The 241,148-nt window shown below is 36.1% G+C and overlaps 1 protein-coding gene and 1 pseudogene across 2 annotated transcripts; one reads left to right on the top strand and one right to left on the bottom strand.

Moving 5' to 3' along the window:
* The first annotated feature begins 35,113 nt into the window (after window positions 1-35,113).
* SEMA3C (semaphorin 3C) lies at window positions 35,114-213,944 on the top strand. Of its 2 annotated transcripts, none has more exons than XM_025872795.2 (18): window positions 35,114-35,720; window positions 37,737-37,877; window positions 121,392-121,552; window positions 122,719-122,781; window positions 131,113-131,232; window positions 138,543-138,633; window positions 142,086-142,205; window positions 143,683-143,825; window positions 145,093-145,207; window positions 147,564-147,633; window positions 149,609-149,753; window positions 158,133-158,355; window positions 183,892-183,980; window positions 188,464-188,505; window positions 191,697-191,854; window positions 204,722-204,789; window positions 207,085-207,215; window positions 211,120-213,944. In XM_025872795.2, exons 2-18 carry the CDS (start codon window positions 37,751-37,753, stop codon window positions 211,528-211,530), a joined length of 2,277 nt encoding a protein of 758 aa, XP_025728580.1. In that variant the 5' UTR covers window positions 35,114-35,720; window positions 37,737-37,750; the 3' UTR covers window positions 211,531-213,944. The 2 variants fall into 2 exon arrangements, with proteins under 2 accessions (XP_025728580.1, XP_073754819.1); XM_073898718.1 differs by lacking the exon at window positions 35,114-35,720 and adding an exon at window positions 111,751-111,932 and having other exon boundaries at window positions 37,746-37,877.
* A 12,493-nt stretch (window positions 213,945-226,437) lies between these two features.
* Window positions 226,438-234,573, bottom strand: LOC112825287 (thioredoxin-related transmembrane protein 1 pseudogene; annotated as a pseudogene).
* Window positions 234,574-241,148: the final 6,575 nt, after the last annotated feature.

Below are 241,148 nucleotides of genomic sequence, written 5' to 3'. Positions count from 1 at the left end.
AGAAAGAAAGAAAGAAAGAAAGAAAGAAGGAAAAGAAAAAAAGGAAAGAAAAAGAAAGAAAAAAGAAAAGAAAAAAATGAAAAAGAAACACATACACAGAGACAGAAAAAGATTCTTTAAATTATCATTATTTTGACATCAAATGCATTCTGGGAAGTCTAGTAAAAAGCCCTTGTGGTATGATGGTTACTTAACATTTTCATTATGTTCTCATGTGCCTGACTCAATGCTAACTCAAATGGCTGGGAATGTTTAAGAACCCGCTTGGTGAGGGGACCCATTTCTATAGCATATACTCCCATCACGGCTGATTTAAAATTGCCAACCTGCTGTCTATGAGCGGAGTGGAAAAGTGATGTGCAGGAATACACCATTAGATAGTATTTTTACTATAGAAAGACCATAGATTTAAAAAGCCTCAAAGCATAAATAATAGTAGTGTATAGTAAAATAATCAGGAAGTCTTAAGTTCTGGTTGGTTATTACCTTTGCTTTTAATATAATTGAATTGTAAATGTATATAATACAAATTTTAATAATGACTGTGTGGACAATTGTCTTCCAAAACTTCTGAAAATTTAACAACCCATTCTACAAGGCCGGTACAAGCCTACTCAGAATGCTACTACCTTTTACAATCCACCCACCTCCTTGACAATCATATAAAATAATGGAAAGACCTGGAACCTCAAGCCAAACTGAGAGACCTCTACACAGAGAGATGCCAAAGGGTCACTGAATGAATCTGCCAAAACTTGGACCCAACCAACCAGGATATCCTATGATAGTTTCCTATCCCTTTCTATAAACAACAACAGCAACAAAGCTTTGGTCACCTGTCATTTTAGGCCCAGAAATGTCATCAAGTTCAAATCCAAAAGTAATGATACTAGATACAGGACTAGGGATGTAAGCCAAGACCAGTCACATCAGATACATTCTGCTCTGTCTTGTCTCTCCATTTCCTGAAAGCACCTGCTGACAAATGCTAGTCCTGTGAACAGAGCCCAAGATTCAGAATGCCTAATACTCAAATGATTGGCTACAGCTAACTGGGAGCAGATTGATATCTCCTCAGCTAAGATTTTGCTCTGCTCCAGGCACTATGATAAACTCATACATAAAACAGATGTTTTCACTTAATCTCATTACTTTTTTAAATATAAGTCTCATATTTCCATTTTTAATAAGAAGAAATTAAAGCTTAGAGAAATTATATGACTTGCCAGGACCCACAGCTAATAAATGACAGAGTAAGGTTTAAAGTTAGGCTTCAGAAACTGCTCCTCACGATTTCACTATCCTGCATAAGATAATCAGGGTGATGTTTAATATAATAAAGACTGACATTTGTTGAGTGATACTTACATACTAAGTACTATTCTGAGCGCTTTACTTGTACTTACTCATCTAATCCTCAAGACAACTAGACATTAATTAGCACATTTCCTCAATTCTAAGATATTATCAATTGTAGACACATTATTCACCTGACACTACCATTCAAGGAAAAATAGGAGCATGACATGTACTATGTTAAATGTCATATGGATTATACTATGCATCTTATCATCTTATCTTTTTTTTAAATTTTATTTATTTGACAGAGAGAGAGACAGCGAGAGAGGGAACGCAAGCAGGGGGAGTGGGAGAGGGAGAAGCAGGCTTCCTACTGAGCAGAGAGCCCGATGCGGGGCTCGATCCCAGGACCCTGGGATCAACACCTGAGCCGAAGGCAGACGCTTAACGACCGAGCCACCCAGGCGACAACTTATCTTATCTTATCTTATCTTATCACCTTGTTTTTAGAGAGTGGGTGAGAGAAAGAAAGGAGGGGCAGAGGGAGAGGAAGAGAGAGAATCTTAAGCTGGCTTCATGCCCAGCATGAAGCCCAACGTGGAACACAGTCTCGCAACCCTGAGATCATGACCTGAGTGGAAATCAAGAGTCAGACGCTTAACCAACTGAACCACCCAGGCACCCCTATACTATGCATCTTAAATTATTAAATGTTTTTAAACATATTGCTTATGTCAGGGGACCAAAGAAATATGGTACATTAACCCCTGTATTAACAAGGACACCAAAGGAAGACAATCTGTCTCAGGAAGCCCAAGATGTGAGGGAGAATGGGAAACTAAAATTCTAAATTACTTGAAGACCAGTCAGTTTCTCTTAAGTTTCTGAAACACTGATATTCACTACTCTGACATCCTCTTCTGCCTTCCTCTTCCATATTCAAGTACCCTGTGATTCTGCTGAGCTCAACTGGAGACTCAGGATGATCTATTTTAACGTCGAAATACTAGCAAACTTGGGGCGCCTGGGTGGCTCAGTCGTTAAGCGTCTGCCTTCGGCTCAGGTCGTGATCCCAAGGGTCCTGGGATTGAGCCCCGCATCGGGCTCCCTGCTCCGTGGGAAGCCTGCTTCTCCCTCTCCCACTCCCCCCTGCTTGTGTTCCCTCTCTCGCTGTGTCTCTCTCTGTCAAATAAATAAATAAAATCTTAAAAAAAAAGAAAGAAATATTAGCAAACTTTACTCAATCTGCAACCTTAATTTCCCCTTTGCCATGTAACCGAACATATTCACAGGCTCCATTGATTAGGACATGGACATATCTGGGGGGCTGTTATTCTGGCTACTACAATGGTCAAACTGCAGAAACACAAGCTGTCCTTCATTTTAACTTAAAAACAAATCTAGAGAAGAATTCTAATCAGCCTGGCAAAGGGCACCAGCCCATTCTTGGGGCAAGGATGAGATTGGGAGCCAGACAGTATATTATAATTGGCAGCCCCAAAGAGAGTCACATATTTTTTAGTGAGATGTGCAGCAGACAATTGAAAAGAGAGGATTTTTTTTCTCAGAAGGAAGGAAAGGTGGTAGGGAGATCAAATGGTGGCTGGCCAGTGTGCTGCCATTTTACCCTGACCTCTAGCTACTTCCTTTTAGGTACAAGATGTTCTAGACACACCGTAATGCTAGCTGGTTCCTCCAACCCCCTTTCATTTTCATACAACCCTTCATAACTTCTTTTAGACAGTACAGCCTTCCTGTCATTCTCTGCCTATAGAAATCTTCATTCTTCTAATTATACCTCAAATGCTAGTTCTTTTAGAAGAGAAGTGAATTTCTGGAACTGCTTAGCTCTCAAACATTCAAAACATTTACTACTGTATGAAAGGTTTAACAATAATATTGCCATTATTCTGAGAGCAAATGTTGTCCTTTCTCATTCCTTGAATGTTTCCGAAACCCTCCTAACTCTTGACTTGGAAAAATTCATTGATATTTGTCTGCCTTGTTCCTGTATTGTCCTCTGCTTCAAGAGTTATTGCAAATGCTTTCCAAAAGTCCAGGGTATTTGATTTTGCTTTAGAGTGATTTATGAATGCCAAGTTTACTTTCTAGCCCACATCTCTTCTCCTATAGCACTAATAGAAAATAGTGACAATGCCACACGTCCAGGCCATTTGACTTGTTTTTGCAAAGGGAAATTTAATCCTCACAGGGTATGTTTTTTATTAGAAAGGAAGTCATTGAATCAAAATTAGATTTTACTAGGAATTACTTTCTAAAATAAATGATTAAATTCTGACATAAAAATCTAAAAAAATAGTATTTCGGCATATGCTTCATCATATGTTATTTATGTATAAAATGAAATTTGTCTTAAACATAAGAACATCAGTTCACTGCTCTAGCAGGGAGTTCTAAGACCAGCACAATACTGTGTTTCAGAAAAAGGTGTCATCTCTTTATAAGAAGGCAAATTTAAAAGCCAACTCTTATTTCTAGGCAAATGAGATGGGGTATGAAGTCAATATTTGGTAAAAAAAAAAAAAAATACCAATTAAATTCACTGAAACAATATAGAATGTCAAAATGGTGACAAATAGCATAGAGGTTTGACATTTTAGCCCAGAGATTTTATCCATGGGATGTTAGATCCAAGGTTAACTTTTTAAACGTTTTAACTCTTCTAATAATTGTGGGCATTTATGATTATATTATTTTTCTCAAAGATTTTATTTGTTTGACAGAAAGGTAGAGAGCACACACAAGCAGGGGCAGAGGCAGAGGGAGAAACAGGCTCCCTGCTAAGCAGGGAGCCTGATGCAGGGCTCGATCCCAGGACCCTGGCAGATGCTTCACCAACTGAGCCACCCAGGCACCCCGACTATATTATTTTTCTAATAATATAGTGTTAATAGTCACATGAATAATTTACTAGGAAAATAGTTTTGCTTCTTTTCAGAAAATGCCACCCACCCCTGTTTATACTATTTGGACCAATATTATTTTTACAATTGGATATCTACTAACAGTTTTCTTGTTAAATTACTTAATTTGAACTTAAATTCCTTGAATGTGAAACAAAACTTTTGTTGGACCTTGACAAAATTCACTTTTGTAAAGTTCTTTGTAAAAGTAGTTTGTCCTTTTATTTTTTTTTAAAGATTTTATTTATTTATTTGAGAGAGAGAGAATGAGAGATAGAAAGCACAAGAGGGAAGAGGGTCAGAGGGAGAAGCAGACTCCCCGCCGAGCAGGAAGCCCGATGTGGGACTCGATCCCGGGACTCCAGGATCATGACCTGAGCCGAAGGCAGTCGCCCAACCAACTGAGCCACCCAGGCGCCCCAAAAGTAGTTTGTCCTTTTAAATCACTAGCTTGCTAATAGCTGGGACACTACTTCCCATACACTTTCAGTCTGATTAACTGACACCTCCTTCTTTATTACACTTTTAAACGCTGAAGCTCCTTAGGGCTCTCTCCTGAACCTACTTTCTTTAACACTCTGCACTTTTTACTATACCATCTTCATTTATTACTTTATTATCTTCATTGATCCTCTGTATGTGGGAGATTCTAAAATAGAAATCTGAACCCTGTAACTGTCATCCAAGCTTCACACTAACGTAATCATTTGCCTACTGGACAGCTCCACCCAGATGTACTATCGCTACCTCCCATTCAGTGGATCACATTCAGTGAGCACATGACGTTCTCATAGCCAACAGGCCTCCTCCTGTGTTCCACTGTCAAAAAGGGACTTTGACATCCACCTAGTTGCTTAAGCCAGAAAGCAGATAATAATCTTTGATACTTCCCTCTTTCTTAAACTTTCTATCCAATCGAGCTTTAACTCCTGTCAAATCTGTATCAAATATATTTCAAAAGTTTACAATTTTCATATACTAACTGGATTCCACACATCAACATTATCCATCTCCAAGGTATAATTCCTTAGTCAGAAAATCTGATGAGATCAATATTCTATTCGATTTTTTTTCCTCTTAAAGGAAAGAGAAATGCCTACCCATTGCTTCTATAATAAAATTCAAAATCCTGAATATGACCTACAAAAGTCTGATTACTCTTTATATCGCTAGACTCAGCATAACACGTTAGCCATAGGTTTCTGCTTTCCAACCATATCTGCCTTTTTCATATCTTTGAATGCATTCTATACCATGCAACCATGGGGCATTTGTATAGACAACTCCCTAAGCCTGGAATGCTCTGTCATCCCCTCTGCACCTAACTAATTCCTGCCATTCCTCAAATCATGGCTAAGTATAAGTTCCTCACAGAAAATTTACCTGGTTAGATTGTATTGTTCTATTCTATGCTTTCTTCCCCCCAAGTCTCAAAATTATAATAACATAATTATCCGATTATTTGTAATTTATGTTATAGCACATTAGTTATTTTCTTTCTTTGCCTTGGGAATATAAACTGTATAAGAGATTATATCTGTCTGTTGTGTCAACTCTACCTACCACAATCTTTTACACAGAGAAGATCATCAATAAGCATTTGTTGAAGAAATAACAAATAAATGCATACTAAGTTGCTGTTTAATGTGTTATCCCTTCTAAAAGAATTTGTGTTATTAAGGGAATAATTCTAATGGCATAGCTTTCTTCTAAAATTATATCATAATCCACTTCTCTTAATCACCTGATGTTTCTCAGTCCTATACTAACTTTGCTCTAAAGATAATAGCCAGCTCATCCCCAGGCTGATCTACAGCAGTCACTACATTTCAATAAATTTAAAAACTTATACCTATTTGCAACTCTGGTATACCTATTTGGAACACTGGTATAAAGAAAATGTTTATCTTTAATGCACTGACCAATACTCAGCTAGCAATGAGAAGGTCCCGTAATGCCCTTTCTTATGTGTACATTCTGCTGTCCTCTCAACTTTGGTTTGCTTGTGGCTTCCAGTGACTTCTGACTGAACTTCCAGACTGATGTTGACAAATTCTACAAAGAGCCCAGAGATCAGTGAGGACTGTTCAGAAATAATTAAAGTATAAGGCAAAAAAAAAAAAGTTGTAATTGAAATATCTTCATAGCCCCAACAGTTCATAATCTTTCAAAGGATGGCAACCATGTCTTTTCTTTAGTAGAGCAACCTAAAACAACCTAAAACAGTTTAGACATTCAATGTTTTTGTTGGCTTCTGAAAAGCCAAGAGAGTAAATAATTATCTCTGTCTGGGAGACTCAGGGAAGACTTCTAGATGTGATAGCATTTAAACTAAGTCCTAAAACTGTGAAGAAATGGTAGTATGAGGGAGGAAGTTATTCCAGCTAAAGGGAAAAGCAAATGCAAAGGCATAAAGACATGAAAGGGAACTATGTGTTGATAACAGTGAGTTGATTTAGAACACACTGAGCTTGGAACCCATAATGTGACAGACAGAGAAAGAGGCTGTTACAGTTACGTTGGAGAGCCTTCTTACCATGCTAAAGAGTTTATCTCTTATCTTCTAAGAAATTGTGTGCCAAACAAGACTTAAACAGGGAAGTGGAATATGCAGATTTATTTTTTTAAAAAGAAACATTATTGGTATTTTGAAGCATGGACAAAAAAGATGAATGACTACAGTTACTGGAGCAAATAGATTTTATCTTTTTTGCCCATTCCTATAAATCACAGGCACTTAGATACATGTCTCCAATGAAATTTCTGCAGAAAATGTTGTCAGTCCAACAGTGATGTCTACCATATGTGAGGAAAGGGCGTGGTGCGTGAGTACAGGAGCATCAACACACTGGGTAGAGGGTGAGGTTTCTGAGGGAGCAGTGCCAATAGCACAGGGACATTTGCAATGGGGACCAAATGGGGTGCTTGAACTGAAGAGATATTTTAGAAGTTAACAGCAGTATGGCATCTTGAAAAAGATAATTAAGAAACAGTGATAGGAAACAGTTTTCCTGAGTCTGAAAGAACATTTGTCCATTCTTATACTTTGGTTTTGGTACAGATGGGACTACTAATAAAATAGGGATGAAAAGAAGAGAATGCTTCTGCATTCTCTCTATATTTCACTATCTCTAACATATTCTTGTTGTATTTTATTAATTTGTTCCTTTTTTGTTTGTTTTTAGATGACTGTCTTTCTAGATAGGCAGCAACAATTTTCTTTTGGAGGCTCTCTTGGGACAAAAATAGAATATTGGTTGAAAGAAAAGAATATAGCATTTATAGAACCTAACTAATATATTTCATATATGAATCACCATGTTATTTATTAAAGCAGTAAATGTTCATTCAGTAACTTTTTTGAATCATTTTAATTATTAAAATCAGTAAATATTTGTTCATTGACTCTTTATTACCTGAGTGCATACTCATTAATCCAAGGGAGAAAGAAAAAGAAAAAGAAGTAGTGTAGTCCCTCCCCTTGAAAGGGGTGTTTTCCATATTCTCAGAGTAAAATTAACTACTTAGAAACTCCCTCTCCCGTAGCCCTCAAAGCCAACATATTAACCACTATTTGTTCATAGGAAGGAAGTGGTTTCATCTAGGGCTAACAGCCAAGAATCCTGCATTCCATTCCATTCATTGCTTCTGTTACTGATTTATTGAGCAATATTAAATAGCAATTCCGTAGACTTTCCCTTTGTCCTTCTGAGTGGGCAATGCACTGGAAATTCCACTAATGTGGGCATGGGCTTCAGGCATGACAAATAAATAGGTGGAGACCAGAAGTATATCTCTGGCATGTCTCAGGAATGTCCCTAGAGATGGTTCATTTCTGAGTAGCTGAGCAGAGACATGACTCAGCCAGTTTCTGCAATGGGCTGTCTGGGCAGCTATGCAAGTGCTGGCAAGAGCCATGGATCAGCCAGTGTTTCCTGGATGTAGAAGAGAAAACTGAGCCTTCTATTTAGAATCGAAGCTCTTAAATTGCAATCTGATTATACAAACTTACTTGAGTTTTTTGTCAGCACTGCAATATTAATATTAATTCTATCTCCTTACAGTAACTTTTTCAAGTATTATAAATGTATTTGATGCACATTGAAAACAATTATTATGTAATCAGCAGACATTAGAACTTCTCTTTGGGATGGATTTGTTAGAAAAATACCTTGTTTTTACAGCTGAGAAGTGAAGAAAGTCTGTGTTGGCAAAGAGATAACTAAGGGATATGTAAACTTGTTTCTTAAAAAATAAACACTAAACTGGAAATGGAAAAAAAGGGGAGAGGAAAGAGAAGAGGGAGAAGGAAGGTGGCCAAACAACAGAACAGACAGGATAAAAGCTTCTATTGAACAGGAGTGTTTAAAAAATGGTGCTTATATAAATTTTCCTTGTAAGTGATAGGATATCCATATAGAAATGTATTTTGCATTGGGGTTTTGATAGTTTGACACTTGTTTTGAAATTGTGTTCAGTCTCTGATATGAAGAAATTAAAACATTTCTCTCTCCATTATGCATCATTGTGTTTTTCAGTGCCTAATTTTTTATGACAGAAACTGGGCAATTCAGACCAAGTATAATCATTCCATCTCAACCTATTGGGCAATAGTTGCATGATCCTCTGTTTGTAGGAATTTGTATGTCAAGGCTCATGTGACAGTTTCTTTATGGCACTGAAAGAAGACTGTAATTGTCTTTGTTGTGTTCCTCCTGCCTGCCCTTGGTGTATTCCTTATAACAATGAGTTTGCATTTATGAATCAGAAAATGACTAGTTCCTAACTCCAAAGTTAAATTTAACCCCCCATGAAGGTACCAGCTGTCCCCAAGTGAGATAATTGCCAATATCCTCAGACCAAAAATTCCAGTTCTCCTTGAGACAGAGCCTTGAAATGAGAGTCCCCCAAGAGGCCACTTTTGATCCAGTGATCTCTTATCAGAGTATAAGAGAATTTCCACACGCAAGAGCAGACTCATTTTCTTTTGTGATAAAGACCAAAGATTCCCAGAGGAGGCTATTCCAGACCCATTGCTCAAATCTGGCTTACTTGTTCCTGGTTTATTATCCAGGACATAGTAGAATGGTCACAGAACAGAACACAGTGAGCAGACGGTAAATTTTATGGTAGAGTTGACTCAGCATCTGAGAAATATGCGATGGACAGTGTAGGGACTCTTCACAGATCCTTTTGGACCCTTTTTACCATTCCTGCGGGAGGGGGGTAGGGTGTTAATGGTTCGTTGTGTATTCAACAATCTATCTCCTACCTCTCAACAATGACAGAAGACTGTCAGATGCTATGAAAACCAGCTCTCTTGCCTTCAGTTCGGGCACTTCTAAGGCATAGTATATACTTCAGAGCTCCCTGTAGGCTGAAGACTTATGCTTGAGACTACATCTGCACTGTTGCTTGGCTTCCTTCCCTTCTCTCTCATGCTTCCTCCAACTCCCTAACCAGTATCCCCCTGGGGGCACTTCCTTAATAAATCATTTACACGTATGTCCTTGGCTCAGGGTCTGCTTCTTTGGAACCTGACCAAGACAAAAAAGTAAATGAACAGGGAGGAACAGGGAAAATAGGAATTTTCAAGTGTGAGATAGGAAAATAGATTACCAGAAGCCAGGATGGGAGAGAGTGAGATAATCTGGGAAAAAAGGAGTAGAAGTAGGGTGACGGATGGGACAAAAAAGCAAGTCACTATAGTTTGGGACCGCGGTATGTGGGGCCTTCACTTAGGGGTCCTGAAACATGATTAAGTATGAGCCCTGAACTCATACTGATTGGGGATAAAATCTAACTTTGCCACTTCATAACTGTGTAACCTTTGGCAAGGTGTTTTACTCTCTAAGCTTCTATTTTTCCATCTATAAAACGAATCTAAAATTTAACCCTTAGAAATACTTTTACATATGGAAAGTTTTATACCTAAAGGTATTTATTAGAGCATAATTTAAAGGTGAGATTCCCTACTGGGGGTGATTTTTTTCCCTAGGGCACATTTGGCCATATCTGGAAACCTTTTTGTTTTCACAACTTGGGGATGGGGAAGTTACTAGTTACTAGTGGGTTAAAGGCCAAGGATGCCACTATACTCTTAGATGCAAGAGACAGCATCCCACCTTCATCCCCAACAAAGAAATATTTGGACCAAAATACCAATAGTGCCAAGATTTTGAAACTTTAGAGCAACAAAAAGTTGAAAGCTAACTATTTTAAAACAATGAAAAATAGGTAATGATTAAGTAAATTATAGCACATCTTCTAGATGATGTGCCATAACTGAAAATACATTATTTTGTTAAAGATTTTCATTGACTCCTATGATGAGACTATAATAACATAAAAAGTGCTGAGAGTCTGTAAATCATATAAGCTCATTCATTCATTCAAGTCATAATTTTTGAGAGCTACTTCATGCCAGGCACTGGACTAGGGAAATTATAGTTGTGAAAGAGACAAGTTTATTGCTATCATGAATTTACAGTCCAGTGGAGAGAAAGGACCATGGAAGATGAAAGGGATGAAAAGAAGAGAATGCTTCTGTAATAGATGATAGATAGATAGATAGATAGATAGATAGATAGATAGACAGACAATAGATAAAAAGAAGTTATGGAAAATTTACTCATTAAAAATAAGAATATAAAGTAAATGTCTGAATAATTAAAATAATGAATAAAGTATGATAAACATAAATAAATGAACAAGAAGCAATTCTCTGAAGAGCTGACATTTCAACTGAGATCTTAATGACTAGAACCATGCAAAGATGGAAGGGAGAGCTTTCCCATGCAGAAGACCCCAAAGTGAGGAGAACAGATTTGGCAGTTTGAAGAACATAGATGTGAAGAGCCAAAGCAAAGTGTGGTTAACAATATAGACTATGGAGAAAAATAGACTTGAACTGGAATTCCTGCTCTGTGTGATATGAAGTGAGATGTTCACTCAACATTGCTTCCTCATCTATAATTGGAGATAAGAAAACTTCTCAGAGTCATGGTGAAAATTAAATCAGATAATATATGTTAAGTGCTATACCTTTTATGTAGTAAGTACTCAATAAATAGTTTTAATTGAATAAAAAAATCAAGATTTAAACATATGCATAAGATATAGACTGAATACAAAAAATATTCATATATTAAACCTACATAATATTAAACATAACACATACTATAAAGGTACAGAAGGTATAAGTATAATAGATTTCATGACCTCTAAGATCTTATCTGATGATACCAGGTCTGTGAATTCTTATACAACAGTAAGTGACAAATTGCTGTATAATAATTAATGACATGTTTACCTGTTCATCTCAGTTCTCTGAATCAATGAAGAATGAATATCTAGTTTACTAAAGTATGAAAGTATAGTGAACACAAAGTGGCAATGGGAAGAGCTGTGGACCTGTGACCAACAGATATTGGTTCTATCTTAAGCTCTAATGCATATTAGTTTTATTCTAACAAATCACTAACCAACTCAAGCATCAATAAAGAATGCATTGGACAACATGATCTCAAAGATCCCTTCTAATTCTAGGATTCTAAATATCACAGATAATTTAGGAACAAAAGGCAGTTTGACCAGATATTAATTTAATAAAGTATAAAAGTAGTTTTATATAATAATACTATTTGTTCCAAAAAGAAAAACTAAAGAAATCTTCTGGATTAAGAAAGGTGTTTATTAACAACTTGTGTAAAGTTATATTAATTATGAGAACCAAAATACAGTGATTATAAACTTTTCTTTTATTGCATTTGCTTTTAATTTAACTTTTCAAACAGAAGTGAAGATGGCCAGGTTTTTACAATAAGTAGTTTAAAAAGACAAGGCAGTCACACAAGGAAACTCTATAAATACTCGCAGTGGAGAAAGACAAGTTGGCCTAGACATCATTGAAATAGCTGTACATTAGACAGAGGCCATTCCTAACATTGGAACACATGGAATGTTCAGCTCAGATGCACAGATCCAAATTGGTGTACCAATATTCTTTTCATGCCATAATTTAAAATAATTTTATCACTAATTCATCACATCAGTAAAAGTGATTTATAAATATTTCATCGCATAGCAAAAGAAATGAATGGAAGTGAGGAAGGTACTGGCTTTGTTTCATACAATTTAACTGAATAAAGAACATAGGTCTAATGCTTTACAGAAAGTCACATACAAATAAGATAAGGTCAGGGTCAGGATCCACTTAAAATCCATTAAAATGTCATGAAGTAACTGCTCCACTACACATGAGAAGGTAATTGTGCTGTCAGGGGATAAAGAAAAATATCCTTACAAGGAGATATAGAGACTTGCATAGTCTTCAAGACTGGAGAATACATAAACAATTTTACATACATGTGTTTAGTACATATATCCTTACTTATTATTTACATATTAATTTATTAAATTAGAGGAAATAGTGTGTAATGAAACCCTATTTAAGTTCATAGGTGAACTTAATTCACTTCAGGTGAATTAAAAGAGTGGGGGAGCTTTGTTCAAAATAGTAGATGGAACATATATATTTATGTCCTTTCCCAGTTAACTTTACTTTAAAGTGATATTGAAGGGATAACAACAGGTGAGCAGAATGGGACTATTCTTGAGATTTTGACACACATCTAGAACAGAAAGCATATGATAAAGTGGTACTATTGCAAAAGGATAGAAAAACTGTGACCTAGAGAATATGGGGACAAGGCAGCAGTTGGTGAGGAGGGAGTCAATATGTGCTGCAAACTACAGGAAGGTTCAGAACTGGGGATACCAGTAACCATAAAAAGTGGAAGATAAATTTAAAGTCAGTAGTTGGAATAATTAGCCCACTCCATTTATTGCAACTGAATATAGAACACTTGAAAACAGATTTTTAACTCTGAGATCAAAAATTAACCTTTAAGTGTTGTTGTATGTCTGGAAATAATCATCTTAAGACCAGCTACCATAAGACCATCAATTTTCTGATATTTAGGGATCCCAGTATGTAGCAATCCAATTTTCTGACTTTATTCCAAATAGTCTGGAAATCGGCAAATACCTCACACATCAGAGAAACTCATAGCCATGAGTCCACATAAACGGACAACCAAAGTTCACAGGAAAGTTTAGAAAAAGATGAAATATGAAAAAGCCAAAGTGAACAAACAAATAAATGACCCCAGGGAAACAATTCACAAAAGAAAATAAAACGTAAAAAAACATGTAATAGGGTCATTAGACTTTGGTAAAGAATATACTGTACCCATCATGTAAGAATAGGATTCTGTGAGGCAGAACAAGATGGCGGAGGAGTAGGAGACCTGGATTTCGTCTGGTCTCAGGAATTCAGCTGAATAGGGATCAAACCATTCTGAACACCTACGAACTCAACAGGAGACCGAACAGGAGAGTAGCAACAACTCTCTGAACAGAGAAGCGACCACTTACTGGAAGGTAGGACGTGCGGAGAAGTGAATCCGAGGCGATATTCGGGAGGACAGACGGCGGGGTGGGGCCTCCCTCGGCCGCTTCTGGCAAGTGCTAGAGCCGCGGAGCACAAAATCGGAACTTTTAGAAGTTGGCTCCGCTGAGGGATGTCGCTCCAGTGGCTAAGCGGGGGGTGGAACCCTCGCAGGACAGTGTGGTGTCAGGACCCTTGGGGTCACAGAAAGACCGGGGGTGCCTGAGTGCGGCAGAGCTCCCAGGTATCGGAGCGGGGAAGCCGGCTGCAGAGACGGAGCCGAGTCGCGGGCTCTCAGCTCGGGGTTCCCATAAACCGTGATCCGCGGCACAGTCAGGCCACTGCTCCTCCAGCAGGGACCCAACAAGCGGCAGATCCGGAGAGACTCCCCTTCCTCCCCTGGGAGGAGCGGCGCGGGAACGCACTGCAGGGATCTGCTGGGTTTGGAGACTCCACACCGGGTCGGGTGCCAGAGATAGAAACGCTCGGTCACAGGCCGGGTGAGCACGGAGTGCGGCTGGAAACCAGGGAGACGGGAGTGACTGACTGCTTTGCTCTGGGGGCGCACTGAGGAGCGGGGCCCCTAGTTCTTGCCTCCTCTGGGGCGGAGATTGGGAGGCCCCCCACCATTTTCACTGTCATTCTCCAACGCTGTATAGAAAGCTTGCAGGGAACAAAAGCTCCCGAGAGCAAACCCCAGCAGCTTGCTTAGCCCGGACCGACAGGGGCGGGGCAATTCCGCCTCCAGCAAAGACATTTGGGAACCACGGCAACAGGCCCCTCCCCCAGAGGATCAGCACGAACAGCCAGCAAGCCAAGACCAAGTTTACCGATCAAGGAGAACGGGAGAACTCCAGCGCTGGGGGAATACTGCACATAGAATTCATGGCATTTTTACCATGATTCATTAGGCTTTCAAAATTAATTTTTTAACTATCTTTTTTTTTGAATTTTTCTTTTTCCCTTTTTCAACCAACATCTTATCAATCCTTTTAAAAAAAAATTTCTATTTTTCATTTTTAGAGTCATATTCTATCCCTTCATAGTAGTGACCCTTATTTTTGGAAGATATGTATATAAGTTGTTCACTCTTTAAAATTTGAGATACAGTTTCTTCTAAAATATCAAAATATACCCTAAATCTCTAGTGTATGGCTTTGTTCTAGTCTCCTGCCTGATCACATTTTCTCCCCCCCCTTTTTTTCTTTCTTTCTTTCCTTTTTTTAATCCTCTTCTTTCTTTTTCAAACATCTTCTTATCAATTCCTTTTTTAAAATTTTTTATAATTTTCATCTTTACAGTCATATTCCATCCCTTCATCGTATCAACCCTTATTTTGTACATATATAAGTCTTTCTTGCTTTAAAATTTTAGGAGGCACTTTCTTCTAACAGACGAAAATACACCCAAAATCTAGTGTGTGGCACTGATCTATGCACCAGCCTGATCATATTTGATCATATTCTGTTTCTTTTTTGTTTTGTTCTGTTTTTGTTTGTTTCTATCTTTTTTTTTTCTCTTTCTTTCCCTTTCTTTTCTCCTGGTTTCAGGTCTTTTCTGATTTGATTAGAGTATACTTTCTGGGGATGTTGTTAACCTGTTAGCATTTTGTTCTCTCATTCATCTGTTCTCCTCTGGACAAAATGACAAGACAAAAAAAATCACCACAACAAAAAGAACAAGAGGTAGTACCGTCTGCCAGGGACCTACTCAATACGGACATTAGTGCGATGTCGGACCGAGAGTTCAGAATCATGACTTTAAAGATACTAGCTGGGCTTGAAAAAAGCATGGAAGTTATTAGAGAAACCCTTTCTGGAGAAATAAAAGAACTAAAATCTAACCAAGTCGAAATCAAAAAGGCTATTAATGAGGTGCAATAAAAAATGGGGGCACTAGCTGCTAGGATAAATGAGGCAGAGGAGAGAATCAGCGATATAGAAGACCAAATGATGGAAAATAAAGAGGCTGAGAAAAAGAGAGATAAACAACTACTGGATCACGAGGGCAGAATTTGAGAGATAAGTGATGCGATAAGATGAGACAACATTAGAATAATTGGGATCCCAGAAGAAGAAGAAAGAGAGAGAGGGGCAGAAGGTATATTGGAGCAAATTATAGCAGAGAACTTCCCTAATGTGGGGAAGGAAAAGGCATCAAAATCCAGGAGGCACAGAGAACCCCTCTCAAAATCAATAAAAATAGGTCAACACCCCGACATCTAATAGTAAAACTTACAAGTCTCAGAGACAAAGAGAAAATGCTGAAAGCAGCTCAGGAGAAGAGATACGTAACCTACAATGGTAGAAACATTAGATTGGCAACAGACCTCTCCACAGAGACCTGGCAGGCCAGAAAGGACTGGCATGATAACTTGAGAGCACTAAACGAGAAAAATATGCAGCCAAGAATACTATATCCAGCTAGGCTGTCATTGAGAATAGAAGGAGAGATAAAAATCTTCCAGGACAAACAAAAACTAAAGGAATTGCAAACACAAAACCAGCCCTACAAGAAATATTGAAAGGGATCCTCTAAGCAAAGACAGAGCCTAAAAGCAGCACGGACCAGAAAGGAATACAGACAATATACAGTAATGGTCACTTTACAGGCAATACAATGGCACTAAATTCATATCTCTCAATAGTTACCCTGAATGTAAATGGGCCAAATGCCCCAATCAAAAGATACAGGCTATCAGATTGTAATAAAAAACAAGACCCATTGATATATTGTCTGCAAGAGACTCATTTTAGACCCAAAGACTCCCCCACATTGAAAGTGAAGGGGTGCAAAACCATTTACCATGCTAATGGACACCAAAAGAAAGCTGGGGTGGCAATCCTTATATCAGACAAATTAGATTTTAAAACAAAGACTGTAATAAGAGATGAGGAAGGACACTATATCCTACTTAAAGGGTCTATCCAACAAGAAGATCTAACAATTGTAAATATCTAGGCCCCTAACATGGGAGCAGCCAATTGTATAAGGCAATTAATAACAAAAGCAAAGAAACACATTGACAGCAATACAATAATACTGGGGGACTTTAACACCCCCCTGACTGAAATGGACATATCATCTAAGCAGAAGATCAACAAGGAAATAAAGACTTTAAATGACACACTGGACCAAATGGACTTCACAGACATATTCAGAACATTCCATCCCAAAGCAACGGAATACACATTCTTCTCTAGTGCCCATGGAACACTCTCCAGAATAGATCACACCCTAGGTCACAAATCAGGTCTCAACCGGTACCAAAAGATTGGGATCATTCCCTGAATATTTTCAGACCACAATGCTTGAAACTAGAACTCAATCACAAGAGGAAAGTCAGAAAGAACTCAAATACATGGAGGCTAAAGAGCATCCTCCTAAAGAATGAATGGGTCAACCAGGAAATTAAAGAAGAATTAAAAAAATTCATGGAAACCAATGAAAATGAAAACACAACTGTCCAAGATCTTTAGGATGTAGCAAAGGCAGTCCTGAGAGGAAAGTATATAGCAATACAAGCCTTTCTCAAGAAACAAGAAAGGTCTCAAATACACAACCTAACCCTACACCTAAAGGAGCTAGAGAAAAAGCAGCAAATAAAGCATAAACCCAGCAGGAGAAGAGAAATAATAAAGATCAGAGCAGAAATCAATGAACTAGAAACCGAAAGAACAGTAGAACAGATCAACGAAACTAGGAGCTGGTTCTTTGAAAGAATTAGTAAGATGGATAAACCCCTGGCCAGACTTATCCAAAAGAAAAGAGAAATGACCCACATCAACAACATCATGAATGAAAGAGGAGAGATCACAACCAACACCAAAAAAATACAAACAATTATAAGAACATATAATGAGCAACTCTATGCCAGCAAATTAGATAACCTGAAAGAAATGGGTGCATTCCTAGAGATGTATCAACTACCAAATTGAACCAGGAAGAAATAGAAATCCTGAACAGACCTATAACCACTAAGGAAATTGAAGCAGTCATTAAAAATCTCCCAAGAAACAAAAGCCCAGGGCCAGATGGCTTCCCAGGGGAATTCTATCAGACATTTAAAGAAGAATTAATACCTATTCTCCTGAGACTGTTCCAAAAAATAGAAATGGAAGGAAAACTTCCAAACTCATTTTATGAGGCCACCATTACCTCGATCCCAAAACCAGACAAAGACCCCATCAAAAAGGAGAATTACAGACCAGTATCCTTGATGAACATGGATGCAAAAATTCTCACCAAAATCCTAGCCAATAGGATCCAACAGTACATTAAAAGGATTATTCACCATGACCAAGTGGGATTTATCCCTGGGCTGCAAGGCTGGTTCAACATCTGAAAATCAATCAATGTGATACAATATATTAACAAAAGAAAGAACAAGAATCATATGATCTCTCAATAGATGCAGAGAAAGCATTTGACAAAGTACAGCATCCTTTCTTGATCAAAACGCTTCAGAGTATAGGGATAGAAGGTACCTACCTCAATATCATAAAAGCCATCTATGAAAAACCTACAGTGAATATCATTCTCAATGGAGAAAAACTGAGAGCTTTCCCCCTAAGATCAGGAATGCAGCAGGGATGTCCACTATCACCACTGTTATTCAACATAGTATTAGAAGTCCTAGCCACAGCAATCAGACAACAAAAAGAAATCAAAGGCATCTAAATCAACAAGGAGGAAGTCAAACTCTCACTCTTTGCAGATGATATGATACTTTATGTGGAAAATCCAAAAGACTCCACCCCAAAACTGCTAGAACTCATACACGAAATCAGTAAAGTGGCAGGATATAAAATCAATGCACAGAAATCAGTGGCATTCCTATACACCAACAAGAAGACAGAAGAGAGACAAATCAAGGAGTCGATCCCATTTACAATTGCACCCAAAACCATAAGATACCTAGGAATAAATCTAACCAAAGATGCAAAGGATCTGTACTCAGAAAACTATAAAATACTCATGAACGAAATTGAAGAAGACACAAAGAAATGGAAAAACGTTCCATGCTCATGGATTGGAAGAACAAACATTGTGAAGATGTCAATGCTACCTAGAGCAATCTACACATTCAATGCAATCCCCATCAAAATACCATCCACTTTTTTCAAAGAAATGGAACAAATAATCCTAAAATTTGTATGGAACCAGAAAAGACCCCGAATAGCCAGAGGAATGTTGAAAAAGAAAAGCAAAGCTGGCGGCATCACAATTCCGGATTTCCAGCTCTATTACAAAGCCGTCATCATCAAGACAGTATGGTACTGGCACAAAAACAGACACATAGATCAATGGAACAGAATAGAGAGCCCAAAAATGGACCCTCAACTCTGTGGTCAACTCATCTTTGACAAAGCAGGAAAGAATGTCCAATGGAAAAAAGACAGTCTCTTCAACAAATGGTGTTGGGAAAATTGGACAGCCACATGCAGAAGAATGGAACTGGACCATTTCCTTATACCACACACAAAAATAGACTCCAAATGTTTGAAAGACCTAAATGTGAGACAGGAGTCCATCAAAATCTTAAAGGAGAACAGAGGCAGGAACCTCTTCGACCTCAGCCGCAGCAACTGCTTCCTAGAAACATCGCCAAAGGCAAGGGAAGCAAGGGCAAAAATGAACTATTGGGATTTCATCAAGATAAAGAGCTTTTGCACAGCAAAAGAAACATTCCACAAAACCAAAAGACAACTGAGAGAATGGGAGAAAATATTTGCAAATGACATATCAGATAAAGGGCTAGTATCCAAAATCTATAAAGAACTTATCAAACTCAACACACAAAGAACAAATAATCCAATCAAGAAATGGGCAGAAGGCATGAGCAGACATTTTTCCAAAGAAGACATCCAAATGGCCAACAGACACATGAAAAATTGTTCAACATCGCTCGGCATCAGGGAAATCCAAATCAAAACCTCAATGAGATACCACCTCACACTAGTCAGAATGGCTAAAATTAACAAGTCAGGAAATAGTAGATGTTGGCGGGGATGTGGAGAAAGGGGAACCCTCCTACACTGTTGGTGGGAATGCAAGCTGGTGGAACCACTCTGGAAAACAGTATGGAGCTTCCTCAAAAAGTTGAAAATAGAACTACCATACAATCTAGCAATTACAGTACTGGGTATTTACCCCAAAGATACAAATGTAGGGATCCGAAGGGGCACGTGCACCCCAATGTTTATAGCAGCTATGTCCACAATAGCCAAACTGTGGAAAGTGCCAAGAGATCCATCGACAGATGAATGGATAAAGAAGAAGTGGTATATATACACAATGGAATATTATGCAGCCCTCAAAAGGAATGAGATCTTGCCATTTGCAATGACGTGGATGGAACTGGAGGGTGTTATGCTGAGCAAAATAAGTCAATCAGAGAAAGACATGTATCATATGACCTTACTGATATGAGGAATTCTTAATCTCAGGAAACAAACTGAGGGTTGCTGGAGTGGTGGTGGGTGGGAGGGAGGGGGTGGCTGGGTGATAGACATTGGGGAGGGTATGTGCTATGGTGAGTGCTGTGAATTTTGCAAGACTGTTGAATCACAGATCTGTACCTCTGAAACAAATAATGCAAGATATGTTAAGAAAAAAAAAAAAGAAGAAGAAGATAGCTGCGGGAAGAATAAAGGGGGGAAATCGGAGGGGGAGATGAACCATGAGAGACGATGGACTCTGAAAAACAAACAGGGTTCTAGAGGGGAGGGGGTGGCGGGATGGGTTAGCCTGGTGATGGGTATTAAAGAGGGCACATTCTGTACGGAGCACTGGGTATTATGCACAAACAATGAATCATGGAACAGTACATCAGAAACTAATGATGTAATGTATGGTGATTAACATAACAGTAAAAAATTAAAAAAAAAGAATAGGATTCTGTGACAAAAGAATAGTTAGAGAACAAAAGCAATCTCCTAGCAGTTAATAATTTACTGCCTGCAAACAATTCAGTATGAAGTTTAGAATATAAAGTCAAAGATATTTCTCAAGAAGTTAAAAAAGTTAAAATAAATAGAAGATGAATCCTGGGGACAGATATCATACTAATAATTCCTAATGGTTCCTGATGGTTCTAGGAACCATGAAGGAGAAAATACTAGGAAGAGATTTAAAAATAAATTAATTGACAATCACTTCTGAGATATAAACACATAAATTTACAGATTAAAAGGGCTAACTGAGGACTTAGTAGAGTACGTGAAAAAGATATATATTTAGAAAACTATTGTAAAATTTCAGTATGGCAAGGGAAAAGAGGAGTTTGTAAATGGCCAAACTGATTTACTACAAAGGAATAATAATAATCAAACTGGTATCAGACTTCTTTACAAAATTGGATCCTGGAAGAAGGTGGTACAATGCCCTCAAAGTTGACCGGTCTTCATACTGGAACACATGGAGATATGAAGAGAATGGTGGGCAGAAACCTCATCACCCCACAGTTAAAGTGTGGGATATTACTTTCCACATAATCTTTTTAAAGGAAGTTCCTTAAGTGTGAGTTGCAGAAAAATGAAAGTGTAAATGGAGAAACTACCACAAAAAGTGGAGGATGGACATATAGAATGTGGAAAAAAGAGAACTGAAACCTTGAGAGTTACAGATATATGCCAGAATATTTTATAATCAGCCAAGACGGCAGCAGGAGAATAGAGGGTAAAGATGGGAATTATTTCATAAGGAAGAAAAAGAATTTCATAGGTTTGTTATTTTGAGAATTTTGAAGAACATAAAACTTGACAAAAGCAATAAAATAACTCACCCTATTGCTGGAGTGGTGGGGGGTGGGAGGGATGGGGTGGCTGGGTGATAGACATTAGGGAGAGTATGTGCTATGGTGAGCGCTGTGAATTGTACAAGACTGATGAATCATGGATCTGTACCTCTGAAACAAATAATGCAATATATGTCAAGAAAAAAAAAGAAGAAGAAGATAGCAGGAGGGGAAGAATGAAGGGGAGTAAGTCGGAGGGGGAGATGAACCATTAGAGAGGATGGACTCTGAAAAACAAGCTGAGGGTTCTAGAGGGGAGCGGGGTGGGGGATGGGTTAGCCTGGTGATGGGTATTAAAGAGGGCGCATTCTGTGTGGAGTACTGGGTGTTATGCACAAACAATGAATCATGGAACACTACATCAAAAACTAATGATGTATGGTGATTAACATAACAATAAAAATTATTAAAAAAAAACTCACCCTGAACTCCAGTAAAAATATAAATAGTGGAATGAATGATTGAATGAATAAAACTAGATGGAAAAGAAAATGTTATCACACCATAACATGGTTCCATGATAAATACTATTTAGGTTATCATGAATAAGAACCTCATACTACCTTTCAATTTTAAAAAGTAAGCTATAGATGAAGACCAGAAGCATTAATTATTGTTGTAGAACTGAATAAAATATAACCAACCTTAACAACATGTAAGAAAATGCTTACATAACTGAAGAGAGCAAGTTGGAGAACTGAAGAAAAGGTGGTGTGTGGTAGTAACATACAGATCCTACAAAATGAGAATTCAAAGCATACTGGCTCTTGTTGATGGAATAACAAATAAGAGTATAAGAATATAATTTACAACAGAAACAAAACTAAAAGCAACAATAGTCATAATCTCACTCTTTTTTTTAAGATTTTATTTTTTATTAGAGAGAGAAAGCGATAGAGAGAGAGAGCATGAGCAGGGGGAGAGGGGCAGAGGGAGAAGCAGACTCCCCATGAGCAGGGAGCCCGATGCAGGGCTTGATTCCAGGACCCGGAGATCATAACCTGAGCTGGAGGCAGATGCTTAATGGACTGAGCCAGGTGCCCCTGTAATCTCATTCTTATAGAGACAGGAGATTGAGAATAAAATATTGTATGACTTCTCTGCTTCCACCTATCATTCTATGAACACAAAAGATCACTTCTGAAATTGAGTAAGAAATATTGACATACTTTTACACATGTTTAAAAGTAGAGAGCTGGGGAGGGGGCCTGGGTGGCCCAATCAGTTGGGCACCAGACTCTTGATTTCGGCTTAGGTCATGATCTCAGGGTCATGGGATTGAACCCCATGTTGGGCTCTGCACTGGGCATGGAGTTTGCTTGGGATTCTCTCCCTCTCTCTCTGCCTCTCCTCTGCTATCTCTCTCTTTCTCTTAAAAATAAATAAATAAATAAATAAATAAATAAATAAATAAATAAATAAATAAATAAAGCAGAGAGTGGGACAAGAGGAAAACAGGAATTAGCCAGAGAACTGTTATTTTTTTTTTTATTATAAGTCCATCTGTACTATTTGCTTTTTAAAATTGGTGCTACTTTTAAAAAAAAGCTTTCATTTTGTAATATTTTAGATTTATAGAAAAGTGACAAAGATAGTATAGTACACTGTTCTTTCCAGTGTTAACATTTTACATTACCATGGTACATTTGTCAGAACTAAGAAATTGACATTGATACATTACTATTAACTGAACTCCAGACTTTATTTGGATTTCACTGAGTTTTTCATAATGTCCTCTTTATGTTCCAGATCTAGAATCCAGGGTCATACAATGCATTTAGTTTTCAGGCCTCCCTAGTCTTCTTTGGTCTGTAGCAGTTTCTCCGGCTTTCCTTGTTTTTCACGACCTTGACAATACTAAGGAGTACTAGACAGGTTTTTTTGCATAATGCCTTCTAATTTTATCTGTTGTTTTCTTACTATTAAGCTATGGTTATGGGTTTTGGAAAGAACACAACAGGTGGAGTGCCCTTCTCTTCACATTATCTCAGAAACATGCTATCTAAATTACATCCTTCATGATGTTAATCTTAATTACTTGGCTAAGGTAGTGTTTTCCATGGTTCTCTACTGTGTAAGTCCCTATTTTCTCTTTTGTTGCTCTTTTCTTTGGAAGTGAGTTATTAAGTCTAGGCCACAAGCATGTGTGAGGACAGGAATTAATCTTCACCTTCTGTAGGGAGTAGTGACTACACATCTTATTTGTAATTCTTCTGGGAAGGAAAAATTTTCTCTTTCAACTATTTACTCATTCAGTCATTTACATCAGTATGGCTCGTGTATACTTATTTTATACTTTAGATTATAATCTAGTATTATGTTACTTATTTTGTTGCTGAAATTTTTCCAAGTGTGGCCATTTGGGAACTCTTTTAAGTGGGGTTTCTTTGAAGTTTTTCTATCATTTCATTTTTGAGTGTTTCCTTACTTCTTGGAAATACAAGATGATCCAGGCTCTTTTGTTGATTTATTTTTGACCTGGTCTTAGAACCAGCCATTTCTCTTAAGTACCCCTGTTCCTTTTTATTAGAGAATAGTATTCAGAAACCAAGGTCTAGATATTAGATGTGCTTGTTGTTACTGTGGTGTTATTGCTTCTAGGACTTTTCAATGTATATAGCTAGGTATTTTATGTGTATATCCTAATCTATGTATACATACTGTATTAAGGTTCTCCAGAAAAATAGAACCAGTAAGATGTGTGCATTGTAGAAAGAGATTTATTTTAAGGAATTGATTCATGTTGTTTTGCAGGCTGGTAAGTACAAAATCTTCAGGATAGGCCAGCAGGTAGGAGACCCAGAGAAGAGCCCATGTTTCAGTTCAAGTTTGAAGGACATCTGGTACAAAATTCCTTTCATGCTCAAGAGAGATCAGTCTTTTATTTCACTTAGCATAATACCATATAGGTTCATCTAGGTTATTACAAATGGCAAGATCTCATTCTTTTTATGGCTTAGTAATATTCCATTATATATATGTGTGTGTGTGTGTGTATATATATATATATATATATATACACACATACACAACCACATATGTATTTATATATATGTACCACATATTCTTTATCCATTCATCTACTGATGGACACCTGAATTGCTTCCATATCTTGGCTATTGTAAATAATGCTGCAATAAACATAGAGATGCATATAAAAAAATTAAGAGAGAGAGAAGGAGTCTTTTTGTTCTATTCAGTCTTTCAACTGATTGGATGAGGCCCATCCTCATTATAGAGGGTAATCCACTTTATTCAAAGCCACTAATTTAAATGTTAATTTTATCCAGAAACATTCTCATAGAAATACCCAGAATAATGTTTGCCCAAATATCTGAGTACTGTGGCTCAGTCAAGTAGACACATAAAATTAATCATCACACATACATATCATAACTTTGTTTCCAGTATAAATATATTTATATATTAAGCTAAACGTGAGTTGATATTTATGTCTCTGACTCTAATCCAATCTCAATGTTATTTTTATAAATATGTGTTTTTATTTTTTATTAAATATTTTAAGACATGAAACATCTTGACTTTCATTAATAAATATAAAATTGAGAATTTTAAATTATATATAATCAGAAAATGTTTGAAATTAGTGAAGCAGGGAAATAATCAATGACTCCTAATACATGTCAGATATTTCATACTTTTTATTTGGTTTAAGCTACCCAATTGTGGGAGGGAAACATCACTGGACAAGTTGGGAATCTGAAGCTGAGAGAAAATAAAGAACTTGTTCCAGTTCTTATAGAATGTTAATTTATAAGTAGTGGATCAGAGGAAAGAAAATAGCAAAGTGCAGGCAGCAGGAGAAGAAAATTAATTAACACTAATTAAGTTCCTAGGGCTGCTGTAGAAAGTGCCACAAACTGGGTGTCTTAAAACATCAGAAATGTATTCTCTCACAGTTCTGAGGTTAGAAGTCCAAATTCAAGGTATCAAGCAGTGCCATGCTCCCTTTGAGTCCTCCATCAGGGAATCCTTCCTTGTCTCTTCCAGCTTTTGGTAGCCTCAAATACTCTTGGGCTTGTGGGAGCTTAATGCCAGGCTATCACCTTATTTGCAAGGCCTTCTTCTTTTAAAGATATAACTCATATTGGATTAAGGCCTACTCTAATGACCTCCTCATTTTGTTATCTGCAAGGACTGTTTCCAAAAGGTCCATTCACAGGACTTCAACATATCTTTTTGAGGAACACAATTCAACCCACAATTCCTCCTGAGTGATGCTAATATAATTCAGAAAGCCACTGAGATTGTAGTCAAGACAATGTAGCCATGATTTGCATGGAGAGAGGACATCCCAGAGGATGCAGCAGGGCTAGATGGTGGTGTTGACCTAAAAAGGGTAGGGAGGGATGGAGATTCTGTCTTTCCTATGTTTCATTCAGATTTATTTCCTTACCTAGTTTTCATTGTTTTCAAATCTTGATTGAGGTGTAGGAGCGTATATGCTAAGAATATAAGTTGTAAATGCTAACAGAGTTGTTCCTTGCAAAATTCCTTGGGACAATCTGGTGTAGGCTCAGTTGGTTAAGTGACTGACTTCGGCTCAGGACATGATCCTGGAGTCCTGGGATCAAGTCCCACATCGGGCTCCCCGCTCAGTGGGGAGTCTGCTTCTCCTTCTGACCCTCCCCTCTCTCATGCTGTCTATCTCATTCTCTCTCTCAAATAAATAAATAAAATGTTTAAAAAAAAAAGAAAGAAAGAAAGAAAGTATCAGAAGTGGGGTATAATGTATTTCCCTGCACCTCCAACGTACCTTGGAATTGTACAAAGCAAAACTTTGATTCCCTAAATGTTTCAGCAGCAGGCATGGGGGTTTTTGACTCAGAGATGAGGGTGAGAAGTAGACAGTATAAAAGGAAAGACACAGTAGGTGTAGGTGCCAGGGTAGCTGACTGTATTTATTTGTAACACCACACCATTTAAGAAACATTTCAAGAAATGCTATTATACTGTACATTATTTGGGTTAAACTATTGTACAAATTGGGAAGTTCATAAAATATGGATCATCAATGTGATCTGATTAGTCACCAGGTTGCAATGTCCAAGGAAAGTACATTTAAAAAAAAAAAGATTTTATTTATTTATTTGAGAGAGTAAGAACGAGAGAGAGCACAAATAGTTGGGAGGGGTAAAAGAGAAACAGACTCCCCACTGAGCAGGGAGCCCAACGTGGGGCTCCACCCCAGGACCCTAAGATCATTACCTGAGCCGAAGGCAGATGCTTAACCGACTGAGTCACCCGGGTGCCCCGGAAAGTAGATTTATATTTAAGTTTCTGTCAGTCTGTGATATCTTAGCTTAGAAACAGTGAAACTGAACAGTGGAGAGATTATTTCTTTCAAGTCTAAATATGAGGAAAATGTTAAACTTTAAAAGCAAAGAACATTTATTTGCCCTTCCAAATCTGAAATTAAAACATGGCACATTCAAGGCTCCACTGACTGTTAACAGAGCACTGTTTAATGACTCATTGTTTAAAGGTCACTTTCTCCATTAAAAGTAATTTCTTGTGTTTAATTTGTATATACTCCCACCATATTTTAGTTTGATTCAAATCATTATCCTAAATAAAATTTTTAAAAGGCTGATAAGGGAGGAATTGAAAAAAAAAGAATAAAAACAACAGATGATTATGGGTTTAGAGAGTTTTAAATGAAAATAGATGGTAAAAAGAATCAAATATGCATATTCTGTATAAATATGTCATGTAACCAAAAGGTACCCCAAGAGATACATAAGGTATATAAAGAACATAAATCCCGTGGAGAAACAACATATTGTCACCAAAGAGTATACACACTCAAGAGATTTAAATTAAATGGAATTCAAATAATGAAGTATTTCCTAATATTTCCTTCAAAGAAATCTTTTTTTAAAAAAGATTTTATTTATTGATTTGACAGAGAGAGATAGCGAGAGCAGGAACACAGCAGGGAGGGTGGGAGAGGGAGAACAGGCTTCTTGAGGAGCAGGGAGCCCGATGTGGGACTCAGTCCCAGGACCCTGGGATCATGACCTGAGCCGAAGGCAGACGCTTAACAACTGAGCCACTCGGGTGTGCAAAGTATTTCCTAATATCGAAGACTGTTGCACTGTAGAAACCTTTCCACTGGTCTCTCTATACACATATAGACAAATGACAACAATATAATAGACAATTAATGGATGCACAAGTCTGATTTGTACTGTCAAAATTGAGGTTGTATCTTTAGTATGCCTATGTTATAGGAGAATTACAATATATTTTTGTGTTTGTTCTTAAACACTGCAGACCTAGGGTCAGAATATTCCTAAAAACTTTTAATAGGACACTTTTTCAAAATATATGCATGTGTATTGGTGGTTGAGGGGTGAGCTTTTTAAAATCAGGAAAAAAATGGTTCATATTGAAAAGGGAAGTTTTCTAGACGATATCTTACCCATGTAGTGAATTTTTGGAGTTACAGGTGCACACTGTATGCCTTCTAAGATATCAAGGAGAAAAATATCCAGTAGTAGCACTTGATTCTGTGGTCACAGATCAATACTTCTCAATAAGTTTTACTTTTGTAAAATTTTCATATTTTCTATAATTATGAAGTACAAATGATTTTTTCCTAGTTGATATGGATTTGCTGTAGATAAATACAAAGAATATACCATATATTCCTGAAGTAATATGCTTTAATTACAAAAGTTTTGTTATTAATTTCTTTCATTGCATTTTAAAACTGAATATTTAGTATCATTGATGATATGTATTATAACTTTATTTGAGAGAGATAGAGCTCAAGTGGGAGGTGGGGTGGCAGAGGGAGAGGGAGAGAGAGAATCTTAAGCAGGCTACGTGCCCAACCTGGAGCCCGATGCAGGGCTCGATCTCTCAACCCTGAGATCATGACCTGAGCCGAAATCAAGAGTCAGACACTTAACCAACTGAACCACACAGGCACCCATGTAACTCCTCATTTAAATCATAGCTATTTTTTTTGAAAATCAGTGTATAATTTTTTTTAACTTGAATGTATTAGGGTAACATGCTGATCAAAAGAATCTTTTGGATAAACTGAAGAATCCTTTGGTAAAGCAAGTTTTTTAAAAACCATGCTGTTATTAATGTATTAGTTAACTCTAGATTTTTAATATATGAGATTATTTCAAATGATATATACCTTAAAATCCAGATTTTTAATATATGAGATTATTTCAAATGATATATACCTTAAAAATAAAGAAATGGAGATGGAAATCTACAAATTGATAGATTAAAATATGAAAATACAATTAGAAAATTGATTTCTTAAAAGGTGATATTCTTGTTGCTTCAGATTAAGACCTTGATAGAAGGAAGCTGGAATGAAACAAATCTAGAATGAAACATGAGAAGAAACATAATTATATCCAATTTCTAGAAACAGATTTTTTTCTCTTCTACGCCAAGAATTGCTGCTATTAGTTTCTTTTTAATCTGCTTTTATTTTTATGTTTAATGTGACAAAATTTTCAGAGAATCCTGTTCTAAATTTTAAATGGAGAACTCAAAACATATTTTCCAGATTTTAATTTTAAAACTTAAATGAAAAAGAATTTAAGATTAATGCAGACCACCTGTTCCTATAGTATTTGATTATCAAGAATCATCCAGTTCAAATGTTCCCACAGTTTTTACAAACTCAAATTAAAATTCAAATATGGCCTTCAGGGGAAAAACACGACATAATTACCATCAAGAGTAAAGTTATGAGGCTTGGAACATGGTTACTTAAGAAGCCTGTAAGAAATTGCATGTGTTATAATGCGACACCAACAGTGACAATAAAATATTTTATTTAGGCTTTTTAAGGTCCACAGAACATCACTGAAAGAAAAGTTTAATTAACTGAGCGACCATTTGTCCAGCAGTCACTACGTGACAAGACTTGGCTTTGCTGCTGGCTACAAACCATCCAAGATTCCTATGTCCTGCTCTGTAGGGGTTAGCCATCAATGGACAAAAGGTTCACACAACTGTAACATTAAATGATATGGCAGAGGGATAAACAAATTTGGGGGAATACAGAAATGAAGGAATAGGTGTTAACACACCTTATGGTATCTAATTAACCAAGCACCTAACAGTAGTTGTTATAATTCTCATTTTGCAAATAACAAAACACTGGCAAACAAGCAATACTCCAAATGATATAGTTAGTAAGTTAGGTATCAGAGATGTAAGTAAAAATTTATTTGACATCAAAACTGATAAAGTTACCAATCTATATATAACATCCAGGACTTGACTGCTTTTGCCTAGGATTATAGAAAAGGAATGTTCTACACAGAGGATTTATTTGAGGTGAGTTTCAGTGAATAAGAAAGAATTTGCCAGGTGGGTGAATTCAGGAAAAACGGGGAAAATAGCACGTGCAAAACCACAAAAGTGTGAGGAAGCGTGGTGTTATCAGAGAATTGTAAGGTAAGGCATTTGATACATATGAAGTTTAAGGCTCCAGAGGAAGGAATGGGTAAGAGAGAGTGAGGGATTAACACAAAACAGTGAAAGGGAATATAAGAACCATGAAAATAAGCTGGAACTTTATCCTTCAGTAAACGAACAAAAGATTTTTTGATAACCCTTGTGACAATCGGCATAACAGGTAATCAGTGACTTGTAATTTTAAAACCAGACTTGACCTTCCCTGATATTGATGAACCTCATGTTACTTAGGCTTGACTCCACTGTGCAAATTCATTTCTGGATTAGCATTTACTAATGCTAAGTTTACCTAAGTAACAAACTCAGCTTTAAAAGGAATAAAAACAACTTATATAACTATAGAAGTACTTGGATGGATGATGAAAGAATTTGCATGAATTTTTGTTTTATAATTGTGTGGTCTTTTACCCAGCCAATTTATTATTGGTTCCCTCTTCCGCCTATATTCTCTAAATCCTCTTCCATCTATATGCTGATCTGTTCATTAATCATCAGAGTTCTAGCATTCTAATAGATACCAAGGAGGATTACACAGTGATTCTGCTTTCAAGCTGTCTAGAATTTCATGATGAAGATAGGATGTCCACATTTATCATTCAGATCTCTGAGATGAAGTGTTAAGTATCCAACAATAACAGAAAACCTTCTTCAGGACCTAAATAGCTTAGAAGAGGTGAGGGTCTTCACTCCCCTTTCCTATTTATTGGACTATTTGATGCACCAAAGGCAGTGAAAAACAGGAAATATATGGACTCTGGAAGAGGCAAATCTGAATTCATTGCCTCGGGGGAGGGCCTAGGAAGGGGAATAGGGTGCCTCAAATTTCTGAATTGGCCTTCTTGTTTGCACAATAGAGATACTTATAACTACTTTTACAGACTAAAAGAAGTACTCTTTGTAAAATATTTATTAAATAATGCGTGCTCTTTCAAGCATTATCCGCCCCCCCACCCCTGGTCTGAATTTCAGTGAGCCCATTGCAATGGACACAATCCCTCAGGGAAAATTATTTCATTGAAATGTATCCTGAGAGTTGCATATTTTAACTTATGTCATGTTTGTTAAAACGTAAAAATTATATATTCTTCTTTAAAGTTGTTAAATGTCACCTGAAATTTCAAAGCATTAAGTATCATGACAAAAAATAAGTTAAGTAGAATAAGGAGTTGATGGTTTTCAAATTTACTATACAGCTCTATATTCTGGAAATCACTGGTAATAGAAGACAACTGAATTTACCATATGATTTTCATCATGAGAATGCCTCTGCTAGGATGTGAAAGTTGCTGTTTACACAATTTAATTCTCTACTTTCTAGTCAACCATTTAAAGTCCACAAAGAGTAGAAAAATGGTAAAATCTGAAGATTACATGGAAAAGGCCTTTGACCATGTTGAAGGGCTGTAGATGGGAGTCAATTAGCCGTTACTAACAGTCCTGAAGTCATTACTCCAGCTGGTTATTATTTTTGAGCCTCATTACACACATCTGACAATCAGAGGCACTTACACAGCCCTCTCCTGGCTCTCCTGTGAGAATAAATATGGAAAGGGTTTTGTACTCTCAGGTGAAGAGAAAGAGAGCTTTAGATACAAGAGGTCTATAAAAATAGTTTGCCTTTCTTTAAAGAAATCTTATTGTGGATGCATGTATATACATTCAACTAATAAACATTATCTATTAAGTAATGGTGGGTTACATTGCAACTGTAGTTGTGAGGTTCATCTTAAAGACATATATTTCCCCCATAGAGGTTTCACATGAAATATTACAATAAGGACAAAACAGAATTTTCATTTTACGCCTGTGAGGAAAGTGTGAATGATTACAACACTCTTACAACTTGGTCAGGTGCAGGTACTAAAAAAGTAAAATCACTAACAGCCTCTTCTACTGAAATTCTTTATAATTCTACTTTTACATTTGAAATATTGTAATATGTAAACATTAGAGATGATGCGCTCTTATTTTGGTTCAGTCAGAAAATACAGCACTTTATGATGTTTGAGATGTTGAAAGGTATTTAAAAAATGCTGAAGAATTAAACTTTGAATTTTGTTAAGAGCTTATACATTCACCTGGTTTAAAATTACAAAGGTAAAAAGAGGCAAACAATGAAAATTCTGTCTCTGTCCAGAGCAAACCACTGTGACTGTTTTGTTTGTTTGCTTAATGCCAGTGACCCTATAGTTTGAGAAGGCTAGTCTAGTACCTATCAACAGAGAAAGAGATCAAGGGTCAGGGATATAAATTAGCTATGTGTTAAGAATGAAAGTTGAGATACACTCATCTTACTGAAAAATAAGGAATGATTTTAATGAAGGAAATACTAAAGCCTATCAACTATGCAGGGAGTAGTTGCACACACAGATTTCTAGACCAGACCTGTTTGACCGGCTTGGTCCCAGAGCAGCTAAGGTAACCCCAGGAGAAGAAAGGCTGATGTAAACAAAGTAAATAACCATTTGAAGTAGAGACTTTGAAAGGTACAGTTCAGGAAATTTAAAGTGCTAGCATCTGGAAGTTGAGAAGCGGAGAAAGATGGAGAGGAAACACTTGCTCAGGTTCATATTCAAGGCCCTAAGGCGGTGAGTCAGCCATGCTTGAGTTTCTCTTTCTGTTCCAATATTTACTATCCATGTGTGACTTTGGACAAAGCTTCAGTGTTCTCATTTGTGAGAGAGTAACATAATTAAAGAATGCTGTTCATATAATATACAAAGTGCTTGGAATATATATGGGCTATCCTCTCCTGAGACATTTATTAGTTATGACAATAAGGAGACAGCTTTCAAACTCTGGCGGACTGAGATTCTCTTGTTAGATAAAGTTGGCTCACATAGCTCATCTATATGATGGAGAAAAATCTGAGAAAGTCTATTTTCTTTAAATTTGAAACAAGAGAATTAGGAATAGTTGGGTACCTCACTGAAAATCAGTCCAAGAGTTTAAGGTAAATGGCTTTTTTCAGGATCACCAAAAATGTAAAATATTAAAAATAAGGCCATTACAGAAGAGAAACCTTAGTGTATAAGATGTCACACCATTTCTTTAACATCTTAATGAAAGTGATTCTAAGTATTTTGACTTGGATGTTTTTTTTCCCCCCAAGACCTTGATGAGGGCAAACTTTGTAATTAGTGGCCTCTAAATTGAATTGTGTCATTACTTCTGGGGATCTATTTGGTGTCCTCCTTTCCCAAACTAGCTTACTGAGTTAGCTCATATTATTTCCCACCTATCAGGAAAGAGTCAAAGACTCATCCTAGAAAAGGGGCACTGGCTACCTATAAAGGTACTGTTTCGTTAAGGTGTTTTAGGTTTTTAAGTAGTTTGGAGAAATGGGGGCAGAGATTAGGGGCAACTATTGCCACTCTTAAAATTTCACTATGCGGCCCAAGTTACAGGCAAGCGTGAGCACTCATTTCATCCATGTGCTTCCTTGAATCTGCCTTGGCTAATACTCTCATTAATTTCATGACTTATTTCGAGGTGAGGCCAATGGTAAATGTCTCAGTACTAAGCAAATACCATTAAGGGTCTCAGTATTAAGCAAAGAGCATTCAATTAAATACATTGAAAAGAAGTTTATTTAGGCAAGGTAGAATCACAGCACAAAATGCATAGACTGCAACTAAATCTAAGCTATTTGTCATAGTTTCCAAAGCCTTGTGAATATGTGTGAAACGTTGATTTAATCCTTTGGGTTTTTGCAAATTGAGATAGGTAGTAAACTTCCTTGTAAAAACACCATTTGATATGCATTTCACTTTGCCTTTATCTTGGTTCCCTGAAACTTAAAGGTAAAATGTATAATATATTCTACCTTACATGGATTTACAGATCAATCAGTGTCTAATGGTTACACATTTCTAAATTAACAATTATATAATTTGTGTGAATGCTTACAGCAATCTTCTTTCTAATGATTTATTCTTATCCCTCCTTAATTGATAAATGCTGACTCAGACATCAGTAGGACAATAATAGTGCTCAGTATAGAGCGTCTTGATCAGTTTCAGAAGGATTTCAGAGAAATGTGCTTGGTGCTTATTCCTGTTTGCATCTGCTCTTTAAAACTGTCAGATGTTTTGTGGTTAAATTCATTATTATAAACTTAAGGAGCTGCTCACATTTTTATTGCACTAATCACAAAAATAGTTTAAACTGTATTAAACTTTTAAAAATAATCCATCCATTGAATTAGTAATTTCTTTCATAAACATAGACATTTGCCCTGGAATATAATTTTTAGTTTTTGAAATTTGCATTCTTTTGAACTCTTAAAATTACATTTGATGTCATCCCTTCATAGCTCATCTGTACAGAAAGAGTTAAAGACAGGTTTATGTCAACTGGACATAACAGGTGATGCTTAGGCGCATGAAAGATAGGTCTTAATCACCTGTTCACTTCCTCTCACCTGAGATTTAATTCGACTGTCCCACACCAGCAATGATTTTGCACTCTCAGAAGTATTTTCTATGATTCAGTTTATAAGAATTTAGTGATCTGCTTTATTTCATAAAGAAAATTATAAGGAACAAGGTGGAGAAATCACATTCCATATTCTTTTTGTATAGTGACATCTGTGGGCTGTTGTAGCCCACAGTGATTTTTAAACAAGTACCTGCTCATTTTATGGGGGTCAAAACTCATTTGTCCTGCTGTTCAAATATCTAGTCCATTGTGGTCCAGAAAAATAATTTTCACTTAAACATTAAAGTCAGTTCCAGAGTGTAACAAGTTTTCCTGAAAGTAGTGCTGGAAATATATCCCTAATGCCTAGATTTGTAAACTTCTGCTGGCCTAATTCAAACAGCCTTCTTCCACAGAATTGTGAAATAATTTCTTGTAATTATGTTTTGAGACTATCCTAGAGGGAAGAATTCTGAATGTGAGTCGATGTGGAGAGGTCAACAGAATTACTGCCTTTGGGATATTAAGGAAACGCAATGGGAAACAACACCCATTAAAAGGGTGAACTGCGATGAGATAGTTGGTTTATCTCTACCGGTTTTAGAAAATCTGCTGCAGGAAAAGGATAAGACTCATGCCCTTTTACAAACACATCTCTTTGCCTTAAAAGGATGCAGGGATCCTTTTCTGGCAAAAAACTGCTTTGCACTTTGATATTTACGGCTAAGCAAATCCTGAATGCCTTCCAAGAGCTGCCGGTAACAAAATCCTTGGAGCGCACCCTATGAGTTGCTCACTCCACCGCGGACCGCGAAAAGATCAGAGTTAGCGAGCTGGTTCTCTAGCCTGCAGCAGCGCATTCCTGCATCTCCGGGCAGTGTGTCCTGGGGTCGGCCCCGCCCGCCGGCCGGACGGATCGCCGACCGCCCTCGCGGCTCCCTGCCACCCTCTCGCGGGCGTGCTCTGGGTGGGGCCTCGCGGCAGCGGTGATGCGGCGGGTGTGCTGGGCGGGTGAGGCGAGCTGGCTGGGCGGCGCGCCCCGGCAGCCCGAGCCGTGCGCTGCGTCGCTGTAATCGGACACCCGAGCGCTCGCCCCCGGTGCCCGGCCACTTTCCATTCACTCCGAGGTGCTTGATTGAGCGACTCAGGGTAGGTAGGGCTCCGGGTGCCGCGGCACTGCGCCGCTGAGGATTCCTTTACAAAGAAACTCAGAGGACCGGGAAGAAAGAATTTCACCGCTGGGACGCTCTAGAAATTAAGGTCTTCTGGGGAAAAAGACTAGAGAGACACGCGGAGCCACACCGGTAGCAAACTGATGACTTTTACGTGCTGATCTCTTCCCATCTCGGTAAGCCGCATTCATTATTTTTGGCATTACAAGTTTAGCAAAATACAACTTTTGGTTCTCTGTGTCGACTTTTTACACATCGGTGTGCTCAAGTCTGGACATTTTCTTAAGAGCACATGCAGTTTGTCAGGAAAGTGTTTCCCTTCCTGAGAGCCCTGCTTGAGTTGTTTCTTTAGGTTATGACACCTGCGGAGAGTTTAAAGTTGAGTATTTCACTGCCTTCTAATGCAGGATTGCTCCAGAGGACGTAAGATTCCTTTTCTTACGTGTTATTAGTGTTCCATTAGTAGAAGTGAAAACAAGCAGCATGTCTAAGTGTCTCAGTTAAAGGGAAGTTATAATATACTGGGGGGGGGGGCACGTGTAAGACCCTTCCTTGGCTTTCCGTCACTTCTCATCTCTAGGTAGGCTTGAAACCACATTGCTCTGTATACTCACTTCATTTGACCTGTCATTTCATCTTCACTATTATTCTTTGCAATTTTTAGCATATGTTGCTTTTGGTGAGACATACCAGATAAAATGCTAATAATAGCAATATGTAAAAATGTGTAAATATTATCTGCCTGCTTAATAAAGAGACAAAGGTTAGTCATATTTATAGCCTTTTTTTTTTTAACTATAAAGTCAATAAAACCAGGGAGCAAATTACTAAGGGAAAGTTACCCCATAAAATCAATTTTCTTCTAAGGTAATTTAGGGATGACAAGGTGAAGAGGTTGTGGAAGCAGGAAGAAACTGTTTCGCTTGAAAATTACCAACACAAACATCTCTAGGGTTTCCTCCATCTGTGTGGTAAAAGAGGCAAACAGTTTTGTTTCTATGTCTCATACCATATTACCACCTAGGAAATCAACTGTTTAAAATGTTTAAATTGTTTAAAGTGGCATGTTCAGTTTAACTGTACTTTTTCTTCTGTATTCATGAAGCAGTCTTTTCAATTTTTCGTGGCATTTCTTTATTGAATAAAAAATGTTAAGATTCTTAAAAGACATATAATAGTGAACATTAGCATTGTTGTAACCGGTAAAAATAAGTTTCTAGATTAAACTCTGTCATTTTATTGTATAATTACATCAGACTCAAAACAATATGATTTTGTTCATGGTCCTGGGTTTATTTTGCATATTGTGGCCACTAGAGCTACTGTAATCTCTAGTTACCCACTACCTGATCTTCCTTGATATTCAGACATTAGTTAATAGCATGTATCAATGTTATAGCTACAGTTTCAAAAGGCAATGCTTTTCTCTCTGATTTATCTTTTGGAATTTTGACAGCCTGCTTTCTGGTTGATTTATTTTAAATATGCATTGAGGGATACATGGTTCACTGGATTGTTCACCACTAAGTCATCGGTTTGAATTTGGCACTAGTCCATGGTTACCTCATCTGCATCGTTTAACAGCTGCATGGTCATCTGTATAAATTGGCAGATAACTAATTTGAGTGATTTCAGTGGTCAGGGATTGAGCACACATATATTTATGTGTAGAAACCCCATTTCAGAGATGATTACTTCAAAAGAGGTAACGAGGATGTGAGTGAGTGCACATGAAAGTTCATGTGGCATTTTCCTGCTACTACTATATTTATGGTAAAAAGATAAGTTTTCATCCACTAATACATATTGTTAACCATTCTCAAGTCTTTTCAATGTTATGTGATTGTTAGAAGATCAAGTTTAAATATTGGGTTTTCCTTTGGGAACCAATACCTTTTTCCTGGATGCTTTGTTCTGCTTTAATATTAGCATTATTTGCTGAAAGAACAAACAGTTTCTTTTTTCGCAAAGAAATCACAGACACAAATGAATCAAATCCAAATTTTCACATCTAAGAAACAAAGTCAGAGCACCTCCTACTGTTTGCATGACTGTAAAAGTTCAGATAAGTCTTTTGTGAATAAGGTGCTTTGTCTAGATTGCTAGTTTTGTGTGTATCTGTGTGTATGTGTGTGGGTGTGCTTCTAAAATGTGAAATGAAATATAACAAACTTGTTACCTCTCTTTTAAAGGTACTTTCCCTTGGATGTTAACTTACAAATCTGAAGAAATGGCATTCCGGGCAATTTTCGTGTTGGTTGGAGTATTTGTTTGTTCTATCTGTGTAAAAGGATCGTCCCAGCCCCAAGCAAGAGTTTATTTAACATTTGATGGTAAGAAAGTTGATAAATACTCTGGGGAAAATGTCATTTGAAGTCTTCTTTAAAATTTCACATCCGGATCCAAGCATTAATAATAAAGATAGTAAAATATTACCAACTATTGATTAATGTTGAAAATATTTACTGGACTTTTTTTTTTTGATAGCATGGCTATTTTAAATTATTGGTTCATAGACAAAAGCCTTCTATTGCATTTGTTTACGAAAATGCTTGAAGTATAATCTGCCCATTTTGAAGTATCTTCTTACTAGGCACCTGGTGTTTGAGAAGCACCCTCTATATGCTAATCCTCATCAGCAGAGAAGTCTGTGAAGGTTTAATTACTTAAAATTTTTCTTAATACATTTTGGTCTTAGCCTCCAAACTGGTTTCTCCATATGTTGTTCTAATGGTGCTTCTTCCATGTCCAAAAGGAGTTCCTGAGATTGGCAAAATCTCCTAATTAATTGAAAAGGATCTAAAAGAATAGTTGGAAATATATTTTTGATTGCTGTTGTGTACAAATGTTATCTTCAGAAGCTTAGGAAAATGGATGTGATTTCAAATTTGCACAAATGTAAAAGGTGTAAGACCCTCTGAGGATGGTTTGCAAAATGTATGCATGAGCTTTAATGTAGATGGTTCAAACAACTTACAGATGGATGACTTTGGTCAATCCATGCTAATTGGATAAGAATAAGAAATGGATCAAGAAGATCATCTTGCCAATCAGGGTTATTTGTATTTTTATTACTTCTTTCAACTTACTTTTTGCATAAACCTTAGTATCATTGAGCATATTTTCATTTTACTTGAGAAACAGTATACTCTCAAACCTTTCTATAGCAGAATGTCTTTGAAACGCTTTATTATCTTGAATTTCTAACAGCAGGATGACTGACACTTACCAGTCAAATGGATATCTTTTTTTTTTCCTTTCCTCCTTAAGTCACCAAGGGCTTTCCCCAAGGTTATCATAAGCACTGAAAGAGCTTTATTTAAATAGAACATAAAGTGTGTGAACTTCTAATTGCTTCCTTAGCTTCTAATCCAGGTATTCTCCCTTAAAACCCATGGCTGTTCAGTTAAGTTGTAAGGAAAGGAAAAAACAGACCCTTGGAAGTGTCTTTTTTTTTAATTACTGTAACATCTTGTAGTCTACTTACACCTTTTCTTTCAAGTTGAGAACTAGGAAGTATCTAATGAAATGAAAAATAAAGGCATTAGGTAGTAGTACAATTTGTCTCCTCTTTTCTATATTTCTCTCAATATATATAGGAAGATGGAGTGGTCTCATAGATTAGTTATCTAAACCTGTTTTGGTACATCAAAACTAACCAAACTTTTTTTAACCCAAACTTAACTCAAAATGTGTAAATATTAAAAACAAGTGTGTCACCAGAGATAATCCATCAAGTCCATTATTCAAAGACTTTACAGTTTATCTTTTATAGAGGAAATTAAGTAGTATAAATTTTTAAAACCAAACTTCAGTACTAAGTGGGACAGTAACTGCTATGTATAGAGTGACTAGAAGTTATGATGGGCTTTTTAAAATACTCCATGTCTAATGCTCTCAAACTCAAAACAGATTTTTGCAGGATAAGACTTACCTTAATTTATAACATATGTAGAATATAGCATGATAAGATAAGCTATTGATCTGAGAGTTCTATAGTATTTTATTCTTTCTAGGAAATAATCAGGTAGAATATCACTTAATTTGTTTTAAAGAGATATATCAACAGGGAGAACAAATAATGAAATTCCATAATTTCTAAATTAATACAAAAAATTTCTACAGTGAACTATATTTTAGGCATAGTATCATAGAAAAAATACCTTGGACAAAAACAATTGTTAAAATGTATAAATTTTTAATCATTAGTGCATAGTCATTTTCTTAAGAGATGTAACAGTATATTTGTTTCAGATGCCTTTCCCGAAATTATTTAAAGTTTCTCATTGATTTTATGATGACTTTTCTGTGTATCACAATGAAGAAGTAACTACATTTCTTCCAAAATTATTTAGTTTTGACATTAAAATATAGAACTTTGTACAGGGTTGACACATATATTAATATATATTAATTAAAATATGTATGATATATACTTTCATTTATTTCAAAATTTCTATCACTATTTTTCAGCCAAAACTTATGAGTTGGAAAATGATTCTAAGGAAATTCAAATAATATCAGGTTACATCATACAGAAGTCATTTGCATCTTTATATTCTCTCATAATTACCTTGCCTCCTGACTCTTTTGTCTTGAATTCTTTTCCTTCACTATTACTTGGTCTTCTGCCAGTCTCTTTCTGGATGGGACTTTAGAAGAATCCCCTCAGTCTTGTCTTACAGTCCAGTTAACAATCAAAGTCAATTTAAAAATGTGTGAAATAAGAGATCTCTTTTCCCATCCAAGTTTTATCCCTCCTTTTTGTGGTGGAATGATGGAGTGATAACATTTGGGAAACAGTGATTTACAGATTTGCCTCCCCTATTGATCTAGTGCAAGGTCAACCAGATGGTCATGTGTCCTATGGGAGAATGTACTTCAGATGTTATTAATTAGTTACATTTGTACAAGCTAAATCTTGCAGGTTAAAGAACTGTGATTACTATTAGATACTACATTTTATATTGTTATCATTCTAATTTTATGCCAAGTAGCTTTCCAAATAAATATAAAGTTCATACAAAGACTTTTTGATTAAGTTGAATGTTTACTGAAAAAAAATCCAGTAGTTTGACAGATTCACATATCATAGCATTATTGTCATTGTATTTTTTTCCTCAGAAAATCTTTAGAATCTATAAGGGTCATAAAGAAAGTCAAGGCTACTTATGTACAATAGACAAATTTGTTTTGCTTGTTAATATAGAGGGAAAGCATTGTTGAAATGATTTTGCCTTTATCCAGTAGGGATTTTAGAATGTAGTATTTTACAAAGCCAGGAATAAATACTGTACAATTTTATAAAAGGTATCAGTTGCATGTCATTTTACAAAAAGTTTTTGAGCTTGAGAAGAATGGAAATATTATCTGTATTTTAGAAGATATAAAATGTGATTCTGAGTTAAATGTGTTAAGTATTGTTTCTGTTTTAAAATGAGGTATATTCTTATAATAAGATTACTTTTTCACTTAGTAATTCAGATTATGAATCTAAGATACTCAATTTATTGGCATGAGGTTGTCTATAATATTACCTTACTAGCCTCACTATGTCTGTAGGATCTGTAGTAATGTTCTTTACTTCATTTATGAAATTGATAATTTGTGTCTACTTCCTTTATGTTCCATGCAGACATCAGTTTTTTCCTTTTTATTGATCTGTTAAAATAATCAGCTTTTGGTTTTGTTGTTTTTATTATTATTATTATTCTGTTTAATATTTCTTTGGTATATGCTGTAAAATGAAATTGTCTTATTTCTTCTTGCTTTGTGTTTAATTTGCTCTTCTTTTTGGAAATTCTTAACATGGAAACATAGGTCACTGATTTGAGAACTTTTTTTCTAATATAACCAGTTATGCTACAAATTTCCCTTGAAATAGTATGTAGCAGTGCTCCACATATTTTGATAAAATGTGTTCTGATTTTCAATCAGTTCAAAATGTCTTCTAATTGCTCCCCTTATTTTTTCTTTTAATCACAAGTTATTTAGAAATATGTTGTGTAATTTGAAGATATTTGTGTATCTTTTATTTATCTTTCTGTTGTAGGTCTTTGTTTCAGTCTCTTCTTGTCAAAGAACATACATAATATGCTTCAGGTTCTCTAAAAACTATTAAAACTCATTTTATGGCACTTACTATAGCCTATATAGAAATTAATGTATATTCTGCTTTTGTCACAGGGAATGTTCCATTAATGCCAGTTAGATTCAATCAGTTGATGATTTGCAATGTTTTCTATATCCTTACTGATTTTCTCTCTACTTGTTCTTTCAATTACTGACAGAAGAAATTGAACTCTCCGTCTATAATTATGGATTTGCCTATTTCTCTTTTCAAAGAGGTCTATCAGGTTTTACTTCATGTTTTTGATTTCTATTATTAGTTACTGACATATCTCTGATTATCCCTGTAATAATTAGAGTTCTAAAATGTATTTTTGTCTGTATGTAAGATTTCTATCTTTTTGTATAATGAAAAATACCAACAAAACTTTAGTTATAATTAAGTGGGAAAAATGTTTGTCATGATTCTAATGCCCTCTGGGAAGTTTTTATTAAAATATTAGGAAATATGTTTAAACATATATCTTTGATGTTTATGAAAGTGTGAAGATTTGATTGGCAGTGTAGTGTCATGAGAACAGCATTTACATGGATTATCAGGATTTTCAAACTCTGGTCCCTTGCTAATTAACCCTGAAACTTTGTTAGGGCCTCAGTTCTCCCAACCAGTTAAAAAATTTGGAGGCTAACTTAACTCTAAGACCTCTTATTACATTTGATGTTTAAGCTTAGTTTTGCTTTATAGTACCATCTCCTTTGAGGAAGTCTTCTACAATAATTCCTTTCAGTGCTTTCAAAAACATTTTGTAGGAAGAACTTGGGCAAGGGAAAGAACAAAACTAAACAAACAATTTTTTAAAAATTTTTTTTATTGTTATGTTAATCACCATATATTACATCATTAGTTTTTGGTGCAGTATTCCATGATTCATTGTTTGTTCATAACACCCAGTGCTAAACAAACAATTTTTAAAAATTCATGGATTTTGAAGTCATACGGAGGTGGTTTTAAATCATAGTTGCCTGCTACTTTCTGGGGATGCTACATTGGGGTAGTTACCTAATCTTCCTAATCCAGAATTTTATCATCTGTAAAATGGGAATAACACATAGAACTGTTTTGAAAATGAAATGAATTAAGTTTGTAAAATGTGTTGTGTAGTATATAGTGTGCATCTTATTAAAATACACAAAGACTTGTATTAGAGTTAGTATTTATAAATTCTTTTAGGGTAAAATTATGGTCCTCTTTTGTACCATAATTACTTCCACTCCACTTAGTGTAGAGACTGCCATTTGTTATTGTTCAATAAATGTTGAATTAATATACATTTTGATACTTCTTAACCACTATACCTCCCCAACTGATAGAGTCTTAGTACACTACAACAGTGCTTCAGTGAATCTTGGTTAATTTTTTTTTTTTTAGAGATTTTTTTATTTATTTATTTGAGAGAGAGAGAATGAGAGATAGAGAGCACGAGAGGGAAGAGGGTCAGAGGGAGAAGCAAACTCCCTGCTGAGCAGGGAGCCCAATGTGGGACTCGATCCCGGGACTCCAGGATCATGACCTGAGCCGAAGGCAGTCGCTTAACCAACTGAGCCACCCAAGCACCCCGAATCTTGGTTAATTTAAAACAATGATAGTTACTAGGTAGAATGCAAAATTTCTTCATCATAGCATTAAGATACAAATACCATGAGAGAAGAATTTTTGTTAATTTTTGCAGAGATAGCTTTATACTCATATCCTGGTACATAGCTGATGGTCAAATATTTTCTATCTACTTCCAAACTTTTTCCCACATTATTCACTAGAGATTCAAAGTAGTCTGGGAATTCAACTTTTATATTTACTCTTTCCAGTTAATTCTCAAATCTCTTTATCTGTTTTCTTCCCTAAAAGACATTTAATCTCTATAAATTTTAGATGTTTTCTTCCAGAGAGTTTTTTGTGTGTTTTGATTGGAAGCCTAGTTTTCTATATTAAAGGGAAGAGACCTCATACATACACATCCTTCCACAGTGTCTTTACTGGTGACCTGTCAAGGATGTTGCCTTAGCATGTCTAGATATGTCTAGACTTTTAAAGTAATGCACAACTGCATTATTATTTTAAGATTCTATTTTTTAAAAGTCCAATTTTTCATGATAACCTTAATAAGAACCCTGCTTAGTTAACTTCTTATGATTATCATGGCATAGTTCATGGCTTGAAATTGTAGACAACTATTTGCCACTCTTGGGACGTTTAAGAGTACCATAAAACCTCAGGAATGTGGAGGGCATGTAGGATAATTTCTGATCCACTTCTGTACGATGATATGAAATATATCTGTATAAATATACCCATAAAATAAAATACAAATATAAATATATCCATATAAATACCAAATATAGGTTATATGAATACTCCTAAAGTAATGGCTATTAAATAGTATATTAGATTTTTTCCCCCTTTTCCTTTGATGAGTACATTGAAATTTATTCAGGAATATTTGGTCTTTGGAATACCTTTTGTGTACAGAAATTAATAGATCCTAAAGTCAGTATTTTAATTGAGACTTATTTATTGAACCAGTTGATCTTACATGAGCTAATGAGTGTTATTAAGTTACTGAAATAGCAAAATTTCTTGCTTGCTTATGTTTAAGATTGGATATCAGCTGCCATTCAGGAGTTAAGTTGTCCAAAATTACACAGTAGTTCCACCTCTGTCTGTTACCATAAAGGCAATAATTCAGCCATGTACATATTTTATCTCTCCAGCACAAACCTCTAAGATGTCATTGTTTTGTTTTTTTTTTAAGTAATCCTGGTAAATATTGGATTATCATTTATATTTGAATGTTTTTAGATCTAGAAACAAAATATCCTGAAATAAAGAGGTGGGATGTCCCCACATCCCTCATCACTTTTCTCTTAAATAAAGAAGCCTGGGGGACACACACACACACACAGACACACACACACACACACACACACACAACCAAACAAAACAAAATAAAATAAAATAAAGAAGTAGGGTGCACTCGATATCTCATAGACTTCAAAAAGCCTGAATATCATTTTACTGAACAGGCAGCAGTCTGGCTCTACTTCAAATTTTCCTTTGGCTCAAAACTCATAAGTTGTCAAGGTGGCCATGGAACTATATAAAGCACTTACAAAGCTCTGAAAACTCAAAAATAAATTCACCGATACTTAGATGCATGGCAGGAAAGCCTTTTATTTGTGATTGTTATTAATTCTTTGCTTGTGTTCACTAGAACAGTAAAGAGTCCCTACTACTAAACTGGCCCCCACTCCACTGAAGCCTGTGACTAATTGCCTTAAACTCAAAAGGAAAATGACAATTAAAAGATTAAAACTTTATAAAAATTTCTGCTATTTGGATACACTTTTTCTTAGCTTATATTTGCCAGTTTTCCGACTCAGGGTTGACTTTTACATTTACATGTGCATAGCACTGGCTTAAAAACATAAAAATTTCAGCTTGAGTTCTATGGGAAACAAGTATATGAAGTGTAGAGACTAAGCTTGCATAGGATTATCAGTTCTTTCAGTGATTTACTTTGTGATTCTTTTTTGCCTTCTTTCAGTGCTCAATTTTCATTAATAAAATTGTCAAAGACTCCAGGTCATCAATAGTATATAAATGAAAGATGATAGAATTTTACAAAACATCTTTTATCTTTTAATATCTGCCTCATTTGACAAGAAGCTTAATTAAACAACAAATAAAAGGACCCCTGTGAACTAGTGAGCTAAACCTGAAAGCTGATGAATTGTTGTTGGACAATAAACTCAAAATAATAAATTGTCTCTTTATGAACTCTGGTAGCATTAACATTACAAGGCACATTTGTTGAAAACAGTTTGTCTTATGGTTGCCCAAGAGATAAAAATAAAGCCAATTGTTCTTGATATCTCCATTAATATTGGAGAATGCTCATTCTGGTTGTACTGAATTTTCTGAAATATTTAGTTCTTGGGAAAATTTGTGTTAATGCGCTTTGTTTTAATTCCCCTTCTGATAGTTTCATTTAAATGTCAGTTAAACATCTTTAATAACACCTGCATGTTTAATAAAATCAAACTCAACAAGAAATGCTGCTGTGAGTGAGAAACTCTGCATTCTTTCCCCTGTGAGAGTGTTTTTGAAATCAGGAAGGGATTGATGAATTGTGAGTAGGACATCGCCTAAATCATAAAGTTTTAAGTAGAGTAGCACTAAATTTGTGATATAAAGAGCAAGTTAAAACTGTTATAAATACAATGAGGACAGAAGATGAGAAGAAATTGCTAAGAAATTTTGTATGTCTGTTTTTCTCTGTAATGTATATTGGTATAGGATTCTAGTAGTCAAAATAAAATGAAATCTCTTTCATGGCCTTGAATTAGGGAAGTTTTAAGTAGTGCAAAGAATCTCCCTTGAGAAGTATTAGGATAGAAATACATTACAATGATGTGTTCTTTTACAGATTTTTAGAAAAAAGTTGAAAACTCTTATTTTCCTGTCATGAAAAAGTAATTCTTACCCTCCGTGAGTTTTGTCAGATTCCAATAAGCTTAGTTCTGTTGCCAAAAGATGATGCTGTGATGTTAAGCCGTTTCTAAAGGTACAAGGTTCCTGCAACTACAAAGACAGGATGCTCCAGTGATATGAAATTAAAAGAGTGAGCTTTTGTGCTATGTTTATTCAGTCATCTGACCAAAGCAATTCCTAAAAAAGTGTGTCGTATTCCATGATTATCAATAGATATGTGTAAACAATTACGATCGAACTCTCTGTTGAATGAAGATAGCTCAAGTAATGCTAGATTGCTTAACTAATTAATGTTATTGAAGTATAATTAATACACAATATTAACTTCAGGTGTACAACATAGTGATTCAATAATCCTATATGTTACTCATTGCTCACCATGATAAATGTAGTCACCATTTGTCACCATAAAACGTAATTACAGTATAATAAATATATTATACTCCCTATGCTGTACTTTTCATCTCTGTAACTTGTTTATTTTATCACTAGAAGTTTGTACCTCTTAATCTCCTTCATCTGTTTTGCTCATCCCCCCACCTTCCTCCTCTCTGGCAATCACCAGTTCTCTGTATTCATGAGTCTGTTTTTTGTTTGTTTGATCATTTATTTTGTTTTATAGATTGCATGTGTAAGTGAAATAATATGGTATTTGTCTTTTCTGACTTATTTGACTTAACATAATGCCCTCTAAGTCTATTCATGTTGCAAATGGTAAGATTTCATTCCTTTTTATAGCTAAGTAATATTCTCTTGTGTGTTTGTATGTTTGCATGTGTGTGTGTCTATACGACATCTTCTTTATCCTTTCATTTATTGATGGACACTTAGGTAGCTTCCATATTTTGGCTATTGCAAATAATGTTGCAAGAAACATAGGGGTGCATGTATCTTTTTGAATTAGTGTTTTTGTTCTCTTTGGCTAAATATCGAGAAGTGGAATTCCTGGGTCATATGGTATTTCTATTTTTAATTTTTTGATGACCCTCCATACTGTCTTCCCTAGTGGCTGTGCCAATTACAATTCCAGCAGCAGTGCATGAGGTTTCCCTTCTCCACATTCTTGCCAACAGCTGTTATTTCTTGTCTTTCTGATACTAGCCATTCTGACTGGTATAAGGTAATGGCTCATTGTGATTTTGGTTTGTATTTCTGTGAGGATTAAGTAATGTTGAGCATCTTTTCGTGTGTCTGTTGGCCATCTGTATGTCTTTGGAGAAATGTCTATCCAGGTCCTCTGCTCATTTTTTACTGGATTTTTTTTTTTTTTTTGGTGTTGAGTTATATGAGTTCTTTATATATTTTGGATATTAAGGTCTTATTGGATATGTCATCCGCAAACATATTCTCCTACTCAGTAGATTGCCTTTCCATTTTGTTGATGGTTTCCTTCATTGTGCAAAAGATTTTGAGTTTGATATGGCCCTCCTTGTTTATTTTTGCTTTTGTTTCCCCTGCCTCAGGAGAAAGATCCAGAAAAATATTGTTAAAATTGATGTCCAGGAGATTACTGCCCATGGTTTCCTCTAGGAATTTTATGGTTTCAGGTCTCACATCTAGTCCTTAATCCATTTTGAGTTTATTTTTGTATATGGTATAAGATAGTGGTCCAATGTCATTCTTTTGCATGTGACTGTCTAGTTTTCCCAACACCATTTATTGAAGATACTGTCTTTTCCCCATTGTATAGTCTTGCTTCCTTTGCGCAGATTATTTGGCGCTGTAAGTATGGGTTTATTTCTATACTCTTTGTCCTGTTCCATTGATTTACGTGTCAATTTTTGTGCCAGTACCATACTGTCTGTTTTGAAATCTAGATTGTGATACCTTCAGTTTTGTTCTTCCTTTTCAAGACTTCTCTGGTTATTCAGGGTCTTTTGTGGTTCCATACAAATTTTAGGATTATTTGTTCTAGTTCTGTGAAAAATACTATTGGTATTTGATAAGGGATTACACTGAATCTGTAGATTGCTTTAAATAGCTTATTTTAAATTTGTTCACATGTTGATCCAATATTATGTTATTCACATATGTAGATTAAAAATGTATGTTACATAGCTTTCTTTGCAATTTTGATTTTGAAGAATATACCTAGGACTAAAGATATGCATTTTTCCATTCTTTGTAGATGTATGCTACTTTGCCTTCTGTTTTTCCAAAATACTTTTGATAATTTATTTGTATTTATTATAATAATCACTAACATTAATATTGCCTTTGTGCCAGGCATTATTTTTAATTCTGTAAACAACACTGTGAATTAGGCACTATTTTTATCCTCATAAAATGGAGAATCCAAGAAAGTAACTTGCCTGAGGTCACAGGGATGGAAAAGGACACACACATACACAAAAAAAAAAACACATCAGTCAGACTCCGGAGCCAGAGCCACTTTGGTAGATGATGCTAGAATTAGTTTTAAGACTCACAAAATCACAATGAAACTAACTTTATCATGTTAAAGGTGTCACAATAGACTTCTGCTTTTTCTCTTAGAATATCATTCCTTCCTGAAAATAGAGGAAATAAAATTCATTCTCTGTACCATCCCTAATTATTCCTTCAGTTTTGGATTCATCAAGGTGAGGATGAGGGAATTACTCCTGTGGCACATGCTTCTTTCATTGCGGTAGGTAAGGTCTCCCTTTGTGGCTATGGGAGCAAGTCTGAGCTCAGACAAAGGATAACTATAGGGAAATTTATTATTCATTCCCTTCAGCTCACCGTGCAAATTTATCAGAGTAGTGTCTTCATAAGTTCAATAGAGCCTACATTTTCTCTTAAAAAAATGATGCAAACGTTCTTTTTTATGGATACCATCACAGCCTCCACTAAAGAGAGCACTGAGATGCTCAATTTTTCCGTTTCCTAAATATCTTTTATATGATAAGATATAAAAAACTATCATTTTGGTTTTAGTTCCATTACTGTCAAAAATAAAAGCATTGAGAAAGAGAACTGTAAGCTTTGGGCAATTTCCAGCACTCTTTGGCCTTCGGCACTTTCATTTATATGTTCCTGAGGATCACCATTGTTAATGAAAACAAATTTAAAAGCAAGGAACAGAAAAGTTAGACATTTTCTGCCACAGAGTATGAGTTGGCAAGAAGGGCACATAAAAGGCAGAGCTGAGTGCTGAGCCACAGTGTGCTATTTTAGGGCAGTGCTCTCCCTGAAACAATGTGCTGAGATGCAAAAGATGGAGCGTTCATCCTACATTTCCAAGGTGCATGCTTCTCCAAAACGATCACTTCAACCTTCCCTCCTTATTGAGTGGGAATTAACTGCCTTTGAGAACTCAGTTGTGAAACGTTACTGTTGCAGAGTGCTTTTCACTTTTTGGAGATTTCCACTTGTTATGTCATTTATTACAGAATGCCTGTGAAGTAGTTAGGCATGAAGGCCCAGAGAGGGTAAGGACCTCCAGCCCGATGGTGGCAGAGGCACGACTAGAGGAAATGGTATAAGAAGAGAAACCTCAATTATAGCTGTGCTTGTAGAGAATTCTGCAAATGTATATTGTAAAATCTTCAGAAATACCAAGCCGTTAATAGGAATTTTAACAGATTTGCCTCATGTGATTTGCTACCCAAAGTATGTGTAACACGGTACCTTTAAGTCCCTAAATTTTCAGTTAACTACTTTTTTTTGTTAGCAATAATTTGTGGATTATTATGTCAAAATTTAAATATACTTAACACTATATTAGAAATGTTTCTGAATTCTCTTTGGAAAGAATGAGGCTATACATAAATATCAAAAATTCATATTTTTATTTGTGTCTAATTCATGTTAAATTAATAAACATATTGCCTTTCCCCAATTACAACTCCCATAGTCAAGAGTTTTGATTGTTGTGCTGTGTACACCAGGATACCATTTTCCTCTTTGTCAACCCCTAGAATAGAGTATTCTACTCTTTCCATTTATGTATTACCTTAGAAGGAAAACAGTCATTAAAGTAATCTTATGTCCTAGTTTGAAGTGATGTCAGTGCAAATGCCTAATATTCTTGCCTTTCTCAATTTTAGCACTTGCCAGCATTTAAGATTCTTGATTAAAAAGTGTGAAATATTCTACCTAATTAATTCCTAATTTGCTACCTCACTGAAACGATTTTTCAATGAGCAGGTACCAGAGTTTGAATATCAGATTGTTCGTATTTAATCTTCTATATAATGTAATGGCTAATGTCAAGTCTCTAGTTTCTATGGACTTGATAGACCAAAGGAGTCAAAGCAATATAATTTTGCAACAGAAAATTGCTGTTCCTCTAGGAGGAGGGTCAGACAGCTGATCTCATCAAAACAAAACAAAACAGAACAAAACACCTTGATTCTCTGCAGGAGTAATAGCACTAAAGAAGCAGTTGCTAAATTCTTCATGAAAAACATCTTATTTCTTTATCATGGTGTTTCACTTCCTAAAGATACAATCAGTTATGGAGAAGGGATGTATGTCTGAGTAAAAATAAATGTACTATCTATATACACACACATACATGCGTACACATACCCTGTGAGTAAAGATCTGTTGTGTTTCACTACCGATTAGGTCTTTCCTGAGTGTGTACTGTCTTGTAAATGCACAAAACAAAAATTGAAAAGTTAGAAGAAAAGCTCTTGCATTCCTGGTATTGTTTTTAATGTATTATTTATGTTTTCTTATGTTCAAGTTTCAAATACCGCAAATTTATATTCATATAGTAATTGGGTGATTAGCTTGGCAAACCCTTTAGTTCTTAACATATTACTGCAACCCAGATGTACATAGAGTAACAGCTCAGTGCAAGTGAGCTGAGGTGCAGAGCAAGAAACTCTAGTAACTTCTGTCTTTGAGCCTTGCCTCCTTCCCATCACTGATGGTTAGTAATGGTGAGAACAAAGGGACTTGCTGAACCTGCCAGAAGGAGGTAATCTATTGTTACTAAAGATAACAGGAACAGGAACCTGAAGGGAAGGAATGGGGCAAATCGTATGGGAAGACACTGCAAATACCTAAATTTGTGCCCTACACTTGCTGCTTTTACAGCCAGTGAAGTCTTGCGGCCCAAGTTGCTCGTGTTACTATAGTTAGCATGAATTGCCAAGGAGTTAGCAGATTTCCAGTTATAGCATATGAAACATAATCTTTCTTTATGTGCTTTGTTTTCTAAAATCTTCATTTCAGAAAATTTAGATTAGAAAAGACCTCTTCTCTTCTATAAACAGACATCATTTTGTACAAACTGTGTGAGGTGCACCAAGCTGGTGCTTCATTCATTACTGAAATTTGATAGTGGACACAAGTCTGAAGATTTTGACTGTACTAACAAAATTAGAAACCGAGAGTAAAGGGAGTCCAGTACCCTGATATTACTGACCTTCCTTATTTGGCTCAGGTAGAAGGGGGTATGTGTGGCCACCGTTCTCTCAAGTGTTAGAGACCATTACATGTAAAAACACAATTCCAAAAGAACTGCCATTCTTAACACAGGGACCTTTTGTTTAAGGAAAAGTGAATAGCACCAAAGTGATTATAAAATGGACTTGTATAAACTAAATAACATTTGTATTGAATTTCTTTATGAAATTAGAGTAATGTTTCTAGGTCTACAAATCATTCAATACACTGGCTTGAAAAACTTTCAATAAAGAAACTTAAGACTGATAACCAGGCATGTAGAAATTCTGATAATATGATGCACTGAATATTTTGGAGCTCTTTTTATAACTTTCCAGCCTCTTAAATACACACTAGTTGTTATAATTCAAGCAAAAACAAAACCTCATAACTTATTGGACTTATTGGATAATTTATTTTGGGTCAGTTGCCAGTAAGAGCCTTAAACATTCTCTAAACATTATCAACCTAGCTCTGTTTTTACACGTAACTCTTATTAGTAATAATGACGCAAACAGTGGGAAGAAATTGGAGTCTCATTGGTATCATATACAAATCTGGGTTTAAATAGAAGCCCACTTTCTTGCATCAGAAGCTTCCAACTTTTGCTGGTCCATCCAGCTAGATTGTTGCTACATAAATTCAGACTCATGAGCTATTTTTTTTTTCTTCCCTGAACAGTAATACTCACAACATTCCAAGAGACCAGAACATTAAGCCGGAATAAAACAATGAGTGTATTGTCATCACCAAAAGGAACATTTTGAATTTTATTAGAAGAAACCAATTAAGATGTTATTTTCAAGCACAGGGCTTGGCATGGCTTCAGAAAGTTACTTCCTGGAATCGGGCAGGGGTTTAGCTGGCACAGAGAGAAGATCTTTAGCTTAACGTCTTGACAGCTTTAATGCACATGCAACTGGAATTTTTTTTCTTTAAGCTGATTCTCTTAAAAGCATGCTTCCTGCCACTGTTCAACATAATTGCACCAATTCCATTTTCCATTAGTACTCAAAACCTGCTAATATGACTGGAGTTCTAAAACCTTTGTGTGAAAATCAAATTATGCATCTTTTTTTTTTTTCTGGAGGATCTTATAATGCATATGTTGTATGCAGTTGTATGTTTTTTATTTTCATATCTAAAGTAGGATAAGCAAAGAGATCTTTATGCCAGTATTATATATTTTGGTTATTCATTTAATTGTATCAACAATAGTGGTGTAAACAATTTTCTATTACAGGAGGAAAAGAATATTCAATAGGCTATATTTTGTTGAAGAAGAAAGAGCACTTATATGTGTATTAATAAAATATGCTCATTTCAGGTGAAAGGAAAGGATTGCTTCTCTCCCCATTTATGCCTGTAATAGCTATGTCTCTTATAATTTATTTATTTTCAGCAGTTTGCCTTTGTAGAATCTTGTATGATCATCTGCATTGGTTTAGTTCATCTCATATCTGTCTACTTTTCTGATATGTATTTGACACTTTTCTATACATATACAGTTATGTATAGACATTTCAGATATTACCTTAGAAATTTAAAGTGTAAAATACACTCATCCAGCAGTTTATCACCTTGTGTTTGTTTTCCTCACGTCCCCTCTTTGGTTTTTCTTCTTCCATAATTGAAGTGAGAAAAAGATTGTCAAAGTTAACCTGAAATTATTCACAAAATGGTGAAAGCTTCAAAGCCCAGGTGCTGATGGAATGTGTAGCAGGAACGGAGTTAAAGGTGGCCTAGAGTTAAGGTGTTCCATTTATTTATGCTTTGGAAATGAAGTTCAGTGTCCTCAGCACTTAGGTGAAATGATCTTTAAAACAAATAACCATCTTTGGTTTCCAATTTTTACAATAAATTTTTGATACTAAAGTAGAGTTTTAAAACGTTTTCTAAAATTGCTTTTGGGTAAAAAAAATATTGGATTTTTTTTTTTTATAACTAAAGATAAATTTGATGAGGTCCTTCAATAGCTTAGATCTCTTTTGAGGTATACAAGTATCTTTATTAATTGCCAACAGTACAGATTTTGTTCACTTTAAAGTGAAAGCTGGGAAATCTGGTTAGAATTGATTGTTGGCAAATTAAGGGTCAATATGAGAAAAAGCTTTTAGGCTTTTTATAAACGATGTTGTGTCCATCTGTTTCTTATTCCTTTGTTCCCCATTCATCCTCCCTACTTGAGACAGATTCCATTAATACATCATTTAAGTTAAAAAAAAAAAAAAGACCCAAAGAACTGCATTGAATTCCAGGAATATTTTAGAGTGCCCACCTTGTGCGATGTTGTGTGCTACCTCTTTCAGTACAAAAAGAAGGATGGCATGAATCCTGTCCTTGGTGACCACCTGTTCTAGTCAGCAGGATATGCCAACTACATAGAGAACTATTATACCAGGTGCACCAGGCCATAAAAGAGGCACAAACAACTCATAGAAGAGGTCAGTTTTGAAATAAAAACATTACCTTAAATTGGTTTAGATATTTATTGGCTTTAAACCCATTGTAGGCATTAATCATTCTGCTAACAGGGTTTAGAATTTTTATCATGGTTATAAACTAGGTGGAGAGGGGAGTTCAGTTGGAATGCCAAAGAAGAGGCATTTGCACTTGAGGAAAGGTCCCCAAGCCTCTGAGGGAAAGCACTTTTGCTGGGTTTTCTTTTGTTTTGTTTTATTGAGCTCCAAATTCCCAGCAGTGTCTGTAACTATGCAGAATCATTATCATTGCTGACTGATCAATTGACTAACAACTTGACTCCAGTTTGCCAAATTGTCTTTAAATACCCTGCATTGAAAATCCTAAACTGTATATAGTGGTGGTAGCAATGGGGAACTGGTTTTATCCTCTCCGTTTCTAGATTTCCAAATCTCTTGTTTGCTTACTCTCCAACGCATGTGTGCACGCTCTCTGTGCTCTCTCTCCTTCTCTCCTTCCCTCCCTCTCCTCCCTGTCCCCCACATTCTCAGCCATATTTGAGGGATAGAGCAAAGGCATGAAGGAGCCAGACCCGAGGTTCAAAATGATTAGGTCTTCAGAAACATCTTCCATGCCCCCAAATGAATTCCATACCAGAGGTCATTCTCTGAGCTTTCATTCTCATCCCCAGTTTGCCACTACTTCATCATAAGGCTACAAGACAGAAGAAATTAAGCCAGGGGAAAAAAAAAAAATCAATAATTCTGAGTTTTGGGAATGATGGCTTGAGTTAAACCTAAGACCTCAGAACAGTGATTCTCAACATTGTCTACACATTAGAGTCATCTGGGAGCTTTAAAATCCTGATGCCCAGATTACACCCAGAGCAATTATGTCAGTATATCTAGGAATGAGGCATAGTATTTTTAAGATACTCCAGGCGATTCCAGTCTTCAGTCATGTTAGGAATCACTGTCCCCAAATCCCTAAATTTCACTTTCTGTGAGAGAACATGAAATCTCGGAGGAATTTTTAACAATGAAAGAGCTGTATTCAACCTATTGCTCTAATGGTGTCCAGGATAGCGCTAAACAGTAAATTTTAGCTCCTTTACTCAGCAATTAAGATTTTCAATGCCAGAGAAATCGTCATTACTGTAGCCATAATGCAGCTTGAGTGTTGACAACCCATTAAGAGTGAACAGATACCCTTCACTTAACTTCTATGTGAAATGTGAGGATCCATTTCAAAGCCACGACCTAGAAAATTATGTTCTATTTTTATTTCCTTTATATTTTGAAATGCGGGGACATCTCAGTGAGGTTCTTGACAACCTAAGCTAGGTCTTGATTTACGTTACATCACTGGTCAGAGTCTGCTGCTAAGAAAATTAAATAAAAGTTTGTGCAATTGATACTCTTTCCTAGACAATTTCATTTGTATGTACTTTGTGTCTGATTGTGGGATAACAGACCCTCCAGAAGGTGAAGAGCTTACAGATAGTAGTGGTAGAGGTAGGGAGAGTGGGGGTAGACGTAACATAGGGAAGGTTTCTTCTCAAGAAAAAAAAAAGTATGTCACCTATGCAGTGGGAACAGGTTCTGTTCTTTTTTCCTGTATCCTTCTTTTCCAGCCTCTTCAATACCATGATGCATAATAGATGCTTAATAAATACTTGAAAATCAAAGAACAAATGAATTATATTTGCACTAGCAATGTAGAGTACTGGAGGGGAGCAGGAGTAGGTTAAAAAGCACAAAAATAGTGAATCAAACTCTGTCTAGCTATGAGTTCCAGGATCACAAAGGGCCAGTGATTCAGAGAGACCTTTCTTAATATGCTTTTAACCTTCTTCTTAGAGAATTACCTCGGTTTAGGTCTCTGAGCTTAGCAGTGTCATCCTATTATTGTTATGTGGGCAGAAAAGACATGGCTTTTATTAGTTAATGAAACCTGTATACTTACAAATCAGATTTCTGGAGTAAAATACCATGTGTAAGGGTAATGCGAGAGAAATAAACAAAGCAATGTTGTAAGCAGGTGAGTAAACAGAACACAAAACCGAGTACTTGGAGCCTTTGAAGAGTCAGTATTGACTATAAAGGATAATGTCATATTTACTTGGTTATATTAAAACAACATGAATTAAAAACTTGGCCATTCTCAAGAGCTTTATGGTGTATGTTTCAATGTACCAATATGATGTCTTTCATTAGAGGGGAAAAAACTGTTTTTGTGGAAGATAGAAGTTTAACACCTTGAAGTGCACAGTATACATAAAATGGGCAAATTCTGGAAAACACAGTTTGCTCATTGGATGCAGTTCATGAAGGAGAAGAAAATTAGCTAGTTATTAAGTGAAACAGCAAACGGTGTTCTAGGACATTGTGTGTTTTTAGGATTCCAGTCACATCAAACTAAGATTTTTTTTTTTTCCTAAGCTTCCATTTATAACTTTATTGACTGATCTTTAATGGAAAGATATATATTTTGCCTTTAAAAGAAATGATTAGATGTGGTGTGCTCCTATTTTTAGGACTTGGTAGCAAGTCTTGCGAAGTATATAAACAAACAAAGTAAATGAAGAACTGACAAATAACTAATAAAGGCTTAAAATATTTCCAGGAATAAAATACCAATATCTGGCTTCATAAACTTTATGAATGCAACTCAGTGTATCAAAATGCAAATTTCACAAATGGAAAATACTAAATTAGCCACATTGGTTAATTTTAGTGTCATGAGTCAAAGGAATATTTCCCTTATCATTTATTTGTTTGAGAGTATCATTGATAAAACTCAAGTCATCATTTAATTCTAACATGACAAATGGAAAAATTGCTTGACTTTTAAAATAATATTCAGGTTCCTAATATATTTCTGGAGTTCATCCACTAAAATGAAGTGCAGTAATTCCTTGTACCACCCTCTTTAACAGGCAAAACTGTGACTCATTTCCCCCACCCAATTACCCCAGATTGTTTAGTGCAGTGTACAAAATGAGGTGTTATAGCTCAGCATTTCCCAGCTTATTTTTAAGCCACTTAGGTAATATATCCAACATCTTCTCTTCCAGGGAACACATACTAAAATACAAATTATCCATTTTTCCATATTTCATTCTTGGGTCTGTGCTATCTCACTAGTAAAGAGAAAAAACGTGATGGAGAATTTATAGGACAGTGCAATGAACTAGTCATGGAAGAACTATATTTTATGCACTCACTTGTTATGTAGAAGGATTTTATTTACTTAAATTTAATGGACGATTCACAGGACAATTGTGAATAGGCCCTCCTAACCATTATCTTTGCTTCGTTTAAACCAAAATGGAACAACCGTTTCTGTTTTGTACACTCTATAGCTAAGGCAAATAGGTCAGGCTTAGGAGCACAGTGCCTGGGTTTGAAATATTTCTCCACCAGTTAGGAGCCATGTAACTCATGGCAATTCCCTCAACTTCCCTGGACTTCATTTACTAGGCTATAAAGTAAGGATAAATTAGTTCTCACCTAATACTTTCATCATGAATATTAAATGTGGTAATGTATGTAAAACATTTAGCAAGACATGACACAGTAAAAATACACTAAATGTTAGATGTTATTTTTATGATTTTGCATAAAGCCAAGGGAATTACAAGATGACTAGGATACACTCCATGCCCTTAAGAAATATATTGTCTGTGTATATTAAGAAACATCATTCTAGAGGTGGAAAACTTGTGGGTCACTGGCCTAAAAAAGAATGTTCTTGGCGCCATAATATTTAAAAATGAATTAGCCGCTAACATTTAAGACTCAGATTTTTGTTGATGGTGTGTATTTCTCATTGCTCTTGAGAAGTCAGAGGATCTAGGAAGGATAGATGGGGGACTGAGTAGGGCTGTCCCCTTCTAGCCTGGTTTCCTTTCATTTATATTCACCTGTCTAAACCTTGCCAGCATGAAGTTTTCTACTCTTGGTCTAGAGTTGGGCACAATGACGGATAAAAACTCATTTCTGGTTAAAGCAAGAGGTCTTAGAAGAATGCTGTCTCTTTGGTGGCATTAAGGGCATAAAAGAGAAAAAAATAGAACTCTTTCAAGGATATGTAATTAGAAAAAAAGGAAATAAAAATAACAAAACAAGGTTTATATCGTATCTTTCTAAAAAAATATACACCATGTTCATGATATTGAACATGAATAGAACCAAATTGAACAGAATAATACATTTACTTTTGTCCTTATGAAAATATTAGTTATGAGAAAGTAAGTTGTGAAAGAGCGTGTGAGAAAGTTTAGTGAATGGAATCAAAAACAGCACTTCTTTTTTCATAAATATGTAGGTATGTGAGCATATATTGAGGTTTGCATGAAGACACAAACTATCCATACAATAACATAGGCTATGTTGACAGACTTTGGGATAGAATTTATCAAGGCACTAAAATCAGCAGAAGTTAGAGAAGGTTTGGTTAGGCTGTGATTAGTGATGTGATCATATAGCCTGTTATTTTGTGCCTAAAAAAAGTTCATAAAACTTTTTATTCAATCATTTCATTGAAGATCTAGTGTCAGATATCCTAGGTTCGTACATATTTATTTAAGGAAAGAGGGATCTTACGTTAAGTATTCTGATACTCAACACGGTGTTATTATGGAAGTCTGATTCCCAAGTACTGTGAGCTGCAGGACTGATGTGATTTGGTTCTGCCCATATTTTGCTAAATATTGACAAAACATTGCCCGGAGCATATATATACTATTAGTATAATAATTCTTGTTTTATTATTATGATACATATCTATCTCTTTGTTTCTATTATTATACACTGAGCTCAACGTTACTCATCTTTAATAAGAATTCTTTCAGATTGAGTCCTTGGGTTCATATACTTTTCATTTTTTAAATCTGGGAAATTATTTAGAAAAAACAAATCTTCTGGATATGGTCTCCATAAACTACATCTAAATTCTCTCTTGTTATTCTTTGTGTCAATTCTTATTGACAATTACATCAAGATGTAAGTACAAAGAAAAAAATATTTCCAAGTTCATAAAGAGTTTAGAAATTTTTACTGTGTATTCACTCAACATGGTTATGACCCATTGTTCTATACTATCTGACTGTTCTATCAGTTAATAAAGGTACTGAATAGCAAATTAAAAAGAAAATTAATTTAAAAGTTGTAGTTAAACCAAGTAACACAGTAGCCTTAATCTTTATTTTTTTTATTATGTTATGTTAACCACCATATATTACATCGTTAGTTTCGGATGTAGTGTTCCATGATTCATTGTTTGCGCGTAACACCCAGTGCTCCACGCAGAACGTGCCCTCCTTAGTACCCATCACCATAGCCTTAGTCTTTAAACTGTAAATTCAACCTTCTCCTTAATCTTCTTTGACAGAATTTCCATTCAATTCTTTGTTTCCCCCCGTATCCAATCTTCCACTCAGTTAAACAGCTTCAGACTGTATTCCAGCAGCTTTGCTCAGCTGGCTACCTTTCCGCTCTTCAAGTTCCTGACTCTCACTCTTTCCTCTTCCGCACCTCTGAGCGCTCTTTTCCGTCTCTGTGCCCTGCCATGCACACCTTCTCTTGTTTTCATTTATCCTTCCCTTCAAATTGAGGCCGGAATTGACCACAGTTCTGAAGACTGTGGTCTTCACTAAGCAGCCCTTTTACTGCTAGTCATCTCCTACGGTCCCCAACCTTAAAAGAAGACATTTCTTCCCTCCAGGGATCTACTTACCCCACAAGGAACAAAAGAAAAGAATATTGAGTTTTAATGGACTTTCTGTTCTTTGTTTTAATGGAAATTTCCCAATTTAATATTTCTGGTCACTGCCCTACAACCCCATACGCTGCCCCACAGTCCAGGAGACAAGAATGAATAATTTTGTCATTCTCATTCATTTTAGATCCTTATTTTTCTAATAATTACTTGAAGAAAATTAGGGGGAGAAGAAGTGAACAGAATTACTAACTTTCAGAACCAGTAGGCCATTGGATCAGGCAGGCCACACAAGCTGCTGGACAGTTTCCACAGCCCCATGCTGTCCTCAAGGGTCTCTGTGGCTCTCTCCCTCCCCTCTCCCTCCCAGGGTGGCGCTCCCAAGAGCCTACCACGCTGCCATACACAGTCTCATCAGCTTTCCTTTATTGGGAGGTTGATTCAAGAAGAAGCAGAATATTTAAAAAAAGCTGGCACAGAAGGAAGAGAAGCTAAGATGTAGGTTAGCCGAGTTGCAAGATGGCAAGACTGGAGTAGGGCCCAGCAGACAATCCTGCGACAGCCACTTCTGAAGGAACAACCTCTATGGTTGAACGAGGGTCATTTGAGAGCCTATTTGACTATTGGAGCTGAGGTTTAGTTCACTATTATTAGGCTGATCTAGGTGGCTGCTAAGATGACTTTTTGTTTCCCTTTTTATCCTTTTATTTATTTATTTTATTTTTTAAATGTAGACCCTTTTACAGAAGGTAACTTGAGGTGGACCTGCTCTTGATAATAGGTGTATGATTGAGACTTGGTTAATTGACAGCATCAGGAGACAGTAAAATGAAGAATTCCCACAGTTGGAATGACTAAAGGTTAGATGACAAGAGCTTTTACTGTTACTTTGATTTGACACAAATGATGACACCAGTGGGTACCCTGAGTAATCACTTTTAGATGCTGATTTGATTGTAGTTTGAAACATTTTCAAGTTCTCTACAGTTGCATTGTTATTATGGAAGAATAAACAAATCTAATGTTTGTAGTTGTAGGGCTATTTAAAAGATAATTTAAAAATCATATAGTAATATGAATTGTAATGTGATTATGCTAAAAGTTGTGTGGGAATACTGAGTATGATTGATATGAAAAACTAAACACAAATCTTACATTTACATTACTGTAGTCTCCATATTTTCTCTTTTTATTTCAGAACATTTTAGAAAATATAATGAAAAACATTAATTAGGGCGTGCCTACAAACTTTATTCATATAGTAGTATCTTAAGCCTAAAGATCAGTCAGTCAGTGTTAAGGATGGATTGTGGAAAAAAACCTTAAAAATGAGAACAGTTGACATAATTAATTTATGTAGGATAAACTTTGTTTTAGACAGCCCTAAACTGAATCATCATCTTGATTTTTGCAGATCACAGAGCTATTTTAGAAAATGAGGTAACTGTTTGGATGTTTCCAAAAAGATTTTTTGAAGCATTCTCCTCTGTGTGTTTTTGAGGTAATCATTGTTTCTACCCAGATAATTAATAGATTCCATATATTACTGAGACCCTTTTATGTTTAAACTTATAAATCTCTGTAATATTCTAATCCCTCTGTGCTACTGTATAATTTGATGTGCATATTAGGAATTGAATTTGTTTTATTTATCAAGGATTAGAATTTCTGCAGATTTTCATTTAACATTTTCCATACCTTGCCACTTTGTTAAGCATCATCAGGAAATATATTTTAAAAATTAAAAGATTACTGTATCTCAACATTGGATTCAGGGAACACTGCCCTGCATTGTCAGTTTACATAGGGAAAACTAATGAGGCTATAAAGAAATACTATCTGTTTTATTAGAATTTCTTTTACCAGTGAAACAGCTGGAAAAACAGAGTTAGTCGGCAGGCTTCCATTTTCCATTGCTTTCTGCCCTTTAAATTCAGATTTCCTCTTGTTCGTAACCACATGCTCACCACACACAGACTCCTTGGTTTGTACTTTAAGCCACATGGAGATTAAGCACCATTAGTAAAGACTAGGTTAGGAAAAGTTTTAACTAAAATAAATGGCACTTTCAGAGTGTGGATTTATGGAGAGTGTGTATGTGAGTGTGTGTGGGCGGGGGTGTGGGTGGCTAGAATAAATCAATTAGGAAGAAATCAGGTGGTTGGGTTGGGTGCCATTAGTGATTGAGGCATGTTTTATGTTGCAGCCCCATTTCTAACAGTCTAATTGTAGTAAAATGCCACGTGGCATTCCGGTAGCCAGAAAGAATATGCATCACTTTCCTATATTTAGAATCATATTGCTGAAAGAAAAACTAGAGGTCATTTAATCTGGCCCTTTTATATTACAGCTGAAGCCTAAGAGATGACATGTCTTGGCCACTAGGCAAGTAAATAGAACTTGGGTATATTTGTTGCTTGTCTACGGCATTCCCATATCATCATCCCTCTCTTCTCTACCTATCCATGTAAAGGGTATATGGAGAAATTAGAAAGGCAGCGTGAAGAAGAGAGAGTAAGAGTGGATCTAATCAGGCTTTAAAAAGACATAATCATGAAAGATAAATTGAGTACTGTGAACTAGGAAAGTTTTTGGACCAAAAACAAATAAAAATTTGTTGATGTTTTACACCTACTGTTTAGGGTTAGTATCTAAAAAGAGAAAAAAAAGAAAGCATTTAAAGTCATCTGCCTCCACAGCTCATGAAGTGCTACTTAGTCAGTATCAGAGGGGGTCCAAATCCTTCTACTTTGGAAGCATGTTCTTTAGGGAAATAGGTGAATTTTGTTTAAAAAAAAATTTGGTAGAAACATGCATCCATAACCTCTGCATTTCAAAAGAACTTCCATAATAATTGTGATAAAAACTATTAAAAAAATCATGTAAGGGTTAATTCCAGTAAACATTCTACTCAGAGGACAATGAAATAACTGTATAAGATATAAAGAACGATTTATGTTCTAGTTTTTTAGGGAGGCACAAGAAGTTTAAATTGCACATATGCAAATCTAATTCACTATGTTTTTTAATACTCTTTAGCAATAGAGGTCCCCCCAGTTAAATAAGAAAAAAACATAGTATATCCTAACACACTCTCTTATGCAACTGCCACAGTTAAAACTATAATTCATAATATTCAGGAAGTAGTTTGAAGTATTTGTATTGTCTACGAAGGAAAGAATTATCTCATTGCGCTATAAACTGGATTATTTATATCATAACAATGACAAAAACAGTTTGGGCCATAGGGTTCGTTTTCTCAGCGTTCATGTGTGACAACTGAAGCAAGTTACAGCAATATATTCAAAGTAGAGAAATGTCTTCAGTTACCTTTCAGTCATAACACAGCATTAAAATCCTTGTAACTTTAAGGTTTGTTTACATTTTTAAAAATGCTTATCTGTTTCATAATGGCTGAAGGGCAATTTAAGTTAAATTTTTTATAAGGTCTGGCTGGTCTTTCGTTTTGTTTTCAGGAATTATTTGATATACCTTGGAAATATCCTTAATGTAATTCCCTGCATTATTCATGTGATCTGCAAGCTAGAATCTACATAAACACAGGATGGCAACTAACACAAAATACACAACGCTACATATCAATATGATACCCCCATCAGCCTTTCAAGATATTTCCTACTCTAAAAATTTCTGGTTGAGAACCTACCACATTTAAGGCATCCTCTCCTGTATTGAGCGGAACGGTAAATGATGGACATCTTGCTTTCCAGAGATATACAGTCCCATTAAGGAGATGCTGAGAATAATAACTGTACAATATGACACTAAAGAGATAAGGAAAAAACCGAAGAGGTGGGGTAAAATCTGAGTTTTACCTGAATAAGAGTACAGTTTAAGAATATGCATCCAGGAAAGAAGGTAGAGAGTCTATCTGATAGAGCAATGGCGTAGACATAATTTCCTAGGTTCTGTTTGAGTCTAAGACATCATGTGATGGATTGGAGCAATGTTGATTCCAGGGGTTAGGATGATACGGGACTGCAGAAACTAACCTGGCTAATGTGTTTCCCGGATGTCGAGGTAAACCGATTGACATGACATGACAAGGCAGTTGGTTGGAGTTTAAGGTACAACATTAAGAGAAAGGGAGAGCCAGACCAGGAGACCAGTGTAAATAAACTAACAAAAGAGGATGATTATGATTTAAAAATGAGAACTTCTGGATATCACATTTTCTGCCTCTTTTCCATTGATTATCCTCTCATGAAAGAGTTTAGGTTCGAGAGGTTGAAGTACAACTTTTAAGTATCTAATACAGCACCATTCCTGACTCCCATTCTTTTCTGGAAAAACAGGGAAATACTCTAGGAATAGTCAATGTCCTATATTCTTTTAGAATAAAATGACAAGAAACAAAATATTTTTGCACTAGAGAAATGAAAAATGGTGGGAAAAAAAGATCATAATACAACCACACATCCCAAATTTTAACAGAGGAGTCAGTTATTCAGAATGGGAGCTTATTTAGGAACTTGAGTAGATCCAGAGCAAAGTACTTACACCTGGATCTTTAGAAATAACTTATAGGAAAAAAAAAAAAAAAAGAATGTTAGAGAACATGCTTTTGAAGAATCTGTGTTTGTGGAAAATGATCTACTGGCTTATATTCTTCAACTCAGAAAATATTAGAGTGTCTGTAGGATCTGTTAGCTACAGGATGCTCTTTCTCTTTTTTCCCCTTAGATTTCGGAGCTTTTTAGTACATCATTTTCCTACAATGTCTGGGGCCTACTTCTGTCTCCTTTTTTAGAAAATATACACACTGAACTTAATCACAGGTCTATAATAAAGTAGAAAGTCATATGAAAAGAAGAAAATATGATGACTATCTTTGAAGCATTGTACATAAAAGACTATGTAACTGTGAGATAATAGATGACCTTGGTATTAGAATAAATTTTTTTAATTTATTTTTTTATATTTTTTTATTTTTTTTAAAGTTTTATTTATTTATTTGAGAGAGAGAGAATGAGAGAGATAGAGAGCACGAGAGGGAAGAGGGTCAGAGGGAGAAGCAGACTCCCTGCTGAGCAGGGAGCCTGATGTGGGATTCGATCCCGGGACTCCAGGATCATGACCTGAGCTGAAGGCAGTCGCTTAACCAACTGAGCCACCCAGGCGCCCTAGAATAATTTTTTTTTTTTAAAGACCCCCATTAACTGTTAAAGTGGAGGATGGTCTCTCTGTAAATACATTTCAGTAATCTGTGCTAAGTCTCCCATTAAAACGTTGGTATGTATTCAACATTTAACTGTGGAAGAATACAGAGGACTGCAAAATAAATCAAATGTCACAGTGATCTTAGTCAATTTGTAAAGCAATAGATTATTATCTCTTGTAAAGAAACTCTGTACAAGCCAATGATTTTGTATGTGATCCTAAGATTTTAACATTATGCAAGGAGTAGTTACAAAGCTGTATTTCTAAATGAAGCAGCCTATAACTAATAGAAATATAAATGGAGGAATATATGTTCTTTTAAAAGACATTGACTGTTTCAAACTTTTGCAGAGGTTATTATCCCAAGCTTATGGTATGTACTTTTAGAAGAATCAGAGGGAAAAAATAAATTTTCCTAGGTAATCATTCTTGTTTGAATTCCACGATTTCAAATGCTTTTTACATTCAAGAGTAAATGTCATAGTTATACAGTTTTCTAGTTAATGTGGGAAAAAGAATCATGATTTAGGCAAAGTATAATAGTTCAGTAGTCAAGAGAATGTGTTTTAGTTAAGTGGGTGAAATTACGAGTCCTAGCAGTTTTGTAGTTTCTAGTCTGATTTAGACTATTATATTCAGCAGAAAATGTAGACTATTTTCCCCCAGGACTCAGGAAAATAATTTGAATATTTTTGTTTATTCTTTAAAGAAATTTGTTACTTCCCCTTCAAAAAAGTTTTTTTTTTTAATCAATCGATCATTCTCATGTATTTTATCATTTAAAACAAGAAAAAAAATGTGAAAAGAAGCATAGTTATGTTTTCTTGATTTTCATTGCTTTTCGGTTCTCTTTTCCTCATTCTCATTCCTCTGTATGGGTCCCAAGTTATTTGAAGATTTTATGTGTGTATGTAATACAATGGATAATGTCCATTTATCAGAATTTCGGGGGTGGGTGGAGAAGATAAACTGGCCTCATAGGCTATTTCTAGTACAGAAACCGTAGAGGTATCATGAGAAGGGGTAGATAAGGGTGGAGGGGGGTTAGACCCACTGCAGTAGATTGTGCACAGTAAGGAGGGACACATCTCAGGAGTTTGGGCTCAAGAAGGGGTTTAAAGGAAAGATGGCAAACGTGCTTTAATGACTGATGAGATACTCCTGTCTCACTCATGGACCATCTAAATTAGCCGAGCATCACAGAATGCTGAGTGTGTCTGAAATTTCTGTGGAAATCAGCAGGAAGGTGGAACATCCAAGCCCTATCTCACATGGGGTAGAAGTATACAGATGTCTCTGAACCAAGAAGTGAAACAGACTTTTAATTGTACCAGACTCAGAAATTGGGGTCTCAAGTAAGATTCATTAAATCTTGTTAGTTTAGGGAGGCTTCAGTTAACTCAGATTACGTGTGCATGTGCTTTGTAAAGAAACACACTAAAATACAATACTGCAAAGGTCATAAAATAATAGCATTATACCTAGATAATGCATTTATTTGTTACACAGGATATTTGACTGCTGTTTTGGGTTTTGGAGAAAGTGATAATATGCTATAATATATGATTCAGGACAGTATTTAGAAAACAACAACAACAACGTTGCCAGAATCTGAACTTTCTCTGTAGAGAGATTACTGAGCTCTTGATTCTTCTTTGGTATTTTTGGAACTCCATGAACTGTGTAGTTAGTTCATTATGTGCCAAGCTAGGGGGAAGGTTTAGTCACTGCTGAACGTGCGTGTTTCAGCCTTCAGACCAACAGATTTAAAAAGTAGAAAGTATATATAATAAAATAACTCTGCCAAACCTCAAGTGAAAAGCAACTTTGGTCATTTTTGAGCCTTTAGGTTTGGTTGTTACAGAAGTGGTTTCTAAAGTTTATTTTACCAAGTACTCTTTCAATATTTTAAGCTTTCTGAACTTACTTTCATATTCCTTTATACACTTTTAACCTTGTCATTAATCTTTTTATTGAGTTTTATGGTCTATGTTGAAAAGGGTGCGGCAGGTAAAGGGTACCTTTGGAACCTTGGAAGACCCTCAGCTCTTGCTTCAGGAACATTTGCCCGTATCAGCCACTGAGGAGATCAAAACTAAAAATGAGCTTTCTTTTTTTCTTGCCCTTGATTGAGCCATGGTAAAATTTTATCCAAAAGTGACAGCAATAAATGTTAAAGATTTACATATTGAAAATGTGATAGATTAAATTGGACAAGCGCCCAGATTGTCAAAGACAACATACTTCTTAGCCACAATGTCAATGCCTCAATATGTTAGAGTTCTGAAAACAAATGGTTTCTCTTAACACACATCTAATCTGATTCACTTCTGCACATTTTAATTAGTGTTTCCAATTATGAGAAAAACAGACTGCATATGAGAACATCAAACATCTAAAAACTGAATAATATGGTTACTAATTTTGCTTAAAGTGCAAAGATATAATTTGAATGGGTATTCGCCCTCTCCCAACTCCATGATTGACTTGACTAAATAAGTTATTTTTGACTGTGTTATTAAAAATTGTCATAGATACAAAAATATTTTTATCATTGGGTATTATTTAGGAGGGTGCTACACAAATGAATTCTTTTTTCTTTTTACACTATATGATGTGTCATCATTTCTGTCATCAGAAATTATGCTTAAAATAACTACATCTCTACCTTTACAACACTGCACTGTATTTGGAAATGTATACAATTACTTTGATTTGTTTTTTTATGTAAAATACACATTTTTACTAACAATGCATACTCAATTAGTAACCATACCTCTTTGAGAAGAATGTATTTTTTTTAAGATTTTATTTGAGAGAGAGCACAAGCGGGGGGCGCAAAGGAAGAGGGAGAAGACTCCCTGCTGAGCAGGGAGCCCGATGCGGGGCTCGATCCCAGGACCCTGAGATCATGACCTGAGCAGAAGGCAGACACTTAACCGGCTGAGCCACCCAGGTTCCCAGAGAAGAATGTATTTTAAGGTTAAGCTAAATTATAATGTAGAACTTATACGACCGGTATTTTAAGTCAATCACAGGGACAGGTGGTAATACAAAAAAGAAAATGACACTTTCTATATTAGGAGGGAATCACCGATGATAAGTAATTGTTTGCAGATTTATTCATAATACGAAAAGGAGATTGTATGTATGTGATTATATGTAATTCAGATTATACAAGATTAGGAATACTGAGGCCTAGATTCTAGTTTTAATTTGACTATTCCAGTCCCTTAAACTTCAGTCTTTCTTTTTCTCTTATCCAAATGAAAATATCAGTAACTGTCCTCTCTCAACAGGGTTATTGTGAGATCAAATGGGAAAAAAAGACATTTATTTTTGTAATATAGAATTCCAGAAATACAATTTCAAATATATGATCAAATCAAAACACTTTTTAGCATTAAACTATGAGACAAAATACAGCATACTTTGTCTCCTTAGTTGGACTTAGCATATTTCTTTAGTTATTGTGGTTATAAATATTCAAAATGTTTACTATGTCTAAGCATAATCAAAGCCAGTTCGAGGATCATTATACTTATGAGACATGGAACAGAAGTAGTGGCATAGACAAAAATTCAGACACTTAAGAATGATATCAGATCTTCTGTGTTGTTCATTGCTATATAAATACATGTCCAGGATGTATCTCCTTCCTTTCAGATGTCTCTTCACTACATTAGTATTATAAACTTAGTGTTCATGTCAATACTTTCATATTAACTACAAAATTATTTCTTTTTAAATCTCCTAGAGGCCATCTCAGGAATTATCTCTGACTTTAAACGGTGTAAGGGGAAAACAATGTCAGGAGACATCTCTCTAAAACATTTTATTTTATAATGTATAAATCTGTAATCTTTAAAATATGCAGAGACTTCTTTAGACAAAGAATATTAATCTATATTTCTGTCCCCCAAACTACATTTTTTTTAAGATTTTATTTATTTATTTGAGAGCGAGAGAATGAGATTAAGAGAGCATGAGAGGGGTAAGGGCAGAGGGAGAAGCAGACTCTCCGCCGAGCAGGGAGCCCGATGTGGGACTCGATCCCGGGACTCCAGGATCATGACCCGAGCCGAAGGCAATCGCTTAACCAACCGAGGCACCCAGGCGCCCTTCGCCCAAACTGCATTCTTCATATAGACTATTTACTATTGTTAAGCTAAAATCAAAATTATAGGCTTCGGGATGTCTAAGATAACATAAAAAATCAATTTATAAAGCCTTTATCCTAGACTGTGTTAAATGTTTCAATATTGCTTTAGGGAGATGTTTGGAGTCTTTAAGAGTGTTTACCAAAGGGGCACCTGGGTGGCTCAGTTGTTGGGCATCTGCCTTCGGCTCAGGTCATGGTCCCAGGGTCCTGGGATGGAGCCCCGCATCGAGCTCCCTGCTCGGCGGGAAGCCTGCTTCTCCCTCTCCCACTCCCCCTGCTTGTGTTCCCTCTCTCGCTGTGTCTCTCTCTCTCTGTCAAATAAATAAATAAAATCTTAAAAAAAAAACAAAACAAGAAAGAGTCTTTACCACGATATGCAACTGCAGGTTGGTATCCAGTCTCAATTACTCTGTATACTCAGGGCAGGCAGTGCTTTCAATTCACAGAACAAATCCATGTTATAATTAACTCTAAGAACCATAAAATCTGTAACCAGCATCTCAAAACTGGTTTGGCGGATTGAAGGTAATATTCTTTAACCTTTGCCTTGAGGCTACTGTATTTTTTAATGCTGTAATTTGTTAGACATACCTCCAAAGCTTTGATTTGGGAATTTGTTTCATCCATTTAATCTTGGTTTAGGGAGTTGAATCACCAATTTAATCTTTTTACTTTATTCTAAACTTAGTGTTTACTGAAGGTAAAACCTCAGTGAGAGGTGTTCAGTGGGTCACTCTTCTCAACTTATTGACATTTGTTTTCTCAACCTATTTCTGGTATACCAAATTGAAATAATTGTTTCGGATGCTATGTACAAATTGGTAAGCTCAATCTGTTTCAACATTTAATAAGTCTTTTCATTTAAAACTTCATCAACATGTTAAGTAAGGAGTCCATGTGAGAATATGTAAACTTCCTTGATAAATCATGCCTTAAATTTTGGATCTGCTCTATTAAATTACATTAAAGCTACATTAAAATAGAAATCTTTTCATTGGATAATTTAACTATCTAGTAACTGTAGGTGTAAGCTAAGCACTGAGAAGCTGCAAATATATGCCATAGTTTAATTAACATAAGCTATTAGTGATTTTACACATACATGCACACATTTAAAGATCTTAGTGGTCAGTGGTGGAATGACAGAAAAATTGACCAATATCTGTTACCTAGAAATATCCTAATTCCTTTCTTATTGGTCTTGTTATAAGAAAATACTGACCAAATTCAACCATATTATTCAGCATTGAGGACTAGACTACATGCTGGTTACTTTTTAGCACAAAGCTGACTTCATCAATTTTAGATATTACATTAACTAGCTCATAGAATTCTGAATCCTTGCTCACCAAGCAACTTCTAATAGTCACTTGCCCTAGGTAACCTTGTGAATGCAAGTGGCCCTTAAGACTTAATTTCTGACTGTACATACATGGTCAGCTGAGCCTTTTCTTCATAAATACATGGACATATGAATACATAATGCATAGACAGTATATGTTTATTGCACAAATGCCAACTGAGAAGCGCTTTACCAGATGTTAGAAATAAAATAAACTCACAAGAGTAAAAAAAAAAAATGACTCGATATGTGCCAAGCTATATAATTAATTAATTTGCTGACTGGTCTTTGCTGTTAGCATCTTCAACAGGGGATGCATTCGCCAGTGATTAACTATCCCTCTATTTGAATTACTTTGAATGGATAATGTTGAATATGCTCAGGGCTCGGTGGAATCTTACAAAAAAACACAGCTGCTCTCTAAGGTCTCGAGGGAGACAACTGAAACTAAAAAATCAATATGTCACCAGCAGGGTTGTTGTCATAGATGCTTAGCACAGTAGGTTTATATAAACTAATGGCTCACTAGGCAGTGACAAGACAGTTAAAGGACTGCAGAGGCAGAATCACTGAGGCGGCAAGGCACGCAAATACGTAAATGTGGGATTTGGGGCGGTGTTGGGGGGCAGCGTGGCTGGAGGTCATAGGCGCCTATGCTGGGATATAGTACTGAAAACAGATTTGAAACGTAACAAATTTATGTGGGTATAACAATCACTTTGAAGTGACTCATGTATTTAAAACTCATCAAAAAGCCATTACATTTTTTGCTTTATTGGAATTTATACAAATTCATCAATGGACAGGTTTTTTTTTTTTTTTTTGAAAAAGAAGGCAAAAATTATTCTTTACACAATTGACCTAGGGATTAAAGAGAGAAAAATGAGAAGAGCTATGTTCCTAATGTCTGAAAGTATATTTACATTTCAGACATCAGGTAATATTCTGCTTAAGAACTAAACTATAGGGGAAAATTCGAAGTTGCAAAATATTCAACAAGTTAACAAATTTGACCAAAGAAACACCTTCCTTCTCTCATTCTAAAGAGAAATGTTGTCACAAAACTGTAATCTTGTGAAAGTTTGCAACAGAAATGACTTCATAAGAAGAATGACTTCAACTCAACAGTAAAATATTTTACTTGTATCTGTGGGAACTAAAGATTTCCTTAGAATCCTTTTTTTTTTCTTAATTTTAAAGGACATCTAATCTATTTTTTTTGTAATTCATACACTAGCCGTAATGTTTATTATTCTTCAGGTCTTTACACAGTTTTCCTCAACAGTCAACATATTAATTACAACCTGGCTTGTGATGTGTCATCACAATCTTGTGACCTTTAGGCAGAAATTTATGATGTACATCAAAGCAGTAATAAACACATGAAGAAATTCTACAAAGAAACAGTCATTTCAGTATTTCTGCTGAACATGTGGCAGCAGCTTCTATCTTAGTCGCCTTGCACCAGCCTCCGTGAACAGCAATGCCGCAGTTTGAGAGGGCACGGCTTCTGTTCTCGGTGTCCACGTTCCCTGCAAGTCAGAAGTTTCCCTCTGCCTGGCCCTTCTGTTTACACTGCTGGAAGGTATCTGCTGCTCGTCTTCACTCTGGAATTGCCCATACAGTAGTCTGTAGAACACGGGTTTCGTTCATTTCTTTGCCAAATTGGAACATAGTGGTATTTTTAAGATCAGATAGTCTCACAGCCTATCTCATGTTTGAAAAGCTAGTTAAGGGGGCCTCGAATTTTTGTAGCAATTAAAGAGAGGCTAGTTATGTGGTTAAAATCTTCTATGATGGAGTCAAAAAACTTTACCTTGATTCTTTCCTTAATAGCCTTTTGATCTTGGACCAATCTCCACTTTCTACCTGTAAGATGTAGAAATTCAAAGGGATCCTTCTATCTAAAATATTTTCTTAATATTTTCAGAGAAATGGGTTTATTGCATATATGAAACTTTACTGAACTATGTTCATATATAAAATCAGGGATACATTTCTTTTGCTTAGAACTTTTTTATGACTGTAAAGTCAAGGAAACTTACTAATAGATTAATTAAGAAGTATTAACATTCAATTGAAGAGGGCAGTTTAACATAGCAGATGTTGTTTTTTTACTGAAATGGAATTTCTGCTCACAAAGTGGCCATGATACTGACTTTAACCCAGACTAGGGTACAGCCTCTTGCATTTACCACAGTGCCTCACACTTAGTGTGGATTCTGGAAACAATTCTTGTAGGAAATCATGACTACCAAGTGAAAATGAAAGATGAGTGATGATTCTTGCAAATTATGGTTAATTGATGGTATGAATTCATTTGTAATGACATCTTTGGCCTTTTCCTCATGATTTAAGGGTATGCTTTAATACTATGAAGGACCACAGAGAAGTGAATCACTGTAAAGCTGCTTCTGAAGCATATCTTAGGGCGAACTGTGAGCCTTTATTTGTGTCCAGGGGCGGGGGCAGGGTGGGGGGGAACGGCAAGAAGCATGCATGAGTCATGGGACAAAAAGACAAAATGTCACTCCAAGGAGAAGGTGAGAGACCTGATGTCTGAGTGTGCAAGGACTACTGGAGAAGTGAACAGCCTGTTCTCAAAAGTTCATGTAATGAGAGTAAAACCAGATTTTTCCTTTAGAAGTTTATTCCACTGGATTATACAGTTACTTTTATTTGAAAGTCCAAATGAGCTGCCTCTGATTCAGTTTGAAACTACCCCAGATCAGGCAGAGTCCAGACACAGACCTACCTGGGCCTAGTTCTGCTCTTTGTGATTTGGAACAAGAGGGCCTTAGTGCTAAGGTATGTGCTTCTGCCCTCTGAGATTTGGAACCAAATCTCCATTCTGTGTATGCTGTAATGCGCTTAGGCAGACTCAACCTGTCTTTTAATTTTGGAAAGAGGCTGTTGATTTGTCAGAATTAACATTTCCTAATTTGTACATTTTGTGTTGATTGTTAACTATGAAAAGCATTACATATAGGGAGGGCTGTGGCATGTTAACAAACATTTGAGAGCAAAACATAGAGTATTATAATAGTAAAATGTGAAAGAAGTCATTTAAACGAACTTACCTGATGGACGAGAACGTCTAGTTTTCTCAGAGTCCGCTATCACGGACTGTCACGCCGTGGGGTCCTCATTCTTTTAATCCATTCCTTCTGCTCGATACATGAGTTTAGGGGAATGCCACTTTCTAGTAGGAGCCTCCTCTTCAGGACTTTTTCTTTTTTTAAATTTTCATATGTGCATATCCGTTTTTTTATGTGGAAACTGTCCAAATGAAACATTTATGTATAAAAATTTTCCAGATAACTCTGAGACTTCTATTGGATGTCCTTACTGTATTACAGGACTTCTACAAAAAAAAAGGAACAAAGAATATATCCAATTAAAACAAGGAAAGAACTCTTGAACTCAGCCATGCATACAAGAAAAATAAATTGTTTGAAGTGAGACATGAGGTAATCGTGGCTCCTCAAGGGGGAAGCCAATACTAATCTGGCTTCTAATGTCCCTGTTGGAGATGAAATGTTTCATTGACATTAGTACTTAACAAGTCACCAAATGTTCAGTGAATGCCTACTATGAATCAGGAGCTCTACTAGGGGCTTGTTTTTTATATGATTTCATTCAAGCCAATATGTATATTATATGAGGCATAGTTGACATGTAAAATATCAGAAAAAAATGCATTTTCTAAAAATTCCAGAGTGTACTTTGAGGTTTCACTCAATGCTCTACAGTGATTCAAAGCTCGCAACAGTCCAGCCTCTGAGAAAATAAAACTGCCAGAAGGTGTCCTGCATTTCAGGCCAATAACGTACCTCCCAGGAAATAAGGACTGTGTTCATAGATAGGATTAACACCTCTCGTTTTATAAATCGAGGTTATTTGAGTCTTGTAAGGGGACATTTAGTGGTCTAACCCATACAGTATTTAATCATAGCATTTGGGAAACTAGGTGTAGTCATCTATACTGTCAGTTATAATGACTAAAGTCCACTGTGATTGAGGTTCCTTTTCATAGGATCATTGTAAATTTTGAACTGCATACATAACGCTTAAAAGAACCCAGACCCTTCTTGTGTGCCTACATGTTTCTATATGCTACTCTTTTCCTCTTAACTGATATATTTATGTCTTATTTAAATATAGTGCATTCTAAAATATTTATTATTAGATTAAATCAACAGAATCACATGGGTACTTTATTTCATGATATTTCCCTCATAAATGATACTTGCATCCCTATATGGATGAACTTCCTCAGCCTTTTATGATTTTCAGTAAGCCTTCTTTGTCACTGCAAACTTTATGTGGCTTGACATTTTCCCCTCACACTGTCATCATGTTAGTGCACTGGCTGATTAGAGGTTTTCAGCCGTAGTCATTGGTTATCTGCACAAGGAACAGTATGAATCTAATTCTCTAACCTTATTTCAACTCATTGCTGCTGGTGCTGTGAAGCCAATTGTAAATGCAGATAATAGTTTCCATGATTACTAAGATAAACACCGCATGTTGGAGAGGTTTGATTTTTCCATACTACAAAAGATAAGCTCTGGGAAGAATGTAGCAATTGTAGCATTCAGTTTCCTAATCAATTACATATGCAAAACTCTTTCAGTGGTGCCAAAATTTGTCTATTATTTCTTATAAGCACTGGATAAAACTCAGAGTGTGCTTGGAGGAAGTATCAACCTACTTTCTTGGAAGCTGGCGTTGTTGTTTGTGGTAAAAAAAAAAAATTCATCATAAAGCACAGCATAAAGCATATCTTACAGGTTGGTTTCTGAATATAAAAAATGATGCAAAAGTAGCTAAGAAATTATAGATAGAACAATAGTTAAGTTTCCTTTGGAAGAAAAATCATGTTAGTCTTGTTGACTTCTTGGGTAAAATGATTGATAAACTTGAGTGAGTGAGTGTGTTTGTCTCCTTCCCCAGGAGACAAGAATAACACTCAGGAATGACATATTTGGTAGAAGATCATTCTTTTTTTTTTTTTTTTAAGATTTTACTTATTTATTTGACACAGAGAGACAGAGAGAGAGAGAGAGAAAGATAGTGAGAGAGAGAGAGCACAAGCAGGAGGAGCAGAGACAGAGGGAGAAGCAGACTCCCAGCCGAGCAAGGAGCCCGACGTGGGACTTGATCCTAGGACCCTGGGATCATGACCTGAGCCCAAGGCAGACGTTTAACTGACTGAGCCACCCAGGCGCCCCTAGAAGATCATTCTTTATCAGAAACACCATTGTACATCCTAGCAATCAAATTAACTTTAGCTATTTGTCATCAAGGTTATAGTTCCATAACAATGATTATTATTGAATATTTACAATGCAAGAGACTCCCCTAAAGGATAAGCTGATTCATTTCTTGTTGTAGTATGATCTACTTTTGGATAAGGGCATTATTTATAAGTGCAAGTAAGAGTGAGCATTTCAATTGCATTTCTCCCCCAAATACACTAAAGGACACAGATTTTTGGGAAGATTTCCATAAATTAGGTAACATGTATTTCTAAGATAAGCAGCCAGTATGATTTTTAAACATAATAAATCACAACGTCATTCAAATTCATTTATTCATGTAACAAATAGTTATTAGTGCTTATTATGTGCCAGATACTATTCTAAGTGCTCAGAATATCATTGAAAAGCACAAATGCCCCTACCATAGTGGACCTTGTATCCTTGTGGAAAGAGACATAAAAAAAAAACACTAAACATGACAAAAAAATCCGTGTCTTAGACCGTGATAAGTATTATGGAAAAGAAGACATAGAGTAGGGTAATGGTGTTCTACAGGGCTGAAGGCAGGGCAGACTGTGGTATTATGTGGCAACCAGCGTAGGCCTTCTTGAGCCTGAGTCTGAGCAGAGATTTGAAGGAGATGAGTGATAATCAAGGGGGTATCTATGGGAAGAGCATTCCAGATGGAGCAAAGAACCAAAGCAAAGGGCCAAAGCTGTGAGGGAGCATTCCTGGCATATTCCAGAAAGAAGGACAGTGTGGCTGAAGCAGAGTGAGTGAGAGAGCAGCAGGAGATAAAGTCAAAATGGTATTGGTCTGAATGCAGGGTTGGTGCAGATCTTAGCACAGTACCATGATGAACCTACTACAAAGAGAAGAATGGGATGTTCTGTAAATTGGATAGAGAAGCCTTATGGACTTTTGACTCAAGGTCATCCTGGATTCGGTTTGGCTATATGTCCAAACTCACTTTATATAGCAGTTAACCTCTTTGTGGTTTGCCTCCTTTATTCTTATTCCACATTTGTGTTTTACATTATGGCTTTAGCTCAAAAAAAGGAAAAGTAAAAGAAAACTATATAAACAAAGAGAAGAGTTCATAGCATAAGCCACGGTATGGAGTAGCTAAGATTCCATGTTCAGTACCAGGCTCTTTGGATGCATTTCTGTACTTGCTGTTTGCGTGTTGTCTCCTCCTTGTTAGGCTTCAGGTCTCTGCAGTTGGGATTCTTCCCCATTACTTCACTGAAGGGTCACCAGTCTCTACTGTTACTTTAGGCTACTTTTCACTTCTTATCTAATTTGATCTCTTTATAACATTTGACACTTTAGGCCACTTTTCTCCTTGAAAATATTCTTTAATGACACTATTCTTTCAAGTCATTTCGCACCTCCACGGTAATTTCTTTCTAATCATTTCAAATCCTTCCTTTTGTGCCTACTCTATAAACATCAGTGTCCCTGAGGTCACACTCCATACTCTAGGCAATCTCATTCCCTGGCAAGGCTTCCTATCACCATCTTCATGCTACAATCCTTTCCAGATATATCTCCAGTTGAGGTCTCCCTTGAACCCAAGGCTCTTACAGACAACTGTGTACCAGACACCTACCTGAACATCCGCATCCAATAGGGGCCTTACAACTCAAGACGTCTAACTCTGAACACCGATTCCTCTCCCCAAATTCCTTTCTCTTCCTTCTGTACCCAGTAAATGACAACCTGTATATCCCAGGGTCCGAGCTAGGAACCTGAGTCCCATTTTTATTATTATTGTTATAATTATTATTATTATTATGATCATCATTATTAGAGCAGTTTTAAGTTCACAGCAAAATTGAGAGTAAGGTATAGATTTCCCCATAAACCTTTTACCCTGACACATACACAGCCTCCTCCATTATCAACCTCCCCCACCAGGGTGGTACATTTGTACAATTGACAACCCTACATTGGCACATCATAATCACCCAGATTCCGTAGTTTATGTCAAGGTTCACTCCTGATATTGTACATTCTAAGAGTTCGTACAAATATATAATGACATGTACTCATTACCATTGTGTCATATGGAAAATTTGCCATCATGGGCACCATTGTTGATTCCTTTTTCACTCCCTGCATTCCTCCCATATAATCAATCACCTTGTTCTTTATAGCTTACAGCATAAAATTCCCTAAATTACTTCAGTGTTTCAATGTCAATTTTTGTGAGATTATATTCATTTTTATTCTATAGAACTTGAAGGAAATATAATAAATTCCATTGTGAAGATAAAATTCACATTAATGGAAGAGGCTGTAATCATAAAAAGTTATTAAATTTGAATGAAGTTATAAATTTTAAACTTGTCATTACAGAACTCTAACCAAAAGTGTGATTTAGGTTGAAAGGAATAATTTCACCCTGAGTGGGGAATTCAGTACATAGGATCCATTGAGAGGAGTTTTGCCTTCTTTCAGTCATATTGCTTCTAACTATACTACATCAAATCTCACACATCATAAATTATCTCTTACATTCTGCAAAGTTTGCAGAAAAGTTAATTTGGGAAAATTTTTTTAAAGTGCAAAATACTCCATTATAATCAATTATCAATACAGAACAAAAGACTAGATGGGAAAATACATACTTAAATTATATATTTACTAAAACTTTTTTAAGAAAAGAGGAAATTGTTGGGGTGATAATTTCTTTACTTCCATCCACCAACTAATAAGTATATTTAAGGAAAAATGTAGTTAAAATACTTTTTGAAATATCAGTGGCTGTTATCACCAAATGGCATGAAAACATTGAGACAAGATTAGGTGATGGAGTATATGATCATGAAAATCACACTTTAGATGGATATTTACAGGGATTTAAAAAATAATCCTTCAGTATGGAAGAGAGTGTTCTGTTGAAGTTAAAGAACTTCAGCCTACAAAGAGCTTGGCAATTGGAGGAGAATGAGGCAGAACATTCCAAATTTGAAGACTTCAGTAGGGCATGACTAACAAATATCATATCTTGGAATACATAATAAATTAGGACACTTGTGAAAAATATATGGTAACCACTGTAAAGAAAGTTTGTAGTGTAATTAAGAGGGACCTATGCATGTTTCTGGTGATACTGTGCTCCAAATTTTGTAGCTATGTATTTTCAATGTATACTCACAATCTTGCTATGATCTTTTGCCAAAATAACTCTAGTTGCTTCAGACTTTACAAGGTTGGCTCAGAAGCAAACTGTAGCATGTCAGAAAAGTAATCTTCATCACTTATAGCTAGCTAGTGGCCATCTAACATGACAGATGGCACCCTGCCCGTCCTCGGCAGCTTGTGGGACAAAGCTGAATGTCAACACCACTGGGATGTAATTATTGCAGTCTCTTGGGTCTAGTTTGGTGTGACCCTGAAAGCAATTCCCCAGGAACTGCTGGGAGCAATGCAGTGATGGAAAGCGCAAAGAAATGAGAGCTTTTGGAGACCAGCAGCATTTTTGTTTTACTGACAAGTGCTTTCACACTGCTTATGAATAAGTATTTTGCATGTGACAAATCACACTGACAAAGAAATTTAAAAATTTGTGGGACTTTCAGTGTGGCCTGTTTTAAATATTATCAAATGGCTTTCATTTATGTTGCAGGAAGGGGCTTTTTAATTATCAAAATGATTTTTAAAAATATTTTTAATGATTTAAAAGCAGTATCATTTTTACTTAGTTGTTTGCTAAATAATTTAATAATTCTCTCTTATATTTTGGGACATAAATCATACATTACCACCAAAACTCACTTAATCTGAAACAACCCTACAGGTTAGATATTGTTATTAGCCCCAATTTATAGATGGAGTGAAAGAGGCACAAAGAGGTTAGTTATGATAGAAAACAAGCAGTAGGTCCAGGACCCCAGCCAAGCCATCTGGTTTCAGAGTCGCTGTTCTTAATCATTTCACTTCTTCTATGCTGCCTTCTGTATTTCTTTACAACACTCAACCCACCTGTGTAGGGTGGTAGCAGCTATAAAGATTATGGAGCTTGATACTGGAAACAGATACTGTGAAAAAATCTGAAATTCCAAAGTTAGTAAAAAAAATACATCATTAGAGAAATTATTAATGTATAAATTGACTAACCATAAATTTCTCCCCAGAAAGGCATCTTTTAAGTAATGTATATTATATATATAGTAATAATATAGTAACATATATTAAGCAATGGGTAATATATATAATGCATGATTATAAAGTATATATATATTCTGAGGGTGCTAAAAATTTTTTTAGTAAAAAATTGATATTGTGAAGGCATTCTTCCATATGCCATTTAGTGAGGAGGACTTTATAAAAATGTCAATATTTTTTTCTGATTTACGAACAGCACAGACATTTCTCTTACATACAAGGACAAGCATCTGGAAGCTATGCTGCTAATGATAGTTAATAAGAACTGAACATGGTGTATGTATTATCTCATTTAATCCTCATAACAGCCCATGAACGAGGTGCTATTTATTATAACTACATTTTACAGATGAGGAGACTAAAAGAGAATTTCAATGACTTGCCCGTGGTCTTTTAAATAATACATAGAACAAGGGAGTCCCTGTGGTATAAAAGCAGTTGCTTATAACGTAGATGTAATTCTGGTCATTTCCCAAAGTTCTGCCTATCCTGATCAGTCAACCACTGAACAAGAGATCATGGGAGCCTAGACAGCATGAGGAAAGCACCTCAGGGACTGTATGTAAATGCCGTAAACACCATGGCTAGTTGTGATTTTTCTCGGGGTTGGTAGGAGCAGTCAGTCATTTCTAGACAGTAGGAAAAGTGGAGAGGTAAGTTCAGGTCCTCAAGGAACTTACAGTCTAATTGATAAGTATGTTCTGATTGTGAAGAGGTATAAAACCACGGATTATAATGTCTTGGGGTAAACAAGGAGTAGTATAAGAGCCTCAGGAGGGGATTGTGTTCTGGGAATACCTCCCACCCACCTCTCCACTCTGAGGACGGGGCTTTGAGGTGGATCTTGGAGGAAGAAAAGGTAAGGTGAAGTGCGAGTTGGGGGAAGGAAATTCTTGTTGGGAAAGGCAGGAGAAAAGACAGAGTTTGTGATGTACTTGAGGGCTGGAGGAGGTGCAGGTGGTGAACATTTCAACAGGAGCTTCTACTCTTGCCCCCTACAGTCTGTTTTCCAGAGAACATCTGGTTATCTTTTAAAAAACATAAATGAGAGCATTTAACATACCATAATTCAAGGATTTCCCATCTCACTTGGAAGTAAAAGCCAAGTGCTACAAAGCCAGTGAGTCCTTTGTTAGAGGTCTTACACATACCACATGCCTGTGGCACGTGGAAGATAACTTTAATGAGTGAAACAGGCCTGGATGAATGGAAGCAGAGAGGGCTTCACTTTTGAGGAGGCAATAAGTTATGGTGGGGACTGTGGCTCCCTCTCATGCAGTAGAGTCCTGCCCCACGTGGAAATAGCCCTGCTATTGCCTGGTGCTCTGGTCTATTTAAGAGAACCCAGAAATACAAATTTTTATATGAAATTCCCATTTAAAAAATATTTGTCTCAATAAGAATAGTAAAAAGTCACTGTACAGACAGAGTACATCTGTGACAGATGTCCGGATCAGAACCACAAGCCACTAGGTCATGACCTCTGCCCTGTTCAGTCTGGCTGTGCCTTGCTCTGCAACCACAGTTCATAGCACCCGTTCCCCTGCTCACCACATTCTCACCGCAGGGACCTCCTTTCAGGTTCTCAATTTTTTTCTTTTTTTTAGCTCTTCCCTACTCTGGGTTGTTTGTGTGTTTGGTTTTCTCTATGCCTACAGTTGTTTGGGGCCCTTCTCATTCTTCAAACCTCGGCTCAGCCTTCACTTCTTCGGCGTGGTATTTCCTGACCCCTATCTAAAATTCCTACGCCACTCCTTAGACCTTTGTTTCTTTCCCTTATACCAGTGGTTCTCAAAGTGTGGTCCAGGGGCCCCTGAAGGCCCCAAGATCTATCAGGGGGGTCCACAAGGTCAAAATTATTTTTATTAGATAATAAGATGTCGCTTTCTTTTTTTTCACTCTCATTATTTCATGACTGTATAGTGAAGTGTTCTAGAAATTGTATGACATGTGGTATTGCAGACTGAATTCAGAAGATATGAAAATTCAGGTCTCTTCTATTAAGCCAGATACTAGAAAGATCTAAAAAAAAAAAAAAATGTAAAACATTGCCACTCTGATTTTTTGCTTTGAAAATATAGATATTTTCATAGAATCACATCGTTTATGTTTTTATGGGTATTTTTAATGTTAATGCATATTTAAACTTTTCCTCCATTTTAACTTCTGTTGTAACAATCAATAAACATAAGACCAAAACAGGTTCTTTGAGGTACATAATCCTTTGTAAGCGTGCAAAGGGGTCTTGAGACCCAAAATTTTGAGAGTTGCTTTTCAGATAGGTGTCAAACACTGAAATTACCTCTTATTTACTTGTTTCTTTTACTAAAATAAAAGCACTGTGTGGGCAGAGACTTTGTCATATTCACCACTTTAACATCCTTCAGCACCTGGAACGGTGCCTGAAGCATTACAGACACTTAGTCAACATGAGAACAGGTGAATTAATGTCTGAACAAAAGGGGTTTGAAGGAGAGTTACTCCTAGGATAGGTCTGAGCCCGCTCTGTAGGAAGCTTTGTATATAAGGCAGCATTGTAAAACTGATCATGCCGCTAAGGCAGAAAAAATTAAGCTTTCCAAATGGGAAAGTAACAGGATAAAAGCTGGGCACTGGAAAAATGATCCTATAGTGACAGTTAAATTTGTCTTCCTTTTCACATCCATCTTTACCAACTCTTCCACTGACTACCCCCTTGACTTTTTGAGGGGGCGGAAGTTTGTGAAACCCTTGTATGTTTCTTACAGCTATAAATACATTTGTGCTAATGAATGAGGTCACATCAATTTAAATGGAACATGGACAGAGAACACAATTTAGTTCGTTAGTAAGGCATGACAAATTTACAGCCAGAAACTCATGTTGACTTTTATAGAGCAACATAAATTAAAGGTGGCCGGTATTAAAGTCTGAACTCACTCAGGCAAAAATACACTTATCCCTCCAAGGCAAGCAGTTAATATAAAGCAAGGAGGTGTGGTATCTGTGGTGTGATCCTAAGGGCTCTAGGGGAAGTCTTTCTCTCTCCCACCCAGGGGCACAAGTCTCTAAACTCTACCATTAAAGAGACATTCTTTAAAGTGTCTCTTTCTGTTGTGCTCTTTTAAAATACAAATCCCAAAAAGAACATTAAGAATTGGGGCTTGGGTACCAAACTCCCGTATTTAATTCTGGTTTCATGTTATAGTAGCTACATGATCCTTGCACAAGAAGTTGAACATCTCTTTGCTTCAGTTTCTGTGTTTGTAAAATAGAGATTTCTAGAGTGTCGTTGTGAGAATTAAATAACACATGTAAAAATAATTAAAACAGCCCCTGACCCATGGCACGTCCTTTGGCAGCTTTAGTGTTTATTGTTTCGGCATAGTAGGTAGCAGAGCAGGCTGGGTGTCAAGGAGGACTAGCTTTACAGCTACATGACCAAGAAACTCTTACTAAGTCAGTTACCATGTCGAAACTTTGGTTTCCCAATCTAAAATAAGAGGAGAGAAGAAAAGCCTTGCTTTAGTTCAATTAAAAGGGAGAGAATCTATTTAACAAATGCATGTGCTGAGGGAAAGGAATAAATCATGACTTCTAAAAAATTAATAAGATCCTTAGTCTTGGTCAGGTTCCAGTCGAATGGGAAAAGAAAATATAATATAAACTCTGCAGAGAGCTTTAATGGAGGCATCTCCAGAGGTGCTATGGAATAATGGAAGAGGAAGATGACAGTTTTGATTAGTGGCATCAAACAAGACATGGAAGGGAAAGGAGCTTTCTGGGTGGACTTTGGGCACATTAGAATGGCGTTGTCACGCTCTTCAGGTGGAGCAAGGTAATTCCCAGTAGGAAAAGAAGGCACTGATCGAGCCTGTTTCCATACTGAAGAGTGCACACTGCTTCATTCCCGGTAAGAGATGGCGCAGTAATAACGTAGCCTGGGAGAAGCAGCTCAGAAACAGCATGGAGAACACAGAACTCTCCAAGTTACAAGCTGGGCTTTGGCTCTGCAAGGAAGAGGGAGGAGGGAAATTTCTGAGCGTGGGAATTTTTGATCATCTGTTCTCTCTTCTGTAAGAAAGTCATCTTTGGTGACAAGGTAAAGGAAGAAGTAGTGCCAAGAGAGAGTCAAGTTTGAGAAAGTAGCCGGAAAGGGAAGGAACCTGAAGTTGGAGTTTAAAGATGAGGACATCCCAGGATTAGATCCCACAGGACACGGGCCCTTTCTGAGTTGGGGTGGGGGGGGTGGCTAAGGGGTCGGGGATGATACTGAGGTCTGAATCCCAGAAACTGGAAAGAGGCTATTAAGTGAATAGTGCTTTACGGAAAAGGAGACACTGGTTTGGGGAAGAAACTAATACATCTAGCAATAAATTCTATGACTTTTAAATACCAACAGGAGGAAAACATATTAATCAAAAGCATATCGTGGCTCCTCTGATTCACTTTCCTCCTGCCGCGGTGCCTGGCACGGAGAATATCAATAAATACAAATCCAACCCTGCTGGATGGGCTCTGCTGTGGGATCTGGAAAGGCAAAGAAGAAGAATGTAGAAATGGGAATGAGAAATGGCTGTGCAGAAAAACATCACCTACTGCACATTTTTACTTCTGTGAGAGCTTTTATATGGCTATAATGTTAAAAGTTACACGGAAAATTCGTGCTTTTAACATTTAAGAACCAATCTATAAACACGTAGGTTTATACATCAAACGCTTTCTGCTGGTCTTGTAATGAGATGCTGATTTTCTTTGCTGCTGGAAAACGTACTTTCATTAACATTTTGCTAGTTAATTACAGTTAATTATGAACATTAAATCATATGTGATTACCGACAGCATTGCCAGATCTGTGTGTGAGAGGGGGAGGGCGGCATTCTAGTTCATTCATCTAAGTTACTAAAAATTGCACTCAGTTGTAACACCAGGATTTTATATGAAAATACCCTTTTGAAAAATCTCCACTCTCCTTATTGTAGTTACAATTGTAGTTGCTCAAAATTTATCCCATTGAGATAATGCAGGGCATTTTATGCTCTTCAGAATACCATTAAGTTAGGTTTGGGGAATAGTAAATAGTCTTTCCTAATTATAAATGTCTATGTTAGTGTTATAATATAGCTTTTGCTTTGACAAGATAAGCTTGTTATGACTTTGATATGGGTAATTCCCAATTTACTGATAAATTGTCTTCCAAAATGTTGTCGGTTGTTTGTTCTAGTTCCTTTTCTGATGCCTGGACTGGTCACAACAGCAGGCTATGGAACCACAGAGTCATCAGCTGTAGGTTCCTGCAATCTGCTTGCCGGGTGTGGAATTTCCCCAGATTATCCAGATTACAGTCACCTCGCTTCCCTCTAACCCAAATAACAGATTTTGACATATCCTATAAATGTCACGAATAGTCTTTGCCTCCAGAGAAAGGAAAGTATATGGTCATCAGCTGGTTACAAATACATGACTAATGAATACAGATATTAATACTCAGTGTCCTGTTTTAAAATATAAGGGCGGGAGCTAGGAAGGGAAGGAGTATTTGCTGTTCCTGGTGCTGCCTCAAGTCTGTTATTTGTTTTGTTTGTCTTCACTGGAAGAGAGAAGTGCAGCGTTTTCTATTTCAGAAGTCCCAAATTGCTGCCTGCAGGCCAGATTGACCCACAGGCATGGATAGCTCGACCTACATACAGAGTGTGAGGAAAATGGAATAGCTGTCAACGTTTTTAAATTGCAAGATTTCATAATAAAAGTTAAAATATCTGCTTCTCTTGCAAAACTGGAAAATCTGGCCATACAGAGACCAGAGTAGCTGAGAAATAGCAACCCCTTTCAGATGGCGCCATGCACTTCTCACTTCCAACTGCTCTTATGTCTTCCTGTTACCCCAGCCCTGAGACCAAGGCTCAGTTCCTACTGACCATCCATTTGTAACATCTCCTGGCCCGCTTCATTCATTTGCATTACATACTTAGTCTCTAGGGGATGGAGTGCTTCTCTCTCATGATGTCTTCTACAAGGAGAAGGTTAACTTGTTTGTCTGTGTGTGTGTGTGTTTATATAGATAGATAGATGATAGATGATAGATAGATAGATAGATAGATAGATAGATAGATAGATATAATATATGTAATATATATATATGTAATATAATATGTAAAGAAATGATAAATACGCTCCTAACATCATAATGCTACTTTGCGCCCTCATTTTCCTCGTTGGTTTCAGCATCACCGCATGACTCCTACCTTTACTAGCAAAATTCACAAAATTTCACAAAGCACCTGTGATAACACAAGGGAAACATGGGGAGGTCAATTGATTCAACACGTAGACAAAAGTAAGAACAGGGTTAATTTCACAAAATCATTTTTATTAGTAATTTTCCTATCATGATACTTTGAAATACTGCCACTTTTATCAGGAGGTGGGTCCCATTTAAAAATTGCCTTATGTATACACCAACATAAATGTATCTTCTCTTCGTTTGACAAGAAATATTTTATTTATTTCAAACTATTTTCCAATAACCACTAATCAGAAGGTATTATTATGGATTCCCATAATGGTATGTTAAATTGGTAATTGGTTGTTTGTTTCATGTATTAACAAATAAATGCTTTCCAAACAGGCATTCCTCCAATAGGCATTCTAACAGGACTCCTTCCCTGGAATTCTCTCACTTTTTTCTGCTTATCTAAAACTTGTTCATCTTTGTTGGTTCACAAACTTCATTGTTTCCACAATTTCAGGCTCACATTGCTCTCTGCATTTTCTCTAAGCATATCTAGTCGGCAAATAGGTCAGCTTTTAAGCTACATAAGGATGAGAACGTACTTTTGTGCAAAGTTTATATTCTTGCTCGATATTTCTACCATAGAAATCTTACGTTAGAAATGCAGTGTCTACAAGTGCAAGTGAAGGTTCCATCTATTCTCATGCTTCATGTTTTGAGTATTTAAAATAAACTAAAATTACTACTGAGTTGTAAAAAGCTCTAAGAATGAGCTCCTTCAACACCAAGTTAATATTTGTTTCTTCAGAATGCACAGATAGTTTTCAGTAAAAACAAACACCTTCTCCAGCTGCCCTGGCACCTTGCAGGAGTGGTGATTATAATTATGCGTAGGCATCATGGAATTTACTGATAAACCACACTTCAACCGGGTGACATGACTACTTCTTAAACAACTGTGAAAAGTAAGATGTAAAAATAATTGTGTTAGAAGATTTCACTCCAGATCTTTTTTTAAACCAAGAAACTTCTTTTTTTTAATTAATTAATTTATTTATTAGAGAGAGAGAGTGAGCAAGCCAGCACACAGAGGGAGAGAGAGAGAGAGAAGTAGACTCCTTGCTGAGCAGGGAGCCTGATGTGGGGCTCAATCCCAGGACCCTGGGATCATGACCTGAGCCAAAGGCAGATGCTTAACCAACTGAGCCACCCCGGTGCCCCCCAAGAAACTTCTTAAAGTGAGGTTTTCATTGTGCAAAAGAAACTTGTTTTAATTTTAATTTTGACCATAGTATCATAGACAAAACACTGAACTCCTCAGAGGACAGTCTGTCTTTAGTCTTGGGCCTGGATATCACCATCTAGTTATATAATCTTGACAAATTACTTAATTTGCCCGAGAATCAGTTTCCTTATAGGCAAATTGAATCTGTGGTCTGCATCATAGAGTTTTATGCAAATTATTGAGGAAACATATCTGAAAACACTTTGTAATCTTTAACCCGTTATAACAATATGTAAATTATTTCATCCCAATTGTCAGGTAAATGTTATTAAAAGGATACTTACTTAGTACTTTCTATATGCAAAACACGAAATTAGGCAATCCAGGGGATAAAAAGAATAGCAAAATATAATACCTCCTCTTACTACATTTATAGTCGGGAACTATAATGTGTGAAATTATCTCCTTACAGATCAGGTAAAGGAAAAGCAGTATAAACTAAGTGCTATGGACATTGAAAAGAGAGAGATCAGAAAAAATCTGGATGTCTGATAGCATCCTTAAAGATAGAAAGATGAACTTCGGGGAAAGAATATTCCAGAGAACAAAGCCAAGACACGGAGATAGAATGATTGGAGTATGTTTGTGGCGTATTAAGTAGACCACCAGGATGGCATTCTGATACGTTTAGAGGTGTCATGGAGGATATGGCCAGAGAGGTTAATTAAGTATTTTAGGGTCTAAGTGTATATTTAGCATATATGGAAATGAGGTCTTTTAAAAAAATATATCTGTGTGTCTCTGTCTCTTTTAGATATCATTTAATTTCACACATTTGTTTTCAGAGAGCTTATGTGACCTGTTTAAGATCACAAAGCTAATTAATAACAAATTTATAGACATGTGATGTAAGGAAGACTCATATTACCCCAGAGCATATGTAAATGCTACAAATGATTAAGATAGTAAAAAAACATTTAAGAAATCATTTCAATATTCAGATGATGAAAAGAAACATTCAATATGTGATGTCAGGTAGTATCAAATCCGACAGAAAGGATTCGTTAAGAGCTGGGGAAACATTAGGTGAAAAGGAAAGATATTGGGCGCCTGGGTGGCTCAGTCAGTTAAGTGCCTTCAGCTCAGGTCATGATCTCAGGGTCCTGAGATGGAGTCCCACATCGGACTCCCTGCTCAGCGGGGAGTCTGCTTCTCCTTCTCTCTCTATCTCTCTCTCTCAAATAAATAAATAATCTTTAAAAAAGAGAGAAAGTGAAAGATGTTGATGGAAAGCATCTGGGAGAATCACAGCACCTTTAACAGCAGAAAGTAGACAAGGCTGGTTTGAAGGAAAGATAATGAGTTCCGATCAACATATGCTGAGTTGGGATTGTATTTACAAAGATCAGGAAGAGATGTTTAATAGACATTTGGGAAAGTGACATTTTTGTAGCTCAGGAGAGAAGAAGAATCTAGAGTGATCGACTTAAGAACCATCTACATCTATATGACTTTTAAGGGAATAAAAATTATTTTATCTGATAATATTTTGGAGTCTCTAAGGTGTTCATGGGTTTTTTGGTATGTCTTTATTATTATTTATTAATCTCCTACCTTATATCCAGTGTTTCTTGATATTTTTCTCTAATCATTGTATAATTGAAGAGTACGTTAGTACCGGCTTAATAACCCTGCAGCATTAAGTTAAACATTGAATAAAAACTCCATGAGGAGAGAGACATGGTGTTTAAGTCAATATTATATTCTTGGAGCCTAATGATTGGCAAAAAATACACACTCAGGAATATTTTTGAAAGAATGAATGTAGCAATTTAATAATAGTTATATTTTTTCAACTTTGAAATCATTTTGAAAGGCTTTAACCATTTAAATTTATAGCTATTTAATTTGTATGAACAGAACTAGATTCTGGCTTGATACGTATTTGACTTGATGGATTGCCACAAATACTTCTTATAAAATTTGATGTAGCCATAAAATGAAGTAACTTATAAAGTTTGGGTATTTTATTGGATATTCAAAGTGGGCATGTAATATGGAAAACCAATGCAAGTAAATATGTGACATCATGCTATTTAGTGACAAGTTTAACTGAAAATTACGTTTATTACATTATTACAAATGACGACAGGATTATTTCTAATGTGTTTATAATAAGTTTTCAGAAGCAACTGATCTGGAAGCAATGCCTTTTAGAAACACTTGTTTTTCTTTTTAAGGATAGACTTTTGTATGGTTTAGGAATAATGGATGGATGCATAGATTTAAAAATCAAAATTTTGCTGAATATAGGAGAAAAACAACTTTTTAATGTGCCCTATATTTAAAATCTGTTCTGTAGTGTTGTCAGAAAAAAAAATGACAAAGTAATGTTCTTATTGGTATGTTCCCATTTTTTTTTTGTGTCTGGTCAACTGGATAAAGATCTTTGTTAATTAGGTGAAAATCCATATTACTTCTTCCCGTGTGCCTTTGACTTAAAGTCACATATAAAGCTATGTCAACATTGCTGACACTAAATAAACAAACTATAATTAAAGGAGAAATGCAAAAGTATGCTTCAGAGGTACCTATGGAAGAAAAAGCACTCACCAAGCCGTGGGTCTCCCCGAACAGAATTTTTTAAGTCCCACAGCACCTGTCTTCATGGTATTCTATGAAAAGAACCAAGCAAGCCGCAAAGCTTTGTGTGGGTGGCCTCCTACTCAACTGTTCATCCCCTTTGATCGAATACACTTGCTAGTTCTGTTTCTGCCACTGCTGGAAGAATAATGACTGTGGGCCCTTGACCTCTGCAGTTTTGGATCTCCAACCTGTACTCTGGCTTTCTGCCAATTAAACTTAGATCAGGCTCTCTGATTGAGCTTATTTGCATACTATCAAATGGAAACAGAAACTGCCTCTGTAACAATCAGGGTGTTGGACAGAGCTCAGGCTATATACACAGGTTTTACCAGGCCAAGTCAGTTTTCTCTGCCATGTTGTAGCAGGGTTTTAAGGGCTGCAGTTTGGACCTGTTGTAGGACCAGAGCCCCATGTTAGCAGAAATACGATGGTACTCCATTCTGAGAAGTAGCTATAATCAAGATGGTATAGAATCTTGGGAAAGCAATAGCAGTACTCATGTATGCCCAAAATATTAATGAAGAAGCCAGAAAATGGTTGGCCATTGGGAAGATACATAACCTTTTTAAAAAACATATTTCTATGATTATAAACTTAAGCTGCTGGGCCATAGTTATAGTTTACTTTATTTGGTAAAAACTAGACCATAGTTTATTTCCTCTAGGGAAGAGGATTGTTGCTGAATGGTAAGTGGGGTAAAAATCCTGGCCTATATGCATGTGCTGGCCATGCATTTAATCACAAGGATTATCACAGAAAAATTAAGACTTATTTGAATAAAAGCTAAGTGAGTATTATATAAGTAGCCTGTATAAATACCTCTTCATTAAAATACTGTTTCCCAAGTTTATACATGAATTTATAGCCCAATAGATGAGACATTCTTGAGACTGATTATTTAAAACATAAATTGTGTTTGGCAGACTTACAAAGGGGCTCCTAAACCAAAGCATATGTGAAAGGTGCTGGAGATTTCTAAATTTCAGTTCGGCTCAGAAACATTTTTTGTGCCAGCCCCTGAGCTGGAAGCTGAGCTATCATCACCAAATAAGGCCTCATGCCTTGTCTCAGAGAGGAGCTTACCATCCAGTGAACCCAAGAGACACCCAAACAGAGGCTGTCAACATTCGGTGGCAATGGTTTCAGTTTCAAAAGTTGTGCCCCTCAACAGTTGTTAACATAACACTCCCAAAATCATGTCAGCTGTATATTTGATTTAAATTTCCCTTTCGGTTGTTTTCAACATATGGAATTCAGTTCATGTGTTCCCATAGCCATGATCAAGAGGGCTGGGTGATACCCTGATTTAGAACTGCTCTTCTTTGCATTTGTGAGCTTACTGGATCCACCTGAAGCTTGATGTAAATCTTTAGGATGAACTTGGAAATGACTGATCAGGTATGCCTCCTGTGGATGTGTTGGGTACTTTTCCAAAGCAACCACAAACTCTAAGACAGGCATGCCAAAACTTAGCAATATACTTGCTATAAACAACAATGGAAATGATTTCTAGACCCACAAACGTTAAGGGAAAAAAAAATTATCGAGGGGCGCCTGGGTGGCTCAGTTGGTTAAGCGACTGCCTTCGGCTCAGGTCATGATCCTGGAGTCCCGGGATCGAGTCCCACATCGGGCTTCCTGCTCGGCAGGGAGTCTGCTTCTCCCTCTGACCCTCTTCCCTTCGTGCTTTCTATCTCTCATTCTCTCTCTCTCAAATAAATAAATAAAATCTTTAAAAAAAAATTATCAAAATATGTGTCTGGGCATGTAACTAGGATAAACCATTATAATGCCTAATTTATATATTTAAAGTAAATAACAGTTTTCAAATACAGAAAAAGAATGGGGAATTACCTTGAGTTTTTTTTTTAAATTTTTTTTATTGTTATGTTAATCACCATACATTACATCATTAGTTCTTGATGTAGTGTTCCACGATTCATTGTTTGTGCATAACACCCAGTGCTCCATGCAGAACGTGCCCTCCTTAATACCCATCACCAGGCTAACCCATCCCCCCACCCCCTCCCCTCTAGAAGCCTCAGTTTGTTTTTCAGAGTCCATCATCTCTCATGGTTCGTTTCCCCCTCTGACTTACTCCCCTTCGTTCTTCCCCTCCTGCTATCTTCTTCTTTTTCTTTTTTCTTAACATATCTTGCATTATTTGTTTCAGAAGTACAGATCTGTGATTCAACAGTCTTGCACAATTCACAGCGCTCACCATAGCACATACCTTCCCCAGTGTCTATCACCCAGCCACCCCACCCCTCCCACCCCCCACCACTCAGCAACACTCAAGTTTGTTTCCTGAGATTAAGAATTCCTCATATCAATGAGGTCATATGATACATGTCTTTCTCTGATTAACGTATCTCACTCAGCATAACACCCTCCAGTTCCATCCACGTCGTTGCAAATGGCAAGATCTCATTCCTTTTGATGGCTGCATAATATTCCATGGTGTATATACACCACTTCTTCTTTATCCATTCATCTGTCGATGGACATCTTGGCTCTTTCCACAGTTTGGCTATTGTGGACATTGCTGCTATAAACATTGGGGTGCACGTACCCCTTCGGCTCCCTACATTTGTATCTTTGTGGTAAATACCCAGTAGTGCAATTGCTGGATCGTAGGGTAGCTCTATTTTCAACTGTTTGAGGAACCTCCATACTGTTTTCCAGAGGGGCTGCACCAGCTTGCATTCCCACCAACAGTGGAGGAGGGTTCCCCTTTCTCCACATCCCCGCCAGCATCTGTTGTTTCCTGACTTGTTAATTTTAGCCATTCTGACGGGTGTGAGGTGGTATCTCATGGAGGTTTTGATTTGGATTTCCCTGATGCTGAGCGATGTTGAGCACTTTTTCATGTGCCTGTTGGCCATTTGGATGTCTTCTTTGGAAAAATGTCTGTTCATGTCTTCTGCCCATTTCTTGATTGGATTATTTGTTCTTTGGGTGTTGAGTTTGATAAGTTCTTTATAGATTTTGGATACTAGCCCTTTATCTGATATGTCATTTGCAAATATTTTCTCCCATTCTGTCGGTTGTCTTTTGGTTTTATGGACTGTTTCTTTTGCTGTGCAAAAGCTTTTTATCTTGATGAAATCCCAATAGTTCTTACCTTGAGTTTTTACCACTGTTTACTTCTCTTGGATTTATGGTTTTAGAACTTAAAGTATGACGAATGTCTGTGTTAGGAGGGAGTTTCAGACAAAAATTTCAAATGATGAAGGTTTCAAATGATGAAAGATAAAAACAAGAGAGAAAAATAAGTTTCGAAACCAAAAGCTCTTATAAAGTTCAAGTGTGGCAGTGAAGGGAACAAATAATGTAACTCTAAGGAAGGAGTCCAAACTTCATCCTTTTTAGTTACTACTCTGTTCTCACATGTCTAGGATTCAGTTATATTCCAATTTAAGTTGACGTGGCAAGTTTTGTATCTCCCTAAACTAAGACTCCTAAAATAAATGGAAAAGGAAATTGTAGAGTTACCTCTACTCTGAGGCTGGACCAACCCCATCTAGGTTAAAATGCATTTTATCTAATTAAACATCCCGGGGCTGTGTGGGAGTATAGAAAAAGAATGGTCTCTGCTTGACATCTAGCAGCTTCATGAACTTGGATGGTTCAACCAGATACAACTTAAATCTTCTTGTTTCTATTGATCTTAGGCATTTTTAAAATTTCCTATTCATTTTTTGCACCCTCATGTGAGCATGTGTGATTTGTAAACACTGATATTTAATGCCATCATCTACTTTATTCAGTGGTTTCCTCATCTATAAAAATAGGGATCGAAATTCCTCCTCAAAAGTTCTGTGGTTTAATGAATTTACAACATAAAATTCATCTCAAACTATCTTAAGTACTCTAGTTTGCTACATTATTCACAGAGGTTTTCCAGTTTGGAATATATCTGGACATCTACATAACCAAACATCTGGCTGGGGTCTAGTGTCAGGCCATCAATTAAACCAGATGGAAGTCCTACAGGCAAACATCTTTGTTCTGTCATGATATAGATCAGTAGGACTCAAACCTGCTTGAGATTCAGTATTGTCAGGAAGATTTATCTGAGGTATACATTATTGAGCCCCACCCAAAGGAATTGTGATCCAGTGGTTTACAGTGGGGGTCCTGGCTACATATTCTTATAAGACTCTCCTGAAAGCCTTCCTCATACACAGATGGATTTAGTAGTCTACACTATCTAGGGTAGCAAATGGCTAATGGTATTTTCAAGATGTCAGTACTTTTAAGTGTCGTCGAGTCCTAATTAGACATATTAAAAATAAGATGAAAGTAAAACAGTATCCAATATCCAAACACTATGGAAGTTTCAGGGGAGGAGAATAGTGTATGTCTCAATCAGGCTGTCAGATTCAGTTTCCTATTTTGTGAACATAGAATAGCCTTGGTCATATTTAGAAACACCACATTTAATGACAAGATATTAATAAACTTGTCCTGCAACTAAGACACTAGTAAATGCTTAACTGTTAAAAACGTTTGAGCTGTGCGGTGCCTGGGTCACTCAGTCGGTTAAGCGTCGGGCTCTTGATTTCGGCTCAGGTCATGATCTCAGGGTCATGAGATCGAGCCAAATGTTTGAGCTGGTAAAAATTCTTAGTTTGCTTAGTTAGAAAAGAGCTTTTAGTTCCTTTATGTATTCTTCATGCTGACTGTAAGCTATAACTGGTCTGATCAAAATATTTCCCTGAATGTTACTGTCAGGTGGTTGGGGGTCTAGAGAAAGGGAAGAGCAAACCATACTCTGGATAAAATTTTTGATAATTTTAAATGTTCATAATGATGTGATTTTAATTTTTTTTATGATGTATTCTTGGATGGAGAGAAAAAAAACCTTTGTATCAGGTTATGGCTACTAATTTTTTTAAAAAAATTTAATACACCTTAAGTCAAAAATTAATACACCTTGAGCAAATATTTTGTCTAGTTATTACTAGGCAATTCTGAGATGTCCCATCTGATTGGGGAATGAATCATGTATTCTAAACAGTTTTTCCTCACTTTTTTTGGTTTTTACTAGCTTTTTCCTTTCCTTCTTTAACTGTCGAATATTTGTGAGATTATTTTATTGCGTAATTTGTTGGGTTTGAGAATATATGGCATGTGAGTATGTTCTGAGAGTTCAAATTCCCTTCAGTCAAGGATCCCATGTCACTGCTACCGAAGCCAGCGTCATTTGAAGCATTGATGTCCTCTTCTTGGAAGGCAGGAATTTGACTCTAATTTAAAGAAAATATGTGCATATATAAGAAGACAAAAAGAAATGAAAATGGATTAAATTCAGGAATTAATTTAATGGAAGGCGTAGGTGGAGGTGAAGAGAGGTGTTTTTCATTAACATATATTGATGATGAAATTTGTAAGGTTAGGGCCTCAGTGATTGCTGCTCCTGATCCCATTATCCAGTGGCATGTGGTTGTTAGAATGAAATAAGAGGGAGGAAAGGGAGGTTGGGGATAATGTTGATTTTTGCTTCAGGCTCAATCCCAAGGCTGTAATTTTCATTCCAAAGCACAGGGGAGGCGAAGAAAGTGACCATTTAGGTTGATAACACCCTTGAATTTCTGCCATACTTGGAGGGGGTGGGGTTCCTCTTGGTTTGCACCATGGGCCATAGGCCCAGATAAAGGATCAGGTCTGTTTTCTTTTCAGTTGACTCCTTCAGCAGTAGAGATGTGTAAGTGAACGAGTTTTACCCAGTAACAGGAGTCAGTAAGATAATAAGATAGTGTATATAACATATTTTTCTGGAAAAGAATTTATATGCACAATGCTTCTTTGTTTATTAATCCTTAAACTCTAAGCCTAAAGTACACAGTTTTTATCGGCATAAATTCTTCTGACCTACTTTCCCAAACAGGATTATGTGTCCTTTGCAAGTCTCTTGTTGGGGTGCCACCATTACTTTGAATGCTGTGCCGCGTGGCAGTGCCAACCTCTCCCTGCTTTTGCTAATCCTTGTTCCTTCCAGGTTATCATATTGTTAGTTCACCATGAATTCATGTTCATGGGTATTTTTTGTGTTTGAGTTGTTGATGTTGTACTGTGCATCACAAGCAGACACACTTGGTCTGTTCCACGTAGGAGACAGCAGACAGAGAAGAGCTTAATGTGCAGCCTCAAGGGGTCACGTTTGAAATTCAGATTATCTATCAAATCCATTGTTATCTGACTCCTTTAAGAAATTGGAAGAACAGTGAATTTTTACCTTATATTCATAAGAGAGCCCTTCAAGAAATAATAACAATTTTAAAACTTTAAAAAAAATTGGTAACAGTATTTAGTTAAGAATTCTTTTATTTATGAAAAACTATTTAAACCGTGTTATCTGAATATATTTAATCCAAATATCTCCTCACACACAACCTCTTTTTAAGAAGCAAGTAATAAATTCATACACACCTATGTTTTATATAAACACGTGATAATGGGATTGCTTACATACATGCCAAGTCTAGCTAAAATAACCTGAGTGAGGAAAGTTTATTTTTTTTTAAAGAACTTCATGGTGAATTGAAATCTAAACACCAGCAAAACAAGTAATCTCCCCAGCTCAAACTGGTGTTAACAACCGAATATCAATGAAGGTAAATTGTTAACAGGATAATCTCCTTTTATTGCCCTTAGTTACCTTGAGTTTCTGTCTGTGGATTCTAGTGCAGTCGTCCAGGCTTGTGACTAGGGTCAAGGACTCTGTGAGACTGCTCAGGGAGTCAGTCCTGATTCTGTCACTTCATAGATGCTGTGAATGTGGGCATGTGTTTTTGTTGTTGTTGCTTTTGGATTTTCTAAAAAGATTATTTATTTATTTGAGAGAGCGAGCAGGAACAGGAGGGGCAGAGGGGAAGGGAGAGAGAATCGCAAGCAGACTCCTCACTGAGCACGGAGCCCAGTGCAGGTCCTAATCTCACCTCCCCAAGATCATGACCTGAGCCAAAACCAAGAGTTGATCACCTAACCAAATGAGCCACCCAGGTGTACCGTGGGCATGTGTTTGAAACATCTGTACCATAGGTTCCTCACCCATATAAGGATAAAGATAGTTCCCATACCTAGGGTAGCCATCCCTCTTAGTTTGCCAAGGACAGCCCCCGTTTATACCAGTTGTCCTGAAGTAATTATTACTAGTTCCCCCTTTCACATTCAAAAAACATTCCATTTTAGGGGCTCCAGGTCATGATCCCAGGGTCCGGAGATCCAGCCCCATGTCGGGCTCCGTGTTCAGTGGGGAGCTTGTTTCTCCCTCTCCCTCCACCCCTCCCCACCCCCACTGGTGCTGTCTCTCTCCCTCTCTCTCCCTCTCTCTCTCTCAAATAAATAAGTAAAATCTTTTTAAAAAGTTCCATTTTAAATGATAAATTGTAGTGTCTTTTCTTACACAGCTACTGTGAAGTTTAAATGAGTTGATCGAGAATTATGTAAAGCACTTAGAGAAATGTTTCTTATTAATACAAGCTTATTATATTTCTTATCGATTTTAATCCCAATATAAAGAAACAGAATTGACAGGGGAAATCCAAAAGAGCTGCACATGCCCTTGTATAGTAACAGAAGAGAAAATGGAGGAACATGGCACCGTCAGCACTCTGAAAATATCTGTTTTCAAAAGATCTGGTTGTGTCTTTTCTTGACCTAAATATCAAAACAATTTGTTCTATCAGTAGGTCCACATTTTAATAATTTCAAATCACTAGAATAATGAAATACAAAATCAGGAAATAATGTTATTGGTAGAAGACATATATGGAAGTTAGTCTTGGTCTTTCAAGCTGCTATTATTTAAGGCAAATAATAGGTTATATATTAGCCATAATGTAACTGGATTTAACTGTTGGGTAAATATCCTCTCCATAAAGGTGTAAAAGAGCACAAATGGCCACCCATTAATACAATGGATGCAGGCCTGATATTCAGCTGATAAGTAACAATATGCCTGTACTGCTATTAAAATATTGAAAAACCCCAGGTGACTCTTTTCTACCTTGGTCACCTCAGCCCTACCCAAAATCTTGGTCTCACCCAGGATCCAACAACTAAGAGGTTCCTTTCTGGCCCAACAGTGGGTCCAGCTATAGACTGTGACCTTCCTAGTGGGAGATACCTATGCTGATCCCTTAAAACTCTCCAAGTGGGGGGCACCTGGGTGGCTCAGTCGGTTAAGCGACTGCCTTCGGCTCAGGTCATGATCCTGGAGTCCCGGGATCGAGTCCCGCATCGGGCTCCCCGCTCAGTGGGGGGTCTGCTTCTCCCTCTGACCCTATTCCTTCTACGTGCTCTCTGTCTCTCATTCTCTCTCTCTCAAATAAATAAATAAAAAATCTTTAAAAAAAATTCTCCAAGTGGATGACAGGGAATATTGTTCCAAAGCATGATCAAGTAGAGTACATCTCCTCTCTCCATGTGGACTCATAAGCTGCCTTCCTGTGCAAGTTCATGTGGAGTCTGTTCTAAAGTTCACTTCAAACAGAGAAAAACAGATGGGAATCCTTGGAAAGGCTTTCTGTCATCTTCTTTGACAGCATTTTTTGGTGGAGCAGATGATTTTCCAAAATTATAAGAATAACCTCAGTAACTTCACTTAAAACACATAACCTTCTTTTCTGGATCATCTTGATATCTAATTTGTAATCATTCTCTATCAGTTAGAGAAAAACCATTTTTTGAAAATCGCATAACCTGAGTTTTCGTTGTGGAGAGTGAGAGAGCGAGATTATTTTGTTTCCCTTTGAAAGTGATGACAGAAAAGAATATCCTTTTCTTTTGAAGAGCTTGGTGAATAACAAGTGACACCAGGTACTGTTCCAAGGGGATACACATGCATTTCAAACCAGTGACATTGAGAAGACCAGGGATTAAGCTGCACGTGTAACACTACTGCAACAATGATGCAGGAGTGGACATAGGATTGTTTCTTGACTCTCCACAGGATTGCTCTCCGGGACCTGACTAGGGAATGGAATGAACCGGTTCTTCTGCTTCCAAGAAATTGTGCCTGAGTCTTGGTGTAGTGCCAGAGTGATGGTGAAACGCTTGGCCCCCAGCAGCATGCTGTCAGTGTGTTTGCATCAGCAGCCTGAGTAACTGCAGAAGAGTAATAAGCACAGGCATTTAGAGATGGCAGAGGGTTGCTAAAGTGTGGGGGGAAAAAAAAAACCCCAACAAACTAAAGTTGCCTGTGATTTTCGCCTTCCAGTCATGTTTTTATCATGCTGAATGAAGATTTTCACTGGTGCGATTTTTGATGTGTAAGAACAGCTAAAATTGATATTTTCTCTTTTGTAATAATGTACCCCATTTTAGGCACATTTCTATTTGTCTTTACTCGTAGTGGGTTATATTCTATTTTTTTTTCTTTATTGGCATCCTCTGTGGCCATTTTGGACTGTGACTCCCTATTCTTTACATGTTTTGATACCATTATCCATAAACATGCAGTTCTCCCTTCCTGCTAGCTTCGTGGTTACTGTCAATGACACTACGTATGATAGGCAAATAGTGGCTCCATGAAAGACAGCCACGGCCTAATCTCCGGAACCTGTGAATGTTACTTAATATGGCTAAATCGACTTCACTGGTATGGATAAATTTAAACTCTTGAGATCTGGAGATTATCCTGGATTATCCAGGTGTGCTTTAAGTTCAACCACAAATTTGCTTATAAGACAGTAACAGAGAAATTTGAAACAGAAGAGGAAGAGAGGCAATGTGATCACAGAGGGAGAGACTGAAGGGAGCTGATTTCAAAGCCAAGAAATATCAGGAGCCCCAGAACCTGAAAGAGACAAAGAACAATTATCTTCTAGAGCATGCAGAGGGAGTGTGTCCTGCCAACAGCTCCCTGCCAGCCTGCTGATACTGATGGTGGACTTCTGGCCTCCAGAACTGAGAGAATACAATTCTGTTGTTTTAAACCACAAAGCCCATAGTAATTTGCTACAGCAACTCAAAAACTAACACAGCCTGATTCAGAAACTATGCATGTATAGATTTAAATGCGTCTTCTTTTTTACAATGCAATTTTCCACAAATCAAACATAGGTACCGAAAAAGTGCAAAAATCTTCCGTATAAATGAGTTATCATATGAGTTAGAGCCAAGCAACCGCACTTTCACCGAGATTGAAAAATCTCTGTGTCCTCTTCTGTCCCTTTCATTCTCCCCGAATGTGACCGCTGTCCCAACTGCTAACACCATAGTGCCATTTTGCCTGATTAATTTAAACTTTTTATAAATGGAATTGTGTATTTTATTTTTGTCTAACGTGTTTTGCTTAATATTTTGTTTGAGAGATTCATTGACACTGTTATGAGGAGAAGTACTTCAGGGTTTTTTTATTGCTGAGTATTACCCCTTGTAGGAAAATAGAGTGTTTATCCATTTTCTGTTCGTAGACAATTATGTCTTTTCCAGTTTGGGGCTATCTTGAATAAAGCTGCTGTGAACGTTCGTATACATGTGTTTTGGCACATACCTAAGAAGTGAATTGCTGGGTCATATAGTATGCATATGTTCAGATGGAGCAGATAGAGCCAAATTATTTTCCAAAGTAGTTATTACGAAGTTATATTCCTTTCAGAAGTAGATGGAAATTCCATTTGTTCTATATCCTTGCCAAATCTTGGAAATTACTGTCTTTAAAATTTTTTTTTTTATTAAAACAAAAGATTTAGCTAATGGCATACAGTGGTATCTCATTATATTATGTAGAATTTCTATTCTCTGCATGACTAATGATTTTGGATAGTTTTTCAAATGTTTGCTATTCACTTGGATATCCTCTAGGGCAGTTATTTCAAGACATTGCACATTTTGTTTTAGATTATATTTTTCTTACTGATTTTCAGGAGTTCTTTATATATTCCAGATATCAGCCCTATGTAGGTTATAAGAGTTATAAATATTCTTCCATTGGGCTTTCTTTTTAGCAGACTTGTTGTTGCATAAATGGAGATTCCAACTTTAATGTATTCCAATTCATTATTCTTTTCATTTGGTTTATACTTGTTTGCCCTATTTAACAAATCTACCTATTCCAAGGCCATGAAGATAGTCTCTCATATTATCCTCTACGGGAATTGTTGTCTAACTTTTCAATCTATAATTGACCAGCCTTTCAGAAACAGTATACAAATTTATATTTGTACCAATTGAATTTGAGAGTATCTATTACTCTATACCCTCATCTATAGGGTTTATTTTCTTTTTCTTTGCAAAACTATTATGAAAAGGCACATCATTATCCACTGTATTCTGCAGCATCCCCCTTTAAGAAAATGTATTCTCATGCATATAATTTTTTATTATACATGGAGTAGAGACCTTGATAAAAGTAATATATAGTCTATAAATTTTAAAAATATATTAAGACTTTAAAATCAGAGAAAAGCATTTTTTCAACAATAATAATTTTTCTTTGTATGTGTCCATTCAGCAAAAGCATAAAAAGTTCTTTAATTGCCACCTTTAGTAAAACTTAGTCTTGCTGTTTCTCCGGTTTGAAATTTTAGGTGGAAAAGCTGTTTATAATGATATAAAATAAAGGTTAAATAAACATTCTTGTATTATTTTTCATGGAGAATAGTAACTGTAGGAGATTAAGCAATGATCTCCTCAGGGTGGAATTAGATGGACATTCTTAAGGCTAAATTTGGAAACTTATCTGCAAGATGATGTTTTGTATAACATTCAAGTGCTGGGTTAAAGAGGCAGTAAAACTTTTTAGATTAAGAAACGTGTGTTGCTGTAAAACATAGTAAGGTAGGGTGCTGAAGTGGGTTTATGAGTGGTCTTATCATCTCTTCTGCAAGAGATTGTCTTCAGTTTCAAGAGGGATTCCAGAGTCAGAAAAAGAATTCCTTGATCTAGATTCCACAACAAAATCATCATGAATAGATCCATCATAGATTAAAAAATGAAAGGAAAACATGGGATGAAAATGACTACATTCTACAAACTACATAGGCTGCAGAAATGATATGTAAGAAAGAAATGATAAATTAAAATAAGATAAAGAAAAGCCTGATAAGAAAGAAGCTTGATTTGAAAAAAAAAAAAAAAATGGACTTGGAGTATTTTGCCTGTTTTCTAAATATACTTACCAGAGGAAAAGAGAGAGTAGAAATCCTTTGATGAATGAAACATCAAAAACTGTAAAAAGGTTGGGACTAAGAAGTTGTTTTAGACTTATCTAATGGAGGCTTTTTTTTTTTTTTAATGTATTAAGAAACATTTGACAGTGACCCATGACCTGACCTTGAATGCTAGTCTATGTCCAGGCTATGGAGACATAAAAGTAGTAAAGTTATCACGTAATATATAATAATTTTTAAATTGCTTGACTTTATGCACAAGTATGTACTAGACAGGGAAAGGGATCTCTTTATAGATGGAGGATTTTAGTCAAGAGAATATATGACTTCCTAAAAAAAAAAGAGAGAGAGAAAATGTGACTTCCTAAGGGCAAGAATTAGAGCTTTAAGTTAAGTTATGAGACTAAACAGGGGGCATAGTTCTAGTCAAAATCCAAAATATTACTTGAAATGGTTTTTTGGGACGCCTGGGTGGCTCAGCCAGCTAAGCGTCTGCCTTCAGCTCAGGTCATGATCCCTGGGTCCTGGGATGGAGCCCTGCATTAGGCTCCCTGCTGAGCAGGGAATCTGCTTCTCCCTCCGCCCGCTGCTCCCCCTGCTTGTGTTCCCTCTCTCTCTCTCTGATTAAAAAAAAAAAAAAAAAGGAAGAAATGGTTTTTTATTTTACCAAAATTTAGTTATGTTTTTATTCTCATCAAATCCGAGGAAACTAGAAATATACAAATTGAAATTTAGTTAAGTATACATGTTTGAGCAGTGTTCAGAAATTTTGTAATGGCCTCTTAGACACTGGGATTAATTGCATGTGTAGTGGTGGAAATAATACCGGGAAAGAAGAAAAAGCATATTATAGATAAAATTAGAAAGAATTCAGTTTATGTTGGGGTAGAGGTTAAGGGTAGTTTTAGAAAGTCTAAAAGTTGGAAAAGACCAATGCTAGAAAAGACCTTATTATTTGGTTCAACTTATGCAAAACTGAGGCTGAGTTAGATGATACGTATAAGAGTAAAAAGCTGGTTATAAGCACGTGATGGTGGTTTGTCTGCTACTGATTCTCTTTCTAGTAACAGCCTTCCACAATGCCACCTGGCTGTTTGTAGCAAGAGTAGCTCTGAAGCCTGCTGCCTCAGTGAGCCCTGTGTAGATTGCTCAGTATTGGGAGCTGTGTTGACAAATTACATTGTTGACTCATTCGTTCTTTGTCCTAATTGTTGCACAGGCAAAATGAGAATGCCAAGTGAATTTGCTCTTACTACTTTTAGAAAAGGAAAAAACGAAACAAACTTGTTCGTACCAGCACTATTCAAGTGTGGTCCTCCATAACTGGCGGAGAATGCCAGGAGTTGTTACCAGTTCAGACGGTGGTAAATACAGGAAATCATAGTACAGATTTTGACAGAATAATGTCTCCTGGATCTAATGTGAAGACATCTGGGCTTTTATTTTGTATGGTGGAGTTGTTGTTAATTTTCATTTGCCTAGAAATTCACTCTTACTATATGTTAAAAATTTTTTTTTTAAAGAAACAAAAACACTTGTCCTTCACCACTGATCATTTGAAAAGGATTAGTCTAAAGCATTCTCTCCTCAAATTCCCTCTCTGGTAAATGACAAATACTAATTTAAGTCAGGCAACACCACCTGCTGGGACAAATAATCCTTTCTCTTCTCTTCTCCCTCCCCTCTCCCAAATTGGGTTGAGAACTTAAGGACTTTTACAGATCATTTCAAAGAATTTTCATTGAATAGGTACAGTTTTCCCATCTCTTTAAGGCATTCTGGAAGTTTCTAAAAGAAATAATAAAGATTTTAAAGAGTGCCTAGATTTGTGGGACAAATGAGTCTGGTTAGGTCTAATATGTGTAAGAATGGATGTGTACTCACAGTGTTACAATGGAAAAAACTTCAGAGTCGAGCTTCCCTGGATTCTGGATTCCAGTTCTGTCTCTACCACTTCATAGCTACAGTGGATCAGCCCATATTTAACTCCTCTAACAGTAGTTTCTTTATAAGACATGGAGTACGATATATAAATCTCATGGTGCAGGGATTAAATATAGGTAATTAAAACACATCTCAGTGCCAGTAAAATCATATATTATCAATAAAGGTAAGTCATTATTCTCATTTCTCACAGGAGAAAGTGAGAATTGGGAAAGACTTTATAGAAATTATATGATTAGTTAAGCCTTAAAAAAGTGGAAAAGTTAGCCAGGCAGATAAGACAAAGAAGACTAATATGAACATAGCTGAGAAGCATGAGGTAGTAAAATGTTTTTGTCAGACATTACAGGTAGCTCAACTGCAGAAACAAAAAGATCAAGGAGGAAATACCAGGTGTTAGGGCTGAGGAAGTAAGAAAAGCTTAAGTCATGAAAAGCCTTGCTCAGCAAACTTGTAGACATGGAATTTTCCCTTTAGGTGGGACATTTATAGCCTGGGTGCATGGACCCTCCTCATTCAAAATGGAGGGATACTGAATGAATTCCAAGGCATCAGTGACATCCTGAAGTTGTGTGCAACATTTTATGACTATAATCACATATGAAACTTTTGAGAAAAAGAAAGGCCCTAAGATTTGCTAGATTCTTAAAGTGCCCCACAGCTTCTAACAAGCTCAGAACAATCAGGTTAGGAAATAGGAAGTCGGACAGGAGTGCTGTGTGTGTAAAAGACATGGTCACACTTAGCTTTTGGATGGTAGTTAACTCAGGTAGAAACATTAAGCTGATGTGAGAATTCCACTTGATTTGTGGGTTAGGGTCACAGTCTTTGTATCCCTAGCACCCAGAACACAGAATCCCTCATGGTGCCCATGTTTTCCCAACGTTCAGTAAATATTTGAACAAGGGATAAGACTAATGACAGGAAGAGAAATTATCTATTTCATGCAATTATCCAGTCAGAGATGACAAGTGTATAGAATTAAAGAGTGATAATTGGGATGGAGAAGAAAGGACAGATTAGAGAGACATTTTAGAGGTAAATCAGCAACGCTCGGCAACTGATTGATTGGCTGTGAGGGAGGAATTGAGAATGATATCCTGGTTTATAGGTTGGATGATAGATTCCTGTGCCATTCTGTGCCTGTCTTTAAGGACAGTTATTTTCTACTGCTTTGTATTATATTACTATGAACATACTATATCTCCTCTTGAAGACTCTAGGTTACTAGGAGACATCATTTATTTTTTAAATTTTTATGCTATTTGCAAGAGCAGTTGGTTTAGTGATGTCCAACTAAGAAGACTCAGGAAGCATATGTTTAAAAAAGTTAAAGATGCCATAAAGGATGGTGTCCAGTTTTTAGTACCTATGGGGATGATTACTTTTTGTTTCCCATTTTTAAATTTCCTGACAGTTTTTGCCTCACAATAGTTTTCAATTTATGTGAGGGAACAGTTGTGATGCAGAAACCTCTTGTGGACTGGGAGTAAAAAGTTGAGTAGTACATCTGTCCTTTGTAAACAGTGAAGTGGGAGAGGTTGGACCCCAGGGTTCAGGAGCTCCTACTCAAGACTCAACATGAACCATTTCTCGCTGATCTGTCGTTGAGTTTCTGATTTCATTTGGTGAGTTCTGCTCCTTAAGCATGTAGGGAATGAAATTCTTTGACAAAGAGAAAGATGTTTTTACAAAACAACTACAGAGATTTAGAGTGATATTTTCATGATGTCTGTATTATATATATTCTATGTCTTGAAAATTGTTGCAGTGATGTGCTTAATTAGCACTTTGCATGCATTTTCTTAAAAAGACCTGGGCCGTTGGCGGTCAGGTAGAGTTCAAAGGGTGGTGCCCTGACAATGTAGAAAGATGGTATGGTGAGTTGGAAAGGGCAGTGGCTCTAGGGACAGAAAGACCTAGTTTCAGTTTTCTCCCATTGGTCATTTTTCACCGTGTCACCTGGGGAAAGAAAGATGTCTGACTTTCCTGGAGGATATTGCTGTTATTCCCTGAAAATAAGAAAAGATAGCCGCTACTATATTATGAGCAATATAATGTGCCTGTAACTGTTCTAACTACTTTAATATATTAATTTATCCTAACAAACCCATTAGATATATGATTTCATCATCCCCAGTTTACAGGTAAGTAAACTTAGGCTCCAAAGAATTAAGTAATTTTGCTAGATAACACAAGATGTGGCAAGGAGGGTTTTTACCCTGACAACCTGACCACACACCGGATCACTACAGTCCTTGTAGGACTGTAATGAAGATAAATGATCATTTATGTAAAATCTTAGAAAATAATATTGGACATATATTTGCTTTGATATCATTATTAGTAATATTAACATAATAATTAGATAGACTTTTTTGCAAGGGAGAACTGTGGACTTCAGTCCCACTGATAACAATGGTTTCTCTTCTTTTTTCTTTTCATATTTTTTATTGAAGTATAGTTGATACACAATGATTTACAAGGTTAGTTTCAGATGTACAGCATAATGACTTGACAACCTATATGTCATGCTATGCTCACCACAAATGTAGCTATTAAAGGAAAAATTAGTTTTGAATCTCAAATAATTAGCTTACTCATGAACTTTTGGATCTTATTTATATATCAGTTAGGGATATTCTGTACCAAAAACTGGGGAGAAAGCTTTTCTGCACAGACGTTTCCATCCCATGCATTTTTGAGACTCTCCAATTCTTGGTGGAAAGAGGAAAATTGGGCCAAAGTATAAATCACCTCTAATCTTCACACAAATCTTTGTGAAGAAAAACAATTTCATCTTTTGGAAGATCTTGAGTTCTTTGTGAGATGATATTTTAAAAAGTCATTGTCAAAAATTCACACGTAATGCATGTACTCTAATATTAATATTAATTCTATCCCAAACAGCCTAATATTTAAAATAAATTTGAGACTTAAGGCTGGAAAAAATTTTAAGCACTTGAAGATAATAGAATAGAGCTACAATAGAACAGGGCTACGACATAGAGAATAATATGGAGGGACATTCTTATTTTAAGATTTATTTATTTATTTATTTATTTGAGAAAGAGAGAGGGGGAAGAGAGAGCAAGCGAGCAGGGGTAGGTGCAGAGGGAGAGGGAGAGGCAGACTCCCCACTAAGTGGGGAGCCCAATGTGGGGCTCAATCCCAGGACCCTGAGACCATGACCTGAGCCAAAATCAGACACTTAACCAACTGAGCCACCCAGGCGCCCCTGGGAGGGCATTCTTTAGGTAAAGTGAGCACAGGTAACCCTTGGAATAGGTGCCAGTTAAAATCTGAATTGTAAGAAGGAGGCAGCCTTGGGAAGATCTTGGTTAATCTCCTTGGCAGTCACCCTGGTACTACCACAAATTTCATGTGTTTGACAGAGAGATCTGAGAAGACTCTCTGAGTAAGTATTTCTGGAAGGAACTATTTTTATTCCTATGGATTTTTATTTTTAATAAGCAATTTACACATCTCTTCTTTGTATATTAAAATTTGAAAACCACTGCTATACCCAGAGAAGAATGAAGGAGACCAAGTCCTCCAGCTGAGTGTGTTCTCATCTTCCGTGAAGGGCTAGGGACCATGGACTATAGGTCACACAGACTTACATCCAAAACTAGGGAAAGTTACCCAAGATTCATCCACAAATGTTTTCATATATTAATGCAGAAAACAGTAGGACCTAGTTAGTAGGATTGCCGTGAAGATTAAATAAGACAGTGTAAACTTTTTTAGTAAATTGATAGGTACTTCATATATTCTCAATAGGTGGAAGGTAGCATGAGTGGTAACTTAAGAGAGGCAGACTGAAAAAAGATGAAGAAAAGTTGTATTTTTAAAAAATCATTTGCTTTTGTGATGGAATTTGAGAATTATTTTTGCTAGAACTTGGAAACATCCTAACTTTTTAATCGGTACACAAATTATACTTCAGTATAAATTAGACTTTAATTCACAGACTTTTTTTAGCAGGATTAGTTCAGAAAACAATTGCAGACTAACGGCCTAAAGCTAAGACAGTGTACAAATATCCTGTTTAAAACTGAAACTTTCATCTTGGCATGGGGACCATAGTGAGAGCTACTATGCTTGAGGTGCTTCACACATTTTCTCTTTCTATTAGCATAATTGTCCCATGAGATAGGTATTACTTCCATCATTCAGGTGGGAGTACTTAGGTACCAATAATTTAAATAACTTGCCCAAAGCCCCATAGCTAGTCAGATGCAGTGCCAAGATTTGAGCATAGATCTCTCTGTCTTTAAACATCAGACTTTATTCCAGAAATGCATTAGGTTAAAAAAAAAAAAAAACGCAAAAACAAAACGAAAAAAAAAGTTTCATTTTAATTATCTCTGTGTTAGGTTAATAAGATTTTGGACTTGAATTGTACTAACTTGAATTAATTTTCCACTTGGATGTTAAAAGACAGTCTTGGTTATTCTTACATTCATTATTTATGAGTAATAAAACTTGCAAAGCTTTAAAATTATGGAGGTACAACCTGTGCATCTCTTTGATGCAGAAGAACCAAAGGCAAATGCCTAACTAGAAACCTACATATCCACTCTTCTGGTTTTAGGGCATAAAGTGGCTTGTTTGACTTACTCTTGCTAAGTCACTTGAACCGTGTAATGTGAAATCCCTCAAATAACACCATCCCAACTATCTGCACCTGTCGTTTTGTCTAGTAAAATATGTTTTGCTTTTTGAAATTCAGGAGAAAAACTGGCTATAAATCAGTGGAATGAAACTTCCCTCCACGTTAAAAGGATGACCGTGAGCTGTTAATACTCAGCTCAAACTTTTGGTTTCCCGTAAGCTTGTCAGTTCCTCTTTTAAGTGTGCCTTATTTCCACAAAAAGATTTTACTTGCACCCTGAAAATTAAAGAGACAGTCTTGGCTAATGCTTACCTCGTGGAGGCAATAGCATTTTGTAAAGTACATACACTCTGAGTCTGTATTCTGCTATTCTCCTTGAAGTACCTCCAGGAGTGATAAATATTTTGTTTCCAGAGCAAAAACAGAAAAGCGCAACAGTGATCTCTTTTGAAAGATTGAATGATGCCGCACCCACTCCATCTCAAATACCATCATGTGAAATTTGGAAGCAAATGGTTTCCAGGTCTAGGACGAAGAAAAAAGAAATGTGTTGCTTATGCATTGTATATGCAAGCCATTGTATACATGATGAGTCTTAGGCTTTTCAAAGCTGCAGGAAATGCGGTGGGATCCTTTGTGTTTCTCTTGAAAAGAATCAAAGGGGAGCTCTATTACTATGTAGAGGCACACTCCCAAGGACTCCCTTTAAATCTCTCCTCCAGCAGCTGAGCACTGAGAGTCACTGACCTTGTATTTTAGACAATGTCCGGGGACAGAGATACAAGAAGAACGGAGAAAATGAGGCTTCTGCACTGAATGACTGGCGAATGTGTTTAAAGTGAAATGAACATGTCTCTACTGTCCTCTTCATTTCTCCAACTTATATCTTTGTTTTGAAGCCAGAAGCAGTAACTTGGCTAAACAATGAGTCACACTGAATTAAATAATGTTTAGATAAAATAGCTGTCTCTTTAGGAAAACATCTCTGCATTTCTTTGTTCATGAAGCCCGGTTCTTTGGATGTGAGAGTTTATTGTATACAGTTTATATTTTTCTGTGTGCAAATGAAAATGGGTTTAAGAATGCGTCAAGTGAAAGCAGAGTTCAAGAATTTTGGTTGGTGGGGGTGCTGGGTTATTAAAATCCAAATAGTCTGTCTGTGTCTGTCTTACTAAAAGTTGTGGGTGGTCCATCCTGAAAGAATCTAGAGATCAAAAAATTTTGGCAATATACAGCAGTTTTCCAGTTAGTGATAACTGGTATTTCTTCCTTTGTGTAGTTCAGCGTTTAGTTAGGTGCAGTGCATCCAGACTTCTGTACGAAAATATATTTAAATCATAAAGGTCTGTAGAGAAAGTTTGCACTGCCTGGCTCTTGATTAAAGAGTAATTATAATTCTTTAAAACTGACACAAGGTTAAATTGAGCCATCAGTACTATCAGACTCTTACTTTTAACTGAGCACATCATGAAGAAGAATGTTAACAAGTTGAGTATCTTCCAAGACTTTTATCTATGCATATGTATTTCTATGCGGACATCTTATAGTTTAGTTATGCAAATCATTTTATTCTGCTTTACTCGCTCAATATTGTATTGTAAAATAATCTTGCTCTTGAGAACTCTTTAGTAGCAGAATTTATCTAACAAACTTGTAAGTGATCATGGCCTGCACTTTCTCAGATTTTTTTTTTTCCACTGGCATCTTCAGCAACTTTGGAAAAATCAACCACTTCGGTTTGATACACGAGGAGTTTGCATCGTTGCCTGTTGCTTGTGTGACATCCAAGAAGTTTGCTTTCTTGCATGTTGGTTGATTCCTTACTTGTGCTTGACAAAGCCTGCTCAAATTCTCCTCTTTATCAATGGCAAAAACTTCTCATTATCCTTGAATCTCCCATCTCAGGGTTTCTATTGAAGTTCTTTCCACTCCCTGGAAAATGTTTCTTTATTAACCCATATTTATTCTCAGGTCACAGCTTATATGACACTTGCCTACAGAGGCTTTTTCTGACTCCTGATGTAGAGCAGCTGCCCTTGCCTTAAACACTGATCCTGCCTTTACCACACTTTGTTGGCGTTTGGTAAATGTTGGCATTTATCACTGTGATTATTAGTTTAATAGACAAAGTGGCTCAACTAATATTTGTTGAATGAAGACATAAGGTCAAGCGTTTCCTTCTGTTTAAGATTTCCTTGTTATTTCCAGGAAGCCTTAACCTTCCTTCAGTTCTCCCTTAATTTCCTGAGTCCTCTTTTTTCTTTCTTTCTTTCTTTTTTTTTTTTTTTAAAGATTTCTTTATTTTAGAGAGAGAGAGAGAGAGTAAAAGGGGGAGGGGCAGGGAGAGGGAGAGAGAATCTCAAGCAGACTCCGTGCTGAATGCGGAGCCCTCAGCCGGGGGCGGGGGGGGGTGGTGAGGGGGGGTTCAGTTTCACGACCCTGAGATCATGACCTGAGCAGAAACCCAGAGACCCACGCTTAACCGACTGCCCCGCACAGGCACCCCCTGAATCGTCATCTTGTGCTGCAGTTGTTTGTGTGCCTCCATTCTGCACCATCCACTTTGAAAAGAGCAACCACGAATGTTTATCTTTTGACCTAGCCCTGGTTTATATACTATCTGTGGATGACTGAATCAATATACACCACAAGGAATACTTTAGCTTTGTGTAGAGCCTACTGTATGATATAAAACGTAAGCTTTGTGTCATAGAAAACTGTGGCATGAAAGTTACAGAACTTTGTGGGGATGAGAAGTGACAAGAGACCCCCCCCCCAGCACACAGATTCTCACCCTATCCTCCTGCCCATTGTACACATGTTGGTTTGAGGGATTGTCTTCTTGTCTTTAAATTTCTATATCTCACCACCGAAAGACTTTCCATAAAATAGTTCCTCTTACTCTTATTTTCTGTGAAAAATTTTTAACAGTTTTCATGTTGAATATGGCCTGCTTTTAAAACTTAGTAGCATGAAAAATGTTTTCCATATCTTCAAATCTCTACATAAATAATTGTAATGAAAGCATAATATTATATTTGGTAGAGACATACTAATTTATACCATTCTCCAATTGTTATTATACCTCCTTTAGTTGTTTTTTGTTTTGTTTTGGTTTTGGCTTTCTGTTGTTAGGTTTCTACCTTGGACTGATTGATTTTGAATACCTTGCCCAGGGCAGCTTTTCCAGAAGTGTCAAGAGTTCTAGAAAGGAGGTGTCAGATGAAGTGTTTCCTCCTCCGCGAGTTATCTCCCTTGTTTACATCTCAAGTGGACACTCTGAAACTGAGACCTTCCTGACAGTAGGAACACCAGTGATGATAATGATGGCTCAGCTCATCCATGCTGTCCTCTACAGGTTAGCAATAGATTCAGATTTGGTGCTACTTTCCAGAAGTTACTTCGTTCCAGTTCAGAGACTCTCAAGACACCTTAGCTATTTCCCAATTGTATATTCTTCACCCTGAGATAGAATCTAGCCACCACTTCCCATACAAGGAGCCAGAGATTGACACCTAACATCCTTGAAGTGTGCTTTCATGTCTCCCAAGTGAGCTTAGAAGAAGGGAGGTCAGTCAGAGTTTGTAATTCTTCAGGTGATTGAATTACACAACACAAATCAAATATGCTTTAGGTAGGGGACATGTACACCTTAGGTTTTGGGTTAGCCTCATTTTTTCCAGAAAAGACACAGTTGTATTTCTGTGGTCATATTTCTAAGATAGGTTTTTAAACATACCCTTTCTTCCTGTGAGATTTATAGTAATGTGAAAGATTACATTAGCTTTACAGATATTCTACAACAGTAGGTAATACTTACAAACAGTGGGAAAGGAATTATTTTCATGGACATTTTTATTGCTGCAGGGAACATTGGAGATCATTCTCATTTATAAATAATCCCATTCTTCCTTTTATGTTGTAGATACAAGACCCAAGTTTGGGGCAGGTAGAAGGGAGTGATTGGGAGAAAGGGGTCAAATCAAACCCTGTATCAACAAATGGTGAGGCTGGAACTTTAGCTCCAGTTGGCTAATTCCAAAAATGATCCCCCCCTCTTCCCATCCATACACCTTACCTTTTAATAGGAATAAATTATAATCATGTAAGCCTGAATTTTTGAAATTTGATAGCATTTTTTCTCATTTTATTGGCTCATGCTCATAATTGTTTTTGTTTTTGTTTTTGTTTTGTTTTTTTAGAGAGAGAGCATGTGTTAGGGGAGAAGCAGAGGGAGAGGGAGAGAAAGAGATTCTCAAGCGGGCTCCATGCCCAGCACGGAGCCTGATGTGGCCTCAGTCTCACGACCCTGAGATCATGACCTGAGCTGAAATCAAGAGCGGACACTTAACCGACTGAGCCACCTAGGCACCCCTCATTCTCATAATTCTTAGTTCATCAAGATTAAAAGATCCTAAGACTCAATATAGCAAGATAAAGGGTAGATTGTGAATGGACAAAGAACTTTGTCTTGTATTCAGAGGCAATTTCAGCTGTAAAACCATACAGAAGACAGAGAGGGTCTTAGCAAGTCATAGAGTGTAGTCCCCCACCCTCCACCATGGTATTTTAGAACATTCCAAGTGATCTTCCAGGCAGTCTTTAAGAGAAAACCACAAAGGGAAATTGAGCATATATCAACAGACCTGAGACGTGACCTCATCTAGAGGATCAAGGAAGCCTTTATGAAGCATCCAGTTTAAGTTACGTCGAAACTACTGCTTGAGTTATGAGTGGGGGTTAGAAAATGGCAGGAGGAATCCTGTCAGCAGGAGGAAGAACATGTACAAAGGCCCTGAGGCAGAAAGGAGGAAGGCATGTTTGGAAATGCGAAAAGAAGGGTCAGAAGGGTGAGAACAAAAAGAAAATAGGCAAAAAATGATGATTGAGATTTTTAGTGAGGTAATCTCGAACCAGATCATGGTAAGGACACAAAGAATATTAGATGTTGTTCTAAAAGTAATAGAAAGCCATGCCAAACAAGAAAAAGGGGCTTAAAAGTGGAGTGACCATATAATTTAACATCCAAACCACGAATCCTTTCAGAGTACAGAAGCGACACTATAGAGAATTTTGCTGGGAAAACAGCCACAAGCTGGACCATCTCAGGCAAACTAGAATGAGAACCATCCTCAAAGGCTTCTGTATATTGGCTAATTTTCCCTCTGACACAATTCCTGGGAGATAGTCTGTATTCACTGTTACCCTTCCATGGCCAGGCTCACTGAATAGAACTGTTTCCCTTATTCCTGTTCTCATCCACTTGGCATTTTGCCTCCACTTCGCTAATTATGCCCATCCATCAAAAAACACAGAAGAGTAGAACTTTTTACCTTTACGTGAAAGTATGTTTGACTCTTATCTCACTTTCATAGTAGCCTTTCTCAGATTTAGTATGATGGTTTAGTAAGAACGGCATCCCTGAGAATTTTTGATCATTCTCAAGTTGTTTGGAGTGTGGTCACCCCTCCCCCTTACTCTGTGACACGCTCCTCAAACTAACAAAGACAATTTGAGGGGCAGAGGCTTAGACTACATTTGATATTGCACAGACTCATGTACAGGATGAACATGCTAGAAGCCCAACAAATAGTGTTAAAGTCTGTCTGATTTGAAAAACAAGAGGGCATTCAATTGAATTCATGGATTAAGGAACTCACCTTGCCTTGAATCCTGGCTCTAGCCTCTTTTACTCATTACTGTGTGACCTTGGTTAGATTGCTCAAATTCTGTGAATTTTAGTTTCATTATGTGTGGAACAGGAATAACATTAAGGCCTAACACAAAGGCTTTGAATGCCAATTAAATGAAATAAGTTTAAAAAGCACCTATAACCATTACTCCTACTGGTAAGCCCACAAGTGGTGGCTCTTTGGGGCTATTATTTTAAAGCAAATGTGGTTTTAACAACATGCCTTCTGACCTCTCTTTGCTGTAAGAATTAGGAGCTATCTTTTCATTCTGGTGAAGTTTGACTGCTCTAGTCTTTGTCTGCCTGTTTGTCCTAAGGGGACAGGTGAAGTTCAGTTTCTAACCCAGTTTCACAAAATAGTGAGCCTCAGGGAGAGGATGGGTCATTTAAGCCCACTCTACTTAAAATACTTCTGAGATAAGACATTCTGGAGAGGAAATTATCCTGTCAGTGGCAATATCTCTGAAGTAAAAGATATCCTAAGGATTTACTTTGAAATCTGTAGATGCGCATTCTGCCTGAGAGAGCGAGCTAGGGTTTATGTTGAGAAGGTCACGGTGGGCTAGCCAAACAGAGTAACAGAATGTAAGATAAGATTTGGAATTGTTGTGAGGGCCTGGGATCTTCATATTTGTGTCCTCGTATTTGAGCAGTGACTAGTCGGCTGTGGTAAGGACTCAATATATATGTATCAAATACATAAGTTAATAATACATCATGAACTTTAAATATAATTAATAAGTAACCATAGCGTATGCTTCTAATAGAGAGACCCTGGGAATTGATTTTCACTCAAGTAATCTTCTACTTGTCATTTATAAAAGGCCAAAGATAATGTAGTATTCTGAGTGAATGAGTTCCCCTACCTAATAGTTTAATAGCTATATATTGTTCGTGAAAGAGAAAAACTCTCCACCCTCCTCTACCAAGATCACATTTCTGAGCACACGAATGAGTTTTTATTGACTTAGTCACCACAGAAATGTTAAGATCTCCGACTAGTTCAACAGAGAACAAACGTTAATTCTTACATGGTTAGAGATAGAGTGTTATTTATAGACAATATATTACTGTATATTAAATTACGTTGTAATTGCTACAGCAATATATTGACTATATTCAAGTGAACACAGAAGCTTATATTGCTAGAGTTTATATTTGGGGGGAATGTATTGTTCTCCCAACCCTGGTTAAATTCTCAAGGCCCACAGTAGTTTCTGTTACAAAGGAAAATCCATGTCAATACATGAATTTCAGGTAAGCATATTGTGCTGCAAATTTTCCCTCAGGGAGCATTGGCATGGAAGGCAATACAGTAATTTTCCATCATAGAACTCTACAATAATGCAGATTTCAAGATAGAAGCATGCAATTTTTTTTTTTTTAAATACTGTTTCCCAGGAGACTTTCCAAGGGACTTAAGAGACCTACAGTGCCCTTTGTGGGGCACTGCATTTTCTAACACTACATTCTCTCAGCCAAGGTTCCTTCTCAGTCAGTTGAGCATGTTCTGAGAAACAGCACAACGAGTGGTACCTCCAACACTTACAAAAACGATGACATCATTGTTAAAATTTAAAGAAATAAAAAGACGGTGCTTTCTTTGACTTGTTTAGATGAAAGACCAGTAATTGTGATTTCCTTCTCTCACTAGCCAAATCATTAAATCAGTCATTTTCTCTCACTGTGACCAAATCATTGAATCATTCATTTGACTTATGTTGGATCTACATTAAACCAAAATGATGGATTGTTTAGTCATTCTTTTTATAGATAAAAATCCTCAATTCTTTGAACTCATCTCTTTATGCTAAAAGAAAGTTTGTTTTGTTTTGTTTTTTCCCAAGCTCTAGAGTTCAATTATGGCTAACTAACAGCAACTTAAATAGCATTTAAACAAAATAACCTTGGCTTCTAGGTTTCTAACAGGGCACTTCCTAAGTAAATCTTCCTTGGTTAACAGCTGTCAACTGTCGATGGGCGGTGGGTAATTAAATTTGAAGATAGCTTTATGGCTCAGAAAAATAGATAAAATCCTTGGACCAGAAAGGTCTTCAGCTAATGCGGTTATTGCTCCCTCTGGTATTTGAATTAATGTAAGAAATTGATTATTTTCTAATGAAACAGATAAAGAGGAAAACTGCCATTGTTTATTACTTGCAAGTAAAATTTGGTTGAGGCTGTTTTCCTGGCTAAGATCACACTCTTGGTTTTATTTCAGTATAGATTAGGAAGAGAAGGGAAAAAGAAAAAATGATTATTTGAAAAAATACTGGAATGAAACAAACCATGATAGAAAGAATGAGAAGGCAACAGGTAGGGGCTGTGAATACTTGGAAGATGTGGCAGTTAGGAAGGATTTCTTTTTCTTTTCTTTTCTTTTTTTTTAAAGATCTTATTTATTTATTTGAGAGAGAGAGAGAGAGGGTGCACAAGCAGGGGGGAGCAGTAAACGGAGAGGGAGAAGCAGGCTCCCCACTGAGCAGAGAGCCCTACACGGGCTCAATCCCAGGACCCCAGGATCATGACCTGAGCTGAAGGCAGATGCTCAACCTCCTGAGCCACCCAGGTGCCCCTAGGAAGGGTTTCAACAACAGGAAATGCAAACCTCAGTGTGTCTAAAAAAAACATGCATGTTTTGTTTTGTTTTTTTTTTAAATTTTATATAACAGAAGTAGTCCAGTGATAGAGCAGTTCCAGGGTGAGTTCAGAGATTAAATCATTTCTTCAGCCAGGTTTTTTTCCTAAATTTTGCTTGCCATTCTCAGCTAGCAATCGGCTTGGTAAGCCATTCTCAGCTAGCAATTGCGGCACATATCATATCCCTCACATACACATGTCCAGAGGCAGAAAATGAAATCACCTCTTTTCTTGTGCCAGTCTTACGGAGGAAGAAACCTCTTCCAGTACCCCTGCAGAAGGCTTCCCTTTAAATCTCATTGACCAGAACTCATCACATGTCCCGTTTAAACCACTCCCTGGCTGGGGGTGAGGTTGGACGACTATGTTCTATATAGACCAGCTCTGCCTACGGGGAAGACAAGGAAAATTCTGTTAGATGGAAGGTCAATAATGTCTCCTGCTCAAACGAGCACACCCTGATCCTCTACTGTGTGCTGGTGCAGCATCCCTTGAGGGTATTAGTATAACCGATTTATAGATGAGGAAATCAAAACTGGGCAAAGTGTGGTAGCTTTCTTAAAATAATATACTCAGTAAGTGATGAAGCTAGGATTTCAAGTCAGAACTGTCTGACTCAGATTGTATACTCTCACCCCAATACCACACTGTTGCCTATACATCATGATTTGCTTTCAGTTTCAGTTACAGAGCTGCTGTTTTTGGATGAAACAATCAACGCATCTCTATGTTTTGCTTTTCACTTTAGATATACTCCCCTCAGAGCTTCTTCTCAGGGCTTCCTCAGAGCTGTCGACTCTCAGAGACTCACATAACCCCTGAGAAGAATAGGAAAAACTCCACCTGCAGATTTGGTATTTCTAATGGCAAATTGCTATTCTAATTTTACATGTTTGTGGGACATATCTGCTTTGATTTGAATTTAATCTGTCAACACTCAAGCAATCTCTCTACCAAAGAAATTTCCTTTTCAAATCCTCCAAAACTAGTAAGGGCATGTTCATTTCTCCTTTTTTTAGTTTACAGCTTCCTTTTACCCCCAGACCAGCTTCATATAAAGTGAATGCCAAATCCTTTCTTTTAAGCATTCTGCCCATCAATTCTTCCTTTCCACTTTTAGCATATCCGCGTCTCTATCAACATACCTGGAATATCCTCATCTCTTAGTTTTCCAGGCTCACATAATTTAATATTATCCTGCTACTCAAACAAATTATTTTCCTTAAAAATGACTTATTTTATCATTTCACTCTCCTGTTCAAATGTTTGAGTACATTCTACATGTAAAAAAAAATGAAGTATTAAATATATCAATACATTAAAACCAGGCAAGCTGGTCCTCCATGTTTCCTCCATGTGTAAGGAATTATTCTTACCTTGCTGGCTGAAGTTTGATGTCTTTTCCCAAGTCATAATAATGTAACCCATGTCACTATGGGACAGGCACTCTTTTAAGTTCTTGATGTATATCAACAATTTAAACCTCACAACACCCCTGTGAGGTAGATACTATTATTATTCTGGTTTACACATGAGGACACTAGAGTGCAGAGGGATAAACGCACCTGCCAAGAACATATAGAAACGAAATGGCAGAGCTCGGATTCAGACTCCAGTGGTTGGGCCCCAGAGGCCATGAACTCAGTCACATTTTCCTTCTATAGTCCATGTATTTCACTGGAGAGTTATTTATTGAAGAGGTATATGTTGAACATCTATTCTTCACCCCAAGCTATATCCTTCTCCAGATGTTTTTATAGAGAAATTATACAACCATGAGTCTCCTCCATATGATGAAAAGCAAGCTTTATGTAAATTTTAGGCAAAATCAAGGCAGCCTTTATCTTTGCAAACTCTGAGTGACATTTGTTGGATTCTATATTCTCATGTTCTGAGCTCTTGGATTTTTTTCCCCCTATTTCAGCAATAACCTCTGGTCTGGCAGGGGCTGACTTTTTTTCCTGAATGACATCCCTCTCCCCTGTCTTGTTTCCTCATGAAAGAAGCAGTTCCAGTTTCTGGGCCAGGGGTACCACTGCTGCCAACCGCATCACCTATCTGTCTATGATGCCTACCGAGGCTCAGTAACTTAGAACTAGGTTAGCACACCACACAGCACTCTGCATCTCAAATCTCCGAGTTCAAGATCTGTCATCTAGTGCCTTGTTTAAAATCATCTTTCAGGGGCCCCTGGGTGGCTCAGATGGTTGGGCGTCTGCCTTTGGCTCAGGTCATGATCCCAGCGTCCTCGGATCAAGCCCCACATCGGGCTCCTGGCTCAGCAGGGAGCCTGCTTCTCTCTCTCCCTTTGCCTCTCCCCCCACTCATGCTCTCTCTCTCTCTCTCTCTCTCTGTGTCTCAAATGAATAAATAAAATCTTAAAAAAAATAATAAAATCATCTTTCAATGTCTTTTGTTCTTGTCTTCTCTCATGATTGACTTCTCAAGACTCTTCCGAGGTATTTTTATAACTTCCACATAAAAAAATCCTACACTTTACTGTCATTGTATGGGCAAAATATCACAGGCTATGTTTTATGATCATGTGTTAGTAATTTTAGGAATCTAGTTCCTTAAAAGAAAAAGGGGGGAAAAAAAGAAAAATGTGTATCTATTTATCTAATTCCATATGTCTTTTTGATAGTAATTCAAATTTGATAATACTATACTAATACTAATAATTATTAGAATTTATTGTATACTTTTTCTGTCATTCATTTCTAATATTTACATGTATTAATTCAATTGATTTCCATGGGAACTCTTGGTAGAGGTGATATTGTTGCTTTTTGCAAGTGAGAAAATTAAAGCCCAAAGCGGTTCTGTAACTTGTTCAATGTCACAGGAAGTTTGGTACCACAGCCTGGCTTCATACTCCCATGACATTTTCAGATTCTTGGCTAGATGTAGAACTGCTTGAAGAATATAATGGCAAACATTCTGAACTGATATGCCCAGGAAATAGGTTAAATTTGTGACTCCTCTATCTTTACATATGGGATATGGCCCAAGAGTTCACAGAGTATAGTTCATGGCTTTCTATAAGAATTCTTATCATTTCAGATTTTGGTTTATGTCACACCACAGCCTATGAGAATTTCTAGAAGTGTATTTGTGATTCAACATCTAAAATTTAGAAATATTTCAAAATTGAAACAGTAACTTATGAAAGCAAACTCCTTTGTACAGTTTGTCACTCTCTTAAGATCATAATCTCAAGAACAAAGAAATAGTGAACCATTTGAATGGGAGAGGTGTAAATTGTACAAAGGAGCATTTTGGCTGGGAAGAAAATTGAATCTGCTATACTGATTATAGATTTTATTAATTGTCATGGTGCATTCGTTGTCTTCAGAGTTCAGCTATACAGGCACAAATTTTACACATAATGTAGAAGTTAAGTGAGCATGAGTCAGTGATCATTGAGATACTGAAAATCTAAACATTCAGGTCATCTGAATATTTATGGTTTACTTTTTGATATATACATAGGTAGACTGTCATTTAAACAACATAGCCTTCTGAAAGAGGTATAATGGGCAGAGTAGATTTGTTTTCAAGTAATTTCTAGAAAAAGACATCAAACTAGTTAAAATTATGTTGAGAAAGTAAGGTAAATATTTAAAGTAGAAAATACCAATCCTAAAATGATGAATGTATTGATTACAACCATAAAACAGAAGAGAAGCTAAGAAGACATCACACTGTCATTACTTTTTGTTTTTTTTGCTGTTGTTCAATCTGCTCATTTGCTATATTTTGCTATAGTTTTTTGGCTGATCTATTTTAGTTTTGAGCTGATGATAGCCAGTGATAAAACTGAGTTGAGATTCTTACAAAATGTGAATAATTTTTCAATAAAATAGTATCATAAACTTCAACGTTGCATTTATTGATTTATGTTTTACTTCAGTATAGAGGCAATAAATAAAAACAAACCACTAACATAATTCTATTTTATTTATTTTATTATGTTATGTTAGTCATCATACATTACATCATTAGTGTTTGATGTAGTGTTCCATGATTCATTGTTTGCGTATGACACCCAGTGCTCCATTCAGTCTGTGCCCTCTTTAATGCCCATCACCAGGCTAACCCATCCCCCCACCCCCTCCCCTCTAGAACCCTCAGTTTGTTTCTCAGAGTCCATAGTCTCTCATGGTTCGTCTCCCCCTCCAATTCCGCCCCCCGCTTCATTTTTCCCTTCCTGCTATCTTCTTCTTCTTTTTTTTTTTTTAACATATAATGTATTATTTGTTTCAGAGGTACAGGTCTGTGATTCAACAGTCTTATACAATTCACAGCGCTCACCATAGCACATACCCTCCCCCAATAATTCTATTTTTAAATGAATTTATTATTGTAGGAAGGAAAATATATCTTAACTTTTTTGGTAAATATTTCTATAAAATAGTTTTCATTAAAATAATAGAATCATGGAACCAAAATCCTCTATTTTCACTGTGCTGTTCACTATTTCAGAGCTTCGAGAAACCAAGACCTCTGAATACTTCAGCCTGTCCCACCACCCTTTAGACTACAGGATATTGTTAATGGATGAAGATCAGGACCGGATATATGTGGGCAGCAAAGATCACATTCTTTCCTTGAATATTAACAATATAAGTCAAGAACCTTTGAGTGTAAGTTTGTCATTTCTATGAGAGCCATGTTGACTTTGTTAGGTTCCTTTTTCTGTAAACGTTTCAAATATGATGAAAAAATTGTTAGAACTATAGAAAATACAGGCCACATGTCAATAAATAATTGGAAGTTCATACTTACCTCATGGACTGAAAATATAATCAATTCAGTTCTCACTGTCTGGCTTCATAGATTTTAACACTTCAAAACCTGAAACTAAATGAGAAAATACTTCCCGTGTATGTGTTTGCATACGAGTGTGTGTGTGTGTGTGTGTGTGTGTGTATGAGTGTATACAGAGAGATAGAGAGATAAACAGACAGAAAGAAGCATACAGTATAACCTGAAAAAAATGATCAGACTAAAGGAAGATCTACCTTGTCATCTGTATGTAATCCAAGAAGGCCTTAAAAGGAGCAGTTATTAAGTGCACTGTTCTGTAAACAAGTATGACCTCTATTTACCTTCTGTTTCACAAGAAGGACATAAATTGATCTTCATTGGAGTAAAGAAACAAAAGTAAGTTAATTATAAGTTTAATATAACAAGGAGAATTCTGAATTTATTATTTTAACAAGGGTCAATGGCTGACAATTAAAAAAAAATAATCATCACTGTCAGACTTGACCCAAGGCTACAGTGACTTAGAACACTAGCTGAATATTTCAGAGAGGGAATCTCTTGGATTCAATCCAAGTTATTTTAGCTGTTGAAGTACCTAGGGGCCTGTTTTAAGTAAATCTACCAGCCCGGCTCTGTGGTTTACCAAAAACAATATTAAACCAAAATAGCAATGTAAATGTAAATTCATTGTGATGTAAGCAGTTGAGAAAAGTATAGTAGGAAAGGAGGGAAATATACATTTTATTGTACACATGAATGACCTTATTTTAATATTATGTCATTAGGAAATGGGCACATGTTATTGAAAGACTTTTGTTAAAGGAAAAATTGATGGGAGAAATAAAAACAATTATTAGAATAAAATAATAAAATTTTTATGAATTTAAGTTTATAAATTTAAGTTTATAAACTGGAAGAAAACTCTTGAAATATAAATATAGAAATGCCTTAAAGAAATGTGTTAGCATAAAGTAAATGAAGAGCACTGAGTTTTCATACGTATAAGTGAGATTATGCAACCTTTATTTTCCTTTCTGAGCAGGTTTTCTGGCCGGCATCTACAATCAAAGTCGAAGAGTGCAAGATGGCTGGCAAAGATCCCACAGTGAGTGCCTAAAAAAACTCCAAAACTTAAATATTTAGTCTTTGAATCCATGTACCTCGAGTGCAGCCAAGAGTGAGACAAAGGGTGTTGGTATTTTAAATCCTCGGCTGGACACATGGTAAAAAATGTAAATGCAAAGAAATTGGAACTCTTAAACACTGTAACTTAGGAATTCTTGACTGGGTAAAAATTTCTTGCCTTGCTTTCATTATTGCATTCTGACACTTTGCGTGATGGATTTCAGTAATAACCCCTGTTCCAGTGGATCCAACCTGCAGAATTCTCAGCAGGCCACTGAAATAATGATAATGCAAGTGTCTGGAGAAGCTCCCAGATACCATGTGGGCTTTTCCAAAGAAAGGTCTCGGCAAAAGGGTACTGGTGAGCCAGCACATTCCAGAGGCATAAATCACCAATGATTACTGGTATCTTTGTTAGTTAAAAATAACCACGGAAACAAAAATCAAGACAGATATGAATATCAATAAATGTTCAGTGTGCAACATTTGTACAAATTGTGTATCTTTAGGCGGAATTCCATATAAAGAGTTAAGAAAGAAATCTGTATGGATTTCTGCAAACAACTTGCTGAAACTGACACATTCAATTATTCTCAAATATTATAAAACAAATACATGGAGCTGGTCTTTAATGTACACGTTATTTAATTTTATAATGAAGCATGTATGTCATTTTACCTTCTTGTCTCAAAATGCGAAAAATACAATGGAACCATATATCAGAAATACCCGTTCTTACACAAATAATTTGGTAAAAGAAGGTTTTTTTTTTAATGGATTTATTCACTTTTTCAGTCATTCATTCCACCAATATAGATTGAGCCCCTATTATGTATCTGGCATAGTGTTTATTGCTACAGACATAATGTATACTGAAATAGACAGTCTGACTTTCCTCAACTTTATTATCTTGCTGGAGAAGTCAACATCCGATCAAATGAGCCTGGAAGTATGTGCTTATGCAGGTATGAAGTTGAAATATGGTGGCTGGGTAGAAAAACTAGTATTTGTACACACACATACACACAATCAGCTCTGAGGTCATAAGAAATAACAGCTTTGACTTCGTGTAAAAAATGTTGACTAAGCACACATTGTAAGTGTAGAGGTAAGAAATGCTATCTTCAGGGTCCAAGGCTTTGCGCTGAGCTTTGATAGTGAGGGTTTCAGAGATTCATCACGGTGGTTCAAGGAAAAGAATGATCCTTGTGAAAAGAGAAAGTGTGGAAATTAAACTTTTATTTTCATTGACTCTTAACCATCCAGGTATGAGGTTCTGAAAAGGTCTGGTGCGAGACAGGGCCATGGAAGACTGGCGTGTAGTATCTCTGGGTCTCACTGGAGGGTGTTGTCGAGAGGTCACCAGGAGTGACTCAGTTCTGGGTCTTATGTTTTCAGTTTTAGAATTCACCTTTTAAGAGAAATTTTCAAATGGGCAGAAGGAGCTTGCGGAGGCATATTTGCTCCCCATGGGATCTGCTGGGCTGTGGTGCATAGGAAAAAAATCCAGAAAAATGTGTAAGAAACACTCAAAAGAATACATTATACTTGTCTTCTAGGGAACAAATAGTAGAAAGTATAATGTTGTGGAGAAGTCTTTTTTTGTCCCATGAAGCTATTATTTCAATAATTGTGCATGAATTTGATTGTTTTCTTTCATTCTCTAATGTAGAGATTTGGCCCACTGATGTGTATCCTACCATGTCTTGCCTTTTGCCACAATAATATCCTGTGGCTGTAATTACTGGATTTAGTTGTCCTCTTTGTTCAAAAAGATTTTACATTTCCCATTCATATGAAGCATCACAGACAGAATATGTAGGATTTAGATACCATTGCACATTCTCTTTTCAAAGATTGGTGCTGATTTTCTGAAGAATCTTAGCCAAGTAATTTGATGTCTTTCTCCCTTTGGCAAAATAGAAATGCTCTGTCATTTGCTTTCTTATAATTAAGAGTCATTAGATAAAATCTTCAATACATGCTTACATTTTCCCATAGTTTTATCATGCTGTAATATCATTCATGGATATCTTTAAATTCTGCTATGCAGCCAATTAGTATACATAAGAGAAATAACTGGTGGAGGTTTCTGTTCTAATATGGCCAACATTGTTGGGTCCTGGGAAATAATCAAACTAACTCTTTCAAATACATGTTCTGTCATGCAAGAGAAGAGAATGTTTGACAAATCCAGCTCATTTCATACATGTGAAGAAGTAGTTACAGAGAAGTGTCCTTTAATCAGGCCACAAGAAAAAGACCAGTGGTAGGAAAAGAAGGCAAAATAGTCTTTAGAAATTCTAGAGAACAACATATTTTTATTACATGCTTTAATGAAATTAAATAGTTAAGCATCTCCTAATTCTGGGTTAGAAGAAATATCATCTAATACTCAATACTTTATTTAAAAACACTGGAATTTTAATTTGTGCAAATCAGTTACCTATTATGAAGGACCCAAAGGTGAAGAAGATGGAGTCTCTATCTTTAAGAGTCTTTATAAGATACTAGACATGATGAGACATATATGCAATAACTACCAAATAAATATAGCCAACATTTAATGGAATGGGCCAGGCACCGTTCAGAGTGTTTCTTTTAATCCTCGCAATAGTGCTACCAGACGGACAGTATCGTCACCATTCGCATTTTTAAGATAAAAAAACAATCACTAAGAGAGTGAGGAACTTACCGCAGCTGCCCTGCTAGCAAGTGGGAGGTGGCCCACTCTCTGTCTTATCTGATAAAACATGCCATCTCAGTAGGAAGAATTCGGTAAATGCTAAGGATACCCACAAAAGACAAAGAAAAACACACTGCAGCTGGGATATTTAAGAAAGTTTTGATAGATTTGTTGGCAACTACATTAGGTCTATGTTAACTTTTTCTTTATTTCATTTCAATGATACTGAAATTGAAATAAGTTATACCCTTTTCCTCTTTTAGCCTTTGACCCCAAGTACATGTGACTCCCTTCTTATTCAATCATCTTCCCATCTTTTTAACCTGGGAATCATCTACTCACCCTCTCAAGTGACAGTGCAGATGTCATTTCTCTGTAAATTCTCGTCTGCCCACCCGGGGCTAGGCTGGCTGTCCCTCTTTGTACACTGGAAACACTGGCATATATTGTACTGTGTTTGTAACTATAACTCTCCCCTTACTGATTGGAAATACTGGGTAGTGTCGTTATTCACTGTGCTCAGATCCATATCTAGGCTCTTACTAAAGTTAAACAAGTTCTGAAAAAATTCAAACCAAGCATGAGAGTCTGTTCCAAGTGATTGTCAGAAGTTGAGGGTGGGACGCGGTAGATGGTGAGTTTATTGATGCCTTTAAATTAATAATATTTTTAGTAAATTCATTATGCACATATTTTAGAATTTCATTTTGATTAAATTAAAATATTTTGATGTTAAATATTATATTAATCATCTACTTAAGCAAAACATAAACTAGTGACAATTAAAATCCATACTGCTGTAGCAATTAAAAGAAAATATACAGCATGGACTCAAGCATCTCTTATTCCTTTAGATTTTTTTAATGTACCAAATTTTAATTAAAGTTAGAGAAAATAACACTTGTTAGAAAATAATTCCAGATAAACTAAAATTTGATCCCAGTAGTCATATATCATAATAAAGTAATGTTTATAAAGGAAATACATTATCATGGTGGGAATATAGCTAATTTTCTGCCTCACTAAAGAGACTATAACCCACCTCCCATTTCCCTCTCTGTCCCTATATATTCACATTCCTCCATGCTCCATTTATTTCTAAATGTTAATATTTTATTCATACTCTAAATAAATTGAGCTTACACAGTAGCACATATGCTGTCAAACATATCCAATGAGATAGGGCATAATGAATGCACTAAGTAAATACTGTAAGAGATTGTTGGAAAATTAAGTAGGATTACATATATTTAAACATGTGCATTACATGCACACAGTGTCAAACTTTATTAATCGAGGAATATCAGTTTCCCTATTTATGTGACCAAAGGATCCCAAACTACTGGAAAATATATTTTCTTTAGAAATATATTTATCAAAATACCCTGATTTACTGCTCACACCAAAGTAGTATAGGCCAAGAAGAAAAGAATAAGAGGGACTTTTTTCCCCATTGCATAGTCTGGGCCATGAAGAGTCAATATTTTTAAAGCCTTATGCATCTGTGCTCCAGGACATATTTTCAAAAACATCTATGTTAAAAATTACATAACAAATACATGTTCAATACAGAAATCTTTGAAGACCTAGAAGAGCATGTAAAAAGCAACGGAAAACAATTATCTTCTGAGCTCTTTCACCCTAGAGACTTAACCTCTCTGTGCTTCAGTTTTCTTGTCTGCATAATGGGCATCCTCATAGTACCTACCTTATTGGGTTGTTATGAGGATTAATGAGTTAATATTTGATGAGAGCTTAGTACAGTACATAGCACATGGTAAGTGGTATATTACTATTAAGTAAATAAAATAAATTCCATTACTCAAAAGTAATGGCTTAAAAATTGGGTGTATATTTTTGCAGCACTTTATTGTTTGAAATTTATAGGAATATAAATAAAATGGTATTATATTCTGCATAATGTTAACAGCGTGATTTTTCATTTAGCATTGTACCAGGAAGCAGTTTTAAAAAAGGACTAAGCAATTAAAAAAAAAAAATCCACAGTTGTAAACTTCACCGAAGACTCATTCTCCAAACCTTTCGTAGATGTCTGCTATGGTCAGGACCTGTACTAAGCTCTGTTCAGGAAAAATGCCCTGTCCACTTCACCAGGCTTTTTCTGGCCACTGAAATAAAAAATACATATGGAGGAATCCAGTATCTGACACTGTGCATATTTATTGTGTGCTAGACACGATTCCATACACAATTGCTCACAACAAATATTATCATCACCATTTACAGGTAAAAAGATTGAAGCACAGAGAGGCTAACTAAATGTCTCAAGTTCAAACAGCTACTGAAAGGTAAAGCTAGAGTTTGTACCCAGGTCAATTGGCTCTGAGATTTGTACACTTAAATCCACCTACTACTGCCCATCTGAAGACTGTGGCATGATGACAGACCAACTCTAATTGCCGCTCTGGTTTCATCACACAGTAATTCACTATCCCCTCTAGGCACCACTTCCCAAGTAAATCCTGCTCTGTCATGCCCCCAGTATTTTTGTTGTTGCTGTTCATGTTCTTTTTTTTCTGTCGGAAAGCTCTTTATACTTTTGCCTGTCAAAGTATCTAGCTTACTCTTCAAGTTCCAGCTCCAATGACACCCCGTTTCAAACTCTTACACCCAGCGTTATTCATTCTCTCTTCTCTCCTCCTGTAGCATATTTTTGAAAAAATATCACTCTATTATAGCATCTACACAGCCTCATATATTATGGTTTCCTTTCTCTGAAAGGGGAAATTGAATCTATTCATTTCAGTGTTGTTGGCACCATATGCAGTATTTACATAGAACGAGTTCAGTAAATATTTGTTGGATAGCATTGATATGATTGCTGTGGTCTAAATCAGAAATAATGTGGACAAAAACTATGGAAACAGAAAAGACCTAGGAAATGATTTTCAATAATTAACTGATTTGTTTTTCCTTTGTGTTTTTCTTTGTGGGGATGGTTGGAGGGGCACTCTGGGCATTATCAGGTAGTCTGGGAATCTGTTTCATGGTGAATCCACCCCTCTCTTTAGAAAAACTAGATGGTGGAGGGTAACCATGGTTCCAGACCCAGCACTTCATTTAACCTCTTTGGGACTCAGTTTCCTCATCAATAAAATGGGACTAATACTTTAATTGGAACATTGCTTTGAGGATTAAAAATACATAACATCAAAGGATTAAGAGCTCTGTAAACATTAATAACTTGTAAAAACTTTCCTCTACCCACTGTGGATTCCTCACCCAATGACAAATTATAAAGTGATTAAAAGTACAAGATTCAGCGTTAGACACATATGTGCTTGAAAATCTGTTTTACCTGTTTCTAGCTCAATGACTTCAAGCAAATTAACTAAAAAAGCTCTAAGCTCTATTTTTCTAAAAGGAGTTGAGTTGTACCAAACTGAATGAATGTGAAGTGCCCAAATGGCATAAGTACATTCAATAAATGTGAGCTATAAGAGGAAAAATCAAACCTCCTGGGAAGTAGAACAGGTTAAATATGTAAAATGATCATTCCAAAGTCTAGTGCATGGTAAATTCCCAACAAATACTGACCATGATAAGTAGATATAAAATATGTAGAGAGATGGAAACATATACATGAAACAAGTATAATCTGTATTTGAAATATAGAACATATTAGTGCTGTCTTTGTTTTTACCAATACCAGTAATTCATGACAGTAAACTGTCCACAAAACTCAAGACGACATATAATCTATTATTAATAGAATTGACTTCATGTCTTATATGGGAAAATAGAATATACAGAATCCCAGAATGATTAAACTTTATGTGAAAAACATAAACACAAGTCGATAACCTAAACCTGGATGTATTATATAAACACCATACTTCATCTGTTCTTTTTCTACGGAGAAACACATTATCATCTACAGTTATGTAGTCAATTTCCAGGTACCTCTATAGACAGGTGTCAAGATACAGTGACACTATATATTTAACAAAAACTCTTGATGTCTTAAAAATAAAGTGTATAGTCTGGTCTGTAAGGATTAATTTCTTTGACAACAGAGCTAATGATTATTTCATAATAAAAACATGTATAAAATTACAACATATAAAAATAAGCATCTGTTCACTGGTGAGCAATAATATAAAAGGAGAATATTATGAGAAAATGTAAAATAATATTGACTTAAAATTAAACTTGACTTCTACTAAAAAAATTAACTTCTACCTTAGTAGAATTGGTTGTTTTTTTTTACTTTACTAATAATATAAATAATAAATATGCTTATTAAAAATTAGTAATATGGTACTTAAAAGAGTAAAAAAAAAAGAAATATATGCTGTATGACTACCCATGGGAAAACCACTGTTACCTTTTAATATATCTATTTATAAAAAAATTTGTCCTGGGGCACGTGGGTGGCTCAGTTGGTTAAGTGACTGCCTTCAGCTCAGGGCATGATCCTGGAGTCCAGGGATCGAGTCCTGCATCGGGCTCCCTGTTCGACGGGGAGTCTGCTTCTCCCTCTGACTCTCCCCCATCTCATGCTCTCTCTCTCATTCTCTCTCTCTCAAATAAATAAATGAAAATAAATAAAAAATAAAAATTTTGTCCTTATAACATCATTTTTATTTATTTTATTTTTTTAAAGATTTTATTTATTTGAGAGAGAGAGGGCGAGAACTCAAGCAGGGGGAAAGGCAGAAGGAGAGGGATAGGCAGACTCCCCGCTGAGCAGGGAGCCCACCGTGGGGCTCGATCCCAGGACCCTGAGATCATGACCTGAACCAAGGTCAGACACTTAACCAACTGAGTCACCACAGTGCCCCTTTAATATCATTTTTATGATGTTTTTTGTGAAGAAAAATGACTAAAGAAGACAACATTCAATCTCAGGCTTGCTTAATTTGTAGTCAACAAAGGATAGTGAGCCTAGCAATACACAACATGCAATGATTAATTCACAGAGATCTACCTTTGATGCTGACCATGTTTATATACTTCTGCAAGGTCAGAGTCAACTTATAGTTACAATACTATTTTGCATTTCATTGAGTGAACAAATGACAACTTTTCCAATAGTGGGACTAGGAGCAGGTGAAAAGAAAACTGGGGAAGAAAGTATTTTAGGGGAATGGAGGCCAGAGAGATAATGATCGCATCACAATGTTGGCATGTGTTTACAGTCTGTTTTATTCACCCACTGTAAAAGCCAGTAGTGTTTGCCATTATGTGGTAATGATGATATGGACATTGTATAAGCACAGTTTCGTTCAAAATATGTTTATATAACGTATATGTGTGCGCACGTGTCACGTTTTGAGGAACATTTGAGGAAACAATTTGGTGTACTTTTCAATTTCTCAACTCCCTCAGATATAGAGTAAGTTCATAAAGTTTCAGAACATAAAAACTTACACAGTATATAAAATACTAAAATATGAGAGAGACATACCAATTTACTCATCCAAGTTGAACTACCTTCTCCCTGAAGTAAACCAATAGAATAAACCATGTTATTCTCTTGTTATCTCCTAACAACAACAAAAAAAGTGAGAGCAGGAAGGAAAATATATAGCAGAGTATGAGAGTACTACTTAGAAATAGCAATAAAAGTCACTGTATTACTAACTGCTTTTGTTCTTTCAGCATGGCTGTGGGAACTTCGTCCGTGTAATTCAGGCTTTCAACCGCACTCACTTGTATGTTTGTGGGAGTGGTGCTTTCAGCCCCGTGTGTACTTATTTGAATCGAGGGAGGAGATCAGAGGTAAGTGTAACAATTTTTCATTGTTAGTTTTGGTGTTAGTGTCAAAGATTTCTTAAAACTGTATTTGAATCTATAAAAGCTGTAATCAATCAAAGGTTCAAGCCCTTTTATTTATTTATTTATTTATTTATTTTTTATTTATTCATTTAAGACACAGAGATACAGAGAGAGAGAGAGAGAGAGAGAGCATGAGCAGGGGGAGAGGGAGAAGCAGGCTCCCCGCTGAGCCAGGAGCCCGAGGTGGGGCTCGATCCCAGGACCATGGGATCATGACCTGAGCCGAAGGCAGACGCTTAACGACTGAGCCACCCAGGCGCCCCCATTCAAGCCCTTTTAACTCAAAATATATTTTGTTTGGTTACTGTCCTCCAAGTTACTTAAAGTGTAGCTTTTGCCTTCGACTAAATATATATATTTCTGAATAAAAAAGCTGCAAAAGATAAAGGAAAGAAAAATGGTGTAATTTTATAATTATTTAGAAAAGGTATTGATACTATTTGCTCCAAATTATAGAAATATTGTAGTATAACCTCACTTTCTTAAAGCTATTTTAAATAATTTCTTATTTAACTTTCAAATTTGGTAAACTTTTATGAGAGAACTGTACGAGATCTATAAAGAAGGATGCCAAGTGCCTTTGCTGAAAAGAACTTTCTATAATTGATAGATCATACTTCCATTTTAGACCAACATTAGTCTACCCTAGACTTTTTTAGCTTTATTTTTACATTAGTTAAAATGATTTGGGGTTCTATGAACAAACATATTTGCTAAACACTAAGTATATACCTAATATGTATAGACAAATAAAGGCTGGTTGAACTTCACCAATGATATTTAAAACTGTGTTCATCTCAATTTGTAATTAGTGACTAAGGAAAGTATGCATTAGACCAAAAAGTTTTTCCTCCTTCCTTTAATCGAACATGTTGTTTTACTAAGTAGAAGTATTTTAAAAACTTAATTATTTCAAATTATCTTGCTTTGTTTTCCTTATGCAACTTAAATCTAGAATGTCCAGTTCTTAAAGAATGTCAGTTCAATCTTAGAGATTAGAACTGTAAAAAAGATTAAATATTGCTACTGATATACCTTCTTAAGTTTATTTTCCTTTAACAGAGATTAATGTACTCTAGTACAAATATAATTGAACAATGATTCTCTTTATATTACTTTATTATTAATTTTTTTCAGACATGTAATTTATACACATATGTCTTTGGGTAAATAAAAAGTCATTTAAAAATAGCTGAATAATTATAAGTTGACCCCAAAATAAGGCATTTCCAAGTGGTTCAAGATGATATGAAATATCACAAGTCTTAAAGAAAAGGAAAGCTATGCTTCTTGGAAGAGTACAGTTGGCGGCATTGAGCTTGTCATTAGAACCACATGCCTGTGATCAATTGATTAAATAAACTCCTGCCCCAGACGTCTGCAATCTGTCAGACACTCCACTGAAGGCTGTGCAGTTCTTGTACAGGCCAACAATAGCATAGCAGTTTTCAGAGCACAGATTTCAAATAAAATCATTTTCCCATGTACAAATGGCCCACGATGTACTTCGAGACTTAATTGGAACATTGGTCCAAAAAATAATCTCCTTTGGAAAACCAGCATGGAATAAAATTTAATCACTTTACTAAATATGAACTACTTTAGTCTCACTTCAAAAGATATATTTCAAAGGGGAAGCATTTCCATTAATTAATCTCTTTAAATAATACGTGAACATCTTAAGAGCCAATTTAAGTATGAAAAGCATTATGAATTTTAAGCTTTGTATGTAGTCGATTCAAGTCAAAGGGTTTCACCATAACATCATTTTTTATATATCTATAGTATATAAAAACATAAATATAGAATGCATAATCTCTCAAGCATCTACTATATTTGTTTTCTTTAGTTTAGGATAAAAGATCCCTGAGCATAAAATGACCGCATGATACAGAGAGTTATATTTTGAGAGAATTTTCCTTCTTATGAATCACTAACGCTCTATTTTTTTTAAGATTTTTTTTAAAGATTTTATTTATTTATTTGACAGAGAGAGAGAAAGCACAAGTAGACAGAGTGGGAGGCAGAGGGAGAGGGAGAAGAAGGCTCCCTGCTGATCAGGGAGCCGGACGCGGGGCTCGATCCCAGGACTCTGGGATCATAACCTGAGCCGAAGGCAGCTGCCTAGCCGACTGAGCCACCCAGACGCCCCTCACTAATGCTGTATTTTGTAATGACCAGAGGTAGTACTCACTGGTAACACCATGTGCTGGTGCTAAGATATGGCCTTTTTCCTGTATTTCAAACCAGTTTGAGAGTGAACCAAATTAGGGTGGCACAATCATTACTTATTCCGTTTTATTTCTGAGACACTATCTACCACCTTCTATCTGCCTGTCAAATAACAATTCACTGGTTCTCAGAGGTTATTTTATGAGCCTACTTCACATTTGGAACATCACACACTTTCATTATATCCTATGAGTCTTTCATTATTCTGTGAGACCGAGTCAGAGCTTTTCCAGACCATTTCAATGGTGCCCATCCAAAGAGCCTACGAATCCTTGCTACCTCAATTCCTAACCATGGTACTTCTCTTCTGTCCACTGTCTTCATTCTCTGTCTTCTGTTCCTAAAAACAGATAAAGCAACACAAGGATATAATGACTTGAAATAATGACTAAAACATTAATTTAAAAGCTATAATTGGTTAATTTTGCTGCACATTCTTGGAATAGTACTACATCTCATTTCTGGTTGATTTTATCAGATGTCTCCATACATTGGTTCCAGCAGTTGAATACTGTTTAAGCCCCTCAGTTATCAAGCAGATAACCTTACCTTTGAATGTCCAAGAATATCACAGGCATTCAAATTATTCCCCAAGCCTTTTGAAGCACATTAGTCACCAAACTTTTCTGCTTATGCATCTTTTTGTAGCTTTCCATTTGTCAGAAGAAAAGTTGTGCATTTTCCTTATCAATAAAGTTCTTTGATCAATAACCTTCATTATTCTGTTTAATATCTTCATTTTCTTTCTCCTGTTATTTACTGTTTTTCCTGTTTTAAAATAGGATGTTTCTTTTCCTTAAAATCATTCTCAGATCTTTGACTTTTTTCAACTCTTTTTCTTTTTCTCTCTTTTACTTACCACAAAACTTCTCAGACTAGTAGGCTATATTTTCAGCTTTTATATTCCTGTTTTTCATGTAATTATTAAAGCTTTCTGATCTGACTTTCATTACCATCCATAAACTAAAACTACTTCCTAGTGACCAAGATTCCTCAGTGATCAGATTGATTCCCCTAATCAGCATCCTTTCTCCTAGACCAATCTATAACATGTTGGTCATGCCCTCTATTTTTCAATGCCTTTATTGACATCTATAACCGTGGGACATTTTGCTATGCCTTCTTTCCTAATTTTTCACCACCTACTCTCTTTCTGGTCCTACTTGTTTCTCTCACTGATTCAATCTACAAATTTGTATTTATTTGATGAGAATAATGGCAGAAACAAAATTATATCAGAACTTGTAAGCTACCTTTAAGATGTTGGTCTTTATCCTGTGTCAAAGGAAGAACAACTGTAATGATCTTAAGCAGAAAATGGCATGGAAAGGCATGTGTTTTCACTTGTGTGTTATGTTGCAAATGATTTAGGGTGGAGAGGGAATGAGGGTTGTAGTGAGATCAGTTAGAGAGTGGATGTAATAGGCCAAGAAAGAAATTATTTTAAAAGGTCAAGAAAGAGAGTGGCAATAAAGACAGAAAAATAGGCATTAAGTATAAAATAGTGTAGTTGATATTTGTGGATTTGGCTATGTAAAAGAAAATTTACAATGACACAGATACTGATATTTTTGTTGTTTGTTTGTTTGTTTTAAAGATTCTATTTATTTGACAGAGAGAGACACAGCGAGAGAGGGAACACAAGCAGGGGGAGTGGGAGAGGGAGAAGCAGGCTTTCTGTGGAGCAGGGAGCCCGATGTGGAGCTCGATCCCAGGACCCTGGGACCATGACCTGAGCTGAAGGCAGACACTTAACGACTGAGCCACCCAGGCACCCCTGTTGTTTGTTTTGTATTTTTGGCCTTTTCAATTAAATATTTGACATGAGCTGAGTGAGAAACAACAAAGAGAATCGTGTTTGAGTTTAAATTTTAAGCCTGGGCTTTGTTCTCTTGAGTTTGAGTTGCTGTTGAAAGATCCGAGTAGAAATATCAAGTAGGCAGTTGAATATATGGTTGGCTATATAAACGTTTGAGTCATTGTTTTATAAGAGTAATTGAAACCCAGGCAACGCATGGGTTTAATCATGCAGAGAGGGTATAGTGTGAAAAGAGAAGTGTGATGGTGGTTGACACTTGAGGGTCTCTTAATTTAATGGCAAGATGGAGGAAAAGGGACCTTCGAATATGACTAAGAAGAAACAGCCAGGAAAGAAGAAACCCCCAAGTAGAGGGCAAGAGACAAAAATGTGTTCATTCTGGGACGGAAAATAAGGCTTTTAAAAAAGGTAGAAATGGGCAACAATCTCAAATATCATTGAGAATCCAAGGAAAATGAAGTCTAAAAAATATACACTGAATTGTGTAGCATGGTTGCCTTTAGGATATAACAAAGGGTTTCAATAGAACAATTGATGTTGAATACCCAATTGAAATGGATTGAGAAGAAAGTGAGAAGTTAGGAAATGGTGATATATATGTAATTCTTTAAGAAATGTGATTCTCAAGGAGAGTAATGTGTAGGAGCTGAATGGGTTGTATTAATGATGATGTAAAGATTCTAGGTAATAAGATCCAAGAGAGAGGGGGGATAATGAAAAGTGTTAAGTTGCCTAAGAAGGCTGGATATGATCAGATCCAAAACATTGGTGGAATGATTGACCTTAAAGTAAGAGGAAGAGTTCCTCTCATGTGCTAGCGGAATGTATTAGTGTATATTCATTTATGTGTTTGGTAGTGAGAAGTTGAAGATGTCTCATTTAAAGGCTTCACTTATTCTGCAATCATATGATCAATCATTTGTTAATCATATGATCTGAGAACAAGTTAGGTGATTTGACACTATATAGTGACAATGGTTTGAAATGATTAATGGAAGAACCAGCTGATAAGAGTGTCCTTGAAAGTTTACTAAGCAGTACAGAAGATCCATTTTGTGTTGGTGATCACAAATCTATATAACATTGCATTTACCTTGTTGGATCACCCTCTGCAAAATGCTTAGGTGTTTGGATACAAGTATGGAGAATGTATAGATAGACATGCCCTTCTGGGTTGTGGTTTCGGTGAAAAAAAATCACAGATTCAACCTATTTCTGAATTAAAAAAAAATCACAAATTCAAGGAACTTAATATTTCTGCAAAATTAGTGGAACTAAATAGCACAGAATCTAAACAGGTTAACAAAGAAAGTCAAGAAGAGAGAAGGCTGATGAAGTAGGTTCCTAGGAGATGGAATTGGAGAATTGTTGCTGTGTGCTTGAGTTAGTGATTATTCAGGTAGACCACAGTCTTCCTTGTGACTAGATCTAGACTCGAATTGTGTGAGAAAGGATGCTGTACAATGGAGGAGTAGTTCAGTGGAGAGCAAGAGGTACCGAAGCAACTTAATCAGTTTCCTGCAGTGCCAACGCTCACATTTCTAGTAAAATATATGTGCGTCTCTGGCTAAACAATCACAACTGGCCTTACCAAATTTTATTGTTTTTCCTCAGTTATTTGTTTAGTTTAGTCATTGTATAAATATTGATTTTTTGGAAAGCACATAGTGAGGAGTCAGGAGACTGAATTCTAATTTTACTTTTGTCATTATTTAGCTACATGATCTTGGGCAAGTTATGTTTTCCTCATCTAAAGAGTTAATTCATCGAAGAGGATCATTTTGTAAGACCTTTCCAAGCTAGAGGACTGTGATTCTTCTTAAGCTCTATAATTTCCTAAAATCTCAGGGATGTCCTGCCAACATATCAAATTCAATGTAAAAAAATGAACTAGTTTTATTTTCTTTAAGGAGTCAAAAGTTCAGAAGCATCTTTATTTTCTTCATCTTCTTTAACTACATCTGATTTGTAATTGATTGCTAAGCTCTGTTGATTTTTACTTTACAACTTCTCTTGTATCTTTACGGCTCTTACCATGATCTCTGAGATCCTGACATGTCAGATTATTATTACCTAATTCCTGGACTATTGCAATTGAAAGCAAATCTATTTCTTCAATCCACTGTCTGTTTTTAAAACTGCCATTCTCAATTTTCTTAAAACACCAAGGTAAGGCCCAATCTTCTTAAAGCAGTGTTTTGATCCTTTCATTTCCATACACAAAAATACTTTCCATACAGGAAAATTTTGAAAAACCTTAGCTTGATAATTAAGATCCTCCATCATCTGATGCAACCTACAAAAGTGAAAAATTTTGTCTTTGAATTTTAGTAGTAGCTTTTGCTAACTTTATTTAAGAAAAAGGTAAATATACCAACAAAATATTCCCTCTCCATTAGGCTACACTGACCATCATATTCCAAATTGAATCATTGCCTCTAATCCCTGGGTTTCCCAAGTTCCATTTTCTGCTTAATTTTTCTCCTAAACACTGAGCACCATCTAGCATGTTCTACATTTTCTGTATTTATTCTTTTTATATTTATATTCTCCATCATTATATTATAAATTACTTGAGGATAAAGATTTTTGTCTATCTCATTTACTGTATTCCTAATGTTTTGTTGGTACGTGGCATATAGTAAATGCTCAATATATTCTTGTTAAATAAATATATGAATGAGTAAAAAACATTTTTATCTAAATTATGAATTCAACTTTGTTGAATCTAGCATAATGCTTACATAACAAAATTAACTGGTAATATAAATTTTATAAATTCTTGATTATTTTGGAAATATTATAATCCTTGTATACATTATTTCTCTGTGGACAATTCTCTTCTTTTGGACAACTTTCAACATATCCAGTTTAGGTTTACAATGATCCTTGATTCCCAGGTGGTTTTTGCTGATATTGATTTTTTTTTTTCCTGGTATTGATTTGAGAAGAACTTACTGGATCAGCTTTATGGGGATGGTAGTAGGATGAGAACTTTAACCTGCCGAAGTTTGCTTACAATTTCCAGATGTTCTCTTCATATAGGCCAAGAAAGTCTTAATAAAGTAAATTGAGGAGGCATAAGGAAACAAATGGAAAGCATATTATTTACGATGATGCTCTGTTTTACTAAAGAACAAATTGGTTAACTAAATATAAAGTTATTTACTGTTGCTGTATTTGTATTTTTTCCATAATAAAGGACCAAGTTTTTGTGATTGACTCCAAGTGTGAATCTGGAAAAGGACGCTGCTCCTTCAACCCCAATGTGAACACAGTGTCTGTTATGATCAGTAAGTGGAAGATAAAAGAGGGAGGGGGAAGTACCAAATGAAAAGGAAATTAAAGAAAATAAATTCATGACATGGTATGCCCGTCGAGATAGTAGCATGAATGATAGTCCATGAGTGAGGTAACAGGAAGTTGTAAGCTGAGAAATTGTAGTTTCTTGGTTGCAAGAATTCATGATTAAGTGATAAGCATGTATTTTTTTTTCATTCACTATGGTGCTGTCATTTCTAGAGCAGGTCAACCATTTACAGAAAACTGTGTGTTCATATACACGTAATGATATATATTATAAAATAAATTTCAATAATTTCTGTAGTTTTTTTCTAGTATTTAAGTATACCCATTTTTCCTCATATTTTAGTAATATTTTGCAAATGATTAAAATGGTATTTCTTTCAAATGAAAGCATAACAAAATGCATGTGTATATCATTGGGACCAAAAATTAGAAAGCGAAATTACAAGATATTCAATTATGTCTGATGCAGAAACTTTTCAGATAAGCTTCTGAATATTATTTAATAAAAGCAGTGTCTTGGAAAGTCTTTCCATTAGGAAGAAAATTGTATTCATCTATTGAAATGATCTGAGATAGATATATATATATATATGGATAAATATATAGAGTTTTCATTTATTTCAAGTTAAATGCTATGAAAATAAACCTCAAAGATCTGTGAACACTAATAGTCATCAAATATCATTTAGAACAAAAGAGGTTTAAAACAGGACATTTTAAATTTTCCTGTTAAACTGTGATAAGTCATTTAATAGTTTTGTCCTTAGAGAATTGGATTTGTTTACAAAATTGAAGTTAGTGACTTTCATTTTTCAAGGATTTGAGACTTCAATTTCAAAAAAAAAAAGATTTCAATTTCTATTCTTGTATTCTTTTTTTTAAGATTTTATTTATTTATGTATTTATGTATTTATTTATGTATTTATGAGAGAGAAAAGAGAAAGAGTGAGCAGAGGAGCAGGAGGAGAGGGGCAAGCAGACTCCGCGCTGAGCACAGAGTCCGACGTGGGGCTTGATCCCACCGCCCTGATCCTGACCTGAGCCGACATCAAGAGTCCGATGGTCAACCGACTGAGCTACCCACGCGCCCTTATCTTTTAATATTTTGATTAACATTAGAATGTAAGCTAGCAGAGTCATTAAACTATTTGCTTACCTTAAAAACTGAAACAAAAAGGAGGAATAAGTTTTGTAGCTTGTATTTGTCATTTTCTTTGTTCTACTGATTACCCCTCTAAAATTATCTCCAATATTGTCTCCAATATTGTGGAGTAAATTTGTGTAGTCATGTCACTTTGCCATATGGGGCTTGATCATTTCTGTTCTAGTGCAAGGCACTAAATAACACAGATTGTTTAAAGTATTTCCATATATTAAAGTACGAAGAAACATTGAGAATTGAAGAATTCCAAATTTCATAATATAGTTGTGGTATCTAAGCCAATGTTCAAATTTAGAGGGTTTTTTTTTTTTTTTTTTTTTTTTTGCTATTTTTCATGTCATTGTTGTAACACAACAAGAAGTTAGGTGATATCTCTTAAAAAACTTATCAAGAGCCTCATGAGGTTCTTCAGTGGAAGTAAAATTGGAAAGCAAAGGATTTTTGGATTAAAGTTAAAAGGCACAGTTTATCTTTGCATAAACCAACACAGACATTCTGAAAAAAAATCCCTACTCAAAAAATTTTTTAAAGTGATATTAATAATTTCTTATACAAAATAAAGCAGAAGCTTCATTATTCCTAACTTGCTTTTAAAATTAATAAGTGGGGTGCCTGGGTGGCTCATCAGTTAAGTGTCTGCCTTTGGCTCAGTTGCGCTCCCTGCTCAGTGGTGAGTCTGCTTCTCCATCCCCCTGCTCTTGCACTCCTGCTCTCTCTCTGTCTCTCTCTCTCTCTCTCAGACAAATAAATAAAATCTTAAAAAAAATAAAATTAGTAAGAATTTAAGACAGGATGTGAAGCCAGTTAGGCAGGTAGGCTTTTATAATAGTTAAGACATAACTAATAAAGAAGCGTGCAGTAGGATTAGAATCAGCCCTCTCTGCCACACACCATCCTCTGAGTGTCCTTTTTCCTTTTCTTCTTGGAGACAGGTATGATAATTGACGCTGTGCTAATCAATCTGTTGAATAGCAGGAATTTATAACCCACCATTTTGGTGGTAATCCTGTATGATCTGTTCTCATGGGCTTCAGACCCCTACTAGGAAGCAGAACTGGGCAACACAATGCCTGCCATATCCACTTGCTAACTGGTAGGGGTCCAGTTCATGACCTGGTGAGCACATATTAAAAACATTTCATTCTCCATTCTATCCTGGGTTAACTGGTAATGCTTATTACTAAGCAGTAAGTTTGGAGTGCTTCAAAATGTTCCAGTCCTGCCAAAATGACCATGATCTGAAGGGAGCCAGGGGAATAATTCTAAAACATCAGTCCGAGAAAAAAGCTGCACAGTGGTTCAGTAGGTCAGACCTGATACATTTTATTCTTTTTTAAATAGACATTTAACTACTTTTTTTATTCTAGGGTCACACATACCCATTCAATGCTTACTGTCCTTACTAGAAATTAATATGAACCTTAACAAATAAGCTCAATGTCTAATTTAGGCAAACACAGATTAAAATATCTGATTTTACCATTAATGATGATAATTTAATTTTAAAATATATTTTCTTTCTTATCTCTGCATTCTGGCTTTTATGGCTTAATATGTTAAACCACATGTGGCTTATTAACATAATATTTTTGGTATAATGTTAATAATATATTGTGTATTACAATTGAAAAAGTAACACTTTGTTTACCTTATAGAAAACTTCTAGCACTAAAAATTAAAACATATACTTTTAATGATAAAATAAGTTTACCATTAATAATATTTTGACAATGAAAACTAATATTTTCAATCTATTTCATGAAATCATGGAATTTTTAATACATGGTAAAAAATTTTGAGACCATAAGCCAATTCCTGTATTTTACAGATGAGAAGATAGAGATTCAGGGTACTAAATGACTTAGCCCTAATGCCCACTTGGTTAATTCCTGCCAAAATTAGAAACTGAGTGTTCTCTTACAGTATTTTTTACTTATTAAAAGAAAATAATAATTAAGCCATTTTGTTATCATTTATACATATATTATTTCTGGTATTTTTGATACATACTGTATAAACTTAGGTTTTTAGTATAATTAAGTATAGGCAGAGGAATTCTTATTTCTGCATAGAATAAAATTGTTTTGGTAATCATACAGGCAATAATGAGACCAGGTTAAGTTTAATCCAATTTTTTGATTTAATGGACAATAGAAACCAACAAATAAACACTCTGTAATGTGGGTGGCTACCTAATAAGTGAGTTCTCCTTGATTTTTAAAATACCCTTAAAAACATTTAAAATTGTGTTGACATTTTCTTACTTTTTCATAGATGAGGAGCTTTTCTCTGGAATGTATATAGATTTCATGGGCACAGATGCTGCTATTTTTCGAAGTTTAACCAAGAGGAATGCAGTCAGAACTGATCAGCACAATTCCAAATGGCTAAGTGGTAAAAAACATTTTCCGCATTTTGAGAATCATGCTTTAAACTAATTTAATTCTGTAATGAAGAAAGGTTAAAATGGTTAAAAAACCAGCCGTGATGTAACAATTTCTGTACTCTCTGACTTTAAATATTTAGGATAAATAAATAATTGAAGTAGTCCATAGTTCATATTCTAACTCTTTATTAACTATCATACAATTATCATAAGATATATTAATAAATACAAATGACAGTGATCTTTATTTTATAGGCTCATATGCAAGAATCTTCTCCAGTTGTTTAATTGTAGCATATCACAATTAAATATGCTATTTATTCATTTAGTCTGCTTGAATATTTTAATAATGTCAAATCTAAAAATTTTCCTAAATTTGTGACAGATATAATGACTAAGGTATTTTCAGGAACTCCTATTTGTTTTATACTTAGATCCTTAACTTATAAAACTGGTATATATAATTTTTAATAATTTATTTAGTACTTAACAGAAATCATAGGTATGATAACTTGATGATTATCACTATTCATTTGTTTCTAATTTTGGGTGGAGTCACATGAAATTCACATATGAAAGATGCTCATTTGACTTTAATGTACAATTTCAATCATGAACACTGGGTGTTAACTAATGAATCATTGAATACTACATCAAAAACTAATTATGTACTATACAGTGGCTAACTGAACATAATAATAAAAAAAAAGAAGAAGGAGAAGAAACCACTAAGATTTGTGTCATTTCACCCTGGGGATGATTTCTAGCTGACCCTAAATTTGGCAATTCACTTAACATTGCACAGTGAAGCATGAATCACCACAGTTAAGCATCTTAATTCATTGATAGGCCGGCACAAGAAAGCATCAATTGTCCATTTACTTCTTCAATTTATGACTCCAGTACATCTGGAAATACAGCATTCTAAAACTTGTTTTGTTCTTGAAATAAGGAATCCCTCTATGTCTTCAAATGACTGCATTTTTTTCCTTGAAAAATTTCCCCTTCATTTCATATGCGTCTTTTAAGAGAAAAACGTTTCTCAGATGGACTCCTGGCTCCACATTCTGCTTCAATGAATTTGAGTTTTTATGCACTAGATTGAAAACTATAGAAAAACAAACTTCTTTTTTTTCTATAAAATGATCATTCGATTCCATGGGAAATACCTGGTAGAAAAGCCTTTTTATTGTTTAGAACTCATCAGTGCACAAAAATTTTTGCATTTACTGAACTTCTAGAATGTATTGCAGATAGGGAAAAAATTGATTAAGCTCTTATGTTACAGATATATTTTGTGGCACTTGATATTCCAAATACAGTATGTTGTGTGAATATAATTACTGCTGTTAGACGGTGCCTATGAACATGGAAGTGTTCTTCTATACCAAAGATGGAGAAGCCATATGCCTGTGGTCTACTTGGATGAACAGGTGATGGATTTCCATCATGAGTATATATATAGTCTTTGTATTTTTTTTCCAGAACCTATGTTTGTGGATGCACATGTCATCCCAGATGGCACAGATCCAAACGATGCTAAGGTGTACTTCTTCTTCAAAGAGAAACTGACTGACAATAGCAGAAGCACAAAACAGATTCATTCCATGATTGCTAGAATATGTCCTGTAAGTATTAATCTTTTCCTAATTTGAAGAAAGACACAAATTCAAATCATATAAATATGTTTCCTTTGCCAGTAGTTTATTTTCCTACTTTTATCTACGGTTACAGATTAATGAAATATTGAGAGGAGACATTTTAATTTATTGTTTATTCACATCAGTCGTACGAGATAAAAAAGCTTAATTCAAGGAAATACTGTGGTCCTGGTTTTACACAAATAAACAATTTTGTTTAATTTTTGTTTTTCCATTTAATGCATTTGTATTAAAAACAAATAGCTAAATTGTATGTTACAGAAAGAAACAGAACAGTTCTTGTGAATAAAATACAGTAGAACCTCATTAAAGACAATTATTGAGGAACTGTCTTACAACAATGAAAAGAAATACATTCGTAAAATATAGTCTTAATTCAAAACAGTAAACAAAATGTTCTTGTGTATAAACAGTAAGTATACATAGCAACTCAACAAAACTCATGATGGCCTCTCATATAGGAGTTTTATAGGTTTGCCTTGACTTATTTATGATTAGCATACTTTGTGCAAAAGTGTTTCTTAAAGAGTTCAGTGTTTAAAATAGTTTACTTTTAAATATTACAGTATTTCACTGATTGTGGAGCTCATCTGCTTTCCAGTCATTTAGAACAAGGCAGTAAAGCCTGCAGAAGGGATGAAAGGCTTCTGGTTATACAGAAAAAAAATCAGTAGAGACTATTTGTGAATGATCCAAATGCCATTTTCCCTTCCCTGGCTGGAGAAATATATATATTAAAGCATCTGATTAGAAATACTCAGGATTAAATGATAACACAGAGAAATGAGGGAGAGAAAAGAGAACTACTGAAGACCAGTTGGTATAAGTACAAACCCACTTTCCTGACCACAGTAGACTCTACAAGCTTCACTGTATACAATAATTTATGTTCATATTGAAGACAGTGAGTTATTAAGGCAAATTAAATTATGTGTTCTCCATACATTTTCCAGGTATTTTCATCATACACTGTTAAATTTAGAAAGCTTGGGCATATGTATATTGAAACATTTTCAATTGATACCATATTATGGAAGATTAATAGTATAGCTATGGGCATTTTATAAAACACTATAGATCTTAAATATTCATCTTTGCTGGTATGCAGATGTAGTTAGCATTTCCACCCTTCAGATTATAACAAATCCTCAAGTAATACAAATCTAAGCTGAATTTTTAATGCCCTTTAATATTTATTTAAGCAGTCTTATGTGTGTTTTCAAAATGGTTTCAGAATGACACTGGGGGACTGCGTAGCCTTGTCAACAAGTGGACGACCTTCTTGAAAGCGAGACTGGTGTGCTCTGTAACTGATGAAGACGGCCCAGAGACACACTTCGATGAATTAGGTACATGAATGTGATATTGAAAAATGGTTTTTGAAAAAAAGAATTTGTAAAGTTTATTTTAATAACCTCTCAGAAGAGGGTCTATTTTCCACGAATGTTTTTAGCATAAATAATCTGCCAATTTGAATGAATGACCCGGATACTGTTCATAAATTTCCTTAAGTGTTTCTTAAATCTGTTTTGGCCCCGAGTGCACTACTGAAACATTTAGTTCATTGAATTCACCATGATATATGAATGTGTATGTGTGTGTGTGTGTGTGTGTGTGTGTGTGAGAGAGAGAGAGAGACAGAAACAGAGGTACTTGCATAATTTACATATGAATAATGATATATTTGTGTTTATCTAAAAGAATGTGCATTTCATACATATTTAAATTCTAATATTCTGATTTGAAATCAGTTTGTATGAGAATACAGCTATATATTTTTACTGTTAATAGTTGATGAGCAGAATGGAGGTTGGATGGGAAAGTGTCGGTGTAGAAATTAGACTTGTGCTCCAGTCTTAGTCCTCCTTGGTGACCCTGGGATTAAGTATTCTCAGCATGTGTGACATGAGGAGGGTTATACTTTCTAGGTCAAATGAGGACTAACAATCTGATTCCTTTCTACCATGGAAGAGTTATCTTTTTAATCAGAGTAACTTGATACACACCATAGTGTCATGTTTACTAAGTGCCATTTAGAAATGACTTTTACAAACTGAGGGTTCTAGAGGGGAGGGGGTGGGGGGTTGGGTTAGCCTGGTGATGGGTATTAAAGAGGGCACGTTCTGCATGGAGCACTGGGTGTTACACGCAAACAGTGAATCATGGAACACTACATCAAAAACTAATGATGTAATGTATGGTGAGTAACATAACATAATAAAAAAAAAGAAATGACACTTATTTTGCTTTAATCCATTAAAATGTAAACTGCTGGCTCTTTTCAGATTTTGAGGCAGGTGATGACATAAGCAATACAAATGCATTACAATATAGAAAAATCTACTGGTTCTAGCAGTCATAGAAACTGAAATAGGTAGTTGAACTCTTCAAAAGCCAGCCAGTGTGTTGATTGTAGAAACAAAAGTTTTTGTATCAGATTTTCTAGAAGAAAGTTCCAAGTATGATTTTTGTGTTATAACCTAGTCACACATTATTTCCCCCAAATTCTTTGCAAGTATGTTTATGTTTTAATGATTTAGGATATTTCAGTCTTTCTTGATTTTTAGAGAAAGCCAGACAGCTCAGCCTTTTGCTCACATATGGAAAGCCTGCTCATTACTAATTTATTGCTTAAGAGGTCCTAAATTCATTGTGAATTTAAAATAAATGCATCTTTCTTTGTATTTCCCAGAAAGAATCTTATTTGCGAAAAGTCACTAAATGCAGATTTTTCTTGTAACTGTAACAATTGATATTTAACTGGGGTTTCCTACCAGAAATCTACTTCCAGGTTCTGTTATGTATTACTGAACCTCACTACCTATTCCTTTGTCTTTGCCTTAAAAACCTTGAAACTTTTTGTCATTGGGGGAGTTATTGATTAAATAAAAATATCACTAGCAATTTTGACCATAAGCCAAAAAGTCTTATTTTATACAAAGAAAAAAAGTCACTTTGAAAGAGTTTCCTTCTACATTCCAACTTCTAACCCTAGGTCAAAAAGAAATTGTGATTTGTAATACTTTTTAAATTTAAAAAAGAGGCATATTATCATTAAAGGATATTTAGAAAATGCAGAGAAAAGGGGCTCCTGGTGGCTCAGTAGGGTAAATGTCCAACTTGTGATTTTGGCTCAGCTCATGATCTCATGGGTCGTGGTCGTGATCTCATGGGTGGTGAGATGGAGCTCCCATTGAGCTCCACAGTCAACGGAGAGTCTGCTTGAGATTCTCTCTCTCCCTCTCCTTCTGCTCCCACTCCCTACTTGCACTCTCTCTCTAAAATAAATAAATAAATCTTAAAAAAAAAAAGTGCAGAGAAAAGAAGACATATTTCTATAGCTCTGCTAAGCAAAGACACTCATTGGTAATCCTATTATATCCTGGTATATAATTTTATGGTTTATGTGGTTCTAGTCTATATTGTATACCACTGTGCCTTGTCCACTTAATATTACTTCATTAGCATGGTTTCCATAAATTTGCAGTCTTTATAAACCCTTTTGTGTTTGTATAATATTTTATTTAATTTACTCTACCATGTGCCTATCATTGAGTTCATTTAGTTGTTTCCAGATTACAATGATGCTGCCAAAATATCTTGCTCAATAATACTTTGCATAGTTAAAATTATTTGCTTAGGGTTAAATTTTAAAATACAGTTAATATTTGGGAACTTTAAGAGAATGATGTTTTCCTTTTATAGAGGATGTGTTTCTGCTGGAAACTGATAACCCAAGGACAACACTAATATATGGCATTTTTACAACATCAAGGTAATTATTAAACAATTATAGCTAATGGGTTAAACAGTAAACTTTATCAAGTAATAGTAATTATTACAAAACATTCTTTTCAACTTTTAATTTTACATAGCATTCAGGATGTAATCATCCTGTTTTATTACTTTTGCCTGATTACTGAAATACATTTAAGCTGAACTAACGCTTTCAAAATAGTTTTGAACAGAATGTTTATAATGACTATATGCTATTTTTTTCAAAGAAAGGAAAATATTAATTATAATGCAGGAATAAAGTATATAAGATTTTTTTTAAGGAAGTAACTCAAAGACTCATGTTTCACCTAAAACTTTTGGTATATCTATTAAAATAAATTTTTTTTAAGATTTTTTTTTATTTTTTTTGAGAGAGAGGTTAGAGAGAGAGCCAGAGAAAGCACAAGCAGGGGGAGGGGCAGAGGCAGAGGGAGAAGCAGGCTCCCCGCCGAGCAGGGAGCCCGATGCAGGCCTCGATCCCAGCACCCTGGGATCATGACCTGAGCCGAAGGCAGATGCTTAACCGACTGAGCCACACAGGCGCCCCTCTATTAAAATAAGTTTTACTTCTGGAGCGATCTAAAATGATGACTATTCAGAAACTAATAAAATACTGCACCAGTTTTCATGTTCCATATGACAGTATTTCATATATTTGAAAATAGGTTTAATGTTTTCTAACTTCTCCGGGATGTCTAATCCCAATTGTCATCTATTTCAAGACAATTGCCATATTCTCACCCTTTCCTAGACATACTTCTGTTTACTCATTTTACACTGGGAATGTTACTCAGAATGCAGCACAATACTCCAGCTGTGGCATGGCTAATACAGAATGTCATGGGTCCCTTTTATTAGACAATCAATTATAAAGCAAAAACTTGAAGATTTTAGCATGCTCTTCTAGTGGGGCAAGCACAGCATAATTGTAAACTGTAATGGGCCATTCAAAGTAAAAGAAAATCAAAGGGATTTAATTATAAATCATATTTACACTTGCCCTATAAAATATGTAAAAAGAGGTCTTTCAGGATTAACAGTTTAACTCCTGTTCTAATAGAGAAAGTAGTCTTGGTTTAACTTACAAGGAATTGGACAAAGTGAAAAGAACCAAATTCTTAAGAAGAAAATGTTTGTTTCAAAAAAATATTTCTACGGTGTTTGTTTTTCCCAATAGCTTTTTGGAAAATTCAAAATTGTCATTTCTGACCAGTGATGCTAATGATTAATAATGTATCTTGTTTTTTTCAATGGGCATCTAAGTTTTCCATTAGACATCTAATTTAAGAGATATATGTAAATCAGAAATGTTTGTTTCAGTCAATCTGCCTTAGTGACAACAGAAATAGTTTTCAGTAAGGATCCAAACAAATTCTATGAGATTTTACTGATTAAAAGTTAATATAATGGATCTCTTTTGGACCCTATTGTTTTTTTCTGTTACTAACAGGGAAAATACATAAACTATGACAACAGACTTTTCTAGCTACTATTTAGGTTACATGTAAGATCATTCTCACTTTAATCTTCAGACAAAGAGATACTGTTTTCCCTTAATGAGATTTATTTCTCGGAGTTAAATTATGATAGATTGTATTGACAGTGACTTAGAATTCAAATTCATATTTTTGAATAAATCATCAATTTATTTTTTGTTGTTAAGATAAAGTAGTTAGAAACTTCTTTGACGTGTCCCATATTTTAGAAACATTAATAACTCTTTTATAACTTATTATTGTCTACTACCTCCATGGATGAATTAAATATTTTAATGCTTTATGTATCTATGGTTTATTTTAAAATAATAGAAATTTTTTAGCTTTAATGTGTACTGTAGCATTCAACTTTTCCATGATGAATTATATCAATTTTTTATCACAAACTTTACCATCTATTTTTTTAAATTGTATTTAAAAGTCAAAAAAAGTAAGAAAATGGATCTCTTTCTGTTTTTTGTTTTTTTCTTTTTTTAGCTCAGTTTTTAAAGGATCAGCAGTGTGTGTGTATCATTTATCTGATATACAGACTGTGTTTAATGGGCCCTTTGCGCACAAAGAAGGGCCCAATCATCAGCTGATTTCCTATCAGGGTAGAATTCCGTATCCTCGCCCTGGAACTGTAAGTATATAGGAAAGTTTCTTTGTTGTTTTGCTTTTTAAAAAATATAATTTAACAAGATATGAATATCATGTTAATGTTTATTAAATACAACCATAGACCTACTGATACACTCATTATAATTTTTCAGGTCATTTGGGATTTTACAAATATATTATAGCACCCTCTACAATTTTTTCTAAGTACTGTTATTAATATAATCTCTTTTAGACTTCAAGACAACTGGGTATGTGATACAGGGCAGAGATATTTCCTAATTTTATTGACATAAAAACCATAGCTTGGGAAGTGTTAACATTTTGGTGGCAGCCTAAAAGAATTTGAATGCAAGTTGCTTTTTAACAACCCTTCCTGATATTAACGAATCTCACCTATTTTAATAAAGGAATAGCCATACAAGAATTAATTTAGAGATACAACATGTAGATTTTTGAATTTTAAGGGATATATTTAGGGATATATGAAAAATTATATGCTATATATTTCTCAAAGAAAGAAAACAGTATGTGTAAACAAACACAATGAAAGTGATGTTATAACTCAATAAAATATTTATAAGCTATAAAGTTTTGAGGTATACAGGTATATTAGCAGTATTAAGAAGTACACTGAAAACTAACGTTTCTAGCTGAAGCTATAGACAGTGCACTGACAGACTGGAATTGAACTTTTTCTAAGACAACAGTGATCATTGTCCTACTATTTGTTTTTCATTTGGCCCCTTATAAGGCTTTATTGAATTCTAGAATATTGATTAGTTTTTGTCTCTATAAAATGTCGTAGAGTACACTGAAAAGAGACAATCAAGAGGAATATAATTTTCAATTGACTATCAAGAAGAATATAATTTTCTTATTATTTTTGCATTTCATAAAATATGGTTATATTTATTTTATATGTGAGTAAAGAAGAATGGTTTCATGGAAAATAATCAAAAGATAGCTGTTAAAATATTATTTTCTTGAAATGTTTCTTTTTCCTTTTTACTTGAATATGAAATTCTCTCCACCAGTGTGCTTTCAGATATTCATCCCACATAATTTTTACTGATTGTTGATTCACTTTATTTTTTGTCTTATTATTAGAGTTTATTTGCAGTGTATTATTCAGTCCTTTATTTTCTCATCATTCTAAATTATACTGCTGTCAAATTTCTTTGAAAAATAGGAAAAATAGTTTGCTAAGCCTTTAAACCTATTTATTCAAAATTAAAAGAGCTCAAATTTGGTTCCCTGTCTAAGAAGCTCAAAGATTAATCATTGATACATCTTTTATAGGAACAATTAACCTTTAATTAACTGGAAAGATTATCATCGTTACTCTTTAGCTATGAAACAATTAAATTTTAAAAAGCCACACTTAATCATGGCTGGGGACAAAGTCCTATCATACAATTCACAGTCTCCTTTCACATGATCTGTCTTTGATGCTCATAGCTCAACAGAAAGTGAAAAAAATAATTATTTTGTGTAACACAAGGAAGATATCAATAGATATATTGATCTTAGGGTACCTCAGCTTGAGGTGTGTTGGATAAGAAGCAGAGATTATTACATAAGAGGAGGCAAAGTGAAGGGGAAGGTGAACAACTTTCAGATTCCATTATAACTCACAGCTTTCATTATTTCATTCAGTGTATTTCATGCGTTCCCAGGTGACTCACTGATAACCTGTTCAAAGATAAATCTTCTTTTTGAGAATTACTTGCTATTTGAAGTTGACCAAGTCATTGCTTTATCTTAATACAGAAAATTAACAGGTGATTGTGATTGTATATGCTTTCATTAATTATTCTTTTTAACAACATACATATGGGATTCATACAGGAACAGTTGGTTTGCAAACTCAACAAAATTCCATTTTCCCCCAAGTATTACCTTAAGAGAAATTTCCCAGGTAAACAAACAAAACAGATAAAAGAGAGCCATGCTCACTGAATCAGGTTTGAGGCCTCAGAGCCTCAGTGAGTATATGTAGGAGCTAGTTTATACCCAGTTTTTAGGAGTAGATTGTATGCACTTTATCTCAAGTAAGGATTCACAGTACTAACTTGAGATCAGCATGGTGAGAGTAGTTACAGTCTGGAAACTGACAAGTATTAAAATTCAGGGATTTTTTTTCCTGAAGAAAAGCCACCCATTCCCACCCCTTGTCAAGACTCTTCACCCAAATGACAGTTCAAAAAGACTCTTAGGAATCATATTGAGAAAACCACTTATGTCAAATAGCAATTATTCTAAATAAAATGTGGGAATAGATAAACCCCTTTTAGTACAACAAAATAAACCAATGCTAAATTAGAAAATTCTGCTAACAGTCCTACTTTTCACTATTTCCCCAGCTCCTAAGAATAATCATGTATTTTTTCTGTTGTAAAACAGTGTGGTATAAGCCAGGGCTTAGTAACACACATCTGGAGCTGACGCCGTGAAAAAAAGGGAGTAGTCAGTCCTTGAGACATATTTCTATAATGTGGTTTCTTACATCTGGTGCTGAGACCAGAGCAGCTCCCTTAAATAAAAAAATAGTCAGATGAGTGATCCTTAGGGAGTGAAACAGGCAGGGTGGAGGAAGACCTCTGGAATTCCTTCTGGAAAGCATACCTCCCAGAAGATCTGGTCCCTCCACCCTTCCCTGAGCAACACACCAGGAAGTTTCAGCTGTCTGACTCAGAGTGGCCAGTGTCTGCCTTTTTCCTAAGCTTCCAGGGTTTAATAACCCACTGATGTAGCAGGAAGACCTACAGCCAAGTGACCCAGAGTAGTCCCTCTTCTCTGGGGCTAAAAATGTTGCTTCTGAAGTCCTCCCATGAAGCATCAACTATGATTGCTCTACTTTATTTCCCTACACAGTAGTCCAGTTGCTGGGTCAACCTCATAAATACATGACTGTATTCTTAAAGAAATGACAGGGGCAGGAATTGTATACCCTCATTCTAATGTTCCCTGTAGGTGATTCTTTTAAAGCCGGGTTGATGGCTATGTTAGCAAACTGCCCCAGTCAGTGGGAAAAAGCCTGCCAATTGTGTCATAATGTTTTTCCATAAGTAATTCAAGTTTGTGGAAGAAACAAGACACCTTTGGTATGTTGCAAAGGGCAGCCAAAGACTGCAGATTCTCTCTGTGGTTGAGCTAACACATTACATTATTCTGTTGCAACATGTATAAAGCTTCCATAGAAAATTGTTTTTGCTTATACTCTTCTGTTTAAAGCAGAACCTAATAAAAATGTTCTGTTTTAATACCTATTTATAAGTGGACCAGAACCATCTGCTTTCATCATCGTGCCTGGTACCTGGTGCAGCAAAAGAACACAAAAAATTCATGATCCACATAGTTAGTGGTGGCCAGAAAAAGAGAACTTTATTGCTGGTGCTTTTGTTGATTCCATGCATCTTTGGGTGGTTCTTACTTCTTGTCTTCATAGATGTTTAAAACATTGTTAGGGAACTTTACAATAAATTTAAGTACATAAGGTGTGTAGACATGAAAAATTCATTGTATGTTTTTTCATATCATTATTCAAGACACATGAATAAAATAGACAATAAATACTATTGAAGTCTAGGTGAGAGAGAGACTGTTGTGGGACAGCCTTATGTAGAGAAGGCATATAAAAAATAGGAGATTGAGCTGGCCCCGAAGGCAGTCAGATTTGGATAACTTGGGTGGGGAAAGAATGGTAGTCCAGACAAAGGTTATAGCTTACATTACAAGGCAAAGATAGAAATTAATAAGAGTTCTAGAAGCTCTGCCTGAGCTAGTAGGACTGGGACAGAACACTCCTGTCAGCAATGGGGGATAAATGGAGGTGAAATGAGGACCAACTGGTGCATAAGTACAAGTCTTCAGCTCTGTAAATCTTTGGGCTTTAAATAAAGGGCCTAGATTACCAAGGGTTTAAGCATGAGATCAGTTTCTCTCAGAATACAAGTTTCAAAGTCCAGTGCCAGAAACTACCCCAGATTCTGGAATGCCATTTATTTATGTCCATGTATTTATCCATATACCACTCATCTTTCAAGTGTTTAGGTCAAGCTCCCCTTGACCATGCCAGTCACTCCTTCTCTGACTAGTTTTGCTTTTATTTTCTGTATTCTTTAACCTCAGCTCCTACCTCTTTCTTCCACTTTGTGCTCTGTGATCCAGCAATGCCCCAGGAATTATAGTTTCCTAAATATTCCAATTTTTTTCTATCTCTAAACCTTTTCACCAACCCTGAGAGCCTTAAGTTCTCTACTATTCTGAATTCTTTTAAAAAATATTGGCTCTTACACACATATGGCAATTGATCATGAACAAGATTTATTATTTATTTTATATTTGTCTTAAATTATTATTATATGCCTTGTTATTTTGCTTTGAAGATGCCCATCTTCCATACTAGAATACTTATGTCTAGAAGATAATGGTGGCTTTTTCTTTGTCCCCCACTGGGCACATCAAAATGCTTTTGAATAAAAAGTGTCCAAAGAATAGCTACATGAATTAAGATATGAATATGTTAATATTGAAAACTAGGATCATGGATGTGAGATTTAGGAGCATCAGAGGATGGCAGATGTCAAGAATACCTAAAAATAGGAAAGAAATTAGGTTGAGGGCAACAATTGCTGATATTTCCTTAACATGGCACTGTTATTGTTCCTAGCATTTCACCCAACACTTTAGTAATCAAAACACTTAAAATGTCTTTACTCAAAAAAGGAGTCCTTATCACTGCTCGATAAACAGAAAGCTAGAACTGGGGAAAAAAAAAAAAAAAAAAAACAGCTCAAAGGAGAAGTTTAACCCAAACTACTTAATGACTATTTGTAGAGCTCAATCAGCCTTCCGAAGAATGAGACACCAGCCTCATTCATAGACAGAGGCTTTATTTTATGGCAGCATGTGGATGTTATATTATCTTGAGATTTCAGTGCACATGCTTTCACATATCACAAGGTGAGGGATAAGTTAATCGCATCTTATTTATACTTGGTAGCGTTACACCGAGCAAACTCACAAGTCCAGATAGAGAATCTACAAAGGGTAATCCATTTTTCTTCTTGTCACAATCATTGTCACTCATCCTGTGTCTTATCTGCAAAGTTTATGCCACGAATCAATGGAAAAAATTAATTATTGTCAAAAAGACTTCTTTTGTAATTTTGAAAATACTCCTACCATGAAACACTGGTTTCAAAGCAAGAAGTTCATAAAACCAAAGCCCCAAATGGGGGACATTTGAATGAATATAAAATAAATGATTTGAGTTGATTTGTTTGGTTACCTATTTAATAAGTACACTTTTGGGTACATGGGACATAATTTTTAACTGAATTTAAATTAGGTAAAACCCAGAAACTAGACACTTACAATTTAATAACCTTATCACACATGAAAATAATTGCTAACTGGAAATTATATAAATTGCCTAGTAATATATGCTAACTTTGGTTCTTTCTGGAACTTACAAATGAGAATGTTTGCAAATATTTAAGGAGACATCTCAGCTTAGCAAACCATAATTATTGGTGTTTTATGAGGACCTGGATTGCCCGTGCATTTGTTCTTTCCATTTTTTCATTCAGTGAGCAATGCATTTCCCTTTTTCCACTTTGTGTGAGGAATGAGGGTAGAGAACACCCATAATTTTACACTCTGCAGAAGTATGGAACACTTCCATCATTTTAGAATACCCTCAGATGAAATTCTTTGTCCCCATTTGGTCTTTTTTGTGGGCAATTTATAAACATGTATATTTAAATATAATGCTTTTTCCTAAAAGAAAAACATATGAACCGTAGATGAAAGACACTTGATGGGATAATGAATCAGAGGCTTACTTTTATTACTTGTCTCATTATCTCTCCTTAGTGAAGTCATTTAATTGCTCCCTGTGCCTTTCTATAAAAAAAGAATTATATTTACTGGTCCTGTAAAAAGTTCTAGTAATGTTAACTGGTCAAAGTGAGTCTAAAAATTGCATTCAGTATAATACCGTCTAAGTGAGTGAGGCAACATCAGTAATTTGCTGAAAGTTATTTGCAAATGTGGGTCGGCCCAACGATACTGGTCCAGAGGCACTAACGTTGTGGGATAGCTGTTGCAAGGGCTTAACCTAGAGGTCATCATGTTTTTGGGGTCCCTAAAGTTGTTTTTCTTTTCTTACATTGAGTTAGCATTACAATTTTGGCAGATTTCACATAAAATTCCACATTTCTATTTTCTGTTGAAATCTGGCCACACCAGGCTTATATTCCTGCACGGGAGCAATCAGTTAGACATGAGGGTTCATTGTCACTTTTGAATAAGGTACAACTTTCCAGTTCATTACTGTCCCCATTACATCCTACAGTTTGCCTAGATGCTGTACCCATTGCTATTGATCAGAACTTTTGCTTTGTTGCCTTCCTCTACCTTCTACCTCTCTCAAGAGAATAAATGAAAACTATAACAGAAGTGCTTTTCTTTCAAGAAAATATGACAAAGTATTTTTGTTTTGGAAAGTAGAAATATTGTCAAGTATTTAATAGGATTACACAAATAATGTGTATATGTGTTAAAGATTATACCTAACAGTTTTGTTTGTATAACTTAGCACTTGGATCCTATTAATGGATAAGTTTGAGTTCCAAGCTTTAGCAGCTCCCAGCCTACCCCTGAGCTTGGCCTCAGATGCCCTATAAATGGAATCTTCTCCCCAGAAGCCCTTGTCATGCCTTCTTTTCAGAACTGCTGAAGCTGTCCAGCAGTCCTTTTTCAGATCTTATTATTGCTTTCTAGCTGCCTCTTTGAACTTGATGCTCTGAATCTTTCCTCTCCTGGCCGAGATTGAGGCTCTTGTTTCATACAGCCCCTGCCCCAAAATTGAATGCCAGATATAATAGAGTAATTCACTCATTAAATTACTCTTTGTTGAATATCTACTATTTGTCAGCTTCGGTATAGGTGTAAGAGTGAAACAATAAACAAAATATACCCAGTTAAGGTCAACGCGTAGCTTACATTCTGGAGAGAGAAACAGACAAACAGACAAGCAACTAATAAATACATAATATACAGTTAGGTAAATAGAGCTGTGAAGAAAAATAAAGCAGGTTAAGGAGATGAAGAGTGGAGACAGAGATGAGGAACTATGTTTTTATGTGTCACCACCTTTAAAGAAGTAACTTTTGAACTGAGAACTGAAGGAGGTAACAGGGAAAACCCTGGAATTGTCTGGAGAAGCACATTTCAAATGGGGAATAGCAGGTGCCAAGGTCCTGGAAGGGGAGCGTGCTTGAGCCCCAAGAACAGCGAGAACTACTGTGGGAATGGTAGATGCAGACCAGATATACAGGGGTTTGTAGGCCATGGTAAGCTGTTGGAATTTTATTCTGAGAGTAATGGAAGTCACAGGAGTCTTTTCTACAGGGGAATTATCAAGTCTAATGTACCACACCCAATCCAAGCTCCAACTTCAGCGATCCCTCTTTTGGGAGGTGGGAAGCAGGTGGAATACAACTCTTGCACATTAGAGTTCTGATTGAATTTGATAATGATAATCTGTTTTGGCCAGTAACAGCATTAGATTATATCCACAATATTTTTTTTTCTTTTTTTCCCTAACAGCACTGTCACTGGCACAGAATAAGAATAGAAAAGTGATGGGTGGGAAGGGTAAAAAGTTATATACAAAGTGGCATCAACTGCTCTCTGAAAACAAATGGATTAGGACCAGTGGACTTAGCCTGGCTCAAATGGTCAAATTGTGTATCTTTTTAATTCATTTTCTATAGATAGTTGTATATATAGTCATGCTGTTTTCTCATCAACGGATAGCAAGTACAGATGGTCCCCACTTATGATGGTTCATCTTATGGTTTTTTGACTTTATGACGGTGCAAAAACAATATACATTCAGCAGAAACTGTACTTTGAATACTTAATCTTGATCTTTTCCCAGGCTAATGATTTGTGATGTGATCCTCTCTCATGATGCTGGGTTGGGCAGCGATGTGATCACAAAGGTCAACAAACCATACACTTACAACCATCCTGGTTTTCACTGTTAATACAGTATTCAATAAATTACATGAGTTCTTCAACACTTTATTATAAAATAGGCTTTATGTTACATGATTTTTGTCTAACTGCAGGCTAATACAAGTGTTCTGACCATGTTTAAGGTGGGCTCGGCTAAGCTATGATGTTCGGTAGGTTAACTTGCATTTTTAACTCTCAATATTTCCAATTTATGATGAGTTTATGAGGATTATTACCCATCATAAGTCGAGGAGGATCTGTACTTACAACAACTTAAGCTTCTAAGTATTTTGAAAAGTAGAGGCATTTGGTTATCACTCAAATGAAGTAAGTATTTACTAACTTGGTTCTTTTTAAAATATTTTATTAGTGCCCAGGAGGAGCATTTACACCCAATATGCGGACAACTAAGGAATTCCCAGATGATGTTGTCACTTTTATCCGGAACCATCCTCTCATGTACAATTCTGTCTACCCAATCCACAGAAGGCCTTTGATTGTTCGTATAGGCACTGACTACAAGTACACAAAGATAGCTGTGGATCGAGTAAATGCTGCTGATGGTAGATACCATGTCCTGTTTCTCGGCACAGGTAAGTATTTGAGCTCAAACTATACTCTAATGTGTAGCAGAAAAGCATAATAGGTAAGGACCATAATATTGAAACCAGAGAGACTCCAATGTTGATGTCTGTTGGACCCTCACTGAGGTATTTAATGTCTCTATGCCTGTTACCACATCTGTAAAATGGAGTTAATGAAATAAATTACTTCCGAGGGTTATTGTGAGGAACAAATGGGTTAATATATGTAAAGCATCTAGAACAGTCCCTGGCACATATTATAGTGAAATATAATAATTATGAGCCGAATGAAAGGATGGGAAGAAATTTTAAGCATGGGTAGTGTTTCTCTCAACTGAAGCAAATATGTGGAGCCATTTTCCAATGATAATGATAATGATAGATAGTTCTAGATAACATTTAAAAGTGAATTTAATAACAAATACAGATAGCTTTTTTGAAAATGTTAATGGTAGTATTTTAATACATTTACAATTGTAGTTTGCCAGTTTACTTTAATACACAAGTTGAGTGAAAAATACTCTTGTTTATAGATCTACATGAATGTGGAATGGCTGACTTTATAGCAGTGGTTCTTAAAGTGTGTTCCCCAGACTTAGAAAATCAGTATCACCCAAGAAGTTGTTAGAAATGCAAAGTTTAGGGCTCCAATCCAGGAATTCTAGGGATAAGACCCAGCCATCTGTGTTTTAACAAGCCCTCCAGGCAACTCGATATACACTAAAGTTTGAGAACCACTACTCAAGAGAAAAAACTCTAGTTTGCCAGTCAGGCAGTAATTAACATCTTTCAAACATTCCTGACCACCTTGCAGGAAGTGATGAAATCTCTTTACTTGCAATATCAGAACTACTCCATGAAATTAGGTAATTCCTCTACTAGCTTAAGAAAGAGATAGAAGATGTGTCTGTAAACCTCATTATAAGATATGCAATGGTGCCATAAGTATTCTGAGCTAAGAAATGAATTTGCACTCAAACCTCAATTTAAGATGTGGATATATTTTCTTGGCTAAATAGTAATTTCAAAGTGTACCTTTCTTATGAAATTCTTATTTTGTTCTTTCTTAAAACCCCAGATCTGAATCTTTCACTCTCATAGAATTTCAGCTTGTATTGGTCTGAGGTTGAGAATCCGCTGACATGTACGACTTGGCATCCTCTTTCACACTTGGACATATCGGTGGTTTCACTGGTGCTCTCTTTGTTGGCCCCACACCTGAGAAATCATCCTTCCTTCCCAGACTAACCATTCTCTAGTTTGTTCTCAATTTTACTCTTTCCCGCCATTTCCAGGACCTTTTTTTATCAGCTGTCTTTTTATTTGCTTTATTTGTTCATTTCATTCTCTACTGTATCCTTGGCTTAGAAACCTTATGCCAGGATACAAAACTAAACTACACCTCAACCCATTGCTCACCCTCTGCTAGCCTGTTGATTTTGCCAAGGTCTTCAAAGTCCTCATGATAAGAACATCCAATGACCTTTAACCATGAGGTACTTCCATCTCTTCTTTGCATCATTTGCTATTGTAGAATGTCTCTTTGCCGGTCGCTTCAGCCACAAGTAATTTAAATTCCTTCTCAGTTTCCCTCATGAGCTTCACTTCCTCCTGCTTGTGAGCATAGGTATCCCCCGAGATTCTGTCCATAGTCCTCTTCTTTTTACATATTCTTTGGCCATCTCATTTATTGATTTGGTTTTAATTATCTATTATATACAAATAAATCCCAAATCCCTAGTCCTTGTCATTTCCTGAACTCAGTATTTGCATTTACATCTTACTTGTTTTTTTGTATTTTATTTTATTATTTAAAAAAATTTTTTACATTTTTATTTTAATTCCAGTTAGTTAACAGACAGTGTTATATTAGTTTCAGGTGTATAATATAGTGACTCAACACTTGCATACATCACCCTGTGCTCATCACAAGTATTTGTCTGAGTTACTTCACTTAGCATGATACTCTAGCTCCATCCACATCATTGCAAATGGCAAGATTGCATCCTTTTCTATAGCTGAGTAATATTCCATTGTATATATACCATCTCTTCTTCATCCATTCATCATTCGATGGACACTTGGGCTGCTTCCATATCTTGGCTGTTTTAAATAGTGCTGCTATTAACATGGGGGGGATATATATCCCTTTGAACTAGTGTTTTGTATTCTTTAGTAAATATCCTGTAGTGCAATTGCTGGATCATAAGGTGGTTCTATTTTTAACTTTTTGAGGAAACTCCACACTGTTTTCCACAGTGGCTACATCAGTGTGCTTTCTCACCCAACAGTGCCCTGAGTGTTCCTTTCTCTCCACATCCCAGGCAACATCTGTGTTGTTGATTTACATCTTACTTTTAGATAACACAAATTGTGTAACTCCTTAACATTTCAGACATCATGCTTCAAACTCAGTTTATCCACTCCGAAGACTCTGGAATCAGTGCTTAATCCAGTCTCCCATATTTGTATTCTTACTGCACGTTCCTTTCAACGTTCCATTTCTCCATGATATGTAATTTCTCTCTAGGCATATCACTGTGCCTGGTAAGCTCAATAAATATTTGTCAAGATGAATTAATATCATGACCATATCCATTGCTACTCATATAATGAAGGGAATTCATAACTATTTGCAAAAGCTCATCTTCATTTTGCGAATAAACTGTGTTCTCCAAAGATGTAGCCTCCATATGGATGACTTCGAAGAGTTGCTGTTAGCTTTAGCTCAGATTATCTGGCATGGAGTTTGCATTTTTAAAAAAATTCCTGAAGTGAAGTGGTAATTTTAGAGTCATACTTCCCCCTAATATCTCATATTACTCATAAAAAAAATGACTGTTTTCTTTCTTCCTTTTTTTTTCCTTCCTTTTGGAACTTGTGTTAAATGTGAACTCTGATGTCACAGTCGGGTTGTTGTCTTGTGAAGGTTTGCATAAAATATGTAGATTTGGTGGATGGAATTTTCAAATCTTTATAAACCGTGTAGAAGGCAATAAGAAACACTTTTGCACAAATTCTTTGGCTTTTCTTACCATATAAGTATCTGGCACCTTTACATAGACTTTTTATGTTGGTATTTAAATATTTGAAAAACAGTATTTAGGCATATGTTTTTAACTGTACTGGGAAGCTTCCCTAATGATTGCTTACAAAGCCACATGAGTCTCTGAAATACTCTACTGTAATGGGAAACTACATGCTATGACAATACCTCTGCCAACAGTGCCTTTCTGAAGAGATGATAACTCACTGAACCATTGAATCTTAGCCTCATGGTCATATCAGACTGCACTAGAATTTAGAAGCAAGGATTTCAATTTACCTGAAACTCTAACAGCCAGTATATTGGTATAAAATATGTATTGCCCAAGTAGTTCTTGGCTTGCTGGTGAAATTTCTTCAAAAGAGAGTTCTTGGTGCTTGTTTGCTACTAAAAGTGAATAGAATAGCCTTTTCTGAAATGGAACTTGGGAAAATTACAGGTCACCACTCCCCAGGATTTCTAAATGTCTTAGGAAGGGTGTAATATGTCATGGTGTTGCCAAATTCCTCACTGCCAGAGAGCTTTTCAGCTGTTATAAGTAAATAATAATGTTCCAATTATCGTCATGAGGCAAGCTTCTCTCATGGCTTTCTTCTCTCTTTACCATTATTGGAAATTTCAGAGGAATTCAATGAAGACATTAGTTGTCAAAGAAGATGTCATAAAAAAAAAACTTACATGACAGTTAATTGGAATACAAATAGGATATTATGTAACTATATTCACTTTGAATATTACGAATAATTTTGTCGCACCCAGAATCTCCATGGTAGTTATATAGGCCCAATGCCTGCTAACCATTACAATTAGCTCCTTACAGTGTACTACTATATCAGCTGAGTTTGAGAGGCTAGTAATCTGACCCTCCAGTCCCCTGGTACTACTTCATTGTATTTTGTGTATTGCCAGATGGAAAGTTATAGATAGATAGATAGATGATAGATAGATAGATAGATAGATAGATAGATAGATAGATAGATAGATAATAAATAAGAGAAAGAGAGAGGGGGAAGGGAGGGAAGAAAGAAGAAAGAGAAGAAAGAAGGGAAGAAAGAAAGATAATTTGAGCTTTGTCTTCTCATCTTTTATTTCTTACAGTTTGCATTAATTAATGTCTAACCTAGGGTTCAGCAGACTACAACCTGGACCAGATCTAGTCCACTGCATGTATGGTACATAAGCTAAGAATGTTGTTTCACATTTTTACATGATTCAAGAAAAATAACAAGAAGAATATTTTATGAGCACTGAAAATAACAAGATTTGTAGATTACCATGTCCATAAATAAAGTTTTATTAGAATAGATGGCCACATTCATTCTTTGACATTTTTTCTGTGCCTGCTTTTGAGCTACAATGCCAGAGTTGAGTAGTTGCCACAGAGACGTTTAGCTCACAGAGCCTAAAATATTTGTTATTTGGCCTTTTAGAGAAAAAGTTTGCTGACCTTGTTTTGTCTGATAGTTGGATAATTTTAGAAAAATGAAGACTTCTTAAAGAAACTATTTTCTAATATGTAGATATAATACAGGAATTCATAGTGTTGCCCAAAATAAATATTTCTCCTTTTATCTTGAGTAAAAACATATTCTGCTGTTCTATGAAAACTTTAAGTAAACTTAGTTTCTAGTTTATTATGTTCCCATTCATTCCTGCTACTACCCCTCTAAAAAAGATCTCATGTTGAAAAAAAAATGTATTTTCAGGTCAGTGCTTTGTTTTATTCTGTAGCATTTGTTGATGTTTTGTAGTATCTTTGTTTTGTTCTGTTTTGTGTGTGTTGCTTTGTTCTGTGGTTTTAGTTCTTGGTATTAGTGCTGTGGGTATTTGTGTGATCCTTACTCCCCTGCCCCCTTTTTTTCTGAATCTTTAGGAAAGGCTGTAAACCAGCAGGCCAGAGCTCACATAGGATTAACATTTCTATTTTAACTTTGCCACCTACTGCTTACATCCAGGCCATTTGTTCAGAGCTGACTGTATTGCACAGTGAAGACGTTTTTGCCTGTTTTCCTTTTGCCTCTGGAGTTATGAAAATATTTAAGTGTCTGGGTCAGGTTTAGACACATTCTATCAAATTTATATTTTTAGCACTATATATGAATCAGAATGACATGCGGTTTCTGATGAAAGAACGATAGCATTCTTGTGAATGGGTGTTAGCGGTTTGGGATGATTTAATGCCATTATGATTTTTTAATGTAAGGTTGATACATGCGGTGTTCTGCCAAGGTTCTTATATAGTGTGTACTATTTCATGCTTCTTATTAGCTTCCGTTTCACTGGATGAGTACTAAGTTGGAATGTTGGCTCCAGTAAGTCCTTTGAAAGTGTGGAGTTTTGAAGTTTGTGCCACATATGTGACTAAAGCCTTAATATGTTTGCCTTGCAGCATTACAGGATAACTACCTTCATAGTAACGACCCAGTTTTGGCAGTCACATCTCTTGGAATGGCACACTTAATGAACCGCAGAGCCAGGCGTTTTGATTTTTAAAGAGCTCCCTAAAATACTCTGTGTAAAATTTGATAGCTGGAGCAGTGCTTTGGAGCTCAGAAAAGACTCCCATCAGTTGGAAGCTGTGCATGAATGTCACTCTGAGGATAATGTCTAGACTTCCCCTTTGCTTACGAATAAGGAACAAATCCCTTTATAAGTCATTGGTTTTTAATAACATTGTGGTTCACTGCTTTCCAAAGCAGAATCTGGAAACTTCTGAGAGTTTACCAAGGATTCTACTGGGATTTTCACAGCGGGAAAAACTAATGGAACAGAGTGGAATGATGGCTGAATTGACAGGAGAAGATGATAAATCATGGTGTGATGACTGCTTGATCATGGTAGAAGAGTAGGAGAAAGGGTGTATGTGGAGAGAGAGAGAGAGGAAAAAAAAAAAGGAGGGCAGTCCATAGAGTGATTGCTAATCCAGAGATAAGTGTTCTCGTTTAAATTTTACTTCCAAAAGACAGCTTATTAAAAATACATACCTGGCTAATTGCTGAAAATTTTTTATGCCAAAAAGCAGATTTTTTTTCTTTAAGCTACTCTTCAGAGATATATTCTTTTAAAGACAGCATACCATCTCATGTAATGATTATGTAAATTTTTGTGTTCTTAGTTTACCTGAACAACCCATTTGCTTATTCAGCATTCTGCTTATTATGCAAAAAAGTATACTTTTCAAGTTTCTGAAATGTTTTATTACTATTTTTATGCTAATTACATTTATTTCCAGTACTTACTTTTCCAGACATGTTATTGACTCTCATCCAGCCCTTACCATTTACTCTGTGAGGAATTGTGAGAATGCAGACTCCATGGGAGACAAGCATATTTGCGGGATTTATTCATCGCTGTATCTTCAATACTTAGAATAGTGCATCACTCAAAGTTGCCAGTCAATGGATATTATTTGAATGAATGAGTGAATGAGTTGCACTTATCCTCCATCATGTTTAGCAGAAGCTCAGATGAGTTAAGATCACATAGATATTTGGTATACGATACAACTAGAATATCAACTCTTGCTGTCTGAATTTACACCCTGAACATTTAGTCTCTTCACGTTACTACCTCATTGACCGTCACCACTTTATATTATTTACCTTTTATGAGGTTAAGGTAGTCTCATTTATACTTACTTCTTATTTTACTGTGAAATAAATGTTTCATCCACGTAAGTCAAGATGATGTCATTGATGTGCTGACACACATCAGCATTGTTTTGTTTGAGTGATATCACTCACTTTTGCCCACCCACATGTTGTCACCAAGTCTTACACGTTAATAAGATAACATCTTGCAAGGTGACAGAGAAGACTTGAAACAGACTGGATTTGTGTGTGAATTAACTCTGCTAGAATTTAACCTGTGAATCTGATATCTTTCTATGTCAGTTACCATATATTCAAGAAGGAAGGAGATTCTATTTTGGGGGAGAAGGGAGGTTGCAGAAATGGAGTAGGTCTTCACCTTCATTTTTGATTTATCACTAAATCTTTGCACATTTCCAATTTTTTCTTAAATGGGGCTTATCTCTGTCTTCAGTATGTCTTACAAACTCACCAAAACACATGCAAATCTCTTTGGCATGGTTCTATTACTTAATTAAAATGGATTCTGCATATTCAAATGATATATTTGTAGGATTTCAGAATATCATGCAAGGAGACAGTGCCTCTCAACAGGAGAGAGGGTGATGATTTGCTCTGTGACACTGACTCTTTTACTATTTAATCACTGATATTTTCTTAGATGACCTCAAAACAACTACAGCCAAACCTCGTTCCTGTATGTTGCCTTCATTTAACCCTTTACTCATAAATGAATGTAAGAAAATTTTCTAGCATAAAGACAATTTAAAATCTTTTGTCTGTGTATTAAGAAGAAATAACCACACTATGTTTTTGTTCTTGATGTGCTGCCAAGTTTCTCTGAGGCAGACTTGGCAGCTTTTGTCCCTAGGAGAATTCACAGCCTTAGACTCAGCGAGGCCAAGCCTTCTCAATGTGATTACCCAAAGAAGGGCTATAGCTGGCTCTCAGGTGTGGGGGTGGTTTCTGTGGAAAGCCAGATTTATAAGTTTTTTGTTGTTGTTGTCGGTTTTTTATTGACCTGAGAAGAATTCAAATTTTGTAGAAAATGGAAAGAAAGGTTTCATTTTAGAATATGAAATATAGTATAAATTGGAATAAAAAATTTGAAATTGGATTTTCTGAGGTGAATCTCTGGTACTAGAGTCATAAATGTTTTATTTAGTTGTACGCTATTTTCCTCTTTCACTCATGTGGCAGGTAGAATAATAGCCCCCCAAAGGTTCCATCCTAAGATCTGGAACCTGTGGATATGTTACCTTACATGTCAGACTTTGTTATAGACCTTGTGATGAGGAGATTTTTCTGAATTGTCTGGGTGTGCTCCATCTAATTACATGACTATGTAAAAGCAGAAAAACTTTCCTGGCTATCATCAGGGGGAAATGTGACAATGGAAGTTGTTTCAGAAAGATGTGATTCTGCTGGCCTTGATGATGGAGGAAGCAGGACCATGTGCCAAAGAATTTGGTTGGGTTCTAGAAGCTGGAAAACTCAAGGAAGCAGATGGTCCTTACAGTATCCAGAAAGGAATGCAATTCTCCTGACACCTTGTTAGCCCAGTGGGACCCGTGTTAGACTTCTAGCCTACAGAACTATAAGACAATAAATATGTGTAGTTTTAAGGCATGAAACTGGAGGGAATTTGTTATAGCAGCAACAGGAAAGTACTGCAAATGGGTTTGACCTCTAGCTTCATTGAAAGATGAAAGATGAAAATTCTCTTAAGAATTTCTAAAATAAAAATAATCAATCTGATGTTTTGAAACTCCAGCAAAGCCTTTGCTCATCAATGCAGAAATATAATATGTTTTGTTCTATAGCTGCTTTTCAACTAGTACAGAATAACGTAGTGATACATCACAAAGATACCATTTATTCACTCATTAGAATTTATTGAGCCTATTGCATGCCAGGGCTTATGGTATATAAAGAAAAATAGCAACAGCACTTACCTTTAAGGAACTCATGGCCCAATGGAGGAGGCAATTCAATCTAATTTAATAAATATTATGGAGCCAGTTATGTGGCAGGCACTCTCACAGGTGCTTGGGAATCACCAGTGAACCAAAGAGACTAAGATCTCTCTGTCCTTCTGGAGCTTACATTCTACTGGTAGAGAAAATGACCATGATGCATAAACAGATTATATAACCTGTTTGAATTTGATCAGTGCTATGAAACACACACACACACATACACACACACACACACACACACCCACGGTGAAAGATTTTAGGGTTTGTCTCATTGAGATGGTTATAGAGTTTAGCAAAGACTTGAAAAAATAAGAGAATATTTAGGGAAAGAGCATTGTAAACTCTTCGTAGAGACCAGTGTGTTAAGATCTATAATGTAAGGATCTGTAGAATACAGGAAGGAAGTGGCTACCTGATTCACATTTGAGATAGCTTTCTGTTGCTGCTTATCAAATTACCAGGCTACATTACTTTCTGGAGTTCAGTGTCTTCTTCCAAACTCACATGATTTTGAAAAAAATTATTTAATTTTGATGCAGAAATGAGGCCAAAGCAGTTCCCTCCCACATGGATCTCTGTTGGTCATTCAAATCATAGTGGTTTGCTCCTCCAAAATTAGCAGTCTTTCCCTTCAGTCTGCTAAAATGGGGTTTCATATAATGTGGCATAGTCATGGGATTGACATGCTATCAATTTAGCATTTTTCTTTTGGTTAGAAGCAAGTCACACGTTCCACCTGCACTCAAAGGGAGAGGATATACAAAGACCTGGGAGTCACCTAGGAGTGGGTCAGCCGCTGCCTATATGCCTTTTAGATAAATCCCTTTAACAATGATGTGGAGCATGTATTACAGACAGAGAAAAGGAAACCAGTTAGGAGACTTTTTGTTTATTATAGGCAAGAGAGGATGAAAGCCTAAATTAAGACAGGTGTTAGAAGTTGGAGGTTGAGAGGGATTACCAGGTTAAAGAGAGATTTTGGAAGAGGTAAGGACTTAATGGTAACAAATTGATTTGGGAAACGTGGAAGGGTGAAAACTGTGTTGAGAGTGCTTTACAGATTTTTGACTTGGCACATAGATGGGAAGAAGGACCATTCACTGGTCAAGGGAGTATGGAATCAGCAAGCAGATTTGGAGAGTAACAAATTCCTTTTTGAAGGGCACACCTACACTTTCCTGTGACCTCTTCTGCATCACAGACTGAGTTTATCACCGAAAATACAGTACCTTATCAAAATCTCACAATGACCCTATGAGTTAGAATCAGTACCCTCCTTTTACAGTTATGTATACTGAAGCTTTGAGAAGTTAAATGGCTTTCTTAAGGTTGTGATGCTATTGGGAACAGTAATTAAATTCAAACCCAAGTCTGCCCCACACTGAGTTAAAGATTTGGTGACCATCCGGAGGAATCAGTCAGAGAGTGTTGTTAGAGATACACTTCAGCAGAGAGGGCTGTGCTAGAGATGTAGATACGGGAGTCACAGCGATGTAGGTGTTAGCTGAATCCATGACAATCCTTGAGGCCCCACTAGGAGACTATTCAGATAAGAATTTAACTCTGGGAGCTCATTTAAGGTTAGGAAAATCAAGAGCGTTTGTTTACCAAGGACATGGAGAAGGAGCGATCATGAGAGTTAAGCGAAGAGGAGGAAGTAGCATCATGGCGGCCTGGAGCAAAGAGAGCCACAGGCAGGAAAGAAGTGGTGGAGAGCATCAGAGGTGGCACGGCTGTATCTCAGTGACCTAGTCACCCATTCCTTTCCGCATTACCCTGTCTCCTTTCATACCAGCAAGGTTTGAGAGGGGAATGGCCATTCCAGTTGAAAAGAATGAAACATGAACAGGAGGAAGTAGGAAGAGGTCAAGAAGTGCAAGTAAACAGCAGGTTGAGAGAGGACCCAATGAAGAGGGGAAAGCTCCTTTCTGTATCCGAGCCCACCCAGAAACTTAGGTTGGTGTTCCAGGCCACGGAGCATCCATATGCAGTTTAAACTGGGACAATGAATGCGCGCAGCAGCCTATCTTCCAGTCAAAATGGTGCAGGAAAGTAGGTTAATTAATGACCATAAAATTTATTAATCTCAGATGAGTAATTCTTTCCCCAGATGTTGAAGGGTTAAATAGAAAGAGCCCCAATTTTGCATCTTTGGAAATTTAGTTGCTGCATCCTGTGTAGGACTAGTTATTCCTGCATAGAATGTACCCCTGCATTATTCAAAGTAAGTCTATTTGGTTTAAGTTAAATGTAAATAAATTATTCATGATATAATCCAATAAGGATACTAAAATGTGATGTGTATGTTTATGTTTTACAACATCCTCAAACGTTAATTTTAAGTGATTTCTGAGACAGTATTTGAGAATTTGGTTGTATCACGAGGAAACTATAATAATGCAGATGTTGATGGGTTATCACATGGTCTAATACTAAATTAAAATTTTTTTCTAACCCTCGCAGAGAAAATTAGCTTCTAGAATCAGAATAAACAAGCATATTATATTGTAAACTTATTAAACACATTTTGATACATTGGATATAGCAGATATTTTTCATGAAAACACACACCTTAGTTGAATAAATAAGTCAAATTTTAAAAAATTGGCACATTTTTCTGCTTTCTGATTTTTTGCCAAGCCTCAACCAAATCAAAACTCATAATTTAGTACTTCTTATAGAATTGCTAATTTAATAAAATTGTTGGCATTAAGATTTCTCTTTCAACTTTGCCCCAGAAGACTACTTTTCAATCAACTTACCCAAATGTATAACTTTGAAACTTGACACAGCAGTAATGGATGCAAGCATGAGTGTGCTTACCTGTGATATTGTAGATCTACATGTGGCAGCATGATACGGCAAATGAAAATTTCCAGAGAGTCCTCATAAAGACCAATTCTAATTTTGGATGGGATTTTCCAAAACCTTGTTAAATACAGAATAACTTGTTAAGAATAAGCATAATAAGTTATGCTTCTGATGTAGTTTTTTTGGAGTAGTGTTGTTGGGGACCGGAGCCATCGGCCAAGAAAGAATTCTTGACGTCTTTGGTTCAAAAAGTGGTTTTATTAAAGCACAGGGATAGGACCTGGGCAGAGAGAGCAGCTGCCCCAGGATTGTGAGGGGCAACTGATTATATACCTTGGGGTTGGGGGGAGTAAAGATAAGGGAAATTGCTAAAGGACTTTCATATGCTAAAGAAGACTCACAGGATCCTAGAGGCCTTGCTATTGTCAAACTAAGGTAGTTTTCCCTCTAGCAAATCATTAACATTAAGACAGTTGGGGGTTTCCCGGAGGAATGTTATAATCTGCCTATTTCAACTATTTGTCAACGGGCTGCAGGTTATAAGGACATTTAATTTTATCTACATTTCCTTCTGCCTTTGTGTCCCACATCACTAGGATGATTCTAGACTAAGAATTAGGGAACAGGCTTTGACGTCAAAGAACCTAGGTTTAAATCCCGCCCTCTTATCACTTGTCAGTGTTACGACCTCAAGCAAATTATATAACATCCCTAAGCCTTACTCTTAATTTTACCTACTTTTTGAACATATTTCAAAGATTGAATGAGATGATATATGTAAAACCCTGAAGGTACTGCCTAGAAGTTAGTAAATACTCAGCAGGTACATGTATACTTATATCTACATAGTGGATATATATTTATTGAAATCAATCGTGTATCTCTATGAATATAAATATACAAGTATATATGTACACACATAAATATTCTTGAATTCCTACTTTGAATCCTGATACTACCCTATTCACTAGACATAAGCAGTGAACAAAATACAAAAATGCCTCTCCTTTCATAGACTTAATATCCTTGTGGGAGGAAACAGGCAATGAATAACGTGTGTAGAATTATTTTCAGTATTACATTTGAGTATACTGCATTAGAAAAAACAGAGCGAGAAAAAAACCTAACTACAGGTGGTAGGTAAATCTGCTGGTCATGTAGGAGGCATTTCTTTTGTCTGGAAATTATAGATAAAAGTAAAACACTAGTATATGAGAATAGTAAATAACATATGTAACTAAGACTGGGAATAAAGAAAGATAATTTCAGACCATGGAGAGTAAAATCAGTTATAGTCTCTGTAGAGTTTACAAGGAAGGTTCACATGGGCTCTCTCCTTTGATCTTGAACAGCCTTGTCAGGTATATAAGGTATATCCACATTTTATAGAGAAATAAAAAGATTACAGGAAGTAGGTTTGCTCAAGTTGATCCCAATTGCAAGTATAAAACCAGAATGGGTACAGTGGAAATAGAGGACACTATTGCACGTTGGTGGAAGCAGGTGTATTTTCTTTTTCAGTAGTGATGTAGGAACTGCCACTAAATGGGCTGTTAAGAGCAATGCTTACCTACTCCTGAGAGCTCACTGCAAAGAGAGAACCATCAGGGAGCTCAGTTACACACAGTGTTCAGCCTGTGGGGGAACAGCGCAAATTGGTTGTATCCCTTCTAATGTATCTGCTATTAGGTGATCTCAAGAGCAGTGTCCTGAATTTAGTAGAGTAGCTCTACTAGGTCTGCTTTGGAATATTTACATTCTACTTTATCATTTTAGTGACAACTGGAACATAATTTCAGTCTACAGCTTTACTTAATTATATCTATTAAATTATTTTTTAATTTCTCAACTTACATATGCCTATTTGTTATCAAGAAAGAGATGAACAAAAAAAGAAAGAAAAGCCATCCTAGTTTATATTCCCTATTTGAAACCAAATGTATTTTAGCATTCAAAAGTATTTGAATAGAAAAAGGTAATTTGTGCCTAAATATTAGGTAAAATGGCTTGCAGAACCTTGGACCACACACTGTGAAATACATAGTGCTATTTCTGCAGTGAGACAGAAATCTTCAAACCAAGTATAATAAATAAAAAACCCTAAGTAGCCCTCAGTAAGTGCAGGTCACTAATTGTGACCAAATTAGTTCAAGTCAGGACGGATTTTACCACCAAAGACACTTAAAAACAAAAACAAAAAGAAAACAAAAAAAATTTTTTGAAAATTAGAGTTGCAGGAAAAAGATAATGGGCCTCCATTAAAAATAGAGTGTAATCTCCTGCTGATGTAGAGGGATTATACTATAAGTAGTAATTATGTTTTCACTCTGTAAGATAATTACAAATGGCTCTGCTTGGCTTTTGGGGGGACATTTTATTTTACTGGCACTTAAGATTCTAAGAAATATTGTTTGCTTTTTAGTAAAGATGTATTGATTCACAGAGCTGAAAAACAATGGTAGGGTGGCTTTAGATGTGGTTTGACTAGGGCTCTAGCTTCTTTCTTTGGAGTTTGGGGCTCTGTTCTCCTTAGTAGGGAGCAGGAATCAGTTTTGTTCTTCTGTCAACTATTGGGCTGTTAACAAATGGTGGTAAGGTTCGAAAAGATATTTGCACATCATCAGCTCTGCTAGAAAGAGGGTCATATCTGGTTCTCTTTGTTCTTCCTATAAACCTGAGTTTCCATTTTGCATTATTTCCCTTTAGACTAAAATACTAAAATACATTTCTTCAAATGCAGGAGGTCTGCAGGCGACAACTTTTCCCATATTTTATTTATCTAAAGAATGGCTGATTTCATCTTCATTTTTAAAGAATATTATCACTGGATGTGGAACGCTGGGTTAACTCCTTTTTTATTTTTTTTTCTTTTGACATTTAAAAAAGTCATCCCATTATCTTCTGGCCTCCATTATTTCTAATAAAATGTCATCAATAATGATATCCCTTGTTCTCATGACATAATGTCTTTTTTCTGTTTTTTTTTTTCTCTAAGATTTTTTTTCTATAGCTTTTGTTGTCAACAGTTTAAATATAATGTGCCTAGCAGTGGCTCTTTTTGTCTCTATTCAGCTTCAGTCTCACTGCACTCCTAGATTTGCAACATATTTTTTATCAAACTTGGGCCCCACACCGGGCTCCCTGCTCAGCGGGAAGCCTGCTTCTCCCTCTCCCTCTGCCTTCCACTTCTCTCTCTGTCAAATAAATAAATAAAATCTTAAAAAATAAACAAACAAACAAACTTGGGAAATTTTCAGCCATTATTTCTTCACATGTGTTTTCTTCCCCAATCTCTCCCTGCTGTCCTTTCAGAGCTCTACTTGCCCATATATTAGACCATTTGATAATGTCACACATGCCTGAAAGGTTCTGTTCACTTTTCTCAATTTTTTTTTTTTTGTGTTCTTGCCAGTGGATAATTTCTATTGATCTGGCTTCAAGTCATGGACTCTCTTTTTTCAACTCCAGTCAGCTACTAAATCTATGGAGTTTAGATTTTATTTTAGTTATTTTATTTTAGTTATTTTAGTTATCATTGTCAACTATCTATTTGACTTTATATAGTTTTTATTTCTTTGCTGAGTTTTTCTGTCTATTAATTCATTAAGACCATGGCTTCCTTTCATTTCTGAATTTCTTTTCAGTATTTTCAACATATTTATGTAGCTATAATAGCTGCTTTAAAGTTGTCATTTGCTAAGTTTAACATCTGGATAATTTTAACTTCTTTTTCTTCTTGATTATTAGCCACACATTTTCTCACAGTCTCTCTCTCTCTCTCCATGTATAACAGTTTTTGTTGTTGAATACTGGACATTACAGATAATATCTTGGCTTTAGGTTCTGTTATCTTCCCCTGAAGAGTGTTCATTCTTGTTATAGCAGACAGTCAGTTATCAGCCGATCATGTAGAATGTATTTAGACTTGTTTTACTCTTTGTTAAAAATCTTGTGTTCAAGGTAAGTCACTCTAATTTAGCAGGATGCAAACTCTAAATCCTCTCCCTTGTATGTCCTATCAGGTCTTGGTTACAAGTTTTGTTAGGACAGCCCTAAAGTTAAGTCTTACTCTAAAATGTGGTACTAACTCTTACAGGCTCAGGCTTTTCATGTCAGCTGGATGCCAGGAGTTTTAACAAGGTGTTAATGAGATGTGTGTACTCTGGTTGGGCCAGAACTCCCACCTCACCTAGGATTGTTCTTCCCCAGAACTGCTGAAACTATCATTTATCCATCCCATTCTCCCCATAGCAGCTGCAGTTGGTTAAGCTTTGGGTGGTCCTATTCTGCAAATATAAATCCCAGGAATCAGCAACAGACTCACAGGGGATTTCCACATGGACTTCTTCTGGAACCCCTTTTCTGCACAGCTTTGTCTCTGTGATACCATGTGCCCAGAATTAATTTGCTTCTGTTGCCCCAAATTCTCACATCTGTCTCCTCAGCTCAGTGGGACCACCATGCACTACTTGGACAGCAGCTCTTTCCACCTCTGTTGGGAAATTGTTCCCAGGCAGAAAGTGGGGTGATCGTGGAGATTATCTTGTGAGGTTTTCTTCTTTTAGTCATGTGCTTCTATTATCCCTTACCTAGAAAGAATTACCTCATGCAGTTTGTCAGTTTTATAGTTGTTCACTGCAGGAAGGCTCTTCCGGTATTAGCTACTTCATCATGGCCAACTGCCATATTGCCCTCCAGAAAGATGTTTTGGAATGTGTTTTCCACCAAGTGTTTGAAAACAGCTATTTCCTTATATCCATGCCAACTAGGTTTTATTATTATTTTAAGATATGCAGATTAAGTGGTATTTTTATAATTTCATACATATATATACAGTTTTAAAAATGGATGTACTTTTTCATTATACACAGTTTATATACAAATCATATATTTATATGTATATAATTATATAATATAATTTTCAAAATGTCTGAAACTTTTGTTTGGAGACTCTCCCAAAGTATTTTTAGTACCTCCCAAATAAGTCATTGACTTTATATATTAGTAGAAAATATATTATCTTAGCTAAACTTAAGCAGAAAGAAAATTAAAAATTAATAGGCATATAAAAAACTAATTTTGTAGTCTCTTCTTTGACAAATACAGACAACTACCAAGAAACAGTATAGTTTACAAAGAATTGTATTGTTCATCTTCTGTGATACTTAGATGCTTGAGCAGATATATATTTCTTCTGTAAAGTTTGTTTAAAATCAACCCTTCTAAAAATTTTAAGTCTGTGGTCTGACATGGGAACCAACACCCAAATTTTCTAAGAAAGTCCCAAGGTGATTTTGAGTGAGATAGTTTGAACACCACATTTTGAGAAACTATTTGTTCAATAGAACACGGTCTCTAAATGAACATGGATGGTAGGTCCTTGGGAGTGAAATGAAATTAATGGTATCAGCAAATAAACTTGAAAGTCACTGAATTCTGTATTTTCTTCACAGTGCAGAAAAGTATTTTAACAACTCTGAAAGGTTCTTCAGCAAGAAGTAAAGAAACTTCTTTAACCTAGGTTAACCTAGTACTATCCAAATTGACTTGACCCTACAAACTTTTTAACACCATCACACTTCAAGAGATCCTGGATAGATAGAATTTGTTGATACCATCTTCCCAAGGGCCTCCCCTCAAATAGAGACACTGAGATGCCTTTGATGGCCAAGTGGGGCTCTAACTGCCCTAAGGGGTGCCGCTGAAGGTTGTCAACATGAGGGCACTTAAATTACCTATTGAGTGTGAAAAGCTCTGTTAAGCGTGAGAAATTGTGCTAAATGACCTAATTTAGAAATATTTCTTTTGTTGTTGTTGTTGTTAAAAGAACATACATGAATAGAATCACTACCTTTTAAAAGTGCATTTGGTAAACTATTAATAAAAATTATAAATTTATGATTCAGTTTTAGTCCCACATTTTTAAAAAATACTTTTAAAAGAATGTAGCAGCAGTTTGATAAACTAACAGGAAAAAAATCTATTTTGAATACATATTTAAACTAACATGAAACAAGGCAGCCAACTGGTAAGATCTAATTTTAGAAACTTATCATGTAGAATGTCCAATCATTCTTCCCTCATTTATCTATAAAGCTTTCATTTGTCACACAGAGTTATTGCAGAGGTTTGTTTTTTTTTTTTTTTTGCTTTAATTTTTTTTTTATTTTAATAAATTGGTCAGAAAATCAGGATGAAGGAAGAATTGTCATATAATAAATATACTGATTTTATCCTTTATAATACTAATTTCATGAATAAACACTACAACTGATTTTCCTGCAATAATTTGCCTCGGAAATCATACTTAGTGCTGCTTAGGTTGACATCTAGGGGCACCATGGTGAAGACAGGAAAAAGAAGCATGTGTTGAGTATATGACTTTGAGATTTGTGTGTTTGTCTTTACTAAATTGAATAAGGCCGCTCATTAGCTGGTAGAAATTCCTGTTAATCACAAAAACCTAGAATCAGGTTGACTACGTAATTTGCAGAGCCTGGTGCAAACTGAAAATTCAGAGTCACTTGTTTAAAGTTATTAAGAACTTCCAGGAGGTAAGGGCAGAGCATGACACCAAGCATGAGCCTCTGACTGCAGGAACTTGCGTGATTATATAGGTCTTAACACCCACGAAGGCGGCCCTGACTAGCGAAGCCGGCCCTGACTAGAATATTCTTACAGATGAGCAATTGGGGGAAGGGTTCTGACGAGAGATCTGATTAAGAAGGCAGTGTTCCCCCAAATCCCCAGGTGACCAGTGGCAAGCAGGCAGTTTGGCACAGCAATTTCCAGTGAAACCCCCTAAGGATTGTAGTTTAAGTGAGACTCAGCTGATAGATACACAAATGACTACTTTCATGAATGGGTGGGTGATGAGCTAGGTTTGATCACCTGTTTGAGGCAGCCAACCCTTACTGTGCTATAAATTCAAGCTGTTCTTTTGTCCAGAGACAGTGGAAAGGTTTAAGGATAATATTGCTATGATTCCTTGTATTAGGAAAAAAAAAATCCTAGGTGGTCTAAAATGTATAAGGCAGGAAAGAAGCTTGTCGGGGACTTTTATTTAAAGATTCAATGAAACAAAAGAAAATTAAAATGACTAATGTGGGTTGGTGAGTCTGCTATGTTATCTTTGTGTAAGGTTTATATCATGCAAGTCACTTAGAAAATGTGTCCTGCTCGGTTCATGTCACAATGCTTCAATATACTCAAGTTAGGACTATTTTCTATATCTCATAGATGAGAAAATCGGGGTTCAGAAAAAATGATTCCAATAATGTCAAAATTTTAGTAGGTGGTTGAGCTATAAATAAAAAAAAAATAACTTGTACTTATTGAAGGTATACTATGTACCGGATATCATGCTAAGCAATTTTCACGGATTATTCATTTAGTTTTTATTAGTCAGAACTCTTTCACCTGAAAGTGAGCATACACCGTTCTTAATCTAGTTTTAAAAAAATAATGTCCTGTGTGTGTGTTCAACTGGGAAATGAAGGAGGCAGCCTCAGACATAGCTGCATTCGTGCTAAAATGATGTTGTCGGGAATTTATCTCACTGTCTTTCAGCTCTGCTTTCCTCTGTATTTATTCTCAAAGGGAGTCTCTGCATGTGGTGGGAAGGATGGTCCTGCACCTCTAGATTTACAAGCCTTTAATCGCCCTGATCTCAGAAAGAAAGAGGCTCCCAAATGTCTAATTCCCAGGGAAGGCTGGGCCCTGACTTGTTTTCTGTGCCCATTCCTGCATGAATCACCAGGGCAAAGGGATGCACTTACTGGACAGGCCTAAGTCGTGGCATCTGCCTGGAGCTGGAAGAGAGATACACACACCATTCCTTAACTGCGTAGACTGACAGTGAGGGACGTGTTTCCAAAAGATGTCTCAGGGTGTTATTACCCAAAGAAGGGGACGCGATCCTGGGTAGGGCTTAGGGGCAGATATCCATTACAATAGGTGTAATTATTATTTATATTTACACACAAGCAAACTGAGGCTTGAGGGGGAAAGAAGGATACTCTGCTTCACTGTAAGTATATTGTAGAGATGGAGCTTATCCCAAGGAAGTCAAAACCATACCCCAAATTCTCCAAAACAATAAAAAGGATTTATGTTTTGAGTACATTCAAGGAACGCCAGTCTCACTACCCTCAGAAAGAAGACATTCGGTAACTACATTATCATCTTCAAACTAAAAGGTACAGAGATTGCTTTATGTGGACCTATGTAATTGGGAGTTTTGTGGACATTCTGGAATGTGCATCTTTCAATAACTAACATTTTCATGGGAGCACCCTACTCAAAAAGCCATAAATTCTAGAATGTAAACTCCTGAGTGCTGTGCCTCTTTATTTTTGCATCCATACTGGATACAGTGCCCGACACACTGAAAGCACTCAGTAATTTCCTGTTGAATCAGTGAGTGAAAATGGGTGGGAGACCATCCAAGTCAACTTAGCTACTTAGTAGTGAATGAAACAGCCCCGGGATACCTCAAAGTATTTTGTATATGGGGAACTGAAGGATTTGTACGTCTTGAAAAAGAAGCTGTAGGTGTCTACCATGACTGCATTTTGAGAGTAACGACCCCATTAACATGGGCGTGCTTAGGGAGCAGCGGCAAACTGTATATTTGCTCTTTCAACCGATTGAAATGACCCTGACACATTGATGACTCTAAGTACTAGTTTATGCGTGCCTTAGTCATGATTAAATTGGACCAGATTAAACCCATGTCTTCAGAATCTGAACTGGAGTTTGTGGGAAACAGGCAATTTATAACAAAAGGAGAAATATAAAGACATCCAGAGTAGAGCCTTGTAAATGGTGTACACCAGAGTTAGGATATTTGTTTCTCAGCCCTTAAGTACTAGAGATCCTGACCAGTCATCTAAGTTGTTGACCAACTACCAGAACTATTTTTTTCCTAAGTTTTTTATTTTAACTCTAGTATAGTTAACATACAGTGTTATATTAGTCTCAGGTGTACAATACAGTATAGTATTCAGTAATTCTATGCATTACTCAGTGCTCATCATGGTAAGTGTACTCTTTAATTCCCATCCCCTATTTCATCCATCCCCAACCCACCTTCCCTCTGGTAACCATCAGTTTGTTTTCTACAGTTAAGAGCCTGTTTTTTTGGTTTGCCTCTCTCTCTCTCTCTCTTTTTTTTCCCCCTTTGCTTATTTGTTTTGTTTCTTAAATTCCACATATGAGTGAGATCATATGGTATTTGTCTTTCTCTGACTTTTTTGCTTAGTATTATACTCTCTAGCTCCATCTATGTTGTTGCACATGGCAAGATTTCATTCCCTTTTATGGCTGAATAATATCCCATTGTGTATATACACCACCTCATCTTTATCCATTCATCAGTGGATGGACACTTGGGCTGCTTCCATAATTTAGCTATTGTGAATAATGCTGCAATAAACATAGGGGTGCATGTATCTCTTTGAATTAGTGTTTTTGTATTTTTTGGGTAAATGCCCAGTAGTGCGATTGCTGGATCATAGGGTAGTTTTATTTTTAACTTTTTGGGAAAACTCCATACTATTTTCCAGAGTGGCTGTACCAGTTTGCACTCCTGCCAACTGCACGAGGGTTTGTTTTTTTTCCACGTGCTTGCCAACATTTGTTTCTTGTGTTTTTGATTTTAGCCATTCTGACATGTGTGAGGTCAACTACTAGAACTATTGCTGTGTCTTTTAAATAGTCCAGTTTCAGTGAGGTCTGGCATTTGGTAAAATAACAGCATAACCATCTATAATTCTATTCACATTTTAAATAGGATAATACCAAATGGCAGTGTCCAGAGAAGGGTAAGCAAAAAGGTTTGGTTTTGAATTTTATTATTTTTAATTTTTTGTTTTTTTATTTATTTGAGAGAAAGAGCACACACAAACAGGGGAGAGGGGCAGAGGGAGAGGAAGAAGCAGACTCCCAGCTGAGCAGGGATACAATGCAGGGCTCTATCGCAGGACCCTGGGGTCATGACCTGAGCCAAAAGCAGACACTCAATTGACTGAGCCATCCAGGTGCCCTGGTTTTGAATTTTAATAAGTGTACTTGAAGAGAGTGCTGATGTTTAGACCAGAGGAAGAGATTATAAACATAAACATGGAGGGGTATAAAAAAGAGATTGAGTGTATTCTTGGTAGCTATAGAAGAAAGACCAATCAATAAAAGAGACACAGAGATAAATTTAACTGAAGAAGAAATTTTTCAGTCTCTTGCTGACTTGTGAAAGATGATCTTGGACAATAAAATTGTAGTGATATATATGAAATTTCATTAGATAGAGATTCTTCAATGTAAAGAATATATTGTCCAGTTTTATGGACAATTTTCCTTTTTTTTTTTTTTTCAGAAAACTAGGCTAATTACTAGAGGTGGACTTAGCATAAAATTGAGAGTTCCTCATTTGCAATTGTTTGGGGAAGACACAAACAACTCTGTTTTTGTATTTACAAATTATTTTCCCTAAAGAAGCCTTCCAACTACATAGATTCAAGGTCTCATAATGACTAAATTAACTATTGTTAAAAGTGATGATTAACAATGCCACAAAGATTTAAAGCTATTGTATTCATATTTGAATCCACTCTTTTGAATGATTATTCTAATTTATGCATTAAAAACTTTAATATATGGAATTCTAAAAAGAACCAATATATTCATTCGTGATGCACTGATGAAATTGAACCAGTATAATGAAGAACTCTGCAGAAATATTAGCTCATAAAGTACTAAGCCATGCCTAAACATGGAAGAGTAAAGGAATTAAATGGATAGTTATTTTCTTGAAATCAGAATTAAATAATACATTTTTATCATAGAACCAGGCACATAGTAGGCATTCAATAATTATGTGTTTCTCTCTGGTGATCTTACATTTCTATGATTTTATTTAAACTTGATTTTCAAGTAGAAATGTTACCAATTCTTAAAAGTTACTTATATTTTTGCAAGAGTTTCAGGTAAGTTGACATTCGGTTTTACTTGGTATAAAAATATATTTTTACCTTTAAAGGTCTTAAAATAAAAGGGAATCTACTCATCATTACCAGCAAAACAAAAAAAAAAAAAACTCAAACAGGAAAACAAGCAGTAAATAAAAGTGGTTGTTCTTGCTTTTATTGCAAATGAGTCAAAAGCAAGTATTACATTATCTTTTTATTAGCCCGTTTTTATAGCCGCTTTTGGGGTAATATTTTATAAATGGCATGAATAAAGTATGTTTGTTGTGGCTTCTTTCAAAAGAAATGATGATTTGTGTAAAATATTGCTCACATAGTTAAGACATTAGGTTAAAAACAGGAGCCAGTTGTCTCATTTGAGAATACTTAATTTTTTTCAGGGCTGATAGTTTTATCTTTGGGAATCCCTGTAGTCAGAATTCCCTTTCTTGCAATTTTATTTGGGACTGTGGTTATGCCCAGTCTCTGCTCAAGAAAGAGGTCATTGCTGTCGCAGAGAATGACAGTGATCCTTACAAACTGCAGCAGGGAACCATAAAACTCTGTAGTGACCTCTTCAAAAAAAAAAAAAAGAAAAGAATATAATGTGTATTATAACATGACCTAAAACCAAGATGGTTTTATGCCCTCATTCTTTCCACACACACACACACACACACACACACCCTGCCCTAGCTGTTACAATTCAAAGCTTTCATTTTAGAGATTTTGATATATTTTATTTTATATTCAAATATATAAAATATATTTATATTTTATATTTTATTCCCTCAGAAGTTTCCAAGGTCCTTGGTGATGAATTGTTAATAGAAATTGGGGAACACCTGCAACCACATTCATCCAGTTTAATTGTGACATGTCTCTGCACAGCATCCCCAAATATTGTTTTTCCCTTCAGATTTATGTATTACTTACCTTCCAAGAAAAATAGTACAAATTGTTACCAGGGCTGATTCTAAGGAAGCTGATAGTAAAACAGAGAAATTTCAAAGAGTTTTAATTATACCTAGAGCTTTCAAAGCTTTGAGACTGTTATGTATCTTTGAATATGGCATAAGAAATGAATTTTAAATTACAGAATATAGTTTGAAACTTCTAAGATCAGGTGCACATAATTTGTATCCTCACAGGGTTCAGGGATTGTTCTGGCAAAATCCTTAAGTCTTGTTCTTTTGTGCATTTTTATTATTATTTAGTAGGTTTTAATTTTTTAGTTGGTAGCATTTTAAAGTAGAGTTTATTTTTTTATTAAGAATTATTTTGAGGGACACCTGGCTGGATCATTCAGTAGAGCATCTGACTCTTGATCTTGCGGTCATGAGTTCAAGCCCCACGTTGGGTGTAGAGGTTACTTTAAAAAAAAGTAATATTTTGAATCTTTCAATTAGGCTCATAAGATACAAAATGTAAAAGAAAAATAAAAAAATTAAAAAATTTTAAAAATTAAAAAAGAAAAAAATGTAAATGTGAAACAGGATTTTTTCTTTTTTTTCTGAGAGGGGCAGGGGGTAGGGGCAGAGGGAGAGGAAGATAGAGAATCCCAAGCAGTCTCCATGCCCAGCACAGAGTCTAATGTGGGGCTCAGTCTCAGGACCCTGAGATCATGACCTGAGCTGAAATCAAGAGTCCCACGCTTAACTGCCGGAGCCACCCAGGTGCCCTGAAACGGGATCTTTTATGTCAGAGATGCTCTTGCTTGTGGAAAACAGGCCAGTTTGAGATGTGGAATTTGGAAATTATGGTATTCATCACAAAATGATTCCAGTTGTAAACTTAGCCTGGTAAAACTCAGTTCAAATGAACTTTTTTTTTTTTTAAGAGAGAGAGAAAGAGAGAGAATCTCAAGCAGTTTCCATGCCCAGCGTGGAACCCGAATGGGGCTTCATCTCAGGACCCTGAGATCATGACCTGAGCGTAAATTAGGAGTCCGTTACTTAACCAGCTGAGCCACCCAGGCTCCTCTCAAATGACCTCTTATTGACGTTTCTCAACAGAATTTAAAAATGTTCCAGTATCTGTTGATGATAATGTGATAATGCATCTTTCCAAATCATATACCCACAGTTACATGCTCATACTTAAAAGTAATAACTTGATATTTATGATAGAGTTCATTAATTATTATAATAGAAACATGTTTTGGTGAAGAAATATATTTTTACTTTATCAAATAATTTACAAATTTGCTTTAACCCAACATTGCCAAATCTCAACTAGCTTCCTTTAAACCTCAAATTTATGTGCTTAGTAGAGTGGCAAAATTATGTGCTTAGAAGTAGAAAATTATATGTGACATGAAACTATCTTAACTAAAATATTGGCATAAATAACATTTCCTGCATGTATTACATTTATTGGGCATCTCTGTTTTTGGCAATCTCATTGGAACTATGAGTAAATTTTTTATTTGCTTAAGTTTATTTGGACCCTCTAATTTCATATTTTCCCCTGAATTTTAACAATATCCGAAAAACATTTCCCAAGTATGTGTATGTGTGAAAACAATAGAATTATTCTACGAATAGGTGTCCACATCTGATCTGAGACCACAGTTATGTTTCCGCTCTGAAAATTATTTCGAATTGTGAGTAAAACATTTTACTGTGTCTGAAATCTCTCCCAACTTTAGATCATATGTAAATTTCTAGTACTAGTGTTTATAATATGATTATCATAAAAATTCACTTGTAATAATCTTTTTGTCAGATAATCAAATCGTTATGTGTCAAGGTTAACAAAACACGGAGTCTCACTTTTTATAAAGTTGATTTGGAGATTTAAGTAATATTCTTAAGGGCCAAACTTAAAGTTATGTATTACTACTTGAAGAACACACACCACTGTGTTCAGAAACAGAACTTTTGACTTTATATTTGGACATTCTCTTCTTCTCTCATAACTATGACTATACCAAATATGTACAGAATATAAGATGTTATATTGGTTCATTTTGAATTATATAGAATCTCCATTTACACATATGAGATTTGTACTATAGCTCAATATATACAGTCCCTTTTTGATGACTAAATAATTATATAAATAGTATTCTAAGTGCTAAGTCAGTGGTCTTATGTTTAAATTAAAGTCTTTCTTTCCTGCATCTCATTGTTTGTGTGTTTTTTCCTTTGGTTTAGATCAAGGCACTGTGCAGAAGGTGGTGGTTCTTCCTGCTAACGGCTCTGCCAGGGGTGAGCTCATTCTGGAGGAGTTAGAAGTCTTTAAGGTTTGAGCATCTCTTCTGTTAATCTCAGCACATGCATGATGGATGGAATTCTTTAATCTCAGGGCCACTTGGGAGGAAAAAAATATTTGATAAAGGATCAAATAAATATAAGTTTTTGAGGGTAGGAAACACCAGATAAAATGAGAAATACAGAACAAATATTTTTCTGAAGTATTTTTTTTTTTACATTTCAAGTTATCTTAACTTTGAAAGATTCGTTTTTTCAACTCGAAGAATTTTGGTCATCATTATTTTTATAAATGGCTTCTTGTGGTCAAGGTCTAGAAGACTTGCCAGCAAAGGGCTTTTATCATTTGCTTCACAAGCCACTGAAACCCAAGTGCCTTACATTATTGATTGTTAGATAAACTTTCTCATATTTTTTTATCCGGGAATTTTAAGAAAAACTGTTTTGTTTTCTCTTGTTTTATTGCTTTCAATTCAAATGTCGTTCAAGCTACATAAAACAAATGGTGTCTCTTTACCACTCAAAGCTTCATGTTCTGCTGAACTTGAGATTTCATTATTATTCTCTTTGTTCTTAAATTTGGGCTTAACAAAAAGGAAAAGGAAGAAAAACAATACACAACACCAACAAAAATGCACACAGAGGGAAGTTCAGTCTTGTAAGGCATCACCTGCTCAGGGCAGAGTGCCTATTCTTTTCTGGATCTGTGACCTGGGAGAGCAGATCTGTGGTGTCCCTTCCCTCCTTAAAATGTAAGCCACTGTAGTTCAAGTGATTTCTCTGATAAACATTTGGAAAGATGGATAAACCACAGCCAGAGGAGCTGTTAGGATTGCAAAGATACTTTGGCATGGAATCAGTCTTATTGCAGACTACTGTTTCCAACTAAATCAATCAAGAAGAAATGGCCCACAGGCAGACGCTGCCGCCCTAGAGTCGCCAGTGCCACCTGCCCTTGGTCAACCCCACTGGGTTCTTTGACATCACCTTGGATGGCAAGCTGCTTTCAGAGTTCCAAAGACAGCAGAGAACTTTTGTGCTCAGAGCACTGGGGAGAAAGGATTTAGTTATAAAGATCCCTGCTTTTACAGGATTATTCTAGGATTTCTGGGCCAGGGTGGTGACTTCACGCACCATCATGGCACTGGCTGCAAGTCCATCGATGGAGAGAAATCTGATGATGAGAATTTCATCTGAAGCCCACGGGGCCTGGCACCTTGTCTGTGGCAAATGCTGGACCAAACACAAACGGTTGGGTTTCCAGTTTTTCATCAGCACTGCCAAGACTGAGTGGTTGGATGGCAAGCATGTGGTCTTTGGCAAGGTGAGGGAGGGCAGGAATATTATGGATGGAGTACTTTGGGTCCAGGAATGGCAAGACCAGAAAGAAGATCACCATTGCTGTCTGTGGACAAATCTAATAAATTTGAATTCTGTTTTATCTTAACTACTAGCCCATTCCTTCTGTAGCTTAGGAGAGCACCCTTTCACCCCCATCTGCTCAAAATATCCTATAATCTTTGTGCATTCACTGCAGTTCTATGGGTTCATATTTTCCTTACTCCCCTCCAAGTCTAGCTGGATTGCAGAGTTAAGTTTATGATGACGAAATAAAACTAAACAACAACAACAAACCAGAACAAACAAATGGTCCATGGACATCAAAAGACCAGAGTCAGCCTTTAACTGAGTAAAATTAGCACTTCAGGACTCTCAGGAGCAGACTGTTGCTGGTTTAGTCCGTTGCTTTGCTTAGTTGAGCAGACTCAGAATATATTGACTTATTAATACATGTTCCCACAGTCACCAAAATATTGAATTTATAAGCACATAAGTGATCAAGATGCATTGTTTAGATTATGCTAATACATTTTAAATGTAAAGAAATATTTTTTAAAAAATAACCAAATGAAATCTGAGGAGCTCTGGAAAATTTTCCAGTATGTTATTGAATTTACAATTTTTAATGCTAGACTCACTTTGGAATAAGTTTCTTTGTAATTGGCGTGTTAATATTGTGCTTAGAAAATGTTAACTATGTACATTCAAGTGCTTTTTTCTATGTCTTGCTTTATAAAGGAATTGATTGTTTTGCTAGATTAACCAAAATTGCATTATATGTAAAAAATATTTTTTCCTTGTTCAATTCAATACGGACAACTTGGCTGACCAAAATGGCATGGAGTACCTTATTTTGGAATTCACTTGAAGAGAGCAAAAATGCCATATGGCAGAACTTCATTTTTAATTCTGAAATGTCATTTTTTGATAATCAGAAAACATTAAGTGAGTTTGACACAAACCCAAACATATAAGTTATGGAAAGCTCTTAAAGAAATGTGAGTCATTCTGATCATGTGCTAACTACTTATGGTCTGTTATATGAGTTGTGCTAGTGTTATCATCATGAAGAATAAACTCTCAGTGGAAAAACAGAGTCAGTCAAAATGCATGCAGGGGACATCAGCCCAAGAGAGAGACTAAAAAAGTTTGAGCTTTCTTGTGGACGTGTGTGCCCGCGACTGATATGGCTAAATTGAGAGACACAGTTGCCAAATACAGTTCCTTACTGTCTTCAACATGGTGTTTGTGTCATATTTTCTGAGGTGAGGTAAAAATAACTGGGTGTGTATGATATACTGTGATTAGCACGCGAGGAAATAATGCATTTGAATTGAAACAAATTCCTTAGCGAAGTGTCACACTGATATATCGCAGAAAACTTAATGTAACTTTAAAAAACCAGACACTTTGTTTTTATAGAGTGCAGAACCATAATCTCTTCTTTTAATCCTTGTTCAGAATATTTCCTGAAAATACAGCCAGCTTCCTCAAACTTAACTTGAATTGGAGTAAAGCTATTAGTAGTTGCCTGGGTGGATATAAATCGCAATACATTTTTGTATGTGTATGTGTATTTCTAAGCAGTGATCAAAATCTGTTGCAACTGAGTGTTTAGATTGAATGTTTAGATAATATCACCATTTTCTCTTTTATTTATTTATTTTTTAAATTTTATTATGTTATATTAGTCACCATACAATACATCATTAGTTTTTGATGTGGTGATCCACGATTCATTGTTTTCGTATAAAACCCAGTGCTCCATGCAGTACGTGCCCTCCTTGATAACCCATCACCGTGCTAACCCATCCCCCCACCCCCTCCCCTCTAAAACCCTGTTTGTTTCTCAGAGTCCATCGTCTCTCATGGTTCATCTCCCCCTCCGATTTCCCCCCCTTAATTTTGCTCTTCCTTCTCCTAGTGTCCTCCATGCTCTTCCTTATGTTCCACAAATAAGTGAAACCATATGATAATTGACTTTCTCTGCTTGACTTATTTCACTTAGCATAATCTCCTCCAGTCCCATCCATGTGGATGTAAAAGTTGGGTATTCATCCTTTCTGATGGCTGAGCAATATTCCATTGTATATATGGACCACATCTTCTTTATCCATTCGTCTGTTGAAGGGCGTCTCAGCTCTTTCCACAGTTTGGCTATTGCAGACATTGCTGCTATGAACATTGGGGTGCATATGGCCCTTCTTTTCACTACATCAGTGTCTTTGGGGTAAATACCCAGTAGTGCCATTGCTTGGTCATAGGGTAGCTCTATTTTTAAATTTTTGAGGAACTCCACACTCTTTCCCAAAGTGGCTGTACCAACTTGCATTCCCACCAACAGTTTAAGAGGGTTCCCCTTTCTCCACAACCCCTCCACCATTTGTTGTTTCTTTCCCTGTCCATTTTCTCTTTTAAACATGTGTAAGATAGCACACTTCCAGAATGTGAAATAATTGTAGGTACAGTTAATTTTGAGAACTTGCTCTCACTTGAGTTATTGCAGCAAAACTTCACAGATATTTATCAGGTTATCACAAGTCTAATTTTTAAAAGGAACTAATACTGTTTAAGAAGGAAAGTTTATGAATAGAGTGACTTTCAAAAAGGATTACCTTTTCAGAAAATTCTTAGATGCTTTCACTAATTCACATTTATCAAAAGAGGACATTTTCTAACAGTATTTCTTCGTTTGCAACGGGAGAGGTAATAAGTACGATGCAGGCTAATACATCTTTGCAAAGCTACATTTAATGCATGGTAGCGTCTTATGCAGACTGCTTGTGTTATGAAGGAATAACATGGGGTACCATGCCACAGCATCTTACCCACCCCCGTCCAAGCCTAAGTTTTATTCATTGAATTCAGTATGCCAAGATATAATTTTTTTAACTCTTCCAAAGTACTCAGATTTTGTTTTTCTAAAGACTATATTGATAATGTGTTGTAATTGCTACTTTTTTTTTTTTTAATTAAGCATATATTTGTAAAACACCTTACTCCCAACAGAGGAAATGTACTTTAGGGACAAGTATTGCTAAACTTTGAGCATATATAGAGAAATGATGATTTCTTGAATTTGAACAGACAAGAGACTATTTTTAATGCAAATCTTTTTAAAGGATTATTTGAACAGCTAACGATGTTTGGTTGTTTTTTTTTTTAATTTTTCAGAATCGTGCTCCTATAACAACAATGAAAATCTCATCCAAAAAGGTAAAACAACCCATTTTTATTTTCTTTATATTTTAAAAATTTTACTGTTAGGAAAAAAATATTTTGTAATTTTGGAAAAATTAATTTTAATATTAGAAAAATAATTATTATTTACAGTAACCACAAAAGCACCTTTAATTTTGATGCATAACTTCCAAGCTTTTAATGGAAGACAAAATAGGTCTGTTTTGTATAAAACCCCAGGAAAGCAGAACATATAAATATATACAGCAAGATACTCCAACATTTTGTACATCCTATATTCTCAATTATTACAGTGTGTGAAGCCAACCAAAATAAAAACAATCTTTTGAATGAAGAATTCAGTATACTGTTTGGGCTACTGTAGCATCACAAACATTCTCAGGGGCTTGGAATGAGTAATCAGTCCTTTTCCGAGTTCCTGCTGCTATCACATGTTTGAAATGTGCAATGCATTCTTTTATGCTTATTGCTAAGGAAGTGCTGTTTTTTAGAGTTTATACATGTCCTTAAAAAAATCTGAATGTCTCAAATCTAAGCCATATAAGGATTCGGGTTTGAGGGAAGAAATCTTTGACTATGATTATCAGAAATGTTTCATCTTCTAGTTTGTCCCTGCACATGCAAATACACAATGTTCACAAAAAAGGAAAAGCCCTATCCCAGTCTCTACCTGTGCAACACATACACCTCTCCAGCCCCCAAGGTGTTCTCTCTGGAAGAAAGTTCTAAAGGATGGAGTCATATAGTCAGAAATGGAGTAGGCTTCAGAGCAGGATGGACATGCATTTGAATCCCAACTTGTCCATAAATTGTGGATAAGTCGTTAAACTTCACTGACTTAAGTTTCTGCCTCTACAAGGTAATGCTTTTCTACAAACGAGTTAATTTATATAAATTGCCTAAAATAAAGCAGGTCCTTAGTAACTGCTGTTTAAAGAGCCTGAGACTTATTTTTCTTGGAATATGGAATAAAGGTTTTAAGTGTTAGCACAACTGATGACATAAGGTTAGTGTTCTTTGCCTTATTTGGTCTGTTGCAGATGAAGAAGTATTCCACAATCAGTCCTGTGCTCTTTTCACTCGACTCAATTTTATGAAGAAAAATAAATAGAGTACGATAGAGCTAAAGATCTCATCTGTAAAAACGTTTGTATGGTGCATAACAAACATTTTCCCAAGTAACAAGAAGCCATTTGTCATTTTCCCCAGTGTCCCTGGGAGCTGATCCCAAGTCAGAATTGTCTTTGAAGTCAGCAGGGAAGCCCCTTGTTTACAGTAGTTTAATGAGAAGAGAGAGTATTGGAGCAAAATTCAAAATGGACGCAGACCCATTTGTGTGGCATGGTCTAGTATACAATTACTGTGATTCACGTTACACTTCAACTTGTAATTCAGCTGGTATACTCATAGTTCACAATCCATTCCATTAAATTGCAATATGCAATACATATATACACACAGGAAAAAATGAGTATTAAATCTGTCTTCAACATCTTATATTGTAGATAATTAAAAATGTTTCTTTGAATCATCAGATTCAGGGCAGGGTAATTATTTGAGTTTTGGGGAACTCATTTGCACAACTGCCTACCTCATTATTTTTTCAGTGAGAAAGAAGTACAAATTGCCAATGGTATTTTATGTACATTTAAATACTATGAATTTAGTACCTTCCCTAGTCTTCAAATTATTTTATTTTCTATTTTATGCTTCTTTATTCTCTAATTTATTCTCGCATTCCATATAGCAAAAATAGTTGGGTTAATTTAAAAAAAGGTAATTTCTAGGACGAAACTACTTGTATTCTTTCCTTAAATAAAGCGGTTTCCTTTATTTAGCATAGCTGATGCATTCACTGTATTATTTATTAATGTGCTCAGCAAACACTTATTTGAAATGTTCCTATAGAAATGATTATTGCCAAAATATGCATTTGTTTTCTTATAGTTTGCCTCAACTGGGGGTCAATCATTTTCAGCCGAATTTCTGAAAAATTAATCTGAATAGGATAATTGTTTATTAGACAGTAGACTGAGGTGTGATTCAAATGATTAATTAGAATTAACAGTGTATAAGTTGATAGTTTAACTGGCAATTTATTCTACTACATTATTTAACATTCATTCAATGCTTAGGAGTCAGAAACTATTCTAAGTATTTCATGTGGAGTTAGCCCTTACATTCAGTTCTTAAAATAACTCTGTAGGGTAGGTACTGTATTATCCCAGTTTTACCCAAGAGGGAGCTGAGATTGAGGAGAGTTACACAGCATATTTGTGGTTGAGCTGGGATTTGAATCCCAGAAGTCTGCCTCCAGAACCTGGTGGACCAATGGTGCTCCTATTGATTTAAATTTTAAATTGTATGTAGTTGAATATGTACAGATGTCTGTGTGTGTGTTGCACATGTGAATGTATTTGAGTTCCAGCTTAGAGATTCTCTGCTGATTTGAATTATACAATATCACTTCTTTAGAAAATAAGCATTGGTTAGAAACTTAACCTTTTGACTCCTGAGAACCAATTTATGCACAAATAAAAGAATTGGAGCAGTATCATCAGAAGTTCTTGACATCCCGCAAATGAAGGAGAGTGAAATCTTTATTTATGACTTAGGATGCTGAAGATCACTGGAGCATACAGAAAGTTTAAGACATGCCTAAATATAAATACTGATATTCTTCTAAGTAATTTAAAAATTGTTCTAATGAGTGAAGGCATGTGAAAAAAATTTTTTTTAATTTTATCTAATACCGACAGTGTATTTTTTTTCCCTAAACTTAAAAATGCCCTTTATTTAAGACTTGACGTTTTCAAATTTACAAGGTGATGGGTTGCCAGATTTGAAGAAAAAGAAAGCTGCCTTGTGCATTCAAAAAATAAAGCAAACATCGTAATTTAAATCTGTAATATATTAGCACAAATCTCAGAGAACAATAAATCCCAATGTCTCAAATGTATGACCATTCTACATAGGGCTGTGAGCTTTTTTTTTTTTTTAAACAGAAAAGTGGTAATGTTATAGGCATAGTAACGTAAGAAAATTCTATTTATTTTGGCTTTATACCCTCTGTGCTTTGCTTCTTGTTTTTAGTCTGTTTTAAAAATGAATCTCAGGGTGTGTATACATATATTATAATGTGTTCCTGCTGAAAGTTGTCTTTTAATGTCCCCATCTGAAATGAATCACAATCATTCCTCCAATAGCAACAGTTGTACGTGAGCTCCAATGAAGGGATTTCCCAGGTGTCTCTGCATCGCTGCCACATCTACGGTACAGCTTGTGCTGACTGCTGCCTGGCAAGGGACCCTTACTGTGCATGGGATGGCCATTCTTGCTCTAGGTTCTACCCAACTGGGAAGCGGTGAGTACCAAACATTCAGCTGAAAGTCAAAACTGATGTCGCCAGTCGAACAATGTCCACATCATTAGAAAAAATTCTGTTGCCGTATTCTTTTAAAATGGCGCTAGAAGTAGTAGCTCTGTTTAGCATCTTGTATAGTCATTAAATGGAGTAAATGGCTACACTTTATAACTTGAGATTCTCCCAGGTATGTGGGAATACAGTACTTTGGAAACATTTGTTTCTCCTCTTAAAGTTCCTCTAGCAACACAATTCCCCCCTGTGACCCAGCAAATATTTCAAGCAGCATTTAACGTTTTTCACATTACCTGATTTTTTATATGCTTCTGTATATCATTAAATCCCATCTTCCTAGGGTTCCCCTGTGCCATTTAATTCTCCTATAATCAGATGTTTGACCTAGTTCAGGCGATAGGAACATTGCTCCAAAGTGGGTACGCTGAATTGCTTTCAGAACCTTGATGACATGCTTTTACCTCTTAGAATGGGGAGTGCATGGTTGCTGGTCCAATTGAGAGAGTAAGGTGGTCTGAGGCTGAATGCCATTTATCCCAGCAAAGACTTCGATGAGAAACTCTGAGCCAGCTTGCACCAAGTTGGAAGGAGCCACCAGTAGTGACATTGATAATAGAACAAAGAATATGCAGAATTTAGGGTCGGCCAAGATCAGAGCTATGGGTCGGTCAGGGGAGGTCCTACTGAGGGTGTGATATTTGAACAAGGACTTGAGTGTGATGAGGAATGACACCAAGGCATTATCTGGGAGAATAGCATACCAGAGAGAAGGACCAGAAACCCTTAAAGCTGGAGTGTGTCAAGATTGTTCAAGAAACAGCACTAAGACTAATGGGGCTATCGTGGAATGAGAAAAAGGAAGGGTAGGAAGGAGTGAGGTCAGAACGCCATATGACATAGGACTTGGTAAGTCATTGAAGGCTTTTATTTAGAGTGAAATGGAAAACTACTGAGGGCCTTTGAGTGCATGAATGATATTATTTGACTTTTGGTTCGAAAAGCTCATCAGGTTGGGGTTGGCTGGGATTGCAGCCCTGGGGGCAGAGGAGATAGAAGTTGCAAGGCAATTAGAGTACTGTGCGTTCCAGGTGAGATATAATGGTGGCTCACACAGGAATGACAGAGGCAGAGGTGGCATAGGGTCTGATTCGGGATAGAGCTCAGAGAATGTGCTGGTGTATTACATGTAGGATGTTAGAGAAATAGAGGACTCAAGAATGAACCAAATTCTCAGAACTGATCATATGTAGCTGTAATTTCCTGAGAAAGAGAAGACTAGGGGAGGAGCAGGTATGTGGAGGGAAAGATGATGTTAAAAGTGCCTATGAGATATTCAAGTGGAAAGGTTGAGTAGACAGTTAGAAATATGAATTTGGAGTACACAGGTGTGGCCTGGGCTGGACAATTTGAAAGTTGTTTGTTTTTAAAGGCATGAAATGTGAAGAGAACTCCCATTCTTTAAACCAGTAGTCCTTAGTATCTGTGTTCAAAGACTCGTGTTCTTCTGTGTCATTTTAAGATTTAGGCAGGAAGTCTCTAGACTCTTTTGATTTCTACATAGAATTTTTGGACCTCATTACCCTGAGATCTTCCATTTGCACTGGACTGGAGATCTGAACCTGGACAAAAAGTATGAGGAAAGCAAATTCCAAATGTAATCTCAAATACATGATTTTTGTTGCCATTGCTGGTAAATTTCAACCATACTTGTTTTATACTCCCAATTACGATAGCAGTGATATTTAAAAATTATTACCATAACTGTTTGTAAGGCGATACATTTTTCTTGGGAAAGACTTCTAAAAATTGTCATATCTAACACCTGGAATGCAGTCTTCTATTAAATAGATTTAATGCTAAAGGGAGCTGAAGCACCATACTTTCTAAGAAAGAAAGTGATATGAGGATCACAAAGTGAATCTTGCCATATCCATTTAGGTTTCTCAGCCTCTCTGGTAATGTGGAGGAATTGGAGATTGGTACTCCTTCCCTGCAAAACTTCCAGACCTTGGCTTTGGTGAACAAGCATTTTTATTTAACAAAGAATATTTCTCAAGTAAAATTCCATACTATATATAGACTATCATTGCATATTTGAGATTTTTTTTTTACATTTTAACGTTTCTGCTAAAATATGAGTTGACTCATTTGTTTTCATATTCTCCCTCTAATTACAACCCCAGTAATCCTTTCTAAGATGCATATTTAAAGGTAGTAGATTCTACATTGTCATCCTAATGCCACAAATCATGATCTTTTTAAAAAAATATTTATTTGAGAGAGACAGACTGAGATAGCACAAAGAGAGCATGAACAGGGAAGAGAGGGAGAAACAGGCTCCTGCTGAGCAAAGAGCCAGATGTGGGGCTTGATCCTAGGAGCTTGGGATCATGACCTGAGCCGAAGGCAGATGGTTAATGACTGAGCCACCCAGGCACCCCCACATATCATGATCTTGATCGTGTCCTTGTAAACAACAAAGAGCTGAAACTATCTTGCAATTTTTTAATGTTACAATATCATGCCTGGTATGAAACCAAGTATCATAGGTTTGCTGTTAGAACTAATGAATGAATTCAGTAAAGTTTCAGGGTATAAACTCAACACACAAAAATCTGTTGCATTTCTATACATGAATAATGAGCTATCAGAAAGAGAATTTAAGAAAACCATCCCATTTACAATTGCATCAAAAGAATAAAATACCTAGGAATAAATTTAACCGAGAGGTGAAAGACCTATACACTGAAACCACAAGACACTGATGAAAGAAATTGAAGACACAAATAAATGGAAAGATAATTCACATTCATGGAGTGGTAGAATGAAAATCATTAAAATGGCCATACTACCCAAAGCCATCTGCAGATTCAATACAATCCCTATCAAAACTCCAAAGGCATTTTTCACTGGATTAGAACAATCCTGAAATTTGGATGGAATCATGAAAGACCCGGAATATCCAAAGTAATATTGAGGAAGAAGCACAAAGCATCATGTATCTTGATTTTCAACTATATTACAAAGCTATAATAATCAAAATAGTATGTTATTGTCATAATAAAAGACACATAGATCCATAGAGCAGATTAGAGAGTCCAGAAATAAATCCATACGTACATGGTTAATTAATTTACAACAAAAAAGGCAAAAATATACAACAGGGAAAAACAGTCTCTTCAATAAATGGTGCTGGGAAAACTGAATAGCCACATGCAAAAGAATGAAACTAGACTACTATCTTACATTATAGACAAAACTTAACTCAAAATGGTTTAAAGACTTGAATATAAGACCTGAAACCATAAAACTTCTAGAAGAAAACATAGGCATTAAGGCCCTTGATGTAGGTCTTGATGATGAGTTTTTAGATATGACTCCAAAGCAAAGACAACAAAAGAGAAAATAACCAAGTGGGATTATATCAAACTAAAAAGCTTCTACACAGCAAAGGACATCATCAACCAAATGAAAAGGCAACCTACTGAATGAGAAAAAATATTTGCAAACCATAGACCTACTAAGGGGTTAATATCCAAATACATAAAGAATGCATACAACTGAGTAGAAAAAAAACAAGCAATCTGATTAAAAAGTGGGCAGATCTGAATAGGCATGTTTCCAAAGAAGATATACAGATTGTCAGCATGTCATGAAAAGGTGATCACTGTCACTAATCGTCAGGGAAATGCAAATGAAAACCACAGGACCTCACCTCACACCCGTCAGAATGGCTATTATCAAAAGCACAATAAGTAACAAGTGTTGGAGAGGATGTGGAAAAAAGTTTTGGTGGGAATATAAACTGGTGCAGCCACTAATGAAAAACAGTATGGAGTTTCCTCAAAAAATTACATATAGAACTACCATATGATCCAGCAATTTCACTTCTGGGTATTTATCTGAAGAAAACAAAAACTCTAATTTGGAAAGATATATGCACCCCCATGTTCATTATTTCCAATAGCCAAGACATGGAAACAACCTAAGTGTCCTTAAGCAGATGAATGAGTAAAGATATAAGCACACACACACACAATGGAATACTGCTTAGCCATAAAACGATGCAATCTCGCCATTTGTGAAAGGATGGAACTTGAGGGCATATGCTAAGTGAAATAAGTCAGAGAAAGACATATACTGTATGATCTCACTTATATATGGAACTTTAAAAATAACAACAAACCAAGCTCATGGAGATAGAGAACAGTGGTTGCCAAAGGTGGGGTAGGGGGTGAAAGAAATGAACAAAGGGCATCAAAAGGCACAAACTTCCAGTTATAAAATAATTAAGTCATGGAGATGTTATGTACAGCATGGTGACTACAGTTAATAATACTGTATTGCCTATTTGAAAGTTGATAATAGAGTACATCTTTCTTTTTGCATTTTTTTAATTTTATTACGTTATGTTAATCACCATACATTACATCATTGGGAGCACTGGGTGTTATATGCAAACAATGAATTCATGGAACACTACATCAAAAACTAATGATGTAATGTATGGTGATAAAAAAACACCCAGTGCTCCATTCAGTATGTGCCCTCTTTAATACACATCACCAGGCTAACCCATCCACCCACCCCCCTCCCCTCTAGAACGCTCAGTTTGTTTCTCAGAGTCCATAGTGTCTCATGGTACATCTCCCCCTCCGATTTCCTGCTCTTCATTTTTCCCTTCCTACTATCGTCTTCTTTTTTTTTTTTTTTTAACATATAATGTATTATTTGTTTCAGAGGTACAGGTCTGCGATTCAACAGTCACACAATTCACAGCGCTCACCATAGCACATACCCTTCCCAGTGTCTATCACCCAGCCACCCCATCCCTCCCACACCCCCACCACTCCAGCAACCCTCAGTTTGTTTCCTAAGATTAAGAATTCCTCATATCAGTGAGATCATATGACATATGTCTTTCTTTGATTGACTTATTTCACTCAGCATAATACCCTCCAGTTCCATCCACATACTTGCAAATGGCAAGATTTCATTCCTTTTGATGGCTGCATGATATTCCATTGTATATGTGTATACCACATCTTCTTTATCCATTCATCTGTCGATGGACATCTTGGCTCTTTCCATACTTTGGCTATTGTGGACATTGCTGCTATAAACATTGGGGTGCACGTACCTCTTCAGATCACATTTGTATCTTTGGGGTAAATACCCAGTAGTGCAATTGCTGGGTCATAGGGTAGCTCTATTTTCAACTTTTTGAGGAACCTGCATACTGTTTTCCAGAATGGCTGCACCAGCTTACATTCCCACCAACAGTGTAGGAGGGTTCCCCTTCCTCTGCATGCCCACCAACATCTGTCATTTCTTGACTTGTTAATTTTAGCCATTGGACAGCCACATGCAGAAGAATGAAACTGGACCATTTCCTTATGGTCCATAAGGAACCATGTGTGTGAGTTGGTAGCTCATTGAGGTTTTGATTTGGATTTCCCTGATGCCGAGTGATGTTGAACACTTTCTCATGTGTCTGTTGGCCATTTGGATGTCTTCTTTGGAGAAATGTCTGTTCATGTCTTCTGCCCATTTCTTGATTGGATTATTTGTTCTTTGGGTGTTGAGTTTGATAAGTTCTTTATAGATTGTGGATACTAGCCCTTTATCTGATACATCATTTGCAAATATCTTCTCCCATTCTGTCAGTTGTCTTTTGGTTTTGTTGACTGTTTTGCTCTGCAAAAGTTTTTTATCTTGATGAAATCCCAATAGTTCACTTTTGCCCTTGCTTCCCTTGCCTTTGGCGATGTTTCTAGGAAGCAGTAGCTGCAGCTTAGGGTGAAGAGGTTGCTGCCTGTGTTCTCCTTTAGATTTTGATGGACTCCTGTCTCACGTTTAGGTCTTTCAACCATTTGGAGTCTATTTTTGTGCGTGGTGTAAGGAAATGGTCCAGTTTCATTCTTCTGCATGTGGCTGTCCAATTTTCCCAACACCATTTGTGGAAGAGACTGTCTTTTTTCCATTGGACATTCTTTCCTGCTTTGTCAAAGATGAGTTGACCATAGAGTTGAGGGTCCATTTCTGGGCTCTCTATTCTGTTCCGTTGATCTATGTGTCTGTTTTTGTACCAGTACCATACTGTCTTGATGATGACAGCTTTGTAATAGAGCTTGAAGTCTGGCATTGTGATGCCGCCAGCTTTGCTTTTCTTTTTCAACATTCCTCTGGCTATTCAGGGTCTTTTCTGTTTCCATACAAATTTTAGGATTATTTGTTCCATTTCTTTGAAAAAAAGTGGATGGTATTTTGATAGGGATTGCACTGAATGTGTAGATTACTCTAGGTAGCATTGACATCTTCACAATATTTGTTCTTCCAATCCATGAGCATGGAATGTTTTTCCATTTCTTTGTGTCTTCCTCAATTTCTTTCAAGAGTATTTCATAGTTTTCTAAGTACAGATTCTTTGCCTCTTAGGTTAGATTTCTTCCTAGGTATCTTATGGTTTTGGGTGCAATTGTGAATGGGATCGACTCCTTAATTTCTCTTTCTTCTGTCTTGTTGTTGGTGTATAGGAATGCCACTGATTTCTGTGCATTGATTTTATATCCTGCCACTTCACTGAATTCCTGTATGAGTTCTAGGAGTTTTGGGGTGGAGTCTTTCGGGTTTTCCACATAAAGTATCATATCATCTGCAAAGAGTGAGAGTTTGACTTCTTTGCCAATTTGGATGCCTTTTATTTCCTTTTGATGTCTGATTTCTGTGGCTAGGACTTCCAATACTGTGTTGAATAGCAGTGGTGATGGTGGACATCCCTGCCGTGTTCCTGAGCTTAGGGGGAAAGTAGAGCCTCCAGTTTTGATCGCACCTCATTAATAGTCTTTTTGATTTCGACTTGGTTAGATTTTAGTTCTTTTATTTCTCCAGAAGGAGTTTCTCTAATATCTTCCATGCTTTTTTCAAGCCCAGCTAGTATCTTTATAATCGTCATTCTGAACTCTAGTTCTGACATCTTACTAATGTCCGTATTGATTAGGTCCCTGGCAGTCAGTACTGCCTCTTGTTCTTTTTTTTGAGGTGATTTTTTCCGTCTTGTCATTTTGTCCTGAGGAGAATAGATGAATGAGAGAACAAAATGCTAACAGGGTAACAATGACCCCAGAAAAATATACACTAAACAAATCAGAAGAGACCTGAAACGGGGAGAAAAGAAAGGGAAAGGAAGAAAAAAGAAAAAGATTTAAAAAAAAAATAAGAATATGACCAAATATGATCAGGCTGGTGAATAGATCAGTGCCACACACTAGATTTTGGACGTATTTTGGTCTGTTAGAAGAAACTGCCTCCCAAAATTTTAAAGAAAGAAAAGCTTATATATGTACAAAAATAAGGGTAAATATGATGAAGGGATGGAATATGACTGTAAAGATGAAAATTATAAAAGATTTTATGAAAGGAATTGATAAGAAGTGATTGAAAAAAGAAGAGAAATTAAACAAACAAAAAAAAAAGGGAGAGAATGTGATCAGGCAGGAGACTAGAACAAAGCCATCCACTAGAGATTTAGGGTATATTTTGGTCTGTTAGAAGAAACTGTATCCCAAAATTTTATTTTATTTATTTATTTTTTAAGATTTTATTTATTTGACCGAGAGAGACACAGCGAGAGAGGGAACACAAGCAGGGGGAGTGGGAGAGGGAGAAGTAGACTTCCGCGGAGCAGGGAGCCCGATGCGGGGCTCGATCCCAGGACCCTGGGACTATGACCTGAGCTGAAGGCAGACGCTTAACGACTGAGCCACCCAGGCGCCCCTGTATTCCAAAATTTTAAAGAGAGAACAACATATATATATATATATGTATATATATATATACCAAAAATAAGGTTAACTACTATGAAGAGATAGAATATGATCTAAACATGAAAAATAAAAAAGATTTTTATAAAAGGATTGATAAGATGTTGATTGAAAAAGGAAAGAAAAATTCAAAAAAAAATTTAAAAAATTCACTTTGAAAGACTAAAGAATCAGGGGTTAAAAAGCCATGGATTCTATGTGCAGTATTCCCCTAGCGCTGGAGTTCTGCTGTGTTCATTGATCGGTAAACTTGGTCTTGGCTGGCTGTTCGTGCTGATCTTCTGGGGGAGGGGCCTGTTGCCGTGGTTCCCAAATGTCTTTGCTGGAGGCAGAATTGCCCCGCCCTTGCCGGTTGGGCTAAGTAATCTGCACAAGTTTGCTCTTGGGAGCTTTTGTTCCCTGCAAGCTTTCCATTTGGCTTTGGAGGATGAGAGTGAAAATGGCGGCCTCCCAATCTCCCCCCGGAGGAGCCGAGAACTCGGGGCCCCACTCCTCAGTGCGCCCCCAGAGAAAAGCAGTCAGTCACTCCCATCTCCCCGGGCTCCGGCCGCACTCCGTGCTCACCTGGCCTGTGATCGAGCGTTGCTATCTGTGGCACCCGACCCCGTGTGGAGTCTCCAAACCCAGCAGATCCCTGCGGTGCGCTCCCGCGCCGCTCCTCCCCGGGGAAGAAGGGGAGTCTCCCCGGATCTGCCGCTTGTTGGGTCCCTGCTGGAGGAGCAGTGGCCCGACTGGGCCGCGGATCACGGTTTATGGCAACCCCGAGCTGAGAGCCCACTCGTCGGTTCCTGCAGCCGGCTTCTCCGCTCCGATACCCGGGAGCTCTGCTGCACTCAGGCACCCCCGGTCTTTCTGTGACCCCGAGGGTCCTGAGACCACACTATCCCGGGAGGGTTCCACCCCCCGCTTAGCCACTGGAGCGACGTCCCTCAGTGGAGCCGACTTCTAAAAGTTCCGATTTTGTGCTCCGCAGCTCTATCACTTGCCGGTAGCAGCTGACAGAGGCCACCTCCTCCGCCATCTACCCTCCGAATATTGCCTCGGGGATTCATTTCTTCGCATGTCTTGTCTTCCAGAAAGTGGTTGCTTTTCTGTTCAGAGAGTTGCTGCTATTCTTTTCTTCGATCTCCTGTTGAGTTCGTAGGTGTTCAGAATGGTTTGATCCCTACCTAGCTGAATTCCTGAGACCAGACAAAATTTAGGTCTCCTACTCCTCCGCCATGTTGCTCTGCCGCCCCCATAATAGAGTACATCTTAAAAGTACTCATCATAAGAAAAAAAATTTTGTGACTATGGGAACAGATGTTATCTAGACTTATTGTGGTCATTTCACTATATATATATCAATTATATATATGTATATATTTTTTAATTGAGAAATAATTGACATATAACATATTATTAGTTTCAGGCATACAACATAATGATTGAAATGTATACCTGAAACTAATATAATGTTATATGTCAATATTTTCTCAATTTAAAAAAAAGTATAAGCAGGGGAAAAAAGTATCATGGGTTGAAAGAGGAGGTAGCAATCATTTAAAGAGCTATCTGAATCTCTGGCAGTGTCTTAATTCTATCATAAAAAGCTGAAAAATCTCTGTCTTTATCTATCTATCTATCATCTATCATCTATCTTATTCCTTGGCCTACTCACACCCATCTTTGGCTAGCACATTGAAAATTTTATTACAAATATCTATACTATGTAAGTTCTCCAAGTTATTTTAAAACTTAAACATATAGTGGATGCTAAGCATGTTTGCTGAATTAACTATTTCCTAAATTCTCATATATAATATTTTTAAGTGATTAAACAATAATAATAAAAATGATCACTTGTATTTTCCATACTAATTTTCTTTAATAGTGTTAACTTACCTATTTTATTTCAATTGTACTGCCTATCTGGAACACAAAGATTATGTGGAGGAATTCATAGGAATGAAAACCAAAAACGTGTCCTTTGTATGGAATAAGAATTACAATGATACTTGGAAATCAATGGAGTTTATACTTTGATATAAAGAAGTTGTTAAATATCATTGGCTCAGTAATTTCTCTTTTGTTTTTTTTTTAAAGATTTTATTTATTTATTTGAGAGAGAGAGAGAGAATGAGAGATAGAAAGCATGAGAGGGAAGAGGGTCAGAGGGAGAAGCAGACTCCCTGCTGAGCAGGAAGCCCGATGCGGGACTCGATCCCGGGACTCCAGGATCATGACCTGAGCCAAAGGCAGTCGCATAACCAACTGAGCCACCCAGGCGCCCAGTAGTTTCTCTTTTGTAAAAGTTGGCTTATGGCAAATAACACAAGCAATTTTCCTTTTCATTCTCAAGTACCTTAAATATTTGTACTAAATATTGCAATTTAATCTCAAATATTATTTATTCTGGATTCAGACATGTGCTTAGAAATTTTATCCTAAGAGAAGATAATCAGTTCAATCTTCAAGTAAATATGTGTTTTATATACAAGAACAAAAATTATTTCATTGTGTATCTGAAGGATCATACTATAAGGACGAGAATATTGGTAACTTGAGCTCAAATCCCAAACCTACATGCAAATATAATATTACTCTGCCTACCAGCTTTCGCGATGCTGTACGGATATCCTAAAGGGAATCTACAAATACAAAAAATCTCAGATAGCTCTCTTGCTGATCTCATCATTTAGGCCAAGCCATAATAATGTTTTTCTGTACAGAATGTCTGGAAGCTATGTGATCCCGTAAATTCAGGTTGCCAGTGATGTGAACCATAACATAGTGCTGGTCACAGGACAATCAATTTAACCATTGTGAGTGATAGTGGTGGCTGAAAATGACTAGTTCAGCCATAAGAACTCTCACATGGTCATTTAATATAGTGCACTCACAAGTTGATTGGTAGTAAATAACACTGGCTTGAAAATATAGCAAATGTAATGCAGTAAAAACCTGATATAGGAGCTATTCTAGAGTACAGCATTAATTGTATTTCCTGAGCCAAGAGTGACTTCCACTAGTTTGTGTGTGTGTTGTTGTATTAGAAATATAAAATTGAGGGGCGCCTGGGTGTCTCAGTCAGTTAAGTGTCTGCCTTCAGCTCAGGTCATGATCCTGGGGTCCTGGGATTGAGCCTTGCAGTCAGGCTCTCAGCTCAGCGGGGAGTCTGCTTCTCCCTCTCCCTCTGCCCCTCCCCACACTTGTGTGCACGTGCTCTCTTTCTCTCTCTCCTTCAAATAAATAAAATGTTAAAAAAAAAAAAAGAAATGTAAAATTGAATGAGGATCATCAGACATTTTTTGGGGAAAGAATACATAAATGACACAAAATTTTATACCTGTATTCCCATAGATTTATATAATCCATTGAATACACAAACTACTATTTGCTGTAACCTTAAAATGATTTTTTTCACTATTGATAACTTTGAGATTAGTTTCACTTTGTAAATTTGATAATCCCTGTGAGATTTTAATATTTCTGCTCTTCTTACTGAATGTTTTAATTTATCTTTAAGGGTAAAAATGTTGAGACTTAACAGCTGACCCAATTAGTATGCTCCTTTATATGTACTTCCTAGCCTTGATAGTAAACCATCAATGTATCCCTACATTCCCAATATTTAAAGAGAGGATCTTTTCCTTCTCTCTCTCTCTCTTTTTTTAAAGACTTTATTTATTTATTTAGAGAGAAGGAGAGCATGCACGAGTGGGGGGAGGGGCAGAGGGAGAGAGAATCGGCGGCCGACTCTGCGCTGTACATGCAGCCCACCACAGGGATTGATCTCACCGCTGGGACGCCCCACTTTTCTTTCTTCTCTCTTAGAGCAATCTTCATATCCATGATTTATTGCTAAGAGAATTTCAGTTGCTCTATTTTGATTTGTTTCACTATGTGATACAATTGAAACTAATATATATATATATATATATATATATATATAGGCTCTAAGACTCTGGAAATTAATTAACATTCAAACAATTTAAAACATTGTTTTAAATAATGGCCAACTTATAAAGAATGTAACTAAATTTTGAAGTGCTTAAGTTGATGATACATGATAACTAAAATGCATTGAGTGAACTTTGGATCCTGAACAAACTTTAAAAAAATCCATAAGGGATATTTTGGAGACAATTAAGGAAAGTTTAACATAAAATGTGTATTGTATGATATTATAGAATAAATATTCACATATTTAGTATGATAATGATACTGTTGTTATGTAGGGAAATTAGAAGATTCATGCTGAAGTATTGAAAAATGAAGCGTTATCATGTCTGCAACTTATTTTCTAAAGATTTTCATATATGTGCATAAAGTATATATACAACATAAAACTTGCATGTAGAGAAAAAATAAATGTGGCAAAATACAACGACTCATGAATCTAAGTATACCAGTGTTTATTGTACTCATATACCCACTCTTCTGTAGGCTTGACATTTTTCAAAGTAAAAAGTTGAAGGAAAATTCTTATTCTAGTAAATGAACAATTTTGCTTAACTTTATATTAAATGTCCATTTTCTATCTATCAACTGTTCCAGAAAAGCTTTTATATATCAGGAAAGTGTTAGAAAATGTTGACTTTTTTAAGAAAGCTATGTTTATTTAAGAACAAGACTATAAGAAAGAAGATGCTAGTGAGTTTATATTCTAGAAGTTTTCATCTTGGAAAGTTTTTGATGAATGTCTCTAAACTAAAATTTACACTATTCATTTGGAATCTAGCATTACCCAGGAAATGCACATAATAAGGATTTCATAGCCATTCTATCACCAGTAGTAGATAGGGAGGGACGGAATTAATTCAGAATGAAAACAAGGTTAAGTACCCATCCTATCATGGAAGTGGTGAATAAGAAATGTCAGATAAAAAAAAAATGTCAGATAGCTGTATCAGATAATCAGACCTCTTTTCCTTATGAAAGCTTAGGCAATTAAAGGACTGTGAAATTAAAAATGCAATCTTTTAAATGCGTTGTAATTGACAATGTTAATTCTAAATTAGTTTTATGTATGTCTCTGCACTTATAGGAGGAGCCGAAGACAAGATGTGAGACATGGAAATCCATTGACCCAGTGCAGAGGATTTAATCTAAAAGGTATTAAAACTGAGCAAGGGTCAAACTTGGTAAAGAGCTGCATTGCTCCATGTCACATTTCAGGGAGGGAAACCTCATTATATTTCATATCTTCTGGGGTTTTTTTTCAAGATTTTATTTATTTATTTGACACAGAGAGAGACAGCAAGAGAGGGAACACGAGCAAGGGGAGTGGGAGAGGGAGAAGCAGGCTTCCCGCTGAGCAGGGAGCCCAGTGCGGGGCTCGATCCCAGGACCCTGGGATCATGACCTGAGCCGAAGGCAGACGCTTAACGACTGAGCCACCCAGGCACCCCTCATATCTTCTGTTTTAAGGAGAGATTATGAAGATGCTTGGTGTTCATATGGAAATTAAAAATTGAACGTTATTTGTATGTATAGTAGGAAAAACAAATGTCTGTGACCACAGTTACCTTGGGTGTGTTAGTTGGTTAGGTCTTTCACATAGATGTCAGTTATAGATTTTCCAAGCTATTATTTTTTTTCTGAAAAAACAAAGCTATTGTCTTCTTTGTTAAGAAAAAAAAGGTACTTTTTTAAAAATTTGAAAATTATAATTTTTTTTTTAAAATTTGCCATTTTAACCATTTTCAAATGTATAGTTCTGTGGCATTAAATACATTCACATTGTTGTGCAACCAGCACCACATCCATCTCTAGAACTTTTTATTTTTCCCAAGTGAAACTCTATACCCATTAAATACAAACTCCCTCTTCACCAGCTTCTGGAAACCACCATTCTAACTTTCTGTCTTTATGAATTTGATTCTTCTAAATACCTCTTATAAGTGGAAACACACAATATTTATCCTTTTGTAACTGCTTATTGCACTTCTTCAGGGTTCATTCATGTTGTAACAACATGTGTCAGGATTTCTTCTCTGTTGAAAATTGAAAAAATATTTTATGTTTATATCACATTTTGTTTATTCATCTGTCGCTAGACACTTGGATTGCTTCCACTTTGGGCTATTATAAATAATCCTGCTCTGAACATGGGTGTACCAGTGCCTTGGTTTTACAATTTATAACCATTCCAATACTTCTGAGAATCCTGCCTCTGTCTTAGGATCAGTCTAACTCATTTCTTCCCATCCTGACATAAAGATCCCATGTTACTATATTTTCCCCACTAATGTTCTCCCCTCCACCTGAACCTCACCAGTGACATCTCTTCAGATGGAGCTCTCTTGGTGCTACAGACCCACTGGTTGCTAACAATTAACACCAAGACTCCTGTTGCTAATATTTTTGAGTCTGGGCCTTTCTTTAGTAAAGACTGACATTTGTATTACTAACTACATGAACTATAAGGAGAAAATTGTGACACATTTTGCTTAGTGGTTCCATACATCTAATTGAGGGAATAAACCCAGGTTACCATTTCTCTATTTACTGAGTATTTTATAAATATGTGTGCCATTTCTACTAGTAGTAGTAGTTACAGTGGTAGAACTGCCAGTGGGGGTAATGATGAACACACATGGGTGTTGGCTTTGTGTCAGAAGCTGAGTCAAGTACTTTTTTAATGGATTATCACACTTAATGCTCAAGACACTGTACCAAAGTAAGGTCTATTATTATCACCATTTTATGAATGAAGATGCTGTTCCTATTTAAGCTACCACATGATTATACTATATGGTCTTCCTGAATTAAGCATTTCAGTACAGAACCTGTATGAAAATATAATCCATGTTTTAGAGCCAAGTAAAACTGAGACACAGAAGGGTCAAGTAAGTTGTCAAAGGTTACATAGTCAGTATTGGTGAAGTCAGAATTTTACCTCCAATACCTCTGATTCCAAAGATTGTTTTCTCAACCACTACTTCCTGCTGCAGCCACACTTGGCTTTCTGACTTTTCCTGTTGCTTCTGAATTTTATCTGTACTCCACTGAGTTTGGATGAACCTGGCTTTAATAATGCCTGGCACTTACTAACTCTTCAAGTAGGATATGTTTCCTAATAATCCACAGCATTGGCTTGCTCAGCTCTGAAAAGCTGAGAAAACCTAATTTGTAAGGATATTGTAATAATTAAACAAATGTTCAGAGTGATATTAAGGACATTCCTTGGTATAGAGTACTTCTTGAATAAACATTGATTACCTTATGCCTTTCTCTCCTTCCCTTTAGGTTAAACACAACAGGTAAACAATGTCTAATAGTCTGCTTGTTAAATGATTAAAGATCGCCTTTTGGAGGCTTCTATAGGTGATGACAATTTTATAGAACAATAAACATTCATATAGGAGAATATGTTCCAAATTCTCTTCTTTTATTTTTGCTTTTCAGCATATAGAAATGCAGCTGAAATTGTTCAGTATGGAGTAAAAAATAACACCACTTTCCTTGAGTGTGCCCCGAAGTCTCCACAGGCATCTATCAAGTGGCTGTTACAGAAAGACAAAGACAGGAGGAAAGAGGTGAGTAACACACCCCAGCAGCAATCAGTCAGGGCTTTGGAAAGACATTCGATCACCATCCCTCAGTGAGGTTCAGATCAAATGGGAAAGAAAAGGCATATGAACATCCTTTTATGTCTTTGGGATGACAAGTGCCACTTTCTTTAAAATCCTTTGTCTGTAGAGATGATGAATTAATTAGAAATTCTTGCTGCCTGTTCCCTTCTATGATACGGTGATTGAAACAAGAGTTTGAGCACTCAAGACAGGGTATTGATATGAGGAAGCATTCGTAAAAGAAAGAAGATGTGTGCAAAACCAGAGGCCAAGTTCTCACACAGCAGCACCTTTGTGTGATTCACGAGATAAAAGGGGGCTTTAAAAAAAGTTCAGTGTTTCCTCAGCAAGAAATTACACTAAACTATAACTTTTATGGTAAGGAGCATTTTTCTGCTATGCGGTAATCTGTTTCCTTTGCTTTATTATCCATGACTCTAGGGTTTTGTTTTGGTAACATATGGAATCGTTGTTTATGGGACCATTGCCTTTATTTAGTGATATGGAAAAACAGTTTTTCAAAGAAAAGGACACTGACAACCTTGCACTGATTGGAAAGAGCTGTTTAAAAAGGGAAGCATTGTAAAATGGCTTAGGGTGAAATATTATAAATAATGAGCTCCAATAATATTGATGTCAGTTTGTACTGACAGATGAGAGGAAGAAGAAGAAAAATATATATGTGTACATAAAGCCTTAGGGTAGTCTAACATGTAATGCTATTAGCAGTGTCATAAAATCTGATGGAGCAAAGGAGAAAATGGAGCCTTCTGCATTTGGATGTATCCTTCTGTTGTGGGCAGTTTCGGTACCAAGTATTAAGTTAATTGGAGGTATTTAGAATGGATACAATCCCAAGCTATAGAACACAGACACTTGCATCAAAGTTACTGAAATACATGTTGGCTCCACATGAGAAAATACTTTACAACTCAGACCTGCCTGTTCAAAGACAGTATGAGCTGTTTAGGAAATTGTGTATCCCCTGTCACTGGAATAGTAAACCATAGGCTGATGACCGGCTGATGACCACTCGCATAAGAGATTTAACTGTCTGGAGGAGAGAGGAGCTAGATGAACTTTGGGGCTCCTTCTTGTCCCAGAATTCTATGATACTAAACAAATCTTTTTAAACATTTTTATTAATAAAAAACTATTGTTTATTTGAGATCTCTTTTCTTTGCCACAAAAGTCTGTCATCAAAGACACCTTGAAATTTCTAGTCTAATTAATTTTATATTCTTTTGAATGGATGTAAATGGTAATACTAATTGCCTTAGAAAGTAACCTGGAGTAGAAGTCATACTGTGTTATGATGATTATCATACAGAAATGAAAGTTCTTAGTCCAGAGCATGGCACATGGTCATGAACAGTCCTTCCTGAGAAGTTCTGTCTGTTCATATGTGAATTGGAAATTCGAAACTCAAACAGAGATTACCTAGTATGAATAAAATGTTTTTCTTTAATTCAGTAAAAAGTTAAATACAATAACATACAATAAGTGAATAAAATTTCTATTATGTAAATTAAAGAAAATGAGTACATGCAAGCTTGAATACATGCCACAGAAATTAAAATGGAGTTAAAAATGGAATGAGTTAAAAGATTTAATGACTGAATCTTCTTTGTGGTATTTCTAACATTTTATTTCAGAATGCTCAAGAATGTAGACTCAATTATTACTATCTTGCTTTTTCTTCTAATCTCAAAAACATAAGAATGCTATAAGACTATGAGAAAATGAACTGTAATTGTGCAAATCTATTTTATCCAGAATTTATAGAGTGCAATTCCATTCATTCTTAATTTAGTTGAACAAATTATTACTGTCTTATTAAATTTATCCTAATTTGTCCTTAATAGTTTAGGCAAACACACACTTATTTCTCATGTTAATGATATATAAATTTGGAACTTTAAAAAAAAAAAGTAAGACAAATGATAAAAGCTCATGGATGAAAATGTAAATAGTTAATACCAAATAGCATAAAGTAAAAAGTAAAAGATCTCACCTCCACTTCAATATTTATTCATACTTCGTGGAGTATGAAGCTACTAAGAATTATATATTCAATCATAATGTATTCTACCAAATGTTCCCCATCATTTCCTATTTTTGTCTTTCTCTCTCTCTCTTTGTCTCTCTCGGTGACATACACACACACACTTTAATATCAGTACATTTGGAGCTATTATTTTTTCTTGGCTACAGTATTCCACTATACGAACATATCTTTTTTTTTTAAAGCTATCGCTTAAGGTTATTGTTTTGCTTCTTATCAAAAACATCATGTAAATGAATATTTGCACACTTGTGAGTATCTTCTGTACAAATTCCTAGAAATGATGAGGCACCTGGGTGGCTCAGTCGTTAAGCATCTGCCTTCAGCTCAGGTCATGATCCCAGGGTCCTGGGATCGAGCCCCGCATCGGGCTCCTTGCTCAGCAGGGAGCCTGCTTTTCCCTCTCCCACTCCCCCTGCTTGTGTTCCCTCTCTCGCTGTTGTCTCTCTCTGCCAAATAAATAAATAAAATCTTTAAAAAAATTCCTAGAAATGAAATTTCTGCATCAAATACTATATGCATATTACATGGATTTATAAAATTGGCCTCCAAATTTTTTCCTAATTTTGCACACATAGAAAAGTCTTTCTTTTCCTTTTGTTTCTGAGTACACTTCTACGTGATTGAAACTATTTTTGAGACACATTTAAACTTTTAAAATTAAATTAACATCTAAACTTTGCTTTATATATTTCAGTCCTTCTTCCTGATCTCCCTTTTCTAGATCTGTTCTATTATCTGTATTTTAATACTATACTTTGCCTTTTTGTGCTTTTTGGTGGGGGCTACTTTTTATCTAAAACAATCTATCTTTGATTTTTATTTCATCAGTAATTAGATATGTATTTATGCGGAAATATACCATTTAGAAAAACATTTTACATACATTCCTTTATTTTGATTTGGATCAATTTCCCCCCCCTCAGTGAAAGAGCATTCCAGAGTCCCCGTGTCAAGGAACTTCTTACCACTTAGCTTTTTAGTCTGTTTGTTGACAATATTATAGCTGGAACTTTAAGAAAGATGGATTTCATGCATTTAACTAATATCCAGCACATGAGAGTTTTTTCAGGATAAACCTGTAAAGTAATTAAATATTAACTTCATAGCTTTTTATTACCTTTCCTTGGAAAGTAAAACCATTTAGAAGATGCAGAAGATGACGGCATTTCAGCTTATTTTTAGTCATTCTTTAGTTTGGGATAATTGGAAAAAGCCCTTGATAGTGTTCAAAACTCTGCCTTTGTTTATATAATTTTTTTTGAGTTGTCTTACTACTCAGTAAAGTAATGAATTATTTCCATTTTTAGTTAGGAGAACATTCATCATGGAAAAATGGTAAAATTCAACCATTTAACTGTGCCTTCATGATTTTACTAATAAGAGAGTATTTTTGTTGCAATTAAAGGCAAGAACTCCAGGACAAAAAAGACCTTTTAAATTTTTCTATGAATTTTATTTTTATCTGTTGACTGTGATTCACACTCCAAATACAACCAAAACTCTGTGCTTATATGTACAAAAGCTATTTCTGTCCCAAGGGAATGAACTTGAAGCTATTTTTGGCAATATGGGTGATAACTTCACCCTCTCTTTAATAGATTCGTTGCTCATGAAACAAGATCTCCTGTGTCAAACAGGCAATGGAAGTGACCAAAACTTTGTGTTCACTAAGAAGGAAGCTAATCAGTACTTGATGCTTTTGCCAAATTTGCAAGTCCAGAGATACTCTGTATATGTTGCTCATATCTCTTTAGAAGACATAGAGTCAGGTTTGGGGTCTTTGATGATTCTCTCTTTTAGGTCAAGCTGAATGAACGAATCATAGCCACTTCACAAGGACTTCTAATCCGCTCTGTTCAAGATTCTGACCAAGGACTGTATCACTGCATTGCAACAGAGAACAGCTTCAAGCAGACCATAGCCAAGATCAACTTTAAAGTTTTAGATTCTGAAATGGTGGCTGTTGTGACAGAAAAATGGTCCCCATGGACCTGGGCGAGCTCTGTGAGGGCTTTACCCTTCCACCCAAAGGACATCATGGGGGCATTCAGCCACTCAGAAATGCAGATGATTAATCAGTACTGCAAAGACACTCGGCAGCAACATCAACAAGAAGAATCTCAGAAGATAAGAGGGGACTATGGCAAGTTAAAAGCTCTCATCAATAGCCGGAAAAGTAGAAACAGGAGGAATCAGTTGCCAGAGTCATAATGTTCTCTTACTTGGGGCTTATGCTGCCAGTAAAGAATAGTCTGTCTTCAATGATCAAGTTTTGAGCAAAGAACCTTGTGCTTTACCCATGGGAAATTCCTGAGAAAGGTGTTACTCACTCCTAAAGCGAATATTACATGAACTGAAATGAGCATGCATTTTCTTGTATGATATTGACTAGCACTAGACATGTCATGGTCCTCATGGTGCATATAAATATTTAACTTAACCCAGATTTTATTTATATCTTTATTTACTTTTCCTTCAAAATCAGTATGGCGGCTATAAAACTAAAATTCTTACATCCCTTAATTGAATGAGGCCCATAACCCCGTGATCTTCCTTCCTTGCATTACGGGTTTAGATTCGGAATTGTCAGTGATTTTATATATGGAAACAAATGCCAAGTCCACAACTTTTAGATTGTAAAAGTTGTATAAATAATGTGATAGAGTAGCTGTCAAAAGAAATGTAGAATAGATACAAGTCAAGGAAGAGGGCATCTAAAAGTTGTATAAAACATAAAATATAAAACATCAGTAATTCATACAGAAAAATGAACAGTTTATATACTTCCAGTGAAATACATTAATTTTTTTTTATTGTAAAAACGGTCAGTTGCTGATATCTGCTATTGATCTTTGTTTCCTTGTTTTAGGAAGATAAAATGAATGATCCTCACCATAAACATCTTTGATTAGAGTTATGTCAGTGAAACATTTAAGTTTATATTCTTATGCTATCATCCTCCAAACAAAAGCACTTTTTTGGAAGTTATTTAAGTTATTAATAGACTCAGAGAATATAATCTTACACTGTTTAATTAATTACTGTATTTGTTCTAATTTTCTAGTCTGTGTGGCAAAGTAAACAATATATGAAGAAAAAAATGAAATATCAAACTTGTATATGAGAGGTGAAACTATCAAAATGGGGAAAAATAAAGTAAGAAATGCAATTTTATTAAAAGCTGTTTATAAAAAATGTGACTAGTTTTTACCATCAGTGATTAATTTCAATAATTAACTCTCACATTTTTTTGGTTTACCAACCTCAGATATCATACGATTTTTAAGTCACCAGTTCATTTTTTTTTAAATGACCTTTAGTATGTGCTGGGGAAATGCTCCTTTTGTGGACAAATGAAAAAAATTTGAATATGAACAAAAATAGACATACTTTCTTTTAAAAGAATGCTGGTGCATTAGGTTCCCTGGTATATAAATACAAATGTGGTAAGTTTTGTAATGGATAAAATAATTTTCTTCTAACTGTATGTTTGGGTCATTTCATTAGAAAAATTTATTATTGAACCTTTTATCCCAAATAACAATTAGTTGGGAGAAATATGAAAAATTTCTTTATACTCTTATATTTCCTTTAAAAACACAAACTTACCTTCTCATTTTATTTACTTTTAAAGAAATTTTCATGTTTCCAGGTGCAGATAGAAATTGCATCATAGACCTATTCAAAATCTAGTACAAAATTTTATTTGTAGTTAACACTCCACAAAGAAGGTAAGGTAGACTTATTACCTTCTTAAGCACCACAGAATAAAAGCTTCAAGAACTAAATCATTGTCAAAATGAATGCAAACATTGATCAGAATCTAAGAATATGAGTTGTTATTTAAGTGGGGGTAAATTATGGTATTATAAGAGGAGGCCTCAGTGGGGGCCAACATAGCAGTTAAAATACACAACATAAATAATGTTCATTCAAAAATAAGCTAATAAAAGCGATTCTTCCAAATGTGTATGATTCTGAAGTATTCTGTAAAGCAGTTTATTATACAAATATTTTGCCTGCTATGTGCATAAATAGAAATGTGTGTCAATGGAAGGCCAAAACCATCTTCAGTGTTTATGGCCAATCTATTCTATGTACAGAGTTTAAAGTAAAATTGTTTTAGAGTCAGAAGATAGGGTAAACTACACAGGTCCCCTTGCTTCATGTAAACACAAACTGATAGACAATAAGGGTGTTTAGTTTTTTAATATTGTGCTATTTAATACCTTCTCCTTTGAACATTATTCAATTGTATATACTTTTAGTACTTTTGTTTTAAAATTATAGAAATTCTTCTTCAACATAACCGCCAAATGTAAAGAAAATTTTCTTTCTCCAAAATAATGTCAACGTATACTGAATATTGGTGGTTAACTAGTTTTATTTTGTGTAGTTTGACATTTTGATGACTTAATATGTTTTCCATTTGTATTGTACATAAAATTTCCTAGGAATGCACTTTTTTTCAAAGTGTAGGTTTGTGGATAGATTTTAGCATGATGAAACTGTCATTACGGTGAATGTTCACTCTGTGAGAAAATAAACTAAATGTAGTTAGTACATTGATATTTAATTGAATATTGAAGAAATCATTTGCCTGCCAAAATAAAACATGTTGAATTCCCCAAGAATGTCTTCAACTTTTCTTTTTAATGTTGGATATGTAATTGCTTGTTGACATGATAGAATCTACTGAATCTTATAATTTTTTTGTTTTATTTACTTATTTATCCATTTTTATAAAAATAATGCATCTAGATATTTCTAAATTCAAAACTTCTGGAAGAATATATATGGAAAACTCTCCTTATACCATTATCCCTCGTTTATTCAAGTCCCAACCCCAGAAACATCCAATATTGTCAATTTCTATGTTTATTTCTGTGATATTTTACATATATGCAAGCAAATTCATATTTGTTTTCTCTTTAAGAGGCACTGTACATCCATTCACATCCATCAGTAGTTATTCAGACTGCACTGTGTATAACAGTGGAGGGAAAAAATGTATAGTTTAGGAGTGCTTGGGCTTTGGAGCTGGACTACCTGGATTTGAATCCAAGTTTACTGTCTTGGAAAAGTTATTGAATTTCTCTTTGCCTTAGTTGTCTGACCAAGTTCATACCAGTAGAGTATTAGAACAGAATTTATGATATAATAACTATTCAATAAATGTCTGAATAGTTTCCTTATTCAGAAAGTGACATCCTGCTAGAACAGGAAGGAATCTTTCTGTTGTGTTCTTTGTCAAGTTAAATGCCAGTGACCCAGGTTGGGGAGCCTTCAGTCAGTGGATCACTTAATACCTTACCAGGTAAAATCAGCTTTTATAAAATTGAGGGGAAGGAAGACACAAGTTAATGCATAATTCTGCTAACACATTTGAAAGAAGTATTAGAGATTTCTTCTCTTTCTGGGCTTCAACTCTGTAATAATGTGAGTGGAGAAAACATGAACAAAAAAATATATAAAACTTATCTCAATGAATCTTCCAACCTGATGATTCAGCACTACTCCCTAACTGCCTCATTATTTTTCAGTATCTCCCTTGCTTATATTTCATCTTAACTTAAAATAATTTTAATATATTGCTTATCATTTTAATGTTTGAGACTTTATGCCTCCTACCTAAGGGAAAAAAAATTTAAGAAAAAGATAATGTGCTATGGCGAGCACTGTGAATTGTGTAAGACTGTTGAATCACAGACCTGTACCTCTGAAACAAATAATATATGTTAAAAAAAAAAAGAAGAAGATAGTAGGAAGGGAAGAATGAAGGGGGGGAAATCGGAGGGGGAGACGAACCATGAGAGACGATGGACTCTGAAAAACAAACTGAGGGTTCTAGAGGGGAGGAGAGTGGCCGGATGGGTTAGCCTGGTGATGGGTATTAAAGAGGGCACGTTCTGCATGGAGCACTGGGTGTTATGCACAAACAATGAATCATGGAACACTACCTCAAAAACTAATGATGTAATGTATGGTGATTAACATAACATAATAAAATTAAAAAAAGAATTAAAGGAAAGGAAACAAAAAAGGCTGATCAAACGGGTACATAGGAGGGACAGAGACTTTTATACTATAAAAGGAGAGCAAAGAAGAAATTCTAGAGGAATATGGGACTCAAGAAATTTCATGGTAACTCTAATACTGCTCCCAGTTCACCTACACAGTAGAGGCTTTTCCAGGATGTTGGGGAGATTAATGAATTAGTTGAAGGGAACAAGCGTTGCAAAACATGGAAAATAATACAATGAAGCCACTGGTGTTATTATATTATGATAGGGTATGAGAATGATTTGCTGATATGCTGTCATGACAAGTGGGGAAATAAAAACTGTATGCATCTTTTTCTATTTATTAACATTTATGGATCTCCTTCTCTACACTGAGGACCGGAGATACCATGATGGCTGCCCTAATCTCAGGAGACTGTGAAATCCTTGGGACATTTTTCTATCTACTTTAAAACTGGTCCTGTAACTGGAGTGGAAATGAAACTTCAGAGGAATATTTTCTATAAACCACATTCTGAAGACCAAGGTAATGCAGAGTCCATGGAAATGAAGCATGATGCAACCACTTCCACATCAGATTATTGACAATCAAATAAAAGTTAAAAAATGTCTTCTACTAAAAAAACAGAAAAGAAAAAAGATAATAGTTTCCTATATCTATTCTTGTAGCTCAAGAGAGACATTGCAGCTTTATTTTACAGTGTAGCAAAGCCTGTAAAAACCTTAAATCTGGACAAGGAAATAATCAGACTAAGTGAAAATGTTTACTTACCCAGAAGCAATGAGAATTTCATTGAATTTTATGCATGATGACAAACCTATGGAAGACTGAATTTTTATTTTTTTCCTTAAGAGTTTATCCCATGATCATTTTATCCAGTCACCTTTTGCAGAAGAATACAAGCCTTTCTGCAAAATCAAAATCAATTGCTATAAATTCTGTGTATGTGCCACTCAGTGAACTTCATTGTCAATAAATTGTTTTTCCTAAGGGGCTTCTGATATATATATATTTCAACTTTTAGAATTTCATAACAATATTGCTTTCATAGTGCATAGGTATTGAGAATTGGAAGAACTAGCTTCAAGACAAGAAAATGCCTCACTATAGTGACTAGTGTATTTGTCTACTCGCCTCATAAAATAATACTTGCCACACAGTTAGAATTGCGTATTTCTCAGGTCTATTATGTTGCCATGCTTGAGTGTTACTTACATGAAATGCTATTAAAGAATGGCATTGTAACAAACATATTAAAACCATTTAGTCTATGCAAGGTTACCTCTGTGTCCTGCAAGAACAAAAGCAGGACAAAGTCTATTCCTTAGGAGTTTCTCTGAATTATTTATATAAAAATGTCATTCAAACATTTTATGAGACCAAAAACCATAATGATTTCTGCATGGCAGAATGGATATATGATAAAATTATTATGAAAATAAAAGTCACTCCTATTGTCCCTCTGGGTATTTTTCAATATACATGTGATCTTGGCTCATGAGGAGGTACAATGACATGAAAGGAATTTCCTATTTTCTTAGTCTTTTCAGAATGTTATTTCTATGATTCTATATAGGAAAAAAGGAGTTGAAGCTTTCTGTTTTATTTTTCCTGTTACCGATTTGAGCTTGCACGTTGGACGCAGGAGGTTATAATCATCTTCCTTTTACTGCCGCATCATGGCTTATCAAAGAAGCTGGACCTTCAGAGTATCTTCTTTTGAGTTGATGTGACTTGGCAGTTGTAAACTGTGGTTTGATGTTGGGAGTCAGCTTGACTCATGAATAGGAAAAGCAGCTATGAGAAACAAAATACTGAGGAGGTGCTACCTAAGCCATATCAGCCTGGGACAGTAAAGTTTTTATGTATGCATATGTATGTATTTGTTATAACACAGATTATGCACACAGATTATGCACACAAGCAGCTATATTCAATTGATTCTTAGAATGCCTGACACATAGTGAAAGCGCAGTGAGTACATGCGATTATTTTTCTACCAGGAGAACAAAACTATTTCAAATATTTGAGCATCTGTCCCTCTTTTATCTCAGATTGCACCAGAATAATTCAACTGATATTTGATGTCATTTATCTATATCGGCATCTGTAGCAACATCGTTTTTTTGTTTGATCTTAGCCATCAGTGTACAGGTGTCCCCTGAGCTGTCCCTTGTTGCTGATACAAAGTCCTGTCAGAGCAGATGAGTTTTCCACTGCATCCAGACACTGTTAGAAGAAGAGCAGTATTTCTGCTATTCTTGCATCATTCTGGGAGACAAGCCAAGGGCCCCTCCCCACTAAAAGTACTGGGGAGTGTGTGCGTGTGTGTGTGTGCGCGCACGCGCGCTTCACAGGAATCCTGTACCTCTAGGATCCTGTACCTTCTCAAGACACAAACCTGGCAGTGAGGTAGAAATATAGGACCCACAACCCCTATTGTACTCATCACCCTTTTCCCTGATGCACCCTTCACTGTTATGGTCTCTGATGGCAAGAATTATTCATTAACTATTTCCCATGAGCTTCAGCAGTAGATTTCACACTTTGGCACTCCAGTACCCTCTAAACAGATTTTGAAAAGCTATGTAGCCCCTAACACATTTCTAAGTTAACGTCTAAATTTTTATTCTAAGTTTAAGTACTTGCAAAGGATATCATTTCTGGTATGATATAAATTATGACATTTAAAAAAGTAACACTTTTTTTGTTCCATGGTTTATCTAGAGGTATGTTGATGTATTTTCAAATACTTAGGGATTTTTTTTCAGATATCTTATTATCAAATATCTATCAATTTCTAAGTAAATACCACTGTGGTCAGATGATACAAACTGAATGACTTCAAGCCTTCAATATTAATTAAGATATGTTTTAGTAATCAACCTATAGTCTAGGCTAATAAATATCCCATGTGTATTTGTTAGGTGTGGTATTCAGTGTCAACTAGATCATTTTGGTCAGTAATGTTTTTCAAATCATTTATATTTCAATTTTCACTTTTTTGGGTCTATTTTATCAAATTCTGAGAGAAGCTTGTTAAATTACAAACTATGCCTTGTATTTTTTTATTTCCCCTTTATTTCTGCCAGTTTCCCTCATGTATTTGGAAGCTTTCAAAGTGCATACACATTTAATACTCTTTAGTGTTCTCGATGAACTTGATCCTTTCAACATTAGGAAAGGGTTTTTTTTTTGCTACTAGTTTTCTTAAAGTCTACTTAGTGTAATACTAGATAGCCACACCATAGCACAGATCTTTCTCAACTTACAATGGGCCTGTGTCCTGATAAACCCATCATAAGTTAAATATATCATAAGTCAAAAATGCTTTTTAATACACTGAATCTACCAAACATCATAGCTTAGCCCAGCTTACCTTAAGCATGCTCAAAACACATTAGCCTATAGTTAGGCAAAGTCATCTAACACAAAGCGTCATTTATAATAAAGGTTGACTATCTCATGTAATTTATTGAAAACTGTACTGAAAATGACAAACCATGGCTGTAGGTGTTGGGTTGTTTACCCTCCTGATCACATGGCTGAATGGGAGTGGCAGCTCACTGCCCCTGAGAATCACAAGAGAGTATTCAACTGCATATAGCGAGCTCAGGAAAAGATCAAAATTCAAAGTGTGCTTTCTACTGAATGAATTTTGCTTTTTCATCATCCTTGAAAGACTGTAGAGTTGAAAAACCATAAGTCAAACCATCCTAAGTCATTTAGTTATATTTTTGTGCTAATTTTGATGATTGTTCTAGTGATTTATCTTTAAGTATTCATGTTCTACTTTCAAGTAATATAATACTATTTTATAGTATTTTGTTTATATACATATAATATTACATATATATTGTTATAGTATATATAGTATCAAGTAATATAATACTATTTTAAAAACAATGTAAGAATTGTACAACTACATAATTCAACTTATCTTCCTCTCACTTTTCATTCTTTTTATTTTCTTGTATTTTATTGTTATATATGTTATAGTTCCTACAATATATTATTATTATTATTATTACTTTCTAAAATTACAGCAATGGAATTAAAATATAGCAATTTGGCACCCACTGGCATATTTTTAAATAATAAAGAACAAGCTCTTTTTTAACAGTCAGAAATTATATATTATTCCTATTTCTCCTTATCCATATACCTATTCTTCTTGCTCTACAAAATTGTATCCTACTATAAGTATTATGTTTTAAAGACGTTGATTACTCTCAGTTTTGTAACAAAAATATATATTTTCATTTAGATATGAAAGCCTGAGCAAGTTGTACTTACATAATTTGATGGAGATAGAAGAAGTTTCATTATAGTGATGCTATTCAAATATTTAGATATCCCTTGATATCTAATGTCTCACATCATTATTGTCAGAATGTATTTACTTGTATTTATTTATTTACTTGTTTTTAATTTGAGGATAGTTGACACGAAGTGTTACGTTAGTTTCAGGTGTACAACATGGTGATGCAACTTCTCTATACGTTATGCGATGCTCACCACATATGTAACTACCATCTGTCACCATACAGCGCTATTACAATACCATTGACTATTCCCTATGCTGTGCCTTTATTCTCATGACTTAATTCATTCTATAACTGGAAGACTGTATCTCCCACTCCCCTTCACCTGTTCTGCCACGCCCCCCTCTTATCTCTGGGAACCATCAGCTTGTTCTCTATAGGTTGGATTCTGGGGGGTTTTTTGGTTATTAATTTGTTTTGTTTTTTAGTATAAGAATTTATTTTAACTAATAAGCTAACAATTTGATTATGTTCTCTTACAATTGTATTTAAAGACATTTTTGGAAACCATCATTCTTCTCAATACTTGTACCGATCCTTCAAGCCGTGCCTTTGATGGGTTCTCTGTTTCAATGGAGCCACCCCCATAGTTTTTCCAGGATAATACTTTGTAATACAGACTTCCAGCAGCCACTTGCTTACTGAATGGCCTTGGGAAAGTCACTTAACCTCTCTGTACCTCTTGTGCTCCTTACCTGAAAAAATGAGGAAAATAACATTATTCCCCTCATAGGCTTGTTGTGAAGGTTAGAGTCATGTATTATATGCATGTATGTATGTATGTGTGTATATAAAGTGTTCACAACAGCCTGCCACATGATTAAGCTTTATTAGTTCAATTAATGCTCTAATTGCATGCTGTTATAAAACCTGTCTGTCTTATTCAAAATTTCCGGTGACAGTTTATTTTTGCTCCAATTTTCATCATCGCCCTGCCACTTGCCAGCAGACAGCCTGATGAGCACTGTTATGTTATGCGCTTTGTGGATCTTCATTTTTAATCCTCAACTTTTATTTTCCTAAATCAAGAGCAGGCTCTTGACTCACTCCATCCTCAAGCTGAATTCATTCACCATTCGCCTGGTAACCTTGGAGTTACTGTGAGAAGCTGGCTTTCCTGGACCTTAGATTTCTTCATCCTGCATGTTAGCTGTCATCTACAGTGTTACAAACTTGACCTTTTGCATAAGGCTCCTTGCTATCTCCTTTTTACAGCCTCCTGTCTGCTAGGTCCTGGCAACCCTCCAGGCATAGTAAATCTCATCTGAATTCATACTGGGGGAGAAACTAAACTACGTGCTAAGCAATTCACAGCATCAACAGTTACAGCGCCATCAGAAGTCCATTATCATCCTCATAAAAATCACCATTTATTGAGCATTTTCTGTAAACATTCCTTTATACAGGTATGTGTTATACATCCTTATCTACTTCCTTTACAGGAATCTGTTTTGTAAATGGCAAAACTGAGAGTCTTACACATTTAGAGATTTGCCCTGAATTAAATAACTTTCTAAAGGCCCCAAAGTATGAAATACAAAGTCTAGCTCTAAGCTTTAAGCATCTTCTATATTTCACCTCACTAAGGAATATCCACTACAAAAATATTAATATACAGCAGCCTTTGTAATATGATTTATAGGACTCTAGGTAAAATTAGCTCAGGCCAAGGAGTCAGGATGCCTAGATTTGACTTTCTAGCTTACTAGTGACTAGCTTTACAGCCTGAGATTACCATGATAACAACAATCTCATGGGACTGTCAAGGCTGAGATAATTCGTGTAAAACACTTAGAACTTACATAATGTAAAAGGAATATCAAATAAATATTGGCAATTTTATTACTATGCCTCTGATGCTGGAAATACCATTTATTAATTCTTTCAACAACTATTTATTGAGCACTTACTATGTGCCAGACAGTATTTTAGGCATTGAGGTTATGGCAAGGAATATATCAGTATCTGTCCTATTGTGAGACCTACTTTCTAGAGGGAAAGAAAAGAAAGAAATAAGGAAATAATTATGTGTTAGCTTAGGCTAAGTGCTGTGAAGAAAGCTAGAGAAAGATAAGGAAGTCATGGAAAGATCAGGAAAAAGAGCATTCCAGGAAGAAAGACAAGCCAGGAAAAGGCTTATCTAAGGTGAACAAAATTTTGGTGGGTATGAGGAAAAGGAAAGAAAACGCATGTGGCTGGATCTAATTAGAAGAGGAAAAATTCATGGGTGCCTGGGTGGCTCAGTCAGTTAAATGGCTGCCTTTGGCTCAGGTCATGATCTCTGGGTCCTGGGATCAAGCCCCACATTGGGCTTCCTGCCCAGCAGGGAGTCTGCTTCTCTCTCTCTCTCCCTCTCCCCCCCTCTGTCTCTCCCCACCACTCATTCTCTCTCTCTCTCTCTCTCAAATAAATAAAAAACATTAAAAAAAAAAAAAAAAGAGGAAAATCTAAGTAAAGTGTGAGATGAGATCCAAAAGGTAGAGAGATCAAGTCACGGTGTCCTGGTGACCAGGGTGAGAAATTTAGGTTTGATTCTAAGGTTTACAAAAGCTACTGGAGACCAATGATGCTACATGAGTGATTTACATTCAATCAGAATATTCCTGGCTGTATTTCAGAGAACTTTGAGAGCAAGAATACAAACAAATAAAACAAAAAGACCAACTAGGAGTCCAAGGCATATATATATATATTTTTTTTAAATCATGTAACTCTGGTAGATTTAAGTACTGACTTGTATTCCAATGGTGGCGTAAACAACCAGTAGTAGACCCCTCCTGGAGTGTACTTTTGAAATCAGGAGAAGGGTTCGTATGAGACAGTACTTACCCTGTGCTTGAGGAAGAATTGTTGGTATGGTGGGCCCCACAAGGGTGAAAAGGACACCAAGAGAGGTCAAGAAGTGGCTTGAAGAAAGCCCCAGAGGTGATCCTGAAGCTAGAATATGCAGAAACTGCCAGAACGAGGGATTTATGGCCAAGTAATGTCCAGAGGAGAAAATGGTTTAGGTTTCATTATAGGGAACCAAAATAGTCATGGATAAAAATCTAAGGGTCATTAAAGACAATGTTGTATGGATGTTTTAAGACAGGCTAGAGTCTGGAGTGGCTGGGTGATAGACATTGGGGAGGGTATGTGCCATGGTGAGCACTGTGAATTGTGCAAGACTGTTGAATCACAGATCTGTACTTCTGAAACAAATAATGCAACATATGTTAAGAAAAAAGAAAAAGAAGAAGATAGCAGGAGGGGAAGAATGAAGGGGAGTAAGTCGGAGGGGGAGACAAACCATGAGAGACGATGGACTCTGAAAAACAAACTGAGGGTTCTAGAGGGGAGGAGGGTGGGGGGATGGGGTAGCCTGGTGATGGGTATTAAAGAGGGGACATTCTGCGTGGAGCACTGGGTGTTATGCACGAACAATGAATCATGGAACACTACATCAAAAACTAATGATGTAATGTATGGTGATTAACATAACAATTAAAAAATTAAAAAAAAAAAGACAGGCTGGAGTCACATGGACAATGGCTGTAAATAACAGGATGCAAAAGGCCGTTATGGATGAGAGTCCACAGTAAATAACCTTCCTGAAGATACAATGCAACGTGATTAACAGACCAACTGGTTGCCAAGGCCGGCTGCTTTAATGGCCCCCTTACTTAATCCTGATTTTATTTACTGGGGAATGATGCACTTTCATCTTACATGTAGAAACAAGCTGTCTAAGTGAATGCGGACAGCTTTGAGAATGGAGCAGGTGGTGAAATATCATTTTTCAGAAGGGTGAAATTATCATGCAGTTTATACAGGAACACATGTCTTTAATTAGGGCACCGGGGTCAGCATTGAAATAGTGGTTCCATGACTATTACTACCCCTGACAGTAGACTCTCCCACTCCAGATTACTGCTTTCTTCTGCCCTGTAAAAAAAAGGGGAAACAAAGTGTTTCTAGAAAGATGGTCTCTGGACTGACTGCCTTGAGATAATTTCATCAGGAGCTGGCGTTGAGGTTTTGAAAATGGAGTTAGATCCAGTTTTCTTCTTGGCAACAGAATAATTATGGATGCTCATGGATAAAAATATTTACGGAAGATGCATTTGAGGAAGGGAAGAAAGAATAAGAGACTGATTCATTTCTTTACCTCTCCTTGAAGAGCATTACCCTGCACCACCCTGGTCACTACCAAAACCGCTAGCTTAGGTCAAGAAAAAAAATATTTATAGCCAGAGAACAGCAAGGGGAGTGCTTAATGTGTTCTGAGATGATTAGCACTTGTTTTTCTTTAATTTATCAGGAGAAATCATAAAAATCTTTCTTCCAGGCTTCCTTGAAATACTGTCGTTTAGAGAAAAAAGCATAGCTTTGTGAAGCCTTCTCCTACTTCCCCAGGTTAGTTTATCCTTCCTTGCCATTTCTACAAGGCTTGTTCATACTATAACACTCACACTGTTTATTATATTTAACCTCTTATTTTTGTCTCTTGCCAGCTATTTAACTCCTAGTGTCTAGGGCATTGTTGACCATATAATAGGTGCTTAGCAAACATGTGGGGCCTTCTCTTTTTAATACTATATAGTAAATCCTTTTAAACTCTTATCTCTAATGAATAGGGAATCAGTAATACTACACAGTATAATACAGATTTCAGAACATGAACAGTTGTTGGTTTGAAAGTTCATAGACGTTTCATTATGGTAGAGTACTCTCTAAAACTTACCATTGACAAACAATTAAAAATCTACCAAGTACTTCCATATAGGAAATGAATAAGACCATTGCAGTTCTCCAAGAGAAAGCAAAGACAAAGATAAAGTATTTGTTAATAAAAGATGACACTTAAACAACTGTCATATGGCTTATATTCCAAGGGCAACTAGAGAACATGATGAAAATATCTGCTTTGTAGGGCGCCTGGGTGGCTCAGTTGGTTGAGCAACTGCCTTTGGTTCAGGTCATGATCCTGGAGTCCTGGGATCGAGTCCCGCATCGGGCTCCCAGGGAAGCCTGCTTCTCCCTCTGACCCTCCCCCCTCTCATGTACTCTCTCTCTCTCATTCTCGCTCTCTCAAATAAATAAATAAATCTTTTAAAAAAATCTGCTTTGCTCTATCAGTGTCTTATTCACCGTGTGAGTCCTATTGACTCAGTGGCTTATCTAATTCCCACAACGGTACTTATTTGGTAGGCATTATTGTATGAATTTTATAGATGGAAAAATGAGCTCTGAGGTTCCACAGCTCAAAAGTTGGTGGACTAGGATTGAAAACCACACTTACTTTTTGCCCTATACCTCCCAGGGAGTAAGAGTTGAGAGAATGAAGATGTCAGTAATCAGGGAATGTTTCACACTCAGAGCGTCTTGGAAGAGGCTGTGCAGTACTAAATTCATAGATGAGTGAGGAGGCAGAAGGACATCGTGGTAGGTTTATAGGTGGGAAACATAATAAATACACGAAAGAGAATCCACTGGTTGATTCCGATAGTTGAGGTTATGGAAAGCAGGGATGAAGTTAGATGTATGTGCAAGCAAATGGGGTAAATAATGAAATAAATGCGACCTGCTCTTTGTTTTTGAGAAGGATATATTTCAGAAGGGAGAAATGAGAGGCAAACATTTACTTTGATTGATGGATGAATGCCCCGGCTGCTTCTCTAAGGAAACCCAAGTGAGAAGATACCATTAAGAGTCAATAAGGTTAAAGTGGAGGAAGAATAATGAGCGCTGATGTGTTGTCAATACCTCAGTGGGCACACTGAGAACTCGGTTTTTGTTACACATGTGTGTCAAAACATAGAAGGCCCTTGATATTTACATTTGTGTTAGTTGAATAATGAGTGGATGGATTGGAATACTGCCAACTTTGTGCTTTAGGTTTTGGTAAAAGAAGTAGTAATAATAATAATGACAGTAGAGCTAATATTAATAGGATTTTTCTAATTGCCAGGCATTGTTACATATGGGCATTATGTTGTTTAATTCTCATTTTCAAACCTGGGAACTACATATTCTTATTATTTGCCTCTTTACAGAGGACGACATCAAGGCAGAATAAAATTCCAGAAATTTAACATTAGGGGGTGCCTGAGTGGCTCAGTTGGTTAAGCATCTGCATTCTGCTCAGGTCATGACCCCAGTCCCTGGGATCAAGCCCTGGATCTGGCTCCCTGCTCAGCGGGCAGTCTGTTTCTTCCTCTGCCTCTCCCCGTGCTCGTGCCCTCTCTCTCTCTCTCAAATAAATAAATGAAATCTTTAAAAAAAGAAAGAAAACATTAATAAGAGAGTTAGTAAGTAGAATATTCTAAACTATGACACCCAATTACATTATAATTAGTTATCCACAGGTGCCCTAAGAGACACAAGTGATTTTTAATGTTGGTGGTAAGTTTTGGTAGGAACTATTAGAGTAATTTCCATGAATGGGAACTTCTACTGTTGTCTTCCTCTTATTAGACATTTGTCTCTGCAGATAATATGATTTCATCACATCAGAATTTCAAATAACTTTCTATTGTGCCAACAATAATTATAATATCTCAGAACATCCTTTTATCGCAAGAAAAATCAATGATTAAGATTAGGTTAAAATATCACCCATGTGTAGAATTATTCATGATATGCACAATTTAGTTGGGAAAAATCTCTCTGACAAATTTAGCAAATGTAGGGCTTAAGAATCCAAAAAAATCTGGGGCAAGGAGCACACATTGTCAGGATATGCTGAAACAGCCAGAGATGAAGAACTGTGTTTTTAGGTGAAAGTCTTTTACGCATCAGAATACTCTGGGGTGAAAGGTGTGAGGTCAGGAAAGAAAACCAGCGTGGTCCCCAAAGCTGTTACATACAACCATTATACAGATTATAAAACTGAGACCCATGAAGAAGTCCACACATTGTGTAATTCAGCCAGTTCTATTTCTCAATGGGGTGCTTTTTCTATATACATAAGTGACCTGGAGGTAGGGTTATATAGTGCAGAAAAGTGAACAGAAACCCCCCAAACTTATTCTTTTTGGCTGTCAGCATAAAATAAGTAAGAGCTTGAGTTCCTGGAATTCCAGTTTATTGTCTGGTGGCTGTTTGGTTGCACTTAGACCAGATTTTTTTTGGTCAGTCTCATTTGGCTTTGCTCAGTTGCATGGGCCTTGGTGTAAAACGGGGCCAAAATGAAACAAGAATATGCTTTTCCTTAATCCACATTTTCTGCTTGCTGAAAAAGTGAAGAGCATTACGCTCAGGGTCACAATGACAACTTTCTTCAATTTTCTCAGCAGTAGCTGAGAATTATCTTTGTCAGTATCATTGTTTTTGTTTGTAAACAGGTGCTGGGAGTAAGACAAACCACCACAGGTATAGGGGATAGAAAAATGATCCAAAAGCCCAAGTTTGTCCTCTCATTTGTCTCTCTTTTTTAGAGAGGCCAGCATACTATGGCCTGACAATTGATGGATGTACCTCTGACCTAACCCAACATATTCTTACCCTCCTCCCAAGCGACCTTCCTTTCCCCATCTCCCCCCATCACTCTATCTTTTCTTTCCCAGTGCTTCTCAAAATTTAATGTGTATATAAATCACTGCTGAGCCTTGTTAAATGGTAGATTTTCATTCAATAGGTCTAGGATGGATCTGGAGATTCTGTATTTCTATAAGCTTCTAGAAAATGCCCATTCTGCTGGTCTGCAGGCTATATTTTGAGTGGTAAGCCTCTATTTTACTTTTATAATTGATGGTTGAAAGGATGAAGGTAGAGTTTGGAGGGAGAAAAGAATTAATTCATTTCTCCTTTTCTTCCCATTCTTCACAGAGAAACCCATGCTCCTTTTCTTTGCAAACAATTAGAAGCAATTGTGCAAAAAAAAAAAAAAAAGAAGAAGCAATTGTGATCACCTGGGATTTTTAAGAAGCACAGACAGTATTTTTTAAATTATGGCTATTCTATGGAGATTTCTAAGACTAAAGTGATTTCATCTAAAGTTGTGATACAGTCGTGAAACAGTCTTCCAGATATCAGTTGGAAGAAAAGTGAGCAACAGTGTCCTGAGACAGGCAACAGGTAGTGAGGACCTATACCTTAACAGAGTTTAATCTAGTTGAGGTGGTAGAGAACAGAGAGGTCATGGGAAGCCTGCTCTGGGAGTTAAGGAAATAGAATTGTATAAGGATTTCACTTCAGGTAACTTAAGTTTATAGACAACCAAAACAAAGAATCAGTGACTGTGAAGAAGAAATCTTGAAAAAAGTGGTGTTTAACTAAGTCACAGATACAACTGAATGTACGGAATATACATAGAAGGCTGCTGGGTAAAATAATTTTAAAATTAAAGTATAAAATTATATATTAATCTTTTCTAAGCTGGATGTTTTATTGAACTCTAGACTTGTCAACGGTCTATCTATATGTAGATGCACACATGCACACGCACACAGGCACGCACTCTAATACCTCAACATTTTAAAAGGCTTCTTGAGAATGTTGTGATGTGACTGATTTATCACAGAGGTTAGCTGAAACGTTACGGAATGTTCTCTAATGTTAAGGGCAGGGCTATGATCTGGAGTCTATTTGATAACTCTACTTGATAATTTTGTTACACCAGCATATGCAGATGTCATTATTTTAGAATAATAAAGTATAGCTTTTGAATGATTTATTCTCTCCCATATTCTGCACCTCATTGGCCATCACAGGTTACAAGTAGAAAAGTAGGTTCCTGCTATTGTTTGGAAGTAGGATTATTTGCTTTGCTGTCATCATTGAGCTGTAATTACAAATACATAGATTTGCGTATTGAGCATCTGCTTCTCCAATAACGGTTACACAGAGGTGCAGGCTTAGATATTTCTTGAGATAAGGAACTAAAATATTTTCTTAACTAATGGATGGATAATGATGCTATCAATTTTGTCACTTCTGCAAATTCATCTTTGGACACTGTATTCAGATTACCTTCGACTGTGCATTTAAGTATCAGATACCACCTAAATGTCAGAGGGGGGAAAACTAGACTAATCTTGACAGTCTGGAAGAGCAATGTTGTCAAAGGTCATCAACAAGTCTGACAAAACAGTTTTCATTAACAGTGTCTGTCAGCACCTCCATTTGGAAGTAATTTGGATATTTGCAGTGACCCCATCAGTTCTGATTGGCTGGGCAGTGACCTTGACCAGGGTGAAACCCGTTCAGTGTAGCTCATACAATGCACTGTAGGTGGAATCCAGGATGACAGATGGCAACGGGGTCAGCAAAGAGGAACTTGTCCATCACTGCTATTGAACACGAAGCCACTCAACAGCATAGTTCAACTGGCCCAGAAGCTGTGGTTTGCATATGCCACAGGAGAATTGTTCAAGTTCCTTTATTTTTAAAGAAATGCTATAGTCTCATAATCTCAGGGTTCATGAGACTGATGAATAAGTGGGGGAGAAAAGCATAGCTGTTGGAGGTTAGCAATAAACTAGACATTTCAAAACTTGCCTTTGACTCAGTAGCCAAGCCCTGAAAATTCGTGTCGGTTATATCTTTATTGTGGATAAATTCCTGACCAAAAGTAGTTCCTGAAATATTTTTCTTCATTCTTATTCACAAACTGGGTTAGTAAGAATAATTACTTTGCTCTTCTGCTAGACACATCTCTTCCTTTAACCTCCCTCACACATCACAGAATCAATATGAAATGTAACTATGAGAATATATTATACTTTCTAAGTACTAGACTGTAAAAGCAATTATAACATATTCTTGAAATAATTAACTTTTGATAGAATAATATGGATCTGTTTTTTTGTAGTTACAGTAGCACTTCTTTTTAACATAAAAAATTGGGAATGGATCGGATACTGAATGCCATATAGCACAGCATTTTGATTCTGTGTCTGAGTCTGTCGTTCAAAAAACACAAGGCACATCGGTAGGCTAAGGACTAATGGAGCACATGTCAACTAGGGTAAAATGATGAATCAATAAGAAAACACCCATAACTTTCATTTATTCGTGAAATTTTTAACAACTAGAAAACCTTTTAGAACTTAAGACCTTTCTTCCCCATCGGCTGCATAGGAATTTCTTCCAAATCTTCATTGTTGATTTCTTCCTTGTAATGTTTTTGGGCCGAATAGCCAATCAGTGCCAACCAGAAATGAATAAAAAATGACAAATTAATTCATTTCATAGAAAAATAAATTATTAAAACTAGAAGGAAATAGATGATGTAATTAAATTGATTTCCTGCCTTGTGTATTACTCAGTGGCCACATCTAGCATTTATTTGTTTGTTTGTTTGTTTGAGGTATAAGAGACATACAACATTATATTAAGGCCAGGTATACAGTGTAATGATCTAGTATTTGCGTATATTGTGAATGAGCACTACAATAAGGTCAATTTTCTCCTGCTACCATATAAAGTTATATATTATGCAATATCATATTATTGATTATAGTCACCATATTGTACATTATGTCCTCATGATTATTTATTTCATGGCTGGAAGTTTGTACCTCTTGACCATTTTCTCCAATTTCACCTCCCCCACTCTCCTTTCCCTCTGGCAACCACCAAATTGTTCCCCACATCTCTGTTTTGTTTTGTTTGTTCATTTGTTTTGTTTTTTAGATTCCACAGATAAGTGAAATCATATGGTACTTGCCTTTCTCTGTCTGACTGATTTTGGGGTCCATCTGTGTTGTCATAACTGGCAGATTTCATTCTTCTTTATAGATGAGTCATATTCCATTGGATATATACCACATTTTCTTTATCCATTCATACACTGATGGACGCTTAGGTTGTTTCCATATCTTTGCCATTATGAATAATGATACATTGAACATAGAGGGGTATGTATCTTTTCAAATTGGTATTTTCATTTTCTTTGGATAAATACCCAGAAAAAAAATTGCTGGATCATATGAAAGTTCTATTTTTAGTTTTTAAAGATGCTTGCACACTGTTTTCCACAGTGGCTTTACATCCCCAAATTTACATTCCCAAAACAGCGCGCAAGTGTTCCCTTTTCTCCACATTCTGTCCAACACTTGCTATTTCTGGGCTTTTTAAAATAATAGCCAATTTTTGTTATTCAGCTGTATGAGTTCTTATTTATCTTGGCTACTAACCCTTTATTGGACATATGATTTGATGTATCTTCTTCCATTCAGTAGGTTGTATTAATTTTGTTGATTTTTTTTTTTTCACTGTGCAGAAGCTTTCTGGTTTGATGTAATCTCATCTGCTTACTTTTGCTTTTGCTTCCACTATGTTTAGAGTCAGATCCAAAACCATACCTTCAAGAGCAATGTCACGTTGCTTACCACCTATGTTTTCTTCTAGGAATTTTAGGGTTTCAGGTATTATGTTCAAGTTTTCAACCTATTTTGAGTTAATTTTTGTTATGGTATAAGATGGTAATCCAGTTTCATTCTTTTGCATGCAGCTGTCCAGTGTTTCCAACACATTTTATTGAAGAGACTTCCCCTTGGATATTCTTGCCTCCTTTGTCATAAACTAATTGACCATATATATGTAGGCCTATTTCTGGGCTCTCTATTTTGTTCCATTGGTATATGTATCTGTTTTTATGCCCATGCAATACTGTTTTGATTAGTATAGCTTTTAATATAGTTTTACATTAGGGAGCATGATGCCTCCAGCTTTGTTCTTGTTTCTCAAGATTGCTTTGGCTCCTCAAGGTCTTCTGCAGTTCCCTGCAATTTTTAAGATTTTTTGCTCTATTTCTGTGAAAAATGCCATTGGAACTCTGACAGGGATTGCAGTGGATCTGTAGATTGTTTTGGATAGTATGGACATTTTAACAATATTAATTCTTCCAATCCATGCGCATGGAATATCTTTCTCTTTATTTGTGTCTCCTTCATTTTCTTTCATTAATGTCATAATTTTCAGTGTATAGTTCTTTCACCTCATTGGTTATCCTTTTAATGCAAAATGGGATTATTTTTTCTTAATTTTTCTTTCTGCTAGTTTTTTATTAGTATATAGAAACACAACAGATTTCTATATAGTAATTTTGTATCTTGTAACTTTACTCAATTTATTAGTTTTAACAGTTTTTTGGTGAAGCCTTTAGGATTTTCTATATATAATATCATGTCATGTCATCTGCAAATAGTGACATTTTACTTCTTTCCAATTTGGATGCCTTTTCTTCCTTTCTTTTGCCTAATTGATGTGTCTAGAACTTCCAATACTATGTTGAATAAAAGTGGTAATAGTAACATCCATAATGGGTGTTGAATTTTGTCATATGCTTTTTCTGCATCCACTGAGATGATCATATGATTTTTATCCTTTGTTTTATTAACTTAGTGGTTCACATTGATTGATTTGTGGATATTTAACCATCCTTATATCCCTAATCCTTGCTATTTCCTTCCTTCTATTAAATTTGGGCTTTATTTTTCTTTTCCTAGTTCCTTGACATGTAATGTTAGGTGGTTTATTAGAGATATTTTTTGGTTTCTTGATGTAGGCATTTATTGCTATGAACTTCCCTCTTAAAACTTCTTTTGCTCTACCCCATATGTTTAGGTCTGTTTTATTTCCATTTTCATTTGTCTCAAGGTATTTTTTTAAATTTCTCTTTGATTTCGCCTTTGACCCATTGGCTCTTCAGTAGCATGTTGTTTAATCTTCATATATATGTGAATTTTCCAGTTTTGCTTTTTTTTCTTGTTCCTGAGTAGAATGCTAACTTTATTTTGATTCAAATTAAACTTTTATGAATTTTCAAAATGTAAAAAAAAATCAAGGCTTTTACACAATATCAAATAAAAATCAGGAATGTTCACTTTCATATCAAAAAAAAAGTTCAAGTAGAGTTTCAGTAAGAATCATATAAAACTGAAATGGGTGGCCAAAATTTTCAATTATTGGTAGATAGCTCTTCAGTTTTAAGGATCCCTTAGTTTACTTTGGTTTGAAACAACAAAAAAGGACTATTTATTAAAGCATGAAAGACATTTCCAGAAAATTATTCAATTTGGAAAATGAAAAATGTAACCCATGGTAAGTCAGAAATATACAAATCATATACTGAACAAAGGGGGCTGAAAAAGGCAACCAACCTTTATAGGAATCAAGACAACACCATGGACTTATATAAAAACGTCCTAAATCAGTAGCATATTCTGTATTACCAATGGGTAAAAAACTGTAATTAAAGCAAGATAGTGTTTTATTAGTTGCATAATCTACAAATATGAAGAAATTTTGGACTCTATCTCTAAAAGGACCAGAGTTGTCATTGGATACAAAGTTCCCATTTATGGAAAATATGTTCATTTTTTCACACAGTGAAACTGACAAAAATTGTATCAAATGAGTAATCTTTTTTTCCAAAGTGATCTCCTTAAATACCTCAATAATGTAGTACTTGGGAAATGTAATTTTTCAACTCAGACTTGAAACAGATTATTAAACAAATACACTCAAATCTTATTGCTTGGCACCAGATTTTTTAAAAATTAAAGAGTTGTTTAAACTATCATATTGGTGTTTTTTAATCCTATTTCAAACTTGTTTTATGTTTTTATGTAGTGCTACTTTTATTTTCTGAAGGTAGTCTGTTCAATCTAATGACAATCTAGACCGAACCCTGCAATGTACAAGCATGTCACAGTTCACTTCACACCAAAAGAAATGACCAATCTTCTGTTTTTGTCAAAATCATAATACAATATTTATAAAAGTTAACTAGTGAAATAAGTCAAAAAGAGAAAGACAATTATCATATGGTTCTACTCATATGTGGAACATGACGAATAGTGCAGGGGACCATAAGGGAGGGGAGGAAAAACTGAATGGGAAGAAATCAGAGATGGAGACAAACCATGAGAGACTCTGGACTCTGGGAAACAAACAGGGTTACAGAAGGGATGGGGTGAGGGGATAGGTTAACTGGGTGATGGGTATTAAGGTGGGCATTGGGTGCTATATGATGAATCGCTTAACACTACATCAAAAACGAATGATGTACTTGATGTTGGCTAATTGAACATAAAAAAAAAATTAACCTGTGAACATTTATCTTTGAACATGAGGGACCCACAGAACATTGTCTTATGGCATTTATCTGTGAACATGAGGGACGCACAGAACATTGTCTTATGGCATTCTGTGGAAAGTCTTTGTTTCTTCTTTAATTTGGACTTTCTCTTCTGAAACATCTTCATCAGCCTCTTGTTAGTCCTCCACTTTTTTCAAAAGTTGAGAAGATTCTGGTAATAATTTTTTTTGGAAGGGTATGGCTTGGTCTGCACCTTTTTGAAACGGCAATCTGCTACAAATATCATACAGAGTCCCAATGATAGTCCTGAAAGCGGAGTTGCTAAAGCATAAACTGTATATTATTCCCAAACTGGTAATCCAGGGTCTTCAAATAGTTATGGCAAGTCCTGACCCACATAGATAGCTGAAAGAGTGCTGACATACTACTCATCAGAACAGAACCTGGACCGAACCATGATGAAACAGATTCAATACTCTTCTACTCTTGCTCACTTCTAAAGTTTATGAAGTCCTTCTTAGTCCTTGATCCCTGATAGCCCCTAAGTTCACCATCTTTACAATGATTAAGGAGTAAGAAGAGCAATTATGATAAATCATCCACTCAGCCCTGGCTGCTCTGTGACATGTATTTTTGCAACATTAACCTCAAGATCTTCTCCCCGTTCAGTAAAACTTTCCCATTCTGGTTGAAGATTCCGACAAGTAGGACACCATGGCACCTAAAATTCTATCAACCACTCTCATTGCAGCAACTCTTTTGAGTTCTTGCCGTGGTGATGGGTACATTGCTCTGCTGTCCATGGATCTGGGGAGCCCTGCCAAGCAACAGCAACAGCTCTGACATGGGAACCATGAGACTCCTGGAGGGCATCATCTGGTGCTTGTCGACCCCCCAGCCCATTTTTACTTGCAGTTGATTTCTAGTTTTATACCATTGTGGTCAGAAAAGATGCTTGATATAATTTCGATCTTCTTAAATTTATGAAGACTTGTTTTATGGCTTATCTCCATCCTGGAGAATGTTCTGTGTGCATTCTTCATTCTTGAGAAGAATGTGTATTAGGTTGCTTTTGGATAGAATGTTCTATATATATATCTGTTAAGTCTATCTGGCCTAATGTGTTGTTTAAGGTCAATGTTTCCTTATTGATTTTCTGTCCAGATGATCTATCTATTAGTGCAAGTGGGGTATTAAAGTCCCTTACTATTATTGTATTGCTATTTCTCTATTTAGGTCTGTTGATACTGGCTTTATATTTTTAGGTGTTACTATCTATATTGGGTGCATAAATATTAACAAATGTTATATCCACTTGTTGGATTGACCCCTTTATCATGATGTAAATCCCTTCTTTTTCTCTTAAAGTCTAGTTTGTCCGATATAAGTATGGTCAGCCCAGCTTCCTTTTGGTTTTCATTTGTGTGGGGTATCTTTTCCATATCTTCACTTTCAGTCTGTATGTATCTTTACTTCCGAGGCGAGTCTCTTGTAAGCAGCTTATACACAGTATTTTTTTTTAATCCATTAAGTACTCTCTGTCTTTTGATTGAAGAGGCAGTCCACTGATGTTTAAAATAATTATAGTTATGTATGTATTGTCATTTTGTTCATTGTTTTATGGTTGTTTTGTAGTTTCTCCCTGTTCCTTTCAATTTCTCCATGCTCTCTTCCCTTGTGGTTGATGAATTGCTTTAGTGTTACATCTAGATTCCACTCTCATTGTCTCTTGTGTACCTACTATAGGTTTTTGCTTTGTGGTGATAATGTGGCTTACATGTATCAGCCCATATGTATACCAGTCTATTTTAAGTTGATAGCAAGTTAAGTTTGAACACCCTCTAAAACTTTACATTTTCACTGCCCCTTTCCCATGTTTCACGTTTTTGATGCCACATTTTACATCTTTTTATTTTGTGTATGTCTTAACTAATTATTATAATTATGCTTATTTCTACTACTTTTGTCTTTTAACCTTCATGCTAGCTTTGTAAGTGATGAGTCTACTAGTTTTACTATAAGTTTACTTTTATCAGTGAGATTTTAATTCCATGTGTTTTCTTGTTACTAATTAGTTCCCTTTCTTCAGCTTACAAAAGTCATTTCTTTTGAAAAGTCAACATTTTTTTTTAAGACTGATTTAGTGATGATGAAAACCTTTAGCTTTTGCTTGTGTGGAACACTCTATCTCTCCTTCAATTCTTGCCAGGTAGAGTATTCTTGGGTGGAAGTTTTTTGTTTTGTTTTGTTTTTTTGCTTTCAACACTTTGAAAATATGTCACTCCTCCCTTCTGGCCTGTAAAGTATCTTAAAGAATCTGCTGATTGTCTTATGGGAGTTGTTAGTTTGTAACAAGTTATTTTTCTCTTGCTAACCTTAAGATTTTCCTGTATCTTTAACTTCTGACATTTTAAGTATAATGTGCTTGGTGTGTGTTTCTTTGGGTTCATCTTAGTAAGAACTCTCTGGGTTTCCTGGATCTGGATATCTGTTTCCTTTTCCAAGTTAGCAAAGTTTTCAGCAGTTATTTTTTCAAATAAGAAGAATTCTCTCTCTTCTCCTTCTGGGACCCCTATAATGTGAATATTAGTCCACTTGATGTTGTCCCATAAGTCCCCTAAGCTATCTTTACTTTTTTAATTCTTTTTCCTTTTTTTGTTCTGATTGGTAAGTTCCATTGCCATGTCTTAGGGATCACTTTCTTTTGCTTCATTCACTGAGCTCCTCCAGTGTATTTTTCAGTTCAGTTAGTGTATGGCAAAGTCACGGGGTGGTCCTGGGCTATGGCATGCCCACCTATCAGGTTTAGTGGGTCATTGAGTCTAAGGGGTATGGGGCCAGGGTAAGCCTGCCTGGTGTGCTTAGCAGGGCTGCACCACAGGTGAGTGCTGAGCCAGTGCAAGCTTCCCCCATAGGGTTTAGTGAGGTGGGGTCATAGGGGAGTGCAAGGGTGTGGTAAGTGCTGCTAGCAACAGAGGATAGTGCAAAAGTGGCACTTACCAGTATCCCCATCTCACAAGAAAATTCCAACAAACCTTTATTCCTCTGGCAGACACTTAAAGGTGTGAATGAATCCCCTTCACATAGGGTCTAAGCACTTTCAACCTGCTGCTTTTGCACTGAGTCCTGAGGCCAGTGAGTCTGTGCATGACTCTTTAAGAACAGAGTCTTAGTTTTCTAGATCACTTTGTGTCTCCTGAACATAAGCCCTGTTGGTTTTCAAAGCCAGATATTTTGGGGGCTTGTCTCTGGCGCAGGTCCCAAAGGTTGGCATGCCTGATATGGGGCTCAAACCCCTTACTCCTCTGGGATATTCTCCATATTTGTGAGATTCCTCCTGCTTGTGGGTTACCCCACCAGGGGAAGGGCTTTAAGCAAGACCATGTATCTGGCTCTCCTACCCCATCTTGATGTGGCTTTTTTATCCTTTGTAGTGGAGGATCTGTTTAGCTAATTTTCATGTCTGTTTCAGAGAAAAGTGTTTTATCTGTAGCTGTAGATTTGGTGTGTCCATGGGAGGAGGTGACTTCAGGGTCTTCCTATGCTGTCATCTTGAACGGCCCTCCCCATATCTGGCATTTAGAATGCCTCACACATATTTAGAACAAGGTGAGAATCCTTAAACTGAATTCTGCTTAGTAATTACACAGCAGCATTCTTCCCTATCCTAGTTTGAAAAGGAGCTTGCTGCAAGGCAAAATATTACCCTGACCATCTAGATCCCCATATACAGACATTTATGGTTCAGTTATCAGTTTAATTTTTTTTCATTTGGTCATTTTATACGTAACAGATGACATCATCCAAATGGCTTTCAGGATAATGCCTCATTTTCACTGAAACATTTTGCTTAACTGAATTTGAGATACCTCCCATTTGGGTACAGCAGCTTTTATAAAAATTGCCTCAACCAGGCTCATTACAGCTAAATTTGCACCACCTGTTTTAATGTGCATATTGTCATGACCCACAGAGACTGCATTAAGTAATTAAGAGACAGACCACATAGTGTCATTTGCTGTAACTGAATCTGTGGATTCAATCAATAGTCACCTGAAAGTGCCTGGGGCTCCAGGATTAGGGCACAACCTGCTGAGTCAAGCCCTGGGGGGTCCAAATTGGGAGTGCATTAATTTGTGACACCATAGTGCTGTTTTCAGTCCCATTTTAATTAGTCATAAAACATAGCATAAGCCAAGTTGTTTAACAAAACTATCCAAGACAGATTATTCCTTTCCTTAGAAAAGATTTGAAACAGAGCTAAAGATAAAAGATCACCAACTGAGGAGACATCAATCTTATCTGCCTTTTTAAGGCACAGTTTATCTCTAAAGAGCTGAATCCTGTGCTTGCTGCAGGCTTTCTTATTTTCTACAGACTAAAAGAAATAGCCATTTTGAAGTGCTAATGCAACTGTAAACACAATTCATTTTATTTGAGTTTTTATAGTTCCACTGGTGAAAGAGCTGCACAGCTGTTGTTTGCTAAATTGTCATTTGTTGGGTTAAAAGTTCGTCACACTCATCCAAAGCACGGTCACTGCTCAGGAATCAGATGACCATACCAGAGCTACATACTATATGGATCATATAATTTATTTTGGATCAGCTTCTTTCCAGATGCTAAAATCTGGTGTATTTATTAAGAATTGGCTTAAGCCTTGATTTACTCTGGAATTCAACTGAAACAGACTAATTGAATGGGACTCTTCCCAACACATATGTCTCCTCCAACCTGAAAGTGATTTAGGGTTTTGATGGCACTTAGTGACCACTGGGTAGATTTGTGCTCATTCTAGGCAGATCACATGCCAACAGTGTTTCCACCCTACAAGGAATTTTGAGGTGAATATTTCCCAGATGGCTTTTTTCAGACAAAGGTCTCTTACAAAAGAAGGAAAGAACACATTTACCAAGTCCAAAGAACAGTTCATATTTAAGAATTTTTGATGAGCAAATTCAGGAGATTCTTCAAACTCTACAGGGTGCTTTTGGAATATGTTTGGAATATAAACACATACTTGCACATTGCCCAGCTGCCACCTGGCCCAGAGTGTGACCTTTGATAGAATTTTTGTATTTTGAAACAAAAAGGCATCTTGGTGGTCACTGGGGTCAGACTGTCCCTTTACAGAAAAGAAAAATGGGGCCAAAATAAGTTAAGTTATACACTTAGATGAATGTGATCTCCATCCAAAGTTCCACATTCTCTCCCATTACAGAGGGCATCCTGGGCTCTGAGGCATGGGTGCAAATCAGTAGCATGGCACTTACTGGTGACATTCTCTCTCTTCTGCTTTTATATTTACTTCTCTCCCTTTCACTTCTGTTTCTTTTTCTTGCTTTCCCCTACATTTGCTCCTCCTCTCCCACTCCTTTTTTGCTATCTCTCTGTTTAAGAACATCTCCCAATTCTATCCCTCAGTTTTCGTTATTGTGCCGACAAGAATAGCCTGTGGAGACAACTTTTAAAAAATCCCACTAAATAATTGTTCATATAATCTCTGACTCCTTTCAACTTCCAAATGAGTGTTTATCACCTATAGCATTTGTCCGAAAACTGTACTACCTTATGACACCTGAGGTTTTATTATAATATACTTACTTTTACTTTTTATGAGTATATGTAGACACGGAGATCTCAGATTACTTTGAATCCCCCAGGGTACCTAGTACAGTGCTAAACTATCTGATTGTTTAAAGGGGTTGCTTTTCTATCTAGATCTTTTAGGTCAGTGGCTTTGATTTAGAAAATGTATCCAATTGATCAAATCGTTGCTTACGATTAGTTTAGGGGGAAAAAAGCACTTTCAAAATGCAGATGTACCTATGTACCTTGAATGGAACGGGCATTTCAATGCCCCATTTCATGATAAGGTGAGTTAATTCTGGCATTTAATTTAAGCATTTTAAATTTTTAGGGATTTAACTTCTCTATTCAATTGAGAAATTACCTCAACTCTTTCATTAAATCTTTGCTTCCACCACACACACACATACACACACACACACACACACACACACACACCACTATACCTGGAGTGCAAATGTGCAGAAGAAATAAGAAGTTCATTTTAATCATCAAAGTTTACTCACTTAATCTTCAGGCCTATATGTTCAGAATTTGTGTGATAGCTACAGCAAAGTGAATGTTAGAAATACCATGCTAGAATTATAGAAATGTGTTGCAATCCTGATCACTCATCATAATGAAAGTCGATAAATTAAGGAAGTGAGAATAACCCAGGACAACAAAAAGAGCTTGTGAAAGAGCACCAGAAAATATTTGCAATAAGACACAGATGGGGAAATGTGTCACATGCAGCACAAGTGTGACTAACAGAAGGCGGGGTGGCCCAGAAGAGACTGAGGCTGACAGAGTAATGCAGAGGCCAGTGGGAAGGAAGCGAGGAGTACACTGGCAGGAGTGCAATGGCTCATGCAGATGGAGTGACTGGGAGACAGCACAGGAGCTAACTGACCTGTGTGAACTAATCATTGCTGCTGACTAACATGGGTCACAGGAATATGAAAGGTCAATGAGTGGTAAATTGGATGACATAGATTGTGCTATAAAACTATAGGAGTACTGATACTCCTATAGCGTGTGTGTGTGTGTATGTGTGTGTGAGAGAGAGAGAGAGAGAGAGAGAGAGAGAGAGAGAGAAATGGGCAGGACAAATCACTGAGATAATTTGTTTTGCTCTCAAAATATTTGTTTTCTTCCTATTCAGCGCTCATACTGAAAAGCAGGCAACCAGGCCATGGTATTCTCCTGCCCCTGAGGAGATTTGTGTAGCTTGAAATTTGAAAATGAAAATTGCCTTGGAAAAATTAGCTCTTTAAGATTCACTACATATTCATCATATTATGTTAATTTGCTTTATATGAATTAACATTGTTTCCTAAATAATTGCATTGAAAACTATGTTTAAAGTTTATATTTCTGTTAATTTTCCATTTTTTTGAGATATAATTGACATATAGCACCATAAAGTTTCAGGTTATAGCATAATGATTTAGCTTACATATATCACAAAATGATTAGTACAATATGTTTAGTTAACATCCATCATCTCATACAAATATAAAAAAAAGAAGAAAAAAATTGTGTTTTTTCCTTTGTGGTGATAACTCTTGGGATTTACTCTTTTAACAACTTTCAGATACACCATACTCTCATACAACTTTCAGCAGTGTTAACTATAGTTAACTAGAGTTGTATCCCTAATATTTATTTTATAACTGTAAGTTTGTACTTTTGACCACTTTCATCCAATTCCCCCTCCCCCACATCCTGCCTCTAGTGGCCACAAGTCTGATCTCTTCTGAGTTTCTTTCTTTCTTTTCTTTTCTTTTCTTTTCTTTTCTTTTCTTTCTTTCTCTCTTTCTTTCTTTCTTTCTTTTTCTTTCTTCTTCCTTCCTCTTTTTTCTTCCATTTGTTCATTCATT

This window comes from Callorhinus ursinus, unplaced genomic scaffold (assembly GCF_003265705.2).
Source record: "Callorhinus ursinus isolate GAN/ISIS: 27379988/994484 unplaced genomic scaffold, GSC_fseal_2.0 scaffold12, whole genome shotgun sequence".
Taxonomy (NCBI): Eukaryota; Metazoa; Chordata; class Mammalia; order Carnivora; family Otariidae; genus Callorhinus; species Callorhinus ursinus.
Note: the sequence above shows the minus strand (reverse complement) of the source record. Positions and strands in the feature narration are given on the sequence as shown.

What these genes read in the sequence shown, in the direction of transcription:
- SEMA3C (XM_025872795.2), top strand. Translation starts at nt 37,751, where the DNA reads ATGTTAACTTACAAATCTGAAGAAATGGCATTCCGGGCAATTTTCGTG. An exon ending in TGATTGCTAGAATATGTCCT is followed by an intron (nt 143,826 to 145,092) that starts GTAAGTATTAAT and finishes AAATGGTTTCAG; the next exon opens with AATGACACTGGGGGACTGCG. An exon ending in TGTCCTGTTTCTCGGCACAG is followed by an intron (nt 158,356 to 183,891) that starts GTAAGTATTTGA and finishes CCTTTGGTTTAG; the next exon opens with ATCAAGGCACTGTGCAGAAG.